At 37.3% G+C, this 288,358-nt stretch overlaps 2 protein-coding genes and 2 long non-coding RNA genes across 15 annotated transcripts in view; 2 read left to right on the plus strand and 2 right to left on the minus strand.

The window, feature by feature from the left end:
• Positions 1 to 1,077: 1,077 nt before the first annotated feature.
• On the plus strand, positions 1,078 to 130,235 carry MAPK8 (mitogen-activated protein kinase 8). Of its 8 annotated transcripts, XM_074233099.1 has the most exons (15): positions 1,079 to 1,287; positions 37,113 to 37,194; positions 79,258 to 79,345; positions 81,374 to 81,475; positions 96,925 to 97,094; positions 99,286 to 99,415; positions 106,247 to 106,305; positions 106,391 to 106,529; positions 113,544 to 113,709; positions 117,052 to 117,123; positions 118,940 to 119,122; positions 119,311 to 119,435; positions 120,185 to 120,248; positions 121,915 to 121,992; positions 130,075 to 130,235. In XM_074233099.1, exons 5-15 carry the CDS (start codon positions 96,973 to 96,975, stop codon positions 130,218 to 130,220), a joined length of 1,284 nt encoding a protein of 427 aa, XP_074089200.1. In that variant the 5' UTR covers positions 1,079 to 1,287; positions 37,113 to 37,194; positions 79,258 to 79,345; positions 81,374 to 81,475; positions 96,925 to 96,972; the 3' UTR covers positions 130,221 to 130,235. The 8 variants fall into 8 exon arrangements, with proteins under 8 accessions (XP_074089204.1, XP_074089200.1, XP_074089199.1 ...); XM_074233103.1 differs by lacking the exons at positions 81,374 to 81,475; positions 117,052 to 117,123 and adding an exon at positions 116,610 to 116,681 and having other exon boundaries at positions 1,078 to 1,287; XM_074233098.1 differs by lacking the exon at positions 81,374 to 81,475.
• LOC141521019 (uncharacterized) lies at positions 21,196 to 64,886 on the minus strand. The gene is made up of 4 exons (XR_012477826.1): positions 64,712 to 64,886; positions 37,553 to 37,679; positions 25,792 to 25,877; positions 21,196 to 21,422 (listed from the first exon to the last, which is right to left on the minus strand). It is a non-coding gene; the product is annotated as an uncharacterized LOC141521019 (long non-coding RNA).
• A 46,899-nt stretch (positions 130,236 to 177,134) lies between the features above and the next one.
• The window catches only part of ARHGAP22 (Rho GTPase activating protein 22), a 326,645-nt gene continuing 215,421 nt past the window's right edge, over positions 177,135 to 288,358 (minus strand). Inside the window, exons 1-8 of one of the 3 annotated variants that reach the window (XM_074233108.1) lie at positions 278,298 to 278,475; positions 243,366 to 243,542; positions 209,317 to 209,524; positions 200,259 to 200,391; positions 197,027 to 197,100; positions 196,205 to 196,326; positions 186,583 to 187,528; positions 177,135 to 177,891 (exon numbers count right to left, since the gene is read on the minus strand). In XM_074233108.1, the coding sequence (XP_074089209.1) occupies positions 177,663 to 177,891; positions 186,583 to 187,528; positions 196,205 to 196,326; positions 197,027 to 197,100; positions 200,259 to 200,391; positions 209,317 to 209,524; positions 243,366 to 243,542; positions 278,298 to 278,349 (1,941 nt within the window). In that variant the 5' untranslated portion in view covers positions 278,350 to 278,475 and the 3' untranslated portion in view covers positions 177,135 to 177,662. Of the gene's footprint in view, positions 177,892 to 186,582; positions 187,529 to 196,204; positions 196,327 to 197,026; positions 197,101 to 200,258; positions 200,392 to 209,316; positions 209,525 to 243,365; positions 243,543 to 278,297; positions 278,476 to 288,358 lie in introns of those variants that run through there. The other 2 variants (XM_074233106.1, XM_074233107.1) reach the window with 2 other exon arrangements.
• Positions 229,669 to 288,358, plus strand: part of LOC141521021 (uncharacterized) — a 99,422-nt gene continuing 40,732 nt past the window's right edge. For all 3 annotated transcript variants that reach the window (XR_012477828.1, XR_012477829.1, XR_012477830.1), the window contains exon 1: positions 229,669 to 229,796. This is a non-coding gene — a long non-coding RNA (uncharacterized LOC141521021). The remainder of the gene's footprint in view (positions 229,797 to 288,358) is intronic.

Here is a 288,358-nt window from a genome sequence, read left to right on the forward strand (position 1 = left end):
TCATTGTTGTCCACATATTTTCAACTCTTGACGACCCCATCTGGGGTATTCTTGGCAAAGATACTGGAGTGATTTGCCATTTCCTTCTCCAGCTTATTTTGCAGTTGAAGAAACTGAGGTAAACAGGGCTAAGTAATTTGCTTAGAATCACATAACTAATGGGTGTCTAAGGCCAAATTTGAGTTTGAGTCTTCCTGACTTCAGGTTCAGCGACCTATATACTTCGGCAGTTAGATAGATGCCCCAGTGAATAGATTAAGGACGAATAGATGATGCTTTTTATACATCATCTCATTTGTGTTTGGGTCAGACGGTCCAGATGTTCTTATTATTTTACAGGTGAGATATTAGAGCTTCAATGACTTGCCCAAGGTCACCCCCGCTGGTAGATGAATCCTAAAGATGGGGCACTTTCCACAAGCATGAGTGATGGCAGCGGGAGGTGACTGCTAGATCAGCAAGAAATCTCCAACCAAGATTTACAAGCCGGCGTTGTGAAACAATACAGGAAACAATTTCTTTTCCAACTTTCCAATTTTGCCCTCGACTAGCTTCCTTGGGGATGAGAGCAGCAACGGCATTTTGAGTAAAAAGCATCGTTTTAGCCTTACCTTCTTCGACAGACCTTCACTACCTAGCTGACCTGGAAGTTGTGAAGAAGAGGTGTTATCTTGTTTGTTTGTTTTCCCCCGTAAAGACAAAACACAGTCGGATGCTGGAAGCACCCCCAGAGCTTGGTGGTCCCGAAGGAGCGCCCTCCGGCAGCGCTCAGCCCGGGCGTGCTGGCGTGGAAGAGAACTCGGCGGGGACCCGAGGGTGCCCGGGGACCACGCGGCCGCACCTCGCGGACGGGGCAGCGGAGGCCGGGGGGGCGCGCTGGGGCCGCCCGGGGGTGCGCGCCCGCCCGTGACCGCCCCGGCCCCGCCCCTCATTCATGCCTCGGCGTGGCCCCGCCCCCTCCTCCCAGCCGCCTCCCTCTCCCGGGCCATCCGGGTCAGCCCCCCCCCGGCCGGCCCCGCCCCCGGCCCCGCCCCGCCCCTCGCGGGCGGGGGCGGAGCCTGCGCGGTGACGTGGCGGCGTGCGCGGTGACGTCGGCCGGCGCTCTCGTTCCTCGGGCGAGCGGCGGAGGCAGGAGGACGCGGCCCGGAGCCCGGAGCAGCTCGGCGGACCGGCCAGGCGGGGGCTCGGGCTCGGGCTCGGACGCCCGCCCCGTCCTCTCCCGCCCCCAGCCGCCCCGCGGGGCCTCGGGGGGCCCCGGGCCCTCGGACTCGCGCTTCGCTTCCCGCGGTGAGTGCGGCGCCGGGGCCGGGAGCCGGGCCCGGGGCCCGGGGGCGGCTCCTCCGGCCGGAGCCGCCGGGGGGGATGTTCCGGGGCCGCCGCCGCCGCGGCCGTGACCCCGGCGGGGGGCGGGGGGAGGGGCCGGCGGCCCGGCGGGGGGCGGGGCCGGGGGCGCCGGAGAACAATAGCGGGGTGAAGGGGGCCGGGAGGGGGCGGGGGCGGGGACGCGCCGCCCCCCGGGCCCCCCCCCGAGGATGGGCTGCGCCCGCTGTGTTTGCCTCCCTCCATGTGGCACGGCGGATGGCACGGGGCGGGGGAGAAGTTGTGCGGGACTTGGGGGGCGCGCTGCGAGCCCCCCGCCCGCGGCCGAGGGGATGCCCCCGCGCCCCGCCTGCTGTGTTTTTGTTTGCTTTCTGCCCTGTGTGCAGCTTTGTTTACGCCGGCGACGTGCCGCGGTTCTGCCCGGACCCATCAGTGCCCAGGGGGAGCCGTGTCCTGCCCAGCTTCCTCTGCCCGAGTGGCAGGCGGAAACAGCAGTTGTGGCCGGGGCTCTTCCTAGGACGTTTTTAAAATGAAATTTAAATTTTTAAAAATTTCTTAAAAGGGAACTGATTTTTCCCTTTCTTTATTATCGCAAAGGCTTCTGCTTAACACATAGTAGGCGCTAAATACATCTTTTAACTCGACTGGACTTTGGGCAAATTAATAAAAGCATATTTCTTTTATGCTTTCCCCCCCCCCCCTTTGAGTTCTGTCAAATATTTTCTATGAATTCGTCACCAGATAGTAAACTGTGCCCAATAAGCACAGTTGACTTTACAGTTAGGGATAGGGACCGGACTCGGGATTTATTGCATCCCTATATGGAACTTAAGTAAGGAAATTCCCTCTCAAAATGCAAGTTGCTTCCTCCTCTGCAATGGACCATCTCAGATGCCCGAGAGGTTGTGACTTGCTCAGAGTTACAAGGGCAGTCCTTGTCGGGGGAGGGACCTAAACCTGTGACTTGATGGTTCCAAGCCAGCTCTCTCGACTGTGCCACATTAGATAAGATTAAAAAAAAATCCTTTGACCTAGGTTCAATGAACTTATTTGATTATGAGCTCGCTAGTTTTTTGTTTATGTGACTCCTTGGCAGTTTCAGTAGCCATTCTAAGTAAGAGCTAGGAGCAGAAGGTAAAATGAAATTTTAATGTGATATGTGGCTATAAGTCATAGTCCTAATTTATCCCTTAAAGAGAGAAAGCTATACGACGACTTGATATTTAAGATCCTCGTTTGTAAAATTCAGGGATTGGATCAGATTCTCCCTAAGACTCCTTTTGTCATTAATAGTCTATGATTCAATGTGAGGTGCTTTTAGTATTTGCTTTTTTTTTTTAAGTTTGGAGCCCAGTATATTAGAAACTAAAGAGTTAAAGATGAACAAACTTGCCAAATTTTCCTTTTAATTTTGCATTATATTTTGTACATGCATATGGAAAGCCACATGCAATTGTCATCATTTGAAATGACTTAGTGGCCCTCTTGTTTACTGCCTTTCCCCAAGAAGGTGAATCTTGAATAACCATTGAAGTGTTATTACTTCAGTAAATTGACTTTTGAGTCTCACCATCCTGAAAACAAAAATGTTGCAACTCAGTAGTTATCTGAATAACTATTGAATAAAACTATGAATAAAATGATACAAGTTTTAATTATTAAGTCATAAGTCCTTATGGCACCAGCACATTTCCAATTTTCTTTGTTATTAAAAAATTTTAGAGGAAACATGTTCCTTAAACTGCAAGTACTAAATTTTTTATTTTTATTTCTCTGCATCACCGTCATTTCTCATTTTATAACCCTATTCTTCCTCTTCCTTAAGCCCTCTCTTATAACAAAGAAAAATAATTAAACAAAAGTGATGGATAAAATCTGTGTATAAAATTTGGTACACATAGTTCCCCACCTTGCAACAAACTTTTCTTCTAAGAAGAAATATTTATATTTTATTTTCTCAGAACCAAAATTTTGCTTTATACCAGTTGAGCTCAGCTTCCTTCTAGTATTCTTTTAACATTATTGTTATCATTATGAAATAGTTCACCTGGTTCTGTTTTCTTGTACACCTATATCACATTATATAAATCTTCCTGTGTTTCTCTAAATTCTTATTAGGATTCCTTACTTTACAGTAATATTATATTACTTTATTGACACCTCTTTTTTAAAATCTTTTCTACCTCAGTGGGAGTACTACTATGATATGTTTTATATAAGACCTTTCTTTTTGTCATTTTCATCTTTGGAATATATACCTAATTGTAACTTCCTGGGTCAGAGGCCATGAACAGCTTATTGGCTTTTCTTACATAATTCCAAATCATTTTCCAGCATATTTGAGTCAGTTCAGAGCTCCAACAGCAGAATTCAACAGAATTTATTAAATATCTCCTCTATGCCAATCCCTGTCGCTACAACAACAAAAAAAGGAAAAATTCCTTCTCTTAAGGAAATTACATTTTATTGTGGGAAACAACATGGACTAAAAAAATTGAATCAAGCAGAAAAAGTAATTTCTGGAGTGAACATACACTCCTTGTTCACTTTTAAAGGCAGGGTGGGTTTCCTCTAAGCTAGAGAAGAAGAGGAAGCTGATTCTAGACAATAGGATCTACTTTGCAAGGCACAGAGATGTTGGGGGGCATATTGGGTATGAGAAACAGTAAGTAATGGAGGAGAGTCCTGTTTGGTAGGACAGGTAGGTGAACTGGATCCTGATTCTGAAGGGTTTCTAAAGCCAAAGGCAACAATTGGTATTTCATCCTGGAGGCACGAAGGAGCTTACGAAGCTCTGGAGAGTGGCATAGATTTGTGCCTTAGGAATGCCTTTAGCATCTAATAGAAGCTGATAGATTAGGGACTAGATTTGGGGAGACCAACTAGACTATTTCAGTAGTCCAGGCAAGGAATAATGAAGACCTGGTCTAGTGCAGTGGCTGTATGAGTAGAGAGAGCGGAGATAGCTATGAAGGATATTCTAGAGATAGAATTAACGAGACATGGCAGCTGATTGGGATTGATGGACAGAAATGAATGGAGAATGACTGAGTTTGGGAACCTAGGTGACTAGAAGGATGGTTGGACCCTTACCAGAAATATGGAAGTTAGTAAGAGGATGGATATGTGCATGTATCTATCTAGGTCATTGATAATGTGGAACTGGAGTATGGGAAAATTAAGAATGTTTGTATATATATTTACACATGCACATATAGACATATACACACATATGCACACATAGCCAGAAGACTCTCTGATAGATACAATGTTGGATAGAGGTGATAGTTGAGGCCAAGGAAGTGATGGGATTACCAAGAGAGAGGCTAGAGAGAAAAGAGAAGATCATCCTTTAGGAGGATGAGACAAGAATGATCTAGCAAATGACCCAGAGAAGCAGCTGAACAATTAGTAGCATAGAAGAACAGGAACATGAAAACTCAGGAGGAGATGACATCAAGTAGGAAGAGAGTAGTTGATAGTGCTAGACACTGCAAAGAGAATAGAAGCAAGAAAGGTCTCTAAGAGATCATGAGTAACCTTGGATGGAACATTTTCAGATGAATGAGGTCAGAAAGTCAGATTGAAAAGTGAGAGTAGAAACACTGAAATGTGGGTTCAAGAGACTTCTGATTCCTTGTGGGAATGATACAATCTCATGAAGTGTGGGTTAAACCTGGGGATGTTTATAAACAGTAGGTACAGAGCTAATGGATGAGGAATTTTGATCATCAAGAGATGATCAAAGGGACAAAGTGTGGGAGGAGAAGGTAGAGAATTATTAGTGTACCTGCCTTTTCACAGACCCTCTGACATTTCAGTTGAATGAATAGGGAGTGGAATCTCAGTATTATATTTGGCATTTCTTGTTATTTGTGCTTTAAAATGATTTTCCCTTTGAATATCACTGCCTAATCTTTAGCAGCTTATACTAGGTGAGGTAGTGTGATAAAAATGGAAATATTCTTGGAATGGGAATCAGGAGACCCAAATTGTGTTCCCATTTCTTCCTCTAGCTTATTTTATGATGTTGAGGTGATGACTTTGTTTCTTTGTTAATGAAAGGAGGGGTGGGACTAGATTTGCTCTCTCAAACCCTTACCCCCCCCCCCCAGCAATATTATGCAGTTCTTTGTTCAGATTTGAAAAAAAGAAATAGATTTAGATAGCAGCATATTAGCCTTAAAGTGTTTTGGGTATCCAAGACATATATGCTGCTATGATCTTCTAACAAGATTTCAATTGAGAACCATTTCATATAGAAAGTTCTCTCCCTCTCTCTCTCTCTTTCCCTCCTGCCCTCTTCCCACCCCTACCCCCATTCACTTTTAACCATGTGCTTTTGTCTCCCAGAAGTCTTTGCTTATTTGTGCAAGAATCTTCTCAGGCACACATGCCATATGGACCCAAACTTACTCTTTTGCCATCTGTACCTTCCATTTCATTTCATGTCTCATCCATAAATATGCTGTATATTTCTGAGTCTTACCCCTCATTATTATCCTCTGTTCTGTGAAGCATTTGAAATAAATCATTGTATTAGAATCAGCAGAATAATGAAGTGCTTTCTTGTTTTGAGCTACTTTTCTAAGACAGTATAAAGACTAGTCTTTGTTCACATATATATATACACACAACAGGCATACAAATAATACATATAGGTGAGAATTTCTTAAAGAATTTTTGAAGTGTGCAGTTCTGTGGTTACCTTGATAGGTAAAAATTGCTGATGAATAAAATTTAGAAAATGATACACTGCAAAAAGGATGAAATGCATAAACTGAAACATCAAGCTCTCAGTGCCATAGTGAACTTTTAAAACTGACAGTGGATCCTTTTGGGGTGACAGGAAAGGGAGGGAGGTTGAGACTCCCTGATAAGCATAGCTTGGAAGTACAATGGCCACTCAGCCCTGATCTCAAGACTGATCAGAAGGCAAACTTTAAGCTACTCTGTTTTTCTACCCTGGACTGGTTTACTCCTCTTTAGCCTTTGGCCTTCCACTTCAGGGCTCTCGATATTGGTGCTAGACTTAGAGCAAACATCCAGTTGGCTTTAGCTATACTGAAGCTCAGATCTGACAAACTCAAGTGATCCACCATCCTAAACTTCCCTAGCAGAAAAAGACAACAGATACCCCTATACACAACTTGAGAGTGAATTTGAGTTTTAAGGATAAGACTCATTTGGCATTAATAAACATAGGGTTCTAGCAGCTAGGTGGCATAATGGATAGAGCACCTGCCCTGGAGTCAGGAGGACCTGAGTTCAAATCTGGCCTCAGACAACACATTAATTGCCTAGCTATGTGACACTTGGGCAAGCCACTTAACCCTATTCATTGTCTTAAATGAAAAAAATATGGTAGGGTTCTTTGTATTAGGAATGTGGCTTTTTGTTGGGTTTGGGATAGGTTTTTAAAATTTAAATTAGAATTTGAGTCAGTAGATGTTTGTTGCTATCTTTTCTATGTAAAGCATTACATATGTTTATGTAATGCTTTAAAATTTATTAAGTATTTTCCTCATAAATGGGGCATGAAGGAGGTAGTACAGATCTCCTTTTACAGATGAGAAAATTGATTTGGAGAGATTGTGATTTATGTATGTTCACATAGCTAGTTAATCTCCTTGCCAGGACTTGAAACTTAAAAAACTGAAGTGGGTGATCTGACTCCAAGACAATGCATTTTCATTATAATGGCAAAAATTAAGCCTGTGATTTCATTGTTGGGGGACATATTCTGACCCACAACAGATTACAATGTATCTGAGAAATATTTAACAAATAAATGAAAATACAGTAGAACAAAGAAAAAATTCTAAGTCAGTATGCAGTCTCCAGGGACCCTGATGTAAGATTTAACGACTCCCTTTTCTATTTCAGTTTGACATTATTGCCTAGAGCCTGAGAGACTCAGGGACTTGTGCAGGATGACAAGGTCAGGATTCTCCGAAGCAGAACTGGAACCCAGTTATTTCTGCTTTGAAGGATAACTGTCTACTATGCAATGCTATCATTCTTCTTCTATCATATAATTATATATTTTATGAAAGATGGGCTGGGGGAGAATTCAACAACATTTTGGCAGAATAGAAAGGTTATTTTTAGATAATTGTGGTTTGTTTTTTTTTTTTTTTTGAGATACCCATTGACTTCCAGGGGAAATGCCTATTGGCATAGAATGAATTACACTAATATAAAAACTCAAACTTTGCTAAAAATGATTGTTGAAAACTCTCATCGCATGTGGTTGGAAAAATAAATAAAATATTGAAATTTTAAAAAGAACAAATTACATTAAAATTAATTTGATTGGAAATTTCAATATTCTGTCTAATGCTGTCATGGGGATGTCCTCCTGAGGAGTCTAAATAGTTTAAAAAACCAACAAATCATTTATATTTATAACAAATCCGAAATCAACCAGTCACAGAATAATCAAGTTGTAATTAAGAGTTTGAATTTGAACTACCAAGTATGACTTATTAATCTGTTTTGTTAGTGAACTTAAGTTTCTATATTTGAATCATACAGTAGTTGAGTTGCTTTAGTAATATGTGACCATTAAGATGCTAACTTTGACGTTTCTTTTCTACAGTGAAACTATTGATCTGTTAACTTTTATAAAGGAAATAACTATAAAAAGGGGGGAAATCATGACAGTAGACAGATAATATAATTTTTGTTTCTTTTAGTGAACTCTGTTGTTTACTGTCTAAGTAGTTTAATTCTTTAAAAAAAAACAAATTCCTAGAAAGAAAAATAATGAACTTATTGGTCTCTGACATTTCAGAAGTGAGCTATGATTTTTAAATTTAGGCATTCTAGTAACTGAGGATGGGTATTAAAGATTATTCTGTTATTGAAAGGATAGTACAAAGGAAAGAGCCTGGTATTGGGAGTCAGGAGAAGTGATTCTAGGTTTCCACAGGTCTTCCAGGGTAAAGCAACTGGGGTTCTTGTTTCTTTATGAAAAGAAAGATTTGAATTAGATAATATTAAAGGTATCTTTAAGTTTTAATTGTCATCTTGTTTCTTCAGATCACAGGACTAAGAAAGGAATCCTTTAACATTTCAACTGGAGTTGCCTCATAAAAAAAATTGATTCTCTGAAGAAACAGAAGCATGTCCCATTTCCTCCCTCAATTCACCTCTTTTTTCTCACCTCATCCCCCCAATTCTCCTCTTATGAAGTCATCTGGTTGATTTTTGAGAAATTTGGTATGGTTTTATATAATGGTGTGCTTCATAAAACCTATACTTTAAAAATGGATTTTATTTGAAATGAAATAATTCACACAAGTTTCCTTAAAAGTGGTAACTCTGATTTGTCATTTCAGTATAGTTAACATAAAATAAAAACAATACTCATGATTGTTTTTTATTAATAAATTTGTTTCATCAATAGATCATCTTTGTATTAAGGCATAATTATATCTGTTATACATATGGTAGATTGCCTTGAAATCCACAATTGCAGAAGATAATCCATTAACATCAGGAAACAATTTAGTAAACATTTGTCAAGACCTTTTCATAAGTAAAGTTCTGTTCTAGGGTCTGGGAATACAGAACCAAAGAAGTCACTACCAGGGAAATTAAGAAGCAAACTAAGGACCATGACACAAGAAATAGTGAAAGACAAATAAGAGATATGATGGAGGTAAAAAACTGATGAGACTCAGTAGCTAATTGGATGAGATCAATGGAAGAGTCAGAAATGATTCTGAGATGGTGGATTTGGCTGCTTAGATGGCAGAACTTTCTACCAAAGTTGAAAAACTACAGTGGAACCACATTTTTTAACTCCATTTGAAATGACTTCAATAATACAAACTAACATTTAGATAGCACTTTATGGTTTGCAAAACTCCTTACACATATCTCATTGGATCCTCACAAATAACTCTGAGCTATGTGCTGTGATTTCTGTCATTTTACAAATGAAGGCACTGAGGCTGAGAGAAGTCAGGTGACCTGCTGAGGATCACATAAGCTAATAAGGGTGAGCCAGAGTCAAACTGCAGTCTTAATGGCTCCAAATTCAGTATAATATCCACTGTCATGGCAATCTCCAGCAGGAGAAGTCCAGGATTGGCACCACTTAGGAGAATTGGGAAGCTTTCTAAGAAAAGGGGTCAGTTGAACCCATGGAAACAGAGAAGATCTCTTAGAGAAAAGAAAGCGACCTAAACAGAATCTCTAGTTACATCTAGGTTGGGGTGTTTAGATGTTTATATGAGTACAGAAATAGAGACTGAAAATGGAATAGTGAGTGAAGAAGGAGAACAAAGTGAGAGTGGCTATTTTGTGTGCTAGAGAAAGATTTAGACCACAGTAAGAAAAGGTGCAAAAGAAGTTTTGAAATAATGGGACCTGAAGCAAGGAAGGCCTTGAGTTTATTAGCAGTTTATTAGCATTGGTAACCTTGGAGAAGGTAATCCATATGCAAGAATTTGAGAAGTAAATAGTTAGGAGCAGCTGGGCCATGCACTAAATAGAGCACTGGCCCCAAAGTCAAGAGGATCTGAGTTCAAATGTGGACTTAGATACTTAGTAGCTGTGTAACTCTGGTCAAGTCACTTAACCCCAATTGCCCCCAGAAAAAATAAGTAGATAGTAAGGGAGTTAAGAGACTCACCTGAATTCATATCTGACCTCAAACACTTAATAACTGTGTGGCTCTTGGCAAGTCACTTAAACCTGTTTGCCTCAGTTTCCTTATCTGTAAAATGAGAACAAGAAGGAAATGGGAAACCACTCCACTGTCTTTCCAAGAAGGGAAACCCCAAATGAGGTCAAGAGTTGGACAATCCTGAAAAATTACTCAACAATGTTGGGTCTAGAGTACAGCTCTGGGAATAAAAGGAAATACAAAGTTTAGTTATTCCTGCCCTCAAGGGCTGTGCCCTTTGTTTGGCCAATGAGACAGCATAATACAGTACTATGTAACTGCATGGGAGAGGTAACAAAAAGTCTAGAAAGGTTTGGTAGAGCTTTAGTAAAGGAAGAATTCAGCCAAAGGGAGATATCACGAATGTCAGCTCTGACCTGGTCAACAGCTACTCTCTAGCCTCCTCTTGTTCCAGTCACAGGTAAAGAAGGAAACTGTCCCTAATTGCAAGGAGCTTACATTGTAATAGGAAGGACACCAAGTATATGTAAAAACATACAACATAAATACAAAGTTAATACATAGAAATGTATACAAAGTACCTGCAGGAAGGGAGGAAGATACTTTAGCAATGGGGGAGTTGATCAGGAAAGGCTAGTAAGAAGATGATCTGAGCTGGGTCTTAAAGGAGGAGTTTTTATTATCAGTTTAAAATGTCCAAGTGTGTGTGTGGGGGTGCAGCTAGGTGGTGCAGTGGATAGAGCACCTGCCCTGGAGTCAGAAGTACCTGAGTTCAAATCCAGCCTCAGACACTTAATAATTATCTATCTATCTGGCCTTAGGCAAGTCACTTAACCCCATTGCCTTGCAAAAACCTAAAAATAATAATAAAATGTCCAATGAGATGTCTGGCATTGACTGAAAAGGCCTAGGCAAGAATGAAGATGATCAACATAAGAACCAGTAGACAATTGGGAGAGTGTCATCTCAGAATGCATCAAAACCATTTAGAAGATAGACTATATATTGACTGAACTTTTTTTCATAAAGCTAATATTAAAAAGAATTTAATGCCTTAATGGGGAAAATAACATGTTGAGAAGATACATTCCAGGTAGGAACTCTTAAGGGATCTTCCTCATTTTTCCATTTATCAGCTTCCTGATTCCAAAGCTATAAAAAGGTAATCAAGTTGTTTATAGTTAGCATATCCTTAACACAAATTGTAGACATTTTCAGCTAGATTTTATATCTGATGCAACTGTAATATTATATGCAACTAATAATATAATGATAATACTATGTAGTAGTAGTAGTAGTAGTAGTAGTAGTAGTAGTAGTAGTAGTAGTAGTAGTAGTAGTTGTTGTTGTTGTTGTTAAGGAAACTTGACATTATAGGCAGCTATACAGTGGAGTGTATGGAGTGCTGAACTTTGAATCAGGAAGACCTGAGTTAGAATTCTGCCACAGATAGTTACTAGCTATGTGACCCTGAACAAGTCAACTAATCTCTCTTAGATTCAATTTCTTATTTATAAAATAAATATAATAGCATGCATAGTTTCAGTGATCAAATGAGTTAATATATCTAAAGTGATTTGTAACTATTAAATGCTGAATGAGTCATCACTTCTGCTTCTACTTTCATCATATATATGTATGTATGTATGTATATTCTGTACAAATGCCAGATAATATGTTATTCCTGTTTTTCTGGGCCCCTCATTTTGTGATCCTTTCAAACTAGTCTCAGGCCTTTTAGAAGCAAATTGTCATCCCATCCTGCCATAGGAGAGTTAATTTCATTCTTAATTTTGCTAAATTGCCAAATTCCATCAGAAAGATTAGCCTACATTTTGTCATCTAAATTGTGTTGCTTATTTCTAATCAGAATAGTCAGTCAACAGTTATTTATTAATACCCTCCTAGACATTATATAAAGTCAAAAGCTTTCTGGTCTCTGCTTTAAAGGATCTTATAGTCTATCTGGGAAACATATTTGCACTTAGCAACTTAAACAAATTACAAGGTAATTTTTTGCTAGATGCATGACCAACTGGGAGGATCAGGAAAGGCTTCATGTAGCAGTTGATCTTTGAAGGACAGCACTAGGGTTACAGAAAGCACCACTCTAAAGAAGCTTTCGGTCTAATGGGAGAGACAGCATGCAAACAGATGTATACAAAGCAAATTGTATACAAGGTAAATAGGGAATGATGAAAAAGAGAAAGCACTAGAAATAAGGAGTTAGGGGAGGTTGTTATATAAAGTGGGTTTCCTTGGAAAAAAAGTCAGGAGGTCAGTAGCTGGAGCAGAGGAGGGAGAGCATTTGGAAAGAGGAGGTGGGGTTTAGCCAGAGAAAATTCCCAGAGGCAAGAGATGGAAGGTCTTGCTTTTGGAGCAAACAGGATTGTCACTGGATTGAAGGGTTTGGGATAAAATATAAGAAGACTGAAAAGACGAGGTGACTGAGTTATTAAGGGCTTTAAATGCATTTCCTTCTGGAAACAAAGAGAAGGGTACTGAAGTTTATTGAATAGGTGAGTGATATGGTGGGGACCTGTGTTTTAGGAAAATTGATTTAGTGACTGAATAAACAGTAGAGAGAGATGATGCAGGTAGACACCTACAGGCTATTGCATTAATTGAGGTGATGAAGTCCTGCACTATAGTAGTGGCAGAGGAGATATTCAAGGCATAGCCAAGAAATGTTACAAGGAGGAAATCAGCAGACCTTGAAAATAGCTTAGGTATAGGGGTGAAAGATAGTGAGGAATCCAGAAGGACTCCTAGATTGTGAATCTGAGAGACTAGGAGAGTGGTGCTACCCTTTTCAGTGACAGGGAGGCTGAGGAAGGAGGGACACTTAGGGGAAACGTAATGAAGTATTTTTGGTCTTAGACTGTAAGATATTTACTGCAAATGCTGTTTGAGATGTCAGAAAGACATTTGGAGATGTGATAATGGAAATCAGCAGAAATTGGGGAAGATAGATTTGAGAATCAGCAAAAAGATGGTAATTAAAGCCATGGGAGCTGATGATCTCACCAAGTGAAGTATTATAGAGGGAAAAGAGAAGGCCTCAAACAGAACCTTAGGATCCCTAAAGTTAAATGATATAATCTGGAGGAGAATACAGCAAAGGGAGATAGAGAAGTTGTCAGATAGGTAGAAGGAAATCAGGAGAGAGTAGTCAAGGAATAGAAAGTGATCAGCAGTGTCAAAGGCTACAGAGAGGTCAAGGAGAATGAGGATTGAGAAAAGGCCATTAGATTTAGCAACTTAGGTCATTAACAGCTTTAGAGCAGTTTTGGTAGAATGATAGGGTCAGAAACAGGATTGTAAGGGGTCAAGAAGAGAGTGAGGAGAGATTTAAAAAATGGGAGACACCTATTTTAGAGGGCCTTTTTTAGGAATTAAGCTACAAAAGGCAGAAGAGATAAGAGAATACTAACAGGCATGGAAGGATCAAGTGAGTATGTTTTTAGGCCAGAGGAGAGATGAGCATGTTTGCAGGCAATAGAGAGGGTGTGATTGAAATGATGTGAAAGAGCAGGGATGACAGAGGGGGCAAGCTATTCAAGGTGACTGGATGGAATGGGATCATTTGAACAAAGAGAGGGGTAGGCTTTGGTAAAGTCACTTTATGAGAGCAGCTAAGATTATTCAGTGGATAGAGTGCCAGACTTGGCAAGTCAAAAAGTTTCATCTTCTGAGTTCAGATGTGACTTTAGACACATTACCTATGTGACCCTAGATAAGTCACTTATAACCCTGTTTGCCTTAGTTTCCTTATCTGTAAAATGAACTGTAGAAGGAAATGGCAAATCACTCTAGTATCTCTGCCCAGAATATTCCAAAAGGGCACAGTGAAAAGACTGAGTGGAGTTAGGAGAAAAGTTTGGAGTAGTAGAATTGAGAGGGATGGGAATGAGGCATCAGCTTTTGGCGGGGGGGGGTGGATTGGAGTTTGGAAAATGAGTGACAGGAGTTCAGAGTCACTGGGAAGTAAAAGATATGATCAGGTATGAGAATATTCTTCATTGAATAGAGGGAACCTCAAGAGGACAGGTGCAATAACAAGTCAGAGGAAAGGTTATACTGGAGGTTCTTAATATTCCAGTTGAGAAATTGGACTGGCAGCAGGAGGTAGAAGATGCTTTGTAGTGGCACAGATAGAAATAGTTGCTTTAGGGCAGATGCCCAGCCTGACTCCAAGCAACTGTTCCTCAGGAAACATGGTGCATTGAGCAGGAGATGGAAGGCTCAGGGTGCTAGCATAACTGAGGCAGCATCAGAAAGGGGAAAACTCCCTATTCTGACTATGGTTATGAGAAAAACTCTGAGCTATTTGATAAATTCCTCCAGAAATGGAAGAGAGAAACAGACAGAGATAGAGGTGGGGGGGGGGGGGGGGAAGTGTGTCAGAGAGAGAGAGAGAGTGAATGTGTGTCTGGTTTTTGTGTCTCCATCTGTGGGTATGTCTGTGTTAATATTGTACCTTGATTTATGCAGTGTTTGTGTAACATGCAAGACAATGTTTTGCATATAGTAGATGCTCAAACTTGAGTTGAATTGAATATCTTGGCATTTTTGTCAACAGAAAGAATGGGAATGAAAGTTTCTTCTAGCCACCACTTCACCTCCCAGTAGGCTAATAATATAGCTGGGAGGGGAAGGCGATAAAACCCATACACCTGCTATTTCTTAAACCCCAATCCAAGTCAGTATCAGTGACCTGAAGGAAGGAAAAGGAAGGTAGCTAGACATCTCTTCTTTCTCCCCATTGTTGATATCTACCTGTGTCTGACAGAAATTAGAAGGGAGGGAGGGTAAGATCCTTCTTCCCTGAGACTTCTTCTCCTGCTTTTCCCTCATCTTCATGGCAATTTTCTTTCCACCTTCTGCTTTTCCAACGCCTCTTCTCCCTTCCTTATCCTCCTAAAAAATAAAAACCCTTGTTTCATGGACATTTGCCTGCGGAAAGCTATGGCAGGGCATAAGAGGAAGATAAGTCCTTTCACTCCCTTCTCCCATGTCCACAAGAGAGGTGGAATCCTTGCTATGGGCCTGGAAGCCATTATCACTGACTTAGAAATGGGGAACTCCCTACTTCTGCTTCCAGGGCTGTAACAAAGAGAACTACGTTCTTAGTGTTTCTAGGTTCAACTGAATTTCCTTGCTTTAAATAATGATTGAGTTCTATGGTACATACACCTACATTATGAATTAAAAAGGCTTTAGTGCATGATGCTGAATATTATGTAGTTATACAAATCAGAATAGTATTTCTCATATTCAAAATTCCAAAAGAGTTAACTTTGAGAATTCTTCCTTTCCACACAAATACAGCTAGTAATAATAATTATAACAGCATTTAAAGGTTTGCAAAGTGCTTTACAAAGATTATATTTTATCATACCCTGAAAGGTGGGTACTATTATTGTCATCTCCATTTTATGATTGAAGAAACTGAGGCAAGCAAAGATTATGATTTCCCCATAGTTATTTGACTAGTTTAGGATTGAAACAGAATTTGAACTCAAACCTTCTGATTTCAGGTCCAGTGCTTCAACCAACTACTGTATTACCTTGCTTTTTCTGTACAAACACAGGGAACAGAGATATTGTTTGGAATAGAGTTGAGAAATTGCTTTGTTATGGGATGGCCAGGGTCTGAATGTGGCTGGGAGAATGGAATAAGTATTTATAAAGATTGGGTTCTAGGCACTGTGGCAAAGCTCTTTTTCTTTTTTTTTTATTAAAGATTTTATTTATTCTGAGTTTTACAATTTTCCCCTAATCTTACTTCCCTCCCCCACCCCCACAGAAGGCAGTTTGCCAGTCTTTACATGTTTCCATGATATACAATGATCCAAATTGAGTGTGATGAGAGAGAAATCATATCCTTAAGGAAGAAACATACCAGTATAAGAGATAGCAAGATCAGACAATAAGATATCATTTTTTTTTCCTAAATTTAAGGTAATAATCCTTGGCCTTTGTTCAAACTCCACAGTTCTTTCTCTGGATACAGATGGTATTCTCCATTGCAGAGAGCCCCAAATTGTCCCTGATTGTAGCACTGATGGAATGAGCAAGTCCATCAAGGTTGATCATCACCCCCATGTTGCTGTTAGGGTGTACAGTGTTTTTCTGGTTCTGCTCATCTCATTCAGCATCAGTTCATGCAAATCCCTTCAGACTTCCTTGAATTCCCATCCCTCCTGGTTTGTAATAGAACAATAGTGTTCCATGACATACATAGACCACAGTTTGCTAAACCATTCCCCAGTTGAAGGACATTTACTTAATTTCCAATTCTTTGCCACCACAAACAGGGCTGCTATGAATATTTTTGTACAAGTGATGTTTTTACCCTTTTTCATCATCTCTTCAGGGTGCAGACCCAGTAGTGTTATTATTACTGGATCAAAGGGTCTGCACATTTTTGTTACCCTTTGGGTGTAGTTTCAAATTTCTCTCCAGAAAGGTTGGATGAGTTCACAACTCCACCAACAATGTAATAGCGTCCCAGATTTCCCACAACCCTTCCAACAATGATCATTATTCTTTCTGGTTGTATTGGCCAGTCTAAGAGGTGTGAGTTGGTACCTCAGAGAAGCTTTATTGCTTTGATCTCCTCATCTGTAAATTGTCTTTGCATATCCTTTGACCATTTGTCAATTGGGAAATGGCAAAGCACTTTCTTTTAAAAAAAAAAAAACAACCTTATTTGACCCTCACAACAACCTTTCAAGATAGAAATCTGAAAAAATAGAGATTAAGTGTTTTGCACAGGGTCACACAGGTAAACTCAGGTCTTACAAATTCCAGGTAGCTCTTTCTCTACTCAGCCCTCAGCTGCCTCTAGGGTTCAGAAATTACTTCTTACTGAACAAGTATTATTTCTTAAAATGTATCAATGTTTCTCCTTTCAATTGTAGCAAGATTTTATAGAGAAGAAAAAGTAGATGTGTGGGACAAGTAGTTGCTATCTTAGAAATCTTTTCCTTAGAAAAGTGTAGTTAAAAGTACAATTTGTGATCCTTCAAATTTGTTGAGAACTTTTTCCCTCCTTGAAATAATTTAAATGTCAATTCTTGAGTGCTTCTAAACTTTTAACAAATATTTTCATTTTGAAAAATAAATGAATATTTTATTGACTGAGATAAATGAATATAAGTGTTTTAGATATATAGATGACCAGAATTAGAGACGCAAATTAATCAAAGTCAAGAAGGTTTTCATTCAACATATAAAAGCAAAAAGACAAATCTGAGAAATTGTAAGGATAGTGTTAGAATAAGCAGTGATGAAATCTAGAAGATTCCTAGATTCTGACCGAAAGCCTTCTATATAAAACATCAAAGCAAAGATTAATTATACTAAAATACAAGGACAGTCTGGGGCAAGCTTTAAAATTTTAATCTTACAGTGTAGTGATTTCTTAATTAGGCTATTCTGGCATTTAGTATGAAGGTTGGGTTCCAGATTTAGTAGCACTGGCAGATACACTTGGAGAAACTGAAACTGTGACAATCCAAAGTGCCAGAAATGAAAACATATGCAAATGTTTTTGTTTAGGTGAAAAGTTAAAAAAAAACTCACTAAAAGTCACTGGTGTTAAAAAGTTAGTGATCCCTTGGTTCATCTAGAGATTATAGTAGGGCCTTAATTGCACCATTGAAAAAAGTTCAGCTTAAGATAAAATTAAAGGAAATTGGCTGATTTCTTGACTTTGTTTTGCCATTAAAAAGAGAATTTAATTTATATATTACCCAGAAACTTACTCTCATTTAAGTGCTGTTAAGTTACATTTTAGAATTCCAGAAAGAACCTGACATCATGTAATCCAAATCTTTCATTGAGTAAGAAATGGAGGTCTAGACAGGTGATGTCACTTTCCAAGGTCACATGGGTAGAAAGAAACAGGGATTCAAAACCCCAACTCTATTTTGTTTAAATTGTAAATTTCAAATCTCAAGCAGTAATTTCAGTCACCATAGTTTGTGGAAGCAGCATATAAAACTGAAAAAAAATGCTCATCTACATGTTAAGCTTAGAACATGAATGGTAAGAGAAGGGCAAAGTTAGATAATGATTCAAATAATGTAAATTCATCTCCTTTCCCTTCAAAGATTATATAAGGAATAGTATTAATATCAAAAGGAAAAGTATTAATATCAAAAGAAATAGTTAATAATTAAAAGAAATCTAAGTTAGAATGAATGTTTCATTTTCTTAATTCAGAAAACTTATTTATTCAGGATATTTTTATCATCTTAAAGATAGGAGCCTGGAATATATAGGGTTGTAGGACAGGTGATACATTAGTTTAGCAGGACTGAAAATTTCCTATAGGAAAGTTGAGGGAGTAGTGAAAGAAGAGGTTGTAAAGCTAAATTGGAGTCAGATTATCTATAGATACTTGAAGGAGTTTGGACTTTAGCCTGGAGCCCACATGAAATGATGAGAGTTGAGAGTCTCTTGAATAGTGACAAAGAAAACAAAGTTTAAGGAAGATTAGCTTGGTATTCAAGATGAATTGGAAGAGGGAGGTGGGTGGTCAGAGATCAGTAAAGAGACAATTATAATTAGGGTACTGATAAACTAGGCTTTTACATTTGAAGTCCAAAATCTTTATTTTGGTATTCAAAGCCCTTTATAATCTAACTGTAATTTATTTTTTCCAGCATTATTACCAATTTTTTCTCTTTCACATACCCAATGAAAGTTCCAACACAACCAAACTACTTTCTTTTCTACTTGGGTACTCAAATTTCCTTCTTAACTCAGGAACACCATCCCCCCCCCCCTACCCCCCATTCTGAATTTGTTGTAATTTTACGTATCCTTCAAAGTTTAGTTCAAGTGCTTTGTTTTCCATTACCCTTTATATATTTGTCTCCCTTCTTCAGAATTTTCTTCCTTTTTTTTAAAAAAATAGAATTTTGAATCTGCCATTCAGTCAGTTAATTTAGGCTCATAGATCTAAATCTGAAAGGAGGCCTTAGAGATCTTCTAGGTTAACTCATAGTTTTTTCTTTTTTAGGTTTTTGCAAGGCAATGGGGTTAAGTGGCTTGCCCAAGGCCACACAGCTAGGTAATCATTAAGTGTCTGAGACCGGATTTGAACCCAGGTACTCCTAATTCCAGGACCTATGCTCTGTCCACTGCGTCACCTAGCTGCTGCTTAACTCTCATTTTTTGATGAAGAAATTGAGTCCTAGAGAAGTTAACTGGTTTTTCCCAGTAGTGGAAAACACACAGAATAGTAAGTGGCAGAGTTGTGATTATAGTTATGTGTATACATGCTTTTTCTTCTATATTATAAACAATGAGAAGATCTCTGTCTTATTTAACTTTTGTACTTTTTTCTCCGCCAGCAGGTAGTACAATGACTTAATGACTGGGAAAGTACAGTTAAAAAATACTTTTGAGTTTTTCAGACATAACTCCTAACAGAATCATTATGATACAAGATGAAGGAGATAAGCTCAAGAGAGAGATTAGAATTAGAGATAAAATTTTTTTAATTTTACCTTTTTTTCAAAAAAATACTTTCTCTATTAGAAAAGAAAAATTTAAATCCTTATATGAAATAAGCACAATAAAGTAAAACATTTCTACATTGGTCATGTAAAAATGTATGCTACTTTTTGTATCTTTTGTCCATTACTTCTGCTGAGCTGAGGAGAGCTTTCTTTATCAGTCTTTTGGAATTGTAGCTCATTGTTGGATTATCATTGCATTGATCAGAGTTTTTAAGTCCTTGAAAGTTTTTTGTCTTTTATTTTATAAAACATTCTCCTGGTTCTGCTCTCTTCACTTCGCATGAGTTCATAGAAGTCTTTCCAGGGTTCTCTTAAAACAATTCCATTAATTCATGGCACAATGTGATGTTTCTTCCCAAACATTCCTTTATTGATATACACACCATTACATAATAAATGTAGGGTATTTTTTTCTTTTATCTCTTATGTTGTATCAAAGAATAACATTTAATCGAATTAGTATCTTTTGGGGCATAGTTCCAAATTTATTAGATGGAGAAGTAGGATCAATTTCTTTTTCTTCTAAAAGGCAAAGATGAGTGTATTTTTCTGCTTAATATTTAAGTATCTCTTTTGTACATACAAAGGACTAGTTAGACATTGGAGGGATAAAAATCTGAAGAAAAGATCCTATGCTAGACTAGAGAGAACAAGATATATTCCTAAAGAAGTATGATACAGGGGTGGCTAGGTGGCATAGGGGATAAAGCACCGGTCCTGGAGTCAGGAGTGCCTGAGTTCAAATCCTGTCTCAGACACTTAATGATTACCTAGCTGTGTGGCCTTGGGCAAGCCACTTAACCCCACTTGCCTTGCAAAAACCTAAAAAAATATATATATATATATGATACAACAAAACCAGAAGTCTTTGTGTCTTACACCCATCCCCTCTCTCTGTATGTCTCTGCATCTGTCTCCTTCTCTTTATTAATCTCCAGGGATTCCTTGTTACTTTTAGGATCAAATAGAAAATCCTTTGTTTGACTTTCAAAGTCTTTCTTAAACTAACTAGTCCCTTCTAATTTTTCCAGTCTTCTTACACCTTATTTCCCTCCTTGTATTTTTTATCCAGTCACTCTGGCCTTCTTGCTGTTTCTTGCCCAAGGATGTTCCATCTCTTGACTCTAAGCATTTTTTAAAAGTTTTTGCAAGGCAAATGGGGTTAAGTGGTTTGCCCAAGGCCACACAGCTAGGTAATTATTAAGTGTCTGAGGCCAGATTTGAACCCAGGTACTCCTGAGTCCAGGGCTGGTGCTCTATCCACTGCACCATGTAGCTGCCCCATTCCAAGCATTTTTATTGGCTTTTCCAGATTCTCTCCCTCTTCATCTCTGCTTCCCAGTTTCTTTTCAGGTTCTTTGTATAAGAAGCCTTTCCCAGTCATCCTCAATCCTAGTGCCTGCCTTCTGAAATCATTTCTGACTTTAACCTGCCTATATCTTATGTGTACAGTGTCTGGCACGTATTAGGCACTTCATAAATACTAGTTGACTGACTGATTGTTCTGGGGGCAGTGAAGAGATCTCAGGAACAATTTTGCTTGCTAGCACTTGAATTAAAGAGAGATATAGATAATCCTTGGGAGGAATTGTACTGAAGGTGCCTAACTCACAGGAAATGTAAACTTCAACACATGTGAGGGAGAATTGTGATATAAATTTGTAAAGATATGTTGGAACCAAGTTGTAGAGGTTCCTAAATTTGTATTTCATCCTATATTTTTAATCCCCTCAGATGGCCTTATAGTTTTTTTTGTTAAATTAATTTTCTCAGATCTCCTACCAGGAGAATGTATGCTTCTTGAGGGAAACAACTGTTATTTTTGTCTGTTTCCAGTGTTGAGCAGTGCCTTTTGCAGAGTAGCATAAATGTCTGTTGAATCTTGAATAGCCCTTCAGATTTTCAATCTTATGAGCAGTTAGTTGAAACTGTTAAAGTTAAAAGAAAAAAAATTAACTTGGTGGGTTTTTTTAGGGTTTTTTTTTTTTTGCAAGGCAAGTGGGGTTAAGTGGCTTGCCCAAGGCCACACAGCTAGGTAATTATTAAGTGTCTGAGGTCGGATTTGAACCCAGGTACTCCTGACTCCAGGGCCGGCGCTTTATCCACTGCGCCACCTAGCTGCCCCCTATCTTGGTGTTTAAAGAAGTTATATGTGCTTTTTTCCCCAGAGTAATTTGTTCTTCCTCAAAGATCTCATGGAATGGTTTCTTAGACTAGAGATATATGGTAGTGTAAGAAGTTAGTTTATAGTATTAAAGTGCATTAAAAGAAAATTTAAGGTTAACTCTCATTGCACTGTGTTTAATGTAATCTGTGTCTCAAAGCTTGTGAATATTGAAATTAGAGTAATTTTCTTTCTTATAGTTTGGAAATGACTTACATAATGATCTCTGTGCTGCCAAGATCCACACTACTAAGACACTATAGTCATATGCATATTTTAAAATAAACAGTCTATTTGTTTGTCCCTCTTATTCTTGTAGGTCATATTAATCACTTTGCTAAAAGAGATTTTGATCTTGTTAAAAACCCTGATCTTGTAATGTATTTGAGTTTTCCTCTGGTATTTTATAGAGTCCATCTGTCTTCCAGAAGCTAGTCCTATGAACTATGAAGAGCTTCTTCAAGGCAAACTATCCCCTTGATGGTAACTTCTGTTTTGGGATTTGGCCATGGCAGTTTATGAAACAAAGGAAAGTACCAAATAGGCACCAGTCTTGTGAGGCTGTCCTTTTTTGTGCTGACAGAGACAGAATGGCAGAAGAGTTAGAAAGTTTATGTAGTGGATGGAACACTGGGCCTGGAGTTAGGAGAACTGGAATCCAAATCCAGCTCAGCCATTAGCTGTGGGGCCTTGGGAAAGTCATTGAACCTGAATTTTCCTCAGATTATTCATGTTAAAATGTAGATAAATGCCTCACATAGGAGGTTGTGAAGATCACATGAGATAAAACTTGTAAACAGCAAAGCATATAGTACCTGAAACTTAGTAGCCACCATATAAAAACTTATTCCCTTCTGTTCCCTTCCTTGTTGCTCCTGAAAGTATTAGGAATCACAATTTTTAGAACAAAACTATTGATATTCTAAATGTGAAATCCCAGTCCAGTGACCAAATAGACATGCTGCTGGAAGAGTTGCTTCATATCATTCTTGACAGTCTTGTTATAAATGAAAATGGAAAAAAAAAAGAAAGGTGTAACTAAGGAGAAAAATGATTCAAGTTATCCTTGAAGAATAAGAATCAATCATATTGGTCCCTGATTTATAGAAGGGAATCAAATGAAACTCTTTGAACAATGTGTTTTTAAAATCTTAAATGACTGTTTAAGTACAGCCCTTATTTTAACTTCATACTCATCTAGCACAGTGCTTTGCATAATATCATCTTCAGTAATTGTTGAATGAAAATCTTCAGGAATTAGGCCTTGAGATTGAAGTAATTTCAAACTCAGTTTATTACTTCTTCAATTCTTGAAGATCTTAGATCTAATCTTAGAGAATTTGATGAAAGTAATATCAAAAAAAAATCTTGGGAACTCAAATATCTCATCTCAGCCAGACTCCTGTAATAACTTCTAACTGGTTTCTCTTTCTCAGGTGTCACCCCCTCCAGTTCATCCTTCATTCAGGGTTTTGGCCATTTGAATAGAGCGAAGGAGAAAGATAAAAGAGTTCATAGGAAGATATAGGCAAAAGGATTTAAAGACAGAATGAAGTGACCAGGAGTGAGGAATTGAAGATTGTGAATTTGGGTAATTGAGAGAATAGTGGTGTCCCTTGATGGTAATAAGGAAATGAGGAAGAAGGAAAGATTTTTGGGGGGGAGGGGTTGTTTAAGGGAAAAGATAATAGTTTATTTTGTACGTAACTATAGGATATCCAATTTAAGATGGCCAAGAGTCAGTTGATTTATAAGACTAGAATTCAGGAGAGAGATTAGTGCTAAATGCCAAGATAGGGACATTATCTCTCTAGAGAGAGTAATTGGAGCTGGTGAGATTATCAAGCAAAATAGTATAGAAGAAGAGAGGAGAAACCCAGACCAGAACCTAGGCACTCACACAACCTATAGAAAGATCTAACCTAAAAGACAGAGAAGCAAGAATCAAGGCAAGTGGGGAGAGAAATGAGAGATCAGTGTCATGAAAACCTAGTGAGGAGAATTTCCAAAAGGAGAAAGTAAGTATCAGTGTTAAATGCTGCAGATATTTTCACCAGTTATCTCATATGCCTGAAATTCTCTCCCTCTTCATCTCCACCTCCATTCTTCCTTTAAGTCCCAGCTAAGTTTTATAAGAAGCCTTTCCCAGCATCCTTTAGTACTGGTGCCTTCCCAGTGTTGATTATCTCCAGTTTATCTTCTAGATATCTTGTTTGTACAGAGTTGGTTTCATGTTGTCTCTCCCTTTAGACTTTGAGCTCCTCAAGATCCAGAACTTTGTTTTTCATTTCTTTGTCTCCTCAATGCTGGAAATAAATGTTTCTTAACTACCTGACTTCTCATAGTATTAATAAACTCAAATTTTCAAGTTAATTCATGATCTCGTGAAAGTCAGTATTGGAGCCAACAATGTACTTTGAAATCCATTGGTGCCTTTTTGCCTTTTTTTCTTACACTTTAATCAATAACTTCCCATAAATTGATGTGCCCATGGTTTCAAAATTAGTGCCAGAATTAGAATTGAATCACAGATCTGACATCAAAGTTCGCTATTCTTTCTATTACACTGACCCAGGTAAATGTGTTAGACAGTATTTTTAAGTTGTCTTTAAACATTTTTACAATGAATGTTTTAAATTCATAACATTTAAAAGTCTTGATTTTGCTTTATATACATATTTAAAATTGAATATTCAGTTTTGATTACATAATAGATAGGATAGTTTTCTTATAATATGAATCTTAATTTATCCTATGATTTGTTGTATTAGGTTTCTAAAGTAGCCAAGTTCATAATTTCTAGTATGATGTTTTAAATTTGAATCCTGAATTTCGTTTGTTCTGAGAAACCTTTTGCTTCTTTACAATCAGAGCTAGACCAGTGATTTGGCTAACTAAAAGTCCATGAAGATTGATTACTACTTGATAGTTGTGATGCTGAGTCTGTCTTGAGTGAGAATATCTTTTTTTTTTTTTAGTAATGTTTTAGGAATACTTCAAGAACTCTATGGATAAGGAATTTGTACTGTTTAGAGAAACTGAGACCCTTCAGCATGTTGGGTATGAGAGGACATTGGAAAAATCACACTGGTTGGGCATAGGTGGTTTGAAAAGCACATCCATGGCAACGAAATCACAGATCCAAACCAGGGTTTGCTTCTTGCTGCTATTGGGTAGGAATGATCTTTTTTAAAAAATGAAGACAATATAAGATGACAACTTTATTTGGAAATATAGTCTATACCTTTTGTGATCTCAGATAGTCCCTATTATTAGTACCTTCATTTTCACTTTCCTACTGGCAACCTTGCTTGCAATTTGGTTTGTGAGCAGTAGAGGGAAAAAGAAGACAGGCATGATTCAGCAAGTTTATATCCTCAAAAAGGAGGCAATAATTTTTAAATGTGTTCATGAATAAATACCCTCCAGAAAGTGTGTCAAGGAACCTCTCAAGTGCCAAATGAGGAAACTGAAAAAAATGGAAAAATGACTAAATTTGTGTGTAATGAGATGGTGGTCACCCCTGCCCTCTCCCTAATATTTGTCTCATTTGCCCCAGAGAGCCTAGCTGGGAAGGGGGAGAGAGTTCTGAACTTGGACTCTGGGCAGGGGACTTACCTGGAAGCATTTGCTTAATTGCCATCAAGGAACTGCTCAATGAAAGAGCTGAAAGGGAGATTCTAGTAGTGCATCTTATCTTACTGTTTTGTTATAAATAATTATATGCAGAAAACTATATTTCCCTCAATCTCCAGTGAAAGCTTCAGATTTTGATGTCACTGGAACCTATTTCCCATAAGTTCAGTGTTTTAGCATTCGTGTTTTGACTTTAATGCCATTTTGTAAGATTCTTACACCATGAAAGTTGAGAATTGACTGCATATGTGTTTAAACCCAGTATTCTCCCTTTTATTAAAAGTATTGTTTATAAGCATCATCTGCAAACAGTGTAGAAATAGCAGATGTTGATAGACAAGAAGAAATAGTATTATAAGCTAGTATTTACAGGGTGCTTTAAGTTTGCAAAGTGCTGTATAGATATTATCTCATCTTCACAAAACTGTGAGGTAAGTTACTATTATTATCCTATTTTATAGATTAGAAAACTGAGACTAAGGGGTTATGTGACTTACCCCTTATAAGGATCTGAGTCAGGATTCTGCTTCAGGTCTTCCTCACTCTGAGTCCAGTGGCTTCTTTTGCTGTACCATCTAGTTGTCTAAGAAGAAGGAAGTGGAACCTATGTCAATATTCAAAACTGATAATGCTGAATCCAAGAATATGGAGATTTTTCTATATAAAAAAAATCAAAGTGCATTTGTAAAAGAAATAACTTTGGAAAGAAAATAGTCATTTGTTGGAACCATTTTGTATTAGGAAGAAATGCTGGTAGATTTGTCTGTAGATTTGTCATTTCAAGGAACATCTATGAAAACTGTTCCCTCAGTAGTGTTGAATTTTTATGAGGTGAGGATGATGTTGAGCTGAAGATAGAATTCTTAATTCTTGTTCCTGTAGGTTTTTTTTTGTTTTGTTTTGTTTTGTTTTGTTTTTTAGTTTTTGGAAGGCATTAGGGTTGTGACTTGCCCAAGATCACACAGCTAGGTAATTATTAAATATCTGAGGTCGGATTTGAACTCAGGGCTGGTGCTCTAACCACTTGTGCCATCTCGCTGTCCTGTTCCTGTAGTTTTAACTCATGGTTGTAGATTTCTAGGAACAGAGTAATTTTTAATACCTACTCTACTTTTATGGATAGTCTAGATTGGACATTGAATTGGTTCATGCATCATTAAAAATTGTTTCCAGAGGAAGAGGGAAAAAAAGAGAGACTCTCCATTCTTGGGTATAATATGGAAACAAGGTTATGATTTGCCCCATGATCAGTCAGCTGTTAGGTGCCTGAAAGAAGATTGGGACCAACCCAGTGTTTCTGACTCTGTATTCAAGACTTTGGAAGTTGCCATACTGCTTTCCAGATCAGTATTGGACATAGAGAATCTTAAATTGCAATTTTTCACCTTTTCAGTTGGTACTAGTCCTGCTTTTAAATTGCCAGAGAAACTTCTTGATGTTCATGATGCAAATTCACTTTTGATTCATAATCCATAATTGATTGGTAACTATCAATATCAAAATATCCATTGGCAAAAGAATTTAACATTTAATAATTTATGTAACCACTAAATAACTTCAGTTTTTAAGAATGACATCAGAGTATATCTTATTCATTTATCTCCTGTACTGCTGTATTCCACATGCTTATTGGTGAGAAAGAACAAGTCCCTAGTGCAAGCAGAAGAGTTCTTAAGTTTTATTGAAAGTAATATTTTGGTGTTTTTTAAGAGGAAAGAAAAAACATAAACACCATTGTTTGTTGTTCATGACTGCAACTTTATAATAAAAATACTAATTATTCTGGTGTAAATAGAAATTTTCCATCATAGATAAGAGGTGAAATTATATCATTGAAATATGGACAGTCAAAGTTAGGGAATCATATTCATTTTTTCAAAGCCCTCTAGCTTTTTTAAGGAAATGGTTCCTCTGGCACTTCATTAGAAGCAAGTTTTTGATTTAGTTTAAATTTTGAAACTTTGTAGACATGTCTGATTTTCTGGCTTAGATAACTCATTAGGAAATATTTTATACTTTATAAGTATTTTCTTTGTCTATAATAAAAAAAGGCTTCATTTAAAGTCTAAGCAAATATGGACCAAATGCACATGAATGAATTATGACTTAAAGCACTTCTTGCAATTCAACATGCTACAAATTTTGAAATGTGATTCTGTGCTTTTGATTTCTTTTCTCAGACAGTAGTGATCCTATATTCAATAGGTTAAATTTCTGATAACCTTAAACATCCAGAACAAAGCTAAACCTAGAAGGAGGAAAAACACACAAAAACTTAAAAAACTAAAGTGTTGATATACTGTGACTGTCTGAAAAGGAAAGAGTTTGTTCTCACAGCCAGCCAGAAGCTTATAAAAATCAAGTTGCTCTGCACATAGGCAGACTCAAGAGAAATGACAAGGAAAATAATTGAAAATTAAAGGGAAGAAAAGAGGAAAAATGACAAATGGCCAAGCAGAGATAATGAGAGCAGGAAGGTGATTTTGAACAGAATCTCTAACCCTTATCGATGAAAACAGAACACTCTGCAACTGGATAGCCAGGGGTCTAAGTATGGAGGCAGCAGGAAGGGGACTATTTCACCCTCAGCATTCCTCTCAGGACCTTGATGAACCATGATTAAAATCATAGTTAATATCAAGGTTTAGAATTCCTGTCAGTCAGATGGGCTTAAACTATCAGTCAGGCACAGAAAAGGTGGAGCTAGATTTACAGTTCTTAAGGAGAGCTCACAGTGACCTTATTGCTATAGCATTTATTAAAATTGTCTTGAAGAGCTAGGTAGTACAATGGATAAAGTGCCAGACTTAGAGTCAGGAAGACCTGAATTCACATGTGACCTCAGATACTGAGTAGCTGGGGTGACCCTGGGCAAGACATTTAATCCTGTTTGCCTCAGTTTCCTCATTTGAAAAATGAGCTGAATAAGGAAATGTCAAACTACTCCTTTGCCAAGAAAACCCCAGTGATTACGAAGAGTTGGACTCTGTTAATCAGAACAACAATGGCAATCCTTGTCTATCACTGAAAGTTCCTTTCTTCTTTTTTTGGTGCTTTTCTGAGGACATGACCCTCTTGGACTTAACATTAAAGCCAGGCTTAAGTAAGGACTTCAATCAGAAGACTTATATATCAAATCATAGTACCATATTTTCCATTTGAATTTGGGAGGTTTTAGGCCTCTGTATCCTTATCTGAACCCTAGGGGGAGAAATTTCATTTCCTGTTCTGTGATCTGTTCATGGCGGGGGGGGGGGGGGGGGGGGGGGGGATGAGGCATTTGAGAGCTTAAGATGTATGCCTTTTGATTCAGCAAACACTTATTCAACTCCTATAGAGTGAAAATTTCAGCGAACTAGATTTCAACTTGGTTTAAAGCTATTTTCTGACAACTAGAGGTACCTAGAATGGATACCAAGCAGCAATGGAAGGAGGTCAGTGGGAGCTACTTAACTGGAAGTTTTCATTCAGAGACTCCAAAGAAGTCCAGAATTTCAAGAGTTCTAAGGTCCTTTAATTTCCACATAGTTTGACCTTTGCCTTATAAAGAATTCCCTCTACAGTATTCTTGAGAGTTGGTCAACAAGCCTTTAAATGATTCCCCCTTTCATAAGGGGGAATCTACTGCCTGCTAAATCTACTTTGATTATGTCAGGCCCAAATATAACTCTATAACTTTCATTCACCGCTCCTAGGTCTCTCTTCTATGACCAAATAGATTAATTTTTCTATATGTCAGTTCTTCAAATGCTCAGAGGCAGCTATTACATCTCTTGAATCTTTCCTAACTAAGCATCTTTAGTTTTTCAGTCCTAATAAGTTGTGGATTTGAAGGTCTTTCACCATTCTAGTAGCTCTCTTTTGCATGCTTTCCTGTTTATCAGTGATCTTTCTGAAATATAGGACCTAGGATGTGTAATAAGGTACTTTTGTTGTGGTTTATTCAACAGACTTTTCACTTTTTTATTTCTAAAATTTATATATCTCTTTATTGAAGATATTATTTGAGTTTTACAATTTTCCCCCCAAACTTACTTCCCTCCCCCCCATGGAGAGCAATCTGTCATTCTTCACTTTGTTTCCATGATATACAATGATCCAAATTGAATGTAATGAGAGAGAAATCATATCCTTAAGGAAGAGACAAAAAGTCTTAGCGATAACAATATCAGACAATAAGATATCTTTTTTTTTCTAGATCAAAGGGAATAGTCCTTGAACTTTGTTCAAACTCCACGGCTCTTTATCTGGATACAGATAGTACTCTCCTTTGTAGACAGCCCTAAATTGTTCCCGATTGTTGCACTGATGGAATGAGCAAGTCCTTCAAGGTTGAAGGTTGAACATCACCCCCATGATGCTGTTAGGGTATACAGTGTTTTTCTGCATCAGCTTATGTAAATCCCTCCAAGCTTCCCTGAAATCCCATCCCTCCTGGTTTCTAATAGAACAATAGTGTTCCATGACATACATATACCACAGTTTGCTAAGCCATTCCCCAACTGAAGGACATTACTTGATTTCCAATTCTTTGCCACCACAAACAGGGCTGCTGTAAATATTTTGTACGAGTGAAGTTTTTACCCTTTTTCCATCATCTCTTCAGAGTATAGACCTAGTAGTGGTTTTGCTGGGTCAAAAGGTATGCTCATTTTTGTTGCCCTTTGGGCATAGTTCCAAATTTCTCCCCAGAAAGGTTGGATGAGTTCACAGGTCCACCACCATGGAATAGTGTCCCAGATTTCCCACAACCCTTCCAACAATGATCATTATCCTTTCTGGTCATATTGGCCAGTCTGAGAGATGTGAGATGGTACCTCAGAGAAGCTTTAATTTGCATTTCTCTAATAATTAATGATTTAGAGCAATTTTTATATGGCTATGGATTAATTTGATCTCCTCATGTATAAATTGCCTTTGCATATCCTTTGACCATTTGTCAATTGGGGAATGGCTTTTTGTTTTAAAAATATGACTCAGTTCTCTTTATATTTTAGAAATGAGTCCTTTCTTAGAATCATTAGTTGTACAGATTGTTTCCCAATTTACTACATTTCTTTTGATCTTGGTTACAGTGGTTTTATCTATGCAAATGATTTCTAATTTAATGTAATTGAAATCATCTAGTTGGTTTTTGGTGATGTTCTCTAACTCTTCCTTAGTCATAAACTGCTCCCCTTTCCATAGATCTGACAGGTAAACTAGTCCTTGATCTTCTAATTTGCTTATAGTATTGTTTTTTATGTCTAAATCCTGTAACCATTTGGATCTTATCTTGGTAAAGGGTATTAGGTGTTGGTCTAATCTAAGTTCCTTCCGTACTAACTTCCAATTTTCCCAGCAGTTTTTATCAAAGAGAGAGCTTTTATCCCAATAGCTGGACTCTTTGGATATATCAAACAGCAGATTACTATAATCGTCTCCTGCTTTTGGACCTAGGCTATTCCACTGGTCCACCACTCTATTTCTTCTTTTTTTTTTTAAGGTTTTTGCAAGGCAAATGGAGTTATGTGACTTGCCCAAGGCCACACAGCTAGGTAATTATTAAGTGTCTGAGACCGGATTTGAACCTAGGTACTCCTGACTCCAAGGCTGGTGGTCTATCCACTGCGCTACCTAGCCACCCATTTTTAAAAATTTTTTTTTAAGATTTTGCAAGGCAAAGGGGTTAAGTGGCTTGCCCAAGGCCACACAGCTAGGTAATTATTAAGTATCTGAGACTGGATTTGAATTCAGGTACTCCTGCTTCCCAGGCCAGTGCTCTATCCACTACGCCACCTAGACGCCCCTATTTCTTAGCCAATAATATAATTTTAGATCAAGTAGGGCTAAGCCCCTCTCTTTTGCATTTCTTTTCATTAAGTTCCTGGAAATTCTTGACTTTTTATTTCTCCATATGAATTTACTTACAATTTTTTCTAACTCATTAAAGTAAATTTTTGGAATTTTGATTGGTAGGGCACTAAACGGGTAGTTTAGTTTTGGTAGAATTGTCATTTTTATTAGCTCTGCCTATCCATGAGCAGTTGATATTTGCCCAGTTATTTAAATCTGATTTAATTTGTGTGAGATGTTTTATAATTGTTTTCAAAAAGTTTCTGAGTCTGTCTTGGCAAATAGACTCCCAGGTATTTTATATTGTCTGAAGTTACGTTGAATGGGATTTCTCTTTCTAGGTCTTCCTGCTGTATCATGCTAGACATATATAGAAAAAGTTAAGGATTTATGAGGGTTTATTTTATAACCTGCAACTTTGCTAAAATTTCTAATTGTTTCCAGTAGTTTTTTAGGTGATTTCTTGGGATTCTCTAGGTAGACCATCATGTCATCTGCAAAGAGTGAGAGTTTTGTCTCTTCCTTCTCAATTCTAACTCCTTCAATTTCTTTCTCTTCTCTGATTGCTGAAGCTAACATTTCTAATACGATATTAAATAGTAGTGGTGATAATGGGCACCCTTGTTTCACCCCTGATCTTATTGAAAATGCCTCTAGCCTCTCCCCATTGAATATAATGCTTGTTGGTGGTTTCAAATAGATACTGCTAATTATTCTAAGGAACAATCCATTTATTCCTACACTTTCTAGTGTTTTTAGTAGGAATGGATGGTGTATTTTGTCAAAAGCTTTTTCAGCATCTATTGATAGGATCATATAATTCTGATAGGTTTGTTGTTGATATAATTGAGTATACTAACAGTTCTCCTAATATTGAACCAACAACCCTGCATTCCTGGAATAAATCCTACTTGATCATAATGTATTATCCTAGTGATAACTTGTTTTAATTGTTTTGCTAAGATTTTATTGAAGATTTTTGCATCTATATTCATCAGGGAGATAGATCTATAATTTTCTTTCTCTGTTTTAACTCTTCCTGGTTTAGGTAACAGCATCATATTGGTTTCATAGAAAGCGTTAGGCAGAGTTCCATCTTTCCCTATTTTTCCATAGAGTTTTTATATAATTGGAACCAATTGTTCCTTAAATGTTTGGTAGAATTCACTTGTGAATCCATCAGGCCCTGGAGATTTTTTCTTAGGGAGTTCAATGATGGCTTGTTGAATTTCTTTTTCTGAGATAGGGTTGTTTAGGTATTTAATCTCCTCTTGATTTAACCTGGGCAATTTATATTTTTGCAAATATTCATCCATTTCACTTAGATTATTAAATTTATTGGCATAGCATTTGGCATAATAGTTTTTAATTATTAATTTAATTTCCTCCTCATTGGTGGTAAGTTCACCTTTTTTCATTTATGATACTAGCCATTTTGTTTTCTTTCTTTTTTTAAATCAAATTGACCAGAGGTTTATCAATTTTATTGGTTTTTTCATAATACCAACTTTTGGTTTTATTTATTAATTCAATAGTTTTTGTGCTTTCAATTTTATTAATTTCTCCTTTAATTTTTAGAATTTCTAATTTGGTATTTAATTGGGGATTTTTTTCTTTCTCTAAATTTTTTTAGTTGCATGTTTAGTTCATTGATTTCCTCTTTCTCCAATTTGTTCATGTAAGTATTTAAAGCTATAATATATCCCCTGAGAGTCGCTTTGAATGAATCCCTTAGGTTTTGGTATGTTGTTTCATTATTATCATTATCTAGGACAAAATGGTTAATTCTTTCTACAATTTGATTTTTGGTCCACTCATTCTTTAAAATGAGGTTATTCAGTTTCCAATTAGTTCTGGTTCTATATCTCTTTGGCCTAATATTGCATATGACTTATTGCATTTTGATCTGAGAAATATGTATTCACTATTTCTGCCTTTCTGCAGTTGATCATTAGGTTTTTGTAGTTAGTACATGCTCAAGGTTTGTATAAGTTTGTATAAGTGCCATGTACTGCAGAAAAAAAGGTATATTCCATTCCATCCCCATTCAATTTCCTCCATAAGTCTACCATATCTAGTTTTTCTAACAATCTGTTTACCTCTTTAACTTCTTTCTTGTTTACTTTATGATTCAATTTATTATCTAGATCTGATAGTGGGAAGTTGAGGTTTCCCACTAGTAGAGTTTTGCTGTCTATGTCTTCTTGTAGTTCCTTCAGTTTCTCCTCTAAGAATTTGGGTGCTGTCCCATTGGGTGCATATATATTCAGTATTGAAATAACTTTATTGTCTGTGGTTCCTTTTAGGAGGATAAAGTTTCCTCCCTTATCTCTTTTAACGCTATCTATTTTTGCTGCTGCTTTGTCTGGGGTAAGGATTGCTACCCCTGCTTTTTTTTTTTACTTCAGCTGAAGCAAAATATATTTTGCTCCAACCTTTTACCTTTATATGTATCTCTCTGCTTCAAATGAGTTTCTTGTAAGCAGCAATATTGTAGGATTCTGGTTTTTAATCCACTCTGCTATTCACTTATGTTTTAAGAGAGAGTTCATCCCATTCCCATTCAAAGTTATGATTACTAGTTCTTTATTGCCCTCCATGCTTTCTTCCATCTGTTTGTATTTTCCCCCCTTTATCCATATTCCCAAGTATTTTGTTTCTGACTATCACCCCCTTCCCTGTGTTTGCCCTTCCATATCACCCCCTCCCCTTTCTTTCCCCTTTCCCTGTTTCCCTTTTCCCTTCCCTTCCTTTTGTTAGTTCCCCCTTTTTCCCCACTCGCCCTCCCTTTCTCCATCCCCCTCCAGTTTTCCCCTTTTAATACTTGAAAGGTTAGATTTTTTTTAAGTTAACTAAGTATGTGTAAGTTAACTTTAAGCCAAGTCTGATGAGAAGATGATTTAGGTGTTTCTCATCTCATACTTTCTTCCCCTCTATTACCATAGTTATTTTGTACCTCTTAGTGTAATGAGATTTACTCCATTCAGTCCCCTCCCTCCTCTGTCTCCTTCCTGTCCTAGAGGGACAGTGTAGTGTTTTTTAGATCACTCTCAGTCATAGAAAATTCTGAATATTTGTCATTTTTAGCTAAGTACATTCTATCTAATAGAGTTAAAATTCTTGAGAATTGTTAGTCTTTCTCCCAGGTGGGGTTAAAGCCAGTTGTATCCCATTGGATAGCAGTCTCATGGATAAGTCATGAATGTCCATCACTTCTGGCTAGGTATGTTCTCTCTGTTAGAGTTAAAATTCTCAAAATTTATGAGAATCTTTTTTCCCCATGCTAGGATATAGCCAGTTTCAACTTAATGGATAGCAGGTTTTTTTCTTTTACTGCCCTCCCCTTTTTAACCTTTTCATGTGTCATGTGTCAAACCTCCTGTTTGATGTCTAAATTTTCTATTTAGCTCTGGTCTTTTCATCAGGAATTTTTGGAATTCTTCCATTTCATTAAATGTCCATCTTTTTCCCTGGAAGAGAAGGCTCAGCTTTGCTGGATAGTGGATTCTTGGCTGCATTCCAAGCTCCCTTGCTCTTTGAAATATCTTGTTCCAGGCCCTTCTATCCCTTAATGTTGATGTAGCCAGGTCCTGCATAATCCTTACTGTGGTTCCTTGATATTTAAATTGTTTCTTTCTGGCTGCTTGAAGGATTTTCTCCTTTATCTGATAGTTCTGGAATTTGGCCACAACATTCATTTTAAGATTTTTTTTTCTGGAGGGGATCTATGTATTCTTTCAATAACTACTTTGGGGCAGTTTTCCATCACTAGATCCTGTAATATTAAGTGCAGGCTTTTTTTTTCTCTTCAGTGTTTTCAGGAAGTACAATAATTCTCAGATTGCCCCTCCCTGACCTATTCTCCAGGTCAGTGGTTTTGCTGATGAGGTATTTTACATTTTTTTTAATTTTGTTTAACTGGCTCTTGCTGTCTCATGGAGTCATTAGTTTCTGGAGATTCCATTCTTTTTTTTTAGGGAGGAGTTTTCTTTATTAACCTTTTGCAACTTCTTTTCCAGTGGGTCAGTTCTACTTTTGAAAGAGCTTTCCATTTGACCAATTGAGGTTTTGAAAGAATTATTTTCTTTTTTTCATTTGCCCAATTGAGGATCTGAGAGATTTATTCTCCTTTTGTATTTGTCCGATTGTATTTTCTAAGGATTTATTTTCTTGTTGCAAGGTATTAATTGTCTCTCTCCCAAATTTTCCAGTTGATTTTTAAACTCCTTCCTTATTTCTTCAAGGAAGTCTTTTTGTGCTGAAGACTAAATCATATTCTCCGCAGAGCTTCTAGGTCTCTCTGAGTTAGGGTCTTTTCCTTCCAAGAATTTTTCTATGGCTCCACCCTTCCGCTGACCCTTCTTCATTTTGCTAAGACCTTGAGTTGGGGAGGGGTTGGTTCACAGGGGCTTGGGATCCTTAGAGGCTTTACTCACTGAGTGCAATTTCTCTGGGTGGTCAGTAGGAGGTGCTGGTTGCTTTCTCTGGGGTGTCTGTGACCTTGATTGAGGCCTTCTCCCTTAGCTTGAATGGAGGGGTTGGAGCTATTGAATCCTTTTGCCTTCAATCAATGATGGGCTTTACCCTGGGGTGAGGTCATTCCCCTCCCTATTGTCAGCTGGGCTGGTTCTTCTGCCCACACACCTGTGCCTCAGGCAGAAGTAGTCTGCAGTTGTTTGTTCCTGGAAGAAGCCTCAGCCATAAGGGAGGCCTGGACTCAGAGTTCCTCAGACCAGAGGAGCCTAGGGATGGTGTCCGCAGCTCTCCTGCATGGGAATTCTCCCCCCAGCCCTGTCGGCAAGCTCCAGAGGGACAGCACCAACACCAGTGCCTCTGCTCCCTAGTTGACTCAAGCCCCCAATGCCATCTGGCCCCAGCAGGTCTGTCTCAGGCCCTCAGACTCTCTGGCTCCAATTCAGCCACTAATCTGGCTGATCAGGGCTGATCAGCCCTCTGCATCCAGTCTCGCCCTTCTTCTAATTCTGATGCAGGAAACAAATCCTGAGGTAGATGTTCTTTCTCCTGGATTTTCTTTCTGGGTTTTGTGGGTCAGATTTCTGTTAAGAGGGTTGTTTCATATGATAGATGGGGAAGGATCAGGAGACTTTAAAACTGTGCCTGTCCTCTCTCTGCCATCTTGGCTGGAAGTCTAAAACTTATATATCTCTTAATGAAATCCAACATCATACTAGTTTTTTTGATTGCATGTCACACAATTGGCTCGTCTCCAGTTTATGGACTACAGCCATCAATTTTTTTCAAACAAATGTCTGTCTAAATAGGTATCCCTCATCCACTTGTGAAGTCAGTTCACAAAAGTGAAGACAATACTTATCCTCATTAAATTTCATCATATTAGGAATGTCTCAGTGTTTTTATCTTATTTAGATATATATGGCTCCTGTCTTTGTTAGCCATCCTTTCCTGATTTGTATTACCTGCAGATTTGATAAGGATGCCATCTAAAATATTGATAAGAATGTAAAATAGCAGAACACTGCTGGAAATCTCCTTCCAAGGTGATAATGAACTATTACCAACTATTCTTTGGACTTGATTATTTAGCCATTTCCAAATCATGCTTTCAGTTAGTCCATAGCCCTCCATTCCCTCCACAAGAATAATATGAAATTCTTTATCAAAATATATGAAAAATCTAAATGATGTCTATAGTGTTCTTTGATTTTCCATTTTAGTATGATTGAAGAAAAAAGGAAATAAAATTGTCTGCTATGATCTTTGCTTGATGAAGTCATGCTTGGCCCTATGTGGTAACTACTTTTCTTGATTTCAATATCCACTTCTTTAATAAATCTCTCTAGAATTTTGTCAAGGATAAAATCAAATTCATGAATGGATGGTTGTCAGATTACATTCTTCCCCCCCCCCCCCTTATTTATTTATTTATTTATTTATTTTTGGAAATTGAAGCAGCATTTGTCCTTTGGTCTTAAAAAGTGTTCCTTTTTTTTCTATTTTTCAGTTATCACTAACAGTATCTCAACAATCATATTTACCAATTCTTTCCTTCATTGTGATTCTTTTGGTCCAGATGACTTGAACTTGTAAGTACAGCTATTTGCTTTTTTACTATCTATCCTATTCTGGTAGCAGCTCCCTGTTGACTATTTTTGAGCTGCCTTTTCTAGTATAAAAATAATTCTTCTTGGCAGAGGATGTAGAAGCAAAATAAAATTGTGCATTATAATTTTCTGTTCAAAGATAGATGTAATAGATATAATGTCCACTCCCATTATCCTTTCTGGAGTGAAAAGCTTTCTTTCCTGTTCTTTTATTTTTATCTTTTTTTCCTCAGTGTGGCTCCCCTCCCCCTATCCCCCACAAAAAGTTGGTTTTAGCTTTCTTGCCAACTTCAGTTCATCCCACCTTAATATTCTTGAAATCATTCTTACTATATTATACCTTTTTTTTCATGTATCCTCTTGTTACCCATCTTTGTTTCCTTTTTTTAATCTTTTTCTTTCTGGAGTCCGCATTGATTGCTGTATCTTCAATGGTCTCTTTAAACAGAATTCCTTTTCTTTCTCATCTGGAATGGAAAGGAAATGAATGACAGGAGATAGAAAGGGCAGGGCAGCTGATCAGATATTGGGGATGTTGCATGAGGGAGAGGGAACACCAGGAGTCTGTTTTTCCTTTACTAAAGTTTTGAGCCTGTGTGATTGGAAGATTGACTATGCCATTTGCTAGAATGAGAAAATCAGGAGGAAGACCTAATTTTTAGGGGAAGACCATTGTTATTAAGTTTTAGACAGGTTGACTTTGAGATGTCTGGTTTTTCTAGGCAGAGTTTTCAAATAAGCAGCTGAAAATATAGGACTAGAGCTTAGATAGAATCATTTTTAAATAAAAAAGTACGAAATGTTTAGAAAAGATATTTTAAAAATTAAATGCTTTCAGTGTATGCCTGGAAAATTTACTTTTTCAGTGAATGACAATGAATATACAAGATGTAATTCTCCACTCCAATATTTGTCTTGTGATTTTTTTTGGGGGGGGGGGGTTGCATGGCAATGGGGTTAAGGTGACTTGCCTGAAGTCACAGTTAGATATTTATTAGGTGTCTGAGGTCATATTTGAACCCCTGACTCCAGGTCCCCTGAGCCACCCAGGTGCCCCCTTATTGTGACTTTTGCAAATCAAAAATAAAATATCACTGGATATGAGCTGTTAGCTTTTATCTTTCCACTATGTATTGGTCAGAGTGCATTTTTTACATTATATATTTTCATGACTATTAAGGTATCTTTTTTCACATAGCTTTTTTTTTATACCAAGTGCAATTTGGACACGTGTACTTACTCTCATCCTCATTAAAGTTATGCTGTTGATACAAAATGCTACAAAATTATCTGTGTAAAAAGGTAGTTTATGAGGAGTCAAACTTTTATGATCCCATAATGCTTATAAATGTAGAATCACAGCCACAGTTTAACAGACTCATGGCTTGTGAATGCCAGTTTAATGCATCTTAAATTTATTTGATAGGTCACATTGAAACCTCAGAGTAAATTTCTTGTGTTAGTTTTAAAAGCAAGACACATTGGCACTGACACACTGTCTAGAGCAATAGAGAAAATACTTATGATGTTCCTTATTACTGTCAAGGCCCATAATAGAAAGGTAAAAATGACTTGTTTTTAGTACCTCATATCTCATAGAATCTTTTACATATTTCATAAATCCAATTAGCTATAAATTAGGTCAATCTCTAATGTATTGGAGTAGTTGTATATGAGAGAAAATACATAGTAGTAGTTCAAAGTGATGAGAAATGTAGATTGCTTTAGAAGACCATTGTATCTTTTCATCTGAGGTAGGTGTTACTAATATATATAACTGCCACAGAAATTTCCAAAATGCTTAACTTGTGGAGTCATGGAAAACCATCTTTCACTAAATGATTCACAACAGTGATTTTTTTTTTTTTTTTTTAGTTTTTGCAAGGCAATGGGGTTAAGTGGTTTGCCCAAGGCCACATGGCTAGGTAATTATTAAGTGTCTGATGCCGGATTTGAACTCAGGTACTCATGACTCCAAGGCCAGTGCTTTGTCCACTGCACCACCTAGCCGCCCCCACAGTAGTGAATTGTTAAAATAAGAGCATGAACTCAATTAAAACTATTTACTTCATATAAGATAAACAAGGAAAATAATATTCAAAACATAAGCTTAGGAGTTTGGTTGAGTAGGGGAAGGCAGATCAAACTGTAGGGACAGTTTGAAAACAAAATATCTGCTCATTGATTAGGGAATGGCTTAACAAACGGTGATTTATGTTTGTAATGAAATATTACTATGCTGTAAGTGTTGAGGAATACAGAGAAGCTTGGGAAGAAATCTGAGGGAAAATCCCAGCCTTCTGTCAGAAACCCTTCAGATCTTCCTTCCTGCCAGGGCTTTTCTTCTGAGATGACTTATCATCTTTGTACTTAGATGTTAATATGTTGTCTTCTTCTTGAGAGCAGGGACTACTTTTTGATTCTCTTTGATTCTGTTTTGGCCTTTCTTTGTATTCCCAGCATTTAACACAGAATGCTTAGCTGCTTTGTAAGAAGTGAAGTAAACATGGCCAGTCTGGATCCTAGACCACAACCTCAGGTTTTTCAGTCTGTTGGTTTATTTTGATGAACCTTTTTCTTTTTTATTCTCTATAAGGGATGACTCTCTCCGAGTATGAGATAAATGGCAATTATATGAAACCAGAAGGTATAAAAACTTTATTAAAATAAAACAAATAAGTAATAAATAGCATCATTAATAATTTTTAAACATTTGAGTATAAAATGAAAAGAAACATCTAGTTATACTTTCTAATTAATTCTCCATTTTTATGGTTCTTATCCTAACCTAGATTTCCCCAGAATTAAGTAAACATTTCCTTCAGGTCAACCAGAATCTCATAGCATAAGAACTTACTTGAAGGATCTTCTTGTTCTGGTGTCTCTGGTTAGTTTTTCTTTTAGCCCCAACAGGTGACTTTCATTTGCTTGCACTTTTCTTACAATGATATCTCTCTAGGGAGAAATGTGACTGCTTCGAAAGTAATCAGAAAAGAAGGCCCTAAGTTGCCTTCCCTGGCTTAAGAGGTGATTTACTAAGGATTAAAAACTCTTGATGCTTTTTCTTCCACAGGGAGAGTGTAAAGAAAAACCTTTAAATACAGTTGGACATTAGATAGTATGAATATTGTGACTTTTATTCAAAAAGAAGCCTTCACTTGCTTCTAATCAACAAACTTCCTTGTTATAATGTGAAATAAAGGTTGGATGGAATTATATTGTTTCTAGTTATCGTCATGGGTTTTGAAATATTTTCTTTTAAAAATGGCCATATTGCAGGGGCAGCTAAGTGGTGCAGTGGATAGAGCACCAGCTCTGGAGTCAGGAAGACCTGAGTTTAAATGTGGCCTCAGTCACCTAATAATAACCTAGCTATTTGAACTTGGACAAGTCATTTAACCCCATTGACTTGCAAAACCAAAAACAAAATGGTCATATAAGAACAGAATTCATTTCACCAAACATTTATGTACAGCCTACTCTCCTAGAGCCTGGTGACAAAGGAAAAGAAAAGGGAAAAAAATGGTCCTTGTCCTCAGATGAGAGAGAAGGACCCAGATTATTAAGTGGCTTATAATTTGAGGAGGAAGAGAGCACTGATAACTGGGGTATGGGGCAGAGAGGGCTCCATAGAGTACACCTGAGTTTTGTAAGAATGGTTTTAAAGAGTTGTGGGGCAGCCTGTGTAAAAGCATGAAACTAGTTGATAAAATAATATGATTTGATTTGAATTTAATGTACATGATGAGGAGTAATACAGAATACAACTGAAAAGGTAGTTGGAGTTAGTGCAAGGTTTTAAATGTTAGTTACCAAGGTAGTATTTTATCCTAGAGGCAATAGGGAGATGTTGAACATTTTTGAATAAGGGAGTGACATGATCAGACCTATGCTTTTGGAAAATTATTTTAATCTAGTATGGAATTTGAATTGGAGGTGGTCTATGCCAGAAGCAGGAAGACTAATTAAGAAGCTCTTGTTATCATCCAGGCAAGATGTAGTAAGGCTCAAACTAGGTCAGTGGCTATGTAAATGAAGAGAAGATAAACTTTAGATTTAGAGTTGACCATCAAGTCTAGCTCCTTAAATGTGGACATAAAATTGATAAAGGATATGTCCAGAAATTGATAGGGGGAAAAAAATAGCGAGATTTTGGGAATAAGATGGCTACCAAAAAAAACTTTTAAAATTGCAAATGCAAATGATATGATATAAAGGAAATGTTAAAGTTAGAATTAGAGTTTTTGGTGTTTCTTAATTGTGTCTGACTCTCCTAACCTATTTTGGATTTTCTTGGCAAAGATACTGGAATGGTTTGCCATTTCCCTCTCCAGCCAATTTTACAAATGAGGAAACTGAGGCATACAGGGTTAAGTGCCTTACCTAAGGTCACATAGCCAGGTAGTTTCTGAAGCTAGATTTGAATTCAGACATTCCTGACTCCAGACCTAGCGCTTTATCCACTATGCTACCTAGAATCAAAATACCTGTTTTCAGGTTCTGACTCTTCTTTACTGTAACTTCAGGCAAGTCACTTAGAAACCCAGTTATTTTGTCTGTAAGATGTGCTGCTCTATCCAGATCTCCTGTAGGAAAAGGCACTTGGACTGATTCTTGAAAGAAGATAGGAATTTTAAAGGCAAAAGTAAGGAAGTAGTACATGCTGAGAGCTGGTGAGAGTTGCTTCAGAGGTATAGAAATAGAAAATAAAATTCTAAGTATGTTGAATATAGCTTGTGAAAAGGAGAGTAACATTCCACAAAGTGCTATTCCTTATTAATGAAGAATTAAAAAGTTTTTAAAAACTTCCACATTTCTTAAAAAGTTTGAAATTACATGTACTATTTCATATCTGGTCCCCCATTTCTGGAAAAAAGAAAGGTGGAGAGAGATGTCTTCTCATATCTCTTCTTGGGGGCCAAGCTTATCCATTATATGTTCAGATCCTTTAGTTTTGATTGTTTTATCAATTATTATTCTAAAGTCATTGTGTGTGTGTTCTTTTCCTGACTTTATTTGGGGTTGGGGTTTTTTTTTGTTTTGTTTTTGCAAGGCAATGGAGTTAAGTGACTTGCCCAAGGTCACACAGCTATGTAATTAATCAAGTGTCTTAGGTCACATTTGAACTCAGGTCTGCCTGACTCCATGGTGGGTGCTCCATGCATTGCACCACCTGTCATAGATTGACTTATTTTAAAAGAAGTGCATATTTTAGGCAGCTGCCAGCCCAGCCTCCTTAAAGTCCTAGTTTTGTTTGAAGTATTGCTTTCAGTTTGGGCACCAGCTTTATGGATGGAATGGTTTTGAGGCCATTTTGGAAAGAATCCCTGCCTTCTAGATGCTTCCAGACTTTGCTTTGAAACTCTTAATTCCTTTAAAGTAAATCACTCCTTTCACCCCATTAGGAAAGATTATTTCTGACCACTATCTTAAAATAATAATAAAGGCAATAAGGGGTACCAGTGGCACAGTGGGTAGAGCTGGTCTCATAATCAGGAAGCCCCAAGTTCAAGTCCTGTCTCTGACATGTCCTAGCTTTTCATAACTTGGGCAAGTCATGTGACTTCTTTGTACTGGGAACAGTTCTTTGAGACTGCAAATAGCAAGGAGCACATGTACTGATCTATACCCACCAATAAAGAAGTTTCTATCTGGGAGTTTTTTAATACAAGGAAAACCTAGATCCAGTTCCCAATTCTTTTTTTTTTATTTTTAAGGTTTTTGCAAAGCATTGAGGTTAAGTGGCCTGAGGCCGGATTTGAACTCGGGTACTCCTGACTCCAGGGCCAGTGCTCTATACACTACCTACCTAGCTGTCCCCAGTTCCCAATTCTTAATAAAATGAGATCATTTAAAGAGGTGTGGAAAATTAATTGACAAAGTTACTACTCCATTTGTTCTAAAGTAAAGCACTGAAAAAAATCTTTCAGAGACTAGGGTTATATTGACTTGATGAAACATAAAAATATTAAAACTTTTGATTCATTGAAGTTTACTGAAGAGCTTCAAAACAGAGAAAATGTATTTTTTTATGAGTTCATGGGTCTGGAGAGAAATCAAAGGGATTCAAAGATGAATTTTAAATATATAGATGTCAAATACTTTTTAGTAAGATGTCATGGAACTGTAGATAATTTAGGATTTAGAGAAAGAATGTTATCCAGGTAACCTTCATTCATAGATCTGAATCTTATGGTTTTCTGATTTTAAGGGTTCTTTTCTCTAGACTTATAGGTCAGTAGATGTTGAGCAAGAAAGAATATTAATGGATCAACCATTTGAGCACCTCATTTTACAAATGAGAAAACTGAGGCCCAAAGAGGTTAGCATTTTCATTGTCATATTGGAAGTAAATAGGCAGAGACAAGTTTTAAACCCACATCCTCTACACTATGTCCTCTTCAATCATAAACTATGAAGCTCAATTGATATGTTGTATTTTGAGATCTGGATTTTCTCTGTATCCAAAAATAGATAGAGATTTCAGAAAGGGAGCACTGTTTTACATATCCTGGGAATTATTTGAGAATTATTTTTCTCTGTGATTGAGCAACTTGTTAGAAGGGTTATTAACCTGAATATATTTCATATTATTTTTCTTGTTTTGAGTTATATAGTAAGGATCATTTCTTCCTTCCTGCCTTTCTCCCCTCTTCCCAGCATTAGGATTTATAATAAAGATTATCTTTTTTTAGACCTAATTCTTTATAAACTTAATATTTATTTTATTTCATTTTAATTTTTTTTTTTTAGGTTTTTGCAAGGCAATGGGGTTAAGTGGCTTGTCCAAGGCTACACGGCTAGGTAATTATTAAGTGTCTGAGGCCGGATTTGAACTCAGGTACTCCTGACTCTGGGGCCAGTGCTCTATCCAGATGAATTACTTGTAAATATAAATAGGTTATCTTATTACCAATGTGATTGTCTTATTAAATATGTTGAAGTATTTTGTAGACTTGTCCAGAGGAACCATTGGCTCTATAATCAAAAGTCACATCAAAATTCTGCCTCACCTGTGTGACCTGGGGTAAATCAGTTACCTTGTCCACTGCTGCAGCGTCTTCATCTGGAAAGTGAGGGGAGTTTGTTCTATCCCCTCCCTTTCAGCACTGTGTCTATGATCCTTTAAACTTAAAATTTTTATCACCTTGTCCCATTGATGATGCCTGAGGAGAGGGGAGCATAGTGAGTTGAAAACTAATCTTGGTACCAGAAAGTCTAGAGTTCAGATCCCACCTTTGACACACTTTCCAGCCATGTGACTTTGAACTAGGCTCTTACATCGCAATGCTAGGTTGCTCTCAAGGCTATAAGAGGTAATGCAAACTTGCTTAGAGGAAGGGATTTTTTTATTTAGGTGTTCCCAGTACCAATAAAGAGGCAGATACATGGCACAGTGGATATATCTCCAGATTTGGAGTCAGAAAGACTCATCTGTAACTCTTTGCCTCAGCTTCCTTATCTATAAAATGAACTGGAGAAGAAACCATTCCAGTATCTTTGCCAAGAAAACCCCAGTAAAGTAACAGACTGCCTTCTGTGGGGGGTGGGGAGAGGGAAGCAAGATTAGAGGAAAAATTGTAAAATTCAAAATAAATGAATTAATTAACTTTAAAAACCCCAAATGGAGTTATACAAAGTCTGAAACAACTGAACAACAACAAATAGCAGTGGAATCATAAGTTTTGTTCCTATCCATTTTACATTGGTAAAAATTTCTGTTCGGTATGATAGGTTGTATTATATCTGACTTTGTGTAGTCATTCTTTTTTCAATTTAATATTTTAAGTGTTAAATACTTAACTTTATTCTAGTTTTGTCAGAATTGTTGAAATTTACATATTATTTCCAGTACAAGAAAAACAGTAATAACATATACATGAAAGCTGTAAAGGATCTTGAGTGGTCACCCTATAGTACAAATGAGGAGGATGAGGCTCACAGAGATTAGGGGACTTGTTCATAGTCACCTAAGTAGAAAGCCAGTAAAGATTCAGATGGAGATGGTTTTATTCCAGATTGTTTTTTCCAGTGTACCCATCTTTGTTGCCATCTCAAATTACTTTAGGGAATATTGGATTTGTACAGAGTGACATTATTAAAATTGCATGCTATCTATGATTTTTAATTCAATAATTATATAAGACCCTATTATTTTATTAAGAGACTTGGAGAGTTCAACACTACCTAATTAAAGTAGAATTATCGTGATTATACGAGAAACATAACATGATAAAAATTCAAGTAATAAACTAGAGTCAGGTGTGAGAGAATTTTCAGAAAACTATAATTTATGAAACCAAGTCTGTTAAATTGTATTTCCTAAATAATGCTGTAGTGAAGAAATGTTTGGGAGTTTTGTAGGATTTTGCATTTAAGAACTTATTCAGTTAGCAGGATTTATGTTCTGACTTGCAAATTTCTATGTATATTTAAAAATGAATTTATAATTTATGTATAAGGAGAGAGAGCTGTAAAACAAAGGTTTTTTGATCTAGCAAGCTAGATAACAATAGCAGTGGCATTAGTTTCCTTAAGCATGATATATATTTTATGTTTTAAAAACATTATTCAGAGAAGCTTAGAGACTTCACCAAACTTCCAAAGTGGCCTGTGAGGCAAAAGAAGGTTAAGAAGCTCTGTTTTAAATCAATGGTAAAACCACAATGGAGTGACCTAAATGAGCTTTCAGATTTTACAGAGCACTTGAGCTGTGGGGTGGGGCGGTGGAGAAATGGGAGTCCTGTGGATCACTCACCGTGTGTGTGTGTGTGTGTGTGTGTGTGTGTCTGTGTGTCTGTGTGTCTGTGTGTCTGTGTGTCTGTGTGTCTGTGTGTCTGTGTCTGTGTCTGTGTGTGTCTGTGTTGTGTCTGTGTGTAAGTTTGTTGGAGACTTCAGATACCTGGCAATGAAGAAGCATTTCTCAAAGAGCATCCTCTATTTTCACAGATTATTAGAATCAGAAGGGATTCTTAAAACACCTAGATACATTAGTCTAGTGAATCCCCAGAAATACTGAAAAAGACCTAAAGAACTAAAGTAAAGGGGCGGCTAGGTGGCTCAGTGAATAGAGCACTGACCCTGGAGTCAGGAGGACCAGGGTTCAAATCTGGCCTCAGACACTTAATAATTACCTAGTTGTGTGGCCTTGCGCAAGCCACTTAACCCCATTGCCTTGCCAAAAAAAACCCTAAAACACAAAACAAAAAAAGAACTAAAGTAAAAACAAGCAACACCAAAAGCTTCAGCTCCTGGGAATCAATAAAAATTTGTTAAGGACCTACTATGTGACAGACGCTATATATGTTTATAGACTTTATTCATAGGAAAACCCTAAAAACTAGATACTCAATCAGGTTTTTAGAATTTTATGTAATAAATTATCTGGTTTCCAATTTTTCAGCACATTAGATGGACTATTAAATCCAACTATGCTTCTAAAAGTAAGGAGTGGCCCCTGACAGGGAAGAACAAAAGGATCATAGAAATAGATGAATGGAACCATAGAAATCATCTGGACCAGGGATTCTTGACCTTTTTTCTGTCATGGACTCAGGACTCTGAAGCCTGTAGTATACTTCCCAGAATATTTTAAAATATGGGAAGAAAGTGCTAAATTTCATTTAGAGTTTTGTGGAATTAAAGATATAAATTTTCACCACCTTTAAATTCATGAACCCCTGGTGATCCATGAATTCCAGGTTAAGAATCCTTGAGACCAACCCTCTCCATTTTATAGATGAGAAAACAGAAGTTCAAAATGATTTACCTAAGTCACATAGGATACAAATGGGGACCCAAGATCTGAGACCTGCTCCAATTCCAGATACAATCATACAAAGTAGACACATGTACACAAAGTATAGTAAACTGCTGCCATTTTTAATAGGGTCAAATAGACCAAAATAATGTAGTTGTTTCTGAGGCACAATGGTATGTGTGGTAATTAATATTTATTATGGTGACACTTGAGAAGTGAAGAAATGACTAAATTATTTTCAGCGTATTAAAATATAGCATTTAGAAATACTTCATTTGAAATGGTAAAAATAATGGTGCTTAAAGAGAAAACTGCCTATCCAGAACTGCTTATTCTTTAAAAATTCCTTATAACTGGGGTTTTGCTATGTTTATTTATATAACAAGATTAAGCCACTAAGAATTATTTTGTGTTCCTGCTATTGCCAGTCTGGGACAATGTCAGGAACTGGGCGGGGGGGGGGGGGGGGTTGGAAATAAATTACAAAAGACAGAATTGAGTTTAAGAAAAAGGGGACATATTATTCAGGACCATATAGGTAAGAATTCTTTTCCTATTCTACCCTTATCAAAACATATTTGGAATACTGGGATCTGCCTTTTAGGAGAAATGTTAAAAAGATGGAGAGCATTCATAGGAAGGCAGCCAAGATGAGGAAGACAGTATTCCAATGTAGCAATAATCATTTTGGGATCGATCATTTGTATAATGAATTCATCATAGATTTTGAATTCCAGCCTCTTTTCCCCCCTGCTACACAGTAAATTCCTAGATTATTTATATCTTACCTGTCTATTTAGGGTATTCAGTTAATTTAAATTGCATTAGTGCAGATAATTGAAATTCTTCATCTTTGAAGACAGCGGCCAGTTCTTATTGTGGTTTCTGGGCCTTGTTCATTTAGTCGGTATCATTATGTACTTGCTAGGGAGTAGAATTTAAAGTGTCTCTAAAGCTTAGATTGTGGCTGCTGGTTCATTCCCTACTGCATATATGAGACTATTCCATTGTTGCTAAGGCTTCTGTTGTTTTAGAATATGTCCTTTTTTTGTAACTGCTTGTTATACTTATTATTCCCAGTGTCATTACCCAAAAAGAACTTTATGATTTTAAATTACTACCTAATTGTTGTATCTGTTGTTTCAGAATAGTTCATATTATTTTGTGATGACCTTGCCAGTAGTATTTAGTCACCCACCTGCTCACACTACCGGAAATCAACTAATAAGGAGTAGCCTGTTGCTATCATTCATTCATTTCTATGAATCCAGCAAAGTGAAACTGTAAAATTTTAAATATTGCTTCACTACTGGAAGACCCCTTCCTAGGACCTGAATGTTAGTGATGCTGTTGTCACTTAAATGTATCATCCAATGCCAATATGTATAGAGGCAGCCAAAGTTAACATCCTCATTGGATCTCTATTTCCTAGTTGTATTTGTCAGACTAAAAATGTTCTTGACTGCTGCTAGAGGAGATAGAAATTTCCTATAATATAGTTGTATTTAGAATAAGAAGGGGGAAAATAATGGAATTCAAATAGGAGAGCAGTAGAGAAGGATAAAGAAAAAGCATGATGATATCACATGGATAGACAACTTGGTTAAAAGATAGGAGATGATGGCATACATCTTCTTAGTATCCAATGACCTACTTCAGTAGGTGCTATAGTCATTGCTTTGTAAACTTTGATTTGACTTTGGAGTTGATGCAATACTGACATCATATAGTGTCTGCAGATATCCCAAAGGAAATAGTAGCTGCATGTTTTTCTTCCTTTTTGGTCTTCTGGCAAATTGCCAAACAAATTAAGACTCCTGGAGGTAGGCAGCTACTGTGGGTTCTATTATCCTGATGATCCTGTTTTTTAGATTATAGGAGAAAAAAAATCCTAAAATTAATTAATGAATCACTTATAGTATAGTGCCAAGGTTGACTATAATTCAAGCCAAGATCTGAGCTAATGCTTTGCTGAGAGAAGCTGCTAGTCAGTTCACAATGCAACTGTACCCTCAATTAACAGCATATTCCCTTGGTTCTGTAAGGATAGTGTCAGGAATCCTAAAATTCAAAATAAGGAAAGAAAAATGGTTTAAAAGAAGTGAATTTTTTTAAAAAAAGACATATTGGAAATAATGATTATATTGGTAAAAAGGAAGATTGGATAAAGGATAGGAATGTTATTGAGAGTAGACTGGAGATTGATAACTGTCAAACAGAAGGTAGACCTATTCACCTTTCTTCCAAAGAGAAAATCTTTAGATTGTATGTAAGATAATAAAACTATTAAAGAGGTATTAAGGCCCAAGATGAGTAAAGAAATGACTTGTAATTGAATCACAGAATCTCAGTCTTTGAAGGGGCTTTGTAAAAATCTTCTCTACAGCATAACTCAACCTTTCAGCCTTTTCTGGAAAACTTTCAGTGAAATTCTCAGCATAACAACCCATTTTACTTTGGGAGAACTGATTGTTGTGGAAGCTTTTCATTGTACCAAGCCTAAATTTCCCTTTTTATAACTTCCTCACATTGTTTCTGACCTCTACAGTAAAGCAGTACAAATCTAATTCTTCCATGCAATAACCCTTCAAATACTTAAAAGATAGTTAATATTCTTCACACCCAATCCATTCTTTTCTTCTTTAAAATATCTCCAGAGGGTATAATAAAAATGGCAGATGAGAGACAGTAGCCCAGTTGAACTCTGTCTCTCAACATTCCTTCCAAACAAATTCAAAACATTGTTTGAAATTAACTTGTGGAGGGATAGAGCTAACAAAAAAGCCAGGATGAGTTTTTCCCAAAAAAACACTTAAATTTGCAGAAGAGGTCTGACACCAGGGTGGATGCCTATCTGGAAACAAGGGCAGTAGTAGAAGTTTCGGGGTTTCTCAGCCTAGAGATGGTAAAGAGTATAGTATAATTGGTGAGAAAAAGATTACGGGGGGATCTTTTATTGGCACTGGGGATAGCTGTTGCTATCTGGGTTGCAGTTCTAGGGCAGAAAGGAATGCTGGTCAGTCACAAGGGAACAGGGGTCCTTGTCTCAATTCCAAAGCAGAGAAGATCATTCATGTTTGTGGCTACATGGAACCCGAGGCCCTTCCTGGGCAAAGACAAGGGAGTGGGACCTGGATCACATCACCATGGAAGCACCAAAAACTTCCAGAATCCCAGAACTAAACCTAAAAATAGAAGTACAAAAAGAAATTCAAAGTCATGAAGAAACTGGAAAAATGAACAGGCAATGACAAAAAAGACCTTGAACATAAAAAGCCAATTCTGTGATAGGGAAGACCAAGACATGAACTCAGAAAAAGAACATAATATGAAAATAGCTACAAGGAAAGCCTCAAGAAATATGGGGGCACAAGCCCAAAAAGAATTCCTGAAAATATCAAAAGAAAAATTAGGAAAAGAAGTGAGAGTGATACAAGAAAAGTATGAAAAAAGAATTAATAGTTTGATAAAAGAAGCACAAAAAAAGATACTGTAGAAAATAACATCATAATAAGTAGAATTGACCTGAGCCACAAAAATGCTAAAGAAGTTGCAGTTTTTTCAGTTGGGCATCTAGATGGCACAATGGATAGAGTACTAAACTTAGAGTCAGGAGGACAGGAGTTCAAATCCAGCCTCAGGCACTTGCCACTACCTAGCTGTGTGACCTTTGGAAAGTCACTTAATCCAGATTTCCTCTCATGTAGGTCCAGCTGCAGTTGTCCTGATTCATATCTGGATCCTGGGCCCAGATGGATCTGGAGGAAAACGTGAGGCTGGTGACTTAGCATGGCACCCCCTGATTCAAATCCAATTCATGTGCTTGTCACCTCCCCAAAGACATGGTCTTCTTTGAAAATGAAGGACAGAATTTCCTGCCAAGGTAGTGTAGAGAAGCCAGGCACTGAGCTAAGGTCTCCCAGTTTCCCCTCAGAAATAACATGAAAGAAAGCTCTTAAGAGAAATTCGATTGACAAAACCCTGAAAGAGAAGCTAGGAGAAGAAAATCTATCATCAAGGTCTGTCTCAAGGGACTCTGGGTGAACCAGAAGCAGAGAACAGAGAGCCAGTGGAGGCGGGGTGAAGCCAGAGGTCCAGCCTTGGAGGCTTTGGTGGTAGAAGCAGAGGTCTGGGGAGTACCAACGGGGCTGGAGGGAGAGTCCCAGCACAGAGAGCTGCATGGGTGATTGGACATCTGTCTACTAGGCTCAGGGCCATAAACTTCTTACTTTCAGCAGAGACCTCTTCCCAGAACAGACATAGTAACAGCCCCACCCCCCAGGCTCAGGCATGGGCAGTTGAGCTCCCTCAGCTGAAAGGAAGATTAACTACTTCACCCCAGGGCACAGCCCACATTCTTCAAGGATAAGAGTATTCAGAGCACCACCCACGCCCTCAAAGCCTAGAGAGAGGGTCTGAAACCAAGTCAAACTCCATAGAAAGTAATAGGACCCCCTAGTGACTCACCCAGTTGGAGTTATTAAAGTCAGTGAGTAAAGCCTCTAGCACCCCCTACTAGCTGGACCACTTGGAGTTACTAAACCCAAGAGCAAAACCTCTAGGGATCTCAACGCCAAAAGGACTGTGAACCAGCCCCTCGCCCAACACAAGATCCTAGGAAAACAAAGAAAGGCCAGTGGAAGGGGAGTCCCTATAAAACTACCTTGATAACAGATCCTAACCCAGAGAGATCTAGAACTTCAGAGGAGAATATGATTTGGTCTCTAGCCCAGAAAGCCTTCCTAGAAGAAATCAGGAAGGAGTTTAAAAATCAGTTAGAAAAATTGGGAAAAGAAACTCAAGAGAAAGTTAAAACCTTAAAAGAGAAAATTAACATGTCGCAACAAGAAAATAAATCCTTGGAAAACACAATTGGTTAAAAGCAAAAAGAAAATAATTCTCTCAAAACTGCAATTGGGAAAATGGAAAACACCTTCAAAAATAGAATTGACCAATTGGAAAAGGAGTTGCAAAAGGTAAATGAAGAAAATTCTTCTGTTAAAAAAAATGAATGGAATCTGTGGAAACTAATGACTTCATAAGACAACAAGAATCTGTTAAACAAAACCAAAAAGTTGGAAAAAATAGAAAAAAAAATTAAGTTACCTCATTGGCAAAACCACTGACATCAAGAATAGAACCAGGAGAGACAACTTAAGAATCATTGGGCTTCCTGAAAATATTGAAGAGGAAAAAAAAGCTTGGTCTTCTTATTACAGGATTTAGTGATAGAAAACTGCCCTGATATCATTGAACCAAAGGGCAAAATAGTTATTGAAAGACTACATCGATCCCTTCTGGAAAGGGATCCCAAAATGAAAACACCAAGGACTATTGTGGCCAAATTCCAGAACAATCAGAGAAAAAAAATCCTGCAAGCAACCAGAAAGAAAGAAGTTAGATACTAAGGAACCACATTAAGGATTACAAAGGACCTGGCTGCATCAACATTATGGGATTGAAGGGCCTGGAATGAGATATTCCAAAGAGCAAGGGAGCTTGGAATGCAGCCAAAAATCCACTATCCAGCAAAACTGAACCTTCTCTTCAAGGGGAAAAGATGGACATATAATGAAATAGGAGGCTTCAATCTTTTCCTAATGAAAAGACCAGAGTTAAACAGAAAATTTGGACATCAAACAGGAGTCTCAAGAGACACATGAAAAGGTTTAAAAACCGGGTAAAGGGGAAAAAAACTACTTATCTCCATCTAGGAGAAAGATTCTCATAACTTTTGAGAATTGTAACTCTATTAGAGAGAATATATTTAACTAGAAGTGATGGACACTCATGACTTATCCATGACTCTGATAGAATGATTTAAGAACAATACCTCCTTAAAAGAGGGGGGGCAGTAAAGAGACAGAAAGATGGAGGAGATTGAATGGGGTGAATCACATTACATAAAGAGGTACAAAGGACCTGTTGCAAAAGAGGGGGAGAAAGGAGGAGGTGAGAACCGCCTGAATCTTACTCTCATCAGATTAGGCCTAGAGCTAACATAGACACACTCAATTATGTTGAGAAACTACCTTACCGTATTTCAAGTATTAAAAGGGAAAATGGGGAGGGGGGAGGAAAAGAGGAACTAACGGAAGAAGGGGCAAAGGAAAAGGGAAAAGAAAGGGGTGGGGGGTTGGATACAAGAAGGCAAATACTCTGAAGGTAGTGGTATTCAGAAACAATATTGGGGAATATGGATAAAGTTAAAAAAGGGTAAAAATATAAACAGAGGGAAGATAGCATGGAAGGCAATAAAACATTAGCAATTATAACTGATTGTGAATGAGATGAACTCATCCATAAAACGTTAGCGAATTGCAGACTAGATTAAAAACCAGAGTCCTATAAGATGCTACTTACAAGAAACTCATTTGAAGCAGAGATATACATACAGAGTAAAGGTTGGAGCAAAGTATATTTTGCTTCAGCTGAAATGACAAAAGCAGAGAAAGCAATCTGTAACTCAGATAAAGCAACTGCAAAAATAGATTTCATTAAAAGAGATAAGGAAGGAAACTATATCCTCCTAAAAGGTACATAGTCAGTGAAGCAACTTTAATACTAAATATGTATGCACCAAGTGGTATAGCATTCAAATTTTTAGAGGAGAAGGTGAAGTTAAAAGAAGATGTAGACAGCAAAACTCTACTGTAAGAGACTTCAGTCTCTCACTCTCAGATTTAGATATATTTAACCATAAAATAAACAAGAAGGAAATTATTAAGGAGGTAAATAGTTTGAAAGCCTAGACATGATAGACCTTTGTAGAAAGTTGAATGGGAATAGAAAGGAATTACTTTTTTTTTCCTGCAGTACATGGCACTTACACAAAAATTGACCATGTACTAGGGCATAAAAAACCTAATAATCAAATGCAGAAAGGCAGAAATACTGAATACTTCCTTCTCAGATCATAATGCATTATAAATCACATGTTATTATGGGCCATGGAGAGATAGACCTAAAATTAATTGGAAACTAAATAACCTCATTTTAAAGAATGAGTGGATCAAACAGCAAATGATAGAAAAAATTAATGATTTCATCCTAGATAATGACAATAATGAGACAAAATACCAAAACTTATGGGATACAGCCAAGGTAGTTGTCAGGGGATATATTATATCTTTAAATGCTTACATGAATAAATTGGAGAAAGAGTAAATCAATGAACTAAACATGCAACTAAAAAAAATTAGAAAGAACAAATTAAAAACCCCTATTAAATACCAAATTAGAAATTCTGAGGACTAAAGGAGAAATTAATAAACTCAAAAGCAAGAAAACTATTGAATTAATAAATAAAACCAAGATTTGGTTTTATGAAAAAAACCAATAAAATTGATAAACCTCTGGTTAATTTGATTTAAAAAAAGAACGTAGAAAACCAAATTACCAGTATCATAAATGAAAAAGATGAACTCACTACCAATGAGGAGGAAATTGAAGTAACAGTGTGAAATTATTTTACCCAACTGTATGCTAATAAATTTGATAATCTAAATGAAATGGATGAACATAAGTTGCCCAAGTTAAATGAAGAGGAAATTAAATACTTAAATAACCTTGTCTCAGAAAAAAGAAATTCAACAAGTCATTATTGGACTCCCTAAGACAAAATCTCCAGGACCAGATGGATTCACAAGTGAATTCTGTGAAACATTTAGGGAACAATTGATTCCAATTATATATAAACTTTTTGGCAAAATAGGTGAGGGTGGAACTCTGCCCAACTCTTCCTATGACACCCATATGATGCTGATACCTAAATTAGGAAGAGTCAGAACAGAGAAAGAAAATGATAGACCTTTCTCCCTAATGAATATAGATGCAAAAATCTTAAATAAAATATTAGTAAAGCAATTACAGCAAGTTATCACTAGGACAATACACTATGACCCAGCAGGATTTATCCCAGGAATGCAGGGTTGGTTCAATATTAGGAAAACTGTTAGTTTCATTAACTATATCTAAAACAGATCTATCAGAAATGATATGATTATATCAATAGATGTTGAAAAATTCTTTGACAAAACACAGCACCGACTCCTACTAAAAACACTAGAGAGCATAGGAATGAATGGATTGTTCCTTAGAATGATAAGCAATATCTATCTGAAACCATCAACAAGAATAAACTAGAGGCATTCCCAGTAAGATCAGTGGTGAAACAAGGATGCCCTTTATCACCACTACTCTTCAATATTGTATTAGAATTGGGAAGGAAGAGACAAAAGTCTCATTCTTTGCAGATGACATGATGGTATGTCTAAAGAATCATCTAAAAAACTACTAGAAACAATTAGCAACTTTAGCAGTCACAGGACTACCATCCATATTTATGTTTTTTTATTTTAATTTTTTATTTTGTAGTATTACAATAATCTTGTGAAAGTAATCATAAACCCTCCTCCCCCCCAAAAAAGGATGAGAAACTTCAATCATAGTGTAAGAGAAAAAATATACTTAAGTCTTGTGTTCAGATTCCAATAGCCCTGTCTCTGGGATGAGTTGCCTTCTTTATCATAATTCCACTAAAGTTGCATCAATATTTTTCCCACAGTTGCCATTACTATCTATATTTCCCTCTACCCTGTCCCTGCTCAGAAATGTGTTATATCTGAGTAGCCTCTCCCATGATCTTCCCTCTCTTCTATCACCTATTCCCCCCGCCTTCCCTCCCCGCATTCCCCCTTATCCCATCCCTTTGGCTCATTTTTCTCTAGGTCAAGATAGATTTCTATATCCTATTAAGTGTGTATGTTATTTCTTCTCTGAGCCCTTTCTGATGAGAATGAAGGCTCACTCATTCCACCTTGCCTTCCCTCATTCAACTCCTTTGTAAAAGCTTCCTCTTGACTTCTATGTGAAATATCTTAGCCCCTTTTTCCTCTCCTTTCTCTTCCACCAATACTTTCCTTTATCACCTATTGACTCCATCTTTTTACTATATTATATGATCATATTCAGCTCCTTCCTGTGCCTTATCTATATATGTTTCTTCTAACTGCTCTTATGAATGAGAAAGTTCATATGAGTTATCAGTATCTTCTTCACATACAGGAATACAAACAGTTCAACATCATTACTTCTTCATAGTTAGTCCTTAATGTTCATCTCTGGTTGTTTCAATAGGAAAGTTTGAAAGTCCCCTGTTTCATTGAAGGTCCATCTTTTCCCCTGAAAGGGAGGATGTTCAGCTTTGCTTGGTAGTTGATTCTTGGTTGCAAACCAAGATCTTTTGCCTTCCAGAATATCATATTCCAAATCCTACAAACCCTCAATGTAGATGTAGATAGACATCCTGTGTAATCTTGACTATAGAGCCACAGTAGTTGACTTGGCTTGTTTCTGGTAGCTTTTAGTATTTTCTCTTTGATTTGGGAGTTCTGAAGTTTGGCTATAACATTCCTGGAAGTTTTTCTTTTGGGATCTCTTTCAGGAGGTGACTAGTGAATTCCCTCAATTTCTATTTTACCCTCTGCTTCTAGGATCTCAGGGCAATTTTGTTCTATTATTTCTTGAAAAAATAAAGTCTAGGCTCTTTTCCTGGTCATGATTTTCAGGTAGCCCAATAATGTTTTTGAGGTCAGTTGCTTTTCCAATGAAATAATTCACATTTTCTTTTAATCTGGGTGTTTTCTTTTTGGTAGTTTTATTTCTTCCTGAGTTCTTACAAAGTCATCCACTTCCTTTATTTCCATTCTGCATTTGAAGGAGTTATTTTCTTCAGAGAGTTTTTTTATCTTATTTTCCAGCTGGCCAGTTCTGCTTTTTTAAGGCATTCTCCTCATTTGCCTTTTGTGTTGCTTTTTCCATTTGACCCAAACTGCTTTTTAACATATTATTTTCTTCAGCATTTTTTTTGTATTTCTTTTATCAAGCTGCTGATTTAGTTTTCATGATTTATCTGCATTGCTGTCATTTGTCCTCCAAATTTTTCCTCTATCTTCCTTAATTGTTTTTCAGTCTTTTTTGTTTGAGTTCATCTGCAGCCTAAGCCCATTTTGTATTTCTCTCAGAGGTTTTGGATACAGAAGCTTCAATTTTGTCATCATCTGAGTATGCTGAGTATGTGTTTTGGTCTTCCATGGACCAAAATAATTTTCTGTGGTTAGATTTTTCGGGTCCTCCCCCTCTGCCCTTGGAGTTGTGGGGATGGTCCCTGCTTAGTTGTGGTGGAAGCTATATGAAGCCCAAACTGCAACCTGGATCTGAGCATAGGCCAACTGCTGAGTCCTGCCCCAGGGAGAGCAGAGAGACCTCTACCGCCTCCCCTGACCCCCTTACCATCCATAGGCTGAGAGCTCTAGATGTGCTAGATGATTCTGCCGACTCCCACTGCAGGTTCTCACTGTAGGGCTGCTCTGAGGCAGGTGCTCCATTCCACACTGTGGTGTAGCAGAGTTCTCTCATCACCCCCTTCCAGCTGTTCCTGATGATTAAACCGCCCCTCCCCCCACCAAGGATCCAGGCTCCCAGCCCTTTTTCCAACCCATATTCCTAGTGGAACAGACCTGTCCCAGAGATCTTCTAAGCTGTCTTGGACTGGGAAATTGTATCACTCAGTCTTTCTGTGGGTTATGCCCCTCTAGTTTTTTGCTAGAGTCATAATTTGATGGCTTTTGGAATTTGAGGGGACCAAGTTTCCAGGGATTCCTGCCTTCACACCATCATCTTCTAGCATTTCTATGTATTATTAGCAAGATAACAGCAGCAAGATCTAGAAAGAGAAATCTCATTCAAGATAACTTCAGATAATATAAAATACTTGGGAGTCTACCTGCCCAGGCAGACTTAGAAACTATGAAAACAACTACAAAACACTTCTCTCCCAAATCAAATCAGATTTTAAAAACTGGGCATATGTCAACTGCCTATGGATAGGCCACACTAATATAATAAAAATGACAATTTTTACTAAAATTATTCTGTGCCCTACCAATCAAAATTCCAAAAAATTACTTTAATGAGTTAGAAAAAAATTGTAAATAAATTCATATGGAGAATTAAAGAGTCAAGAATTTCCAGAGAATTAATCAAAAAAGTGCAAAAGAAGGTGACTTAACCCTTACCAGATCTAAAAATTATATTGTTAAACATCAGTCATCAAAACTGCCTGGTATTGGCTAAGAAATAGAGTGGTAGGTCAGTGGAGTAGCCTAGATACAAAAGAGATAGCAGGAAATGATTATAGTAAACTGATATTTGATAAACCCAAAGACTACAGCTTCTGGGATAAAGCCTCTCTCTTAATAAAAACTGTTGGGAAAATTTGGAAGTTAGTATGGCAGAAACTTGGATGAGAGCAACATCTCACACCCTATACCAAGATAAGATCAAAATAGGTACAAGTTTTAGACATAAAAGACAATATTATAAGCAAACTAGGAGTTCAAGGAATAGTTTACCTATTAGATCTATGGAAAGGGTAGTTTATGACCAAGGAAGAGATGGAGAACATCATTAAAAACAAACTAGATAATTTTGATTACATTAAATTAAAAATCTTTTGCATAAACAAAATCACTGTAACCAAGATCAGTAGTAAATTGGGAAACAATTTTTACAACTAATATTTCTGACAAAGGACTCATTTCTAAAATATATAGAGAACTGAGTTAAATTCATAAAAAAAAAACAAGCCATTCTCCAATTGACAAATGGTCAAAGGATATGCAGAGGCAATTTACAGATAAAGAAATCAAAGAGTTCCATAGTCATATGAAAATTGCTCTAAATCATTACTGATTAGAGAAATGCAAATTAAAGCATCTCTAAAGTACTACCTCACACCTATCAGACTGGCCAATATGACCAGAAAGGACAATGACCAATGTTGGAAGGGATGTGGGAAATCTGGGACACTAATGCACTGTTGTTGGAGCTGTGAACTCATCCAGCCTTTCTGGAGAGCAATTAGGAATTACATCCATAGGGCAATAAAAAGTTCATACCCTTTGATCCAGCAATACCACTACTGTTTCTATACCCTGAAAAAGGGCAAAAGCATCACCTATACAAAAATATTCATAGCAGCCCTATTTATGGTGGCAAAAAATGGAAAATTGAGTGAATCTCTATCAATTGGGGAATGGCTGAAGAAATTGTGGTATATCTAGGTTATGGAACACTGTTGTTCTATTAGAAACCAGGAGGGATGAAAATTCAGGGAAGCCAGGATGGATTTACAAGAACTGATGTTGAGCAAGATGAGCAGAATCAGAAGAACATTGTACAAACTAAAACCTGCATGGTTGTGAGGATCAATGTTAATGGACTTGCTCAATTCATCAGTGCAATAATCAGGGACAATTTTAGGGTACCTGAGATGGAGAATTCCATCTATATCCAAAGAAAGAATTGTGGATTTTAAACAAAGACCAAAGACTATTACCTTTAATTTAAATTTTTGTAAAGTTATCTTATGTAATTTTGCTATTGCTTATATTTTATTTTTTTTTCTTAAGGATATGATTTTTCTCTCAACACATTCAAATTTGAACAGGGTATATAACATGGAAACAATGTTAAGACTAACAGACTGCCTTCTGTGGTTGGTGGGGGGAGGGTAGTGAGATGGGGGGATTGCACATTTCAAAAAGCAATACCAAAATGAAGGACAAAAACAGTTGTTCAGTCATGTCCAACCCTTCATGACCTCATTTGTAGTTTCTTGGCAGAGATAATGGAGTGGTTGCCATTTCTATGCCAACTTATTTTTATAAATGAGGAAACTGAAGCAAACAGAGTTAAGTGACTTACCCAGAATCACATAACTACTAAGTGTCTGAGGTCAGATTTTAATTCAGGATGTAAGTTTTTGCTAACACTTGAAGGAAGCCAGGGGATCCGGAAGGGATAGATCAGGACAGAAAGAGTTCCAGGCATTGGAAACAGCCAGCAAAAATGCAACATTCAGAAATAGAATGTCTGAGGAGTAACAGCAAGGTGACTAGTATTGCTGGATCAGTACATGATAGCTGAGGAGAGAAGAGTGAGGTGTAAGAAGACTAGAAAGGTAAGAGGTTTATACATTTTGGAGACTGTCAACAGAGAATTTTGGTTTTGATCTTGGGTGTGATATGGAATCCTTCAAATTTATTAATGGGGCACGAGGAGAGAGGGGTATATGATATGACCAAATCTGTACTTCAGGAAGATGTTTGACATCTAATTGGACTGGAGTGGGGAGAAACTTGAGTTAGAGAGACCAGCCAACAAGCTGTTTAGGATTGAGTTACTTAGAGTCTTTACCATAGTGGTGACACTATCAAAAGGGGGCTGATTTTGTTTTTTTCAAGTAGAATTTATAGGATTTCCACAATAGATTAGATAGATAGTGAAGGTAAGAATGAGGGTTGAAGATGGTATGTGTAGTCTGCCTGGGTGATTGAGAGGATAGTAGTATCCTTCATGATCAGTAATAGTAATGTTAGGAAAAGGAGAGAATTTGGAGGGAAAAATAATGAGTTCAGTTTTGGTCGATGGGTTCCATTTAGGTTAGGTGATTGAGTTGGAGGGTGTTATGGAATATTCAGTTCAAGATGTCTAAGCAAACAGATAGAAATGTGCACCTTAGAAGTTAGGAACAGGCAGAAATAGATAATTGGCACTTATTAAAATGCTACAGGATGCCAGGCAATTTACTAAATATCTTATAAATGTTACCTCATTTGATTTTTGCAACATCACATTTTGAGAGGTGCTATCAAAGTAGAGATTAAGTGACTTATGTAAAATCAAACAACTACCAATCTTCTTGTCTCCAGAGCCATCAACTCTGTCCACTGTGCCATTTAGCTATCTCCAACTAGGGTAGAAAAATAGTTAGGTTAGGAAAATCTACTTATGTTAGGTTTAGGTAGATAAGTAGATCTGAAAATCATTGGCATAGAAATAAATTGAATGCATTGATGTTGAGATCATCTCACAAAATGGTTTATAGAAGAAAGCCCAACTCAGAACTTTGGGGGAATAACTTCAGCTTCTGTTCTCTGGATGAAGATCCAGCAAAGGCAACTAAAAAAAGATCAGATAGGTAGGAAAGAACAGTAGAAAAAAGTATCACAAAAACCTAAAGAAAATAGGAAAAAGAGGGTAATTTACAGTGTTAAGAGACAGGAGAGAGGTCAGGGAAACTGAGGATTGAGAAAAGGGCTTTAATTGGCAAGTAGAAGATACTTGGTAACCATGGAGAGATCAGGTTCAGTTGAATGATGAGTATGGAAGCCAGAATATTGAGAGTTAAAAAGAGAGTGAGAATAAAGGGAAGTAGAGGCACCAACTGTAGACAGTCTCTCAAGATTAGCCACAAAAGGGAGGAGAGCTCTGGGAGAGATAGGTTGGATGGTTCAGAGAGGTGTTGAATATGGATGATACATGAGCGTGTTTGTAGACAACTAGTAGAAAGAGATTGAAAAAAAGATAAAGACTGAGAAAAAGCCTTTGGATTTAATAGTAATTAATAGTATTTAATTTAATGGTATTAATTTCAGGGGAATGGTAAGGTGAGATCAATTACTGGGATTGAGAAGTGATTTAGAATGGAGGAAGTGGAAAGACAATTAAAGTTAGTCGGTTTTTCCTATGGGAAAGAGACGAGAGAAGTTAAAGTAAGATGTTGGACTAGAGGAAGATTGTACTCAGGTGTTAAATTTATTCCACAAGGAAAGAGAGTGATCTGGAAGTTAGTAGATAATAAGGGGGTAGTGTAAGGAGTTTGTGCTTCAAAAGAGATGTTGCTAGAGTGGTCATGCAGAAGGAAGGTCAAGATGTAATAGTAAAGAGTGAGGAGTAATTTCTTCTAATTGCACATAAACTTCTTGAAGTGATTATTTTTTGTTTTTGTCTTGACCCAGGTATATAGCATAATGTCTTGAATATAGTTATGTGTTTAATAAATGTTCAGCTGCAGGAGAACCACAAAATCGGAGTTGAAGGAGACTCTAGAGATCATTAATACTTAAAAATTTCTTCCATATCATTGAGTAATTATCCAGTCTTTTTAAGAAAGTTTTTAGTTTAGAGAGAACCCCTGGATTTGGAAACTCTTCATTTCATTTTCCAATAGGAATTTCTTCTGTACATTGAACCTAAATCTGCCTCTTTGCAACTGATACATTGCTTCTCATTTTGCATTTTGGGAGCAAGTAAATCTAGTTCACGTGAGTCTTTATGTTTCCTGACTCTCATCTTCCTGGACATGGTTGTTGTAGTGAGAATAGAGAATGAGGTTGCTAGGGAAGGGAAAGCAGTAGACATTGGTTAGAGAAAGAGAGAAAAGGGAAACCTTTTTTGTTTGTTTGGTGTATTTTTTTTAGTGTTTTTTGTAAGCCAAATGGAGTTAAGTGGCTTGCCTGAGGCCACATAGCTAGGTAATTATTAAGCCTCTGAGGCCGGATTTGAACTCAGGTACTCCTGACTCCAGGACCGGTGCTCTATCCACTGCGCCACCTAGCAGCCCCTAGGGAAAGCTTTTTTTAAACAATGGCTTAGAGAATTTCAGAGGGCAAACTAGGAATATGGACAAAGCAGAACAAATATTGAACAGCCAGGAGTCATTAGGCAAAGAAAATACTCATTTTCTCTTATTTATAAGGGTATTTTATTGACAGCTTTTGCCAGCAAATATTCTTGTTCTTTTTAGTCAGTAAGCTGACCGGTAATTCAAGTCTTCTGTAATTTTCACATTTATAATGCTCAACTTTTCATCACTGTTCATCCTTAGATTTTTTTTTCAGTTTAATACTCTCACTGTTATTGAGAACCTTGGCTGTCTGATTAATCAAGCTTTTTACTGTTTGTAGACTTATATAAAACTTTGATGTTTCCATGATTGGAATTTTCCATGTAAAATTATGAATTTATAATCAGTAAAAATAATTTCCACATTTTTGCCATGCAACTCGTCTTTAAGAAGTATAATTCAGGGTAAAAAGCAAGTTGAGACTGTCCACCCTGAGCCACCTTTCTTTCTTAAAACTCAAAATAAGGGACAGCTAAGTGGCGCAGTGGATAGAGTACCGGTCCTGGAGTCAGGTACCTGAGTTCAAATCCGGCCTCAGACACTTAATAATTATTTAGCTGTATGACCTTAGGCAAGCCACTTAACCCCATTTGCCTTGCAAAATTTTTTTTAAAAACCTCTAAATATACACTTCTTAACCATTTGAAATGGATGACAATTACTTATAGTCCTTTGCATAATAATCTTTCATATTCTTGAAGAGTATTAGTAAGCTGTCCCTCTAACTTGATGTTTTTTAGGCAAAACAATCTTAGTTCCATTCATCTTTCAACAAAAAAGCATATTTTCCAACCATTTAGTCTTATGTGAAAGTGGGACTCAGAATTATTGAAGATTCTGTAGTGGTGATGACAATACTAATTAATTACTACAGTCTTTCTAGAAATCAATCTGGTTGTATGCAAGAGCCACATAACTAGTCATAACTCTTTGACACAGTAGTCCCACTAGTGGAAATAGATTCCAAAGATTTTTTTTTTTTAAAGCAAAGATTTTATGGCAAGAAAATGGAAGTGCTAAATGTAGAACATCTAAAAGATTCAGAATCTTCCAATTGGAAAGGACTTTTAAGATGTGAGTTTGGGCGACTTAGGGTAATAAGATGACTCTTTTAACACTTTCCCCATTGTTATCCCTGCCTGCTGGCTATCAGATGTATATAACTTTAATTCCTTCCTCTAACCATACTGTGAGAAAAAGTCTTTCACTTTGCAAACCTGTAATCTGGCTGAAGGTTTAAAGAGGAAGAAACAAGTAGAACATGGAAAAAAAAATTTTTTTCAATTATCTGCCTGATTCTAAAGATAGTTTCATCAATCCCCACTAGGTGGCCCAACTGTATCACTTATATAAAACTTAAAATACATTTTACTGACTTGTCCTTTTAATGTTTGCTTTCTTAATGGCAGATGGTCCATATTTTAGAGATGCCAGATGTACTTCCATACTTCAGCTATCTATAGCAATTTTATTCACATGGTATCATTGTTTGTCTACACTACTAATCAGGTTATTTGGCAATCTCAGCTGGTACTACAGTGTTCCAAAGTCCAAAGGCAAGGAGCAGTAAACTCATATAATAGACAGATAGGTAAGTAAAGCATGTATTAAACATTTACTAAAAATAGTGAAGCATTGTGGTAAATGTAGGGGACACAAATGTAAGCAAACACAACAGTGCCTACTCTCTGGGACCTTATATTCTAATGAGAATAATTCAGTACAAAAGGTGGGAGGGATATGGCAATGTTACACAGGACAACTTAGAGAGATATGTGGTGAGAAAGCATTGAACCTAGCAAGAAAAGGTGTCCAGGGTTCCATTGTGAGGGAGATGGCCAGAAAGCAATAAGAAGTAGGAGAATTGTAGATGAATAATTGATGGATAATGAAAGTTGGTTTTAGTTTGACTTCACTTAACAGAAGTTTATTTTATTTTTCAGTCAACAAAAATATGCCTTCTTTCTTTCCCTCCCAAGCACACTCTTCTCTCCCCCCTCCCAAGTGACAATGAAAGGAAAACAAAACCCCTCTTATAACTATGCATAATTTCCTCATTGGCTATGTTCAAAATAAATAAATATTACTCAATCGGAACTGAGTCCTTCACTTATCAGGAGGTAGGTGGGATTATCATCATTAGCTCTCTAGGAATCAGTCATTACAGTGATCAGAATTCCTAATTTTTCAAAGTTGTTCATCTTTACCATATTATTGTCCTTGTATAAATTGTTCTCCTGTTCCATTCACTTCAGTCTTCACCAGTACATATAAATCTTCCTGGGTTTCCCTGAAATCAGCCCCTTCATCATTTCTTATAACTCAATAATATTCCATCAGATTTATATTCCAGAACTTATTCAGCCATTTCCTTGTTTAGTAATTCCTCTATTGATGAGCACCGCCACCAATTCTCATTCTTTTCCATCTGAAAAAAAAAGCTATGAATGTTTTTGTCCATCTTTATTTTTTAATTTAAATTTCTTTTTATTAAAGAGTTTTACATTTTCCCCTAATCTTGCTTCCCTCCCCCCTCCCCCCCCACCGAGAGCACTCTGACAGTCTTTACTTTGTTTTCATGTTGTACCTTGATCCAAATTGGGTGTGATGAGAGAGAAATCATATCCTTCAAGAGAAGAGAAGTCTAAGAGGTAACAAAATCAGACAATAAGCTATCTGTTTTTTTTTTTCTAAAATAAAGGGAATAGTCCTTGCACTTTGTTCAAACTCCACAGCTCCTTATCTGGATACAGATGGTACTCTCCTTTGCAGACAGCCCAAAATTGTTCCCGATTGTTGCCCTGATGGAATGAGCAAGTCCTTCAAGTTTGAACATCACTCCCATGTTGCTGTTATGGTGTACAGTGTTTTTCTGGTTCTGCTCATCCCACTCAGCATCAGTTCATGCAAATCCCTCCAGGTTTTCCTGAAATCCCGTCCCTCCTGGTTTCTAATAGAACAATAGTGTTCCATGACATACATATACCACAGTTTGCTAAGCCATTCCCCAATTGAAGGACATTTACTGTATTTCCAATTCTTTGCCACCACAAACAGGGCTGCTATAAATATTTTTGTACAAGTAATGTTTTTACCCTTTTTCCTCATCTCTTAGGGGTAAAGACCCAGTAGTGGTATTGCTGGGTCAAAGAGTATGCACATTTTTGTTGCCCTTTGGGCATAGTTCCAAATAGCTCTCCAGAAGGGTTGGATGAGTTCACAGCTCCACCAACAGTGTAATAGTGTCCCAGATTTCCCACATCCCTTCCAACAATGATCATTATCCTTCCTGGTCATACTGGCCAATCTGAGAGTTATGAGGTGGTACCTCAGAGAAGCTTTAATTTGCATTTTTCTAATAAGTAATGATTTAGAGCATTTTTTCATATGGCTGTAGATTACTTTGATCTCATCTGTAAATTGCCTTTGCATATCCTTTGACCATTTGTCAATTGGGGAGTGGTTTTTTGTTTTAAAAATATGACTCAGTTCTCTGCATGTTTTAGAAATGAGTCCTTTGTCAGAATCATTAGTTGTAAAGATTGTTTCCCAATTTACTACATTTCTTTTGATCTTGGTTACATTGGTTTTATCTGTGCAAAAACTTTTTAATTTAATGTAATCAAAATCACCTAATTGGATTTTGGTGATGTTCTCCAACTCTTCCTTAGTCATAAACTGTTTCCCTTTCCATAGATCTGACAGGTACACTAGTTCTTGATCTTCTAATTTGCTTATAGTATTGTTTTTTATGTCTATGTCCTGTAATCATTTGGATCTTATCTTGGTAAAGGGTGTGAGGTGTTGGTCTAATCTAAGTTTCTTCCATAATAACTTCCAATTTTCCCAGCAATTTTTATCAAAGAGGGAGTTTTTATCCCAATGGCCAGACTCTGGATTTATCAAACAGCAGCTTACTATAATCATCTCCTGCTTTTACACCTAGTCTATTCCACTGGTCCACCACTCTATTTCTTAGCCAGTACCAAACAGTTTTGATGACTGATGCTTTATAATATAATTTTAGATCGGGCTAAGCCACCTTCTTTTGCACTTTTTTTCATTAAGCTCCTGGCAATTCTTGACTTTTTATTTCTCCATATGAATTTACTTACAATTTTTTCTAACTTGTTAAAGTAATTTTTTTTGGAATTTTGATTGGTAGGGCACTAAACAGATAGTTTAGTTTTGGTAGAATTGTCATTTTTATTATATTAGCTCTACCAATCCATGAGCAGTTGATATTTGCCCAGTTATTTAAATCTAATTTAATTTGCGTGAGAAGTGTTTTATAATTGTTTCAAAAAGATTGTGAGTCTGTCTTGGCAAATAGACTCCCAAATATTTTATATTGTCTGAGGTTACTTTGAATGGGATTTCTCTTTCTAGCTCTTTCTGCTGTTTCTTGCTAGACATATATAGAAAAGTTGAGGATTTATGAGGGTTTATTTTATAACCTGCAACTTTGCTAAAATTTCTAATTGTTTCCAGTAGTTTTTTAGATGATTTTTTGGGATTCTCTAGGTAGACCATCATGTCATCTGCAAAGAGTGAGAGTTTTGTCTCTCCCTTACCAATTCTAATTCCTTTAATTTCTTTTTCTTCTCTAATTGCTGCTGCTAACATTTCTAATATATTAAATGGTAATGGTGATAATGGGCATCCTTGTTTCAACCCTGATCTTATTGGCAATGGCTCTAGCCTCTCCCCATTGAATATAATGCTTGTTGATGGTTTCAGATAGATATTGCTAATTATTTTAAGGAACCATCCATTTATTCCTACACTTTCTAGTGTTTTTAATAGGAATGGATGCTGTATTTTGTCAAAAAGCTTTTTCAGCATCTGTTGATATGATCATATGATTCCTGATAGGTTTGTTGTTGATATAATTGAGTATACTAACAGTTTTCCTAATATTGAACCAACCCTGCATTCCTGGAATAAATCCTACTTGATTATAATGTATTATCCTAGTGATGACTTGTTGTAATCGTTTTGCTAAGATTTTATTTAGGATTTTTGCATCTATATTCATCAGGGAGATAGGTCTATAATTTTCTTTCTCTGTTTTAACTCTTCCTGGTTTAGGTAACAGTACCATATTGGCTTCATAGAAAGAGTTAGGCAGAGTTCCATCTTTCCCTATTTTTCCAAAGAGTTTATATAGGATTGGAACCAATTGTTCCTTAAATGTTTGGTAGAATTCACTTGTGAATCCATCAGGCCCTGGAGATTTTTTTTTAGGGAGTTCAGTAATGGCTTGATGAATTTCTTTTTCTCAGATAGGATTGTTTAATCTCTTTTTCATTTAACCTGGGCAACTCATATTTTTGTAAATATTCATCCATTTCACTTAGATTATCAAATTTATTGGCATAGAGTTGGGCAAAATAGTTTCAAATTATTACTTTAATTTCCTCCTCATTGGTAGTGAGTTCACCTTTTTCATTCATGATACTAGCAATTTGGTTTTCTTCTTTCTTTTTTTTAATCAAATTGACCAGAGGTTTATCAATTTTATTGGTTTTTTCATAATACCAACTTTTGGTTTTATTTATTAGTTCAATAGTTTTTTGCTTTCAATTTTATTAATTTCTCCTTTAATTTTTAGAATTTCTAATTTGGTACTTAATTGGGGATTTTTGATTTGTTCTTTCTCTAATTTTTTTAGTTCCATGTTTAGTTCATTGATTTCCTCTTTCTCCAATTTATTCATATAAGCATTTAGAGCTATACTATATCCCCTGAGAGTTGCTTTGAATGAATCCCATAAGTTTTGGTATGTTGTTTCATTATTATCATTATCTAGGATAAAATGGTTAATTCTTTCTATCATTTGTTTTTTGGTCCACTCATTTTTTAAAATGAGGTTATTCAGTTTCCAATTTGTTCTGGGTCTATATCTCCTTGGCCCTGTATTGCATATAACTTTTATTGCATTGTGATCTGAGAAAGATGTATTCACTATTTCTGCATTTCTGCAGTTTATCATTAGGTTTTTATGTCCTAGTACATTGTCAATTTTTGTATGAGTTCCATGTACTGCAGAGAAAAAGGTATATTCCTTCCTATCCCCATTCAGTTTCCTCCATAAGTCTACCATATCTAATTTTGCTAACAATTTATTTACCTCCCTAATTTCTTTCTTGTTTGTTTTATGATTCGATTTATCTAGATCTGATAGCGGGAGGTTGAGGTCTTCCACTAGTAGAGTTTTGCTGTCTATGTCTTCCTGTAATTCTTTCAGCTTCTCCTCTAAGAATTGGGGTGCTGTCCCACTGGGTGCATATATATTCAATATTGAAATGACTTTATTGTCTATGGTACCTTTTAGGAGGATAAAGTTTCCTTCCTTATCTCTTTTAAAGCTATCTATTTTTGCTGCTGCTTTGTCTGAGATAAGTATTGCTACTCCTGCTTTTTTTACTTCAGCTGAAGCAAAATATATTTTGCTCCAACCTTTTACCTTTAGTCTATATGTATCTCTCTGCTTCAAATGAGTTTCTTGTAAGCAGCAATATTGTAGGATTCTGGTTTTTAATCCACTCTTCTATTTGCTTACATTTTAAGGGGGAGTTCATCCCATTCATATTCAAGGTTATGATTACTAATTCTTTATTGCCCTCTGTGCTATCTTCCCTCTGTTTGTATTTTCCCCCTTTCCCCCCCTTTTCTCCATATTCCCCAGTCTTTTGTTTCTGAAAACCACCCCCTTCAGTGTTTTTGCCCTCCTATATCACACCCTCCCCTCTCTTTCCCCTTTCCTTTCCCCTTCCCTTCCTTTTGGTATTTCCCCTTATTTCCCCCACTCCCCTTCCCCTTCTCTGTCCCCCCTCCCCTTTTCCCCTTTTAATACTTGAATTGTTACATGTTTTATAAGTTAACTGAGTATGTGTAGGTTGACTTTAAGCCAAATCTGATGAGAAGAAGATTCAGGTGTTTCTCCTCTGCTCCCTTCTTCCCCACTATTACCATAGGTTTTTTGGTACCTCTTAGTGTAATGAGATTTACCCCATTCAATCCCCTCCTTCCTCCCGTCTCTTTCCTGTCCCCCTTTTTTTAGGGCGGTAGTGGGGTTTTTTTTTTTTGTAGATCTTCTAAGTCATAGAAAATTCTGAGTGTCTGTCCCTTCTAGTTCTGTACATTCTTTCAAATAAAGTCAAAATTCTGAGAGTTATTAGAGTCTTTCTCCCAAGTGGGATTAAAGCCAGTTACATCCCATTGGATAGTAGTCTCATGGATAGGTCATGAATGTCCATCATTTCTGGCTAGGTGTATTTTTTTTTTACCACCACCACTCCCCCTTTTTTTTTTTTAAACCTTTTCATGTGTCTCTTGAACCTCCTGTTTGATGTCCAAATTTTCTGTTTAGCTCTGGTCTTTTCATCAGAAATTTTTGGAATTCTTCCATTTCGTTAAATGTCCATCTTTTTCCCTGGAAGAGAAGGCTCAGCTTTGCAGGAAAGTAGATTCTTGGCTGCATTCCAAGTTCCCGTGCTCTTCGAAATATCTCATTCCAGGCCCTTCGATCCCTTAAAGCTGATGCATCCAGGTCCTGCATGATCCTTACTGTGGCTCCTTGATATTTAAATTGTTTCTTTCTGGCTGCTTGCAGGATTTTCTCTTTTATCTGATAGTTCTGCAGTTTGGCCACAACATTCCTTGGTGTTTTCATTTTAGGATCTTTTTCTTGTGGGGATCGATGTACTCTTTCAATAACTACTTTGCCCTCCGATTCCATGATATCAGGGCAGTTTTCCATCACTAAATCCTGTAATATTAAATCCAGGCTTTTTTTTTTTTCTCTTCAATGCTTTCGGGAAGTCCTATAATTTTCAGGTTGCCCCTCCTCAATCTATTCTTGAGGTTGGTGGTTTTGTTTATGAGATATTTTACATTTGCTTCTTTTTTTCTATTTTTTGATTTTGTTTAACTGACTCTTGCTGTCTCATGGAGTCCTTAGTTTCTGTAGACTCCATTCTTTTTTGGGGGGAGGAGTTTTCTTCGTTAACCTTTTTCAACTCCTTTTCCAATTGGTCAATTCTACTTTTGAAAGAGCTTTCCATTTGACCAATTGAAGTTTTGAGAGAATTAATTTCTTTTTGCATTTGCTTGTTTGAGGATCTGAGAGATTTATTCTCCTTTTGTGTTTGTCCAGTTGTACTTTCTAAGGTATTAATTGTCTCCCCCAAATTTTTAAGCTCCTTCGTTATTTCTTCAAGGAAGTCTTTCTGTGCTGGAGACCAGATTGTATTCTCCTCAGAGGTTCCAGGTCTCTCTGAGTTGGGGTCTTTCCCTTCCAGGAATTTTTCTATGGATCCACCTTTCCGCTGACCCTTCTTCATTATGCTAAGACCTTGAGTGGGGGGGGGGGCTGGTTCACCTGGGCTTGGGATAGCTGAAGGCTTTACTGAGTGCAGTTTTTCTGGTTGGCCAGTAGGGGGTGCTGGTTGCCCTCTCTGGGGTGTTGGTGACCTTGGTTGGGAGGCCTTCTCCCTTTGCCGGAAGGCAGGAGTTGGAACTATTGAATTCTTTTGCCTTCAATCAATGGTGGGCTTTACCCTGGCCTGAGGTTATTCCTCAGCTGGGCTGGTTCTTTTGCTCACACACCTGGGCCTGAGGCAGAAGTAATTTGCCTTTGTTTGAGGAAAAGCCTCTGTGCAATGGAGACATGCCCTCAAAGTTTCTCAGATGGGAGAAGCCTAGGGATGGTGTCTGCAGTTCTCCTGCACCAGAATACTTCCCCCAGCCTGGTCCTGGAGCTCCAGGGGGACAGCACCAACACCAGTGCCTCTGTTTCCCCGTGGACCCAAGCCCCTTTCGTCCAGCCCCACCGCTGATCCAGCAGGTCCGCTCTCAGGCCCTCAGACTCCTGGTTCCAATTCAGCTGTTAATCTGGCTGATCCGGGGCAGATCCTCCCTGGGAGCCCAGACTCACCTGCCCGGATTCGTCCAAGGCTGCTGCGGGAGACAAATCCTGAGGTATCTGTTCTTCTGGCTTTTCTTTCTGGGTTTTCTGGATCTGATTTCTTTTAAGAGGTTTGTTTCATGTGATAGATGGGGAAGAGATCAGGAGACTTTGGAACTGTGCCTGTCTTCTCTCCACCATCTTGGCCGGAAGTCTTTTTGTCCATCTTTAGAGTTTGTTTTGCTTGGAAATAATGTATCCTCTCTTAAATTTCCCGTTCTCCCTCCCCTCCCTATTTTCTAGTTGAGTGAAATATATTTTTGTAACCAACTATGTATGTTTATTTTTCTGTCTTTTGGACCAGTTTAGCTGAGAGAAAAGTTTAAGTATCTGCTGTTTTCCCCTACTACCACCTTTTTCCCCTTGTTTATGTGAGATAATTTTCCATTACATTCTTTTCTTTCACCCTTAGTGTATTTTTCTTCACCTCTCATTCCATTCTTTCCTTAAGATGATCAATACACAACAGAACTACTCCCAGACCTTGTCTAATTAGACTCTTCTGTAACCTCTAATGAAAATAGAGTTTAGAGGGAATGTTAGATAGATAGATAGATAGATAGATAGATAGATAGATAGATAGATAGATAGATAGATCGTCTCCTGTTAGAATGGAAATAGTTTCGCTTTGTAGCCTTTTATCATTATTCATTTGTATTTACCTTTTATATTTTTCCTAACACTTGTGTTAGAACTTTAAAGTTTCTATCACCTCTCTTGCTTTGTTTTGTTTTTTATCAGAAATAAGTCCACTATTTCATAAGAAGTACATTTTTTCCCCTTTGTAGGATTATGCTCAGATTTACTAGGTAAGTTATTCTTAGAGGTAAGCTGTATATATCCTTTGCCTTCTGGAATATCATATTCCAAGACTTCCACTTCTTTAGCATGAAGTTGCTTAATCAAGTGTGAAACTGACTGACTTCTCAGTACTTGAGTACTGAGTACTTTCTTTCTGATGGCTTGTAGAATTTTTTCCCTAATCTGGAAACTATAAATTTGGGCTATGAATTTCTTTCTGGAGGTGACCATGGTTTTTTTTTTTTTCTATTTCTATTTTATTCTCTAATTCTAAGAGATCTCTGGGTAGTTTTCTTTTAAATTGTTTTTCTTTAAAATGTTTAGAATTATGGTGTCTGGACTTTCTTTGGTCATGGCACTCATGTAGCTCTATGATTATTATATGATCTCTCAAGCTGTTTTCAAAGTCATTTGTTTTTTTGCTTGAGATACCTTAGATTTTCCTTTTTTTGACTTCCTATTAATAATTTCTGTTGTCTCACAGGATCATTGACTTGTATTTGTTCCATTCTAATTTTCAGGAAGTTTGATGCTTGAGCAAGGTTTTGTGCTTCCTTCCCTGTTCTTTCTTTCACAACTCTGATTTTATATTCCCCCCCAAAAAAAAACCTGTCATTTCATTAATAAATATATTTTGAAAAATTTTTTTGTAATTCTTGCTTCATCTCTTCCTGAAATTCTAGTTGAATTTATGCTCAAAGTGTGTTTTTCTTTGACACTCGTAAATGTTTTGGAATTCTTCTCTTGACCATCTTTGTCATAATAATAGCTCTTTATAGTGAGATTCTTTTTTATTTGCTTTGCACACTTCTGGAGAAAGGGGCTCAACTGATTCTGTTAGTGCTTTTGTGGGATGTTTGAGTATTCTATTTTTACAAAATTTCAGGGAAGCTTGAACTGGAATCCTGAAGGCTTTCAGAATTTCCAAGGTGTCTGATCCAGGATGAAGTCTGATTGCTACTTCTTTGGTGTGAGGCTGCAAATTGCTGACTTGGATTTGGTTTCAGGGAAACAATAAAATGCTGCCAGACTCAGCCACTATAGGCCATCTGGGATGTTCTGCTAGTTCAAAGGTACAGAATTGTAAGCTTCCCTTGGTCTTGATTGTTGCCTTAGTTTTTCTTCTACAAGATCCAGATTGGACTAGAAGCTAAAACTGAGTCTCCACTCTGCTTTTTGGGACCTAACCCATAGTGCCACCACTTTCTTCTGACCTTGTTTCTCTCTGGGTAGACCACCCAATTCCTGAAACTATTCCTCACCCTGGACAGCTACCCCCAGACCCAAATCTTTCCTAGTTTGCTCTGCATCTATGACCTGTTACAGAATAATAGAAAACAAAGCTGCTGATTTCTGTCTTTTCTTTCTATGGTGCCCCTGTATGGGTCTAGGACCTCCTCTTTTCTTGGTATACAAATCAGGACCCAAATCCATCCTGATCCTGTTGTCTGTTTATTTTCTCATTGCCAACCTGGGCTGTAAAGATAACTCACTGACTTTTCTTAGATTTCCCCATCAGGATTTTATTCTGGTGCATTTTCTTTTTTCCCCAATTTTAATATGTTTTTAGTTACAAATTTTCTCCCTTATCTACCCTATCCATTGAGGAGTAAACAAAACAATGCCCAGAAATATAAATTCCCCCATTAGATTGGTTCCTTTCTCCCCGTTAAAAAAGAAAAAAGAAAAGAACATATTGGGGAACATATTTCATCATTAGTCCTTTGACATTGTAGAACATTTTTAAAATTTGGCTATTGATATTTTGAATTTCCTCCTCTCAAAACTGTCTATTTATATCCTTTGATCATTTATCAATCTGGCAATGGCTCTTCTATAAATACAGTTCACTTCCTTATATAATGTAGGAAATGAGATCTTTATCAAAGATTTGCTGCAAAGATTCCCCCCCCATTTCCTGATTATTTCTAATTGTTTTGTGTTTGTTGTACAAAATTTATATTAACTTTATTTAATCAGAATTGTCCACATTACCTCTTTTGAACTTCTTTCTTGTTCATTCATGAATTCTTTTCTTCCCTTGTCCATAAATCTGTCAGGATTTTATTCCCTGTTCCTTTAATTTACTTATAATGTCATTTTATGTCTAAATCATGTAGTCATTTTGAGTTTATCTTCCTGTATAGTTTGAGATGTTAGATCACACCAGGTTTCTCCCTAGATTTCCAGTTTCCCATCAGTTTTTGTTGAATAGTGACTTCTTACCCCAGTAGCTTAGATCTTTTGGTTTATCAAACACTAGGCTACCATAATCATTTATTACTTTATATAGTATAGCTTATTCTATTCCATTGATCAACTTCTCTTTCTCATCCCGTATCAAGTTGTTTTTTGACAATTTCAAGTTTTGTAAAATATATTGAGGTCAGACACTTTTTTTCTCATTTTTTTCCAATATTTTCCTCTATATTCTTCACTTTTGTTACTCCAAATGAATTTTTAATAACTATAATGTAGTCCTTTGGTAGTTTCATATGGCACTGAATAGATTAAATAGTATTTTCATTTTTATTATATTGACTCAGCCTAGCCATGACCAATTAATATTTCTCTAATTATTTTGATTTGTCTTGATTTGTGTAAAGAATGTTTGTAATTGTGTTAATATAGTTCTTATGCTTATCATAGGTAGACACCCAAGTATTTCATACTATCCATAGTTATTTTAGACTAAATTTCTCTATTTCTTCTTGCTGGATTTAATAATATATAGAAATGACAATAATAGTTGACTTTCCTAGGTAAACCATCTTATCATCTACAGAAAGCAATAATCAATTGATTTTTGTTGTTTTTCTATTAATATAATCAATTTGGCTTATACTTTTCCAAATATTGAACCAGCCCTATATTACTGGTATAAATCCTATCTGGTTACATTTTATGATCTTTGTGATACGTTGCTGTAATCTCCTTTTTTAAAATAATTTTTGCTTCAGCATTCATTAACACTTGCTTTCTCATCTATTGCTTCTCATGTTTTCCAGATTGAGAAACTGAATAAGCATTCTTGTGATAAATGAGTCTAAAGTAATAGTCTCTGAGGTCCTGAACCTTTCAATGAGTAAATTATTAATTTTAGTAATCCACTTTGTGACATCTGTTTTATCTGCTAAGCAATTTTTTGTTTCCTCTTCATCTTTGTCATGTTCCATAATTTTAAAATTGATCATATTGATTCCTTAGTCTCAATTCCATGGAATAAGATACTCCTGTCAGGATATGCTGATTATCAGAAATCTCCTCATCATGCTTTTTAACTCAGCCTTGGGCATTCTCATAACTTTGCATCTTCCTCAGCTTCTCTCCCCTTTGACTGAAGGACTGGATTGTGGGATACTAAACTCTCCATAAAGAGTATCTCTATAATGAGCAGAACATGGATTTTGTATTCATTCCACTTTCCTTAAGCAATGCTATATGGTCTCACTCAAAAGACACAATGTCCCCCTATGCTTTCAGTCTGCTTATATCTTCCCTCATTAAGTTGTAAGCATCATAAGGGCTGAGACTGTTTCTTTTTTCCTATTCATATGCCTAATGTGAAGTCACAAGGATGGTGAACGGAAAGTCAAAGGACATTGATTAATAAGTCATTTGCAAAACAGATAATATTGATTTGACTTTTTCCTTCTAAAGGAAGAATTGGAAAAGAGAGGGATGGCTTGACAGGAAGGTGACTATAGTCAATGAAATGTATGGAATCACATATGAAATTAAATATGACAAATTCTCACTAATTAGAGTTGCTGATATTTGTCAGAAGCCTATGGGAAAAAAAGTCAAGCTAAAGGCCTTTGATTCTGAAATTTTAAATTTGCCCCAATTATGTTGTTACTATTTTGTTCAAGTGAAACATTTAAATACTCGACATATTTGACTTCCTGGGAGCAGCAGTTTGCTCAAGTAAAGATGTTGGTGTTCTACTTTGAGAGACTCATACACAGTCTCACAGTCTATATAGGTCATGCTTATACCAGAACACAGATTACTAAAATTTTAAAAATAATAAAGCGAAGATTCACTTGAAGCAGTACTAAAATCTCCATTGCAACATTTTTATTGTATTAATAAATAGAATAGCTGTGAACAATTGCAGTAAACTTGACTTGCCTTTTCAGATTAAAAAGCTATTTTAAAACTTATGACCGGGGCAGCTAGGTGGCGCAGTGGATAGAGCACTGGCCCTGGAGTCAGGAGTACCTGAGTTCAAATGTGGCCTCAGACACTTAATAATTACCTAGCTGTGTGGCCTCAGGCAAGCCACTTAACCCCAATTGCCTTGCAAAAACCCTAAAACCCTAAAAAAAATCAAAAAACTTATGACCAAGAAACATATAAGGAGAATGTATATGAGGTATATAATTGACTCTCTTTTAAAGAATTTTCCATTCATGAATGGGGTTTACATCTGAAGTATTTAAAGTGAAGATTTTTAACCTTCATTCATTTTATTTATGTTTTTGTGGCCTATTAATAGATTTAAATGTCTATGATGTGTTAGGTTGTACTCTGTTCCCAACAACAGACTATATATATATATATATATATATATATATATATATATATATATATGTATGTATGTATATATGTATATATGTCATTTGTAGTAATAAGAGATATAACTGAAATCATTTTTAAGCAAAAATCTATTCAGTTGATAATATTGTTGTTCTCTTTCAATGATTCCTAAGAATTTTATCTGAAATTCTCTTCTGCCACTGCCATTCCCAATGTCTTTTGAGGAACAGGGATTGTTCTGATTGATTTTAACTTTATTTCAAGTCAAATCTACTTATTCAATAAGCATTTATTGTGCCAGTCACTGCTAAGCAATGGAGAATTATAGCTAGATGGATGGATGGGCAGATAAGATGCATCAATAAATAAAATAGTCCCTCCTCTCAAAGAACTCAGTATCTAATAGGGAAGAAAGCATAAAAATAAATAAGTATAAACTAGCTATATGAAATAGTCAATGGTTAGTTAGTATTAAATCTCTGCTGGGTGGCAGGCAATGTGCTATAAGTCCTGAGTATGCAAATAAGAAAAAGAAAGACAGTCCCTGCCCTCTGGGAGCTTACCTTCTAGTGGGAAAGACTATATACAAAAAGGAGGGTGGTGTCAGAGATACCTAAAAAGTTGGGGTGTAGTGCTCCTAGTTAAAAACTTGTGGAAGGGGCGGCTAGGTGGTGTAGTGGATAAAGCACCGGCCTTGGAGTCAGGAGTACCTGGGTTCAAATCCAGTGTCAGACACTTAATTACCTAGCTGTTGTGGCCTTGGGCAAGCCACTTAACCCCATTTGCCTTGCAAAAAAAAAAACTTGTGGAAAATTAGAGCTAATGTTAGAGCAAGGCATCAGCATCAGGTTAATTGAGAAAAGCTTCTTGGGAAGATTTGGCTTTAGCTAAGACTGAAAATGGAGAAGGCCCAAGGCAGAGAGCAAGTAAGTCCTGGCAGATGGCCAGTGAAAATTCACAGGTTCCACAGGTGAATTGTCCTGGATGAGAAACCTGAACAGGGAGGAGGGACAATTCAGGATGGGATTTAAAAGGCAAACAAGATTTTCCATTTAATTCTGGAAGTGATAAAGACTGACTGAGGAGAAGCCAATTGGCCCACATTCAGAGTTCCAGCCTGCCTCATAGAGACAGCCCATCTTAAAAAGCCAAGCAAAAGACTGATAATAGTGAAATGAGGGAAAGGAGAAGGTTTGTAGAGGAAAGATATCATCAGCATTGAGCATAGGAGGCAGCTAATAAAATAAATACTAATGGAATTTTACTGAAATCTTATATGTAGCATGAAGTTAATTGATGATCATTGTTGTGCCCATTATCTATCACTTTTATAGGTAGCAGGTTCCTCTTTAGAAAAACTGATATTTATTCAAGGGTCTGTGGAAAGATAGACTTAGAAAACATTGTTATGGGATTTTCTGGAAATATGCTGAAAAAATTACTAAAAACATCTTTTCAGTACTTTCATTTTGCGAATAAAACCAGGAGAGACAGAGTTAAAAGCAATCCATGTGCTGAAGGAGCTAACATTCTAATGAGGGAAACAGCATAAAGAAATCAGAACATATGGTATACACATATGTATACACATTTTGGAGTAGAAACGATGGAAGTAATAGCTGAGAAGGCCAGAAAAACTCCTTTTAGAAGCAAGTACAAGTCCCTTTTAGAGGAGGGTTTCTCATACAGATCACCTTAACAAGTTGTCATCCAATCTTTCTTTGACTAGAGAATCAAAGGGAACTTTTGTCTTCCTAAGGTGACACATTCTACTTTTATATAAATCAAATTAGTGTTCCTTGGATTCTAGTTGGGATAAGGTACTTTTTAAAAATATATTCATAAATTCTAAGTTATTTGTTTTGACCAGTTTTTTTTTGAATTTATTAGATTAAAAATGAGTTTTTAAAGAGTTCAGTGATTATAAAATGAATATCCAAGAAGTTAGAGTGCTATTACATTAATACTATTATAGTTCCTAATAGCCTTACTCCTTCCATGCTTGTAGTTGATGATCTTGATTCTCAGATTTAAAATTGTGACACACTAAGACTATTCTAATATTGAATTAATATGATATTCTCTCATAAATAGCTGAATTGCAGTGGTTAGAGAAAAAGGGAATCAATAAAATTTGAGGCAGAATAGCTTTTGTTAAGTTTATTTAGTTTTTCAGTTGAGATCTGAAGTGACTATAAACATGACTACAGAAGAAATGGTTTCAAAAATATCTTTGTAAGTCAGAGAAATGAAACATCAGTGTTTAATATTGCAACCTTTGTAATTCTTTGGTCACTTATAATTGATTTGGGATAGTTTTTCTAGATGATTTTGCTAAAAGACTATTGGCAATTTTTAGTAGTTGGCTTAAACAAAACCTTTTTAAAAAACATGCTAATGTTTTATAACCACTCAATCTTATTTCCCTTTTATTTTCAGGAGTTGGAAATATCTGAATGATTTGAAGGTGAGGGATCAATGACGGTTGGAGATACCAAGCTCAAAAAGGAAAACTACATGTGAAACGGTAATTTGGGCATTTAGGTCATAGTAAAGGGAAGAGGGGATTGAACATTTAAATAGAAAACTAGGTTTGAATAAGTTCTTTTGCAAACTTTTCATAACCAAAGACAAAATGTAGGTTGTTTTCATAAAAGCAGTATGTTTTGTAATGAAATTCTGAAAAATAAGATCAAAAGAAAAAGTCACTCTCTTGTAAATTCATCAGAAGGCTACCTTTTTAATGTTATTTTTAGTGATTGTTATCATTTGTATCATCAAATATATCTCCTTTGCCCATTTTGTCAGAGCCTGATATGTTACACCTCATGCAGGAAGGAATATGACATAAAAGAAGGGAATGACTTAAATGACTTAAACTGACAAAAACTGACCAAAAAGGAGTCTTCTAAGTTCAGAGAGAAGGTTTCAGCAGCTCTAGAGGACAGTATTTTTAAAAATGGGGTGAAGAATAATACCATTAACCTAAAGTATTGAGTATATTGAAGGGAAGATGTGTAAGGATGAGGTAGAGCTAGATTATGGGGGCTCTTTAATAGCAGGTTCCAGAACTTAAATTATATGTTGTTGACCTTAAAGAGCCACAAAGATTTTTAAGCAGCAGAATGGCATTATCAAAACTATTCATGATAACAGAAATAGGCTGGAGACTAGAAGCCTAGGTTTTAGACTTATAATCTAAATGAGAAGAGATAGCTGTTTCAACTTATAGTGGTTATAGGGAGGAATATAAAGGAAAGATCAGCAATTAATTACTGTGGACCCAGAAGCAATAAGAGTTCTTAACAGACTGGTTATGAGTGAGGAGTATTTTTTAAAAAGAGGTTATAACTATGAGGACAAATGGTCCTTAGAGACCATCTAGTACAGCTCCCTCATTTTACAGATGAGGAAACTGGGACCCAAAGAGACTTAGTCTAAAGTTATACAAGTAGGAAGCATTAAGAAGGGTTTGAGCCCTGTTTATCTGACTAGAGCCATAGTCTCAGATTTATTTATGTTTTTATAGTTCTATTTCCTCCTCTATCAGTTGTCAATTCTTGATGCTATTAGTATTTTCTGCTACTGTGATCCCTTATTTTGTCATATAGTTCATATATTTTGTCATAATTTATGCAAATAAAATGTGCTGGTTTTATAATACTTTACCTTCATATTTCTGCTGTTTCCCATCTGGTTGTAGGTGCAAGAATCTTACCCATGTGATAGTAGAAAGTTATCTTTACATTTAATATTTAAAATATTTACAACCATTTATTCTTATAATACTCTATAACTCTTAATCAGGAGTGAGAAAACTGTACTAGTTTCTCATCTACACTGTCAAATACAAAGGACTATTAAATTATTTGGAATTCTTATTTAGTCTAAATCAATAATGTTTTACTATTAATTGATGTATGTATCATAAACAAAAATATTGCTATAGATTTAATTTCTAAAGGAAATTAAAGTTAAAATGCTAAGTAAAAAAAAGGACAACAAATTTTACCATTTTTTTTTGTTCATTTAGTAATATTTGCATCAATGGTTTGTGGCTACACCTGTAAAATTTTTGCTAGAGTAGATGTATTTTTCTGTGTCTGTTCTTCTAAGCCATGTTGTTGTTATCAAAGAAGACCAAAACCGCATCACTTTGTTAGAGACAGTTTATAATACAGACTCAGAATGCTTTACCACAGATCAGCTACAATTAGTCCATGTGAACCCCGGGGGTGGGTTCTTTAAATTTGTTCACCTCACATTTCCTTTTAGCTGCTTTCCATTCTCCCATTCTCATAGAGTGCAGTCCCATCTCTAAAGAGGGGCTGGTGTCTCCCATGCTACCCAATCAATTCCAGAGTTCTTGAGAGACTTGAGAGTGTCCTTCCCTCCTGTGAGCACTTGCCCTTTGAGAGTTCTCCATAAAATAGTACATTTGGCATTAGAACAGCATGGCAAGCCTATGGTACTTGCACTCTCTATAGTAACATTTGAATGCTTGGCACTTTAGATCCAGGAAAGGACCTCAATGTCTGGTATCTTCTCCTGCCAGGTGATCTTCAGAATTTTTATAAGACAATTTAAATGGAAGTGATTCAGTTTCCTGACGTGGCGCTGGTAGACTGTCCAGGTTTCACAGGCATACAGTAATGAGGTCAGTGCAACGGCTCTGTAGACCTTCACTTTGGCATCATTACCCTATGAAGACCAAGTAGTTAGTAGGTTGTATGTATCGGATCTGCTTTGGAACTCTTTGCTTGTTCATCATCAGCTGCTGAATGTTCCCTTTTGACATTCTTGTAACTGCATACCTATATAGACTATCACAGTGGGAATCAAGAGTTCAGGATTTCCATGTAAAGAAACATTTGAATCCCTGTCCTTCATGGCATGCAAAGAGTCAAATGTGTCTCCTTTTGAGCACAGCCAGGTGGATTTATAATCAAGATGTCACTGACAGGTGGAATGCACCATTAGACATTATGATAATGCCCAGGAGGATGATAATGACTCTTTCATTTGACATATGTATATAATAAGGTTTTTTGGGGAAAATACACCCATCTCAGATCAGAAATACTAGCAATTTTCCTAGGTGGAGGAATTCTCTTAGAGTACAGAAACTATGTTCTACCATAACCACCTCAGTTTCTAATGACCATATGAACAAGGTACCAGTGGTAAAGGCCAAGTCCTAGTCAGCACTTTGAGAAGCAGACAGAACTGAGGGATGCTAGGTACACTTCTCATACAAGTCTCAACACAACAGAAACAAAATCACAAAATGGTAAGACTAATAAAAGAAGCTAGACAGACCACTTGAGCCCAGTAGCACATCCCATTTTCCCAAGTGAAAATCTTGGGGCTAGTTTACTTAGGGATTTTCACTTCCTTACCTATCCCAGATGTGTCAGTAGCATGGTTATGAAAGATAAGAACAGAACCTCATCTGAAAAATGAAGCCTTCTTTGGAACAAGAACACTCCAGCAATCCACCTCAGGTTTCAGTGTCCAGTCCTGAAGAGGTATTTGAGAGCATCCAATGAGCTACATCAGCAGAATTATAGTAGAGGATTCAGTTATCTTCAGGGTTCCAAAGACAGAGTTTGGAATGCTAGAAGAGAAAGAAAAGCTTCCAACAATTCATAACTTCAGACCTCAAAGCAAGACACATCCGAGTGTTAACTGCAGTAGAGTTCCCCCCTCCCGCTCCTTGTGGCTAACCTCCTTGATGACTGTCTACAATCTCACCTCCTTCATCATTCATTCAGAAACTGCCCTCCATTTTAGTAAATAGTGAGCTTTTTATTGTCAAGTATAATGTCCTTTTCTCATTCTTCTTGGGTCAGAATAAGAATGGAAATTTATGGGAGATATTGGAGTTATATATGAAAATCTGAGTCATCCTATTGGAGCTGATAGTATTCCCCAAAAAAGACTGAGGAGTAGTTATACAGATAGGAAATAAATTAGGAGAGATCAGTGTCATATAAATCCAGAAGTATTCCCAAAAGAAGACTGAGGTGTAGTCATACAGATAGGAAATAAATGAGAGATCAGTGTCATATCAATCCATAAAGGATAGCATATGCAGAGAGAAACATGGGTCAAATAAAGCAGATAGGTTCTGAAGGATTAGAACTGAGAAAAGTCCATTAGCTATGACAATTAAGAGATCATTGGTAATTTTGGAGAGAGGAATTATAATTGAGTAATGGGCTGGAAGCCAGAATGCAAAATACTTAGCAAGTCATCTTCCTGAACTTTGTTCTGCAAACTCTGGCCACATTTGGAGATATAGTTGTTCTTTTGAGAATGTATATAGGATTAAAAGGAAAAGGAGCCAAACTAACAGTCATATATAAATTTATCCTTTATTGTCTACATTATAGACTCCCAGCTGAGAACTTTTCCTTATATTTCACTGGAAAAAAAATGGAGATCATTTGCCTAAAATATCTTTTTCTTCTTTCATCATCTAACATCCTCAGGTGACTCCCCCTTCCCCAACTAAGTCCTTCATCTCTCTCTCTCTCTCTCTCTCTCTCTCTCTCTCTCTCTCTATCTCTTGAAGAGGTAGCCTTTCTTGGCAACCTGTAAATGCAATCCCATTCTATCCTGTCTTCTTCAGTTAATTACAACTCTTCTGTCAAGTTCAGTCTCACTAAATTTTACTCTCTTCCTGCCTGCCAGATTCTGCCTGCTGCCACATATGTCTTCTCCAATCTCAAAAATTCCTCACTTTATTCATGTTAATTATCATCCTATATCTCCCCTCCCCCCCTCCAGCCCCTTGTGGCTAACCTCCTTGATGACTGTCTACAATCTGACCTCCTCCATCATTCATTAGAAACTGCTCTCCATTTTAGTAAATAGTGAGCTTTTTTATTGACAAGTATAATGTCCTTTTCTCATTCTTCTTCCTCCTTTGACCTCTCTCTTCCCCTATCTTCTCTTTAATTTTCATGACATTGCAATCTTCTGCTTCTTTGCCTTCCTTTCTAAACCCTCCTTAGTTTTCCTTGCTGGATCTTTATATAGGTCAAACTCACTATGAGTATCCTTTAAGACTCTTTGGGGCTCACTTCTCCCTCTGCATCATTTCACTTGGTGACCTCATCAGCTCCTATGGATTCAGTTTATCTAAGTAGATGATTCTCAGATATACTTATCTGGCCCAGAGTTCTCTGCTAGCTTCTATTCTTACATAGTTGCCTGTTGGCAAATATTGGATATCTCTGATTAGATGTCTCATAAATCTTGTAAACTTTCAGTATGTCCAGGTCTAAACTCACTTCTCCTCCTTGCCCCAACCTCCCCCCCCCCATGTTAACTTCCTGCAACTAAAGGATACCCTCATAATTTTAGTTACCTAGACTTGAAAGTTACATGTCATCTTCAACTTTTTACCCTCTCTCTTACTCCTTCCCACATCCTTTCTTATTGCCAAATTCTCTTGATTCTATTTCCTTAGGAAGCATTTCTTATATTTGTCCTCTTTTATCCTCTGCTACTGCCACCACTCTGGTGAAGTCCATCAATAACTCAAAGTTGGACTATTATAATAGCCTGCTAGTTAGGCTCCTGCCTTAGGTCTCTCCTTATTAAAGTCCATCTTCCACTCAACTGTCAAATTATTCTTACTAAAATGCTGGTCTGACCATGTTAACCCTCTATTTAATAAACATGAATGATTCCCTGTTACTTTCAGGATGAAATGCAAAATCCTCTGTTTAGTTTTTAAAGCTCCTCTTAACCTAAGCCTCTCAGGGCAGGTAGGTGGATAGAGCACCAGCCCTTGAGTCATGAGGATCTTAGTGAGTTTAAATCCAATCTTAGACACTTAATAATTACCTAGCTGTGTGACCTTGGGCAAGTCATTTAACCCCATTACCTTGCAAAAAGATAAAACAAAATGTAAGCCTCTCCTCCCTTTCCAGTCTTCTGAACATTCCAGTCCACATACTCTAATGTAATGATGCTGATCTCTTTACCATTCCTTACAATACTCCCATCTTCTAATCATATTTTCAGTGGATATCCTTTACATCAGGAATTCTTTCTTTCCTCTTTTCTGCCTTCTAGCTTCCTTTAGATCCTGTATTCTTCAAGATGTTCTAGTTCCCCAATGCTTTCCCCCCTTGAGATTATTTTCAATTTATCTTGTTTGGATGTAGTCATTTGCATGTTGTCTTCCTTATTAGATTGTAAACTCCTTGAGAGAAGGGATTTCTTTTGTCTTTCTTTGTATCCCCAGGATTACTTAATATAGTGCTTGGAAATGTGAACTTTACAACTAGAATTTAGTGTAATGAAAAAAAAATAGTAGATACTTGAAAACCAAGCCATTAGCATTTTCTTACAAAGGGGAACTTAAAAGTGAGACAAGGATTCTCTGTTTTCTGGTTACTTTGTACTCTTATGTCTAGATTCCCAACCTTTTGGGGAGCATTTGTTAAGGATGTGTCATATTTAGAAAGTTGTATTCAATTAAGTTGAAATGCTAGGGTTTTTAAAAATATTTTTGCTGGATTTTCAAATTGTGAAATAGGACATCTTATTCCAAAATTAAATCAGTTATTTTTTCCAGTAAAGAGCAAACAATTACAGCAGAGTGTTTGTCACTGAACCATCTTCTTCTGACACTTCCTTAGCTCTTCTAAAATTTACTTTGTAGTTGAGTTAATGGTAAGATGAATTATGTGGGATAAACTAATGTATTTTAAATAAAATCACTCTTTAAGGTTCATCTTGTACATCTTTCTTTTACTGGGTTTTGTTTTTTTCTTTGCTGCATCAGGAAATGTTCTGGTGGTAATGGAATACTCTCCAGTTTCTTCTTTTGGACATGGTGACCAAGTATTCATTAGCTACATTAATATTAAGAAAAAAAAAGTAAAACTCAGATTATTGGGAATTCTTTAAGAATGAGTTGTTCTTAGCTAAGGGTAGAGCAAGTGTGTTTTCTCCTTGAAAGTACATATAAGCAAAAGATCACAATTCCCCCTCTCCATTACCCAACTTTCCTCACGCCTGTCAAATTTCATCTGCTGCTAATTTCTCCTACTTTCTCTTCATGTTTTCTCTCTACCTGTTACAGGCTTTTAACCTCTGCTATCTGTATCTGTGGCCAATACTAGCCTCTCCCCACCACTATCACTGCCCCCTCATGCTGCTCTTCAGCTGTTGATGGCACAAATGATTATGGTACAAGGAAGATATTCTCTTTTTTTTTTGTACTTCAAGATTTTATTTATTTTGAGTTTTACAATTTTCCCCTAATCTTACTTCCTTCTCCACCCCCACCACCTACAGAAGGCAATTTGCCAGTCTTTACATTTTTTCCATGGTATAAATTGATCCACATTGAGTGTGATGAAAGAGAAATCATATCCTTATGGAAGAAACATAAAGTATAGGAGATAACAAGATCAGACAATAAGAGCTCAGGGTTTTTTTTTCTTCTAAATTAAAGGTAATAGTCCTTGGTCTTTGTTCAAACTCCATGGTTCTTTCTCTGGATACAGATGGTATTCTCCAATGCAGACAACCCCAAATTGTCCCTGATTGTTGCACTGATGGAATGGGTGAATCCATCAAAGTTGATCATCACCCCCATGTTGTTGTTAGGGTGTAGTGTTTTTCTGGTTCTGCTCATCTCACTCAGCAGCAGTTCAAAGCAAGATATTCTTAATGCTTATCTTATCAGGGTACAATGTTTGAGTGCAAATTTAAGGATATGTTGACATTCCCGGTGCTCATTTTGTTTAACCCTAATCCTTTCTTGTTTCCCTTCCTGTTCTGCTTCCCTGCAATCAGTATAGGAGAAACTTCTAAGGCAGTTCAGTGCTCCTTGCAGCAGTGGATGGTTATAATTGGGCGGGGTGGGGTGGGGGGGAATACCTTATAGTCATGAAAACCTTTCTATTTGCATGAAATAAGGAAACTTCTATATTGTTGCTGCTTCTGCATCAGGGGTGCTGTCCATCAGCATCTTCCAACCTCCAATGATTTGCAATCCTCTAAGCTCTTCATGTTGGGGATTTTCCCTTTGAAATCAGATCCATGTTGCAGTCTAAAAACTCCCTAGACTTGACTTTAGGCTCCCACAGCTGCCACTTTTATTCTCTGTTTGTTGTTTTTGGCCCCTTTGGCACCTTGTTTCCTATCCTATCTTCCACTTCTTCTTAGAATCTTTCATCCTCAGAGGCCAACCTTTCATAAATGTGAATAGTGATGTTGTTTCATTGTTACCATGTAATACACCAGTAAACACTTTGTTAATCATCAGAGAAGATACAAAATTTAGGGACACATGGTCCCTACTTTCAAAGAGCTTACTGTAATAAAATGATGTAGTACATACCCAGCTAAGTACATTAGAGATATATAAAACAAATTCTTGACTACTGAAAAGTGGAGCTCTGATTGGGGGGATCAGGGAAGGCTTTCAGAGACAGAAAGATCATTCCAGAAAATGGGAACTAAGTTAGCAAAGGAACAGAGACAAAATATTTCAGGGTTCAAAATGTTTCATAATTCTTATCTTGCTCCACCCTCCCTCCCCCAAAAGTAAAAGCCTATGACAGCCGAGTGTTTCTTTTTTTTTAATTTATTTTTTATTCTCATTTTGTATAAATGTTTTTTTACATTAATAAAATATTCTTGTTTACAAATAAACAAAATACCCCTCCTCCCCCATGAATATAGATAGACTTGTTTGGGCGAAAAAGTAAAGGGGAGAGAAAAAAATTAAAATAAAAAAATAATAATAGTAATAATTGTAGGTATGGCCAGGTGGCACAATGGACGAAGCACCAGCCCTGGAGCCACGAGCACCCGAGTCCACATCCAGCCTCGTAAACCCAACAATCACCTAGGCATGTGATGTGAAAGCCACCCGATTCCCACTGCCCTGGAAAAACCCCAAAAAAAAGAAAGAAAAAGAGACCCAAAATAAAATAAAATAGTAATAATAGTAGGGGTGGCTGGGTGGCAGACAGAGCATTGGCCCTTGAGCCAGGAGCACCTGGGTCCAAATCCGGCCCCAGACACCCAAAGATCACCCTGCTATATGGCCCCAGGCAGGCCACCCAGCCCCACTTGCCCTGCACCCTCCCCCAAATAATCATAACAAAAAAATGTGCTTGAGTCTTTGTTCCAACACCAACAACTCTGTCATGGGTGGATCTCATTCTTTATGATAAGTCCATCACAAAAATTATTTCCATATTTCTCTACCTTTGCCATTGCTGATCACAACTCCCTCCTTTCTTATTTCTCCACTACCATGTACTCTATTTTCTCTCTCCTTTCACTATGACTCTGCTGTAGGGTTGCTGAGTGGCACAGCCCCGGGGCCAAGAAGCCCTGAGCCCCCATACCACCCCTTAGGCCCGGAATCCACCTGGCCCTGTGGTCCTGAGCAGGCCTTCCATTCCCAGCCCCTTGCAAGAAGTAAGAAAGAAAATGTGTTATATCTGGCCACTCTCCCCCCATGGTCCATCCTCTCCTCCTTTATTCACATCCCCACCCCTTCCCCCTGCTCCCCCCTCCTTACTCCAGATACCTATACCCCATTGAGTATATTTGCTGTTTCCTCTCCTAGCCATCTCTGATGAGAGCAAAGTTTCCCTCATTCCCCCTTGCCTCCCCCCTTCCATATCATTGCAATAGCTCATTGTAATAAAAAAAAATCTTATGTGAAATATCTTGAACTATTCCCCCTCTCCTTTTTCTTTCTCCCAATCCATTTCCCTTTTTTTATTGACTCCATTTTTACACCATATTTTATCTTCGAATTCAGCGTTCTCCTGTGCTTCAACTATAAAAGCTCTCTCTACCTGCCCTATTAACTGAGAAGGTTCATATGACTATTATCAGTGTCATTTTTCCATGCAGGAATGCATGCAGTTCATCCTCATTAAGTCCCTCATATTTCCCCCCTCTACTCCAATCTCCATGCTTCACCTGAGTCCTGTATCTGAAGATCAAACCTTCTGTTCAGCTCTGGCCATTCCAAAAGGAACATTTGAAATTCCCCTGGTTCATTGAAAGTCCATCTTTTTTTCCCTGGAAGAGGACATTCAGCCTTGCTGGGTAGTTCATTCTTGGCTGCATTCTAAGCTCTCTTGCCTTCCCGTATATTGTATTCCAAGCCCTACGAGCTTCCAATGTAACTGCTGCTAAGTCCTGTATGACCTGCAGCTCCACGATATTTGAACTGTGTCCTTCTGGCTGCTTGTAATATTTTCTCTTTGACTTGGGAGTTCTGGAACTTGGCTATAATATTCCTAGGGCTTGGTTTTTTGGGATCTCTTTCTCTGGGGGATCGGTGGATTCTCTCCATTTCTATTTTGCCCTCCGCCTCTAGAATATCAGGGCAATTTTCCTGTAGTAATTCTTTGAAAATATCTGTCAAGGCTCTTTTCCTGATCATGACTTTCAGGTATTCCAATAATTTTTAAATTATCTTTCCTAAGTCTGTTTTCCATATCAGTTGTTTTTTCAATGAGATATTTCACATTTTCTTCTAATTTTTCATTTTTTTGGTTTTGAAATATTGATTCCTGATTTCTGGTAAATTCATCAATCTCCCTAAATTCTGTTCTTTGTCTGAAGGATTTGTTCTCCTCAGAGAGTTTTCTTATCTCTTTTTCCATCTGGCCAATTTTGCTTTTTAAAGCATTTTTCTCCTCAATAACTTTTTGAACTGTTTTATCCATTTAACCTAAGCTGGTTTTTAGCATGCTATTTTCTTCAGCATATTTTTTTTGGATTTCCTTGACTAAGCTACTGACTTCATTTTCATGTTTTTCCTGCATCTCTCTCCTTTCTTTTCCCAGTTTTTCTTCCAACTCCCTCATTTGATTTTCAAAGTCTTTTTTGAGCTCTATCATAGCCTGAGCCCAATTTCCGTTTTTCTTGGAGTCTTTAGATGCAGGAGCTTGTGCGTCCTCATCTTCAGACTGAGTATTTTGGTCCTTCTTGGGCTCATTTGCAAAATATTTCTCAATAGTCTTCTTTGTTTATCTGCTTGCTCATTTTCCCAGCCTGGGCCTGGTTTGGGGTGTTTCTTGAGCTTTTGGGACACTCCCACAAGGGTCTCAGTGTGTGCGGCTCTGTTCTCCCTCCTGGTCTGTGAATGACCATAAGCGCCCCCCTCTGCCAGGGGGCTAAGGGGGGGGGGGGGCCTAGACTGCGATCAGGATCTGAATGTGGTCAGAGCCCCAGAGTCCTGTTTCAGGGGCAGAGGACAGAGCTAGGCAGTCTCTCTTCACTCCCCTCCCTCAGCTCAATGGGCTCATGCCCTGGGGGCTCCTGCTTAGGGGCTGTGCCTGCTTCTGTTTCCTGGATCAGGGCTGGGGAAAGATGTTGCTGCTTGCTGTGTGCCCTGAGGGCTGGGCTCCACTTGCTCGCTCTGGCAGAGGTCCCCCACTTTGTGCCTGGTGCTCCTCGGGGTGCAGCTCAGGAGACTCCCCCGCTGCTGTGAGCTGAGACTCCGGGAGGCTGAGGTTCTTTGGCTCTGGCAGGCCACCCCTCTGGCGGGCCGCTTCTCCGATCCCGGGGAGCAGAGCCTTTCTGCTCTTTTTTGAGTAGAAGAACTGCCTCACTGGGTCCCTTTGTAGGTTCTGTCTCTTGAAAGTTTAGTTAGAGTCCTTAGCTGATGAATTTTATCAGAGAGCTCCTAAGACTCCATCCCTTCTTGTCGCCATCTTGGCTCCACCCCCGAGTGTTTCTTAAATAACCACTTGGCTATGGAGTGGTGTGATGGGGAATATTCCTGATTATTTAAGGTGCTGCTTGATTGCTGTTTGAATTCAGTTATAAAGGTAAGGATTTGGGAGATGCTAATTCTACATAAAGAAATATTCTTTAGAACTTAGGTTCTCTGGAGGAGAAGAATAGATAAATAATGTCATGACTGATTGACAATATATAGACAATGGAGGTGACATAAATGAAATAAAGATAATGTTGTTTCTAAGCCTAAGACCTGTGATCAAATAATTGTACCCCAAAAAAGAATATTGGAAAAAGAGGGCTAGTTTTCTGGGAAAGGATGAAGAGATTCATTTTAAATTTGTTTAGTTTGTGGAGACATTTAATGTGGAACTAATACAGTAGGTATTTGGAGGTTTGGGGAGGTATTCTATTTGGTATAGATACTGGTAATGGGTTTGTAAAAATCATCTGGGTAAGTGTTTAGTTCAAGTATTAAGAATACCTGAGCTCACTTCTGGACTTTTTATCAGCAAAATGAAAGACTAGATACTTTCTCTAATCCTGAGGATCTTAAAGATAAACTCCATGGAAAACACTTAAGGATTGTATATATCTCAGTTGAAATAAGTAGATTTCCCAGAAGAGTATGATGGATCCAAAAACCTGAACATCTTAATGCTAAAAATAATACAAGGAAACTGTCCAGACTATTTGAAAACAAAAAGCAAAATGCTAGTCTAAAATATCCACAGTTGACCTCCAGGGGGATCCAGGGTGAAAAATTTTATGATGCAAACTCCAAAACATAGAAATTGTACACAAGAGCTAAAACAAATTAACTATCTCCAAGTTCATACTGGCGAAGAAGACTAAAGGCTTACTCACCTTCTCCCCTACAGACCATCCCATTCTGGCAAGGCTTGCAATAGAACTTAACTCTTCTCTTCACCCTTTCTGTGCCAAGGAAAATTAAAAAAAAAAAACCAGAATCTTGCTCTGGCTATCATGGCAGCATAGCACAGCACTGCTTTGCTACAGAGCTCACCCAGAGAACTGAAGAACACAAGAAACTAGGCAGGGCACCAGCTCTCAGCATAGTGCCTAAAGCATGGTAGACCTTTAATCATGGTAGACTGTTGCTGCACAAACCTGAAGGAAGATGGCATCCATTTGGTCTATTTTTGTGTCCTCAGAAGTCATTTGAATAGATAGCCAGGCCATGAGTTAACATATTAACTTCCAGAGTGGGACGAGGCTAAGTCAACTTTGAGGTTCAGCTCCTAGGAAAACCAAAGGAGGAAGGAATCAGAAAATGAGCAATATAGGTTACCTTGAGGCTGCAGTGGAGGAACACTCCATTAAATATAAGCAAATAAATCAAGAGGGAAGACATTAATAACAGAATGGAATATGATCTTAGAATTGGTTTATAAAAATCCAGATATCCATGAATAATATGAGAAGATAAAGAAAAAGTAATACCTGAAGACATTATGTGAGTAGGAGACAGATAACATGAGTATCAGAAAAGTATGATGGATCCAAAAACCTGAATATCATAATGATAGAAATAATACAAGGAAACTGTCCAGACTATTTGAAAACAAAAAGAAAAATGCCAGTCAAAAATATCCACAGTTGGCCTTCAGGGGGATCCACATGAAAAATTCTATGATGCAAACTCCAAAACACTTTGTTTTAAGTTTAATAATTCCAGGGGGCAGCCAGGTGGCACAGTGGATAGAGCACCAGCCGTGGGACACTGTCTATTCCCTGGTTCCAGACGCTATACTTCTTAATTGAAATATTGGGATTGGAATTTGTTTTTTGGCCTGCAATATGTTTGTATACATATATACATATATATCTTCTTTGATGTATGTGTGTGTGTGTGTGTGTGTGTACGTATAATTGAACTTGCTATTAACTACCAGCTGTAATAGGTTAGAATTCCACTATTGAATGTGACTTTAGGCAATACTTAATTCAACCAAATCTGAAAAAGCTTACCTATACCATAAGTAACCAGTAGTGATAACAACCTTTGCTAGAAGGCCTCCAAAGAGAAGGAACCCACTATTTCTTTGAGGCAGCCCTTTCTAATTTTGTATTTGTATTGCTCTAATTGAGAGAACTTTTTTCCACCTTAAAGGCTAAATTTGCCATACATTATTCTTAGTAACACCTTGAAGAGACAACTAAAACAATCCTGATTCTTTTCCAAATGACAGTCATTTATGACTTTTCCAAAAAATATTTTTATGGTCAAACCATGTCAATGATATAAAAATAACAGTGCTACCTAAATTAATTTATGGTTTCAGTGCCATGCCAAACAAACTATCATAAAATTGGGTTACTATTAATCAATAGAATACAAAAGACACCGAAGTAGTTGAACATAATAACTCAGGTTCAGTTAACCCAATAATATAGTTTTGTTTTTAAATTTGTTATTTATTTTTTAACAATACTGTGTGTGATGAATGCCACTTAAATAAATTTTGGAGATTTCTCAAGGTATGAAGAGAAAAAGCTTTATTACAATTCTCGAGAATTAGACCCCTACTCAACTGTATAGATGGGAGAGTAAAAGAGTAACATGAGACATGAGCAACAGAGAATATCTGTGGTTCCTAATGTGATTCCCCGCCCCCCCCCCCCACTGACCCCATCCTCATTAGTTGAGAATGTGGTCTTTACAATCTAAGCGCCTAAGCTAATTTAAAGTAAAGCATATAATCCAAAGAGAGACATGTGTCTCCTTCCTGAACAAAAGTCAGTTTGCTCTTTGCATTCCGGTCCTAATAATATTCACTGATAACCCAAAAGTTGTTTGTCAGGGGAGGAGGGGCAGAAAAGACACGTTCTCATCTATAATATTCTACTGAAGAAATCTCAGACTTTATCCCACTCAATAACATTGCTCTTGCTTGCCTACTCTCTTCTACTTGTAAATATTTTATTGATGCTCTTTTCTTAGTTTTCTCCTATTAGGCAGGGATGTACAAGTATCCCTGGTGTCAAGAAGAATCCATTCAAATCTTGCCTTAGATATTAATTGTGTGACCTTGGATGACTTCAAAGTGAGATATTCTTACAGCCTAAGACAATTTAGGAGGTCAGAAAGAGAAATCTGTGACATGGGGCCCAGAGTCCAAAAAAGATAAAACACAAATCGTGGCAACAGAAGCAGTAGCAGCTTCAGGACTTCTTAAGCCAAAAGAGACAGTAAGGGAACCAGCAGTTGATAAGGAAAAGAGTACAAGGGACTAATTTGCTAGCATCAAAAATAAAAAGAGATAGTAATAGAATTAAAAATAAGAAAAGCTTTGAATTAGTAAATAAAATTAGGAGTTAGTTTATGAAAAAACTATTAAAATAGATAGACCATCGGTTAATTTGATCCCTCAAAAAAAATAGAAAACCAAATTACCATTGAATGAGTTGGGTAAAATGTATCACCATTGGAGAGGAAATTGAAGCAATTGTAAGGAGTTCTTTTGTTCAATTATGTGCCAGTAAACCTGACAATCTGAATGAAATAGATTAATGTTTACAGAAATGTAAGCCTTCAAGATTGACAAAATGGAAATAGAATACTTAAATAATCTTATCCTAGAAAAATAAATTGAACAAGCCTTAAATGAGCTCCCTAAGAAAAATCCCAAGACCCAAATGGGATGAACTCTTCCTTAAAATGTAAGCAAATAGCAAAGTGGATTAAAAAACAGAATCCTACAAGATGCTGCTTACAAGAAACTCATTTGAAGCAGAGAGATACATACAGAGTAAAGGTAAAAGGTTGGAGCAAAATATATTTTGCTTCAGCTGAAGTGCCAATAAATTGGTAAACCTGACAAAAAATGGGAATACTCAATACTTGAAGGTTGTGGAAAGACTAAGCATACTAATGCATTTTTTATAGACCTGTGAATCATTAAGGCCATTTTGAAAAGGAAATGGATGTTATTCAAATAAAGTGACTAAAATGTTTATATTCTTTGACTCAAAACTGTTACTAAGCTTCTATCCCAAGGAAACTATTGATAAGAAGAAAGTCTTCACATATACACCAAAGTATTTAATAGTACCATAGTAGTAATAAATGATAGTGTAATAAGATGTAGTAATAAGTGACTTTGTGAAAGCAAAGTAGATGTCCACCAACTGAGAAAAGTGGCTTAACAAATTATGAAACATGAATATAATGGAATGTAATTGTGCTGTAAATGAGAATCTCTGTAGAGAAGTTTGAAAAGATCTATACTAATTAGAATAAAGTAAGCAGAGCCAAGAAAACACTACAAAAAGGTAAAACAACATCAAGAATACAATAAAAAATGAATTTTTCAAAATTACAAAAAATAATCATGGCTTCAAATAATTATCAGAAGATATTCTCATTTTACCCATTCCTTTTGCAGAGATTGGAGGTTCCCGGATTTAATCAGACTTCTTAAATTGTATTGATCAATTTTGCTTTTTTTCTTTTATTTCTTTAAAAAAAATTTTTAGGTTTATCTTTTTTTTTTTGCAAGACAAAGTGGCTTTCCCAAGGCCACACAGCTAAGTAATTATTAAGTGTCTGAGGTTAGATTTGAACTCAGGTACCCCTGACTCCAGGGCCAGTGCTCTATTCACTGTACCACCTAGCTGCCCCTGTTTAAAAAATTTTATTTGATATGCGAGATGGTCTGGGAGTAGTGAAGAGCAGAGATATTCAGGGAAATTTTGTTGAGGATAAGTTATAACAATAAAAAATGTATTTTTAAAATGATTTTATAAACATTTATTGTTTCTTTTCACTATTCCTCTGATAGAACAACAAACAACTTTCAAAATTCAGATAGGCCAACCAAAACAAGTTTCCAGTTGTTCATGTCTAAATTTCATTCTGCCTTCATTTTCATCACTTCTGAGAAGGGAAGTAAGATGTGTGATTCTTCTTGCATTAATCAGAGTTCTGAAGTCTTTGAATGTTTTTGTTAATTAGTTATAATGTCATTTGTATAGGTTGTTTTCCTAGTTCTCACTTTAACAAATCATAGAAATCTTCCTTGAAAGACCTCTCACCTCTGAAAGTGTCCAATTTATTATTTCTTATGGCACAGTTATAATCCATTATCCATATAATCCATTAAATCTATATACCACAATTTGTTTAGCTATTTTTCTCCAGTCATTTTGCATCCCATTAATTTGCAGGTTGGGTCTACTATAAAAATATAGCTGCTAAAAAAATATTTTTTGTACATGGAGTTCCTCTTCAACTTTCTTTGATATCATTGTAGTATACACTTAGTAATGATACAGCTGGGTCAAAGAATATGCACCCTTTATTTACTCTTTGACAGTTTACAAATTGCTTTTCAGAATATCTGGACTTTCTCACTCTTGAAATTTCTTTCTTAATTTCCATATAATTCATATTTACTTTTCTATGTTGGTTATATTCTAACAGTGAAATGTATAATTTTTGAAACTAGTGGCAATTTCATTTTTCTTTTGTTTGATGTACTTTTACATACTTTTTTGCAAGTAGTAGACAATTTTTTCAGTAAATTAAACTAATTTTACTTGGTCTAGCTAAACTATAAAATCACTGCATTTCTTTCATCCTGAAGTTCTCATGAAGTCTACCAAGCTAGAAGTATTTTAATATAAACCCAGCCAATAGTCTATATCTGTCATTTGAAGAGCAACCTAATTAAATTTATAGAGACTTATTGTTAGGTTAGTTGCCAGGTAACAGATTGTTTTGATTCTGTCTCTGTAGAGAATCATCTCTCAAGTCTTAGAGTTGTGATCTTTATCAACAAAGAGAATACCTCTCACTAACAAAATCAGAGATACTTAAATATTAGAATGTAATGTTTTAATGTTTAACGTAAATACATTTATATTAATGTTGAGTTTAAATGTTAAATCTAGGGGAATGCATTGATAAGTTCCAGAGTATAGACATTAATTATTTTACTAAATATGTTTAACCAAAGTCATTGATCTAGGGGCGGGCTAGGTGGTGTAGTGGATAAAACATGGCCTTGGAGTCAGGAGTACCTGGGTTCAAAGCTGTGTGGCTTTGGGCAAGCCACTTAACCCCATTTGCCTTGCAAAAACCTAAAAAAAAAAAATCATTGATCTACTAAGTACCTAAGTGATTGGGAGGGGCAGGAAAGTAGAAATAATGCTTAGTATAAATAATCCTTTACTTATTTCCTTTGTCTAATTAAAATTTTCATTGAAAATCTCTTTACATTTTTATAAAAATTCTTACTATAATTGATTAGATCCTTCTTTGTCAGTTTTAAGATTATTCTATTAACAGTTTAGTTACTGCTTTTGTAATTGTCACATTTTATTCTGTTTTTACAGCTTCTGAGTGAATTTTGGATGAAGCCATCAAATTAATTATTTGCCATCATGAGCAGAAGCAAGCGTGACAGTAATTTCTATAGTGTAGAGATTGGAGATTCTACATTTACTGTACTGAAACGGTATCAGAATTTAAAACCTATAGGCTCGGGGGCCCAGGGAATAGTGTGGTAAGTTTTTTCTTTTAAAAATAACTAAAGATCAATTATACCCCATCTGTATTTCCTCATATCTTGGTAAATTTTAAATTTCCTCAGGAGATCACATCTAAAGCTGCAAAAGGGTAAGCTACTACTGTCTAGGAATTGATCATGTACTATTATGTTTATGTTATGAATGAAAAAGAAGTAACAAAAGTAATCAAAAGAATGCTTTTCCTCCAAATAACTCAAGGTGATTTAAAGCTTCAATTCTGTCTTTAAACATGATTATTGTATCCTTAGACCCCTTTCGTTTAAGTTACACTTAGCCCTCTGTTGCCAGAAAAAAAAATTTAGCAAATTCATAAAATCTGTTTATACTTATATTAGCAAAACTTTTTAAATAAAAAAATCTAACTGATCATCATTTTAGCACCATGAATTCAAGCACAGCTGTTTATATAAAAAAGCATTTATTTAGGAATTTGTCTTTTTGCTTATAGGTGCAAAAATTAATATTCAATCCAAGCCAAACAAAATATCAAAATTCTTTGATTAGTGTAGTAGTTATGCAGATGTAAAGTGCCAAACAGTTAAGTACAAGGAGAATTGGTGAATGACTTTTTTGGGGGGGGTTAAGGTATGTGTTGGGAGTCAGGGGTAGTGTACACTGTATTTATTATTAGAGTTCAGGAGAAATGAGAGCCCAAATTAGAATTGTTGCAGGGGATATGTAAAAGACTGATAGGATATAAGACCTTGTGGATTTGGAACCAACTTGACATGGTAGGTGATTGGATTTGTGGTGTGAGGGGAAAAAGGGTATCAAATATTATTTTTGAGATAGGTGCCTGAGTGAACTTAACAGGAAAGTGCCCATTAGTAGAGATAGAGAGGTTTGAGGAGAAATATATTTATTTGGGGGGGGGGGAGTTATATTTAGTCTTAGACCTGTTCACTTTGTGACAGGACAACCAAGTGAAAATATCCCTCAGACGTTTGGAAATATGGGTCTGGAACTTGGGAGAGTTTGGTTAGAATTTGAGGTAGTTATCTGCATAGAGGTGATGTTAAAACAGATTATTAAAGTAGAATATTGAAGAGAAATGAGAATCTAGGATAGAAACTTAAGGAGCACATGTCTAAGGAATGAGAAGTTTGGAAGACCCGAAGGTAGAAACTAAAGGAATCATCACAGAGAAAAGAGGAAAACCATGAAATTAATTCACGGAAGGATACTAGAATATTAAGAAATATATAGGCCATAGTATTAAGTAAGCACATAGGAGGGTAAATGAGAAAAAGAGCATTTAAAATGACATTGGACATTTCAGAGCTCTTTCATTAAAATGGTGAGGTCAGAAATCAAATTGCAAGGAGTTGAGAAAGTAGACAGTAAGTAAAGATACTCATTCTAGAAATTTGATACTGGAGAAGTTAATAGCTAGAAGAAATAGCCAAGTGAACTATTCTTTATATTTATTCATTTAAAAGTCACTGTAGATATTGAAAATGAATAAGAAATATGAGAAATGAAGTATAGATCTGGAAGAAACTGGAGGAAATAGAATAGGGTATAAGGTTACCTTCATCAAGAAGCTGGTCCCCTTTTATCCTCTTTGACTAGAGAAATGAAGGAAAGAGAATAATAAGTAAAGCCACTGTGAAGAGCAAGAGTCATTCCTAAACTCCTTACTCACAGGTAAAAAAATAAAAAGTTCATTATGTAGACAGACATATCTTGTTATGATAGCATATAAAGATGTGAGATGTGTGTGTGTATAGTAGTTAAAAGATCTTTTTAAATCAGAAAATGAAAAGTAATCATTCTAAATGTATTTTCAGTTTCATTGGCTTTTTTCCATCTATTTGACTTTTAGTTGACAACCCAGTTTTTAGTAGTAGTAGTACTTTGTAATACAAGGAAAATTCCTCCATTTAACTGGAAGGCAAAGTTTTAGTTAAAAATAACTGATAGAGGATGTTTAGCTAAGATATTTTACAAGGATATTTTAAACAATAACATTATAGTGTTTTTTGAGGGGGTTGGTTATTTTTTGAAGGGGAAAGGAGTGTTGACAGGAAGAAGAGGATCACATCTGTATAACACATAGCAGATGTTATAAGCTTATGATTATTTGTTCAGTTAATAAAGGATTGAGATATCTGTGAACTTGTAAGTTTTCTTTTCTTTAAATTTGCTTGTATTTTGTTTTTACAGTGCAGCTTATGATGCCATTCTTGAAAGAAATGTTGCAATCAAGAAGTTAAGCCGACCATTTCAGAATCAGACTCATGCCAAGAGAGCTTATAGAGAGCTTGTTCTTATGAAATGTGTTAATCATAAAAATGTAAGTGAAAGGTTTGGTTTTTAAAATAATGAAATTCATGGCAGTATGTGATGTTGTTTCTTTTAAAGCTATAATTTAGTGTAAATACTCCTCAATTAAGTTTTGTAAAGTAACTTTTAAGAATTTTTACTTAACCAACTTTTCAATAAAATTTCATTTTAAATAGATAAATATTTATTGAGTATTCATCATGAAAAGCCACCCCTTCTCTCATAACTTTTCTGAGCTACCTACCATCTGGACCCCTCCAATAAAGTTAATTCAAGTCAGCATGTATTTTCTAAATGCTTACAGTGTTTTAGTTTCTGTGGTAAGTACTGAAGATAAAAAGAAAAGCAATAAATAAATAAAAAGTAGTCCCTGAAAAACCATAGTATTTTATCCTTTTCTTGTTCCTCAGTAAAAGCATGCCTTATTCTTGGCATTTTATGAAAAGACATTACAAGTATTGGATGACAGGAATTGGGTAGGTTTCATGATCTATACCTCTCACAAAGTAAGTATATCAATTGAGTTAAAGCAGTGGGTGCATGTAAAGGAATAATGAGGAAGGTACGTAAAGAAAGCATCTCTGATTGTGGAGGGCCTTGAATACAAGAATATATTGATATATAAAGACTTTGGGATCTCACATTGTGAATAGTAAGAAGTCATTGAATGATTTTGAAATCTAATAACATGATAAAAGCAGTATTTCAGGAAAATTAATTTGTTTTGGATGCAAAATAAATTGAAGTAAGGAGAGATAGGTTTGATTTTTTTTAAAATTAGATAATAGTTGATAATAACTCAAAATTCAGATTTGAATCCAAGTCTTCTGATTATAAATCCTACCTTTTTTCTATATCATGCTGCAAAAAAGCATTGGAATCAGTTTTTGTACCTTTTTTTTTATTGCTACAGTTCGGCAAACATTTCTTGAGTATTCTTGCTGTGTGAAGAAAAATCAAAAATAGAATGCAGAACCCTATCCTCAAGGAGTTAAAAAGTTTTAGGAAGAGAAGATATATAAACATTTTAAGAATGCCACAGAGACCAAGTGTTAGGGCACATTTAGCCTAAAATTTTTCTAGTTTCAACTTATAATTATTTTTTCTATTAATCCTCTCACTTAATAGTTGTACAAGTTTCCTGATCTGTCTTTAAATCTTTATACTATGTAATACTGCCAATAATAATTACAACCAGATATTTGAGCTTATTTCTTTATAGATTAATAAGTAATTTTTAAAAATTAGCTACAATCAGCAAAAATCTATCTTTTTATTTTGTGGCTAGTATGTTCCTAATAGGTTTTCAATTTGGCATCTTTTAAGAAGTGACCAGTGAATTCTTTCTATTTCTACGTTGTCCTCTGGTTCTGCAGGCAGTTTCCTTTTTAAGATTTCTTGAAATATGACATCTAGATTCTTATTTTGGCCATAACATTCAGATAGTCCAGAAATTTTTAAATTGTCTCTTGATCTCTTTTCCAATTAGTTGTTTTTGCTAGGGGATACCTTATATTTTGATTTTCAGTTTTCTGACTTTGTTTTAAAATAATTATTCATGAAGTCATTATCTTTTATCCATTCTAATTTTCAGGTTGGTCTCTCTCTCTCTCTCTCTCTCTCTCTCTCTCTCTCTCTCTCCCTCTCATCTCTTGATCCAAACTATTAATTGCTTTTAAGTCTTTTTTGAGCTCATCCATAGTCTGAGCCTATTTTCTATTTCTGTTAAGCCATCTTAACTCAGAATTTGGATATGGAAGTTTCTATTTTGTCATCATCTGAGTATGTGTTTTGATCTTCCATGGGACTAAAGTAATTCTCTATGTTCAGATTCTTCTTTTTCTGTTTTTTACTCATTTCCTCTACCCAAAACTTATTTACAACCCTTTCAAGGCTTTGTTTTTTTTGAGGGGGGACACCCCACTGGTACCTTTATTCCTCCTCCAAGGTCTTATGCTCTCTTGCATGTGCTTTGAAATATAGATGACCCCAGCACTGCCCTCTGCCTTGGAGCTGTAAGGAGGGGCCCTGCTGGGCTATCTTAGTATTTAGTCCCAAACTGCAACCTGGATCTGAGTGTGGGCAAACAGCAGAGTCCTGCCCCCAGGGAGAGCAAAGATATTTCTGCCTTCTCCCCTGGCCCCCTTACCACTTGTGGGCTGTGCTCTGGAGGTGCAGGCTGGTTTCTTCTGATTCTCGCTGCAGGTTCTGCAGCTGGTATGCTTCACTCCACACTTATTCTGGACTAGCTGAATTCTCTCCTCGCCCCTTCAAGCTACAACAGGGGCTTTTTCCAAATCCAGGTCCTGGTGAAACACCTTTCCCGTGGAACTTCTAAGTTATCTTGATCCGGGAAAATGTATCACTCACTCTTTTTTTAGGTTCTGCCCCTCTAAATTTTGGCTATAGTCATAATTTAATGGCTTTTGGAATTCCCTGGGGAAGAAGTTCCCGAGAAATGCTGCTTTCACCATCATGGCTCTATTTCAGACTTTGTTAAGGCTTGGCTCTTTAATTTTTGAGGAAACTATATGGGTTGAGTTTTTTTACTCTTAAATCTTCTACATTCTTGGGAGTATAATGTATGATATTATTTTGTAATCTCAAAGCAGTTTAGGGTAGAGATCTGCTTTCAGACCTCTCAGGGTATGATCTTTGCCCTTCTAGGCTGAGCTCATCTAGTTTTCTTTCCTCAGTTTGAGTCTGAAGTTACAGTAGACAATGATCAGTCGCAGTCAGCCAACTGGAACATTTTGCTGGTTCAGTATGAGAGAATAGATTTCTCTTCAGTCTGAGATTCCTGCCCTGAACTTTTTCCTGAAGGTTTTTAGACAGGGCTGTAAGCTAGAACTGAGAACTCATTCTGTTCCTGGGGTCAAATAGCTGCTGCTATCTTCTGAACCTACTTCTAACTTGGGATAATCATGGCCCCTTCTTGCCCTTGAAAATTACTCTGAGGTCCCCGTTTTAATCCACCTGGGATCTAGGACCTGTAATCATAGTACATGATAGAGGACCTGATCCTATCTCCTTCATGAGATTGGAATCCCTACATGTAGTCTGCCCTGGTACGTGGCCTTTGTCCCTTTTTAGTTTTTATGCACTGAAATGCACCTCTGAGGTATGCATCTGTATTCTCTATATTGACATGGACTGGAAATGGGTTTCATACTCATGCTCTTGGAATCCAGGACTCCATTTGGTGCTTAACAGAAAAATTATGTTGCAGGTTGTACTCTTTCCTTCTACTCAGCCATCTTAACTCAGCCCGCTACAGCCTTAGTACTCCTTAAGAACTTAGATCAAACAAAATAAACCATGTAAAGTACTTTGCAAACCTTAAGGCATTATATAAATGCTAACTATGATTATTACCTCAAATTCAAATCTTCTCTACTTCCTTTACAAAGTCTTTACCCCTTCCCCTACCCTTCTCTCCTTTCTACTCCAACAGCCACCAACCATCTCCACTTAGACTCTAGCAATAACCTCCTCTTTTTCTTCCTGCCTCAACTGACTCCCTACTCTAGTTCATCCTCCACACACCTGTCAAAGTGTCAAACATACTTTCCTAAAGTTAAACTTAACCATGTCATTCTTTCTGACTTTTCTCTCTGCCAAATAACTCTTGTAGCTCACTGTCACTTCTAGTATAAAACGTATTGGAATTTAAAGTTCTTTACAACCTGATGCCTTCCAGCCTTTCAAGTTATTCCTCCTCTTTATACACTCTGTAGTCCAGCCATAATAGATTCTCTTCTTCATAGTTGATACTTCATTGCTAATGCCCTCTCTCACAAAACAATCTTGTATTTTGAATATAGTCTTTTGGGTGTACAAATTGTCTCCTTTGTGAATATGATGTTAGGTATTATTTCACTTTTTTCTTTGTTCTCCCCAGCATTTACCAATGCTGTCTTGGCTTGTTAATTGATTAATTTTAGGATGATGAGAATGAAGAAAGCATTGGTATAAGACAAGCATGAAGAACAAGTTAGAAGTGCAAGAGAGGAAGAATTGGGTTAAATTCAATGTTCCAGTTAGTGAAATCAAAGAGGGAAAGAAACTAGTAGAAACAAATACTGAGGTAAACAAATATATTGAGGCAGTTCAAAAGAGATTCCAGATTCCAAATAAAATGTTTTTTGGTAAGAGTATGTATATGTAAACCTTTGCCTTACTTGAATGGATCAATAGGTTAACTTTGTTTACAGCTCTTAGTTTGAGAAACAGGGAGCAGCCCCTGTTCAAGCAAGTAATTGACCATTCCTATAAATTTTGGTTTCCCAAAGTTAATTTTAAGGGACCTCATACTTTTACATGTTGCTAAAAAAGAAATAATGTGTATATTTCCCCATAATCAATATTCTTTGGAACTTAAGATAATTTATTCAAATGTGATAGCATCATCTGGACCCTAAAATTTTTTCTTAACCTATTCCAGAAAATATTTGGAAGAGAGTTGAAAATGTCTCCCTTGGTGAATCATTTTTTTCCTAATTGGCATTTCATTAATTTTTTTCCTAAATTAATGCTTTATGTATTTTGTATTTACATTAAAGTTCTTTCAAGATTTACTACCATGTCTAACCATTCAGTGAAGCTTCCTTTGTAACCAAAAACTCAGTGAAAACTGACTGACACTGTGACCATGTCTGACAAGATGTGTAGTCCTGGGGGCATAGGTGGCACAGAGTGTAGAGCACTGGCCCTGGAGTCAGGAATACCTGAGTACAAATCTGGCCTCAGACACTTAATTACATAGCTGTGTAGCCTTGAGCAAGCCACTTAACCTCATTTGCCTTGCAAAAAACCTTAAAGAAAAAAGAAAAAATCCCTTTATACCTCTCATAGAAAGGGTGCTCTCCCTTTTCTCATCATTTCTCTGTGGCTAAGTATAATCTCTAGAGTTCTTTGCATTTTGTTTTTGGGTTCTGCTTATTTAGCATCCATTTTTTCCTGTTTCTCCGAATTCCTTACGCTGGTTTCTTACAGTACAGTCATTTGTTCTTAAAGTCACCCAGTCAGAAAGATACTACTGTTCATTCAGTCATTTGAAATCCTCTTGGAACTAAACTTTGAAGCAGTCACTATGAGGTGAGAACTAGTTGTTTTCCCAGGTGTTAATACTTCAAGGGTGATATTCACTGTTCTTTGGTCTTGAACATTCAAGTAAAGATAAATGAATCACATCCATTTTTCTTCAGCCTTTCCTGTTTCACTATTCTTCCCATGTGCTCTCTGCTAAAGTAGACACTTTTGTTGAATGATTGGATTATAGTCTTTTTAATATTTTTCTTGCCCTTCCAAGCAGTAGCCATGATTCAAAGACACATTTTCCAGCTTCAGTTTCAAAATAGAAACTTTTGTCTATCTTGCCTTTAGCTTCTTTTCCTTTTGCATCATTGAAATTTTTGAGTGAATTCTGTGTTCTACTGTTCTTGAAGTTCACTGTTCAGCCTAAATTAGGTCCAGAAATCCTTTTATTAAAGTACTTTTGCACGTAGAGCTCAGTAGTCTTTATTTGCTATAGCTTCCAGTTGAAGTTGAAGACAGTGATGACATGCATAGAAACTGGATCACTTGTCAGAGTTCTGTTATATTTAAACTGATGGGGGCCTAATCATCTAGTTTAACCCATTCATATTGCATTTGAGAAAACAGAAGCAAAGAAGATTATGACTGTTCTAGTTATATGATATATCAGAGCTAAGGATTCAAACCCATATTATCTGACTCTTTTTCCAGTAACACTTGAATGCATACTTAAGTATTCACATTCATAATTGATTAAATAGACCTCTAGTAGAACTCCTAGTTATTATGGCATTGTGGATAGAATATCGACCTCATTTCAGGAAGACCAGACTCAAAGTGCCACCTTCAACATAGATGTTACCAGTTGTCTCACCCTAGGGAGATCACTATGTCTTTCAATACAGGAGTCAACTATCTATGACTCTTAACTTAAAAGTATTGTCCTTTGTTGGTAGAAAAAGCTTCTTCATCAGTTAGGGTTCTGAGATGTTGTTGATATCCTTGGTTTTTGAAGAGGATCAGTGACTATAGGGCAGGCAGGTTGGCAAAAGGAGTTCTAAGGCTCCAGATTCAGGCATGAACTTCCTCCATGCCTTGGAGTCTTCAGGTCTTCATATGGAGGCAAAGGTTCAAATCCCACTGCTGACAGATTTCTGAGATACCACGGGGGGGGGGGGGGGGGGTAAGGTGGTACATTAAATAGAGCTCTGAACCCAAAATCAGAATGACCTGACAAAGACCTGTTTTCAAGTCTACAGGTTCAGAAACTTATTAGCTCTGCTACCTAGACAAATCACTTAACCTCTGTCTGCTTCATTGCCTTCTATAAAATGGAGATTATAGTAACTTCTAATTCCCAAGTTATAAAATTAAACAGATACTCGTTAGGAGTGTTTCAAGTCTTTAAAATATTTTCAATACTTGCTGCTGCTGCCACTTCTAATACTAGTATAAATCCTTTTCCCAAATAATCATTAATTTTGAATAGAATTTTCTCTTTTTAATAGTAAACTTTTTAAAATAAAATGCTGTAAAATATTTCTTTTAATGAAAAAAATTCTATGCCCAAGGGAGGGGGGGTTCTCTTGACTGAATAAAAAATTTCATTTCTGTTGTCTTAAATCACCAAAAGATGAAGTGATCATATATGAAATCGGTAAACATAAGCAAATGAATATTTACCAGGTGATTGTGTCTGGGACCCTTAGTTGTTGTTTTTTTAACTCATGAATTTATCATTTCTCAATTTATCAGCTTAACAAAATATTTATGACTTTTTCAAAATTCCTTGTTTCTACCACAGATAATTGGCCTCTTGAATGTGTTCACACCACAGAAGTCCCTAGAAGAATTTCAGGATGTGTAAGTGTGATTGCCATCCAAGTTTACTTTATTATACTATGTATTTAGTGTACTTTTTGATTACTATTTTTTCTCTTCTCTGAAGTTACATTGTCATGGAGCTCATGGACGCAAATCTTTGCCAAGTGATTCAAATGGAGCTAGACCATGAACGAATGTCCTATCTTCTCTATCAGATGCTGTGTGGAATCAAGCACCTTCACTCTGCTGGAATTATACATCGAGTAAGTAGAAATATTCATTCAAGTTACTAATATCTCTGTCTTTACAGTTTCTCAACCACTAGAAGGAAATATATTGATTTATTCTGTGAAGCAAAGTGATACATTTTAAAAATCTATTCCATAATCAGCATATATTCAATTAGAAGAATATAGAAACTGATTTATAATAGTCCCTTATTTTCCATACTTCATAATTTAAGTACTTGATGATTTTATCCTTCCATAATGCCAACTCATTACCCTTTGGCAATTGTTTTTCCTAATTTAAACAAATCTCTTGAAATAGGTTTTATTTAGTGGAATCGTAAGTTTTGGAGGCCAGATGTCTAGCTTTGAGTCACTTTTGTCAAATAACCAAAATTATATAATAGCTGAACATCTTTACAACATTGTTTTGTTTGTGTTTGTTAATAATTTGAGGCAAAAATGTATCTGACAAACTTAATCTGGCACTTTATCAGCATCCCTGCTGATATTACTTTGTATGCTACATTTACAACTGCAGTGATGTTGTGTTTTTACATTTTCCTAAACTATATTAAGAGAGATAGACAGTTCTCTATGAGCTCAACAGGAGACCAGGATCCATTTTTGGCCTCATTACCTTCTTGTGAGACCTTGGGCTAAGTAGAATTGTTCTTCCTTCCCAGTGTATAGATTAGAATAATAAAATATTGCTGGAAAAATAAATTTCATATCATTAAAGCCCACAGTAAGCTATCAAATTTAAGGAAGTGTCACTAAAGTAAGTTTTCTTTTTTCAGAAATATTATTTGCGGGGTGGCTAGGTGGCACAGAGGATAGAGCACTGGCCCAGGAGTTAGGAGTACCTGAGTTCAAATCCAGCCTCAGACACTTAATAATTACCTAGCTGTGTGGCCTTGGGCAAGCCACTTAGCCACTTAACCCCATTTGCCTTGCCAAAAAAAACCCCCCAAAAACCTAAAAAAATTATTATTTGCTCATAATATTTATGTACCCTTTTTATTGCTTTTGAATGAACTACTTAATATTTTTACAAATGAAATTGACAGAGATTAACTTCTTTGATTGCTAACTTTAGCTCATAAGGATAAAATTTAATTTTGAAGTGTAAGAAACTGAAACTATGATAAAAAATACATTAGAAGTTTTCCTCTATATCTCCCAATGCTTCAAAATTGGTTTCTTTATTTCACTGACTGACTTAGACTGGGTTCTGACTTTCTCATAGGGAAATACTCAAAACTGAGTGCACATTTATATATCTGTCCTCAACCTCTCAGCCTGATTATTCCAAAGAAGTTGTGATCTTTATATTTCTTTCATTTCCTTAGACTTGTACCCAGCATCCATGTTATTTATTTCCTTATAGGTACTTTGCCTACAATTAGAATTAGAAAGGTTATCTGAAACCTTTCAAATTAAAGTTAAGGAGCAGCTACTATATTATGAGATACAATGTGAAATGCGAAAGAGAGAAAATTAATAGATCCTAGTTAAGTTCTATCCTCATAAGCTCTCTTTCCTTGAGGAACTTAACTTGGTTGGGGAAACAAAGCATAAATACATGAGAAGGTAATTTACAGTGCACAAGAAAATAATATAGCTGATGCTACTTGATTTATTGCCCAAAGATAAATATAGTTGGTTTTGTTTTTATTTATACTTAGGAAAGAAAAGGGAAAAATCTCTGAGCTGGAATGATATGGATTGGTTTTGTGGAAGAGGGACTCAGGTTCCTCATGGCTGCCCCTCACACACATTTCAGTTCAGAAGGTCATTCTAGTGAATGACTCTTCCTTATCTTCATAGAATTTCTCCATGACCTTAGTTTTAACTTTTCTTAGTTTTTTTCTTCTTAGCTCACGAGAGAAATCATAGGCTTATAGTCCATCTCCTTGTCTGTTTCTGATTCTTCTGTGAATTCCCTTCTCCTTTCCAAAGACAGTTTCAACATTTTACTCATTCACTTCCAAAAGAGATTATAATATTGTATAATTCATTTAAATATAGTGGTTAAATTTATTAACTACTTTCCTTCTTTTATAAGCAAACATCTTTCTGAAAGAACTTGAAGAAGCCATGCCGATTAAAGGCATGCCAGAGCATAATAATAATTAATTTAAAAGACATTAAAAACCCAGTTAAATTGTTTCATAACGAAAATTTCTATAGGTTAAGTTGTATGAATTATGATATTCCGTGACATGATTGCTTCAAGATGAATTCTGATTTCATTGGCATAGGTAATCCCTCCACCAGTATAGAGCATAACCTCTCTACTCTTTAATGGCTGATTTTATGAATTACTTTGATCAAAATAATTAATGTCTTCCTGCCAAGCTTCTAAGAAGGAACCCCTTGAACTGAACTACACTAGTCCTGGCAAAGGGCAGTCATTACTAGGCCGGTATTCGAGAGCCTGGGAGGCTACATAGTATAGAGAAAGGAACACTAGCTCTGAAATAAGAGGATCTCTGATCAAATCCCACCTCTGGCAAATTTATTTGACTCTCAATAAAATGAGGGAAGCTCGACTAGATAGCCTCTGGAAGTTCCTTTCCAGCTCTGGACCAATAATCCTTTAATTCTGTGAATTGTCAAAACTGTTAACTTGTTTAAGTCCTCAGAAATTTTTTAACTAATTGGTATCCTTGTCCACCTAAAATATTAGATTACAACGCTTTGTTGTACATGTCAAATGTCCAAGTAGGAAATCTAATGGAAATAAACGAAGAAAAAAATATTCTGTATTTCTACATCTAAAAAGTTAAAGAAATCTCTTAGATATCCTTCCTGTGCCATTCTCGCTTCAGTGTTATAGACTTTGTTCTTTATTGGCTTTGATCTGTTCTCTTCCTTCTTTTTTCTCCCATTCTTTTACTATTTATGCCACCTAGCAGACACTAGGAGAGAAAAGAAATTGAGAGAACCAGAAATATATACATATATACATACATACATACATATATATATATATACATATATATGTATGTATATATATAAATAATTATTTCTCTAATTTCAGCTCTAAGTAAGGTCTTTTTAGACCAAAACAGTCATTTTTCCTATCTTCCCACTTAGATCAATGCTAAAAGAAAATGTCATAGGGTTAAATAAAAGAAGGAAACTCTTAAACTAATGGTATCACTCATGAAGACATATGTGAAGTGGAAAGAAGTTATTCAGTTGAGCAAGTCAGATTTTCCATGGTTTCAATATATTGTTCTAGAATGTTGAAATTTTCAGAATATTGGATCAAATGAATCAAAAAGGGTAAGCATAGCTATAAGACCTGGGATTTCACTGATGTGAAAGAAAATTAAAAATCTATTAGTCATCCAGGCAAGAGGTGATGAGGTTCAGAACTAGAACGATGACCAAAGGGAATGTAGGTAAGGAGATGTTGTAAAGTCAAAAATGTCAGAATTTGGTTCTGAGATTGGATCTTTATCCATAAAGCCAAGCTGTCTCTCAATCAAATGTAAGTAAATTGCTGGGTTGCTTATGGCTTTGCAGTTTTTCATATTATTGTAAGTGTAAGTAATAGTTTGTACTTGAAAATATATGTTCTGCATCTTTTAAGATGAAGGTACTTTAGTCTTTGATATTCTCTGGTTTACATTTTCTGTATTACAGTATTCTGTAGCAGAAATTAGATAGTTGAAATAGGAACTAATATTTATATAGTGGTTTACGGTTTTAAAAATACTTTATATACATTATTTTATTTGATTAAAAAACTCTTATGTGATTCTTGCTGCTGCTATGAACAAAGTTTTATATGTGACACCTTGGAACTAAGGCAGACAGATATTAAATGACTTGCTCTCAGGGTCCCACAGCTATTTAGTCTGAGGTAGGATTCCAACTCAGATCTTCTGATTCCAATGTCCCAAGTTCAGTACTCTGCCCACCACACCACTTAGCAGTCACATAAATTTCTGTTGTAGAAATTGCCTTACCTAAAGTTTGTGTTTGTGCAGTTCTATTTTTTTAAATAACTATGAGTAATCTGTTACCATTTTATACCCATAATTAATGAGAGTTCATTCATCATAACTTAAGAGATAAGTAACTATATGTCGAATTTTTACAGTGTAAGGTTCTGTCAAACAAAATTAAAACAATTTTATTTCACTTAAGAGGCCTACTTTTTTCCCTAAGGTTGATTTCTGATATATTTATAATAATGTTTTCTGTTTTTATATGTATAAAACTTTTTGTGATTGATATTGCTGGAAGAATTTTAGTTACTATTTTTTGAAGAATCCTCATATTTTATGGTTCTATTATTTTTTTCATTAAAAAAGAAGACCATCTGTCCCTGATATATATATATATATATATATATATATATATATATATATATATATATATATATATATATATATAAATTTTGTGATTTTCATCACAATTAAACAAAAATTTAGGAAAGAAGGGAAAAAGGATATCCTATATATATAAATTAATATACATTAGCAATTGTAACATCAACCTTCTTGCTTCAATAGTCTACAGTTCACAATGGTATCAAAAGCTTAGAATTTTAAGAGTAAAAGGGACTGTATCTCAGAGGAGACCTCCAAAACGATCTTGTCCATCCATCTCTGAACTCCATATCTGAAGTAGAATCTTTTTACAGTATTCTAGAGAAGTGATTATCTAGCCATTGCTTGAAATATTCTTCCATTTCTCCAATAAAGGGAATCCTACAATCTCCAAAAGCAACACATTTCACTTTAGTATAATTCCATTGTTAGGAGATTCTTTTTTAAATGATGGAGTTGTATGCTTCACCAATCAACCAAATTTTAAAGATAATAAAATTGGAGAATAGAGTATTGTCTTAGGTTTTTCCAAATTTACTATGTCACTGTCTTTAGAAGATAATTTTAGCATAAGTTCTCTCACTTTTTTAAAAAGGTTTTTCAGGAACAGCTAGATGGCGCAGTGAATAGAGCACCAGCCCTGGAATCAGGAGTACCTGAGTTCAAATACGACCTCAGACACTTAATACTTACCTAGTTGTGTGGCCTTGGGCAAACCACTTAACCCAATTGCCTTGCAAAAACCTTAAAAAAAAAATTTTATTAAAAGTACACAGTGTTTTACATCATTCAAGTTGTGGTGCTATACTGCCCCCCTCCAAAAAAAAACCCATAAATTATTTCCTCTACAGATTATTTTATCCTAAAATGATCATTTTTATCAAAGTTTATATTTTATTTCAGTTATTTTGTCAGTATCTGTCCTTTTTTAAAAAGTCTCCTTTTGAGCTGTTAGAACAAATTTCATGATACTCTCCAATTCTCTGTTACTATAGGTCACTGTCATGAACAGGAGGGGAGAATTGTTTGAGTTCATTAAATTTCATGCATTCCTTTTTCTATATATAAATTTCCATGATATATATATGGAAATTGAACTTTTTTTCTTATTAAGAAAAATGTTGTTTTTGTTTCTAGTTTTTGTCCTTTGACATTGTTCAATTTATTTGAAGGTAAGATGTTATTCAATTATATTAGATGATTTTTTAATTTTTAGTTCTTTGTTCATTTCTAGGCATTTCAACATTATCTTACATTTTTATTAGAGTTTATTACATTTTATAAGACAATTGGTCTTACCTTATAAATAATAGATTTATGGTAGTGTTTTCACTTTGACCTGAAATAGTGAAATTTATACATTTTTTTCTCATTAAGTTCAAAAGTTTCTTTATATTTTCAAAGCATAAGTTCCTTCATCAACCTTCTTTTCAGTTATTAAATTACCTATAAACCTAGCAACATAGAACTTCATTATTTTTAAGTCTATTCTTAACTGAATATTAAAAACTATATTTGTGTGTGTATAATATACATATACATTATACACACACATACTCTATGATACATTTAGGAATGTTAAAATTAATTACTAGAACACTTTGCCCTTTGACAAAATTAATTTTTATTTTAATTATCACTGACAACTTTTGATTAAAGTCCAAAATATGTAAATCCATAGAAGTAATAGAGTAGCTCATCAATACCCCCCCCCTTTTTTTTGGTTCTTGGCTCCCAAAAATCTTCATCTGTTCACAGGGCAGCATCACTTCAGTACTGAAATGAGAACTTTGAGGCCTAATGGGTTGTAAATTCACAGCAAGAATCATGTTTGCCTCTCTGCCTCTTGTAATAAACACTGAACATTGAAGCAGTTTAAGAGAGTTTTTCACAAAAAATTTCTAATATTGTTTACAGATTTTGTTAAAATTTGTCTGTAGAGATGATTTTACAATAGTCATGTTGTTTTTTCTCTTTTAAGTAGAAGGCAAGAGGTATCCTAAATGATGAAACTTTTTTATTTTGTTTGCCATCAACAAATTTCAAAGTTTTAAATGAGAAATCAGTGATGTAAAGATCTGCCTCTTCACAGTTTATAGCATGAGACTGTTCTTGAGATGTGTATCTGCTGATGTGAAAGGAAAGAGTAACAATGGATGGTTGGACTGACACTGAGTGATCCACTCACTATTTTCAATCAAGAAATTTTGTTAGAAGACTTATTATGAACACACCCCGCAGACTCTAAGTAATAGGAATATTACATATAAAGTGATTAAAAACAGAATCCATATATATATATACATCCACATGCTTAAATTAATGTTATCAGTAGTCATAAATGGATAAAACATGATACTTAGATATTTTAATTCCTTTCAGTGACCTCTCCAAGTACCATATATTAGAACTAATCTTTCAGCCTATTTTAATTTGTAATGTATAAAACAATTCTAACTTCTTCAGTGCTCTAGGCGTTGAACATTTTACCAAATGAAAATTCCATGATGAAAGCATTTTGGGGGAACTTGGCACTTGCATTATATTTAAGAGGAATTGCATTTGTAGTGAGATAAATGAACAGAAACGTGGATTGGCTACCTTTGATTTTTTTTTTAATCAGGTGGTGGTGGTAACTTAAATGTGAACTGCAAAATGTTTATACATGTCATAGCAGTCATTTATGATGTTTCTTTTTAAGGACTTAAAGCCCAGTAATATAGTAGTAAAATCAGACTGCACTTTGAAGATTCTTGACTTTGGACTGGCCAGAACTGCAGGAACTAGTTTTATGATGACACCTTATGTAGTGACTCGTTACTACAGAGCACCCGAGGTCATCCTAGGGATGGGCTACAAAGAAAACGGTCAGCAAACATAGTATTTCTTTGAAATGTAGTTATTTATTTTTCCCTTTTGAACATCATATTTCTAATGTAAATGTTTAACCTGTATAATCTCTTTAGTGTTCAAAACTAATTGTGTGCAATTGTGCATATTTTATGAAACTTACTAGTAATTTTTTCTTCTCTCTTTGAAAATCTGGGTATCCTGCTCATGTAAACTTGAACACACACAAACAGTACTACTAAAACAACTTTCTTCACTTGTAGTATATGTTGTTAACCATAGGATAGAAATAAGCACTTCAAAAATTGACATTAGCAAAATATAATTTATTAATCCTTTAGTAGTAATGATGATTGGCCCATTTTTATAATATTTATACTTAAGATTAACAGGCAAGGATTTAAGAAATAAAATGCATATTTAAACTTTACCAATCTACTGGTTAGCCCTCCAAGTTCACCAGTTTTTGTATGACAATAAAAAATGTAAAACTCATATTTCGAATGAAAAACTTTTTTAAAATTCTTTTCTCTGTTTGGATATACAAAAAACAAAACAACCTTAAGTTCTTGTCTTCATATCTATGATTGTATTAAATCTATAAAGGGAATCAAAGTGATTCTAAAAACTTTGTGATCCATCCTCAAATGAAGTCTTGTGTGCTTCTTTTTTATTTGCTTAAATATATGCATGCATATATGCATGGAGATAGAAATACTTGGGTTCCACCTTGAAACCAAAGTTATAAAATATCTTTTTTAAATGTTTTAGTACTGAAGTAAACTCTAAAAAATTATATATCCTTTCCCTCTCCACCATCTATAAAAGGAAGTCATAATCAAAGACATTTTGTAGATAATCAAGGGTAACCAAAGTTTGAATTTTTGTCCTTTATTAGACTTAATGAATTAACTTCATTCAGTAGAATGCCTTGGTGTAAGACCCGGAATAATTTTTTTTCCCCTCTAAGCTATAATATTAGTAAACATTTGAAGTCATTAAATAATAAGACTTGGTAAATTTGGTGGGAAAATTTAAGAAATTGATAATAAGTTGAGTTTTCAGCTGAGTACCCTTCTCTTGTCTCTAAAATATTTTGTTGGAGATAGAGATTGCACTGAATTTTTTATTTTTAAACTATCTTCATTTTATACCTTTGGAAATTTCTGAGACACCTTAGCTTCACAGTTAATGTAGTTTAAAATGCAAAGCATACAACTTTATTTTCAAAACATTTAACCAAAAAGTCCATGATGTTCCATGTAAAATTATGAATTAATTAATAAAATAGACTATGCACTCTAGCGATTGTGAACCTTTAACACTCTTCTTTAAATTATTAAGCTTAACAAAATAAATTTATTTTTTAAGGAGTGATCATAAGAAATAACCAACATTCATCCCCAGATCCTCCATCAGCATAGATAAAACATATTTCTACCTATGATCTCTCCCTTCTTTTCCTTTCTAAAAGCTCCTAGACTTTTAAATTCTCAACAGAGTATATGCATATCTTTCTATGGTTTTCCAATTTTTCAAACCCTCATTTCATTTATTATCCAGATCCGGGAATTTGTGTGTGTTGTATGTTTTACTGAAAACATATGGAAACCCCTAAATTTCATGTTTCTTTAATGTGTAGACTAGTTTTGTTAAGCTTCAGTTGAATTCTCATTTAAAATTTGATAGTCTCACTGATTGCTAAGAAACAGTTTAAATCAAAATGTGAGTCCTAGAAGGGCCAAAATCATCTATTCAGTGTTCTCATTTTGCATATGAGGACCCAAGAATTGAATTGACCTCACCAAAGTGATTTTGTCAGCTAGTGGCAGAGTAGGATCTAGAACCCTATTGTTCTGGCTCCTAGGCCAGTTCTACTTCCTCTTCACTGTGTTACCTCTCTTAAAGAAAAACTCAATAAGAGTTTTATATTATGTAACATTGTTTTAGGAATTTGCACTACTCCTATTTCTATCCAGAATTGATTTCTTTAACCAAATAACTCATATATATTTGATTTTTTGGAAGAAAAAATTCTTTGAGATATTTTAAAGATTGTTATTTCATCCTTTAGCTATTAATCTTTCCTCAAAGTAGTTAATATATAAATCTTATAAATTAATTAGTAAAATTTCTTATACAATATTGTCAAGAAAACTTAGTGTATATGATCAGAGTATTTATGATCTGTCAGTAAATAAGATAAAGCTATTGGAAATAGGAAAGCTTTGGAAGTCTTTGAAGAATTTCAGATGAATGTTATCATATATATAATATTTTATGATAGAATTTTTAAATATATTATAAGATTTGTTCTAATGTTCATTAGCATTGTTATATCCTTAGCTCCTTTCACTAAGAGATTGTTGCTATATTGAAGAACTAGTTTGAGTTCATTTTTGTTTACTTATAGGAAGATAACCAATTTTAATGTTAATGAATATTTTAATATGCTAAATTATTTCTGCTCATGCTTTTTTTGTTTATTTGACTTAAAGAGAGTGCAATGCACAGTTGAATTTCAGAATGAGAAAAAAAGATTTATTTAATTTGATATATCCATTCATACCATTGCATGTTATAATTGTGGATTCTGTTTTATATTCCAAAATTCCAAAAATTGATTTCTATATTCTCTAATTGTATTCCTTTTTTACTAGATTATCACTGTGCAAAGCTCTTAACTTTAAATTTTAAAAAATTAATTATAAGGCTGTACACATTTTTCTTTATGAATCAAACAAAATTCTTTGGAAAATACTTTTGTTTAGAATCTTTCCATTAATTAAAACTGAAATCATTTCCTTTTTTTTCTGTGATAAGTTTCAGCAGTTTTATATAATGCAATCATGTTATGCTTCTTTAATTTTAAATGACCTTTTGCTTTGCTTTTCCTTCTTTTGTGCTACAAACATAGTGGATTTATGGTCTGTGGGGTGCATTATGGGAGAAATGGTTTGCCACAAAATCCTCTTTCCAGGAAGGGACTGTATCCTTGTGCGGCTGCAGCAGTTTGATTGGTGATTCACTCTTTAATGCTCTGTCATGAAAGTGCTTATGGTCCAATTTTCATTAAATAGACGTGAAACTCTGTTGTTGTTGTATATTTCAAAAATTTGTTCTGATGAGAAGTTGAATCATTTTTTAGGCTGCACCTAGCAGTAGGACATAGTCTCTGCTGGGAGTCAGAGCACCATTCATTGTCACTCATTTTCATTTTACACTGCTTTTTATAATTTGAATCTATCATATTATGTGTATAATTTTATTTTTAGTGTGTTGGGTTTTTTGTTTTGTTTTGTTTTGTTTTTTACTTTAGCCAATACCTTTATGTTAATGTCATTGCATTTTGTTTTCAGTTGACATTTGGTCAGTTGGGTGCATCATGGGAGAAATGATCAAAGGTGGTGTTTTGTTCCCAGGTACAGATCGTATCCTTACTTTTTGACTAGATTATAGTTTTTGAAAGGTCAAAATGAACTTCAGCTTGGTCAGTTTTACATGATTGTGTCTCCTGTGCAGTTAATGAGATAATGCTAAATTATTATTTCAGAATACCACCAGCTGATATAGATTACATATAGACCTTTCTTATAGTTGTAGTTTTATATCATTAAAAAATGCTAAAGTGCAATTAATTATCTATTTATAGTTTATCATGGGCTTTGGATTTGTTTATTTAACCAAAATCAATAAGCATGGCTTTCATTCATAATTTCTAATATTCCTATCACTTGAATAGATTTAGAAGTGTTTAGGAAATAGAATATAATGTCATGAATTTTAAAACTGTCCATTGCCTCTGGTCATACATTGTTTTTTCTTTTGTTTTATGTCTTTGTGTCTGTGTGCTATTTTTGCTGTTGTCCCCTATTGAATTTAACTCATTGATCCTTTCATCTCAAGTACTGGAGCAGTGCTGCTTTTTTTGTGATGTTGATTAGATTAGATTTTATTAAGAATACATTTTGTCCATTTGTCTGCTTTTTACCTGTTATATTAACAGTAATCAGCTGTTTATTTCTCTGTCAAATTGAATTGCTTAAAGCCATTTAGAAGGCGGTATATAGTACAATCAGATCTATTAACCATGGCCATCATAGACATCTATGAGTCTCTACTAGAAGTGAATTTTTCCTTCCAATTGTTCACAAGGTGATAAAGGACATTCCCAACTGGTATAGTATGGCCTCCAGAGTTGCTTTTGTCATTTGGAGAGCCTCAGTAGAATACTATGCAGAACTCACTCCTTTTTAGTATTGATGAACAAGAAAGGGAGGAGTTAGGCATATTTAACATCCTTTAGCTTTGTGCATCCTCTAGATCTGTGTCAGGAAGCCAGATAAGTATTAGTATATAAAATCCATTTAAAATTGCTTCCAGCTGATCATCTAAGTGTTAGTTGATAGACCAACCAGCTAATGATACTGTTAGGAAGAAGGAACAATTGTCTTTTCTACTCTTAAATAAGTCCTAAAATTTCTAAATATATTCCTGAATAGAAACTAGTTTCACACTACAGTGTAAGGATTGATCTTACTAGGGACCTTCTGAGCTAGATCTCTTCAAAGCTAGTTTCTAACTTCCATAGTTGATAGAAATATTAAATCTCCTTTGTGGAAGGATTCAGTATTTTATAATAAGTGAAATTATAAATGTGTATATGTAAGTTATATACATAAAGCATGTATATTACCTTTCATTTATCTTCTGCAAAGTACTGATCAATGGGAGCTATTATTATTGTAAGATAATGTTATATGTAAACATACAGAAAAAATTTTCCTTTTATAGTAACTGATTCTGTAACAGTTCTAGTCCAACAAATATAGTTGCTGAATTTGAAGGAAGAGATTTTTACTTACTAGCATTTATGGTCTGTACTCTGATATAATCAGAAGAAAGGAAATTTAGATTTCTCCTACAGTTTTGAACCTTTGCACTTAGACCCCATACATACTAGCCTTTAATTAATTATTATAACTCTTCCTTTATTCAGCCATAGTAAGAAAGAATTCTATCTCTGTTTTTATGATGAAATCAATATGAAAACTTCAACTGGTGTTAAGTTAATTTATTGATTTTTTTTCTTTCATTGTTATTACTGCCCTAAATAATGTAGCAGTAAAATTTTCTTTTTATTCTTCACATTCTTTCTTGTGCCTTTTAGGGAATATCATTTTTATCATTTTGATATGTTATAGCCAATGTATATATCGAGTATTTTTCTTAGCTGCTTGATCTTAGATATTGATCAGTGGAATAAAGTTATTGAACAACTTGGAACACCATGCCCTGAGTTCATGAAGAAATTACAACCAACAGTAAGGACTTATGTGGAGAACAGACCTAAATATGCTGGATATAGCTTTGAGAAGCTCTTCCCAGATGTACTTTTCCCAGCTGACTCAGAGCACAACAAACTTAAAGGTATCATTTTTTTTAAATATTAAAAAAATTCAGAATGATCTCCAGAATTACTCTCAATTAAATATTAGCTTATTAAGGCCTATTTTTTATAATAAATATAAAAGTACTTGTTCTTAGTAAATGTTTTCTAGACATGGAAATATGGAAGAAAATGCATATAGCAATAATGCAAACTATTACTTTTGCAGCTAGTCAGGCAAGGGATTTGTTGTCAAAAATGCTGGTTATAGATGCATCTAAAAGAATTTCTGTGGATGAAGCTCTCCAGCACCCATATATCAATGTCTGGTATGATCCTTCAGAAGCAGAAGCGGTGAGTCTGTTTCTTCATGTTTATGATATAGATTGATATAGGTATATAATGCTACACTTTTCCTGCTTGGAGTTAAGAATCATATTGTTTTTGTCTTTTGGGGGAACAAAAAAGTAGTTGAGTAATAAATTCGTTAGGGATCAACAGATATAATTTATTTTGTATCTGATTTGTAGAGATGTATAAGTTATTGTTCCAGAAAATGGCATGGGAGGGATGAGGATAATTTAATAACAAAAGTAGGCTATAGAAGAGAGGCGCAAGGACTATCATTTATTGAACTAAAGTTATTTTTAAGTCCCCCTTTACTGCTCCCAGTCCCACCTCCCCCCCCCAAAAAAAAAGAATTTTCCTTGTACCTCTAGTCTTAGAAGACCTCTAGTTCTGAATCTCAGAAGAATCAGGGTGATTGAATAGAACAACACTCAGAAGTACATACTATATCTTGATTTAAATTATAGTAAATTGCATTTGGATTAAGTAAAACTAGACAACCTAGAACTCTGGCGGTCATAGAAGAAAAGGTGGTGAACTGTTGATTTCTCTCAGAGTGAGATAGCATGTCCTCAGTCTGGGTACCCTGAGAAAGGTACCAAAAACTGATTCATTTTTATCTACAGTTATTCAAATATTGACTTGTTATGATTTTAAGACAACTTTGATGACTTATGTTAGAGGAAATTATCTCATGAGCTCTTCTCTTAATTTGTAATGATCTGAGTTACTTAATGCTGCCTCATCTCTTACAGCCTCCACCAAAGATACCTGACAAGCAGTTAGATGAAAGGGAGCACACAATAGAAGAGTGGAAAGGTATGGATAAAATGAATCATAAAGAAAAAAAGGAGAGGACCACCTAAATTCAAAGTGCACTTTGCTTTCAAAATCTTATTCATTTGAGCATGCTACATCTGCACAGGCTATTAAGTACCCATGCTATTTCTTTCATAACTGGAATTTATGTCTCAACTGATTTTAACAGTTAAAGATACAATAACTCATCTGCTTTCCTAAAAACAATCCCAAAATTTTCTAGTTTAAATGAATAGTGTCTGATTTGTAGTTGAGCTCACTCCCATTGGTATTATGCCCAAATTCTGACTTGACTTCAACACTAGCTTTTAGTGGTGTAACTTAAGGCAAGTCTCTGAATTAAGATTAAACATGAATAATGTATTTCTTTACATTACATTACAGTAGTATTAATAGTATTAATGTATTTCTTTACATTAATAGAAAACCACTTTTCTCCTAGTTTTGTATTAGTTTGGATCATGACATGGAAGTCCTCCCTTTCTCCTGAATTCCTTATATTTATTACATTTACTCACAATATTATTCCATTCCATTACATACCACTAATTGTTCCTGCAGTCTGCTATCGATGGCTACTTAATTTTGTTGCTAGGTGTTTTTGTCATGAATATTTTGGAATATATGGTACCATTTTATCATTTATCTCCTTAGGATATAATCTCAGGAGCAGGATTTATAGGTCAAAGGTATTAACAATTGAACAGCCTTTCTCTTCTAATTACAAATTGATTTCCAAAATAGACCAAATCATAGCTGCATCAACAGAGTATTGACCTTCTATAACACTTCCATCATCTTTGCATATTTGCTGAATAGGAGTTGAAAAGTTGTTTTATTTGGTACTTCTTTAATAAGTGATTTGAATATTCCATGTGATTATAATTTTCATATATATTTAGAAAACTTTATCCTTTGCTTATTTATCTCTAGGAGAATGATTCTTCATCTTATAAATTTTTCTCATTTCCTTATGTCTTGAATATTGGACTTTTTATATCTAATAAATAAATATATATGTTTATATATGCACACATATATTTGTTTAATAAAATTATATTTAATTTGAAAGATTTTCCCTCGGTTTCTCTTTTCATTCTAGCTGTTTTTATTTTTGGGTTTTTTTTTTTACAAAAGTTTTTTTAGTATAATTGAAAATTTCTATTGTGTCATTTTTGACATCCTCTATCTCTTCATCCAAAATTGTGACACCAGAAGCCACCCAAACTATATATTGACCTTCCCTATTGTTGTAAGTTTTGACAGTTAAATGACTTGTAGAGAGAGGTAAGAAAAAAACCTCATGCTTAAGAGGACTTAACTTTTCGTTGCATTAAATGTGATAGCTGCCATACCTTGGTTTTTGCCCTGATTATAGTCTTTGTCTTTTCCACAAGTTTTAAACTTTTTGCCCCTGCATTGCCCTAATCCTAACTTTAGAAGACCTAATTTAAGGAAACCAGCATAGGTCTTGAATTCCTTTACTGTAAGACCTGGAACATTCTGAAAATCTTACTTACCTTAGCTGTTGATTGGCACTTACCGAGTATATGCTCAAAATGTCACTTATAGTGCATTACTATTGTTAGTTATGATAAAATTCCCATTAACAAGCCTTTGGTATTTGATTGGCTTTGTAGCTTATTAATTTCTTTTTCTTTTTCAGAATTGATATACAAGGAAGTTATGGACTTGGAGGAGAGAACTAAGAATGGAGTTATACGGGGTCAGCCAGCTCCTTTAGGTTGGTTACTATATAAGCTCAGTTCAAAAGAGCTTATTAATTCAATTTCTACTTTTCAATGAGTCTAGAATAGCAATTCTTTCATTATAGTTATTTCATTTATACCTAACTGATTCATATACATAAGAGGCACCAATATGTAATGCAACCATTCATATCAATACTCAAGTCTGTTTAATTAGCTTTTTTTTTTAAATACTACTTTACACCTCACATCTGATAAAGTTGATGCTTCATTAAATGGCAGAATCATGAAATCAACAACTTGACATTGATTTACCTCAGAGTCATTTAGTGAAAAGCATTAACTACATTTCTATGATTTGGGCTCTCTCCTTTTTTTTATAGTTTAGTTTGTTTTTTTTGTTTTTTTTCAAGGCAAATGGGGTTAAGTGGCTTGCCCAAGACCACACAGCTAGGTAATTATTAAGTGTCTGAGACCGGATTTGAACCCAGGTACTCCTGACTCCCAAGGCCGGTGCTTTATCCACTACGCTACCTAGCCGCCGCCCCCCCCCCCTTTTTTTTTTAATGAACTGAATCTTTAAAAATGCATTAAAAAAGATATTCTATGAACAAGACATAATTCCATCTCTGGGCTACAGGTATTTTCTCTGACTCCTCTCTATACTTCACATGCTTTCCCCTCTTCACCTCTGACTGCTGACTTCCTCATTTTTTCCCAGGAAGATTTATCAAGCTGAACCAGCTGCCTTTCTCTCTCCTGTTGATGATTATAATTCATACCATGTATGCTTTGAGGATTTTACTAAGGACATCTGTCACTTCAACCCTGAGAGGGCAGAAGACATAAGTATTTTTAGGTTCCCCCAAGGCAAGGCAGCATACATGTATTATGGAGTTCTTAGGTGCAAGCCAAGGTCATAGAGTAACTTAGTGCAAACCTAAATTTATTTCAGTACTTATTGAAACCATATAGTTCCCTTTGAAAGCTATGGAGAATAGACTTTTGGAAAAATTTATTTATTTTTGTGTACATTTGTAACCTTTCCCTCCTAGTACTCCCCATTAAGCAAAATAAAATCTTCCTCCATAAATATTTTTAGTCCAACGAAGTAAATTTCTACTTTTCCATGCTGAAAAATGAATGTCTCTATATTTTAACTGCCTCATTGCTCTGGTAAGGAGGTGAATGACATGTTTTATCTTGTATCATCATACTTCATCTAAAATCTTTCAAAGCTGTTTTTCTTATTGTTCTCATTGTATGACTTGTTTTTATTCTGCTCACTTAGATTTCTATCAGATCATGGAGTTCTCACTTTATTCTGAAATTCCCCATTTCATCATTTTTATCACATTTATATACTGTAATTTATTAGCTATTCCCCAGGGGAAGGATAACTCCTTAGTTTCTAATTTTGGAAATAGTTGTAAATATTTTTGCCCTAATCACTTTTCTCTTTGTTTTATCTCTTTGGGGAATGGGCCTATTAGTGGTATATTATGCACTGTATCCTCCACTTTCTCGACCTTTCAGTTCATTGTTTGGCCTTTTTTCCTGACTCTAGCCACTCTCTCTCCTTTTAGCCATCTTCACCCCTTGATGAACCAATTCAACTGTACACTGTCCTCTTTTGAATCCCTAGTCTCCTTATTTCTCTATTTGAGCCTAGTCCAGTCTCAGCTTTGGATCACTTCCATCTTTTACCATCATTGCTCCTGCACATGTGTGACTGAACCCAAGTGGAGAAATCAGATAGGCATTTTTACTGAATCTACTTCAAATTTATGGCATATAGCCTCAAATGGGCCCCCATTGTTGCTTGGCAATACTGAAATACCTTTCCAATCAACTCGCTGTCCTACTCTCCACAGCAGCTCTTCCAAAACCCTTTTATTCATTCTCAAAATTGCCATGGTTTCCCATCATTCATTCTCTTAACTGAAAACCTTGACCCATATTTTACAAGAGAAAAACTAAGTCCATTTATCTTGATCTCACTCTTCTCCCCTTTTCCTTATCTCCTATTAACTTAGGTGCCCTCTCCTCCTTCAACCTTGTCTCACATGATGGGATGACCCTACTCTTTATGAAGGCTAAACCCTTTATCTGTTTAAGTAATCCCATTCCAGTCCATGTTTTCCAATATATTATCCCTTCTGTGGACCCTAATCTGTCACTTATTTTCATTCGCTTCTTCTCTATTGGTTCATTTCCTATTGTCTCCAAACATGCTTATCTTTCCTCTTTCCAGATCCTTCTATCCTTACTATCATGTTATATTTCCTCTGCCCTATATAGTTAAACTCTTAAAACACCATACATGCCACATTTATACATGTCTATATGTGTACAGTACATAACTCCCCCTTCTCTCCTCTCGTAATCCCTTTTAGTTTAGCTCCTGATCTTACCATTCCACTAAAACTTCTTTGTCCAAAGTTACCAATGATCTCTCCAGTAGCCTTTTCTTTGTTTTTTTTTTTTTTAGGTTTTTGCAAGGCAAACAGGGTTAAGTGGCTTGCCCAAGGCCACACAGCTAGGTAATTATTAAGTGTCTGAGACCAGATTTGAACCCAGGTACTCCTGACTCTAAGGCTGGTGCTTTATCCACTACGCCACCTAGCCGCCCCTCCAGTAGCCTTTTCTTAATCTCTTTTCACCTTGCCCTCTCTGAGGCCTTTGAAACTCTTAATCTCTCTTCTTGAAACTTTGTTCTCCTAAGACTTTGGGGACACCATTCTCTCCTGGGTTTCCTCCTACCTATCTTAACTTGGTATCTTTCTTTCTTGGTCTCCTTTGCTTGATCTTCCTTTAGATAATAGTCTCTAACCATAGATGTCCCTTAGGGATCTGTCTTGTACCCTCTTCTCTTCTTTCTCTATACTGCTTTGCTTCATAATCTCATCATCTCTATGCTTGACAATTATCAAATCTTACTATCTTACCCCAGTCTCTGTTGAATTCCATTTTGATATCACCAACTGCCTTTCAATATCTCAGACTTATTGTCCAGGAGTCCTCTTAAACTCAAAATGTCCAAAATGGAATACATTGTCTTTCTCCCAACCTCCATCTTCTTTGTTACTATAGAGGGCAATACCATCTTTGAACTTCTTACCATCTCTTACCCCTCTCATCTGGTCTGTTTCCATAGTCTTTGCAACATTTCTCGATGAGGTCCCTATGTTTGGCTCCTTATCATCTCATGCCTTGATTATTGCAATAACCTACCAGTGGGTCTGCCTCTGTCACATCTTTCTCCCTTCAGTACATTCTCCATTCAGTCACCAAAGTGATTTTCTTGAAACACAGACCCAACTATTTCTCACACATCCCAACCCATCCCTACTTAATAAACAGCAGTGGCTCCCTATAAATCCCAATTAAAATTGCATATTTGACTAAAATTCTTTTCCAGTCCCTTTTAATCCTTGTACCATCCGTTCTTTAGTTAGTTTTCCTTTTTCTTTGTATAGATTGTTTTAATGTATTTGTTTGCTCATTGGCTTTCCCATTAGATTCTGGTGAGCGACAGTTGCTCTTTTTGGACCCTCGACACTTAGCACAAAGGCTGACTTTGTAGACACTTAATATTTATTCATCGATTGAGGGGCCTCCTTCCAAATGGCTTTCAGAAAAACTGAACCAAACATAGCTCTGCCTGTGCCTATTTTCCAGTAAACCCTGCTTCCCTTCAGCATTAGTTTGTTGGAAATAGTCTTGGTATAGAGGATTGCCTACCCGGGCCAGCTTTTGGTACTGGACCACTTCCTGAGTGCATGTAGGCTTCTAGCTCTTTGGAAGCATCTGAACTGGAAAAGTGGCATTGTCTGAGAAAACAGGGCTTTTCTACCACCCAATTCCTTTTCAAAATGGAAGTAGATGTAATGAATAGAAATTGCTAATAGATTTACTCTTACTATAAAGAAAAACATCCCAACAATTAGAGCTAGCCAAACATAGAATGGGCTGCTTGGGGCAATTTAGGGACATCATTCCTCTTCCAGGACAAGTGATCATTTGTGGGGGTTATTGTAGAGGAGATTCCTGCTTGGATAAGGGTTGGACTAGGTCAGACAACTCAGACCTATTTGTTCCTTGGCATACATCCTCATTATCCCATGCCTGGACAGTTGTCATAAACTCCTGTAAGTTCTTCCTGTCTTGACTTTTTTTTTTTAGGTTTTTGCAAGGCAAATGGGATTAAGTGGCTTGCCCAAGTCCACACAGCTAGGTAATTATTAAGTGTCTGGGGCTGGATTTGAACTCAGGTATTCCTGACTCCAAGGCTGGTGCTTTATTCACTGTGCCGCCTAACCACCCCTCGACTTTTTTTTTTTCCTAAAATCATCCTTCACTTCTTTACCAGGTCAATATTTTGTATAAATCTTTTCATAGAACTTTTCTACTCACAATTCTACAATAGCTACTAAGTTGTTTACTAAAGTACAACTTTGCCCCTATGGTCTAGATATATGATGCTTCTAGCCTTATATTATACTCTCTTCTTCCAAGAACATGATGCTACCTACAGTCAAACTGGACTGCCTGCTTTTCTGCCTCTGGACTTTTACTTCTACTGTCTCCCCTTCTCAGAAGACCTTTCCCCTCTCTCCAACTATTTAATTCAATCCAATCAATTTTCTAACCACCTGTTCTCTGCTCATTATTATGCTTAACCTTAGGGGATGCAAAGACACACATGAGTATGTGATCTGATGAGGAGAAAGACCTGTTCACCAATAATACTATCCAAAGAAGAAGGTGGTAACTGCAGGGGAAGAACACCTTCCTACTAAGCAAGTGGCTAATGGAGTGTTTGCAAAGAAGGCTCTTTTGAGTTCAGCCTTGAATATAGAGATGTCAGTAGGGGGAAGCAGGAGTCCATTCCTTGAGGACAATACGGCCTGTGATTAAGAGGAAGGTGTGCTGGTCAGGAATAGGAGGTAGGGAGGCCATTTGAATGAAAAAATATATGAAGAGAGAAGTACAAGTCTGGAAAAGAGATTCCTTTGTTCCAGACTTGGGAGTTTATTCTTTATTCCATCAGCCCTGAAGTGATGACAGATATGCATTAGGTAGATTTAGCAATCATGTTATGAACAATAGATGAGGAGTTTTCTTTTTATCCAAGCAGCAGTAAGGAGCCATTCCAAACCTGATCCAACCACCAATCTAGTCACACCTGTGATTTAGGAAGATTATTTTGATAGCTGAGTGGAGAATGCATTGGAAAGGAGAGAGACTAGAAATAAGGAACCAGTAAGGCTGTTGTGATGAAGTCCTTTTGGGGTGGTGACCACATGCAGCAGCGTGATATGGTAGGGAAATAAATCATTGACTTTGGAGTCAAAACTCCATAAGCTTAAATTGTCCCTCTACTTCCTACTTCATAGCGTGATCTTGAGCAAGTCGAGTAGTTTCTCTGTACTTCATCTTGTCTCCTCTGTAAAACCAGACTGCACTAGATAAGTTCTGAAGTTCTGTCAGCTCTAGAATGAAGAGGAACATGTGGTAGATGCTTTACCATTGAAATCAATATATCTTATTAACTGATTGTATATCATCAAGGTGAGGGAGAGGGAAAAGCTGAGAATATTCAAAGGTTGTGAACTTTGGTAACTAGAAAGATTAAAGTGTCTGCAAGAAAAGTAAGGAAGTGTAGAGGAAGAATGGATTTAAAGAGATCATAAAATCATAGATTTGAGGTATAAGGTATTTGAGGTATAAGGAACATTATAGGCCCTTTAGTCTAATCATCTCATTTTATAGAAGAAGAAACTGAAACCCAGAGAAGTTTAAATATCTGGATAATTATCATTCTGGTGGTAAATGATAGAGCCACAATTCAAACATAGACTGTCCACTGTACTACTGTGTAAAATCATTAGTTTCTTTTTGGCCATATTTAGTGGATATATCTATAGGATATCCAGATAGTGATATCCAGCAGGTAGGTTGGTGAAATGAGACTTGAGACTTGAGATAGAGGTAAAGGCTAAATTAAAATGTATGTGGGTATTATCTGCATAGAGATGAAATTCAGACTACTGAAAGCAGATTTGACACCAAGAGAAGTTAAAGAGAGAGGAGGCCCCTGGACAGACAAGGCTTTGGGAGATGCTTTCAAGTGGTAAGGCAGAGAGGGAGGGGAAGAGAGTGGCGACTAAGAAGGATACAATAGAAAGGTAGAACCAAAAGAGTACACAGCAAAGAAGTCCCCCAAGGTCAAAAATTTCAGAGACCATTGAACTAGAGAGTTCAGGATGAGTGAAATGTAAGAAAAATAGAGCAGCAAGAATACAGACTCTAGAAGATTAGCCAAGATAGACAATTCAAAACATTTCATTTTAGATTAAATAAGCTCCATTTTTTTCAGCATATTTACCTTTTTAGTCATGCCTTGATTTGCCTAGTAACATGGAGAGTTGCATACTTATGTAGTTCCTGACCAAGGTATTGGTAGAAATTGGTAGAAATAAGGAGCCAATGTGAAATGAATAGTTTGTCATCTAATTGTTGTAGAAATGACAGCTGTAGTATGTAACTTAGGGATGGGTGAGGTGCATTAGAGGACCATTCTAAATCATTATTGGTTGTCTTCTTGCTGCCCAAAGCATAAAAGACCCACCCTATGCAAAGTGTAATGAAAAGAGTTTTAGCAAAATTCCCTATGCCAAAAATGCCTTTCTGATCTTGCATGATAAATGCAAAACGGAAGGAATGAGCATGCTTTGGGAATTATATCATCTTTAAACATTCTAAGCAAAATTGTTTTCTTATATTTTTATGGTCTGTTGCATTCTAACCCAAGCCTGCATCATTAGACTGGCCTTGTTCAAGCATAGCTCAGAATAATTTCCATTTAAATATTTGAGATGAGATTGCATAATGATCCATATTTTTATTGGCAGAACAAAGATGAATTTTTTTTCCTTCTAAACATTGAATACTAAATATTTTAGCAGCCTTAAGCATTTATAAAGTTGTATACTTTCCAGAAAGAAGATAAATTAAGATAAAACAGAATTGAAAGAAGCCTGCAATCAAAGATGATGGAGATTAGATATTGTACAACCTTTTTTTTTTTTTACCATTCTTATGTATAACTACATGAGGAACACCTGATTTATCGGGTAACCTTTGTAGTGGGAGGCTTTTGCTGTATAATTAGGATTTGTAACTTTATGATAAAGCCTTTAGTGTAGCCACAACAGCTATTTGATGTACTGGAAGATTTTATCCTTTTACTAAAAACTTCAGTAATCTAAATTAACTTTGCATTCAGCTTGGAGTGCCTCTTTCTTTCAAGTGTCTCTTGATTTTGAGTCATTCTTAATGAAAACCTTATTGAAAACCATCATACATTTCCAAGATAGATTTTCTTTGTTTGGTGTTAGCATGGTGCTATAATAATGTACTGTGAACCTCAGTTTATTCAGTAGGTTTATTTCTAAAAAATTGTATGTAAATAGAATACTATTTTAAATATATTAATGAAACCCCTTATTGAGGACTCTTTAAAAACACAGTAATTATCCACCATTTTCATGGATTATAAATCCAGATCTGCATGTTTTAGCTTTTGATGAATGTAAAATCCCCCCAATTAAGTTGTCGGCTAGGTGGCACAGTAGATAGAGTGCCAAGCCTGGAGGTCAGAAAGACTAGTGAGTCCAAACCTGACCTCCGATACATCTAACTGGGGAACCCTGGCAAGTCACATAGCATCTGTAAATTGAACTGAGCTGGAAGAGGAAATGACAAATCACTCCACTATCTTTACCAGGAAAACCCCTGAAAGGGTCACAGAGTTTCTAATACAACTTGAAAAACAACCAAACCAAAAAAAAAAAAAATGTACCTGAACTAACAAATATAGTTTTCCATTTAAATTGAAAACATCCCATCACTCAAATGCTTGTTTGCCTATAGACATTTTTAGTCATGACTTGGCCATGTAGCTATTTTCATACCATGAAAACTTTTCACACAGTTTAAGTGTTGGGTCTTAGGAAAAACTAGTCACCATTCCTTGGGGACAATGCAGTGCAAGCCACTCTGTAGGCAACTGTATCTGCAACTGATTTGCTGTTTTGTTTCTCATAGCACAGGTGCAGCAATGATCAGTGGCTCTCAGCATCCATCTTCATCGTCGTCTGTCAATGATGTGTCTTCAATGTCAACAGATCCAACATTGGCCTCGGATACAGACAGCAGTCTAGAAACATCAGCCGGACCTCTGGGCTGCTGTAGATGACTATTTGGTCAGGGGTGGGAGGGTCGAGGGAGGGGGGATTGCAGGAGGGAAGGGGATTCATTTAGGTATTGATAGAAGTACTCTGAAAACAATTCAGTGGTCTTATTTTTGAGTGTTTTATTTTGTTCCCCAAAAATGTAGGATTCATTTTTTTAAAAAAAATATCAAGTGCTGTAATTTAAAACTGTAAGTTGTTTTTAAAACAACCACAAAATGTATTGTGGTTTTTTTTTTTGCTGTAATTATCTGTATAATGTAAACCTAATAATTTTATCATGGTTTTAAATTTTTGCCTATTTGCTTTACCTTATGCTGCTGATTCATTTTTAACTGAATTTGTAAGCTTTGTTTTATCAAAGCAACTTATTATGTGGTGACTTGCCTATATCATGAATTATTTAAGATTTTATAGTGGTTTTTTTATTAGAATTTATTCCAGATGTTTTGTTCATGACAATATCCTTCAGGGTTTATGTGCTTGTCATTAGTTTATTCCCTGGGAAAGAGGTAAGATATATCTCTGTAGCCAGTTATATTCAGGTATAACTACTGTAAATGGTTGAGTTAAATCTCCAATTGCTATTTGCCCATCTTAATTTAGTCAAAACAATTAGTAGGAAAACCTACATAATTCCTTGTCAAAGTCACTTCATCTGAATGGCAGAATAATGCAAAGCATGTCTTTCTAAAATGCCATATATTTAGCCTGCCCCTAGAAGAAAACAAAAAGATATGGTGTATTCTGCAAAATTATGGCATGCTAAAAGCTTATGATCACATCAAGTCAAGAGGATACTTCATGAATAATACATTTCAATGCAAATAAACATATGGTTTACTTCTACTAGCTATTAGCCTGTTTTTGTACATACAAAAGCTACTCTTATCTTTCCAGGACACAAATCCCCAGAAATGTCTTGGAGTCCCTCTAAATCTATTTCATTTCCATGTAGCCTTGACTCCTGACCATTTCTGATCTCCTATTACTTGGTATCAGAGTCACCTGAATATCTATTCTTGGTAGGGGTTGGAAAAGGGAAACTCATTTCCGGTCCAGTTGTTTCTCTTCAATTAGATGTAGCATATTCATATTAACTACTAGCTGTCGGGATGTCCCAGAACCTACTTAGAAATCTCTAGGTAATGTATCATATGAGCAATACTGTTCATCTTAAAATAGTACTGCATAGCCATATATAGAATATCTTTTTCTAAGGCCTGCTCTTTCAAATGAGCAGAGGAAGAATAAATGGTGGCTTCTTCTTTAGCTTGAGTCTTTTGTTTTTGATAATTTTCAATAAAACACCTAATACCGTTGCTAAGTAGTGTAAAATGGTGCTGCTCCTGACAAACGTATGTTGTTTACATTTTATATTTGCGAAATGATTTATCTAGAACTGAACTTTTTTCTTAGGAAAAAGCAATCATTGAAATCTCATTTCAAAAAATGCACATTTTCAGTAATAAACTTTGACTCTTTCGATCACTTTCTGAAGGAAAGGGGATTTGTGTAGTGAATTGAAATTGGAAGACAAACATCTAAGTTTTTGTTCATTATGGATTTTTTTGTTGGTTTTTTTCTTTAGTTTTTTGGGGATGGATGTTTTAAAAGTAGATTCCTAAGTATAAGTTCAGGAGGACTAATGACCAGGGTTAGGAAAGAAGCTTAATTTTCAGTCTCTGGAAGTTCACCAGATTTTTGGTCATTATTTATTTTGGGGAAATAACCTTCTGAGTAAGCTCTTCAGATCATTTTGAATACTCAGTATTTAAATACAGCTTTAATTTAGTTTTTTAGTAAATTTGAAAAGATAGATTTATTGTTGTTACATTATAGCAGTGATTCCTATCATTCTTGGAATTGCAGTAGCCAATGGTCTTATTTTATTTCTTGGCACTCTCTTCAAAGGTGCAGCATGACTGTTTTGTTCCTTTTTTATTAAAATTAATTGAAGTTAATTTAGTTTTGAGAATTGCAGGACTCCTCTTGAATCATAAAAACTAAGACTCAAAATCACAGTTTTAGAGATTTTCACATGATTGTGTTCTTTAGACTTTGACAAATAAGTTTAACAGTCTCGTCATTTACTTCACTTAATAGATTAGGTCACTATTGCACTTTAAAAGATGTACTTTCTAGATTTATCTGCCTGTAGAATTTCAGTGTTTTGTTTTATCGACGATGGGCCACGAGAGTAGAAGAGTAACAAAGTAAAAATCTCCTTACCTCCTACCAGCAAGTTTTTGTTTTGTTTCATTGTATTTTTAATTTTATTTCCCGTTGTCCCAAATTTTGACAAGGAAAACTAAATGTTCTTGCTATCAATAACTTGTTAAAAAGTGCCAGCCACCACTTGAAAAACCAGCATTTGTCAAATGAGTTCAGAAAATAAGAACTCTCTTTCCCTAATGTGATCTAAAATATTCATCAACTTGTGTGCTGATCATAATGATCAGTTTGGTGAAGTGTTGTGTATGTCCTGGATTCATAGTGCACAACTTCTAAGTATTACTTAAATAGATTTAAATATTATAATAGTAATGGTGTCTATGCACGAATTCCTTTTTTATTTTTTTAAAAAATTTGTTTTGTTCTTTAAGGTATCTTAACTGTATACATACTTTTTTAAAAAATGGAAGTCACAAACTAGATTGCCATCCACTGCTATTTATGTAAAGCAAGCTTGCATATTTTATAATTTTGATATCTTTTTCCAGAAGGAACTTAAAATATCCCTATCAGTTTACACCATGAATTATTGATGTTGGTCAAGATTTAGTCCTGTTTGTAAGCTGAGAGATGGTATTTTCTGGTGTTCCTCTTCCATGTTCTGTTCTTACTCTAATTTGTATTAAGCATTAATTTTAAAATTATTGTATGATTGGATTTAGATTAATTTAGATTACATATCCATGCCAATCATCTTTCATTCATTTTAGAAATCTTATTTTATATTGCCACATAATCTCATTTTGGCTATTTTTGATATTTCCTATAACAAGTTAGAAAAGGCACAGTACATTCTCCCCAGACTTCCTAGAATAAACTGAAAGCTCTGTAAGTAGAATTACTACTACTACTACATCAAACCTCTCAAAATACCATGGAATTTGATTGTAATGATTGAAGCCTTACTTAAATTTCTTTATTTTCTTTTGTATCCAATTCTCCTAATCCTGCAATATTGTCTAAAATGATGAAGCTAGAAAAAGACATGATTTTTGTAGTGGAAATCATCAGACAAATGAAGCAATTTTCTGGGTTGCCAAATAACTTGGTTCACCTTAGTCGGCCAGTTTCTGCTACACATATGAAGACAACCATTCAGTGTTGCCTACACACACACACACACACACACACACACACACAGACACACACACATACACACACACTCTTGTACTCCATTTCAAACTAAATCATATATAGTCCATTTTCAAGAATGCTATTGTAGTTTGTTCATGTGTATTGTTCTTTAGCGACACATTAGATAGTGGATGCATGAAGCCCCACAAACCCCTGTTAAGCTTCTACCAATAGTGGAAGGATTAAAATACCACCTTTCTTTTGTCATTTAGTAACTCTTCTATTTTAGTATATGCTGTGTTTTGTGTTTGCTCTTTAGAAGCTATTTTTTTTACTGAGATTTTCAGAATAAGCCTGCTTTTTGTTTGGTTTTGTCTCTTTTTTTTTTCACTTAATAACAGCAAGTTGAAGAATTGAAGGGCATTGAAGCAGAGAGATGTATAGTATGAGGTAAGATTAGAAAACCTCATGAGGAAAAAATTACTTAAAACTGTTCTGGTTCACTTAATTGCTCTTAGTTAAGTGCTCTTAAGGAGAGGCTAGTAAGAGTAACACTTTACTAATCATTTCTGGTATCATTTTCTCTCCATTTACTGAAACGTGATAAGTAGACCTGTGGATTAGCTTTGCACAATGTTTCCACTTTCACAATGGCATACAAATTAAACTAGGTTTTTATTGAACTACCTCACACTAATTTTCTATGCTTTCCTGAGTAAACTGTTGCCCTTACTCTTAGACCTTTGCTGAATGTGAACTGTAAGTGTGTTTTTTCTAATTCCTTTATGGCCAATGTTGAGATGATACCAGTAAGTATGTAAAATGTATAATTTGCATAAGTAAGAAGCATTCACATGTAAATTCTTTCTTTGTATTTCCTGGAAAGTTGTGTTAGATGTGATTGGTGACTTGATTATTGTCTGTTTTTGTAAGTAAAGACCTAGTAGTATCAGTCCATTCTTTACATTTTACAAAAGGAATAAATCTTAGTAAATTTTACGAACAGATGAATTACTTTTGTAGGCCCAATATTTGGTATATTTTTGGGAAGCTTTTAATCTTTTAGCCTAACAGTAAAGTTGAGCAAATGAGCTGTATACCTGGAATGTGACCTCTATTTTCTCAAAGCAGATTATCCTGTTACCAGGGGGTGGGTCTAAAAATCTCACAATTTCAGAATTTTAAATCACATTTGCTTTTCTACCCACATAACCCCATTCCTTTTCCAGTCATTGCTCCCTGTGTTCTAGTCCTACGACCCTTCTCCCTTAGAAAAAACAAATGTGGCACTTTGTGGGGAATGCTGAGATGATTATTGTGATTTTAATCATCCATACCATAGGTCATTAAACACGTACCACTGGAATGTAAACAATGTTATCTAGTATGTCAATTGGTTATAATATTTTAAATAAAAAAGAAAAAAAGTTGTATGACAAGTATGAAATTAAGAGTTGTTTCATTAAAAAACAAATTTTGGTTTAAAATTATAGTAAGGGGTAGGTTTGTTTTAATAAGTATAGATAGTGTTAGGATATGGTATCAATCAGATCACACTAGAGGACTTTGGAAGCTAAATGTTAACTTGGGAAATCATAGAGGCCTCCTAAGACCTTAGAGACAGGTACTAGCAGGGATTCTTGGGGTGGGTGTCATCAGGATGAATCTAGTATATGGTAAGGCATGCCCTTACCATGTTGTAGAGAGACACCTTCTCTTGTGCCCTTTACCCACCATCAGATATCTGAATGAAAGGTATGTCTATACAACCAAGAGTATAGCAATCATGTACCCATTTTTTATTGAAGTTTAAATATTTAATATATAAAATAATCCTCTGGAGAATATTTCTGTTTTCAGAAAAAAAAATAGCTCACATAACACTAAAGATTTGTTTTTCCATTTTTAGTAATATGATTGTTCTAGATTTGCCTCTACAGATTATTCTCCCTTCCTAAAACTTGGTTTTCCAATAATCTGCCTACACAGCTTCCCAGGCCATCCCTGGTCACCAAGAGGGCCATTTTTTAAACTAACTTCTTTCTTTGAGGGCCAGCTAATGCTCAAAGTCTTAAACAGTGAGAATGTGGCATAGTGAATAAAGAAACTAACTTCTCTGCACAGCTGTGACAGTAGGCAAATCAGGTCATGAATGTCTAGCCTGCCCCCCAGGCAACTGAGTCACAGTGCTGCAGATGAGCTATGTTGATGGAAGGATTTTCCACACAATTATCACTAGCAAATTCACAGATCAAGACCAAAACAATTACTTATTCCTTTGGAATTGTTGAAACCAGATTTAACTTCGTACTTTTTGGTATGTGATCTCTCAGTGATGTTTCTGAAATGCTCATACTTGCCTACAGCTATTCAAATTAACAAAGTCTTAAGCTATTGTTAAATTTTTGGAGGGTCTAGTTAGTAGCCTAATAGCCCAGATACTCTTTTCAGAAGTTTCAAGTATGGGTTACATTGTGTCGTATTCTATGGTTAATTTGATCATTACTTGTTGAAGGGAAAGAAAAAAACTTGTGCTTCTTAATTCATTTATCACATTGGCATTTGTATTCCATTGAATAAGATGTATGTTAGGATATATCATGAAATGATTATATGCACTAATTGCAGAGGATTGGCTTTATGTATGCTAAGCGACACATAGTAGGAATGTTATCTTTTCATACTTTGAAATGATTATTAGGTAAAAATCAGTGCTTCTTACAAACTTCATTAGAATCTAAAACACACCAATAGAGTAAGAAAATGGCATTTCTATCTAGAATTTATTTCCTTGATTGAACAGGATACATATTTTTTTCATTTTAAGTGTTCCATTTTAGTTCTTTACAGTAAACTAAATGGGGAAGGAGGGAGGAGAGCAAATGTGTTCATATGATTTTCATTTAGTTATAAAAATATTTTTCAAGATATCACTGAACCAGGTTGATAGTTTGAAAACAACAGATTCTATCATCCTTTAACTGATATACTTTTGTCAGTAATTTTACAAGTAAATAAGCTGTTGTAGTCACACTAAATCAAAATTTCAAAAGAGAAAAAATAGACACGTAACCACTTTTAAGAAGCTTGTCGAAAGTCATTTTTTATAAGTTGCTAAGTCTAAGCAGGAATGAGTCAGTCTGTTACTCAGGCTGTCTTAACTTCAATGGATTTAGAGGGCACTGGATTCAAAATCATAATTTGAAATTATAGTAATTTGGGGGATGAGCCTTTTCTACATTTTTGTAAGCAGAGACTTATTCATCTCTGTATTCTCACATTGCCAAATACACGTCTAGATTATTACCCAAGCAGTTTCCCAGGTCACAAAACAAAGCCAATTCAGAAATTAAACTGAAAGCCAAATCTGTTAAGACATAGGTGAAGGTGGGGTGGTTAGGTGGCACAGTGGATAGAGCACTGGCCTTGGAGTCAGGAATACCTGAGTTCAAATCCAGCCTCAGACACTTAATGACTTAGCTGTGTGGCCTTGGGCAAGCCACTTAACCCCATTGCCTTACAAAAAAAAACTTAAAAAAAAAAGACAGGTGAAGGAGCAAAAGCAGGACTTTAGATAGTTACTTAACTGTCTTACAGAGGAAATGTTATAAAAGGGAAAGATGATTAGACTTAGACTAGATCTGCATTTAAATTATTGAATCACTGTTTAAGTACCTGCTCTGTCCTGGTTACAAGATCCTAGGGGCAAAAAAAGACCAAAAAACAGGAAGACTGCCCCTGCATTGCCTACTTCCCAATGTTTGCTGTATCAACATTCTAGTAAGCTCCTTAAGGACAGGAACCTTTCTTTTGGTCTTTTTGGTCCTTAGTATCTAGTAACCATCAAAAAGCCGGTACTTAAATAGGTGTATAATGAAAAGGAGGAGCTGTTAAGGAACCTTAAACATTTTCAAAATATATATTTTGGTATTATGAAAATTTACCAAAGCTCTCATAAATCTCCATAATATTGAAATTCCTTAGGAGTGTCACTTCAGTTAAACACAAATTAAGTGGGTTACAAAGCAACTTGGGATATTAATTTTATAAGTATCAAAAGTCAGTTTCTAAAAGTCATAGTTTCTAAAATTTAAATATGTAAATCTAGAATTGGGTAGATTTTGCTTTGCTACTTGACTTTTTTTCATTTGAAGATATAGTCACTGAGTTTTTTTTTAATTTTCTCTATTTCTAACTTCCACTAAAGTCCTACTCTGAACTGGAATTCTTAAAGGCTGTGTTAACTGAGCTCAACTAAATCTATACCCAACTGGAAAGATGTCATATATGTTAAGGTCCAGCCTTTGGACCAGAAGATTGACTACTCAGTGCTGAATTATTTTCAGCCTCATCTCCTACCAAACATCTTTTCAAATTATATTTAAAAAAAAATTTAAGCATGTATTAATAGAGGGAGTATTCATATCAAAAGCATAGATACTTGAAGTCTTACCTAATACTGGCAGCAAATTATCACCAAAGACATTTCCCATTTCACAGTGGAGCTCTATGCACAGAGTATAAATGAAAGGATTCCCTTTTTTTTTAAGTTTGTCTCCCAGACAGTCCTGTTGCAGATAACATTTTGCTGATTAATTCAAACCTGAAAACTCTGCAGGGCCTTCTTAAAAGATATTCATAAACACCCCAAAAGAGTTTAAGCTAACAACCCACAAGAAAAAAATCATTTTTAATGGTTACGATTCAGCACTACAATATGTAGTTAGATGGACAGCCCATTCAGTGAATGCTTCAGCCCTTCAAACCTAGGAATACACCAAATAAGAACATGAATTGATAGCAGAAGAGGAGAAAGAATAGGAAGATGGCACTGGAAAAACTCCAGTACTTTTTAATTTTTTTTTCATTTTTCCAACTGCATACAAAATTAGTTTTCAACTTTCATCCATTTATAAGTTTATGAATTTCATATTTTTCTACCACTCTCCCTTTCCCTTTGCAGCAATCTGGTAAAATTGTGTTTAACATATTTCCATATTAGTCATGTTGTGAAAGAGGAATTAGAACAAAGGTGGGGAAAACTGAGAGAAAAAAATAGACAAATAGTAGAACAAAACATAAAAGAAGGGGTTTCAGTGATTCTCAAACTAAGTTCTGAAGTGCACACTCTGCTTTTTAACCCTAAACTCTTACTACTCCAGTAGACTACAGCAGCAAACCATGAGAATTTCCTTCAAAGTTGTGTAGGTTGTATGTATAATTTTTTAAAAAGTGAGCAAATTTTTAAAGTCACATATATGCCTCTTAGAAAAACTAGGATCTCTTAAGATCCTAGAAGACAACTATGTTCTGCTATTCTATCTATTTTCGAGTACTTTAACTCTAAATTTATATGACGTGTCCTTTGTACTTCAGCAACAGAATCCGAAGCTAGATGGATTATGGTTCTAATAAAAATAGAATAATTCAAGCTTTGTGAAAACCAAATATATAATAGAAAACTTCATGTTTCCACTTACCACAATATTCAAGTAGCATACAAAATAGTACAAATAGATATTGATCATGAGAATGCTAGGTCATTTCCTTACCCTCCACCCCTGACAAAATCAAGGTTTGATTTTATTTTTCTATCTTCTGTTTAAGAATGTAAGGAAGTATGAATAATTTTAGATTGCCATTTTAAAATGCCAACTTTATCATCTATGTGGGAAATTGTGGTATACCTTATTCCCCCAAATTGCTAAATAGATATACATCAATATTTACAGCATTATATTTTAATATGTACAGAATTATAATTTTAAACAGAATTTAAAATAGAATTTCTTTTTAAGAAAAAAAGAATTATAATGGTTTGAATGAATAGAGAGATGGATTTGGAATCAAAAACAACTGGGTCCTAATTCCTCTCAGACACTTATTAGATGGGTGACCCTGGGCCAATCACTGACTTTCTTTTGTCTGTTTTTCTCATCTTTAAGATGGAGGTAATAGCTCCTATTCTAAAGGTTTGTGAGGGTAAGATAAAAAAGTAAGAGATGTAAAGTGTTTTGAATACCTTGAAAAGCCAATTAAATGCTAGCAATTATGACCTTTGCCCTACTCCATTTGTGTAATCCGGCACAAATCCATAGCAACTATCTACCATTTTCCTTTGATCACTGTTATGTCAGTAATATTGTAAACCTAAATTTGAAGGCAGAGTTAGTCCTGAAACCAGGTTATGGTTTAGGGGTAGGAGTAATGACTAATCTCAGTCAGAATTAAGTTCTAATTCTTATATTTAAATAGTATTATCAAGTGATGGGAACTAGAAATGTTTAACCTGGAGAAGGGAAGATTAGAGAGTAAAGAAGTAGGTAGGTGACTCAGATACTTGAAAGTCTGTCACATCAAAGAGAGATTTAATTTGTTCAGTTTGGACTCAGTAGGCAGAATTAGGAGTAACAAGTAGAAGTTCCAAAGGGGCAGGTTTCTTTGGCTCAATGTCAAGGAAAAAACTTAGAAAAGCAATTAGAGCTGTCCAAAGGTGAGATTGGCTGCCTCAGCTAAGACAAATGCTAGATGACCTATTTGTCCCACAAATATGTGTTTATGATGGTAATTTTTTTTGAAAAAAAAAATGTGTAGATCTAGATAGTTCTTTATCTGTGTGTGTGTTTGTGTGTTGTGTGTGTGTGTGTGTGTGTGTGTGTGTGTGTGTATGATGGATTAAGTGGCTACCAAGCTTCTTTCAAATTGAAATTCTGTAATTCGGTGTTGTAACTTATTCTCTCAGAGTCTTAGTTTCCTCATCTGTAAAATAGGGTTCATAGTCATATTAATCATGCCATTTAATTATAATATTTAATTAATTAATTAGTTTAATTATTTATTAATATTAATAATTCCAGAATTATTGTTAGGAAAGTTACTTATAAGCCTTAATATTAATGGTTAATAAGCAAATGCTTATTATAATCCAGCCCATATACTTAGTCATTATCCATACTACAGTAATGCTTGGTTGAATTATCCTCACTTATATAATTTAAAATGTTTTTCTTACTATAAAGGCAGGAATAACAGTTGTCATTATTTTAAAGGATACAAGATTTTCTCCCCCATAGATGAAGGACTCTTTCATCTATGTTTTGATTGCCAATCTTTCTAGACCTAGTAGAGGAACCAGGAGAACCTATAGCAGATTTGAGGATGATGGGATAACTAAAGCAATGGTCACAATATTTATGAAGGAAAATGGAAAAAGAAAAGTTCAATTTTTTCCTTAAATGCTATATGCAATTGGAACTGCTTTTGCCCAGCATTTAATGAATATAATCATGCAATCCTTATTTGATGTACTTTCCACCACCCCACTTGCCATAGGAACAAAGAATAAATCTTTCATCTCCCTTACTACCTTGTGTGACCTTGAACTTAGCAACTTCTCTGAAGCTTGATTCCCCCTCATCTCTTAAGCATTGAGATTGGTTATATATGAGCTCTAAAATCCCTTCCAGTTCTAAATCTAAAATCTTATGATTCTGTATGCTTTTGTGAGGAAAAACTGCCAGACTCAATTTGCAGATTGATCAGTTGCCTGGCTAAATGATTTATATGTCGCACAGATATAGGTCAGAGGTAAAATTGGATATATGTCATCAAGTCATCTTGCCTTGATAACAAGAGTTCACAACCTGGAGTCCATGGTCTCATTGCAAGCAGTCCATGAAGTAGGAAGAGAAAAAAAAACTATATTATGTATTTATATATTTATTTTCACTAGCCTATAAGTGAAATATAGCATTTCCTTCCACTAAGAATGTAGGCAAAAAACTATCAGAAGGAGTCCCTAGGTTTCACCAGACAGCAAAAAGGTCTATCTCACACAAACACACTATTAAGGATCTTTATTCTATAGAATCATAGATTTAGAGCCTCAAGGGAGCTTAGAGATCATCCCAAGAAAACCTCATTTAGCATATGAGTAAAGACACTCAGATACATCAAGTCCCTAGCTCAAATGGATCTGCTTTTGTAGATGGGGATCCTTCCTTGGATGATACAGAGTGGCACCCATCCATGATTGCTTATCCTGTGCAACTATTGTCAATGTTTTCCTAAAAGTTTGCCCCAGCAGACCCTTGCATTATAGTAAGGGACTTTTCTTGCCTTCTGACAAGGATGCCAGGGTAACAAATAGTCCATTTATCAGTTATCCTTCTTTCTTACCAATGACCAGCTGATCATATATTATTACTCCAATTCTTCAAAGTTCTGTAATTGTTATATGTTACGTCTTGCATGTAATCCTCTCCCCACCTATATATATCTCTTACCCTCTCTGATAACTTTTAATTATTAGAAGACTATGATGTTCCATGAAACAGCCATATTTCAACATTTTTTTATAATAATTATAATAATGTTATATCAAAATTAAAAACAAACCAAGCATTTATTCAACACTTACTATAGGCCAGATGCTTTGTTGAGCACTGGATATACAAAGATAAACAAATGAGACTTTGTTTCTGAGAGAAATTGAGAGTCTTTACAGGAAATTTATAAATTGTTAAAGATAATACAATCTACTTTCCTCCTGTTTTCAGCTATTTTTATAGTCTGAGATGATATATTGATTAATCACCTATCAGTTGTATAGCTAAATATAGTATATTTTGAACTGTAAATATTTTTCATTCACTAGATTTTTCTAGTGCAGAAGCTTGTTTAAACTTTTAGTGTTTGGACATCTTTCCTAGAAAATTCTGTAATATCTAGGGGAATGATATAGCTCTGATGATTTGCAAATGGGTAATTGAAAGGCCTCATTATCTAAAGGAAATTCTTTTCAACTTGGACTTAGATCATTTTCTCCAGGCAACACTAAACACCTTTGGCAAGCATAGATTTCTCTTTTGTGTCTCACCTTTCAAGGAATCTTCAGTAATTGGTATTTAAATAGGAGACAATTTGAGAAGAGATTTACGAAGGGTTTTTTGTTCTACTATATCAAGTGATTTTTTTAAGTCAATACTAACAATATTGAAATCTTATATTTTTCAGTCAATTTGTAATGGCAAAGAGAATCTTCTGTGGAATATCACTTTTAAAAGCCTGACTGGGACAGCCAGGTGCTACAGTGGATAGAGCACTGACCTTGGAGTCAGAAGTACCTAAGTTCAAATCCGGCCTCAGACATTTACTAATTACCTAGCTGTGTGGCCTTGGGCAAGCCACTTAACCCCATTGCCTTGCAAAAAAATTTAAAAAAAAATTAAAAAGCCTGCCTGACCACTACTAATTACCCTTGAAGAAGATTCCTTTTAGTGTGAGAGATGACACTCATTAAAAAAGCATAGAGATAGGAAAATAGTTTTATTGATCAATAGATTTGTGGGTTTTCTGTCACTTTTTGTATCATGAAAAGCACTGAGATTTTTTTCCATATCTTTGGTATATTTTTAGAAATCTACAAATGAGTATATGTTATAAACCAGTATTACTTTTGGCAGCTCTATCTGTACTTTACATATCTTTTGTCATTTGAAATTATTAATCTACCTATCCTTTCTTCCTGGCATAATCCTCTTTTATAATCAACAACTTAAATAGTATATGTTTGAAAACATTAAATTCCATTGTGTACCACTTTTTTCTAAATTTTACCCTTCAATCTTTCCCTTTGCTTTGGAAAATTGATGGTGACTTTAAACTGAAAACTGTTTAAAGAGTGAATTCCACATTAGTAATGAGTCATTTCCTTTCTGTTGAAAGCAATTTAACTTTTGTGATTTCTAAGTTTACCTTCTTAAACATGTACTGATTCTTTTCTTGAAGAAATTATTCATACTTTATAGGTATGAGAATTTTGTGTAACCGATAAGCCTAATGCTTCTGCATTGAATTCTAATCCATAATTTGCAATATATTCCTTGAGATTTTCATCTATTCTCACCTTTGCATTGCAATTAGCAACTATCAAAGTATATGCTGATTTAATTTGGATCATCTTAACAAGTTTTCAATAGAATTCCTATTTTTCATTCTTTGCAAGAGTTGTTATGAATAGGGCAGCTAGATGGCACAGTGGATAGGAGTGCCAGCCCTAGAGTCAGGAGTACCTGAGTTCAAATCTGGCCTCAGACACTTAATAATTACCTAGCTGTGTGGCCTTGGGCAAGCCACTTAACCCCATTTGCCTTGCAAAAACCTAAAAACAAAACAAAAAAAAAAGTTGTTATGAATAATACAATTGTTTTAAGTGGTATTCTTTTTACAATGACTTATCCTGTGCACTTGATGATTATTTCTCCTTCATTCTCAAAGAAGACCAAGACATCAGGGAGGTGATGCCATGAGAAGCATGAGAGCTGGACTTGAGAGGGGGTGCTATGCTTAGTCATCAACCTCACTTTCTCCTCCAGAGTCATCTGGATCCAGTGGCCAGATATGGATTAGAATGACTAGAGATGGCCCAGGATGCGAGGAAGTCAGGATTAAGTGACTTGCCCAAGGTCACATGTCTAGGGAATATCAAGTGTCAGAGTCTGGATTCGAATTCCCATCTTCCTGACTCCAAGGTCAGTGCTGTATCCACTGTATTATCTAGCTGCACTTACAAGATCACCAGATGTCTTGTGAAATGTTTCCTTTTGCCTCAGAGTAAATAATAAAATCAATTTGACCAATTGCCTTTATTTCATCTTTCCAAGGAAAAATCTGTAAGCCATCCTATTTAACTGCAATTTCATCTGGTTTCATTTACATATAGAATTCCAAAATGGATATGATTCAACCTCTTGTCCACTTTTTAGTGACTGGACAAAAATGTTTCACTTGAGTACTAAGCCAAAGTTTAGAAATGGTCTAAATTGTGTGTGATACTTAACCTCTCATCCTCTTTTTGGCCTCTTGACCAACCACATGGGCTGCTGTAGGTCACTAAGTTGTAAGTCTGCTAGTAATGAGCCTCTCCATTCTCCATCAAGCCCAGTCTCAGAAAATAGACTCAATATGTAGCCAGAATGGTGCTTGAAGACTTTCAATATTGTCTCCCATGCAGATTCTCACTTGGCAGACTTGGTGCTCAAATGAAATGGCCTCTTGAGAATGCTGGGTTACCTTTATGCCACAATAAAAGCAAGATGTTATGGAGAATTTTGCCACGGATCTGATACAAAGTTTTATATTGATTCCCCATACACTAGTAATAAATCGAGGATGTTTGGCTACATTTTAGATCCTGTGGAAAAGATGAAGGGTTTCATTGGACTGCAAATTCTTATTTGAGTCAACCCTATGGCATGGCCCAAAAATATATTGTTGCAGGCTACCTTACAAACAACAATGTCCTGAACAAGAATGGTCATGGTTCCTTTATGCTATGCTGGTCAGACTACATTTAGAATATTGAATTTAGTTTTGTAATTCTTTTTTGTTGTTGTTGTTTCTTAGGTTTTTGCAAGGCAAATGGGGTTAAGTGGCTTGCCCAAGGCCATACAGCTAGGTAATTATTAAGTGTCTGAGACTGGATTTGAACCCAGGTACTCCTGACTCCAAGGCCAGTGCTTTATCCACTACGCCACCTAGCTGCCCCTTGTAATTCTTTTAGAAAGGAGATAGATAAGCTGGAGTGTATCTCCAGGAGAGGATGACCAGAATGATGAAATGCCTGGATACCATACTACATAAGGATAAGTTAAAGGAATTCTGTTAAATTATAGCCTGCAGATGGAAAGTTGAGGGACAACTAATTTGTCTACAGAGATATCTGTAGCTCTGTAGTCTATTAGAGAACACTGAACAAGAATTTAGGAAGCCAGAGTTCTACTCTTTATGCCTGTAGGCAATTAACTTCATTTCTGACTCTTCATTTTCTTATCTGTAAACTGGAGTTAATAATAGCAGCCTTCCCTTTTTCACAATGTGGTTATATAAATTGGATGGTAGAGACATTTCCTGATATTCCAAATAATAAACTAATGTAAGTTGATATTAAGCAAAAATTTGACTGAAAAATAATGATGGAAGTCAAGAAAAAGAGTATATTGAAATAGGATTTTCTCATGAAAAAAGGAGGGATATTAAAAATTCAATAATTTGCCCCAGGAGACTTGCATATAGAACTGTAGTATTTATTGCTAAGAGGGACCTTAGAGATCATACAATTCAATCTTCTTTTTTAGATTGAAGAAATTGAGAGCCAGAAAAGTTAAATATCTTGCTCAAGGTCACATATAGAAATTAAGCATCAGAGTTGAGTTTCAAAGATATTTAACTATGAGTCTCTTTCCACTACCCTTCAGAGAATTTGGATATCTGAGTTATTGAGGCTTGTGACTTTGAATAGTAATCTTCCAGTCTGATAAAGGTTTTTGTAATCTTTGGGGGAAAGTGAATATACTTTTTGTGTTGTTGTAAGTAAATAATTCTTTAGATCTAAAAAAAAAGAAAAGAAAGGTGGTTTATAGAAACCAGCATGGGTTCCTCAGGAAGAGGTCAACAGATCCTATATTCTTTCTTCTCAAAAAAGGCATTAAGATATTTAACTTTTTTTCTACCTAATAATTATTTTTCCCAATCACATGTAACCCATTCATTTTTGTAAGATTTTGAATTCCAAAGGTTTTCCTCCCTTCTTTCTTCCCCTTCCTTAAAACAGCATCCAATATAGGTCAGACATTTATAATCATATTCGACCTATTTCCTTATTAATCATGTGAAGGAAGAATCAGACCAAAAGGGAAAAATCTTGAGAAAAAAAAAGGTTAAAAAAAATTTTTTTAAATGAAAATATTTTGGAGTTTGAATGCAGACTCCATAGTTAGTTCTTTGGCTGTGGATAGCATTTCCCTTCATAAGTCTTTTGGAATCGTCCTTGATCATTGTTTTGTTTAGAAAAATTAAGGAACATTTAATTTCTAACCTTTAAAGTAATTTTAGTGTACAATTTGATGCAATCACTGTCCTAAAAACAGGACCATCTGAAGAACCTCAATGGAGATAGGGGACTACTTTTCTAATTCAACTCTTCAAAGAACATTCATTGTCCATGATGGTGGGAAATACTTAGATTATTCATGCTCTTTTATGATTGCTTTATTTGAGTCTCTGATTTTTCAATTTTCAATGTTTTCTCTGTGCTTGCATCTGCTAAAGGATTTTATCTGAACTTCAGCTGCATTAGAAGTACCTTGTTAGGGGCAGCTAGGTGGCGCAGTGGATAGAGCAGCGGCCCTGGAGTCAGGAGTACCTGAGTTCAAATCCAGCCTCAGACACTTAACAATTACCTCCCTGTGTGATCTTGTTGGAGGAGGGTTTTAAGATTGCTTTGCTCTAATGAAGTAAGCAAGTGTTTATTATGTCCTACCTTGTTCTAATCACTATGTTAAGTGCTAAGCCCTGGAAATACAAAGAAAGGGGGAAAGGGGGAAAGGGGGAAAAACATCCAGAAACAAAAAGTCCCTGTTTTCATTGAGTTTATAGTCCAATGGAGGAGACAGTATGAAAATTATACACTGACAAGCATGCATAGACTAAATTAGAGATAATAGAGGAAAGGAACTACCACAAAGGGAATCAGGAAAGATTTCTTGCATGCAGAAGATAAGATTTTAGAATACATCTTTCTCAGATTACAATGCAATAAAAATCATATGTAATATTGGGCCAGGGAGATAGAGACCCAGAACTAATTAGAAACTGAATAACCTCATTTTAAAGAATGAGTAGATCAAACAACAAATTATAGAAAGAATTAATTACTTTATCCTAGATAATGACTAATGAAACAACATACCAAAACCTATGGGATTCACTCAAAGAGGCTGTCAGGAGATATATTATATCTTTAACTGCTTGCATGAATAAATTAGAGAAAGAAATCAATGAAATAAATATGATAAAAAAATTAGAGAAAGAACATCAAAAACCCCTAATTAAATACCAAATTAGAAATTCTAAAAATTAAAGGAGAAATTAATAAAATCGAAAGCTAAAAAAAAATTCAAATTAATAAATGAAACCAAGAGCTGGTTTTTTGAAAAAACCAATGAAATTGATAAACCTCTGGTAAATTTGATTTAAAAAAAGAAGGAAGAAAACCAAATTGCTAGGATCATAAATGAAAAAGGTGAACTCACCACCAATGAGGAAGAAATTAAAGTAATAATTCAGAATTATTTTGCCCAACTCTATGCCAGTAAATTTGACAATCTAAGTGAAATGGACAAATATTTACAAAAAATATAAGCTGCCCAGGTTAAATGAAGAGATTAAATACCGAAACAACTGTATCTCAGAAAAAAATTCAACAAGCCATCATTGAACTCCCTAAGAAAAAATCTCCAGGGCCTGATGGATTCACAAGTGAATTCTACCAAACATGTAAGGAACAATTGGTTCCAATTATATAAACTCTTTGGAAAAATAAGGGAATATGGAACTCAGCCTAACTCTTTCTATGACACCAATATGGGGCTGATAGCTAAACCAGAAAGAGTTAAAACAGAGAAAGAAAATTACAGACCTATCTCCCTGATGAATATAGATGCAAAAATCTTAAATAAAATCTTAGCAAAATGATTACAACAAGTTATCACTAAGATAATACATCTTGACCAAGTAGGATTTATCCCAGGAATGCAGTGTTGGTTTAGTATTAGGAAATTGTTAGTATATTTAAATATATCAACAACAAACCTATCAGAAATTATATGATTATATCAATAGAAGCTGAAAAAGTTTTTGACAAACTACAGCACCCATTCCTACTAAAAACACTAGAGAGTGTAGGAATAAATAGACTGTTCCTTAGAATAATTAGCAATATCTATCTGAAGCCATCAATAAGCATTCCCAATAAGATCAGGGGTGAAATAAGGGTGCCCCTTATCACCACTACTATTCAATATCGTATTAGAAATGTTAGCTTCAGCAATTAGAGAAGAAAAAGAAATTGAAGGAATTAGAATTGGGAAGAAAGAGACAAAACTCTTACTCTTTGGAGATGACATATGTGATGGTGTACCTAAAGAATCCCAAGAAATCATCCAAAAAATACTAGAAATAATTAGCAATTTTAGCAAAGTTTCAGGATATAAAATAAACCCTCATAAATCCTCAACTTTTCTATATATGTATGTCATGGAACACTATTGTTCTATTAGAAACCAGGAGGGATGGGAATTCAGGGAAGCCTGGAGGGATTTGCATGAAGTGATGCTGAGTGAGATGAGCAAAACCAGAAAAACACTGTACACCCTAACAGCAACATGGGGGTGATGATCAACCTTGAAGGACTTGCTCATTACATCAGTGCAACAATTTAGGACAATTTGGGGCTGTCTGCAATGGAGAATACCATCTGTATCCAGAGAAAGAACTATGGAGTTTGAACAAAGACCAAGGACTATTACCTTTAATTTAGGAAAAAAAACTGATATCTTATTTTCTGATCTTGCTATCTCTTATACTTTATATTTCTTCCTTAAGGACATGATTTCTCTCTCATCACACTCAATTTGGATCAATGTATACCATGGAACCAATGTAACGACAGACAAATTGCCTTCTGTGGGGGGTGGGGGGAGGGAAGTAAGATTAGGGGGAAAAATGTAAAACTCAAAATCTTTAAGTAAAAATTTTTTTTAATTTAAAAAAAGATGAGATTTTAGCTGAAGAGGGAGAGCATTCCAGACATCAAAGACTGACAATGAAAATGCATTGTCAGAAGATGAAGGATTGTGTGAATTCCTGCCCTCAGGTGTTTATGCTCTAGTGGGAAAGACAATGTGCACATAGAGGAGTAAATATGTATTATTTTGAAGAAGACAACATTTGACAGAGAAGGAAGACCAGGTGGCTTTCGACCTAAGACTAGAAATAAGATAATGACTGTGAAAGGTAGAAGTGAGAAGAGTGTATTTCAGGCATGGAAGATGACTTATATAAATGCCTTGAAGTAGTAAATGGCTTGTTCAAATAAGGGTTGTGTTCATAGTCCAGTTTGGCTAAAACTGCATGAAGAACATTAACTAAGGATAGAAACATAGATTAAAACCAGGAAACCAATAAAGGTTTGGGAACAAAGGAGTGACATTCTCAGTTTTGTGCCTTAGGAAGGTTATTGAAGAATGCATGGTGAGATTAAATGGCAGGAGAAACTAGAAAAAAGAAACCAGTCAAAACAATATTACAGGGTAAAGGACTCCATAGGCTATAATGTAAGAAGAAGGAAGTACATGGGGGGAGATGTGGAGGTAACATTGACAAAGCTTAAGAGTTGATTGTTAAGGGACAGGGAGTTAGGGAGAGCAGAACTGTTAGCAGTTCATGTGGTTATAAATCTGAGTCATTGAGAAATTGGTGGTCCCCTCAAAAGAAACTAAGAAGTTTGTATGTTTTAGGGTAGGATTGATGAGTTTGGTTTTGTAAAAATTGAGTTTCAGATGTGAATGAAATATCCAGGTGGCCATCCAGGTGCCTTCAGTTGGCAATCATAGATACTCAAGTTCAAGAAAGAGATTTGGTTTGTTTTTCAGTCATGTCCAACTCTTCATGACCCCTTTGGGAGTATCTTGGCAAAGATTTGGAGTGGTTTGCCTTTCCCTTCTCTAGCTCATTTTTACATATAAAGGAAAGGAGGCAAACAGTTCAATGACTGAGAAGACCTAGGACTGCCATTTGGGAACATTCACATAAGAGGACATTAGATGCATGACAATCTGAAAATGTGACTAAAAAGGAGCAGTAAGAGAGGAGAAAAACCAAGAAAGGAGAGTGTTAAGTTAAGGGAAGGAAAAATAACCAGAAAAAGGAAATGGGCTGTGGAAAGGGAGGGTCACCAGTATCACAAACTACAGAGGAATTAGAATGAATGGCCATATGATCTGACATTTAATGATCATTAATGATGCAGAATTTCAGAAATGCTAACTGCAAAAATTCTCAATGACTCCATATTTTTTATACTTTTAAGTCAGAAGAAACTAGATACTTTGTCCTATTTAGTATTTTTATATCTAAAGAAAGGCCTTTTCCATTTGAAGACAAATAAAATTAAAACTATAGCCAAATGGGTGGGGGGGACTGGTGTGAATAAAGAGCAGAAAAAGCTCATTAGTGACTTTGAAAAGAAACAGCAGGGGGAGGCTAGGTTGCATAATGGATAGAGCACCGGCCCTGGAGTCAGGAGTAGCTGAGTTCAAATCTGGCCTTGGACACTCTTCGGCAAGCCACTTAACCCCATTGCCTTACAAAAAAACACCCAGCAGAGTGAGAAGCAAGGGGATGGTGAGAAAGTGGAAAAAAACAATATTCGAGACTTGAAAGTAGTTTGGCAGTGAAATGGAGAGAGTATGGGAAAGATTTTGTTTTTTAGTCTGAAAGATTGGGGATGATCTGAGCATGTATGTAGGCAAATGGAGAAGTAGCAGTACATAATGAATGGGGGGAATGAATAATCAATGGTATGATTTCCCAGAGGAGACAAAATAGAATATGATTCAAGACCCAAATGGAGAAATTATCCTTGATGAAGAAAGCCCCTCATTCTCAGACTGGAGGAAAAAATAGATTAAGGTAGAGGGCTCTGAGGTATGGAATTGAGAAGATGGGGAAGCCCAACTCAGAAACCACTATCCAGTTACCATTCCCCTTTCCTTTTCTTGTATAGCTGATTTTCTTTGCATTATGAGTTTAATTTCAGAATGTCAGACCTGAAAAGAATGTCAGAGGTCATGTAGACCAGACCTTAACAAGAATACCCTCTTCTTTCTGTTTATCCCCAGAAACCTGAAAACTGGTCCTCTAGAATACCTCCTGGGGAAGCCCAATCCTTATTAGCATAGATCTCAATGTTAGGAAATTTTTCCTTCTAACAAGCTTAAATCTACTATGCAGCAAATTTTTGCTCCAGATTCTATCCATGGGGCCAGGAAGAACAATTCTAATGTTTGATCTCTGGGTCAAAATCAGATCCCTCAGAAAGTCCTTTAGAATCTTTCCAAATTGACATTGGTCAATTGGTCTTGTTAGTGATCCTATTTCAAGTCTACCTTTATGTACCATAACTCAGGTTACCTTGCTTTGTCTACCAAGGGTATGATGAGATGTTGTTAAATATCTTCCTGTAATCCACAAAGAATATCCATGATCACTTCAGAATTGTCAATCTAATGACTTTATGGAAAAAGGAAATATTATAATAGTGGAGTAAAGTTCTTAGTTTATTCTGTTTTATTCTTTGATGATTTTTTCCTTATTCTAAGTGATACAAAAAATCACTTGTTTACCCCATTCAGTATCTCACCAGGACCAATGTCAAGACTCAACCACCAAGATAATCCCTGTTTCTCTCTCCTCTTATCATTCCAGTGTTCTCTGATACACTTCCTCTCTGTGGATTTCTACACAGCTGTACAACTTCTTGAGAGTAAATGTTTCTCAGTCTCCCCTTTATCTATTCTCTTATCTCTGGTCAGGGTGTATCTTTTTGTTATGTTCTAGTTATGATTCATATCCCATCTAATCTCAGTTGACCTGGAGATCCTGTTTACCTTTTTGAATCACATCTAATTTTTCTCATTTGCATAGCTCTCTCATGTTCTCCAGCACCATTCTGTGGGAAAGGCCTAGATTCTTACCATATCCTCCATCCCAAGTGCTATAGTAATCCTAAAGATTACTACTCATTTTACTTTGTGAGTTTACTCTTCTAAGGCCCTTAAGGATTTAGGCAAGGAGATCCTAATGTAATGAATGTTACAATCACACTCTCAATTCTTACAGATCTAATAGAGGTAATCATCTCACAAATCTTAAGATTTCTATACATAGTTACTATCAGTTTTCAATCTAGTTTCATGTGCTTCATTAAATACACTCTAATTTCTGTTTCATCTTTGTCTATTATCCATCTTTAGGTTGGGATAGAATAGAATATTTACATTTGTGATTTCATCAGTATTATGGAATTATTGACCCTGAAACTAGAATAGATTAAAACTAAATTTCTGGAAGTCTCAACTGGGAAATCATTTTTGTTCCTCTTCCTCAAGGCATATAGATTCAGCTGGTTGCCAGGCTTAGGACTAAAATTGAACTCTGAAACCTGTCTGATGCCACAGTGAAGTCACAGAACAAAAACTTTCAATGACCACATGAAAAATAAGGTCTTTCAGAAGTTCTATAGGTTCTGAGTATGGTTGGATGGATTTGGCTGCTTGGAGATTTAACTGAATATCTGCAGAAGTTAGGTTTGGAAAAAACAATTTCCTGTAACCTTCCTGGATTCAGGCACTCTAGTTTTTTCTAAAATCATGGTCTTTGAAGCCTGTGAAATAAATTATCTTATTAGCAGGATGAATCATCATAGTCCCTGTGAGTCTGGAGCCACTAGACTTTTGGCCCCAAGACAAATGTCCTGAAAACTTTAGCTGGGTTCCTTACCCCTTTTCTGGGAACAAAAGAATAATTAAAGATAGGACTTTTTTTAAATTAGTTTTTATTAAAGATATTATTTGAGTTTTACAATTTTCCCCCCAATCTTGCTTCCCTCCCCCACCCCACCCCCCACAGAAAACACTCTGTCAGTCTTTACTTCGTTTCCATGTTGTACCTTGATCCAAATTGGGTGTGATGAGAGAGAAATCATATCCTTAAAGAAGAGAAGTCTAAGAGGTAACAAGATCAGAAAATAAGATATCTGTTTTTTTCTAAATTAAAGGGAATAGTCCTTGAACCTTGTTTAAACTCCACAGCTCCTTATCTGGATACAGATGGCACTCTCCTTTGCAGACAACCCAAAATTGTTCCTGATTGTTGCCCTGATGGAATGAGCTAGTCCTTCAAGGTTGAACATCACTCCCATGTTGCTGTTAGGGTGTACAGTATTTTTCTAGTTCTGCTCATCTCACTCAGCATCAGTTCATGCAAATCCCTCCAGGCTTCCCTGAAATCCCGTCCCTCCTGGTTTCTAATGGAACAATAGTGTTCCATGACATACATATACCACAGTTTGCTAAGCCATTCCCCAATTGAAGGACATTTACTTGATTTCCAATTCTTTGCCACCACAAACAGGGCTGCTATAAATATTTTTGTACAAGTAATGTTTTTACCCTTTTTCATCATCTCTTCAGGGCATAGACCCAGTAGTGGTATTGCTGGGTCAAAGAGTATGCACATTTTTGTTGCCCTTTAGGCATAGTTCCAAATAGCTCTCCAGAAGGGTTGGATGAGTTCACAGCTCCACCAACAGTGTAGTAGTGTCCCAGATTTCCCATATCCCTTCCAACAATGATCATTATCCTTCCTGGTCATACTGGCCAATCTAAGAGGTGTGAGGTGGCACCTCAGAGAAGCTTTAATTTGCATTTCTCTAATAATTAATGATTTAGAGCATTTTTTCATATGGCTATGGATTGCTTTGATCTCCTCATCTGTAAATTGCCTTTGCATATCCTTTGACCATTTGTCAATTGGGGAATGGCTTTTTGTTTTAAAAATATGACTCAGTTCTCTGTATATTTTAGAAATGAGTCCTTTGTCAGAATCATTAGTTGTAAAAATTGTTTCCCAATTTACTACATTTCTTTTGATCTTGGTTACAGTGGTTTTATCTGTGAAAAGCTTTTTAATTTAATGTAATCGAAATCATCTAATTGTTCTCCAACTCTAGATCTGATAGTGAGAGGTTGAGGTCTCCCACTAGTAGAGTTTTGCTGTCTATGTCTTCCTATAGTTCCTTCAGCTTCTCCTCTAAGAATTTGGGTGCTGTCCCATTGGGTGCATATATATATTTTCAGTATTGAAATAACTTTATTATCTATGGTACCTTTTAGGAGGATAAAGTTTCCTTCCTTATCTCTTTTAACACTATCTATTTTTGCTGCTGCTTTGTCTGAGATAAGGATTGCTACTCCTGCTTTTTTTACTTAAGCTGAAGCAAAATATATTTTGCTCCAGTCTTTTACCTTTACTCAATATGTATCTCTCTGCTTCAAATGAGTTTCTTGTAAGCAGCATATTATAGGATTCTGGTATTTAATCTGCTCTGCTATTTGCTTACGTTTTAAGGGAGAGTTCATCCCATTCACATTCAAGGTTATGATTACTAATTCTTTATTGCCCTCTGTGCTATCTTCACTCCATTTGTATTTTCCCCCTTTCTCCCCCCTTATCCATATTCCCCAGTATTTTGTTTCTGAATACCACTCCGTTCAGTGTTTGCCCTCCTATATCACACCCTCCCCTTTCTTTCCCCTTTCCCTTTTCCCCTTTCCCCCTCCCTTCCTTTTCTTATTTCCCCCTTTTTCCCCACTCCCCTTCCCTTTCTCTATCCCCCCTCCCCTTTTCCCCTTTTGATACTTGAAAACTTAGATGTTTTATAAGTTAACTGAGTATGTGTAGGTTGACTTTAAGCCAAGTCTGATGAGAAGAAGATTCAGGTGTTTCTCATCTGCTCCCTTCTTCCCCTCTATTACCAAAGGTTTTTTGTACCTCTTAGTATAATGAGATTTACCCCATTCAATCCCCTCCCTCCTCCAGTCTCTTTCCTGTCCCCCTTTTTAAGGAGGTAGTGTTTTTTAGATCATTCTATCTAAGTCATAGAAAATTCTGAGTGTCTGTCCCTTCTCGTTCAGTATATTCTATCGAATAGAGTCAAAATTCCTAAGAGTTATTAGGGTCTTTCTCCCAAATGGGGTTAAAGTCAGTTACATCTCTTTATATAGTAGTCTCATGGATAGGTCATGAATGTCCATCATTTCTGGCTAGGTATATTCTCTCTGTTAGAGTTACAATTCTCAAGATTTATGAAAATCTTTTTTTTCCCATGCTGGGATATAGCCAGTTTCAACTTACTGGATTGCATTTTTTTTTCCCTTTTACCTCCCCCTTCTTTTTTTTTTAACCTTTTCATGTGTCTCTTGAACCTCCTGTTTGATGTCCAAATTTTCTGTTTAGCTCTGGTCTTTTCATCAGAAATTTTTGGAATTCTTCCAATTTTTTAAGTGTCTATCTTTTTCCCTGGAAGAGAAGGCTTAGCTTTGTGGGAAAGTAGATTCTTGGCTGCATTCCAAGCTCCCTTGCTCTTCGAAATATCTCATTCTAGGCCCTTCGATCCCTTAATGTTGATGCAGCCAGGTCCTGCGTGATCCTTACTGTGGCTCCTTGATATTTAAATTGTTTCTTTCCTGCTGTTTGCAGGATTTTCTCTTTTATCTGATAGTTCTGGAGTTTGGCCACAACATTCCTTGGTGTTTTCATTTTAGGATCTTTTTCTGGTGGGGATTGATATACTCTTTCAATAACTACTTTGCCCTCTGATTCCATGATATCAGGGCAGTTTTCCATTACTAGATCCTGTAATATTAAGTCCAGGCTTTTTTTCTTTTCAATGTTTTCAGGAAGTCCTATAATTTTCAGGTTGCCCCTTCTCAATCTATTCTCAAGGTCAGTGGTTTTGTTGATGAGGTATTTTACATTTGCTTCTTTTTTTTCTATTTTTTGATTTTGTTTAACTGACTCTTGCTGTCTCATGGAGTCCTTAGTTTCTGTAGACTCCATTCTTTTTTGGGGGGGGAGGAGTTTTCTTCATTAACCTTTTGCAACTCCTTTTCCAATTGGTCAATTCTACTTTTGAAAGAGCCTTCCATTTGACCAATTGAGGTTTTGAGAGAATTAATTTCTTTTTGCATTTGCCCATTTGAAGATCTGAGAGAATTATTCTCATTTTGTATTTGTCCAATTGTACTTTCTAAGGTTTTTTTCTTGTTGCAAGGTATTAATTGTCTCTCCCAAATTTTTAAGCTCCTTCCTTATTTCTTCAAGGAAGTCTTTCTGTGCTGAAGACCAGATTGTATTCTCCTCAGAGGTTCCAGGTCTCTCTGAGTTAGGATCTTTCCCTTCCAAGAATTTTTCTATGGATCCACCTTTCCGCTGACCCTTCTTCATTTTGCTAAGACCTTAGTTGGGGATGGGCTGGTTTACAGGGGCTTTGGATTGCTAAAGCCTTTACTCAGTGAGTGCAATTTCTCTGGCTAGCCAGTAGGAGGTGTTGGTTGCTTTCTCTGGAGTGTCTGTGACCTTGATTGAGGCCTTCTCCCTTGGCTTGAAGGGAGGAGTTGGAGCTATTGAATTCTTTTGCCTTCAATGAATGGTGGGCTTTAACCTGGCCTGAGGTCATTCCTCAGCTGGGCTGGTTCTTCTGCTCACACACCTGGGCCTGAGGCAGAATTAGTTTGCATTTGTTTGTTAGGGAAGAAGACTGAGGTGTAATGGGACTCTTTAGAGCTGAGGAGCCCAGGGATGGTGTCCAAAGCTCTCCTGCTCCAGAACTCTCCCCCCAGCCCTGTCCGCAAGCTCCCCCTGGATAGCCCCAACACCAGTTCCTCTGCTCCCCAGCCAACCCAAGCCCCTGCCATCTAGCCCCATCACCAATCCAGCAGGTCTGGCTCTCGGGCCCTCAGACTCCCGGTTCCAATTCAGCTGTTAATCTGGTTGATCCCTCTGAGCCCAGACTCACCTGCCCAAATTCAGCCAAATCTGCTGCCTGAGACAAATCCTAAGGTAGATGTTCTTTCTCCTGGCTTTTCTTTCTGGGTTTTGTGGGTTGGATTTCATTTAAGAGGTTTGTTTCATGTGATAGATGGGGAAGACATCAGGAGACTTTAGCACTGTGCTTGTCTTCTCTCTGCCATCTTGACAGGAAGTCCAAGATAGGACTTTTGAGGGAGACGTTTTATTATTTTGGTGAAATTGCACTTATATGCCTCTAAATCATTGTTTTCAGATTTAAATTCTACAAGTAGAAAGACTTAAAGATATCAAATAGCAGAATCATGAAATTATAGGGCAACTTTGACCCCTCTGCCTCCGATAAGTATTGGGAACAAAACAAAATACATGAGAGATAGGTTAGGAACAAGAGGTATGAATGGAATTCCCATTCAGTTTCAGAGGGTCCTTGCTGAAGTGAGACATCTTAGAAGATATGTCCTATCTACTAAAGGATCTATTCCTGATGACCCCATTGAGTGAGTTTGATGTTTGGAACACTTTGCCTAAATCCTTATTAGTGCTACTTATACATTGCTCTATTTTATGATAACAAAAATATTATGACCAGTCAGAACAGGAAATTTCATCCCTTTCCTCAAACCTTAAGCCTTTGGGAGAGAGTAATCCATGGAGAAATGTTTGATCCCTGGTTTTACTACAAACATTTTCATCAGATCCTTTGTGGATATGAATACTTAGGCAACTTCCCTGAAAGAAAAGGGGTCAGAAACTAAAGACTAGACCTCTAAGTTCCCAGAAGCTCATAATCCATGCTTCCATACCCATTTGACATTAAGGAAAGAGAGCCCTGAATGGCTCATGACTACTTGTTTATTGACTAAATTGTTTGGTGGGACCTAAGAACAGACTTCAAGATGTCTTATCTGGAGAGTTTCAGCCAAGGAATCAAGTGTTAGGAAGAAAAGAAAAACCCAGAAAGGTCAACAACCAGACACTTGGGTTCAAACTCACCAAAATGCTTACCTCAGTCACATTCTGGAAATTTTTCCACAGAATAATGAGACATCAATAATTCACCACATTGAATTAGAAAAATAAAAATCAGTGGGTGACTAAGAAGAAGGAAGAAGCTAGGAGCAGCATGAAAATTGAATACCAGATAAAGCATTACCATCTTTAAAACCAAATACTAAGCAATATGAGGAAGACAAATATCTACTATGGGAAGTCTCTAATTTCAGGAAGGAAAGGAGCCTCAAGAATAAGGTTAGATAGGGGCAGCTAGGTGGCACAGTGGATAAAGCACTGGCCTTGGAGTCAGGAGTACCTGGGTTCAAATACAGTCTCAGACACTTAATAACTACCTAGCTGTGTGGCCTTGGGCAAGCCACTTAACCCCGTTTGCCTTGCAAAAAAAAAAAAAAACCTAAAAAAAAAAAAGAATAAGGTTAGAAAGGGGTGCCTAGGTGACGCAATGGATAGAGTACCGGCCCTGGAGTCAGGACTACCTGAGTTCAAATATGGCCTCAGACACTTAATAATTACCTAGCTGTGTGGTCTTGGGCAAGCCACTTAACCCCATTTGCCTTGCAAAAACCTAAAAAAAAAATTTAAAAAAAAATAAGGTTAGAGAAATCCAATACACCAGCCAAAATGCTGCTGAGCTGTTGTTATGACAGCCTGCAGTTTGGGGCTTTATTTGTAAGCTTCTTTACCTTCCTCTTGCCTGTGTTTAAATTGATTTGTTCTTGTTATTTCTCATCAGAGGAAAGTATAGATTAAAAGATTAAGATAAAAAATTTTCATTCTTTCATTCTGATTGGCTAAGTATAGATTTGCCTAGAGCTTCAATGGCTCTTATATTGGATTTGTACCACTAAGGGAAAGATTGTCGGGTGGTATGTTGTCCTTTGTTCTCAAAGAGGATCAAAATGACATCACTATATCAGAGTCAAATTACAATGTGTCCAGTTGTGTCTGATATCACAGGTAGGACACAAATTATCCAGTTGAATATTTGGGATGAATTCTCTAAATGTGTGCAACTTGCATTTATTTTTAGCTATTTGAGGGAACAGCATGATGTTTCAGCAAGATTGTCAGATGCGAGGGGCAGAGCCAAGATGGCGACAAGAGTGGATCATGTCTTGGGCGCTCTCTCATAAACTCATAAACTAAGGACTCTAACTAAATTTTCGAGAGAGAGAACCCACAGAGGGACCCAGTGAGGCAGTTCTCCTACTCAAGGTAACCTGGAAAAGAGCAAAAAGGCTCTGCTCCTCTGGGTCGGAGGGGTGGCCCCCCCAGAGCGAAAGAACTTCAGCCTCCCAGAGGCAGCCCCAGGGCACTGGGAACCATAGCTCACAGCAGAGGGGGCAGTTTCCTGACCTACACCCTGGGGAACACCAGACACAAATTGGGGGAACAGCGGGGAACCTCTGCCAGAGTGAGCACGTGAAGCCCAGCCCTCAGGGCACACAGCTAGCAGCTTGGCCAAGGCATTCCTGATCCAGGAAAAAGAAGCAGGCAGAGCTGGTAAGCAGGAGCCCCCAGGGCATGAGCCCATTGAACCTAGGGAGGGGAGTGAGGAGAGAGAGACTGCAGAGCTCTGTTCTCTGCCCCTGGAATAGGACTCTGGGGCTCTGACCACATTCATATCCTGATCGCAGTCTAGGTCCCTCCATAGAACAGCAGGGCCCCCCCTACCTCAGCCCCGTGGCAGAGAGGGGCACATATGGTCATTCACAGACCAGGAGGGAGGACAGAGCCTCTCACACTGAGACCCTTGTGGGAGTGTTCCAAAAGCTCAGGAAGCACCCCCAAAACAGGCTAAGGCTGGGGAAATGAGCAAGCAGAGAAACAAGAGAAACACCACTGAGAAATATTTTGCCTGTGAGCCCAAGAAGGATCAAAAACACTCAGTCTGAAGATGAGGAAGCACAAGCTCCTGCATCTAAAGACTCTGAGAAAAACAGAAATTGGGCTCGGACTATGACAGAGCTCAAAAAAGACTTTGAAAATCAAAAGAGGGAGTTAGAAGAAAAACTGGAAAAAGAAATGAGAGAGATGCAGGAAAAACATGAAAATGAAGCCAGCAGCTTAGTCAAGGAAATCCAAAAAAAAAATGCTGAAGAAAAAAATAGCATGCTAAAAACCAGCTTAGGTCAAATGGATAAAACAGTTCAAAAAGTTATTGAGGAGAAGAATTCTTTAAAAAGCAGAATTGGCCAGATGGAAAAAAGAGATAAGAAAGCTCTCTGAGGAAAACAAATCCTTTAGACAAAGAATAGAACTCAGGGAGATTGATGAATTTACCAGAAATCAGGAATCAATACTTCAAAACCAAAAGAATGAAAAATTAGAAGAAAATGTGAAACATCTCATTGAAAAAACAACTGATATGGAAAACAGATTTAGGAAAGATAATTTAAAAATTATTGGAATACCTGAAAGTCATGATTAGGAAAAGAGCCTTGACATCATTTTCAAAGAATTACTACAGAAAAATTGCCCTGATATCCTAGAAGCAGAGGGCAAAATAGAAATGGAGAGAATCCACAGATCCCCCTGAGAAAGAGATCCCAAAAAACCAACCCCCAGGAATATTATAGCCAAGTTCCAGAACTCCCAAGTCAAAGAGAAAATATTACAAGCAGCCAGAAGGACACAATTCAAATACCGTGGAGCTGCAATCAGGATCTCACAGGACTTAGCAGCAACTACATTAAAAGCTCGTAGAGCTTGGAATATAATATACCGGAAGGCAAAAAGAGCTTAGAATACAACCAAGAATCAACTACCCAGCAAAATTGAATGTCCTCTTCCAGGGAAAAAGATGGACTTTCAATGAACCAGGAGAATTTCAAATGTTCCTGTTGGAATGGCCAGAGCTGAACAGAAGGTTTGATCTTCAGATACAGGACTTGGGTGAAGCATAGAGATTGGAGGAGAAGGGGAAAATATGAGGGACTTGATGATGATGAACTGCATGTATTCCTGTATAGAAAAATGATACTGATAATACTTATATGAACCTTCTCAGTTAATAGAGCAGGTAGAAGGAGCTTTTATAGATGAAGCACAGGAGAAAGCTGAATTTGAAGATAAAATATGCTATAAAAATGGAGTCAATAGATAAAAGGGAAATGTAATGTGAGAAAGAAAAAGGAGATGGGGAATAGTCCAAGATATTTTATATAATAATATTTTTCTTTATTACAAAGAGCTAATGCAATGATATGGAAGGGGTGAAGGCAAGGTGGAATGAGGGAATCTTCGCTCTCATCAGAGGTGGCTAGGAAAGGAAACAGCATGTATACTCAATGGGGTATAGACATCTGGAGTAAGAAGGAGGGGGGGACATGGGGAAGGGGGGTATGTGAATGAAGGAGGAGAGGATGGACCATGGGGGCAGAGTGGTCAGATATAACACATTTTCTTTTTTACTTCTTGCAAGGGGCTGAGATTGGATGGCCTGTCCAGGACGATAGGGCCAGGTAGATGCTGGGCCTAAGGAGTGGTATGGGGGCTCACAGCCTCTTGGCCCCAGGACCAGGGATCTGTCTGCTGCACCACTCAGCTACCCTACAGTAGAGTCAGAGTGAAAGGAGAGAGAGAGAAAATATATTATATGGTAGTGGAGAAATACAAAAGGAGGGAGTTGCGATCAGCAATGGCAACAGTGGAAAAATATGGAAGTAACTTTTGTGATAGACTTATCATAAAGGATATAATCCACTCACGACAGAGTTTTTGGTGTTGGAACACAGACTGAAGCACATTATTATTATTATTATTATTATTATTATTATTTTGGGGCAGGGTGCAGGGCAAATGGGTCTGGGTGGTGGCCTGCCTGGGGCCGCATAGCAGGGTGATCGTTGGGTGTCTGAAGCCGGATTTGGACCCAGGTGCTCCTGGCTCAAGGGCCAGTGCTCTGTCTGCCAACCAGCTGCCCCTACTATTATTACTATTTTATTTTATTTTAGGTCTTTTTTTTCTTTTTTTAGTTTATGCAGGGCAGTGAGGTTGGGGTGGCTTGCATGTCACACAGCTGGGTGACTGTTGGGTGTACGGGGCCAGATGTGGGCTCGGGTACTCCTGGCTCCAGGGCTGGTGCTCCATCCACTGCGCCACCTGGCCATACCTACAATTATTACTATTATTTTTTTAATTTTAATTTTTTTCTCTCCCCTTTACTATTTATGGCTCAAGTGAGTCTATATTTTTTGGGGGGGAGGGGTACTTTATTTACTCTTAAACAAGTATATTTTATTAATGTATAAAAAAACAGTGTTCATACAAAATGAGAATAAATAAATATTAAATTACAAAAATAAAAAAAAATTGTCAGATGCTCCAATGAGGACAGAAATGATATCAAGTTCAACTACTTGCACTGGTAGTAAATGATTTTACTTGAAAAGACTACAAGCCAAGACTAAAGTGAAGGAATAATTAGTGCAATGAGGGTAATGGAACACAGTTGGGAGAGCTCAGGCACTCTGGTCAGATTTCCCTCCAGCAGCTAGGTGGTATAGTAAATAGTTCATCAGTCTTGGAGTCAGGAGGACTTGAATTCAAATTTGACCTCAGACACTTGACACTTACTGGCTGGGTGCCCTTGGGTAAGTCACTTAACCCTGACTGCCTCTCATCCAGGGTCATCTCTGGTCATCCTGATTCATATCAGGCACTGGACCCAGGTGACTCTCAAGGAGAAAGTGAGGCTGGTGACTTTGCACAGCATCCTCTCACTGAAATCCAATTCACAGGCATGTCATGGCATCATCTCCCTGATGTCATGGTCTTCAAAAATGAAGGACAATCAACAACAGCAATGCATCTTTCAATCAGTTGTGCCTTTTCTGCAAATAAAAGTAGATTGGTATGGTGGAGTGGCAAGAAGGCTGGATTTGAAATCAAAGGATCTGGGTTTGGACCATGACTATGACACTTGTAACTTATATTTGTCTGGGCAAGCCAATTTGCATCATAATATTGAAGATTCTCCATAGAATCAAATTGATCGTGAAAAGCTCAAAAAATAGGATCTCTAGATTGAAGTAGCCTTGGGAGTTATCTAGTAAAATTTCATCATTTTACAGATGAAGAAACTGAGGCCCAGGGACACTGAATAATTTCCCCAAGATTCTCTTCTATAAAATCATGAGGTTAGGGGAAGCTAGGTGTCACAGTGGATAGAGCACCGGCCCTGGAGTCCGGAGTACCTGGGTTCAAATCCGGCTTCAGACACTTAATAATTACCTAGCTGTGTGGACCTTGGCCAAGCCACTTAAGCCCATTGCCTTGCCAAAAAACAAAAACAAAAACAAAAAAACGCAACCAACAAAAAAATCTAAAAAGATGTCTTAATAAAATCATGGGGTTAGAATGGATGATCTTTAAGGTCCTTACCAGTTAAAAATTCTAGCTTTCCATGATCAGTTCTACTGTGTAGATCTAATTCAGAGAAAGTACTTGGTTATATCAGAATTTCCATTGAAAAATAGTAGAATTAGAGGTGTATAATGGATAGAGAACTTGGAATTATAATAATTTGGTGTTGAATTCTAACACAAAGCTTTTCTAGTATAGTGAGCAAATCACTTCATTTTTCTCAGAAGGAATGTATTTGCATATGGAAAACAACAAAGATAATAAGGACTCAAACTATAGTAGTTTTCAACTAGGACTTGAGGTAGAAAACAAAATGAGCCAGAATGGTTCTCCTTAACTTTCGTCATATGCTCTTAACCCAGACACATCTTTAAATAAATTCATAGTGAAGGAGACATTTGATTCATCATGCTTATCCCTCTCCTTCTGTGCCCTCTTGGGAATTGGGGATGGAGGAAGTAGAAATAAAGGAATGGAATTTATGGTACCAAACTATATTTATTTATTTTATCTGTTCATTCATTCATTTCCCAATTTTTTTGTTTATATTTGCTATGTGCCAGATTCTATTCCAGCTTCTTTTTACAAATATTATCTCACTGGATCCTCACAACAATCCCAAAAGGAGGAGGTTCTATTATTATTGCATTTTACACTCAAATAAAACTGAAGTAAACAAAAGTTAAACGACTTGCCTAAGATCACAAAGTTATTAAGTGTCAGAGGCCAAATTTGATTTCAGGACTTCTTCACTTAAGATTCCCCCCAACTTAAGTTCTAATAATTTAACCATCAGCTTCCTCCTTCACATGAAACCCCTAATTATATTAATCTACCCAATGTAGATGTTTACTTTAAACTTATATAGGTACTTATATAGGTTTCAAAGTTATCTCCCTTCCTTCCTCTTCTCCCCGACCCCTCGCCACACTTACCATGTACATCAAAACTCTTAATTCTCCTATGAGATCTAAACTCAGTCCTTATTAACTATTGGGAAAAGAAAATATCAATTCATTTGTTAAATTACTACTATGTTCCACATGCTAGACAAATAAAGACAGAAATTAAATAGTTCCTCACCACAAGAAGAGAGGATATTATATAGATAAATCAAATTAAACTAATTTTTCAGAGTGAGAAAAATACTAACAGTTGGGAAAGTGGAGGAATAATGGGAAAAGGATCTAGCTGTATAAATTGAGTTCAAGTCACCGGATAAGGAACTTTCACTAGCGGTCATGCCAGTAGTGGCATGTTCTAGGTTCTCTTTTTGCATGATCCATCCCACCCCTTCAAGTTTAGTCACTTCCTTTGAGGAGCAGTTTCATCTCCCAGAGATATTTGTACTTAAAGAAACTCTACTTAAATCTAAATGTTGCATTTCCAGTGGTGGAAATGTTTTGGATGTTTTGGACTAGGATTTCAAAATTATACCATTGCCCACCAAGACAGTCCAAGAAATCTGATTATCCTTTGAGAGAATTAACTTTTCTCTCTTCTGCATTCCATTCATCTCTAACCATATTGCAAATGTCTTCCCCGGGTTATAAGGTCACCTGACAAAGTGAGAGTGAGGTCTATATAAATAGATCACTACTAGAAAAGGCATATCCCTTGGTGATAATGATTAATATGGCATTAGTCTACGAAGGACTGCAACTACTAATATGATGTAGAGGCATATACGTATTATGGAAACAACTGGCACACATTTAGGGCAACATATTTTGATAAAAGGCAACTAGGTGGTACAGTTGATAGAGTACTAGGTTCAGTTCTAAACTCAGATACTTGTTAGCTGTGTGACCCTTAGAAAGTCATTTAACCCTATTTGTCTCAGTTTCCTCATCTATAAATAAGCTGGAGAAGGAAAAGCAAACTATGTGAGTAGCTTTGCTAGGACAACCTCAAATGGGGCCACAAAAGGTTGGATGTGACCAAACAACAATGACATACAGTAGAGAAGGAAGTAGATATGAGAAGTGAGCCCCAAATCTGTCAGACCCCCAAATTGTTACACTGCTGAAATAACAAAAAAAATTTTGCTAAAAGATAAAATTCTAGAAAAATTACAAGCATGTTTTATAAGTATAGTCAAAGTAAAAGAGTATTTCAGATCTTTGAAGACTGTATAGGGGTCTAATGGAAAGTTGTAGGGTGACCTTGGGTGCAATATAACTGATGAGAAATTTCAAAGTAAGAGAACAAAAGGTGTCATCAAAGAAATGGATGATAGAGAGAGAAGATGATTTGGTCACAAGGCAAAGACAAAGGATGAGAGTTTCAATTTCAAAAAGTACCATTGCAATGTCACAAGAAACTGAGGAAGGACTGGAATGAACTTATGGAAAGATAAGAACAAGACTCACATAGAATGAAAAGACGTGGAGCTTGTGCTTTGCATCATTGGAGAGAATTCTCAAATCAATGAAACTATATCTGAATATTCAAAATAATATGGGAAACTATTTTGAAAAACAGAGGTTTTTTAAGTAAAGACAATGTCCATATGTTCTTTCATTTGAATTTGAAATTTCATGCATTCAATTTAGTTCAGGCAGTGAATATTATAACCAGTTCTGTGAAATTTAGTTTAGTGGAAAGTTCACTTCCTTAAGAATCAGGAGAGTTGGAGTCAAGTCCTCATTCTGCCATTTGCTAGACATGTGACTTTTCCAAACCTCAGTTCCCTCATCTGTAAATTGCAATTTTTTACTAGTTGATCACTAAGGTTCCTTCAATTTTGGACATTCTCAGATGCTATGCATATCAGCATCATAAAAAAGAGAAAGGGAGAAGATGAAACATGAGGAAGAACTTGAAAAGGAAGCATGGTGGAAAGTATTTGGGTAGAGAGTAATATAGTAATGTGCTATCTGGCAGGATCTTGTTATTGCAAAAATGACAACAGCAGCTCTGAACAGTGGGTTGTGTTTAATAAATGCTCTTTGGATAAGATGTAGCATGGTTGATATTTTGTCTTTAGTGTTGCATAGTTTACAGAGAAATAGCAAAGTCCAAGGAGAAATGAGATTGCCTAAATCTATAGGAATACAAAGAATTGATTTAGGATCATGCTTTCCATTCAATGGCAATGGAGAAAAAGCTTCCACAAAACAGGAAAACATTATACCTCTGTGTGGATCCATCTGACCTTGACCCATAACTCAGTCACAGCTATCTTTTGCTGATTTAAATATCACTTGATGTTCACATGCTTCTTATTTTATAGAAGCACAGTTATATGGTAGACAGCAAAGTAGTCTTGGAACTAGAACCCCTGGTACAATCCTAGTAAATTACTTAACTTTTAACCTTTCAGTTCTATGATAGTAATAATAATAATAATAATATAGTAATATAACAGCAGCAGCAGCTGCAAGATTTATAATAATGCTTCAAAGGGATTTTCAATATATATTTTTGCATATTTTAACTCATTTGATCCCTATGAGGTAGGTGATATTATTATCCCCATTTTATGGATGAGGAAGCCTAGGTACAAAAAAGCTAAGTGGCTTGCTTAGGGTCACACTGCTAGGCAGACTTCAAACTCAGGTCTTTGTGGCTCTTCTAAGTTCTGTGTTTGACACAGTAGATGATTTAACTGTTCTCCAGACAACGTTCTAAAACTGTAAATTACATAGAAGGTATCAATATGCACAGTGAGAGAAACATTTCCTCACTAAGGTTTTTCTTAAATACAAGAAATGACAGGCTAGTCACTATCACTTCTAACATGCCCCCTCATGCTTACAATAGTAGAGGAAGCATTGCCACATGTTCCCATAAAAGAGTATCTTCTCCTGATTTTCAGGAATAGGGATAGAGTCTGAACTTGTGATATCATTGATGAAGGAACTCATTTGATAATCATTAGAAGTTGTATCTTATATATTCATGACACAGAGTTTAAGAAGCTAATTAAAGAAAATCAAAGGAAAGCATCATGTATTCTTCCTACAGAATTGGGGCTAGAAATGCAACTGTTTTATTAATGCCTCAAAAGTTATTATTTTGATGGTTACATTTCTTGTTTTTATTTTGTTGTTTTTTTTTGCTTTTGCAAGGCAAATGGGGTTAAGTGGCTTGCCCAAGGCCACACAGCTAGGTAATTATTAAGTGTCTGAGACCAGATTTGAGCTCAGGTACTCCTGACTCCAGGGCCGGTGCTTTATCCACTGCGCCACCTAGCCGCCCCTGATGGTTATATTTCTTCAGGAAGAAAGTAACAACTTCTTCATACTATACCTTAATAACAGTCTCTACATGAAGTGTTCCACTTCGTTCCACAGCCTATAAGAAAAAAGGAGGTATACCTTTTTTGCCACTCTAGTGATGATTCTATCTGAATCCTAATGGCCAGTTCTTAGATGATGCAGATTCTGTCTTTAGCCTTTACAAGGTCTTCAAGTTTGTTTGTACCTAATCACAGCCTTGGAAAAGGCAAAGTCATCTCCATACCTGATGAGGCATTAGAGGAGTTAAGTAAAAATAAGGGGACAAGTCTGTTTAATACTGATATTCCCTCTTGTAGAACTATACTTTACAATCAAAGTTGGAAGGGACCTAAGAAGTGACCTAGAAACCCAGACCAAAGCAAGAATTCTTTTCATGACATGCTTGGAAGATATGATTAAAGGTCTTCTTTGAAGGGAGAGACTCACTCCTGCCCTCTCCCAAAGTTCATTTCTTTCTTGTACATCTCTGAAGATTTGAAAAGTTTTCCTTGTAATTAAGCACAAAACTATCACAGGACAATTTCCATTTCTTCCTCCTGGAGAAGTCTCCATCCTTCCTTTAATAGCTATCTTTTAATATATAATAGCTAATATAATATATAATAGCTAATCTTTTAATAGCTATCCTTCAAATATTAGGAGAGAGGGCATAATTTAATTCTTCTCCAAACTTAACATCTAAATTTCTTTCAACTAACACTTATCTATCATGGTTTTGAGTCTTTTCACTTCTCTCTCTCTCTCTCTCTCTCTCTCTTTCCCTATGTGCCTCTTTCTCTCTGCCTCTCTGTCTCTGTCTGTTTGTCTCCCCACCCTGTTTCTCTCTGAGTGTCGCTGCCACTCTGTCTTTGTCTCTGTCTCCCTGTCTTCTCTCTGAGTATATCTCGGTCTTCCTTGGTCTCTCTGTAATCATCTCTCATCATATCTCTTTTTTCCTCTTTATCCAGATCTATGATTTCTTTGGTATAGGGATCTTGCAGTAAGGGAACTCCCTCTGAAAAGGCAGCGCAGTAACTCTTCTGCCATTTTAGTCTTAGAGAGCTATGGACTTTAAGAGGTAAAAGTCATTTTGCTCAGGATAACATAACCAAAGGGACAGAAACCAGATGACTTTGAACTTTGCAGACTCTGAGAGTCTGTGCTCTATTGACTACACCATACTGCTCCTCAATCTTCTCCCTAAGATGTGATCCTTAAAGTTGAATAGAGATCTCCAGATGTTATCTGAAAAGAGCAAGATTATCTCCTCCCTGCATACTTTATCTCTTTTTTTTTGGCATTCTTTTTTTAATTTTATTTTTATTTAAGGCAGTGGGGTTAAATGGCTTGCCCAAGGTCACACAACTAGGCAATTATTACATATCTGAGGTTGTATTTGAACTCAGGCCCTCTTAACTCCAGGACTGCTGCTCTATCCACTGCACCACCTAGCTGCCCTATACTTTGTCTCTCTTAAAGTAACCTAGAATTACATTAATCTTTTGGCTACCAAGTCTCCATATTAACTTGTATTTTGTTATTGGTCAGTCTTTTCAGTCATGTCCAACTCTTTGTGACCCCATTCAGGGATTTCTTGACAAAGATACTAGAACACTTTGCCATTTCCTTCTCCAGCTTATTTTTCAAATGAAGAAACAGGCAAACAGGATTAAGTCTCATGTACGGGGTCACACAACTAGAAGGTGTCTGAGAATATATGTGTGTGTATGTGTATGTATATGTATCACTTATATTGTACTTGAACTAAAATTGCTAGGTCTTTTTAAATGTGAACTATCCTCAAGTTGAGCCTACTGTGCAGTAGGTTTTGTTGGGGGTTGCTTTTTTTTTCTCCTGAACCTGTGTAAAAGCAGTTTGATAGGGTGGTAAGACCTAAGTTCATACTCTGTTTCTGTGACTTACTACTATGGGTGTAACCTTGGGTAAGTCATCATTTGTAAACCCAAGCCTCTCACTTTCCTCTTATGTAAAATAAGGTAATTAGACAAAATGTCTAAGGTCCTTCCTTTTCTAAATCTTATGATCATTTAACTTTGTAATTTTCCTATTAAATTTCTTCTTATCACTTTAAGTCTAATATGCCTAGATTCATGTCATTCTTCTCTATAATTCACTATGCTAGCTACCCCCTCAGTTTCTTATCATTTGAATATTTTACAAATGTATTCACTAATGACTTAAGTCATTAGTACAATGGCAGTAGACAAAAGGGTCAAAAATGAATGAAAAGAGAGACAGACTTGGAACCCAGTCCTACCATAGACACTTGTCATCTTTATGACTCCAAGCAAGTTATTTCACCTCTCTCAGCTTCAGTTTGCTCATGTGTAAAATGAGGACAGTAAGAGTAGTTTACCTTATGGGATTATAAAGATCAAATTATATAATGTATGTAAATAAAATGGTTTGTAAGCCTTAAAATATAAGATAAATGCTAGCTAGACTAGAGATATCCTCAACGCTGATTCATTCATCAACCATTCTTTGTTTCGTTATTTAACCAATTCCCAATCATCCTAACAATTATCACAGAACTTTGAGCTCTTTATCCTGTCCAGAAGCTTGACTTGAGTTATTTTTACCTGGTCAGAAGAGCAAAGGAAGTTAGCCTGGCATGTGTTGTTCTGAGTGAACCTGATTCTAACTCTTTAATAATGAGTTCTAGAATGTTGCCAGGATTTGAAGCCATGGCTCATTAGCCTACAGTTTGAAGACTCCACTTCCCCCAGATAAAAGAGGAAAAGAAAGTCTATATTCTACTGCCTGGTGAAAATAATTGTGATATTCTTAATAATAATAATAATCATAATAATAATAATGTCAATAAGCATTTATTAGCATTCAGTGCCAGACACTATGTTACTGCTGCTTTACAATATGGAGTTTGCAATTTCCAAGAAATTGACACATATACTATCTTTTTTCTTTCTTTCTTTGGAGGTAACTGGGGTTAAGTGACTGCCCAGGGTCATACAATTGGTAAGTGTCTGAGGTCAGATTTGAACTTGAGTCCTCCTGACCCCGGAGCTGATACTCTATGCTCTGTACCACCTGCCTGCTCCTTACGCATATACTATCTCACTAGATCCCTATAGCACAAGTACATAACCAAGAACATTTAGGAAATGGGCAAACTTGTGACTTGTCCAAATTCCCACAGCCAGACACCACTTGATCCTTAATTAATGAATGATACTGGATAGAAGTGTGCTCAATTGATTTTGTACTCCTTTGGGTTCCATTGGTTTCCAATTCATAAATATATCAGACTTAGCAACACGTGGGTCAGAAACACCAATATTCTTTTGAGAGTGCAGTGGGGCAAAGTGGGAAGCCAACTACACAATTTTATTATCATTTAAGTTTGCTGCTGGCAGAGTTAGATTCTTATCTGCACAGTGAGCGCTGGACTTTCAGCTCTGATGTCCTGATTCCAGCCCTAAGATTCAATGATTCTGTATGCACATTTCCCAAAGGCTCATTTACCCAGTAGATGGCAGACAAGACCCATGAACTCTTTATTGACTTAGTTCACCATTCTCATTTGAGAAGTTGCTAGGAGTCTGGGCAGTGAAAGAAAGAAGTCCCAATTTCTCCACACACAACTGTCTAACCCAGTGGGAAAATTATCATGAATTTTGAATGAATAGGATTTGAATTAAGGAGATTTTACTGTCTAGAAAATATAAATGAAACTGAAATGCCATGACCATTGGGACATAGAAGTAGAGCCCAAAGAAAGAGTCCTTAGAGACCTAGAGTTCAATGTCTCCATTTTGCATATGAGAAACAAATACCCAGAGAGAGCTTAAATTCCAGATCGTATGGCTAAAAGAAAAAAAAAATTATTTAAGGCAGACTTTAAATTCACATCTTTTGAATTCAAATCCAATGTCCTACCTACTAAAATATGCTGATTTCATTTTTTTTAAAGAATGGAAATCAATTGAATAGACAATCAAGTGCAAGTCTAGTGCAAGAAGAATCTGTATCAGATCTTTTCTGTTGGAAAGGAAAAGATTTTAGTGGACAGAGCACTGAATTTTGTGTCAGGAAGAACCAGGTTCCAATCTTGATTAGTTGTATGACATGACTGGTCAAATTTTTGAGATGAAAGTGATATGTAGTGATTTAATTGGATTCTGAAAAAAAAATCTCTCAACATCAGTTTCCCCATCTGTAAAATATACATAATAGTGAAGTACCTCACAGGGTTGATGTGAGAATTCAAATGAGATCATGTAGCTAAGGGCACTTTGTGATCCTTAAGTACAGTTTACATAAAAGGAAGCTACTATTTTTACTAACTTGTAGATTGATATTGTCCATGTATGGATATTTGGGGAGTAACTGCTTAGAAGAGCCCCTTGTAGGTAGAAGGCTGTGTACTATAATCAACACTGACTTTGGAGTAAGAAAACCCAGACTGGGATTCCATGCTACTTATTACATGATTCACCCTGGACTATAGACTGATAGCTAGAAAGATCTTGGAGTCATTTAGTCCAATACCTTCATTTGGTAGATGAGGAAATTTTGATCTAGAGGTCAATTGATTTCTCATGGTCACAAGGGTTTAGGATGTGGCAGGTATGAGACTGACTCTGACATCAAACTTTGCCCACTTTCCCCTGAATCATACTCCCCATCCCATCCCAAAAGGAATCCTATCTCAGAAACAAAAACAAAAAAGACTTTACTTTTTTCCTGTACAGAATGTTTTTTTTAACAGAAAAGTGGGAATGGATGAGAATTCTGATAAATTGAGGAGAGAAACTCAGTTTTCAAAGAAAAATAGTATCTGTATCTGTAAAACTTCAGTTCTTGGTTGAATCTTTAAAAAAATTAGTGTTCCTTTGCCCTGAAATCATTGTTCACAGCATGTCCAGAGAAATGAAAATCTGAAGTTAGGTCCTTAAAATTAGGTGTTTAAAAGAAGAGATTGATAGGTTGTTGTGAAGTCATATTCAATTCTTGATTGGGAGGGCGTGTTTCTAGGCAAAGATTCTAGAGTGATTTGCCATTTCCTTCTCAAGACATTTTATAAACAAGGAAACTGCAGCAAACAAGGTTCAGTGACTTGCCCAAGGTCACTTAAGTTTCTGAGACCTCACAAAAGAGAAACCTTCCTGAATAGACCTGATATTCTATCCACTATACTGCTTATCTACCCATTAGTCAAGTATTAATTTCACTGAGCCAGAAAATGCTGGTGTGAAAGAGTAGGCTGATGGGTTTCCCAATGAATTCTCTGCTGGTCAGACATTAAGAATATGCAAAAAACATTCCAAGAGGAAAGTATGATGTGAACGGTGGATATGAAACTTAGAGGTCTTCAAAAGTGGTATAATTGGATGCTAGAAACGATGAAATAACTATTTGGCAGAGTAGAAAGGGCATGAAGGAAAAAGAAAGTGAATTAATGGAACTCAATCAGTTAGATGGTTAGTATCTTCTTAGTATCTTCCTGGTCTTCTAGTCCACTGTCCTTACTTTATTTATTTATTTTTTTGGTAAGGCAAATGGGGTTAAGTGGCTTGCCCAAGGCCACACAGCGAGGTAATTATTAAGTATCTGAGACCAGATTTGAAAGCAGGTACTCCTGACTCCAGGGCCGGTGTTTTATCCACTGCGCCACCTAGTCGCCCCACCAATGTCCTTACTTTAGAAATGAAAAAATAAGATCCCAAGAAGGTAACTTGTACCAGGTCACAAGATTAGGCAGAGTCAAAGCAATGATTAGAACAATTCATCCTGGGTCCCAGGCAAGCAAATTTCTTGAAAGTAAGGACTGTTATTTTTCTTTCATCCTTACATTACAGGTATGGGAACAGTCATGTACAAAATCAGCAGTGAAATCTTTATGAAATTAAATTCAGATCACTCTGCTCCATTTTTTTTTTGATTAGTCATCTAAATGACCCCTTTCCATTTCCTTTACAATTTACAATTAACTTCTTGGGGGAAAGTTTTATTAACAAATTCTAAAAAATGCTTCTAAAGAGACTTACTACTTTTATTGCTTTATCTTCCTCTCTCATATGGTATCCAATCTAGTTATTCCTGCCATCAACATATGCATAACTGAGTGACATTAGTGTACTTGGCATTTGGTGTCATTGTGTACCTGCCATCTATTTCCACATGGAGATTACTAGGAATCCTAAAAATAAACATCAAAAAGGAGGCTGAAAAACCCAGAGTCTCTTCCATCATTCTCCACTTACCCCATTTTACAAATAAAGAAATTGATGCTGAAAATAGTGATGTGATTTGTCCAAGGTTAGAAGTCGCAAAGCCCAATTCAAATCCAGGTCAATTCAAATCCTCAGATCCGGTACCACGGTGTCTTTGTTAATTAAGAAGGGACCTCACTAAGAGATTTTCTAAGTCTGATTCATTTGTTCTGTCACTTCTCCACTTTATTAACTAGTTTGTGGAGTTGTCAAACATTGGTTACACATCTGCTATTATTAAGGAAGAATTCCTTTGATTTCTCTTTTTTGATTTTGTTGACACAACTACATTCAGAAAATGCAAAGTTGGATTGGTCTATCCTGTTGAGCTACTTGGCAACTTTCATTTTTTTTTATATAGTTTAGGTAGCACAGTAATGGATATTTAGCCTGGATATGTCAAATCCTGGCTCCTAAATCTCAAAATACTAATCTGTAATAAGACATTCAACTTTAAGCCTACTGACTCATATGGCACCATGGTCAAGGCAGCTCTTGAAACCAAGAGCTCAAAAGGACATATAATTGAAGAATGGTATACCATTTTCTATTTCAGAGAAGGACTCAATCCTTCCATTGAAAAGTCCAGTAGCATAAAGTGAATGTACAGGTCCCATATTAAAGTTGAAATTTTAAAATAAACATTGATAAACTGGAGAACATCTAGAAAAGGGGCAACAAGGTCCTTGAGTTTGTGCTATATAAAAATGGGTTGAAGATTCTGGAAATGTTTAGCCTAGAGAAGGGGAGGCTTAAGAGTAATGTAATCACGCATTTGCTAAGAGCCTACTGTCTGATGCTATTCTAGATGCTGGGGATATGAAGACAAAGAATTTTGGTCTGTAAGGAGCAAACAATCCTTTGTAGGAAATAAAGAACATACAATGTCAATACATGATTATTTCAGGGTAGGAGGCATTAACAAGTGGGATCATGCAAAGCCTCATTTAAGAGGTATCAATTAAACTGAGTTCTGAAGGAAGAGGGAATCCTGAGATAGGAAAGTGAGGAGGAAGAGCATTCCTGATGCTCTGGGTAACCAATGTAAAGGCATGGAGATAAACATGGAATGTTGTGAGTGATGAGCAGCAAAGTCGATCTGGATGGAATATAGAGTGCATTAGTGGAAGTAATGCATGATGAAGCCAGGCCATAGAAGGTGGTCTTCAAATAGTTGAAGGTGGTAGAAGAATTGAACCTTTTTTTGTTTGTTTCAGATTCTGTCTTCTTGGGCCGTGTTGGGTGGCAATTATAGAACTAAATTAGCCCTAATATCAGAGGGTGGGGTGAAAATTCCCTAGCCTAGGTAATAAGGGATCTTGGAGTCAGGAAGACAATTTCAAGGCCTACTTCAAACACTACCTGTGTGACCTTGATTTCTCTCAGATTCATTTATAATTTCCTCATTTATAAATTGAGTTGAACTCAATGGCCTTTAAGGTTGCTTCCAGGTCTTGACTCATGATCCCACAGAAGTGGAATCAGTTAAGAGGTAGTAGGCACCTTCATATTGGAGGTCTTCAAGTAAAGCCTGAATGGCTACTTGCCAGGCAAGATGTAAAGGAGCTTGTGGAGCAGGATGAATTGGATGATCTCCCTTCATAATAGAGGTGTTATTAGATTGAGGATGATACCAGTGAAAATCCTAAAGAAATTCAGTATTTTTTCAGAAACTTCATCTCTGATAAAATTCAGTAAGGCAAATGTGTTTATTTTAAAGCTGCTTTCATACCTTAAATCAAAATTGAAATGATCTTTCCTGATTACACTGGCTGTGATATCCACAATCATTGTCTACTTTTCTTAGTATATGACCCATATTTAATTATTGCTGAACATGTAACTTTTTGAGAATGTAAAGCCCCTTAAAGACCAGACTGCTTCATTTTTTCCTTTGTATTCCCTGTACTCAGCATATAGCTGCTATTTCACTAGGTGTTTGTTCACCTATTGACTACTCCTCCATGAAAGAGTTTAACTGTCCTGATGCATCAATTATGAGACATTTCCAAAATACTTCTTTATTGTATATAATTCCACCTGGTCCCTGTCTCAAATTCTTATTCATTTACATATCAATAGAGTCTGGAGCTTTCCATTTACAACTAAATAGCCCTGGTTACATTTTTTCATCTCAAATTAACGTGATGCTTATTTATCAAACACTACTTGCAAGGCAAAGTACTGGGAATAGGGATATGTGTGTGATGCGGTGAGTGGAATGCCTGACCATTTTGCCTAGGAAAATTTGAGGAGGACAAAGCTTTCAGTTGGGAGAATCGGAAAAAAAAGTTTCAGTGAACAGGGAGGACCTGGATTGAAATCAGGATATAGAGAAGAATCCCAAGTCAGATATAAAATTTCATGTATGCCAAGCAAGAGGGGTGGTGGGATATAACCCTTGCAACTGCTCTTAGGTGGGAGATGATGGCATATCAAGTTTGAGGAACCAGCAAGTAGGTCCATTGTGAGCAAAGCAGACCAACTCAGAAAAAGGGTTATTGGGCTAGACTGTAATAAATTATGGACTTTGTTCTTTATTATTGAGAGATCCACAATTTTTTTTTAATAAACCAAGGTATTAGCAGCAGGTTGGAACACCTGATCATATTTAAGACTTTTAATCTGTTAAAATACAAATACTCCATGAGACAGAGGTGTGGAGAAGATTGTCATAATAAGCCTTATGAATCTTTTATATCTCATTATGAAAGAGCTCATTGAAAGCTTCTCTAGGGACATCTTTAGATAAATACCAAATAAAAATTGTAATCTATTAAAGAAGAAAGAGACTCCAGTAGAGGAGAAGAAAGGGGTTGCCAACACAAGGGCTATGACTTTTAGGCAATATGGGACTTCCTGACCTCTACCATTGTTATCCCTAAATGAACTCTCAGGTAAACCCTTTTTCTGTCTGGAGGGAGTGATGAACTCTGCCCCAAAGACAGCTCCTCAATTATCTTTCTCTGTACTCTGTGTCACCTGCTGTCACCATGTCACCTAAAGTAGAGAATATTAGGTAGGCTGACAGCCAACCAATCAGGCCCAGTCTTCAAATATTTTGTCACTTTATTTTATTCAAAAAGGAGAGGGGAACCATTGGGCATTGAGGCAGGAGAGCTGGGTAAGAAGTCAAACTCTGCAAAGTCAGAATTTGCCCATCCAATCCCACTGGAAAAAAAATTTAAGTTAATTTTGGGAAAAACACATTGAGAATGACTAAAGAATTAGAAAGGACTCTGGCATTGAAACAACACATTTTTAAAGCAAATTTAATAAAGAATGCAAAATATCCACATCCCACTTCATTCAACCCAGGAAGCATGTGCCAAAATGACAGAAAAGTTGAAGGGATTGTCTTCCTGGCTGCCAGGGGAATGCAATCAGAAGCTTTCCCCTTGGACATCATGCAGGCCATTGTGTAGAACCCTGGTCTCCAGCCTGGTAAAGGTGCAGTAGAACAAATTCAAATCCTGCAGTCATTATAATGGTATAGGATGGTCCCCAGGACCCCAGAGAGGGGGAGCACTTCATGTCCCTTGGAAATAGTAACATATACTTCTATCTTTTATGCACGATCTTCAGTGGTCCTTTAATTTCTGATAGTCCTGATACAATATATAACATTACAGAAACCAGGACAACAACAGCAAGGGAGTATGGGATTCCTTCAGTATTACTCATGATACATGAGTGGACAATCAAATACCTAGGACAGCAGCTCTTCGGGAACAAGAAACCAGAACAAAATGTAGAATAAAACTGGATTTTTTTTTAGTTGCTTTTACTTTGGAACCTTTGTACCTCTTGACCCAAGTGTTAAGGTACCCAAGGTGGAAAAGAACTCTTCCATTTCTTTCTGGAGAAGCTGATTTCTTTTCTCAGCATCCTCACGGGCCCGCTCTGAGTTTCTCAATCTTATTTCCAGCATTGTGAATTTCTTCCTCTCTTGGTCTAAGTCTTCTTCTAATCGGGCCATCTGTTTCTTTAAACTGGAACTGGCTTCTTCAATTCTTAAAACCAAGAGAAGAGACATGATTTTAGTCTTTGTATATTCCAACAGAATACAGAAGCAGTTTTGAATCCCTGGTCTTTTAAGTCTCTTCTATTTATGTTGGGGCTGACTCACTGAAAAAAGAACTGGGTATGATGGGCAAATCAAAGATGATGGGTAAATCAAGCTCTGCCGCTAACTCACTAATGCTCTGTGCTATCTAGAGGCACCTCTGAGGTTTGACAACAGATCCTAGCATCATAATTTTTTGTTTATAAGACAGATTTCCTCCTTGAAGGTAAGAAACCCATCTGGCCCATTTTTGTAACTTCCAAACTGACAAGTGGAAGCACTTAGCTTAAGCTGTTATCCAGCATGTTTGAAAACCTTCAGGAAGAGGAAAACAACCCCTTTCCACTTCTGGGTAGCTGCAGTTACTGGGAAGTGTTTTCCCACACCAAACAAACTGGTCTCTTCACAACTCCCACTTATCCCTCCTAGAACAAAAAGAACAAACCTAACCCCAACTCCAAATGGCAATCCTTCAAAAACTTGAAGACAGCTATCATGTCCACCCAAGCCTTACATTCTTTACCTGATCCTCAAAGGTCACCCACCCAAGGCCCTTCTCCATCATGGTGGACCTACTCTAGACATTCTCCAGCTTCAGTTTTTCTTAAACTGGGCTGCCAATAATTAAACACAATGCTCTGCATGAAGTCTTAAAAGGGCAGATACAATGCTGCAAGCTATGCCGCTCAATTCAACCCAAGATCCCATGAGTTTTTTGGCTACCACATCATGCTGTTGATTCTTATTGAAATTGTAGTCAACTAAAACCCCCAGATCCTTTTCATGTAAGTGCCTATTTATTAGCACAGTATTTAGCTACACACTAGGAATTTAATAAATGCATGACAGTCAGATGATACTTAACCATTTTGTACTTGTAAAATTGATGTTTTGGTACTTAAGCACAAAGATTTAAGTTTATCTTTGTTGAATTCCATCTAATTGGATTTAACCCAAATTTCTTAATCTATCATAGCTCTTTGGGAGTATGACTCTATCATCTATTATGTTAGCTTTCCCTTCCCACTTTACATCATCTACACAATGATGAACATGACATCTATGTCTTTAAAATCCTTGATATAAATACTAACCAAGCATATATCCTTGGGGAGCATCATTAAAAATCTTCTGCCACATTGACAATGATCCATGAACAACTACTTAAGTTCTTCTCTCCAGCTAGTTCTGAATTTATCTATATCCATTTCTCTCCATCTTCTCAAGAGCAGTATGAGATCCTTTATCAAACGCTTTTCTAAAATCTAGGTAAACTGTAGCCAATCACAACATTCCCATTTCCTTTACTCTTTAGGTAACTGTTAAAAAATGATGTCACATAACTTATTTTTGAAGTCATGCTGGCTCTTTATAATCATCAAATCCCTTTCTCCAATGTTCACCATAACTTTAAAGTTCTGTTCTAGAATTTTCAAAGGAATCAAAAGTCAAGATCACTAGCCTGTAGTTTACAATCTCTGTTCTCTTCTCTATCTCCTTTTCATTAGTCTCAGCGTAAAGCTGATATTGTTATAGCGGCCAAAAGAACCTAGAAACCACCTCAATTCCCAAACCTTGACCTCCTTGCCAAGCTGCGATATGTAGCCAAAGGTTAACAATACTTTAATCAGTTTCAGTTTTAAACAAGAGGCCAAAAAAAATAGATTGCCACTGTTTCAGTAATGATCTATTTTTTTTCATTAAAGAGGATGGAACCACTATAGTTGGACTTTAGTACTTCAGTGCCTCAGGAAATTAAAGGGGATACAGTTGGTAAAAGTAGCTGGATTTCATGAAATATATTTAGAAAAAATCCATAGTAGAAGGAAAAAAAAGCAACTAAGGGAAGACAGACTCTGAAACAATGGAAAAGATCACAATCCATGAATATTATTACAAAAGAATGCCTTTCTAGGGTCTCCAAAATATTTATGAGAATTAGCACATGTTCAGGATGTACTAGATGAAAATATTAGCATTTAACAGGCAGGTTTTTACAGCTGATTACTACAACTGAACATATTGCGCAGTCTCACATACTGAGAGGGTTTGGAAAGTACAGGATCCAACACTCATTGTTGATTCCAAAAATGCTTTTGAAGAAAACTTTGTTCCTTAATTTTCTGATCGATAGTATCAACTAGGACTTGCAACAGGGAAACAAGTTTACTAAAAGTATTTTTTTGGTTTTGCACAAAGTCTAAATGGAATTTATATTTATAGATGTATATAATACCTTATAGGATAGTATTCTCTAACTATTCACATTGACCCCAGAATACCAGAGGATCTCTCTACAGGTACTCAGATGAGATTGGTTTAGCAATCCATACTTGAAAGCACAGTAGATGAAGGATGCATACTGCTCAGACTATGAGTGGTAGGTGGATGGGATCAAAGGATAGTACATTGAAGACTGGAGTGGGCCTGAAGGCCATTTGGTCCAACTCTTCCATTTTAGAAATAAGAAAAGTGAAGTCTAAAGGGTCTAATTATCTTCTCAGAGTTCTATAGCTAGTGTCAGAGGCAAGGTTTCAGCTCAAGTCTTTTTGATTTCAAGTCCAGTGCCCTATCAGATATCTTGGACAAGGGCTGCAGATATATCATGAGCTGGTTCTGTAATTGCAGGAAGCAGAAAGGGGGATTGATTTCACATCTGGAAGTCCGTGAAATGCTTTCAAGGACCTCAAACAGGCCCTTGCCACAAAAGCTCATCTTTTTAACTCAACGTTATTTAGGTGAAGTCAAATGACTGCAGCTCATGATTGCAGGTGATTCAATCATTTGAGGCATCTAAGCAGCACAGCAGACTTAGAGTTAGAAAAGTTCATCTTCCTCAGTTCAAATCTGGTCTCAGACACTTTCTAGCTGTGTAACTCTAGCAAGTCTCTTCACACTGTTTTCTCATCTATAAAAGTAAAATGGAGAAGGAAATGGCAAAACACTCCAGTATCTCTGCCAAGAAAATCCCAAATGGGTCACAAAGAGTTAAACAAATCTGAAACAACTGCACAACAAAGGATAATGGAAGGAATTATGGCACAAGTAGCTTGTGGCATTCTATCAGTGATGTGTATGGTATAAAAATCAAAGATGAACAGAAAAAAAGGAAGATAGAGCCAGAATGAGAACTGAATACAGGGAAATCCTCTGAGTTTTGTACTATCTGTGAGAGAGCAAAAGAATCAGAAAAATAATTACATATCTTTAGGCAGGCCACCAATGGAGGATTAAAGGTAGGACATCCTTAGGAATTCCACAGAATAAAAATGTGGGGATAAGTTGTGCTTTGTTCCAAGACAGGACTCATGGCAGATATCTTGGTGCACAATTGTCATATCCGAGCTAGACTTAAGATTTGTGCATAGCTACAAATATTTTATGTATCACAGTATATAAGCACATGTGGATACATAAATAATATATGAACATATATTTTAAAATATAGAGTTATATAGAGAGGGTCTTAAAAGTCAGATGATTTTTAATTCCAGCATGGTAGGTAATATTGAACTATATACTAGTTACTGAATAGGGGAAAGGTAAGAATTTACAAATTTGACCAAGGTGTGCAGTATGAAAATACTTTGAAGGCAGCAGGGAGATTGAAGCCAAATTCTTGCAGCAGATGATAAGAGCCTAGGAACAAGTGGTAGGACTTCCTACATGTAACTATCTCTTCTGTCTGCTTTCTACCATTTGAGATCCATTCTTGTGGTTCTTCCACATCTCCATTAATGCTACCCTTGGGATAGGGTAATGAAAGCATGGTAAACATTAAAAGGGGAGAAGGAGACTGCCAAAGACAGTTCCCCTCTTCATTTGTCTGGATTGCTGAGTGTTTGACTAAGAAGCTCTTGACCCTCCAGATCTCTGACCCTAAATTGGATACTGAGTTCCCTATACTTAAGACTTCTCCAAGGTCACAAGGAATAGCTGCATCTAGAATCTGATTTTAGGTCCTCTGGCATGCCATGATGAACATGTGTGGGTTGGGGAGAAGGCACTATTTTTAAAAGGATTGATTCCATTTGCTTTGTGCTCTGGGCCAAGGGACACAGGCTCACTTTCAGGGTGATTTTACCAAGGTTGTCTCTACTCTCCAATTGCTTGTTCTACTTTCCTCCTCCCTAATCACCAGGTGATCAAAACACTCCCAGGTAAGTGTATATTTTCTCTCTTCTTCCATTTCCTCTGGGCCTGAAGACCAAGACATTCCTACAGCTACAGATACCTCCTGCACACATACCAATTACGCCATAGACATACACAATCCTCCTACCACACACCTAAGATTCAGGTATGAACTTGAAGCACCTCATAATCATTACTAATTTCTGGCTCATTCATCCTTATCCTCAGATGTTGTTTTACAATTTAATAATAATGCTATTTAGCACTTTTCTTGCCTTTTATCTAGACTACTTTATTGTCTCATAAACCTTGCCTCACACTACCTTAAGAGCAAATTGGCAAAGGTTATTCTTCTCCATTTAACTGATGGAGAAACTGAGTCATGGTTAGGTGAAGCAGCTTGCTCAAAGTCTGTACTCAGTAAAAACTTGGCAGAGCTCAGACAGCTGTTAATGCTACAGTGCTAGCCCTGCAGAATTAAGGCTGGCACTGGAGCATTAGTTTCCCTAAGCAAAGACCAGTCAATGTTTGGGGGGGTGGGGCAATGTTTGAGTTTAAGGGCCAAGAGTCTTGGCCAAGTTTCTCCAGTGAATTTCCTCATCAAACAGTGACACATATTCCCTGGGGAGATAGGACAGCTGTATTATAGCTTAACAGAGAGAAAAGAGGAAGGGAAAGCCTGGTCTGTGTGCATGAGAGGTGAAATCTACTCCATAGTTTTGCATCTGCTGACCCTGATAAACCTGTCACCTGCCCCTGACCCAAATGTCAAGCCAACATTTTTAAGATCTTCAAATCATGCTTTCTAGATTAGAACTCCTGAAAGGAAAGAAAGGAGATGCTATTAGACTCCATTTCCTACCTACATAACCTAGAGGAGGGAGAACTTTTTAACTTTTCACTCCTATTTCTTGCCAATATTCTTAAGGGCTTCAATATTCATGCTGATAGCCCTGACCTCCAAATTCCTAAACCTCATTTCCCCCAAACACTCTTTTTTCCTCCACTTTCTTCTGACTTTAGTCACCCAACTACATGGTTACAGTTTAGATTGTATTACCTTCATTATTTTAAACTTTTCAGCTTTGTTCTCCCACCACAACCTTCTATCTTCTCTCTTGGTCACTCTGAACCATCTCTGCTTTTACTGTGATTTCTTGATCTTTGGACTTCTTTATTCTCCTAGCTACTCTCAATCATAAATATAAAATGACATAACTTCATAACTAACCTTGAATTAGTTAATTGGTTACTTTAACAATTCATTGGCCATCTCTCTAACCCTTTTTAGCACTGGATCTTCTAATCCTCTACCCAACACTTGATTTCTTTGCTCCTGCTCCTGGGCTGCTGAAAATCACCAGGGAAATTATTTAAAACAAACCAATTTCCAATGCTGTAAATCTACAGTGCTCAACTTCAATTGGATTCTCACTGCTTCTCAGAAATCCTCCCACTTTATTCTTAATGACACCTTACCTCATTTCCCACAGCTGCAGTTCAAAACCTTTTCATCTCTCATCAAGTCCCCAACTACCCTCCCATCTCTGCATTTATTACAGATGACTTAGCTTCTCATTTCACTCAAAACTTCTCAGAATCATTGCTTATTGTCTCCTTCCCTCTTTTATTAGAGGAAGAGGTATCCCTATTCTTTATTAACAATGATCCCTTTACTTGGGGCCTTTGATCCCATTTCTTGCAAATATAAGCCAAGAGAAAGGATCCTGGAGGAGGAGAAGGTAAACAATATCAAATTGTGCAGGTCAAGGAGGATAAGAACTTTAAAAAAGACTACTAGATTTAGTGATTAAGAAGTCATTTCAAGTAAAATGGCAAGGATAGGAGTCAGATTACAAAGGGCTGGGGGGAGAGTGGGTTATAAGGAAATGAAGATATGAGATATAGAGATTACTTTTTAAAGTTGTTTAGCCACAGAAATGAAGAGTGTAATGGGGAGTTTAACTAGATAGAACAAGCAAGACCAAGGAAAGTGAATTTTTAGGATGGGACCCTGAACTTGTTTCTGGGTAGATGGGAAAGAACCATTAAAAAGGAGGAACTAGAATGAGAGAAGAGAGATGATGGCATTGACCTCGTCTTTTCTCCATTTCTTAGATACGCTCTTCTACATTGATTTCTAAGACTACAAATGTTTCCTGTTTCTTTTAACACCTGGTCACATGTAACAATTATCCATTCTTTATCTATTCCTGACTTTCCTTTGGCATCAAATCTATTTGAATTTATCACTAACAATTCTTGCAACATATTCAAACAAGAGTAATCTAGGTGGTGGAGTGGTCTGTCTTAATCCTGCCTCTTATTAACTGTGGATCCCTGAGCAATTAAATTCCTTTGCCCCATTTTATAAAATCTATATCTTATAAATCTATAATCCTATACCAAATTATTGTTTTTTATTCAAATAGTCCCCTATTTTACTATTTGTCAATGAATCACTATTCAATTGCTTTTATACAGCCTTGAGGGTATTATCAAAAGCCAATCAGGTACTAAGTCCTATTACTTCTACCACCCTCCATGATCCATTATTCATTGTTGCTACACCAGTAGTAGACTTTTAGGGTTCAATGGTCAATACTCAGGGGGAATAACTGGGGAAAAATGTTAACATAATCCCTTATATCCAAGGATAATAAATTACTTAATTCTACACCTCTCAAATCCATTCCCTTCCTTCAAAAGAAAGCCTGACTCTCTCCTTGGATTTAAGGTTGCGTAGTTTTCCTCTTTTCTGTCATTTTCCATCTTAGTTTTCAGTCCTAATAATGTCTTATATTTGGCTCATTTCATTACATACTGCCCAGAGTTCAAGATAGCAATCAAAGAACTTCCTCATAATCATAAGCTTTTTAAAATTCTCTACTATAAAGATGATGATGATGATAAAATGACCCTCCCTAAGCAAGTCACTTAGCTGCTAAGGATCCCAGACAATAGTTGCAGAAAAGGAATAGATATGTAGTGATAGCAGGAGCTTCCTCATTGGTAATTAACCTTTATCAATGAAATAATGGCACCATCGCCATCACCATCATCATCATCATCACTTAGATTTCCTATAGTTTCCAAAGCAGTTTCTTCATGATAGCTGTATAAGGTCAGCAGGGAGAAATTATCATGACCTTCATTTTATAACTGAGGAAACTTAAGTAACTTGGTTAGTTATGAAGATAAAGACCAAAAATCAATCAATAGACATTAGGTGCCTAGTATGTGCAAGGCACAGGGTTAAGCAGAGCCAAGACTCTCTCCAAGAAATCCTGTCACACATCTCTAGCCTTGAAGAATGCCTTCCATTCTCCTATGAAGAGACCCTAGAATACTGCCCATCTCCAACCCTTCAATGTGTCAGCCTACTTAGCATCCACAGGGAAGTGGGCAGATGTTCATGCTCTAGTACCATCATGCCTCAGAAAAGTAAGACTGAAAAGAACTTGGAAAGGCCAGAGAGACCACTCCTTTGCCACTGGGAAGAACTATAAGCCAGCCCAGGCAGGAGAATCTATCCAGAAAAGACAGTTCCCAACCCCCCACACCTCTAGAAATCTCCCTTAGGCACCAAAGAACATGAGACAGATGTTTTTATGATGATTTCAGTGTTCTGAATTCTCAGATCAAAGGTGTCCTAATAAACAAAAGCTATTATCCATTTAGCATTCATTCAGCAAATATTTACTGAGCTGGGCCTACCACTTGAAGATATAATGCTGGAGGCAGATAGCTGCCTAAATAAATTATATATGAACCTAAGTTTTTCTCTTACATATATGATAGTACACACCAGGAAAAATCCTTAAGTGTGACATCATTTGGTTTTTCTGCCCCAAATATCTTTTTTCCCTGGAAAATGAATGAACTTTGGGACAGCTAGGTGGTGTAGTAGATAGAGCACTGGCCCTGGAGTCAGGAGAACTTGAGTTCTAATGCCTAGCTGTGTGACCTTGGGCAAGTCACTTAATCCCATTTCCTGCAAAAAAAATGGATGGGGGGGGCTCAGTGGATAGAGCACCGGCCCTGGAATCAGGAGGACCTGAGTTCAAATCCAACATCAGACACCTAATAATTACTTAGCTGTGTGGCCTTGAGCAAGCCACTTAACTCCATTACCTTGCAAAAAAAAAACTCAAAAAACTCAAAAAAATGGATGAGCTTTTATCTTTAGGGGCCTACCTACAAGAAATATGGAAGGATGTGCTGTTAGTGAGGGAATCAGGCAAGGTCGCAGGTAGGAACAATTGTTCTACAACAGCTTCCTGTTATGTCCAAGGACCCCAAAAAAGATCTGGCATGATAAGTGTGGTCATCAGGCTGAGGGGGTTGGCCCTTCAGAACCCAACTGCCCGTCTAAGTTGGAAATATTCAAGCCAGCTAATTTCAACAATCAGAAGATTCTCATGATCTGCCCCCAAAATATCCCTCTGATACCAGGCTCAGAGACAACATCATGAGTATCCTTGGCTCATGGGGTGGTATTTACCTTCTTAAACTAGTCTCATATTCAGTCCTTTGTTTGCTCAGTTCTGCCTTGAGTTCTGTGACCAGACTCTGCAGGGCATGAGAGCACTGAACAGAGTCCCTGTACATGCTGTGAAAATTGTTCCCCTCGCTGCTGCTTCCATTCAGGGTAGTAACACTGATTGCCAACCTCTCAGAACTGTCCCCCAGTTCTGCTGGTTTGATGTCACTGCTGGCAGATGGGGAGCCCTGAGGTGGCCATTCAAAGCGTGCAGAACTGCAAGGCGATGAGCCGCTGGCATGGCAGACTGGGCAGTTGTTGCCTGAGTCTACTACAGAAATCTCACAAGAGGAGGTAGACCATGCCATGCTGGCCACACTCTGGGCACTTGTGGACGGACTGCCTGAAGGAACATTGTCATATGTGGAGAGTCTCTGGGGTAAATTGGAGTCTTTAGCCCTGTCGCCAGAGGAGGTTCGACGGTGACCTCGGAGAGAGGACAATCCATTCATGAGCCAGTTTCCACTGGTGGGAAGGCTATTGATGTCCAACGAAGAGCTGACTAGCTTTGGACTCCCTGACTTGGTCCCTGGTTGCCGGAAGGAGTACTTCCAGTTGGGCAAAGTTTGGACCTTCTTACTGGGACTGGTGGCAGTCTTGTTAGGGCAAGTTTGGGTCCGCCGACTGATCCGCTCTTGGGTAGACTTGGGAAGGGTCCCCACGGTGGCACTGTCCAGGGAACCAGTTCTCTTAGAAGGCCCATCAGGGAGACCAGGGGGATTGGTCTCTTTCCAGCCTTCCTCCACATGCTCCTCCAAGATCCATTCTGCTGCGCTACGTGGAGAGGCAGACTTGACTTCTGGCTTGGGAACTGGGGAATCACTGGGGACATCACTGTGTGTAGCACTGAAGAGCTGACTGTGCTTGCTAATCAGGATTGTCATGAGATGTTGGACAAGGGATGTACCTGCGAGAAAGCAGAGGGAGACCATGAGATTAGAGGTCCTTACCATGATGGTTCACCTCCCATAGAAATAGCAGGCAGAATGCCTGGAAAACCAGGAAAATTGGAGAAATACTTGGAATTTCCACTCTGGCAATATACACAAACACAAACCTATCCACTCTCACACATATAGACATATACATACATATACACATATATATATATATATATAGGTTCACATAATTTGTAAATATATACATATATATATATGTATATGTAGCATCCAATTACAGTTTTGTACTATATACAGACAGATATATTCACACCAAAACATACATAAGCTCATATTCTTATAAAACTACCCACATGCCCAGATCAACATTCCCTAGAAGATTCCAATATGAATATTCTCCTAGCAAGCCAAAGTCAACCTGTCCATACAGGACTTAGACAGTCAAGACGTACATTCAAATTCTGCCTATGACAGCTACTAGTTATATATTTTCTTGCCTCAGTTACCTCCTCTGTAAAAGGAAGGAGCTGGACATGATGGTCTCTAATGTCTCTTCTAACCCTAAATCTATGAGGTAGCTAGTGCAGAGGGCTCAGGAAGACCTGAATTCAAATGCAGCCTCAGAAACTTACTAGTCTGTCTCACTTTCCTTCATCATAAAATGGGCATAATAATTACCTTATATCCTAGGGTTGTTGTATGGACCAAATGAGATATTATCAGTAAAAATGCTTAAATATAATGACTGCACAAAAGTAATGTTTATTCCCCTTTATTTACTGATAATAAGATTTCTTTAGGAAATACTCAGATATCTGACTCTTTAAGTTGGATTACCATGTATCAGTTCCATAAACATTTATTTTCTGTATTCATAATGTCCTATAGCCAGCTAGAATAGCAAAATGTTAAAATATGAATGATACTTTGATTACCTGTCTTGCAAGGTTCTTATATGGAAACTGCTTTGTCCACTTTAATATGCTACACACATGTAAACTCCAGTATTATTATTTTATTTTACCAGACTTGAAATTTCCTAAGTATAGACAGATAGCCATTCAGATCATCAACTTCTTAGCCTTAGAACACAAGTTGAAGGCATTGAGAGAGGTTATGGAGAGGGACAGACCTTGAACCCACACTTCTTTTGGTTATTATGGCCAGGGATCATCATGGAACCAAATCTGACCCGACTCCTGTTTTGGTATGGACTAGAAGCTAAGAATAGTTTTTATATTTGCCTTCTGACTATTTTTGTGGTGCCCCAGAGTTAAGACCATTCAACTCTGCACAAAACCAAGTGGTGGGTTAAATTTGGGTCCTCCCCCACCTTGGACAAGAATCACCTGTCAACCCCACTCCACCTTGGTATGTTGCTTACTGTTGTTATTATAGATGTATATGTGTGTGTAAATATAATTAGTACTAAGACAATGAAGAAATTCCCAAAGATTTGAAATTAAAAGTGAAGAAGATGTTTGGTTCTTGGCAACTCAAATTCTGGGCAGTATATGAAAATCTGCCATGCTTCTGGATATAAAATTCTTTTACCAAGTAATACATAAAGACTGGAATTTTGTTTGTTGGTTTTATGAGGTCTCCCTTTTTTAAAACTGTACATGCTGAATGGAAACTCCCTAGTTGTTTTCCAACTTTTCTATAACACACACACACACACACACACACACACACACACACACACACACAGACAGACACCTACCACCTATACCAAGCAGACTTTTAGTTCCTCTGCAAAGTCATAACTAAGTGTAGAAACAATAGAACTTAGTACCTACTTTTTTTATTGTTTTAGACCAGACCTGTGATTTCATCCACAATTCTGGGTGAGGAACCAACTTTAACTGTGTTGAGGATTGAAACCTTCTCTGAAATTTATAATAATGGTGACAAGTTGCCCCAGGGAACTCAGGGGTTCAGTGACTTGGCCAATGGCACACTGATAGTATGAGAGAGAGGACGTATTGAACCCTTCCTGAATTTGAGGCAGCAGTCGACCCATGATGCCAGGTTGCCTCTCAACCTCTCAACTGTTGCTTAGTGAGAAGAATTTGACAGCAATCTGAGAGGAACTCTGACCCTCCCTTCAATGTGGCTTGGGTCTTATGCCAGCCTTCCTCAACATTCTCAGTAATGATGACCTATGGTCTTGGACTTCCTCTCATTGGGCAGTATCTCCACCATCCCCTTCCAATCTCTCAAAGGGAGATGAACATACTTTATGCTGTTTGCATAATATGCACTTTGTGGTCCTTGTCCTGGATAAAAAGTCCTAATTAGGGCTCTGCAATATCTTATAAAGGTCTGGAGTATCGGGAAGATTTAAATGAATTGGCAAAGTCACAGACCTGTGTATGTGTCAGAGTTAAGGTTTATAGGAACCTGATAGAACCCCTCTAAGTCTTTAAGTTGGCCCCATGGGTCTGTATTAGTAGAAGAAATGCTCCCCTCCATAGGCATAGCCATGAAATCATAGGCCTAGTAACAAAATATTCCGATTACATGTATATATAAACAAATGTGGATAATATATCACATATGTGTATGCACACATGGTCGAATCACATCACTCCCATACTCAATAAATTCTTAAATTACCTAAACTCCCTATCACTTCCAAGGAAAAAAATATAAAATTCTTTTTTAAAAAAATTATTTAATGAGCATACCCTTTGATCCAGCCATACCACTACTGAGTCTATACCCTGAAGAGATGATGAAAAAGAGTAAAAACATTACTTGTACAAAAATATTTATAGCAGCCCTGTTTGTGGTGGCAAAGAATTGGAAATCAAGTAAATGTCCTTCAATTGGGGACTGGCTTAGCAAACTGTGGCATATGTATGTCATGGAACACTACTGTTCTACTAGAAACCAGGAGGGACGGGAATTCAGGGAAGCCTGGAGGGATTTACATGAACTGATGCTGAGTGAGATGAGCAGAACCAGAAAAACACTGTACACCCTAACAGCAACATGGGGGTGATGTTCAACCTTGATGGACTTGCTCATTCCATCAGTGCAACAACCAGGGACAATTTTGGGCTGTCTGCAATGGAGAATACCATCTGTATCCAGATAAGGAGCCATGGAATTTGAACAAAGTTCAAGGATTATTCCCTTTAATTTAGAAAAAAAACAGCTATCTTATTGTCTGATCTTGTTATCTCTTATACTTTTTGTTTCTTCCTTAAGGATGTTATTTCTCTCTCATCACACTCAATTTGGATCAATGTACAACATGGAAACAAAGTAAAGACTGACAGACTGCTTTCCATGGGGGGGGGGGGGAGTAAGATTAGGAGAAAAATCGTAAAACTCAAATAAAATCTTTAATAAAAAAATTATTTAAGGCAATGGGATTAAGTGACTTCTCTAGGCCACACAGCTAGGTAATTATTAAGTGTTTGAGGCTGGATTTGTCTGAGGTTGGAGTCAGGTCCCTTCTGACTCCAGGGCCAGTGCTCTATCTACTGCACCACCTAGCTGCCCCAAAATACAAAATTTACATATGGATCACCCATGGACTCTTTGATCTGGTGACTGGGGCTTCTTTACCATTCCAGATTCTGGACATTTTCTCTGGCTGTCCAGCAAGTTTAGAATGCTCTCCTGGCTTCTTTCAAGTGCTAGCTAAAATCCCTCTTTCTACAGGAAGTTTCCCACCACCACCCTCTTATTTCCTGTGCCTTCCCTCTATTATTTTCCACTTACCCTATAACATAGCTTATTTGTACATATTTGCTTACTTGCTATCTCCTCCACAGACTGTGAGCTCCACATGGGGCAGGGACTCTTCTGACTTTGTCTTTTCAGAGTTTAGCACACTGCCTAACACACAGAGTTTAGCACACCGCCTAACACACAGTAAGCCCTTAATAAATGCTTATGGGTTGACTATGCCTTTTAGTGGGCCTAGTCCTAGTTCTGTATGGATTGACCAAGCTAGGGCTGACAGAGACCAATGTCTCCTGGACCTCCCCTCTCATTCCCAACTTTGTACTTACCTAATGATTTAAACCCTTTTGCATTTTGGGAATGAGTCATACTCCAGACTTGGGCCCTTCCCCTGCGGTGGATCTGGTAGACATGTTTTATAATATCATAACAAATGAAAATTCAAAGAACTATAACAAAACCAACAGCCTGTCCTCCTCCCATCTCTAAGCCTGGCACTCATTAAGTCTATTCACACACAATCCACTTCACAATTCCCTTTTTAGTTTAGCTCAATGGTCAGGGTTGAGTAGAGGTGAAGAGTCAGCTAGTAGAATGAGAACATTAGGGTCTTGGAGGTCATCTACTTCAACCTTCTTTTTCTAGAGATGATGAAAACAGACTCAGGGTTGAAGACCTGTCCAATGCCAGAGTCAGGTCTAGAATCGGGGGAGGGGCTTGATGCTTAGAGTCACAGAAGCATAGATTAGAGTAGGAAGAGATTTTAGAAATCATATGCCCTAACTATTTCCAGACAAGTTAAGAAAGCCCATCCCAGTTTACAAAGCGAGGAGCTTTGTGGGAGAAGCAGAATAAAACCCGGGGCTCCTGACTCTCAGGTAAGACCTTTATCATTACCCTACTAGCTGTGTAACCCTGGATGAGTTACTTAACCCTGTTTACCTCAGTTTCCTCATCTATAAAATGAACTGGAGAAGGAAATGGCAAGCCGCTCCAGTGTCTTTGTCAAGAAAACTCCAAATGGATCATAAAAAGTCAGACATAACTGAAACAAGTGAACAACAACACACTGCCTTGGGAACGTGGACAATCTAATGAAAAAAGGCAAGCATATCACTGGTGAAATCTTTCCAGTAGGGAAATATTTTTAAATTCTGGAAACCTGCTTCAGAGGCAAATGTGATATTAGAAAATGCAATGTAAGTGAAATAAGGGAAAAATATGTAAAAACCAGTAAGAGTCACAGAGAACAGATTACAAAATATATCTACTAGTACAATAGAAAGACTGATTTTGGAATGCCAAGATTGGCATTCAAATCCTAGCTCTGCTACTTACTACCAGTGTGACCTTGGTCTCTTATGGATCTCAGTTTCCTCATCTCTCAAAATGGAGGGTAGGTGGATGGGTAGAATTAAAGGGAGATTTGACTAGATGACCTCCAAGGTCCCTTCCAGTTCTAGGTTTGATTCTATTGAAAGATAGGACTATTCTTTTGGGCAACTGGCTTCTTTGTTAGAAGGGAGTGTCCACTGGGAAGTATTATGTTGATATGCACAAAATTTTGAAAGACCTAGAAAAAAGTTGTGTCCAACCTGCAGCCTGTGAGTTGCATGTGAACCTTAAAGCTCATTTATTACCTTTTCTTATTTATACTCATTGGTAATATGGGTTACATTGTGGTCATAAATATTAAATTTTATATGCAGCCCTTGACAAAGAGGAAGGTTTTTATAAGAATGAGTATGATATAAATATATAAAAACATAAATAAAATTTTAAAAGAAAAGGGGGCAACAAATTATTCATATAGCCAAATAATTGGTTCATCTTCCAAAACAAGCTTTTTATTTTGGATGAAGATTCTCATTTGGATTCTCATTCATGTGGAATGTGTCCCAAGCAGCATTTCCCTGTGTCTAGCGTCATACAAGTATAAACAGGCCGCTGGAAGCCAGGCTTCAGAGCACTTGGACATCACAGCAAAAGTCTGGTCTCTAATCATGGTTTAAACCTTTGGACAGAAAACAAAATCTGTAGGATGTGAAGGGGGGGGGGCAGACAACAAATCAGGAATGACAAACCAATCATTTTAGACTTTCTAAAAGAAGCACAAAGTATCTCAGGGAAATATATATGGTCATTGTTTCTTTAGAGCTGTAGGCACAACCAATTCAACTTCCACACACATAAAGTCTCTTTCTTCTATAGCAGGCAGAGGTCCCACAAGCCTTAAAAACACCCACTTTTATATGAGTCAACAAATTGTTTATATACTTCTCCATTGGAATTATTTGAAGCAGAACATCCCACTTCAACTTGGAATTGGAGAACAATAGCTGATTTTACTTTTTTATTTCATGAAGGAAAAGTGAGGGAAAAAGAATATGCATTCTTATATTGCCTACTATATTTCAATATATAGTTCAATGAGAAATAAAAGACTGATGATCACATTTTTTTTCATCCTGTTAGGAGAGTGTTGCTATTATCCTCATTTTACAGTTGAGGAAACAGAGGCAGGCAGAGTGACTTGCCCAAAGTCACATAGCTAGTAAGTGTCTGAGGCTGGATTTGAACTGTCTTCCTAACTCCAGGCCAGGGTTCTATTTACTGCTCTGCCTAGCTTTTTTAAGGACAATGAAGCCAGTGACATGATGGACACAATTAGTCTCATCTGTGGTCAAGGAAACAATGATCAATGGAACACTATTGTTTTATTAGAAATCATGAGGGATGAGATTTCAGAGTAGCCTGGAAAAACTTGCATGAACTGATGCTGAGCGAGATGAGCAGAATCAGAAGAACACTGGTATACCCTAACAGCAACATGGGGGTTGATGAGCAACCCTTAATGGACTTGCTTATCACATCAGTGCAATAATCAGACACAATTTTAGGGTATCTGTGATGGAGAATACTGTCTATATTCAGAGAAAGAACTGTGAAGTTTAAACAGACCAAAAACTATTATCTTCAATTTTTAAAGAAGTTGTCTTATGTACTACATAATTTTGCTATCTCTCTCAACACATTCATTTTGATCAATGCATATCATGGAAACAATGTAAAGATGATCAGATTGCCTTCTGTTGGTGGGGAAGGAAGGGAAGAAGTGGGGAAAACTGTAAAATTCAAGACCTCACAAAAAAACTGATTGGTAGAAACTACTATTGTATATAATTGGAAAACAAATAAAATATTTATATAATAAAAAAAAATGATGATCAACCTCACCATTACCATATCACCATGTTCACCCTCATGATAAAGTAGTAATAAGTAGTGACAAGTTTCATCTGACTTTGGGACCTCTGCCTGGTAAAGAAGGGGCTTTATGTGTATGATAGAAGAATTGGTAGTTGAGATTGGCTGTTTTTACATTCATTGATTAAGAAACAATGACTACATTTCCTTAGGATACTTTGTGGCTCTTTTAGAAAACCTGATGTTGGTATGCACAAAATTTTGAAAGACATAGAAAAACTGTGTCCAACACACTTAAAATCCATACTTTATTTCATTATTATAATTTTATTATTACTCATTGGTAATATGAGTTACATTGTGGTAATAAAGAAATGCTAAATTTTATACATGGCCCTTGATGAGTTTTTGTTGGGCAATGAAGCCCAGAAGAGCTAAAAGGTTGGACATCTATGATGGAGAAAGTCTCCAACAAACTAAGTGAATTCTTCATGGAGAACCTCCTAGAATGACAGTCACTAGGGATGAAAAATTTTGACTGGTTGTTGTAATTTATTTTGTAAAATATTTTGCCCCTAGTGAACTACTGACGTTTCAAACTTTATAAAACCATCCAGATTATTCTTGGTAACCTGGAACATTCTGGCCAACACTACCTTATTTTATTATGAGTAATGAAATGGTAATGAGCTCAACTTGACAGCCTTCTTAATGAAACTCAAGTCAGTATCTAAATTTTTGCTGATCTCAGAAAATTTTCAATTTGAGTTCATAAGTATTTTATTGCTCATCAATTCATGAAAAGTTAGATGTTTCCAGAGATTTCACTTGGCCTGAATAACATAATAATGATGATAATGATTATATATAAATTTATAGCTATATTATATATTTTATATACAAATATAAATTTAAGGTCTTCAAGCATTTGACACATATTACCTCATTTGAGCTTTACTATATTCATGCAATATAGACATTAAGAGGGTCATCCTTATTGGAACAAAGGTAGAACAAGTTGAGTAATACAGTGAAAAGAACTCTTTTTGGAGGCAGAGAAACACAATTTGAATTCTGACCACACCACATGTTATGTGATTGTTCTTGAGCAAGTCCTTCATTTTTTTGGACCTCAGTTGCTTCATATGTAAAAATGAGGGAGACAGACTAGATGTTTTTTAGTCTAAGGTCTCTTCCACTTTTAATCTATGATCGTATAAAATATCTGCTTTCCAAGGGTCAACAATGCATCAGGACCTACCTGTGATGAACTCAGTCCACTGAGGTTTGGAATTGCTATGTTCCTTACTAGATTCAGAAGAGCTCCAGTACATAGGAGACACATGAGGCTGAATACTACATATTTTTAAAAAGAGTCTTTCACCAAACTTAGTATTCCTTAAATCATACCTCACTGAATTACTGGCCACTTAAATTATTTGCTTCATAATTCCTGAGCTAATGTATGAAAAAATTAGTATTTTAGATCTTCAGTTCCAGCCAGCATCATATTTATGTCAATAAAACCTGATGGCATCCATGTAAAGGCTAAAAAGAGACAGACAGAGAGAGAGAGAGAGGGAGAGAGAGACAGAGAGAGAGAGAGAGAGAGAGAGAGAGAGAGAGAGAGACAGAGAGACTAGCTTTGTCAAAGATCTAACTTCTATAGTAGTTTTATCAAGTGGACTTCTGTTCAGATATTTTGACTTGCCTTCAGGAGTACGACCCATGTTAACCTGCTTTCAGTTTTTTTACTACCCAACAAAACCCTCTGGTACCTTCCATGATTGTCACTGGATCTTCTTTTTTGGGACGTAAGATATTTGGCCCAAACACTGTAGCAAGGTTCTGGACACTCATCTTGTTTATATTCGAGTGAGCCTGAACTTCATCCAAAAACCTTGAAAAGTCCAAGAAACAAAGGAACAGAATATTGGTTCCATATTTAATGGGTGCTTCCTTTCCCCTTGCCCCTCATCCAGATTATCTATCTCCCTACTCCCACTGCCACACCCATACCCATTATTGCTGGGGAAGAGGGGGAATCTAACCCACAACTAGTCAATTGAACATGTCTCATGCAAAAGAGAAAAGAAAATTTGCATGTTTATCTATTGGCTAACAAAAATTATTAATCACTGGGGCTTATCATTGGCAATATCATTCTTAGTCCTCAATGATAGGACTATGGAAAGGGCAGCCTGTGGTAGCTGCAAACAAGATTAGGATAAAAAGGGACTTTCAAAGGCCTGCCTCCTTCTCCTAGTTAAGACTCTAAAAGTTTAACATTCAAGAGAGAGGTGGTTTTTCAAGGTATTTCCCTAGCCTCCATATCCTTCAAGGTTTAATCAAACAACCTTGCTCTACTTAGAGAAATTCTAGAATAGAACTTGTGTCTAAAAGTGATAAGGGAGTTTGGATGAGAGAAGCAGAGTGCGCTACAATTCAGTGAGATGGTTTCATAGGGCTGAAAGAGAAGCATAAAGTATATTGTTTGGGTCCACTGGCTTTCTGCTTCAGCATAGAAGAATCAACTTCTCAGAACAACTAACCAAAGCAATTTTCTACCCTCTCCCCAACCCACTCCCAATGTTACTTACTTGCATATATACTTGAGGAGGTTATAATTTGCCTGAGGAAGATTTTTCACCTGCTTAGCCAACTCCAGAGTGCCCTTAGAGTACAAATAAGAAAAAACAAAAAACAAAACAAACAAATCACACATTATTTAAGGAAGATATTGATTTTGTTTTGAATGTATGTTATACCTTTCTCAGGCTGAGGTAAAACCAATACAGCATTCCTTAGAAGATTGGAAGGTTCAATTCTCTTCCCTCCTCAAGAGTGGGGAAACTGAAGCTCAAGAGTACTGAGAAAGTAGATTTTTTTTGAGTCAGAACTCTGGATTATAAATTTGTTTATCTCTCTAGTTTTTGCTTGGGGAAAATCTGGGTCCTCATGGAGTCAGCTTGGGTGTAAGGAGCTACACTGAGTTTTCCCTAGGAAGGGGGAAGACAGTCAAGCTTAGTGTGGGCTTCTACTTCAATGAACTGATACAGAAAGGAAAAAGTAAAACCAGGACAACAACATATTTGATGACCCCAGTAGTTGTAAATAAAAACAAAGCTAAAAGAAAACTGAACTTAGAATTTTTTGGTCATTTTCAGCCATGTCCAGCTTTTCAGGACCCCTTGGGAAAAATAAAAAACAAAGAACCATTACAAACAGGAAGTGGTAAGGGCTTGTTAAATATTTTTAATTTGTACTAAGCCCAAGAGACAGCCCTGCTGGAGTTATTTCTTTCTGTTGTGAAGGATAGAATAACCTTTATTTGGTTAGGATTGTGATAACAGGAAGGAAGTCACAAAAGTCATGGGGCTGAGTGGTCAATCAATTAATTCATTCTGTCTCCAGGAGAGAAGATCTCTCTTATCCTTGTTCTGCTTTCTCCATTGATAGTTCACAGAGCACAACCTGGAGTTTCACTGTTCCTTATTCCTCATAGTAGGTCCCCATTTCAGGCTTCTCTCTTCAGAGCTGTTGATTTCACAAGGACCCAACTTTTTTCCTAGCTGCCAAAAAACCAGCTTAGAAAAAAACAATTTCTTAGCCATCACCTTGTCACTCTGGAAAGCCCCTCTGGAAAAACTGTCATATCTGCTGCCTCCACTTCTCCCCTCTCACTTCTCTATCTTTTGCAGTCCTGTTCCCCAAACTTAGATGAAACTGCCATCTTTACAGTTAAAATTGCCATAGATGATGGTCTTCTCTTAATCTTCATTTTCCTCAATCTGTTTCATTTGTCATAATTAGTCATCTTTTGTCCTCCTGGATACTTTCTCCTCTCTAAGTTTTCCTGACAATATTGCCTCTTGATCTTCTCCTACTTGTGAGATCCCTCCTCTTTAGTCTTCTCTGCTGATTCACCAAGGTTAACTACTGTCCTCTTTGATTCCTTCTCTATACTCTTTCACTTAGTTATTTACTTCATTTTTTCCATGTATTTAATTAATAATTATCCTTACATAGATGACTTTCAAATTTATGTGTCTTAGAATTCTGGAATGTGAAAGTTGGAAGGGACCATTGACTTCTGCCCAAACACGAAATGCATCTTTATTATAGCAAAACCAGAAAATGATCATTTAGTCTCTAAGGAAGACAAAGTCAATATCTCTTGAGGTATCCCTTCCTTTTCTGGACAGCTCTTAGGATCAGGAGGTTTCACCTTCCATCTGGCTTAAATTTAAATTTAACTTCCCACCCATTCATCATTCTTGGCTTTACCCTCTGGGACCACATAGAACAAGTGTATTTTCTCCTTCCACACATTAGTCCTTTCAGTATTTAAGTCAGCAATATCTCTCCCTCTCCAACTGCCCACTATGAATCTTCACTTCTTTAGGATAAAGAAACAATGCTGCCCTAGACTCTCTTGAGTTTTAGCAGTTCATCTCCAAATGCCTTTGGGTTATTTTAAATAGGATGTTCCATGGGCATCTCAAACTCTACTTGTTCAAAACCCATTAACTCTCTAAATCCATCTAACTTCAGAACTTACTTTTATTTGTCAAAGGAACTACCTGATGACTGCAATAGTTTACAACCATGATTTTATTTCGTTTTTTTTGTTTGTTGTTTTGCAAGGCAATGGGGTTAAGTGGCTTGCCCAAGGCCACACAGCTAGGGAATTATTAAGTGTCTGAGGCCGGATTTGAACTCAGGTACTCCTGACTCCAGGGCCGGTGCTCTATCCACTGCTCCACCTAGCTGCCCCCAACCATGATTTTATCCTTGATGCTTCACTCTCCTTCACCACCCATCCAATCAATTTCCAAATCTTACCTTTTCTATCTCTTCAGGTTTCCTTGCAATCATCATTCCCTCTAATCATTTGGTCTGAACCTTATTTCAAGCCACCATTACCTCTTGCCTGATTTAGTGCAATAACACAATTGATCTCCATGCTTTACATTTTTCCCAATCTCCAATCTGCCCTCCACCCAGCTAGCAATAGAATATCATTCCCCTATTCCATAAGCTCCAATAGCTTCCTGTAGCCTCTAGGATCTTATCAGGTCCTCTGTTTAGTTGTTTAAAGCATTTTCAACCTAGTCCCAAATTATCTTCCCTATCTTATCCTAAAACACTCTTCCTACATTCTCGAGTCAATCAAACTGGCTTTCTTATTGGCCCTTGACATGGTGTTCCATCATCTCTTACCTTCTTTGTTCTATCTATCCTCCATGCCTCAAATGCCTTCACTTTTATCACTCAGGAACTTTTGTTTCCTTAAAAACTCTACTTATGACACCACATGAAGCCTTCCCTGAACCAAGGACCACAAATGCTTAGAGCTGCCAAAACTGCCACAACAAAATAAAAACAAAACTCAACTCTAGTATTTATTCTTTGTATATTCTTATTTATTTAAACATTATCTTGTCTGACAATATAAGATCCCTGAGGACATGGACTACTTTATTTTTATCTCTTGTATTCCCAGGACCTAGCCCAATACTGAGACACATAATATATGCTAAATGAATGTTGGATAACTGACTGAAGCCAGATTAGATTGCTAACTAACTAGCTTTTTCTTAAAACTTCTGAGAGTTTAAGGATGCCTAAACTAAGGCAATTTTCAAAACTATCCCCTAGTTTTTAATCCTGGGATTATGTTACTGGTGTATACATTCCTATAGATGTTTAACCTAAATCCTTCCCCAACTATTGCTTCTCATTCTGACTTCAGCAACTGTTCCTTACCTGAGGCAAGGCTGTTGGCCAGGAAGGACTTCCAACAAGATATCAAGAAAAAGGCCCACTGACCTCACTCTCATCCTTTGAGAGCAGCTGAGCACAGGAGAGGAAATCTTCATATTTGGCAAAGGGGATGACAGGCTCAGGCAGCTCCCGGAGATACAGTTTCAATAGGGAAGCGACTGTATGGACATCAGTTGTGCTGTGAGGAGAGCAGAAGAGAAAGTTTGTAAGACCATTTTAATTCTGTGACAGCTCAAGGAGAGAGACAGGACCAAGCAGCCATGTCAAGGCCCAGTCTAGGAAAGGGAATCTCTTAGAGGTGGATTGGGCTAAATGGATGTCCATTTACCATAACCCACAAGTGACCCTTTTGCTATCCCAGATATTGGTGATATATGTATTCACTTTCTCTGCAACCCAACTCTCTCTTGCTCACACCTTTGTGTGTTAGACTCTAAGATGCCTATGGAGCATGGAGTATACTATCATGATGCCTAGATAGAATAAACAGAAAATGTTTTAGTTAGTTGAGGAAGACAATTATGATGGAGAGGGTAAGGGTGCAAGCTCTAAGTTCTCATCAGTTATGTTCAATTCCTTTTTCTCTTTTTCAAACAACATGGAAACGATATAGATTTGAAGAAACTTACAGAGTTCTCCTCTTGTGTTTTCCCCCTCTGGGAGCTTGGGGAAGAGAGGGAGAGAGGTAGAAGAAAAAAGGAAGACACTTCATATGCCACCTGAAACTTCCAGAATGAAGAAATCAAGGGAAGATGATAAATTAGAAACTCACCAGGAGCTTAAGGCAGAGAGTTGTCTGCCTGAGTCTTTGGCCTTGAGTCATCTGTGTTTTGTGCTCCATAGCATATTCTTTACCTAGGTCTTAAAGGTCCCCACTGTTTCAGGAGTTGGTCATACAGGCTGATTATGAGCTCCCTAATAGACCCACTCATCTGGTCCTTGACAGGACTCAAGCTCCTGGATCAAATGGACTTTCTCCTTAAGAAATTGAAAGAGGCTATTTCCCTAAGAAGACCAGTTCAGGAAAACTCTGTAGTCTTTATACAAAGCTGGACATGTAGGAGGACCTGGCTCCAATTACAGGGATCAATACTAAGGTTCTCTTCAGGCAGGCATCAAGTCGATGTCAAATTGGTCCCCTCACCTCCTTTGCCCCTACTGTCTTGGTTATCAAATGCCAACCCAACCTTCAAAAACACTGAAAATGGAGTCAAGCAGAGAGATTATAAACAAAACCTGCTGCTGTTATTCCAAGGATCTGAAAAGTTTGAGAATTCACTGTCCTCTAATCTGAGGGTCTCAAAACATATTTCCAGTCTCATTATTCTGTACTGGTTCCTGAGTAGGTTTACATTCAATGCTTTGGTTCTTAACCCAGTACAGAATCTAATTTCTCTTTGATTCAATTTAGTGGATCTCAGTGGTGATGGGCATAAGAAGCTGACCCTTTTAGGTAGGGGCTTCCCAAGGATACAAAGATTCTTCAACACATCTCCTGTCTCTAGACCATTAAGTAGATGGATTTAAGTGTCAAAGACCTGGGTGTCAATTCTGGGGCAGCTAGATGTAGAGGGTGAATGTGTATATATCATGATACTAAAATAGTTTAGTTCTATGAATTAGATTTCTGATTTCATTTCTGGATCTACCCCCTTACCAAAAGCAATGACTTTACTTTTCCAGACAATGGGTAAATACCAGGAAGGCAAAGAAAAGATGTTATAGAGACCTGATCTAACCTTCAAACCCCCCCCCCCAACTTCTTTTCTCTCTACATAACTGGTCTCTAAGTAAATAATAGAGGGCAGATGTGGATTCTAAGTGAACAAGAGATGAATAGTACTACTAGTTCTCTCACTTCCCAAGTCTAGAAATAGTTGTGTAGAGTGGGCAGAAAAGTTGTATCTGGGACTGTCCAATGGCAGACCATTGGGACTGCCTTCTACCTCTCATTCCCTCATTAGGTTTCCTCTCTATAATGGATTGTTTTAACTGTGTATCCCCCCGCCCTGGCAGCACAGTGACTGGAAGAAAGTAGATGCTTCATAAACGAAAATTGATTCCTGGCTACCTCTGCCTCAGAAACCATCATCACTATGTCACAGTGCGGGCTAGTTCCATGACCTTGTGTAAGCTGGACCCATATCTATTCATTTTGGGAGACCTAAGAAGCTTGCCTGTATAAAGTGACTAAAGTTGCTTCTCTCCTAAGGGTGATTGAAGGACATGGCCCACTTGGAAAGCAAATTCCACTCTCCCCCCAAAATACTTCCTGCTATGCCTACAAATAGTCTCCCATTCATTGGTATCCATGAGCCATTCTCCTTCCAAGACCCTGCTTGGTCTGCTTGTAAAAAACATTGACAGTTTGATGATTTGGTTGGTAGCTTCATTTGTTAACTGCTCCCCATTGCTAATATTTCCCCAGGTTGACTCACTGCTCCTTAATCAAGTTTATCTAATAACCATTTAACACATGACCAATGAAACCCATTCTGTCCAAAGTTTCTCAATGTTCTTTAAACCAGGGGTGGGGAACCTTTTATCTTCCAAGGGTCATTTGGATTCACCTGCTATATTTGGACAAACATTTAATAATTCACCTCTAAAAAAGCTTCTAGATTTATTGAATTTCTGGGTATTATATGGCTAGCAGGCCAGATACTCCCCACCACTGCCTTAAACTTTGAGCTCTCAAAAGTCAAAGGCCCCAGTGTTGAGTCCCTTCACTCATTTTGGTTTGGCACCTACCACATTATTGGTACGTAAGCCATGTTCTTCTTTCTACTGATATTTGTTTTCTTCTTTGGTCTCAGTGTCTAGGTGATGCTAGTGATGTCACAGCAGGAACACGGTGACATCAGCAGTTGTTGGCAAATAAGAAAGAGGGTCAGTAAATGGTTAGGCGAGGGAAGAATTTAATGGGAATAAACCTTTCATATTTCAGGGCTTCATTATTTGGTTAGGGACACAGATCATATGTTCACTCTATGCTTTAGGAGGAAGGTTGTCAGAACTGCTGAAGGGAGAAAAAGCCAACATTCTGCAACTAGCATGGTGACAGCAAACTGCTCCAAACTTCATGAGACTGGTCCTTGGACAACAGATGGATAGTCTGTTGCCAGGCCTGTATTAAAACATTTCCCAACTCAGCAGGATCTGAGTACAAATAGGAAAAACTTTTAATATAGAAATATTTATTTTATTAGTCAAAACTGTGATTTCATCAGTGTATGGATCTATTGTTCAAATTCCCGCCACCAACATATATTGGCAAGTTATTTGAACTCTACCATCTTTTTTTTAATCTTTTTTTGTTTTTTGCAAGGCAATGGGGTCAAATGACTTACCTAAGGTCACACAGCTAGGTAATTATTAAGTGTCTGAGGCTGGATTTGAATTCAGATCCCCTTGACTCCAAGACCCATGCTTTATCCATTGAGTCACCTAGCTGCCCCTTGAATTGTACAGTTTGTTAATAATCCCTTTGAGATAGTGGGAATTAAAGGTGAGTAAAACTGTTCATGGCTCTGCAATTCTAGTGACCTTGAGGCAACAGGAAAGAAAATAGGGAATTCATTCCAAGACAAGGCAAAATTCTCCAGAGAAAAAAGTGCTGGAGGAAATGGAAGACTGGTAAATGATTGCTCCTCTTCATACAACTTGGGTTACAATAGCCCTCTAAGGAACAGAGGAGGCTTTGTTACTACCATTTTAAAGAACTATTAATCAGTCAACATTTTACTAAGCACCTACTATTTAGCCAGGCACTATGCTAAATGCTTCCAATAAAAAGAAGAAAAAAGACAATCCCTGTCCTCAAGAAATTTACAATCTAAAGGGGGAGACAACATGTAAATAAATAAACACATACAAAGCAAGCTATTTACAGGCAATATAGTTGGTTGATTCTTGTCCTTATCGAAGAAGACCAAAATATATCACTATGTTTGAGACAAATTACAACATGGCTGATCAGACCAATATAAGCTTGGAATGCTCTACCATAGGTTGGGCACAAATAGTTCATGTGATACCTGTGGTGGGTACTCTAAACTTATATATGTCACATTTCTTTTGAGAAGCTTCAATTCTGTCTTCCCCATAGATTGCAGCCCCCTCATTAAAGAGGGCATGCCATGCTGGGCAGTCCTACACCAGTGTCTCCCATGCTGTACAAGCAATTCTTTAGTTCTTCAGTGAGACCTTCAGGGTGTCTCGGTGTCAGTGTCGCTTCTTTTGACACCCCTTATGAGCGCTTGCCCTGGGTGAGTTCTCCATAAAATAGTCTTTTTAGCAAGTGTACTTCTGGCATTCTAACAACATGTCCAGCACTCTCTATAGTAATGTTGGAAATGCTAGGATAGAGCACTAGTCCTGGTTCAAGAGGACCTGAGTTCAAATCTGCACATTTAATAATTACCTAGCTATGTGACCTTGAGCAAGTCACTTAACCCCACTGCTATGCAAAAACAAAAAACTGAAGGATAAATAGGAAGTAATTAAAAGAGGGAATAAAAAGGGAATAATTGAAAGAGTGACTAGATATGAATCAGAATGACAGGAGATGGCCTTGACTGTAAGGCAATCAGGGTTAAGTGACAGTCCAAGGTCACACAATAAGAGTCAAATGTCTGAGGCCAATTTTGAATTCCCATCTTCCTGACTCCAAGGCCAGCCAGTGCCTGACAATGGATGAATTTCTAGAATATATCTTGCCATTTCCAGTAGGATGTCTATAATCATTTCTTGTCCAAGCACAGAAAACAGGTTCCTGGTCTTCTACCTCTAGTTCCAACAAAACACTCCATGAGTCTCAGTGGCCTCTCTCTAGTCAATCCACAGTCAATTATCCATCTCAGAAGCAAGAGAATGTGCCCTCTTTCAAAGTGGATGTACTTCGGATTCAAGGATGAGCAAATATTGACTGTTGTGTAGAATCAAAGAGAGGAGGTCAGGGGTGGGTGGGGAAGAGGATAATGTCTGCAATTCAAGTCTTAAAAAACCTTATAAGCATTTGTTTCCTAGAGGAGTCAATACTAAGGCCTGTAGGAATGATTATCTCGAAGCTAGGGGTAAAGCTGGGAGAGGTACTCTTGTAGGACTGGCACCCCTCCTCTGACAATTTCACAAGGTTCAATCTGTGGAGAAAAATGAAATGACCAGGTTTCCTTCTAAACCAGTGAAGATAGTGAGTTAACACTGAGATACCTGCTAAATTATAACCTGAAGCTGAAGAGCTTCATCAAAGCATTTAAGGCCTCTTGAGGGTGGAAGGATGACCTAGAAACAGAGAATCTTGCAAATGGCATTTAATTTTAGTAACCACAAAGATATCCTTTTTTTGAAGGGCTGAAAGAACCTTGATGTGGCTGACCTCTCAGCATGGAGAAATTCCCAAATTCCTTGCAAAGACATTATCACAATGTCCCAAAAGTCACTAGGAAGACTTAGAAAGGACAAACACACTGACAGGTACTAATAATAGGATGAAGGTTTCATGAAAAGGAATAAACTTCACTCATATGGATGAAAAAAAAATATAATTACTTTCTGGCTAGGATTCCTAGGTGATGATCAGTAATTGCATGGAGAAAAAACAAATTCCCTTTGAAAATCAGAATTTGGGAAGATTCATAACAAGATAAGAGTTTTTTTTAAGATTACCCAGTGGTGGGGCAGCTAGGTGCCATAGTAGATAAAGTACCAGCCCTGGAGTCAAGAGTACCTGGGTTCAAATCCGGTCTCAGACACTTAATAATTACCTAGCTGTGTGGCCTTGGACAAACCACTTAACCCCATTTGCCTTACAAAAACTTAAAAAAAAAAGATTACCCAGTGGTGAAAGCCAGAGCTGAGTAATTTCATTTATCATGTAAATAAGATGACATATGAAACTGGGAAAGGTGTAACCATATTCCTTTTCTCCTCCTATTCCTATTGTGCCTCAATGAATATGAACATTTCTGAGTCCCATACTGATTCACAGTATCATAGAATTATATAGATTCAGAACTTTAAGGGTCTTCAGAGGATCAGATAAGGAAACCAAGGCCAAAGGAGGTCTAGTGACTCTCCCATGGACACAGAGATAAGTACTAAAAATCAGAGGCAAGATTTGGATCCAGGTCCTTTGGCCCTCAAAGGTCTTTTCAGTGAGCTATGGAATTGAATGTAATCTCAGATTCTTTAATCTGAACAAGACTCCCCTCTCTCTACTATAAAGTCCTCAGTGACTACCAGTAAAGAGAACCCAATACAAAAGAAGGCCATGTCTTCTAAGGCAGCTCATTTTCCTTTAGCACAGCTCTGAATGTTGGGATAAATGTTTCCTTTTCTAAGTCTAAAATTGCTATGCCATGCTCTGGAATTGAGGAGAACAAGTCTAATTCTTCTTTCAAATGGTGGCACTTCAGATATTTGGAGACATCAATCATTATACTCCACCATAGATTTTTCTTTTTATCCATACTAAATATTACTTCTTCTTTCAACAACTTGGTCTTAAGTCATACATTATAAATGGCCAGCAAGACTCTCCAGCCAGAAGCTCCCAGATATGACTAAAATGATTAGGGTTGGGAAAGGAGCACATGAAATGATGGGACAAGGTGCCCAGTAATCCTTAAGAAGAAGTTATAACTAGGAAGTTGGTTTATAGCCTTGGGCATTTACACATGCCATAGGATGTAAGGAACAAAGTGAATGGCATTTTAGCAACAGAAGGTCGATCTCATTTGGTATCCAAAAGTCTCTCCTGCCTCCAGGTATTCTTTCTCTCTTTTGACCTATCTGCCCGGTTGACCCCTTTGCCTTTACATCTGCTCTAATCATTAGCATATCCTTTGTGCTGCCTTTGCTAAGTATAAGTTCCCATTCTTTTCTGAGCTTCAGTTTAAACCTCTATGAAATGGGAGGGAGAAGATTGGGTGTTGTATTAAATAATCACAAATATCCCTTCTAACCCATATTTACTCCATGATTCTTTGGTTCTGTAGTATCCCTTTCCTGTTATATCCTGCTTTCCTGTTATATGAACCCAATCTCTGTTCCTCATATCTAAGCCAGAGACTGAGAGCCCTTACAAGTCATTACATGTTTAAACTAAAGCAAAAAAGAAAATTGTGTCTGAACTGTTTGCCAACTTCACACAAGCCTCAAAACTGAACTTCGTACTAAATGCAAAAATACTTTCATTTGATTTCAAATTTGGGAAACAAATGGTTGACTCATGGTCTCAAGCTTAAGTACTGCATCAACAACATTCAAAGGACCATAAGATGGTGGTTGGAATTCTGAAAAGAGTGGAAGGAACTCTAGACTAAGAGTGTGGAAATCTGGGTTCTAATCCCGACCCTATGACTTCCAAGTTGTGTCCCTGCTGATAGCATATTTGTTAAATTTGGAAATAATTTGAAGCTGGGAGTGTTTGCTCATCCAATAAATAAATAAAGCCATATCCAAAAAGACTTTGATGGACTAGAATGATGAAAATATCACCAGATAAAAGAGAGATAGCATGTCCAATAATATCTATCTATCTATCTATCTATCTATCTATCTATGAAGCAGGGAATATGTGAAAAAGATAATATGTGATACAAAAGAGGGATACACCAAGTGCTCCTGGAACAGTTGAAGAAGAAATTCCTTTGGGGGGGGCGGGGCATGGCGGCTAGGTAGCACAATGGATAAGAGCACTGACTCTGGAATCAGGAGTACCTGAGTTCAAATCTGATCTCAGACACAATAATTATCTATCTGTGTGGCCTTGGGCAAGCCACCTAACCCCATTTGACTTGCAAAAAAAACTAAAAAAAAAAAATCAAAAACCTCAATGGGGGCGGGGAGTCAATAATTCAATAATGGCCACTATCATTCAGCAATCTTAACAGATCATCTCAAAAAAGTTATTAAGATTGGGGGTCAGTTAGGTAGTACAGTGAATACCAAACCAGCCCTAGAGACACATGTTGCTGAATTCAAATATTTGGTCTCAGACATTTACTATGTGACCCTGAGCAAGTCACTTAACTCCCAACTCCCTCCAAAAAAAAGTTATTATGATTGGAAAAAAAATCACTTGATAAGGCCAACCTGGTGGTGAGGAGAGTCTCCAAACTCATCTAGTGCCAGAGACATAGTTTTAGGAGGTCTTATCAAGCTGGAATCAGATTTTTAGTTTAGGACTAGTAATAGTCTCCAGCATAAACTTTCAAGAATCAAGAGTTCTATCAGGTGATAAGAGAAGATAAAGTAGATTATATCCATATGTAAAGGACCTATAATTTTTGTAGCCAAGGGGATTCTTTCCATGGAGTCTGAAACTCATCAATCACTTAAGAGAATCGCCAAAGGTCCAAAATCACTTGTATACTTTATGTATGACCTGAACCTGGGACTTCCTCCGGCACCATCTGATATGTAATAATGTCCTTCATTCTCATGTACAGTATTATTGTTATTTTTACATTAATTTGCTATTTCATCTTCAGGCTGTCATCTTCCCAAATGGCCTAATGGGATATCAGAAGTCATTCTTCAGGGATTTAAAGGAACCCATTGACTATAAACATATATATGTATTTTTTTTTTGTTTTTTATTAAGTAATGGGGTTAAGTGACTTGCCCAAGGTCCCATAGCTAGGTAATTATTAAGTGTCTGAAGTTGGATTTAACTCAGGTCCTCCTGACCCCAGGGCTGGTGCTCTACCCACTGTGCCACCTAGTTGCCCTAGAATAGTTTTTTTTTTTAGATTTTTGCAAGGCAAATGGGGTTAGGTGGCTTGCCTAAGGGTATCTGAGGCTGCATTTGAACTCAGGCACTCCTGATTCCAGGACCCGTGCTCTGTGCCACCTAGTTGCCACTGAATAGTCTTTTAAAATCTTATATTGAAGGGGTGGCATAGTGGCATAGTGGATAGAGCACTGGCCTTGGAGTCAGGAGTACCTGAGTTCGAATCCGGCCTCAGACACAATAATTATCTATCTGTGTGGCCTTGGGCAAGCCACTTAATCCCATTTGCCTTGCAAAATAAACCAAAACCCTAAAAAAAATCTTATATTGTGATTCCTGCCAGCTAATTCAGCAACTCAAACTCACCTGTCAAACAGTGGTTTCTCTCCACAATCAAATGAATCCTGCAAATCCTTGACCAAGTTGGCCTGACCAGGCATTCGGAAGAGTCCTTCCTCTGTAAGTCCTCGCTCCCGAATGAAATCCACACATTGTTCCACCAGCAGCGGGGCCAGGCGATGGCCATACTTCCTCTCATATTGCACAGTATCTTCCAAACGCTGCCCAAAGATCCCTGGAACAAGGAGAGAACAACCCCCAATCCCACTGTTAATTCTTTATTTGTTTTATTTGTAGAAAGAACAATGGACTTGGACTCAGAAAATCTGGAATCCAATCTGTGCTTTATCTTAACTAGCTACATGACCTTAAATAAGTTGCTTTACTGACCTAAACTTCCATTTCTTCATCTGCAAAATGAGGATAATGAATCCTTGTATTTAACTCATCAAGTTGTTCTGAGGCTCAAATGGGATAAAATATGTCAAGAAAATTTAAAACTTAAAGTTCTATATAAAGTAATTTTTCTCCTTTCTCACACCTAATGATGCAAGGTTATGAAGAATGGAGAAAGCAACAACAATGAAACAAGAACTGGTTAAGTGGAAATAAAGGAAATAAATGAGGAATGCAATAGTAGGGAGATAGTGAACTAGAGAAGCCAATCAGATCCGTAGTCCAGTGGCAGATGTGGAATTTGTATATAATACTACCTATTAGAAGCCTTCTCTGATTTCCAGGATTACTGACTTTGGAATGAAAGGAACCTCAATGATCATTTGGTCCAACCCAGTGGACCTCACCCGAATTCCCACCATAACATACATGACTTGTGATCGATCATTCAGCCTCTCCTTGAAGTCTATCAGTGAGGAGGAACCCACCACTTTTGATGCTTTACTTGGTAAAAGAGTTTTCCTGAAATCAAGTTTCAATTTGTCTATTTACTACTACCCAAGAGACACAGTTCTTGGACAATTAATAATCTATTTATTAATTAGGCATTTGTGGTTTCTCTCAGTAACCAAAGACACTTAATGGAGATATTGAATGCCTTAATATACTTTAGAAAAAAGGGGTGCCCCTAATAAATGAGAATCAACTCTAATTGGTGAAGAATGGAGAAGTTGGACTTTCAAATGAGGAGATGGGCTGAAAATCTTCAGCTCCTCCTGCTGAGTATGTGGCTTGATCACAAGATTCAGTTCCCTCCAGTAATCTGGAGAAAAAAATCCATATCTACCCAGACTATTTTCTCTTTCATAATCTGGATTACCTGCTAGACTCCAAAGGAAGAGTGTCATAATATGGGTTTCATGTTTTAGGGCTGGAATTTACCTAGATTACATTCTGTTTTCATTATAAACAAAAGTAAGGTCTCCCAGCTGGGTAAAATCCCACCCAAGATCATGGAGCATGTATCCTGAGGATTAGGCCAGTCTCATATATCAGCCTTGTCCTTCAGAGAATGACTGAATGACCTATAGGGGTTGCTCTCTGAAAGAGGAAATAGAAAGGAAAAAATCTGAATCCTAATTTAATTAATATATTAATAATTTTTAATTTGTTATTAATATAATAAAAAATAATTACATCTCTCACACCCATTACTCCTGTTTCTGCTTTCTGATAGCAAACAGATCAAACCTAACTTCCACTTGAGGATAGATCTTCAAAGACTGGAAGGAAGCAGAGTCTTTTCTTTTCCAGGATAAACCTCCTCAGTTCCTTTGAGCATTATTCTCATTGCGTGGACCCAAGACCCTCAAATCTTCATTGTCCTCCACCTGATACTCTCCAGCTTGTCCAAAACTTCTTTTAACTGTAGCATACAGACTTAAACACAAGACTCCAAGAGCTGGTCTGACTAAGGCTAGTATTACCTATTTATTCCAGAAAATGATGACTTTCTTAATGTTAACAAAGACTTCTTAGTGGCTATATTGCCCTGTGACTTCCACTGAATTTTCAGTATATTAAGACTTTCAGACCTTTTCTAGCTGAATCACTGACTGACCATAAATTCCTCAGCATATACTAGTGAATTTGATTTTTTTGAAAATGTTTATGAGGCTTTACATTATTCCCTACTGACTTTTACCTAATTAGTTTCAGCCCAGTACTCTTAGACCAAAGTTGAGGCTTAAATTAAAATGTGATTTAGAAATATTTAACAAAATTCAGAAAAACAAATAATATTACATTTTAAAAGTAAGTCAACATATGGCCTGTAGGGATTGTCAGGTGCCTATTAGTGGCCCCTATTTCTAGTTGGATTTGATGCCATTGCTGTAGTCTATCAGGATTTTTTTGAACTCTGATATAATCATCTAGTGTGTTAGCTGCCCCTCCCAAATTCTTGCCATCTGCAAAAGAGAAGAACACGCCAACAATACCTTTATCTAAGACAGGATGTAAATGTTAAATACCCAGAACCCTAAGGCACTGGAGACTTCTGACAAGCTGATATGGAAACCATTAATTCTTTGAGTCCTACCTTGTTATGAATGTATCTAATTGTATTATTATCCCATCCACATCTTTCCATCTTTTCACAAAAATATTATGAGATATTTTATCAAATATTTGCTAAAATTTAGGTAAGCTACATTTAAAGCAATCCCTTGATCTAAGGAAATAATATTAGTTGGGCATTACTTGACAAAGTCACATTGGCTCTTTGTGATTATCACTTTTCTAGTTGTTCACCAACCACCTCTTTGATATTCCATTTTAGAATCTTCCCAAGTATTAAGACTAAGCTCTTTAGCCCATGGTTTGTACTTTCTATTCTTGTACCTATTTTGAAAATTGTCAACCTTCCATCTTTCATTTTGCATGAACTTTCAAATATTAGTCACAATGTCATAGGATTCACTTTTACTAAGTCTTTCACTTCCCAATGATAGAATTCATCTGGACTGATAACCTGTATCCCTCAAAGGTCATTTAGGTACTCTCTTATCATGTCCTTATTTGAGAATCAACTCCCTCTTGGTCATTTTTATCATCATTTCCAGTGCAAAGCTCATTCTCAGTAAGAATATAAAAATAAGTATTAAGCAGTTCTTCCTTCTCTAAATTGTCAACTCAAGCAGTTGTTCTAAAATTTTCTTTGATCTTCCTCTTTTCCCAATAACTAAACAACAAACCTTTTTGCTATCCTTAGCTTCCCTCACTTGCCTAGTTTCACTAGCCCACAATAGTCCCATTATTTCCAACACAACAGCCAGTCTAGTTCTGATATTGAAAAATCAGAATTTTCCCTAACAAGGGAAGGGGGGGGGAAGTCTCCCACTTTTAAGGGTTGAAGTTATTATTAAGGAAGGTATTAACTGCTCTATTTTTGGAGGAGAAAGAGAGATCCAGGAGATATTGAGATAACTGAAGTCTGTTATCACTACATGCCTCTATGTCAGACTTGTGGGCTATTTTACTAAAGCATCACTCATTTCCTCTTTCCATTCATGTAGTCTACAACAAACTCCAAGGAATAAAATCAATTCTGTTTCTATATCAATCTTTATCCAGTGACATTCCTCCATGTTACCTTCCTCGGGTTTCTGGATTTCCTGACTAAATTGTATACTTAGTAAAACAAGTTGTACATGAAAGATCTGCAGCTTTATTTCCAACCAACTTTTTTCTGAGATTAGATATAGATATAGATTTACATATACACATACTGTTAAGTTAAAGTAAGTTAATGTATTTATATAAATTGCACACACATATACACACATTCAGACATACCAACAAAGTCTACTTTAGCACTGACTTTTATTAATATCTTGCAAAGTGGACATGGATCTGAAACTAAGAATAGGCAATAAATACCCATATTTTAATTCTACAAAATTCTGATTTTTACAACACATAATATATTTTGTGACAAATAAAGTTACAAGAATTATTATATGCAGTGATGAATTAAAAACTCTAGTAGAAGGTAGCACAGACTACAAAAAAGAAGGAAAACAAGTTTTCCTTGGGAATTTTCTTTGTCTATTGCATGTTACTCATTATCATTGTTTCTGGTAATCAAAATTTGTTCCACTGACTTGTGGGAATTCAATATAGTACACTAGGAAGGGTGCTGCTCTCAGAACCACAGGAACTGAGTACAAATCCAAATCTAATGCTTATGGTGTAACTTTCACTAGGTCTTGGTATCCTTTTCTATAAAATGACATTTTTAGATTAGATGGTCCCTCAAGTCCCTAGGGTCCAATGTGTCCACAGGAAGAAAAAAATAATTATATACTCAATGGAGGCCAATGATATTGAATTCACATATCTGGCAGTAAATATGGTACTGTGCCTTAATTAAAGAAGCAAGTTATTTATAATATAGTTTTCCACTCTTTTTCTAGTCCTCTGAGTATTTACTATTGATGGGGGTCAAATACTTAGGAACTTAATCATGGACCATTATAAACATTTGGCCAACTGGCTATTTTACTGTCCCTAATGATCTAAAATGGGAATGGTTATAAATGAAATGACTTATTTAGTTTATGAAAAGATAAGTAACAATTCTTCTATGGGACTTCTATGGGACCTGAAAGGAGGAAAGATCAAAATGAGGTGGACTGTAGGCATGCCAGTGTCACAGGTAAAAAGAGGAAAAATTACTTGTGCCTTTTCTCTCTGGGCACCAGATATTTCTGTTCTATGGGTCATACCAATTGTTTTAAAAAAAAAGCTATAAAGGGGTGGCTAGGTGGCATAAAGCACTGGCCCTGGAGTCAGGAGTACCTGGGTTCAAATCTGGTCTCAGACACTTAATAATTACCTAGCTGTGTGGCCTTGGGCAAGCCACTTAACCCCGTTTGCCTTGCAAAAACCTAAAAATAAAAGCTATAAGAGGAAAAGTTATTTGGATTATGATAGCAGACATGGAAAAGGTTAACTAGTGATGAAAAACTCATTGCTCAGAAAACCAAGCACAAAAAGTGATAATGAGAGAACAAACCTCAAAATAGCTACAGCTCCGAAATCTAAAATGCTTTCTCTAAATAGACAGTAATCAGAAAATGACAACTAATGTGTACCCAAATCCTAAAGTCATAAGGGGCATCAAATCCAACCCCTTCATTTTCCAGTTCAAGAAACTGAGGTCCAGAGATCTTAAATGCCTTGTCTAAAGCCATAGAGACCATAAAAGTCAGAAGTGGAACTTAAAACCCAGATCAGGTCAGTGATTTTTCAGTCATACTGCCCTGGCTCCTGGTTCCAGGTCATTTTAAAGAAGCTTCCATCTTCTATTTCCTAAGTTCTCCTATTTCCAACTAGCCCAAAGGAAGCATGGAGGTTCTTTGCTTTCTCTTTCTGATATTCCTAAAATAAAGCACATCTATATATTTTAAAAGTGTTATATTATTCCCACTACAAGGGAAATATACAAAGGTAAGAATGATGGTGGGGCAAGAACAAAGGAAAACATCTGAATGTCACAAATTGCAAGGTTCTTAAATTGAATCAATCCTGGTCTCATATATTTGTACAAAGCAAGCCTTTTCTTCTGGTCTTCATTAAGTCCAATTTTTGACAAGAGCTCAAGTCCAGCTTTCTTGATCTACATTTCACAGACCAGACTGCAACTTTCCTCCCTCTGACAGCAGCTTTCGCAACCCTCAATGGAAAATTCAGGGGCTAGAGAGGTAATTCATCATTTATTGTTACCCCCAGAATGGTCATTCCAGTGGAGGGTCTCACCCTCAGCAAATGGCCCAGATATTCAAACAAGAAGGCTTCTTTTTAAAATGTGCCCCCCCCATCTCTTTTCAATTCTCAGGCCTTGTTATCCTAGCTAAATGTAAGCATCTTGAGGGGGGAACTATTTCACTTTTGTATTTGTTTTGCTAGTACCTAGAACAATGTGTGATATATTTTTTCGCGTCTTATTCTTCATGACCCCATTTGGAGTTTTCTTGGCAAAGATCCTGGAGTGGTTTGCCTTTCCTTCTCCAGTTCATTTTTCAGACAAGAAAACTGAGGGAAAGAGGGTTAAGTGACTTGCTGATGTCAGATTTGAATTCAAGATGGTAAGTCTTTCTGACCCAGTGGTCTATCTACTGCACCACCTACTTGCCTGCCTGACACATCCTTAATACTTAATAAATGCTTAGGTACAAACTGCATATTCTTTTCTCTTTACCTGGAGATCTGTATCTTCTGGTTCCTGAAAGTATGTATTCTTTTTTTGAGATCATAGATTTTGAGTTGGAAAGAAGCTTAGTAATCATAGTATCAGGAAACTGACAGTCTATAATTTGCACAAAATCTGACAAGTGATAAATGGCAGGGCTTAGACTAGACCCCAGATTTTTTGATGCAAAAATCCCCTGCCAGTTTCACTCTGCCATCCACTATGTATCTTTACAACAGATTTTGGTAATGTCTTAGTAACTGAACTTTTTGGTTCATGAAACAGTGCTGAATACACTATAAGTTTATGTTATATAATTTCAATTGGCCCCCCACTGTGGTCTTCCTTATTAACTCATTATTGTATTCACTACAAAGGCTGTTCCAAAACTTTCTTCCTTCCTCAAATCTCCCACAGCTCCCCCTTTCCCAGCCCTCTCAGCTGAGAACCTTGACTCATATTTCACTGAAAAAATTGAGACTATTCTTAGAGTTCCCTCTTTGACATCACCCAGATGTCTTCTGCCACAATCTCATCTGCTACCCTTATCTCATGTATAGAGATGACTCTTTTCCTCACTGAAGAATCTCCTCTTCATGTACACATGATCCCCTTTCATCCTGACTTTTCCAACAGATAGAGGTATTATCTCTATTTTTCTTACTATGAGCAGCTAGTTGAAACAGTGTATAGAACACTGACCTTGGGAGTCAGGAGGATGGGAGTTCAAATCCGACCTTAGTCATTTGACTCTCACTAGCTATGTGACCTTGGACAAGTTACTTAATCCTGATTGCCTCATATCCTCTAGTCATCCTGATTTTTATCTGGACACTGGACCCAGATGACTGAAGGAGAAAGTAAGGCTGGTGACTTAGCACAGCACTCCCTCACACAAATTGTCATGGGATGCCCTCTATGATGTTACAGTCTTCTTAAAAAATAAAAGACATATTATTCTCTCATTAACATTCAATTGCTCCCTGTTAACTGGCAGCTTCCTTACTGCCTATATACATATGTCTCCCCATCCTCAAAAACCTTTGCTTGATCATTCAATCTCTTAGTTATTATTTGTCTGCTCCCTTTCATTGCCAAACTCCTTAAAAAGGCTATCTACAATAGGTGTCTCTACTTTCCTCTCTCATTTTAGTGCTTTTCAATCTGACTTCCAAGCTCAAAACTGTTCTTTCCAAATTCATTAGTGATCTCTTAATTGACAAACCTAATGGCCTTTTCTCAATACTCATACTTCTTGACTACTCCTCTAGGTTTCACCATGGCTGGTGGCAAATACGCTCCTGAGGGGAAAAGTGAACTACCTCACACATACAAGTTAAAATGAAAATAATTAGAAAAAAAGATAAAATTGTCATTGATGTTGTTTGAATGTAAGTCTTGCCATAGTGAAGGATGTTTCTCCATAAAGTAGCACACAAAAGGTAGTGTTTGCAAGAAGTCAACTTAAAGAGGTGCAATCCTAGAGATGAAGAAAAATTTATGTGATAGAAGAGCAACTAGAAGACTATTCCTTTAAGCTTGGTGACAATTCAAGGCAAGACTAGAAGTTTCTTTGAAGATCTACATTTCACAGACCCACTTACAGCAAGAAGTGGTTCATTTGCATGATTTAAAAAATCTAAAAATTATGCAGGATTTCATAAAGTGTTAAGTATTGGGAGAGTCTGCTAGCATCAAAGAAGTTCCTAGCTCCTGTAAATAATAATAATGATGATGATGATGATGATGATAATGATAGATGAAGCTCTCTAAACTTAACAGAGCAAATCTTTAATATAGAAGAAACCAACTTATTTTGTCATCTCAAGCCTACACTTCAGGGAAGGAAAAAACCTAAGCTGGGCCATAAAAATAGTCACTCCAGCTAGGAGGGAATATATTTGGGATTTGCAATTTGAAACATATTTTTGTGCACCATACAAAAAATCCTAGAGTACAAAAAGAAATCAGCATTATTTCATTAACCCTAAGGTATGATTAGCTCTTATCATCCTTGAACAATGGTTATTGAACATCTTCTTTCCCAAGTTCGGAAGTTTTGTAATGTTTATAACTTCCTTTCAAGTCTACTTATTTTTTGATAATGCCCCAAGGTCACCCTCCCCATAGGGATGATTTTAAAGAAAATGTCAGTCTTCTACCTTTCCTCTAATACTACCACATTACAACCAGTGAATCAAGGAGTGATTGCAAATTTCTACATTTGCCAGGCAACTTTAGCTTTGGATGCAGAGAACTTTACATTGAGAGATTTCTGGAAATCCCATGAAATTTACTAGGTAATCCAGGATATTGCTAAGACATGAGAAGATGTAACAGAAAATTTGGGGGTATAAAGTGTGCCCAGTAGTTTGTTCTACTATATTTGATAAAGATGAAACATTCAAAGGAGTAACAAGATTGTAAAATTAGTGTAAGAATTGGAGCTACAAGTGGATGAGTGATGTGGAGGAGCTGATTGGGTTTCACAAAGAACTGTGGAATGAGGATCTAACTGAAATGCTAGATGTAAAGTTTGCAGAAGAAGAAGAAAAGGAAACTTTGGAAGCAAAGGTCAAAGTTCAACTGCAAAACAGCTGGAAGAATTTCATCATTTAAATGAATTTTTTTCCTATATTGAAAATATAAATCCAAAAACTTCCAAGATTTTTAAAAGTTCAAAAACCAGTTGAGTATAATATTTCTTGATATCATCAGATAGACAAGGAAAAAAAAGAGAGCCATGGTCCAACTCTCTCAATAATTTCATAAAAAAGTTACATAGTTAACTACCAGTGATAAAGGTTAGATGCACTGAGTGGGAAAAAGGCAACATATGGCACACCTATGTTAACTTTACTGAATAGTCCTATGCATACTTTATTATTAACTTTATTTTTCATTCTCCATAATTCTGCTTATTATCATAGCACCATATCTAATATATTTGCATTTTCATATATTTTAAGACTTGCATAAAGGTTATTTTGTATATGCGTTTATTATATAGGATAAGTGAAGTGGGCTGATAAGAGACAGATTCATATTACAAAATAATTTGCTTTAGGTAGAGGGATGAAGAATGGCATGTCAAGTACCATGTAGCAGCAACTTAATTAGTATTAGCTGGATGACTGGACTTTGAGGTATTTTGCAAAAATTTGCTAAAGTTTAATTCTATTAAAGAATTCTAAAATGCTTTAAACTTCAATTTAATAAGCAATTATTATATCAGAGCCCTGTAGCATATAGAATTTAAAAAAAAACTCAAAAAGAATGCCAGGGCACAAGAAAACTTCATAGAAAATGAAATGTTAATTTGGAACCAAGGAAAACTCATTGAACTATAAAAGAGAAATTAGCCTCACTTGCAGAACTTCATAAAAAGAAATGGAATTTATTAAAATCATCCAACTGTAATGGGCTAAAAAAAGCCTTTGATATTAGATTCGATTACTTTGATGCACTTATAATAAGAATTATTATTCCTTTGCACATCGATCCAATATTCATAGAACTATTTCAGGATAAGTTTCTTCGTAAATTTAAAAAAAAAACTATGACTTTATGGTAGAGTTGTTAAAGTAGCTCAGCCATTTGGAAAAGAATTTGAAATTATGCTTCCAAAAGTAACTGAACTATGCCTATCTGTTGACTTAGTGATACACTCAAAGAGACCAAAGAAAGAAACAAATGACCCAAACGTACAAAAAATATTTAAAGCAGTTTTGCTGGCATTGGCAAATAACTGGAAACTAAGGGAAACCTTTCAGTTGGAGACTGTACACATTATGCTCTATTAATGAAATAGAATTCTATTATGTCATAAGAAATAATGACTGTTTACTGTTTCAGAGAAACCTGGGAAGACTTGGATAAACTGATACAGAGTGAATTACATACAAAAGCAACAACATTTTAAAGACAAGTAACTTTAGAATACTTAAGAACTCTGATCAACACAATGAACAAATGACCAAACATCATTCCAGAAGACTGATGATGAGGAATACTACATACCTACCCAAAGAGAGTAGAAGGACTCAACATGTAAAATGAGATATACATTTTTAGATATGGCTAATGTGGGGATCTGTTTTGCTTTATTATGCATACTTGTTAGGGGGAGGTTTCTTTTTTCTTAATTGGGGAGGGGAAGAAAAATAAATGCTTCTTAGCTAAAAATTTAAAAGATAAAGGAACTGAAATTCTCTTAATAAAAGGTAAATAAATGCCTGCTAGTTAAAAACGCATAAAGCAGGGAGCCAAGGTGGAGGGAGGAAAGGGAACTAGATGGTTTTGCCATCCCTTCTATCAGTAATGTATCTAAAAACAGAAGCTGGCATTATAATTATCAAGACCAATCCTTTTCTCTATTAATCTTGGGCCAGGGTGGAGACACTAAACATAATACTTGGTGCCTTCTTTCTTTTCTGGAAGATGTTATTTGTAGATGTCATTAATGGCTATTTATGAATCTTCTCCCATATGTATCTATCTACATGTGACTCAGTCCTAGGAAAATGGACAGGGCAAGTTGACACCAAACTATGGACAGTGTTTTAAAATATTATTGCAAAGTGTTTTACATGTTTTATCTCATTTGATCCTCACAATAGCCCCAAGAGGTAGATGCTATGACTGTTCTCATTTTACAATTGAAGAAACTGAATCAGAGCTTAGTGACTTGCCCAAGGTCAACATCTGGTATGTATCTCAGTAAGGACTGGCAATTAGATCTTACTGACTCTGAGCTAGTATCCACTAATAAGGGGTTCTCAGCAAGAGATCTTTCAACTTTGTATATACATATATGTGCTTGTGTGTGTGTTTGCCTCACCACCTATCAGATTGGCAAACATGACAGAAAAAGAAAATGACAAATGCTGGGGGATGTCCAAAAACTACAACACTCATGCATTATTGGTGGATTTGTGGATTAATCCAACTATTTTGGAACCATGCCCAAAGAGTTCTAAAACTAACTTTTTAACTCAGCATTACCTCTATCTGTATCCCAAAGAGATAAAAAAAAATGGTTAAAGGATCTATATGTACAAAAATATTCATAGCAGCTCTTTTTGTGATGATAAAGATTTGGAAAACAAGGGGGATGTTCATTAATTGTAGAATGATTGAACAAGTTGTGGCATAAGATTGTGATGGAATACTACTGCACTACATAAAATGATGAGCAAGATGGTTTGGGAATTATTATCTAATTTCTCAGTATGACCTATATGGGCTTTGGAGTTTGGACCCCTGGCATCCTGAACCTAAATCTTTTCATACTGTACCCAGAAGTTTTCTTCTCTAACTAAACTTTTCATTTATTTTGATACTGGGTCCCCCCCCACCCAAACCTGCTCACACCCTAAATTAACTCATTGACCAAACCAGCTTATAATAAACATACCCTGGGGCCACTGGATTTAGGACATATTAGTCAAGCAGCACTATGAGTACTGTTTGTTAATAAAGTTTCTCAGTAATTTTCCAATGGGATGATCACTCATCATTGCACCATTGCTGTTCTAGAGGGGTTTCCTGTTCTTATATTAATTGGACTAGACATTCCAAAAGGGAGATTCTGGGAATTTATTAGCCTGAAATTGGGCAAATTATTATTTTGATTTCCCTAAATTCTCTTTATCTCTCAAAAAGGTTATTTAGACAAAAAAAAAGGTTATTTAGATTGGGAAAAAAAACCAAAGACCCTGGAGGAAATGGAGAATGACACCTTCTTCCTTTAGGTACTCTGCTGAAAGCCCCCACTTTTTAAATTAAGTCCTGAGAGAAAGATAACTCTTCCCAAGTAGAAGCACCAACCCTACTTGAGAAGGGTGGAGGGAGTCAATATTTGTGTGAAACATTTGTGTGAAACACATATAAAAGGAGTGCAAGAATTCACTGATTTGCTGAACTAGTTCTCTGAAGAAGAAATTAATGTTAAAAAGAATCCATGAATGATATATATTGAGGATGATGGCTGCTTTTGTTTTTGATTTTTTTCTGCCTTTAAAATCATTTTACAAGGATAGAGAAAGAAAAAGAATAAAATTAGAAATGAATGTGATATTAAAACAAAAGGCACGCTTAAGCAAAAGACAATCAGTTCAGAAAGGCAAGAGTGCTGAGTAGTTCAGTGAGTTTTTCAGGTTATTCTTTTTTATACAAAAATTAAATGAGCAAGACATATTGGCTCTATTCTTTTGCAGAAGTAGGAAGGGGCTGATAAATATAGTGCATTGCATATAACACTGAAATACTGACTGTTTTTCTTAATTTGTTTTTCTCTTCTTATTTTTTAAATTCTTTGCTTTAAGAGCTAGTCTTTGGGAAAGATGAAATGTAAGTGATGTCAAAATATATATCAATTAAAATAACTAATCTGACCCTTAAAAACTCTGATGACAAAATTTCTAGCCTTAATACTAGGACCTCTCTTGCTATCATGGTATTAATCATCAACTGGGACACAGGATTAAAGGACATGATTTTAAGGTCTATTGCTTCTATAAATTATTTGGCCAATCTAATCCAGAATGAGTTTACTGGTTTCCTGAGCTACAAAGAAAAAACATTTTTTGTCATTATTTTCACAGTCTTCCTTGTGTTGACCATGCAAAACAGTTAAATAATTGGGTTGTCAATATTATCAATGATAAAGTTTCTACAAAAATACATTCACATTCATGTGAATTAATCACATTCATGAAAAGACCAAGAGTAGATTCTTCAGAAATTACTACTGGATGAACTGGAAACACAAATGTAAAATGTATGTTTCATGAAACACATAAAATAAGATGGACAAGAATCACAAGAGTACAGAATTTTAACAATTTGGAAAATGTAATGGGTAAATAATGGGTGGTATAATGCAGGGCCTAGAGTTGGAAAGACTCATCTTCCTAAATTCAAAGCTGACCTAAATTCAAAGCTGTGTGACGCTAAGCAAGTCACTTATCACTATTACCTCAATTTCCTTTTCTGTAAAAATCAGCTGGAGAAGGAAATAGCAAACCACTCCAGTGTATTTGCTAGGATCACAGCATTAGACATGACTGAGACAATTGAACAACAAACAAACCGTAGTAGCAAGAAACTGGCCCTTAAAATAGAAAATGAGTAGAAACCTCACTGTCCATTTCTGATTTTATCACCTTGGGAAAATAATTAACCTCTCTGGGTAAAAATGAGGGGCTTGAATTAGATGACCTCTAACCTCTTTTCTAGCTCTAAGTCCTTTGTGCTTGCTTTTTCCTTAGTATGATAAAAATTGTTTAAAAGTTTGTTTCAAAACTTTGGGACCAACATGATATAGGGGAAACGGAACCAGATTCCAGCTCTGCCCTCACTCCACTCCAAAAAGTAAATAATACTTTCACAACCTAATCAAATAATTATTGTGAATTAAAATTCACAGTATCATTTGTGAATCTAAAAATATAGGATAATTATCATAGGATCAGTGACAGAAAGATGTGGAAGAGACCTTAGAGGTCATTCAAATCTCTCATTTTACAGAGGAAACTGAGGCAAGAAAAGTTAAATGATTTGCCTAGAATCAATCAGCTAGTGATTGGTAGAAGAATTTGAACTCAGATCTTCTTGATTCCAAATCCACCACTATCTATTGCTCCAGGGATTCCCTTTTATTGATTCATGAGTCCTTTGGGATTTTGTAACAGTGGTTCAAAGTATTCATGCTAAAAATTCTTTAATGGTACTACAAGCAGTAAATAATTATCGAATATCATAAGTAATATATTAAATTGTCCTGGAGGTTTGCAACACTTTGATGTTGCTATTATAAATCAAAAAGATTCAAGAAACAAAAAACATGGCAAATGACTGCCATGATAACAATTTCCCAGGCTGGGGACATTTACAGACAGAGCTAACCCCATTCTAGTTGCCCTTCATTCCAAGACAAAAGACATCATTTGGAATCAATCAATCAATTAACTTTAAGTACTTGCTATGTGATACTCTTTCCTAGGAGCTGGGACTACAAAAACAAAAATGAAACAATCTTCTGGTTCATCAAGGGACTTAAATTCATCTGAGGAGGGTGGAGGACAACTCATATAAATATATAAAGCATATGCAATGTAAATGTAAGATTATGGTGCAGAGGGGGAAGGGAAGGCACTGGCAGAAGAGATCAGAGAAGCCTTCCCATAATAGATGGCAGTGCTTTAGCTGATACTGACTCCCCCACCCTGCCCAAGTAGGGTTGGTGCATCTACTTGGGAAGAAGTTATCTTTCTCTCAGGACTTAATTTAAAAAGTGGGGGGAAGACTTTCAGCAGAGTACCTAATGGAAGAAGGTATCATTCCCCATTTCCTCCTGGGTCCTTTAATTAGTTATTGGGATTTGAAAAGGACTTTGGAAGCATGGGTGAATTAAGTCTGGGTGTCTGGACTATTTGAAATGCAAATTCATGAGGACATTTGAAGGGTTAATTGCTATTTTGTGGCTGGACAAAAGAAATGTACATCAATATTTTCTAATCCAAACTCTACTATCCAGAGAACAGTCAAACTCTCAGAATTCTCCAGCTGTCCTCCTTTGCCAACCAGTTCTGAATAGGGCATTAAGACTTTTCATGGAAAAGACCTGGAGAGAACCTAAAAAATTCCCTAGTCTGACCCTTTTATTTATGACAAAGTGAAAATAGGCATAGAGATAGGGAAACTGGCTTGCTTCTCTACCAATTTACATAGGTAGTAAATTCCTGGATCTCTTTCTTACAAGTCATTCCACTTTCCACAATGAATCAGGACTGAGTGAGGAGGAAGAAGGAAAGTTAGTTTTATGTTTATCGGTTTTAAGTTAGAAGTAAATACTAGTGAAAGTTTTGTATACCAGTAAAAGTCTCCCCTAGATGGAGGAGATAAGATAAATGATAGAGGAGATAAGATAAATATACAAAGAACTCCACTAAAGCAGGCAAATTATAGTGCTGTAAAAACAATGGCCTCAATAAAATCTTGTTTACAAAAAGTAAAATGTAAAAAGTGGCATGAGAGGCATAATGAAATATTTGGGGTTCATTCATTCAATCATTCATTGAACAAGCATTTAGGCTCTATTAGGGTGACTAAGTGCTAGAGATAGAGACAAAAACAAAGCAGACCTGGACCTCTAACTTACATTGTTATGTGGTTTTTTTTTTTTGATGTGTGTGTGTGTGTGTGTGTGTGTGTGTGTGTGTGTATGTACACATAAAGATAAATACAAAATACACACTCAGTCATTATGGAAGGAGTAGAGCAATACCAGCAACCACTAAAAATAAGAAAAGGCCTCCAGTTAGAAGTTGTACTTGAAATGTCTCAAACTTTAAAACCAGGCACACAATGATTTTTTTTCTAGTCTTGCTGGTTAGTGACTAACCTTAAAAAAAAGAACTAACATCCATTTGAAGGTTAAAAAAAATCTAAGGTCATTCAAAATAAGATTTGTCCCAAGTCAGCACGTCACAGCCAGTAAATCAAAAACATCCCATTCAGTTAGCTAAACATAGATCCAGATGAATAAAGTAAAAATGGATTCAAAGGAGGGAATTTTTTGGGAGGGGAGGATGAGTAACTTTTATATATGTGTCCTAATTTTTCCTGAACTCATTCCAAACTGGCTGCATTGTAGGTATCTCACAATCACCATGCCATGTCTAAACGAGAATATTTTCTCCTCTTCTTGCCCTCCCCTACACCCCTGCTATCTCTTTTGAATTTTCCTGTCTGTAGAGAGTATTAGCATCTTTCCTGTCACAAAGGTTCACATACTCCCCTCCCTTCTGCCCATAAAGTCTCTTGTTTACAAATCTTGAGTTTACCTCCAAAATATCTCTAGAATTAGTCTCCTTCCCTTGACTTCTCCAACCCTAAACTTAATTCAGACTCTCTCCTGAACTATTGTAATAACTTAATTGGCGTTTCTACCTCAAGTCTCTTCTCTCACCAATCTATCCTCTATATCCACCAAAGTTTAATTTTCCAGATGGCTCTAGAGGTGAAATTGAGGCTGATGATTTAGCACAGAATTCCATCACTCAAATCTTATTCTCTTCCTTGTCATGGAGTCACTTCCCTAATGTCTGAGAATTTTCTCCTCCCACCTCTAGCACGAGAGGACCCCTTTCCTTTTTTTTTTTTAAATTGTCTTGGCTCTGTAATTCCTCTTTTCCCCTCCTGAAAGGGCTGGAATTAAGAGACAAGAACAGATTCCGTTCCCAAAGTAAGGGAGTCTGCTTTACAGCCAGCTGTAAAGAATTTGTCACTCAAATTGCTTACCATCATTGTTATTATTTGTGAATTTATTTTCTCTTTACATAAGTGGAAAAACTCAAACCCCTGTCAGGCATGATTAATGACAGAAGTGGAGTGAGATTTGATAGAGAGTTTGCTTGTTTGTTTTCTCCTTTAAGAGACAGACATTTATTCCTTTCAGGGAGAGTTGAAACAAGAAAAGAGACAACATCTAAACCCAAACCACAAATTAGAGAAGTCATTGAAGCAATCTGGAGTCCACATAGGAAAAGTCTCACTTTGGGTGACAGCCAGGAAATTTTGGGCTGTTACTGTCAGCTCTGTTCCTATACTGAGCAGATTTGTAGCCTCAAACTCAGTTCCCCATCAGAACACTTTACTGAGGGACAATTTTACCCCTAGTTAAGACAGTAGATGGAATGATAGCTCCAAAGTCATGAAAGATGAGTTCAAATCCAGTCTTAGTCACTGTGTGACCCTGAGCAAGTCATTTGACTTTAGTTTACCTCAGTTTCCTCAACTGTTAAATGGGACTAATGGCATCTACCTTGCAGACTGTTGTGGAAATCAATGAGATATTTGCAAAGTACTTACCACAGTGAGTGGTACAGAATAGGCATGTGATTAATATTTGTTCCTCTCTTCCCTTACACTCCTGCTACATGGGGGAGCTCATGGTTTTGTTACGTGTGTGTGGGGGAGAGTCCTTATTTTTGTCAAAAAAGCATGCTCCAACAAAGGAGATAAGTACCTTTCCCTACTCCATGCTGAAAACCCAGGGGATCCCTCATTCCATAGCCAACTTAGAATAGGTGAGGCAGCATGATGCAGTAGAAAGAACAGATCTGAGTTCAATTCTTCCTTCTGACACTGGCTATATAACCTTGAGTAAATCGCCATACATTTCTGAATCTCAGTTTCGTCATCTGTAAAATGGTTGTAATAAACCTATGCAGTTCTGCTTTAGAGGGTTTTTATTAGGCAATATATGAAGTCGTCTGCAAATCTGAAAGTTAGTTTTTATTAACAGACTTTGTTGTAAGACCTGGGGTCTCTTCCATACTAGGTACCCACAAGTAGCCCCACCCCAGCTCCAGTCCTAACAGCTGGTTTCATTTGCAATGGCCTTAATGGGTGGGGGTGGGAAGGGAGACGGGATAAAGGAGTGAGGAAATCCAGTTTACAGTTGTCCAGACAGAGTCTGTGTTCCACAGTTACGTGACCTTGAAGGTTGCTCTCCTTTCCTCCCTCCCCCCTCTTTCCTGAGGGTTACAATGCTGCCTGGCAGAGTTCATTGGTGAAATTAAAAAAAAAAAACCAACCCCCCCCAAAAAACAAACAAACCACTGGTGACTTGTGAGTTACCTCAAAGGCCCTGGCAGACTTGACAAATGAGATCCCAGCCAGAAATCAGTTCCAGTGGCATACTCTGAAACCCTGGAAACCCAGCCAATCCTGCCTATTCCTCGAGGTCTCAGCCTACGCTAAGAAAAAAAAAATACACCACACAAAACCACCAGTTCTTGACACCATATGGATTTTGGCAAACCACCGTACTCATGGATAAACCTATTGAAATTCCTCAGGGCATTGCCTCAGCTGTCTCCCTCTTCCATTCAAATAGTCCCCCTGGCAAAGGCAGGGTTTTCCAAGCACCTGGCAAACCCCTCTCCTGGTAGAGATTAACCCCTAAAGAGGTCCCCACATCTTTGCCCTCTTTGTAAAGTAGAGGCTTGGAGTGCTGCAGAGCAAGTCTGGAAAGTGGGTAGGGCCAGCCCCCTTCAACCCACCTGAGGGCCAACGAGATTCCACACCACATTTTTTGAGGTGGGGGGAGGAAGGAGGTGACATTTTTCCATTTCCTCCCGAAGCTGTCTCTTCACCAGGAAAACAAGTTCTCAGCAACTTCGACAAACCAGCTCTTTTCCTCCTGGCCTGAATAGCTCTCCCACCATCATTAGCCTGACAATGCCCATACATTCACTGGTGCTGTTCAGACATGCAGTGGGCAGTAAAAACATTTTCCTTCCGAATTTTCTTTTTTCCCCCTGAGAACATTCTACCAAGGGGGGGGGGTTCTTTTTTTTTTACCAGCCCCAGGACGATAAACAGACAACACCCCCAGAATCAAAAACTCAGAGGAAGCTTGAGGACAGTTTCTCATGTCCAGATCCTTGGGAGGTGTACCTTTCAAGCCGAGTCCCCCTTTACTGCCATTCCCCCCCTTCCCACCTCCAGATGCCTCTAAAAATGTCTGAGTCCACTCTATATATTACCCATGCATGTACCCCTCCCCTCCACCGTCACTGACAGTTCCACTGACACTTGTCCTGCGTGTTCACCAGAATGAAGAGCACAGGTAGCCGGGCAGATGTCTGTAGGGCCAGGGTGGCCGAGTGTGTCTGCAGGCCAGTGAGCCCAGCACATGGATGCAGACCAGGGTCCGAGCTATGGCTCCTCCTACGAAGCTCACACATTTCAAAGCAGCCACATTTCACATTTATTTATCTGCCAGGTGACTCCCCCCCCCATTTTATCCTCCTTCCTGCTGCACAACCTCAGCTCTCAGACTACAATATTACAGATTTATAGCAGGAAAAAAAGAGGATTTTAAGGAATTAATCATTCCAACTTCTTCACTCCCAATTTTCTAACTGAGGAAACTAAGTGAAAATGACTTGCCCAAGGTCACACACCTAGTTAAATAGTCAAGCCAGAATTTGAACTCAATTCTTCTGATCTAAATCTAGTGCCAAAGCAAATAGAGCTGGACACGAGGTTAACTCCCAGGATTACCCTTTCCACTCCCCCATCCCCAAACAGCTCATCTCTACCACCCCCCAACCAGCTGTATTCCTCTAGCAAAGAAAAAAAAGGCATAAAGAATGAAGAAAAGAGGAGAGATGGAGGACAAGAGAAAAAAGTAGATAGGAATGTATTAAACTTTCAAAAGAAAGAGAGAGAGAGAGAGAGAGAGAGAGAGAGAGAGAAAGGAAGGAAGCAGAAAAATAGAAAGAAAGGAAGGGAAAATGTAAGAGATTGAAAGAAGAAAGAAAAACAGAAAGGAAGAGAAAGAAAGGAAGAAAGGAAAGAAGGAGCGAGGGTCAGAGAGACATAGAAACAGAGACAGAAATATAAAGAAAGAAACAGAGACAGACCAGCCCAGAGAGGCAGAGAGAGGTAAAGACAGATAGAGACAGAGGCAGAGAAAGAGAGACAGACAGAAAAAGAGACAGAAACGAGAGAGACAGAGATAGTCAGAGAGAGACAGAGACAGTTCTAGGCAGATTGAGGCAGAGAGAGACAGAGACTGAGACAGACAGACACAGACACACAGAGAGACACACACAGAAAGACAGAAAGAGACAGAGGCAGAGAAAGAGAGGAGACAGAGAGACAGAGAGAGAGAGAGAGGGAGAGAGACAATAAGAGAGAGAGAGAGAGAGAGAGAGAGGAGAGAGGGAGAGAGACAGAGAGAGACAGAGAGAGAGAGAGCGGAGACAGAGAGAGACAGAGAGGGAGCGAGAGACAATGAGAGAGAGAAAGAGGAGAGAGGGAGAGAGAGAAAGAGGAGAGAGAGAGGGAGAGAGAGAGACAGAGAGAGAGAGAGCCAGAGAGAGACAGGAGAGAGAGAGAGTCAGGGAGGCCGAGGCCGGGAGGGGCCGGGCTGGCGGGGCCGGGCTGGCGGGGCCGCACGCGCCGGGCCGGGCCGGGCCGGGCCGGGCCGGGCCGGGCTACCTGGCGAGCGGGCGCAGCAGCGGGTGAGGCGGCAGGCGCCGAGCTTGCGGCAGAAGGGGGGCAGCCTCGGGGCGCAGGCGCTGCGGAGGAAGGCCGTGGCGGCGGCCTCGGGCATCAGGCACATCGCGCGCCCCGGGCCCGGCCGCCTCCCGCGCGGCCCCCGGAGGAGGAGCGCGCGGCGCGGCGGGGCTGCGCTCGGCGAGGCCACGGAGGCGCATCTGCTGCGCGCTCGGGGCCTCGGCATCCACGATGACTTGTGCACAAAGTATTCCAGGCATCCAATGGGACGCGGCCGGCGGCCCCGCAGACAGCGGGCGGGCAGGCCGGCCGGCGGCAGGTAGGATCTTGCCCTCCTCCCCCTCCCCCCGCCCTCCCGGAGAGTGGCAGCCAAGGTCCACGCCGCTAAGTCCCGGGCGCAGGTTGGAACAAAGGCTGGTCCCTGGGGCACAGGCCGGCGATCCGCGCGGGCCCTCGGGGCCCTTCCCGGCCCCTCTGCCCTGTGGCAGCTTCCCTCGGGCTCCAGAAGGGGGGGGCAGGCCGGGCCAGCCCACCCCCTCCAGCCCCCCGAGGCCAGCCCACCCCCTCCAGGCGGTCCGGCCCCTGCGGGGGGCAGGATCCGCTCGTCTCCTCACTTGTGGAGCCGGGGAGGGGGCGGGGGTCCCCCCGGGTTCCCCCTTCAAAACAAAGCTGCCGAGGGCAGGAGGCTTAAGGCAACGGGCGAGCCCTTTGAGGACCACTCTTAGCGCAACCACCGTGAACACTTTTTCCCAAATTTTCCCCAAATTTAAAACCAGATCGCCCCGGGGTGCCCGAACCTTAGAACCCCCCTTTTAGCTGCCTTTGAGCGCGTCTGTTTTGGCTTCGGCTTTCCCAGATACTTTGTTTCCCCGGACTGTGCCCGGAGCTGCGGACGCACAGGGGAGGCCAGGACTCCCGCGGGACCAGGGCCGTGGCGCGCTCCCGGGGGTCCCAAGTCACGGGGGACAGTCCCCCCCACAAGCCGGCTTTTAATGAGTGAGATCTGGAGGGTCTGATGTTAACATGAAATGACTGGACGGATACATAGATAGCAGAGGGGCAGGGGGAGAAAAAGAGAGGGGGAGAAAGGAGACAGAGGGATTGAGAAAGAAAGTAAAAGGCATCTATGCCGTGGGAACCAGGTAAAGACTGAAAAGCTGCCTTCTGTGGGGGTGGGGAGGGAAGCGAGATTGGGGGGGAAAGGAAGAAAGTAAAAGACACACGAACACAAAGAGAGGGAGACAGAGATTTCAGAATGCAATAAAGTGACTTAATAAGAACGCTGCACCAATTTTGAAGTCACAAGATCGATCGGAGTCTGACTTATATACTAACTGGTATGATCTTGGGCTCCTGGATAGGAATGGCCCCCTTGGAGGTAAAATTTCTAAATATATAAAAAGGGGAACAAAGAAGCCCCCCCACCACGGTGTCATTGTGATGCAGATTCTTTGGCGGGCCATTTGAATTTGAAATAGCTAGTCAAGGTCAGGATTCCGGATGGTAACTTTAAGAAGTTGTAATTACTGTGTAACATTGGCCATATCACCTAGTTTCCTCGTCTATAAAATAAGGGAGTGACTTCTGAGGTAGCTTCTAGCTCTACCCCAAGATTCACCAGCCTATTGTTTAATTTAAAGATCTATAAGCCTTCTCTTCCTCCTTCCCGAAGGAATTATGGGGGAATTATATTTACTTTTTCTTTAGGTTTTTGCAAGGCAAATGGAGTTAAGTGGCTTGCCCAAGGCCACACAGCTAGGTAATTATTAAGTGTCTGAGGCCGGATTCGAACTCGGGCACTCCTGACTCCAGGGCTGGTGCTCTATCCACTGCACCACCTAGCAGCCCCTTATATTTACTTTTTCAAAAAGGATTTATTTTGTATTGCGCTCACTTGGATAATTTTTCATCACCTCTCCTTCACTATCTAGAGCTACTCAGAATATGGTAAAACCAAAGTTTTGCAACACCTCATCCAGCTTCTCAATGACCAGGGTCATGCTTAAAGAGACCTTTTTAGGAATAAGGAAGAAGCAGCAGGGGGATGGCAGATCTCACTAAGCCAACTTAGTCCTATAAAACTTCGGGGTTAACCAAATGGTTAACCATTTCAATTTTTACTTCACTAAGATCTCTACTTCCTAACTGTAAGTGAGGCATCTACTTAGGATCACAGGAACAAGGATTAGAGGCCAGCTAGGCCAGCCACCTCATTTCCCTCAATGGTTAATGCATTCCCTCCTCTCCTCCCTAAATTGCTTCATAATTATTTTCTATTAACTTATCTGTGTATACTTCCCTAAGCTTCAGGAGGTCTAGGGCTCTTGGTGGGTTTTGTTTTGTTTTCTTTGCTCTCCCAGGACTAGTGTAGTTCTTAAGCATTCAATGAATGCTTATCAAATTGAATTGAATTATATAGGTCATATCCTCTTCATATTCCCTTATGGGTGAAGTGTTACCCTTCCCTAGTTATAGCCTCTTTAAGTCTGACCACCTATCTGAAGCAAAACTTGTTCAACTCCAGGATGGACCCAGACTTGTAAAGCCGTAAAGCAAGAAATACCCGGAAGGTACTTGGAGAGGGCCCTATAATGGATCTACAGATCGGCTATATAGAAGTTTGGGATCATCAGCGGAGTTCTTGCTCCTAAGAGTGAATCAGTTCTTATCTGGTTAATCTACCAACTAACCAATCAACAAACATTTATTAAGTGTCAACTTTGCACAAAGAACAGTGATAAACACTGAGGGTAAAAAGGGGTAAATGCAGTTCCTGCTCTCTAGGAGCTTGCATTCTAAAGGGAGAGAAAACATGCAAATAATTAGTTACATATAAGTTATGTAGCAGGGTAGAGGAGGGTGGCCACCTTAGTAGGGAACAACTAGGTGGATTGGGAAAGGACTCCCGCAAAAGATAAAGAATACATTTGGAAAAACAGATCTACTCTATGGATAGCAGTCCCAAATAATAAGATTTGAAGAGTAAGAAGTGACCTCAGAGATCTTTTAAATTAGAGGTTCTTAAGCTCAAGGCTGGGAACTTATGCTGGTTGTTGTTTTATAACTATATTTCAGTATAACTGACTTTCTTTGTCATCTTACATATTTTATTTAATGCATTTAAAAGCATTCTAAGGAGGGGGTCTAAAGCAAAAAGAAACTCTGCTCTAAGTAAAATACCGCTGTTTTTTAACAGATAAAGAAACTGAGGTTCAGAGAGGCAAAAATGACTTGCCAAGAACAGTCCAATAGAAATGATACCAGCTTTTGAGTTTACCTGCAAAAGGATACTAAGGTTGGATGAGTCAGAGGGCCCAGATTATAAAAACTGTCATAGATAATAAATATTTGCTGTTCTAATCAAATCACTTAACCTCTCTGAGTGTTAGTTTCCTCATCTGTAAAATGAGATGGTTGAACTCTTTGGTCTTTGAGTTCCCATCTATGTCTACATGTGTAAACCTCTGGACCTATCATTCTTTAAATTTTTTTTAAGGGAATGGGGTTAAGTGACTTGCCCAAGGTCACAGATCTAGGCAATTATTAAGAGTCTGTGGCTGGATTTGAGCTCAGGTCCTCCTGACTCCAATGCCAGTGCTCTATCCACCTAGCTGCCCCCAACCTCTGGCTCTATCAAGTCCAGTGGCTAGTTAGTGATGGAGGGAGGTTTAAAGCTGGTTTTCTGGAATCCATAATCAGTATTCTTTCCCCTGCACTCTGCCATCACTCATGGATAAACCCACAGAAAGATGCAGGCTCATGTTGATAGGAATGGTTGGTTGCAAAGAGAAATAACCTACTAGCAGCTGCCTCACAAAGTGGGCCTCATACTCCTAGCTGCATGGTATGTCTATTATTAGTACAGGGCTTAATTTGGACTGGATCTCAGATGTACAACCTCCTGACCCCCACCCCCTCTCATTTTTTTTTCCTTTTAAAAGAAAAATGTTACATATTTTTCATGGAAATCTGAGTCTTTGAAATTGAGAATCAGAAAAATTTGTCTTGCCTCCTTGAAAGTAAGGTCCTGGTTAAAAGTGGACCCCTCTTTTGCCTGTTTGCAATGAATGGGAGCAGGTGAACTTCAAGGTGCTGAATTGATATCTCTACAGATTTTGAGACAGTCTATCTCCTTCAGGCCTCTCAGACCTTGACCTTCTTTCTAATCATCCTGGATCAGACATCAGCAGGTCCCCTTGATTTCCAGCCCCAGTGATCTGAGCCAGATATAGAACAGATGTAAGGCAGGAATGAAAAGTGGGGACGTTATTTAATATGGCTGCTGCTGTCAGAGTAAAGGGGAGTTTAAGCCACATGGCAAGACTGTTGAAACAATCATTCCTTCACCAGTGAGAAGAGGAAATATTAGTGGACAGTCAGTTAACAGGGTCTTATCACTCCTGCTGGGACAGCTGAGTCTCCTCAAAGACCCTGACAGTAAAACTGTGTCTCTTTCCTTTAAAAAAATATACTTTTTAGGGGCAGCTAGGTGGTGTAGTGGATAGAGCACTGGTCCTGGAGTCAGGACTTGAGTTCAAATCCAGCCTCAGACACTTAATAATTACCAAGTTATGTGACCTTGGGCAAGCCACTTAACTCCACTGTCTTGCAAAAAAAACCCAAAATAAAAAAAAACCCAACAACAAAAACTATCCTTCTTACTTATTACCCTCCCACCCCCATCCCAAGCTTCCTTCCAGGTACCTGCTTTCATCTGCTATACAGAGTAGCAGAGTAGTTTACTGTGGAAGCTCTAAACACACACAGACACACACAGACACACACACACACACACACACACACAGCATTCAGAGAATGAAACACTGGAAACTAGATATTTGAAACAACAAATCTTTCAAGTGAATGCACAAGAATCTGGGAAGTCAAGGTCCATGGGTTCATTTTATATCTCCTGCCAGACACCGGGGGCCAGTTCTGGATTTTATCTTTAAGAGATTTGGGATTCCTTCCCCCTTCTCCAAGTATAGAAAGGAAAAATCTGAGGGGAATCCAAGTAACTCTCTCCAAGGTAACCAGGGCTCTGTGTGACCAATGCCAGCCTGAACCTTCACCTTGAACTCCAAGTGCCTCTTTTCATACTTGAAAAAGCCTGGCTCTGTTACCTAAGAGTTTTGCAAAGGAAAGGGGCCACTGGATATGATAGCTCAAGGTTCAGAAGACTTGAGAAATGAGGAACTTGCTTTACTGGGTTTCCAGTAGGGCAAAAGCCAAAGACACACTGGAGGGAAGTCAGGGTCTGATTTCAGGAGAAATAGCTGCTCTCTCCTGTTGGGGTTTGTATGTAGGCTGGGGTCAAACTACGCATCTTCCCAACCTCTATAGGATGATGATGATGATGATGATGATATCCTGTTTTCAAATCCTACCTTGCTGCCTTATGAGAAGATGAAGAAGTAGATCATAGATTTGATAAAGGTTTTTTGGTTATTATCATTATTATTCTTATTCTTATTCTTAGTAGTAGTAGTAGTCTGAGGGAGGGAGTCTCATTCACAGAAGAAAAAAAATCCAACCCAGAGAAAGGGAAGGACTTGCAAATAATTGCACCAGGATTTCGATCCTTTAATTCCAAATTCAGTCAGTCCTCTCCCCACCTTGAGTTAGCAAGTCCTGGGATCTAACCCTAATTCTGACAATTATTAGCTATGTGACTAGCAAATTATCATTTCATCAGACTGGGCTTCAGTTAGACTAAATGAACTCTGAAGGTCTTTTCCAGCTCTGTATCTAAAATTCTATAAATTCTAGACCTACCTTCTCAAAGACGCTATAGATTAGAGATACTTGTAAATAAAATTATAGCTCTTTTAGAGCTGGGTTATAAAATTCAAATAAAACATCCCTGCAGGCCACATATTGACTTAGAAAACTCCAAAGTAATATTAGCTATGTTGAACTGCATTTTTATAGATTTGTCAAGCTTTTCCCAATTATATTATAATCTGATTTGAATCTTCTCTGAGGCCTCTCTGAGAATCTAACTCGACTTCTCCAGCAGAATCACTTACAAGGTCAAATATTGTAAAATATATTACTTTGAGTAAAATCTATCCCAAGTCATAACAAGTTCTCTGACTGCTTTTCTACCTTGGAGATCTTTTTACCTATTATTTTTGTCATTCATTCGTTGTTTTTGACATAATATTCCACCTTTATTCCACTTATCTGAAAAGGATTTTTGAATTGTAATTTAAAAAAAAAGCCCTGCTGTTGAAATTAAAATTTTCAACTCAAGAGTCCTAGAGAGCCCAAAGGTTACCACTTGGTAATTTGAATTTCAAACAGATATTCCACCTGATAGTGATGAAAATCTGCATTTAAATCTTTGGTTAACTTCCTCCTTCTGGAGATTTTTACCTCCTCAGAAAGTCAAAGGAGGCCTCCAATTGCTGGTGGGGTGGACTTTTTCAGGCTAAGCTTTCTGGTAGGCAGTTTCTGGTAGGTAACCAAAAACATAAGGGCTCATTTCACATCCTAGCTCAGCCAGCTATGACATGTATGACCTTGGACAAGAGGCTTAGTCTTTCTGAGCCCTAATTTTCTCATCAGTAAAACATGGGGCTGGACCAGGTGATAATCAAGGTTCCTTATGGCTCTTAGGCTACCCTCCCTTCACTTTTCTGCTACCTTTGCCCAACCTTTTGTTTTTGTTTTTCTATGCCACTGAAATGCTTCATGTGAAGCAACAGAAAACAAACTCTTAGAAGTTGAGCATGGAAAATATAAAATTGGGACAGTCCATCCTGACTTTAAGTAAGGAAAGTATACAGTTAAGAACACCAACAAAAAGATAAGATCATTTATTTGACCATGTGTCCTGATTTTTTACTCTGAGAACAACAATCTCTTGGGTCTGTTTGCTGTCTCAATTCAATTAAGTTCAGTAATCATTTATTAAATAGCTATTATGCCCAAAGCACCATGGTCATCTGGGGCTGAAATGAGATATGGTCTCTGACCTTAATTGGCTTTTAACCTAAGGGAAGGTTATACAAAAGTGCAGTTCTGGGGACAGCTAGGTGGCACAGTGGATAATATACCAGCCCTGGAGATGGGAAGACCTGAGTTCAAATCCAACCTCAGACACATTACCTTGCTTTGTAATCTTGGGCAAGTCACTTAACCCCATTACTTTAAATTTAAAAAAATAGTGCAGTACACTTAGAGTCAGTCTACACAACTAGTTATGATATTTGGCAGAATGTAAGAACAATGGAGACATCCTAGGAGAATACTCCTTCAGTCACACACATATGTGTGTGTGTGTGTGTGTGTGTGTGTGTGTGTGTGTGTGTGTCTATGATAGTGGACTGGTGGGTTGAGAACGGCCTTACAAAGGAAATGGCACCTAACTTGGCAGGAGAAGGATTGTGAGTGATTAATCCAACCTCAGTTGGAAGACCCATAATGACAGAAAATGCAGTGCTTCCTGGGGTAGTACATTCCTTTTTTGGATAGTCCTAATTGTTAGAAAGATTTTCCTCATTATAAGCTAAAACTTTCACTGATTTTTTTCTGTCTTTCCTATCTGGTTAAGTCAAATGAGTCTAATCCCTCATTCATGTGAATTTTGAATTCTTAGCTATGTCCATAAAAAGAACGGGTAAAATTTAACTAAACTGACAATGGACTTTTGTTATATGATTCAAGTCCTAAATATATCAAAGACCAAGTTCAATTATAGATGTAGTCATATTACTTTTTTTGTTTATTTATTTTATATTATTACAATAAGCTTGTTGTAATCATAACCCCCCCCCCCCAAAAAAAAAAAAGGAGATGAGAAACCTCAGGAATAGTGAGGGAAGGAAAAAAATGTATACTTCACTCTGTGTTTAGATTCCAATGCTCTGTTTCTGGGATGAGTTGCCTTCCCTATCATTGCCATCAGAGAAATTGCTTCAGTATTTTTCCCACAGCTGTATTTCCCTCCACTCTATTCCTCCCCACTCTCATCTATTCTATTCTCTTTCCTTTCACTCTGTCCCTGTTCAGAAGTGTGTTGTATCTGAGTACCCTCTCCCACCATCTTCCCTCTCTTCTATCACCCCCCCCCCTTCCCTTCCCCTGTTCCCCCTTATCCCATCCCTTTCCTCCAGAATAAGATAGATTTCTATACCCTATGAAGTATGTATGTTATTTCCTCTCTGAGCCATTTCTGATGAGAATGAAAGCATTGTAAAAGCTTTTTTCTTGATTCTTATGTGAAATATCTTAGTCCCTTCTTCCTCTCTCTATTCTCTTTCAGTACTTTCCTTTATCACTCATTGACTCTATCTTTTTACTATATTATATCATTATATTCAGTTCCTTTCTGTATCTTGTCTATGATATACTCCTAACTGCTGTTTTAAATGAGAAGGTTCATATGAGTTATCAGTCTTTTCTTCCCATGCAGGAATAAAAGCAGTTCAACATCATTAAGTTCCTCATAATTAATCCTTCTCATCCACCCCTCTATGGTTCCCCTGAGTCCTGTACTTGGAGATCTAACTTTCTGTTTAGTTTTGGTTGTTTCAATAGGAAAGTTTGTTTTTGTTTTTGTTTTTGTTTTAAGTTTTTTTTTTTTTTGCGAGGCAAATGGGGTTAAGTGGCTTGCCCAAGGTCACACAGCTAGGTAATGTTTGTCTGAGGTCAGATTTGAACTCAGGTACTCCTGACTCCAGGGAGGTGCTGTATCCACTGCTCCACCTAGCTGCCCCAATAGGAAAGTTTAAAAGTCCCCTGTTTCATTGAAAGTCCATCTTTTCCTCTGAAAGAGGAGGTTCAGTTTTGCTGGGTAGTTGATTCTTAGTTGTAAACCAAGATCTTTTTGCCTTCCGGAATATCATATTCTAAGCCCTACAAGCCCTACAAGCCCTTAATGCTGCCAGATCCTGTGTATATTACTTTGTGATACAACAGTGGACATCCATCCATCCTCTCCATCTACTAGATGATAAATTATTTATTAGACTAATCTTTGGATTAGACATGTGATCCAATTATTATGGCCACATTATTAATACCAATATAGTCAACAGCAAAACTGACTTCCATCATAATGGACAGTTCAGTGACTGCATGTGAATTCAACCATCAGTCTAACTGAGCTCCATGAATGAAAAGTGATCTTTCAATAAAATAGATTTTTAGCATCTCCAGCTTATTGAGAACTTCTACTGATTTCTTTTAACTTCTCTTGTCTTCTCTCTTCCCTTCCATGGTTCAAGGGTGAGGACATGGTATAGTACTAACTACACAGTGCAGAAACCACCCAGAAGCTATAGCATTCAGTAAATTTGGTTGGCAATGTTCTAGATCCAACTGTAGAAACAGCTCTGAGTTATCAGTATGTGTCACAATTGACCTTTGGTGGCTTCAGGTGCTATGATTAAGCACTAATTTGAGTGTTAAGCAATTTAATATTTAGTATTTTAGCATTGGTTTGAAATGGTTTGCTGAGAGAAAAGGTCACATGACCAACATGAGAAAATTTTATGGTTTTTTTTTTAGTTTAATAAAGAATTATCTTTGAAGAAAAAAAGGTACACTTCCATAGGAAAACCTTGTTAATCAATCCTAAGGGACTAGACAAGCTTTAAGGTACCACCTACTTGAGAATACATCTAAATTGCAGGCCAAGTGCACAGGGAATTAAAATTTTTATGTGAAATAATCTTTCAAAAAACCATAAAATAACATTATAGCCACAACTCCCTAGTCCTGAATTGGCTTGATTTGATAGGAGAAATTCTTTTTGCTCTTTGGCTATGGCTTGGAAGAAGAGCTTGGGTTTAGCTTCAGTTTCAGATTTCAGATTCCAAAGGTCTAAAGAGAGTCAGACAGGGAAAAGAGGGGATGTAAAATGAATCATCTTATTTTATCCATTTCTTTCTCAAGAGAAAGGGAGTGGGGCCCAAACAAGGCCTCTCCAAGCTCAGAGCTATCCACAATAAAGAGGAGACCTCCTGGTCATGGAATTTAAAGTTGATTAGAGATTATTCAGTTCAACTCCCTCATTTTAGAGATGAGGAAACTGGTGCCCAGAGAGGCAAAGGAATTTCCTGATCAGGATATGACAGAGGTCACAAATGTGGCTTTGTTAATTCTTGATTGTGCCTTTTAAATTGCATGCCAAGGTCACATAAACTGGTAGAATTTATATGGAAGGCATGATCAATGAAATCATACATATTCCCTTCTCTGCCTCAGGGCTATGTATATCCTAGGAGTAGAACATGGAAAGTATTTCCTTAGTAGGGAATGTATATATGTTTGGGGATTTTCTTTTAAAGTTCTTTCCCCAATACCATTTGACCACAGTGAAATCAAAAGAAAAAAAAATTCTCCCTAGGTTACTTTTATTCCCCTAGGAAGCCAGGAATTACACAGACAGTAGGTGATCAGAGTCAGCTCTAGGCCACAGGATAGGGATAATGGACCAGACTGAGATGATATGATTAGAGAGAACTCACAGTCAAATCAACAAACAATAAGTATCTAGTAGTACCAGGCACTATGCTAAGCACTTTTCACACAAAGAAAGGTCAACAAACACAAAAAAGTTCCTTCTCTCAAGGAGCGTCTAATGGGAGAGACCAAGTCCCACAGGAAGAAATTCTGCCAATACAGAATGGCACCTTTTCTATATTGTGTAAGTTTACAGAGGTTAAATGATCTATCCTCTGTCACAGCAAGAATATTCGTCCAAGTCAGGACTTGAATATGGGCAGGACTCAAACCTGGATCTTCTTGGCCAATTATCTACTCCCTAAATCATGAAGTGGAGGAAATATTAGATAGAGGAAAATGTTATGCCAAATATTATTTCAATCTGTGCTGACCTTGCATATCTGGAGGCATCTGATTTCCATCCCATTAGCTAGATAAATAACTCTCATTGTGGGCCACCTAGAAACTGTACACCAAAAGCTATCCCACCAAAATGGGTAATGAGATATAATTATCTCCTTTCCCAATTTCACCCTGAGGGTTATCCCCCCAAAATGTTATACTGAGATGTAAATACCTAACTCCTTCCCCAAAATCACCCTAAAGGCTAACCTACTAGATGTAAATCCACTGTAATAATAAAAAAATCACCTCACCCCTTCCCCTAATTTCTCCTTTACCCCTTTCTCAGCACTTTTACCATACATTGCTCCCCTATATAAACTTGGCCTGTTATCAGTCCAGTTGCAAGCATCTTACAATTGTTCCTAATTTCTCTTCTTCATGTTGTTCTTCTTCTTCTATTGCTATTTATCTCTTCAGGGGATCAGTCACTTACACCTGCCTTTACTATTTTCTCTCTCCTTTAGCTTCTGCTAACCATAGTAATATGAAATAAACCTTTTTTGTCCCTAAATATGTCTGGGTCAAGAACTATTTTTTTGTGAATTTGTTCACACATTTTCAAACCTGAAACTAGACTGCACCCCTATATTTTAGCCTTCATCAATACTACTTCTTTGTTTTGCCAATAAAGTGGCTTCTAAAAGTATTCTTTTCTTCTGCAATCATCCCTTTCCCCTCCCTACTCCTTTCCTATTCCTGACTACTAATTACTGTGGGTGATAATTAGAGACTTTTGAGGTGGGTTGGATGCCCACTTTGGAGCACTTGGGTGGGAAGGACTCCCTGCCAAAAGATTGTTACCATCAAAGGAACTTTACTGTTGCACTGAAAAAAAAAAGTGAAGACAAAGAATCCTGGGGCACAAAGATTTCTTCCCAAGGAGGCAGCATATAGAATGACTAAAAACAGGTCATTCTATGACATAGATATGGAATCTAATGCTATTTTTTTCATAAGTGATACTCAAGCTTCTGTCTTCACAATCTGGCACTTCCACAGCCAGAAATAACCCATCCTTTGCATCAGAAAACAATTTCCTTTAGCCTTCAGTTATTCATGCTTGCATTTTGCTGATATCTTGCACCTGGTCTCAGACTGAAAGATTTGTGAATTAATTTTCTTAACTTTTGATGAGTTGAAGTCTGGTACCTCTTGTTAATTGAATCTTATTTTCATTATCTTCAATTTAAGAGTAAGACCAAACTGAAGTTTTGCACATTCGAAGAATCCTAAATCTCCAAAATAGGTAGTAACTTCCATTTTGGGGAGTTAAGATCCTTTAAAGTCTGGTCAAGTAGATAAATGGTATTGAAAGTCATTTTTGTTTTTGTATACCCACATGACTAATACTGTATCCATCACATAGTGAAATATAAAAAGTAATTATGAAAGAATAAATGAATGAATGAGTACAGGAAAGGTACAACCTGATAGTAGGTTTGCAGTTTGCAGGGGAGTGAGTGAGTGATGGACTTTGAGACAGAGTGAACCTGATTTTGAATTCCTGGTTCTGAGAGTGAACTCTACAGGTTTCCTAATCTGTAAAATGAGCAGGTTGTCCTAAATTATCCCTAAGGGTCTTTCCAATTCAAAAATATATGACTCTGTAATTCCTATGGAGGCAGGGCTAAAGAAACAAGCATTTATAAAGCAACACTTTGTCCCAGGAATATTATTTCATTTGATCATCACAAAAAGCCTTGGGAAATAGGTGCTATTATTATCTTTACAGTTGAAGCTATTGAGGCAGAGGTTAAGTGACTTGCCCAGGATCACAAGGCTAAGTGTGTGAAGCTGGTTTTGAATTCTGTTCTTCCTGACTTCAGGTTCAGCTTCTCTATCCACTGTGATACCTAGCTGCTGTAAAAGAGACCCATAGGAAAAGAATAAAAAACAATGACGAGAATCCTGCTGCAAGGGGAGAGTGGACAGAATCAGGGGACTTGTTCTGACCCTAAATTAATATGAAGATGTCTACAGGCATATAATAAGAACAGCTAGGTGGTACAGTAGATTAGAATACTGGGTTTGTAGTTAGGAAGACTCATTTTCCTGAGTTCAAATCTGGTCTCAGATTCTTTTTAGCTGTGTAATCCTGTTTGCCTCAGTTTCCATACCAGTAAAATGAGTTGGAGAAGGAAATAGAAAATTTTGCCACTGAAGGAAAGAGAATCTTTGCCACTAAAACCCCTAATAAGGTCATAAAGAGTTGCATATAACTGAAAAACAATGAAACAATAATGTATATAATAGCTATACCTATGTACTTGATTTGTATGAATTAAAGAATAAAATCCCTTTCATTTCAAACAGGAGACAGGTGTAAATGTAGTGTTCATATCACTCAGGAACTAACTTAAAGACTTGAAGACCCTGGGATGATCTATATTTTTGGAATTTTTTGGTCACCTGTTTTCTTTCTTTTCCCCACTTTATCTCTTTGATTATTCTCCAGCTCCTTTAGTGATTGTTTCCCATTAAGGGGCTTTGGCCTCTGTTTTCTGCAACAAAGCTTCAGCTGCAGAATAGGGAGCTCAGCTTTTACAAGTGAGGAATGGAAGCTGGGGCAGAACTGAACATCTGTCCCATCTGGCAGGAGTGAAAGGGTGGAAGGGGTCATGTGCAGGATGAACACACGCACACACACACATGTACACACACACAGAAGCCATGTATGTTTATACACGGAAAGATTCACTGTCAACATACAACCACACACCCTCTGTCTATACACAAACATTCCTAAATACAGGCAGACGAGTACCCAAACAGACACAAACACCCACCCAAATTACATAAGCATGTTACAAAGTGAAGAGGATCTCTTTTAAAAAGCTCTTTAGTGTCCTATTAAAGGGGAAAATCTTTCTCCTAGTATTCTTTGTCAACTGTATGACTTTCAATGTTTTGTCCCAAACTCCTTTAAAGAGACCTGAAGACCAACCTGGCTGTGAATGACTGCTTTAGAAATACACATGGGGGACTCAGGAACAAGATGCATATCCGAGTAGGGGAGGAAGAGGTTTACCTTGAGGCAACAGTTTTAATTTAGGAGCATGGGAGCTATTTGTGATACCTCCACCAAATGGAGCCCAGATGACCCGCCGGATGGCTTTCACCCAATCTTCCATGTCGTTCTGGGAGTTAGCCATAAGGAGGAAAGCTTCATGATTGACAGGCATCTTCTCCCGGTCTCCCGTACCACCTGAAAGACAAAAAAGAACATTCATTATTATCTTATTACTTCCTGAATATACTTTTAAAATTGTTTAAAAGATTATGAACTTGACAGAAGCACCTAGGTTGCCAAATGGCTAAAGAACTATTTCAGACACTAGCAAGAATGATCTTGAGTAAGCTCTGTCTGCCTTAGTTTGCCATCCAATGAATGAGGACAATATTAGCCTCCAACTTCTCAAGTTTGGTGTAAGGATCAAATAAGATAATATTTGCAAAATGCTTTACAAACTTTAAAATTCTATATAAATGCTAGATATTTAGTCAAGAGCAAATGTGAACATTTTCATATTCCAAAGACAAAAAGATTTACTTAGGAATTTCTGATTTGACTTAGTTTATTTTGCTCTTAAGAACACAGACTCTGTAGTGTTCTCTTTCACCACTTGTTCATTCTGTCTCCTATGTTGCAAGTCATTGATCTCAAAGAGTTTTCTCCCTTGCAATTCCCTTCTGGAACTAAGGTTTTTTGGGACTTTTCCTGCATCATTGCTTCAGCTAGATTCCATTGATCTGTAGGCTAATGGAGAAGCAAAGTGCCATAATTAATATATAGCGAAGGGCTTGATATGAGAAGACAAACTAGATGTTCTTTGTGTGTGTGTGTCAACATTTTTTTTTATTTTTTCCTTTTTTATATGTATATTTTTAAGTTACAAAATTTCCTTCCACCCTTTTTTCCCACCCTCCTCCCTCAGTGGGATAAACATGTTTACAGATATTTTCAGTATTAGGAATAAGGATTAAGAGAGATATATAAGAGATAATTTTTATAAAGTGTTCAGATTCTGAAGGATTTTTTGTGTGTTTTTTTTCGTTTTGTTTTTCTTCCTCTGGATGGGGAGGACATAGTTCATAGCCGGTCTAATACAGTTGTCCTAGCTCTCTGAACTGCTGAACTACATGTTATTAAACAAGTCTTAGGATAATATATCATAAGATAGAGGATCTCAAGCTAGAAGTGTTTTCAGAAGCCAGAAGGTTGGATTTCTTTATTTTGTAGGTAAGGAAACTGAACCCTAAGGAAGTAATGACTTGCCCACAAATAGTAAGCATCAGAAATAGTATTTGAATCTAGGTCTTCAGACTCGGAAAACATTTAAAGCATTGTGTAATATTGTTTAAACAAAAGATGCAAAATTAAACTATAGAACTACATTAATAATAGTTAAGACTTCTTGCAAAAGCTCGCTACTTCCTATATAGATCTTGGATGGTGAATGCGGAAAGGTGGTAGATCTCAAATAGTGCTATTTTAATGAAAAAAAAAGTTTGTTAATTGGAAGAAAAGCTATGGCAAATCTGGACAGCATACTAAAAAAGCAGAGATATCATCTTACCACAAAGGTCCATGTAGTAAAAACTATAGTTTTTCAGTAACAATGTATGGCTATGAGAGTTGATCTATAAAGAAAGCTGAGCACCACAAAATTGATGCTTCTGAATTGTGGTAGAAGCTGAAGCTTAAAAAGCACTGGTTACCTAATGAAGAGACAGGATTCATGGGAAAACCGTTAATGTTGGAGAAGGTTAGCTATTAAAGGAAAAGGGGAAGGTAGGGGATAGGATGGCTAGATAGTGTCATGTAAACAATGAACATGAATTTGGACAGATTTCAAGAGATAAAGGAGTATAAAAAAGGTCTAATGTGATCCATGGAGTCCTCAAGATTTGGACACAAGAGACTGACTGAACAACAACCACAACCACTAGCTTTGCCGATCAGTTGAAAAACCATGCTCTAAAACCAACTGAGAAAACAGAAATCAGAATGATTTTTAAACTGCATATATATATATGTATATATATATATACACACTTATATCTATATGCAAAAATGTATATGTGTTTCTATATAAAATGTATATATATATACGGCTATATTAATATATACAGGAAATATCTTAAGGAATAAAAATAAATATGAAGCATTATTGGAATTAATGAAATTAATTTAGAAATCTGAATTCAACTCTAACTCAGGACTTCTTTAGTAGAAACCTTGCTAGAAAGTGACTTCACCTCTCAATTACTTTATCTGCTAAATGGGTGGAATAGATTTCTTTTTTCAGTATACTAATACTTTAGTTATCAGACTAACATAGGTCAGACATCCAGCAACCTCAAGTATCTAGTATAGAGTGAAATCTTGAAGTAAAAAGAAAAGCCAATAAAATAAAAATCTTGACCTATCTTTAAGTCAAAGGAAATCAAAGATATGAATATTAAAGCATATACAGTATGATTGTCTCTAAGGAAAAGTCAGTTTTGACAAGTCAGAGAGTATGACTGGATTCCCCAGCTGAGACCTATGTAACCTTTTTCAAAGTGCTGTCACTCCCCTGCTGAAACCACTTCAGTAGTTCCCCATTATCAGTATGTGAAAAATGCAAACTCCTCAGGGTAGCATGTGGGGCTCTGCCTATTTTTCCAGCCTTATTTCATATTTTTCTTCTCTATACACCATATCTAACCATTAAACTGGATTGCTTGCTGTTCTGTGAACTCAATGATGCCTGTTCTCTCATGCACTCCCATTCTTGGACTCAACCTCTCTAAATTCTCATCTTCCTGCAAGGTTTAACTTTGAGGTCACCTCCTTTGTGAAGCCTACCTCCAATTCCCTATTTGTTAGGTCTTCTGTCTCACCTTAAATTACCTTGTATTCATTTTTCTGTGTACAAGCTAGTAGAATATAAGCTTCTTGAAGTCAAGTACTGGGTTTTTTTTTTTTTAGGTTTTTTTTTTTTGCAAGGCAAATGGGGTTAAGTGGCTTGCCCAAGGCCACACAGCTAGGTAATTATTAAGTGTCTGAGACCAGATTTGAACCCAGGTACTCCTGACTCCAGGGCCGGTGCTTTATCCATGGCGCCACCTAGCCACCCCGAGCACTGTTTTTTTTTTTTTTATTGTGTTTTATACTTCAGTCTTTTAGCACCAAAGTGAAATTTAAGTGCTTAATACGTTTGTTAATTGTAGTTGACATAATGGATAGAGCACCAAGCCTGGAGTCATTTCAAATCCAATTTCAGACCCTTTTTAGCTGTATGATCTCTGGGCAAGTCATACTGTTTGCCTCAATTTCCTCACTTATAAAATGAGTTGGAGAAGGAAATAGCAAAATATTCCAGGATCTTTGCCAAGAAAACCCCAAATAGGGTCATAAAGAGTTAGATATGACTGAACAACAACAACAACAAAAATTGAATCATGATGCTCCTATCTTCCTAGAATGCAAATGGCTGAGTGTCCTGGACTATTAAATCCTTAACAAGATGTGCTGGATGCTTGCCTGCCAATCATGGTTACTTTGATACTGTCCTAATTTGGGTAATTTGGGATACTGTGAGGCAAGACCAGTCTTTTATTGGTGGAGATAAGTATTCACATTGCTGGCAGCATCCTTATGGTAACCATGGTGATGAATCTGTCTGGACCAGGCTGTTTTCTCAGTTGTGGGCAGGGATACCCAGGACATTGAGGATTTAAAACAAAATAACCCTCACAGTGACATTATGGACACTGGCATTTCAATCTTAAATATGTTCATTTCAGCACTAGCTGTCAGTCATTTAAAAGGGGAAATATTCATATCTTTGGGGAAATATTTATATCTTTAGGGTAATATTTTTAATTTTTTAATACAGGGAGTGTTCCTGTCATATTAGAGTCAAATGATTAAGCATTTTATAGGATCATAGAATTATGGCTTTGGAACTGGAAGAGATCTCAGGACCTGGGGCCACCTCCTTATTTTATAGATGAGCAAACAGTGATTCTAGAAAGTTTAGGTAGTTTGCCAAAGGTCATACAGGTTAGTATCACAATCATTTATTTTTATAGCTAGAAGTTAGATCAATGTCTTTACCTAAAAGGGTTGTAAAATGGCCCTGGATGGTACCCAAATTAGCTTTGCCACAACATGAAATTGAGATGTTTAAGAAATATGCATAAGGCAAGGGGTATTATGCCAATGCAACAATATTTTGCAAGTCACCTAACTGATTTCAGTCCTAGTATGAATACTTCTAACCCCAATATCCAATCATAACTTGACATTTAAGATTGCTACAGCTTGTAGTCTTTAGGAAAATTCATGTGCATCAAGGAAGATTTATGATTTTACTGGTGGGAGTGCTGAGATAGTTTGGCATAATGGATGGATAACTTGGCCTGAAGACAGGATAAAATGGATTCAGATCCCAACTCATAAACTCATTAAAGAATGAGACTTTGACTTAGCGGAAAAAATCATTTACAGGTTCCTTCTTTCTTTTTCTTGGACAAGACCAATTCCTTGGCCACAATGGAAGAGACAAGAAGTTTATTTTTCATTGGCTATAGCTGACCCTCTTTGGTACCAAGTCTTTGCCAAGAAAATCCTAAATGGGGTCATGAAAAATAATACATGATGATCAAAATAATTCATCATCATCAACAACAACAACAATCTTAAGTGTAGAGATCCATGGACGTAGAGCCATGAAGACAGAGAAGAAACATAATCAGGATAGGTGGGAGGTGACTTCTTGCATTAAGATGAAGCTTTCTAAACTGTTGAACTGCAGTTTCTGAACTGGAGTGGCCCCCCCACTTTTCTGAACTTTTAAGGAGGTGGTTCTCAAATTATATATAAAATATATGCATACATATATGTATATATATACACATATATGTTAATAGTGGACAACTAGGTACTTCCATCCAGAGCTTCTAGATTATCTTCAAAATTAATAGCCATGCTCTTGTCTACTGTGATCTTTCTTTGTTTCTTCCTTCCTTCCTACCTTTCTTTTTCTTCCTTTCTCTCTCTCTCTCTTTCTTTTTCTTTCCATTCCTCCCTTCCTCCCTTCTCTCTTCTTTTTACTCTTTTCATGCAATTCCCAATTGAATTTGAAGAACTTGTTTTCTATTGCCTTTTTCAGTCGTCTGGATCTGTGATTTCATTGGTATAGGGAATTCCTAGAAAAGCTAATGACCTCTACCAATACAGATCACCAATTCTTCTGATATGTAATTTTAAAGTTACTGCCTAGGAGACTAAGAATTTAAGGATCTTGTTCAGAGTCCGTCACATAGCCAATAGATGCTAGAGGAAGGGCTTGAACTAATCTTTCTGACCCAGAAGCGGCTCTCCATTCACTACCCCATGCTTATAGCACTTAAATATACAGGTAAAATGATGGTGGTTCTGTTGTTGTCATTGGCAGAGGCTGAGAGTATATTGTTTTCTTTTGCTCCTAGTCAGCTGTATTTGAAAAACAAGTCCTATCTTTGGACTCATAGAGTATAGGTGAATGAAGGCTTAGACACAGATAGCTTGACCATTGATCCTTCCGGTGCCCTCAGGTCCTTCCCTCTTTAAAAATGGGGATTTGCCAGCTCAACTGTTGGCTTCAATCTATTCCATTATAAGAAAGACTGAAAAAGAAATGGCCAAGTCCTGTCCTTATCTAACATTCATGTAAGATTATACACAATGCTTTGAACTTGTATTTGCTCCCCCATTGACCTCTATTTCTCCTCAGCCAACTAGGAGTAAAACATATTAAGTTTTTTTTAGAGACTCAAATTTATTACTGAAGGAAAGGATTCTAGCCCCTCTCCAGAGACTGAATGTGATTGGAATTTACATAGAAAAGAATAGGACTAGTGGTATGTGGTGGTTTCCATGGAATTGTCTTAATATAAACAGAACTTGCACCTTCTAAATCCCTGTTAATCTCCGTGAGTGAGTGAAGGCAACTCTAAGCGCCAGGCCAATGACTGGAAACCAAGGAAGTATTTGGCCTCACCATTTAATTACTGTTTAACTCAACTGTAATTCCAGATTCCATGCTGCTCTGCAAGGTGAAGGGGACCTCAAGGAGGAGAATTAAAAAAAGTATTCCCCTTCCCCCCATCAGTTATCCCTACTGTTGTACTGTTCTGAAAACTAGAAACAATGATGTGTAAAATCTGGAGAAATTCAGTTCAATTCAACTCCTTACATAATAATACATACATACATATACATATACATATATATATATGTATACCTAATATCTTCTAAACTAGGGGTACAAAGGCAAAAAAGAAGCAATCTCTGTCCTTCAGAAGTTTACATTGTGCTAAGAATAATCTATTGTTCACAGATCTGAAAACAGATTAGAAGGGATATGGCAGGGATAGGTCTATTAACTAAGAGACCATCTTCCAACAACTGGTTATATGGGGAAAGGATGCTGGGAACCCCTTCCAAATATTGCTGCCTCTATGGAATTTGGGTTGCAAGTGTTCTTAATCTTTCACAACAAAACCAGTTTTTGTTTCTTGACTAGGTTATGGTAATGGAACGTTTTTTACCTTTCTTACTTTATTGGGATTTGGAAAAACTTAGACCAGAAGAGAGCAGTAAGAGGACTTTGTGCAGACAGGATAGGATAGATTGGGAAGTGTGTAATGATAGCTAGTTATATAATGCTTTTAGGTTTGCACAGCTCTTCACAAATAATATCTCATTTGGTTCTCACAATAACTCTGGGAGGTAGATGCCATTTTTATCTCCAATTTATAGATAACAAAACAGAGGCAGCACACAGATGTTAAATGACTTGCCTAGGGTCACAGCTCTAGAACGTATTTGAGTTTTGAATTTTAGTTTTCTTGACTCCAAGTCTAAATGTTCTATCCAGTGAGGTATCACATTTCCTCAGTAATTTAAAAAGAAGGACTGAATTAAAACTCTGCCCCACCACTCTATATAAACTTTTATTCTCTCAAAATTCGCTCTCATTTGCTAGGTTTTGGTTCATCAGAATTTTATAAATGGAGTGAATTGCTACCTAAGTGTCATCAAATCTGTTTGTAGGAATCCCTAATATCTGTCTGTACCTAGTATTTCTGATCTATACAAAAACTCAGATCATGAGGTTGGATCATATAGCCAAGATTTAAAAAATAATGGCTTTAAGTTATTACTCGTTTATCAGTTCACCATGAATCATTTACCCTCTCTGAAACTCAGTTTCCCAACATGTAAGAATTTAACAGCACACTCCTCTGTAAATAAAAGAAATTTGAGTCAACAGATTTTCTAATTTTATGAGACTCTGTGGAATAGGATACTTCTTTTGTAAATGAATAGATTTAGGATAAGAGACTAGATAGAAAGATAAACATATATATAAAGCCCATTTATAAAGTCTGTTGATTGATTGATTGCTGGTCATTATGTTAAGTACTGGGGAGGGGGTGGGGTAGAAACATAGGCAATTCTATACTTTAAGGAATTTTTATTATAAATAGGGATGTGGCATATAAAGAGGTACTGTAGGGAAGAGTGGGGTAAAAAAGGGAACCAAGATAGGAAAAGGAAAGGAAATGATTTCAGATTTGACATGACCATGGTTGGGGCTATTCATGAAATGGCAATTTGGTCTAGGGACTCATTAATCACAAGAGAGACTTCAGAGTGATCTCTGGGGTAGGGAAGTTATTAGTGGGGAATTGGAGAATTCCTGATATTTAATTGAGCCAAAAGTTATGTGAGCATCACTAGGGGCCCCTCACAAAATGGTAGGTCAGACTAAGGATTTACTATTCAAAAGAGCAGGCCTCAAGGCAAAGGTAAGAGGCCATTTAGTTCAACTCTCATTTTATGGATTTGGGAACTGTATTTATTTATAGACTCCAGCTCTGCCAAAAGTTCAGATTGGGGGCGGCTAGGTAGCACAGTGGATAGAGCACTGGCCCTGGAGTCAGGGGTACCTGAGTTCAAATCCAGCCTCAGCACTTAATAATTACTTAGCTGTATGGCCTTGGGCAAGCCACTTAACTCCATTTTCCTTGCAAAAACCTAAAAAAAAAAAGTTCAGATTGGACTGACAGAAAAAATTTTAAAAATCACTATGTAGTGACCAACCTCCTAAAGAGTTTCTCCCCACTTACTTAGGCTAATTGTCAAAAGATTAGTTCCCTATCTAATGTCACTACTCCAGGTTGATAAGACCTCCAATAAAACCTTTCAGAAACCAGGGAGCACTCCAGGATGAGAAACAGGGAAGCCCTACATGGGAGATCACATTCATATATTAAGTGTTAATGGATATATTTAGGTAGAAAGATTTTTCCTGCCTTATACTCTCTAGCTATCTGCCCAATTTTGAATTCTGGGGGACATTTAAAGACTTCCCTGAAGGACAGCAATGATCCTAGAACTCTCTCTCTGTCTCCTAGGTATCCTTCTGATTTGGTCAGATCTCTTAGGGACTCTAAGAAATAGTATTGGGGCTAGATCTATCTCATTCCTTAGAAAGATCATAGATTTAGAGGTAAGAGACCTACAAGACCATATTGTCTAGTTTCTTCATTGTACAGATGAGAAACCCAGAAAGTTTAACTAACTTGCCTGAAGTCATTCAAACAGTTAAAAATTTGAACTGAGGTCCTTGGATTCCAAATGAATTACTCTTTCTACCATACCACACTGAAAGCTGCCAGAAACAAATGTCTTTCTCCTTAACCATGCAGACAAAGCAGAGAATTATAACTTATAACTCAAATTTGCAAAGGGCGTGGATGGATGGTGATTTGTAGTTGGAGGGAGTACTCACATAGATGAACTCACATATCAATCCAAAGTAACTCAAATTGGTATCTTGAAGAGCACTCTACAACCCCATGATTATGTCTGCAGTGACCTGAAAATAACTTGTTATAGGCAGTCTTTTATTACAGACATACAGTAGTGAGTTGACAAATAGGCCAAAGTAGCACCTAAAGCCCACAAGACAGATCACTGCAATTTATCTTCCTTGGACCTCTTTGAAGTTGGCTCAGAGGTTGATTGGGTAGGGGCTACTTTATTGTTCCCAGAATAGGATGACAGATGAGGTTAAAGAATTTGCTTACATTTAACTCTGACTAGACAGAGGGCTTTTTCCTTTCTCTGATGAACTTGAAATCAATCAATCAATTTTTATGAAGCTCCTACTATGGGTAAGAAATTCTTAGAAAGCAGAATAATAGTCGCCTCTAAGTAATGTGGAAATGCATAGATCTGATATTAAGAACAGAGTAAGTATGTAAATAACTGAAAACCTGAGTCTTAGCTCTCCTGTATTTTTCATCTAATGTAAGATACTTTCTCAATTCCATTACCTAATGGATTCTCAAGTCTTGAGAGATTTTGATTGCAAACAGTGATGGGGTTGTCCGAGGCATTTCACCATCTATCTAGCATTCACTTATTCAGCAAATATTTATTAAGCATTTGCTTTGTGTAAATTAAATACAAATTTAAATGAGATATGACTCATTCCCTAATTGGTAATACAATATAATTTTTGTGTTTTATTCTTTTGTGATTTTTTTATAGAGAATTCTCTGGGGCGGCTAGGTGGCACAGTGGGTAGAGCATCGGCCCTGGAATCAGGAGTATCTGGGTTCAAATCTGGTCTCAAGACACTTAATAATTACCTAGCTGTGTGGCCTTGGGCAAGCCACTTAAGCCCGTTTGCCTTGCAAAAGTATAAAAAAAAAAGAATTCTCTGGTTTGAAATTCTTTCTACTATATGCAATTTACCTTCAACCTAACCTTGGAGAGATGACCATTGAATTAAAAGACCAAGTGGCTTGTTCATGATCACACAGCTAATAAGTGTCAGAGTAGGACTTGCAACCAGGTTTTCCCGATTTCAAAGTCAATCAGCTAGCTCCTGTACCATACTGTCCCTTTGACAGCAGAGAAAGAATAAAAATTTATGGACAGAAAATTAAAATACAAATTAGGATGTGAAAAGTACCTGTTATAGGATAGGTGTCAAGTAATCTGAAATCAGATGAGGGAGACATTATTTCCAGGGAGAGATTCAAAGAAGGCTTCAAAAAGAAGGTGATATTTGTGTACTTTGAAGGGTAGGTTCTATGAAGGAAGGGTGAAAATTCTAAGCAAAAAGAGAATGATATTGACAGAGGCAGGGAGCCAGGGCAGAGATTTTGTTTGGATATAATACAAGGCCCAAGGAGATAATGATGTGATTGTAGCTTGGAGCCAGATTACCGAGGGCCTAGAAGGGCAGACTCAGAGGGTTAGGTTTTCTTTAGTAGACTATGAAGGAGTTACTGAAAATTTTTGAGCTTAAGAGTCATAATGGTCTGATTAATTAGGAAGATTAATCTGACAAGAAGAGGCAGCTATGGGGGGCAGATAGAGACAGGGTTTTGCAGTCAGCCACATCCTGCCTCAACACATATTGGTTATGTGACTTTGGGTAAGTCACCTTGTGCCTCAGGCTCTGATATTAAGAGTTGTTGCTCTCTGAATTTGGTAGTGAATCACCTCACTGAGAATTTCCTTTTTCTAGAAAAACTCAAGTCCAGAAAATAAATAAATAAAATCTGGGGACAGGGTGTAGAAGATATCACCCTGTTTTTCTGTGATCACTTAGGTGCTGAAGGATCTAGAAGAAGGATTAAATAATGGCACGAAAATAGAGCAATGTCAACAGTTGAACCTCCCTCAAGACAGAGGTCAGAAACCATGAACCATCCATCTGGAGCACCCTAACTTCTCCCCAAAACACAACACAACCTTGCTCTTGAAACTGCTGTGCCCACCACTGCCTTTTTCCTTGTGTCTGACTCAGTGAAGCCCCTCTGGGGAACACGGGTGCCAGCATGCTAGCTCTGTTGTTCCATTTTCATTTATTTCCAGTTCTGCCCTGGGGCTCCTGTTGCAGAGTAAACAATAACTCAGTTTGCCCTAATGCTGTTCCTCGCCTGCTGGGGAACTGTTTGGCACTTTAGAAACCCTGCTCATTAATGTCCAGGCCTGCCAGGTTTCATCAGTACTCCAGAGCTCATTACAAATGATGGAGACACCTGCTTCAAGCACAGGCTGGTGTGGAAGACTATTTCTTTAGTACCACACCGGGGCCAATTTTGCCTTATGTGTAGGTTTTAATGCTCAATAATGTTGGATGCTTCTTAAGGGACAGTATTTCAATTGGGCCCAAAGCAGATGTAAAACAACAAATCAATGAATGTGCATTTTGCATGACCCAGAATAGACGCAGACCAACCAGTATCCTGTGGTGGGTTTGATGAATTGGAGTGTATGGGAATCACAGGAGGTCACTTGGGGCAAAGGAATGAGAAATAAGGACCCAGCTGTGATTTCTGTGTATTTACAGAAACCCTTTACCTAGTGCAAGACCACGGCATTGGAGTCACGTACCCCTTGGATTGAGAAAGAATGAGGTCTTATATTTTGTTTTGTTACTCAATTATGAGAAGCCATTCTTGGTGTGGTCCAGTTGCACGGGTCAACTCAGTAGCTTCAAGCAACAAAGCTGTTACAGCCCTACAAGAGGCAAAAGAAGTGGGGGAACCTTGGATACAGATGTGCTAGCAAAGGGCTGTGGATGCTTCTGTCATCCTAACTGATGAAGGGGAGGCAGAAATAGGAAAACACACAGGAGCATTTAGAGATTAGAGCTCCTCTAGTTTTATTGAGTTCATCAAAGAGAGGTCCTGGGCCCACATTTTTTCTGAATAAAACATTTGGGCACATATTACAAAGCCAAGATTATAGAATTACAATTCTATAATCCTTCCTCCCTCCTTCCTTCTCTCCCTTCCTTCCTCCCTGCTTCCCTTCCTCCCTTCCTTCTTTCCTTCCTTATTTATTTTCCTTTCTTTTCTTTATCCTTCTTTCCTTCCTTCTTTTTTCCATCCTTCCTTCTTTCCTCCTTTCCTTCCTTTCTTCCTTCTTATCTGTCCTTATCACCCTGCCTTAGTTTCTCCTAATTCAAATGCATGCTGCAAAATACCTGGAAAGTAAGGATGGTGCAGTTTCCCATTGTTGTATTCCTGGTGCTCCAGGACCCCGGAGGTCCTGGTTTACGTTTGTTGACCGAACTGAATTGTTACTGAGATTCAGGAGGGTCCAGTAGGAAAGTACTTGAGTGTTCTTGATCAAACCACAGATTTCCTGAATATTCTTGGATTGAAAGAGAAAGCACTCTCATGTAAGCTTCCCAGGATGCTCCTGTCATCTTTGAAGAGTTGGAAAGCTCCCAATTTCAGAGGCTATTCAGAAGCAAACAAACTTTAAAGGCTTGGAAATTTTCCTAGTGGAGGTGTGTGGTTAATGAATTACTGAGAACCCTTCATTCTTTCCCTTCAATTCAGCCTTAAAACTAAAGCTTTTCTCTCAAGGTCTGACATTAAATGACCTTCCACTGGGTCTCACTTTGTATATCCACTTCTTTATTTAACAAAAAAAGGAAGTTAGGGCTTAAGTAAATCATTTAACCTTACTGGCCTCAGTTTCCCCACTATATCATAAGCTTAAATGACCGCTGAGGAATTCTTCAGCTCTACATCTGTAATTCTATAACTTGTTCCTTAAAAAAAAGATGCTACATTAGTTTTGTATTTGCTTTTAATAATGGGGTGGGGTAGGGATTTAATAATGGAGGGGAGGGCAATGGTAATGTGGTGCCACAATAAACAGGGTGCTGGGTCTTTAGTCAGGAAGATCTGAATTCAAATCTGGCCTCTATACTGACCAACTGTGTGACCCTGGGTAAGTCATTCAACCTCTGTTTGCTTCAGTTTCCTCTACAGCAAAATGAGGAGTCAAAACAGTATCTACCTCCCAGGGGTGTTGTGAGGGTCATTCCTTTCCCCTTTATTTCCCTCTCCTAAATGAGGTCTACCCGCTGTTCTTATTGTCCTTCTTTGCTTTGTTTCACTTGGGAGGTCCAGCTGGATCTGTCAGGATAATAACTTACATTTATATAGGGCTTTGCTGATATTATCTCACTTGATCCTCTAAATAATTCCATGAGGGAAGAAGTGCAGAGATTCTTCAGCCCATTCACATGCTCTCATTCTACTCAACTCTTGAATGTGTGTTTTAAAAAAAGGGGGGCTTCCCCCACACATAAATCTTCTAGGGATAATTCACTGAGGAATTAAGATTTTCAAAACTGTGGATACTAGCAGTATACATATATTTTTACATAAGAAGAAACTGAGACACAATATCTCTTATAAATAGTGGAACCAGGATTTCTTATACTCAGATGGGAGATTCCAAAAAAGAACTACATTCTACTCTACAACACTGCCTCTCTTTTCTTTCTGTAGTGTGCCAGAAATGGAGGGAGAGTAAAAAAAAAATCCAGAACTCTACACTATGACATGTTTTACCATGATTGCCACTTAGAGACAGATGAACAATACTCTTTGGAATCTAGTATATTGTTTCTTTTTATGATAAGTGCCAGAGGTAGACTGAAAGAGTTCAGAACAGCTTATCACTATTTAAAATCCCATTAGGCATAATAATATGAATGATGATAAAACATTTTATGTAGCTCTTGCATTTTTGCCAAGCATTATACATGCTATACCATTCAATCCTATAGTCAATAAACATTCATTAATCATTTACTATGTGATTTATCCAATCCAGAATCCAATTCTGGCATTGTGCTGAGTACTTAGGCTACAAAGAAGAGAAAAGGCAGTCTCTGATTTCAAGGAGCTCACCATCTAAAGGGGCCTATAAACAGCTATATACAGACAAGATATATACTGCATCAATTGGAAATAATCAACAGAGGATAGGTATTAGCATTAAAGGGGGGGATCAGAAAAGGATTTCTTATAAAAAATTGAATTTTAACGAAGACATAAAGGAAGCCAGGGAAGCCAGGTGACAGAGATAAGGAGGGAAAGCATTCTAGGCATGGGGATAATCAGTGAAAATACCAGAACTGAGAGATGGGAATACAGTGTACAAGCAAAAGCAAAGAGGCCTGTGTCACTCAAATGCAAGTTGAGTGAGATATAAAGTTGAGGAGGGGGCAATTTATAAAAGGCTTTGAAAGCCAAAGAGATGATTTTATATTTGTTTCTAGAAGTGATGTCATAGTTCTCAAGAATGGTCAAACAATAATGATAAGTGACCAAATTTCAGTTCAAATGCAAGTTGTCTGGGTTTATGTTTTTCAATGTCTTTCATACTCAAAACTTCCAAGGAAAGATAAGGTTTAACATTCTTATACCAATGTCCTTGCTTGGTCTGTGCAGGGAAGAGTGAAGTTAATGAACTTGCATTTGGGTTAAACGCATTCAATAATATAATTCAACAGCCTAGTTACTATTTGAAATGAATACAGGTGGGTTATAGACTAGTTCAACCTGAGAAACTAAACTAAACCCAACTATCTCATTTCTTGAGAAAAAAAGAACTAAAACACCAGAAAATTAAGACACTTCAGACCATTCCCCATCCCCCCCTTTACCCACTCCAATCTTCCTTCCCTGCAATCTCAAAACAGTGCCCAACTGTTTCTCCCCCTTTTATTCCTTCACAGATTCCAGTTACAATGGAAGAGGTTTGCACAATCCCTGGTAATGTGGGCAGCAGCTCTGGAGATATAGGTGATGGCCACCAAATGTCTGAGGAAAAATATCAGGGGGACAGTAACATCAAAGGAGAATTTCTATTGTTGATGAAAAGGTCTCATTAAACAGCCATTTCCAGCTTAGAGGAACAACTTACACTCTCACAGAAGTTATTAGAAAGAAATAGATCCTGAGCTCACTGTGGCTCAGATATGGTAAAAGTCAGGAAAACTTGGGTTCAAATCCTGCCTTAGGCATTTACTAGCTGTGTAACCCCAGGCAAATCACTGTACCTCTTTGTGTCTCAGTTTTCCCATCTACAATTGCAGGGTTGTTGTAAGGATTAATTGAAATAATCTATGATTTATAATTATACAAATATGAGATAGTTATAATCCACTCATGACAAAAAGAATTTTCTTATATTTTTTTTCCTGGTTGTATTTAGTATTTACTCATATGCTATCTCCACCAATGTAGGTTTCTGGTGGGAACAAAAACTATATCATCTTGGCCTTTGTACCTATAGGAACTAAGCTTACCCAACTATGAAGCTAGCCCCTGGATAGTTTTTAACCTCCTTATTTGGACCCCAAGTCTAAATTTAGGCCAAAAGCTCTGAAAAGTAGGCACATTTAAAAAATAAAAAATATTTTGATTTTTTTTTTTCTGCTGTTGGACAGAGTAGTTTGAAACCTGGGATAAGCAGCCAAAATGTCCTTGAACCAACTTTTTACTAAGGATCACACTATGTTAGAGATAGGGTATTCTATATGAGCTGCCTAGCCTTGTAAAATTGTATTTTATTAACTAATATTCTTGCTACTTAGAAATAAGGGCAGTTGTTTCCATGCTATGATGGACTACAGCTAAGTGCTCTTTAGCTTTGATACCTTGGGGCAAAGCCCCATTCCATTGCCATAGTTGAGGCTCTGCTGGTTGGGAATTATTCTAGAAATAAAGCTAGTGTTTTCCCTTATAGTGAGATGAGATTTTAAGAAATAGTGATGCCTTGATACAAGTCATAAAAAAAGATGAGGGAAAGATTATTCATAGCCAGGAAACTTAGGCTATAGTGAAATCTTCTCTTGGGGACTTTGGGAGTTTTAAAAACTTATCCATGTGAATTTGGCTTGGATGACTCTTTTTGTTTTGTGGTGAGAATTTTTTGTTTCATGTCATGGGTATTATACTAAATGGAGTTTCTGTTTCTGTTTATAAATATCTCCTTTGGGTGATTTTCAACTACATTATTTTTCTCTTTGGAAGATGTTGCAAAAACATCATCTCTTCATTGAAACTAGGCCACTGGTCCAATCTCTAACTTAATTAAGAGCTAGAGAAATGACCTAGACCAAAGCTTTGCTTTCAAGTCTCCACAGTAAGCACAGAATAACAAGTTAATAATCAAGCTGAAAGTGATAAAAGATATAGGATACAAGATAAAACTAAGGTAGGGCATGCAGATTTCTTCCAAAGGTCCTAAAATTTAAAAGGTGCAAACAATAGAAATAATTTTTAACTGTGTATTTTAAAAAAATGTTATATTTACACATGGACAATATAAATATGCCTTCAGCAGCACAGAAACAACAACTGTGCCCAGCACCTAATTAGTGACAATAATTAGTTAAAATTAGAAGCTGCCAGATGGTGAGTATTGTTAATAGCACCCAACTATGAGCTACTATAGTAACTCTTCCACTCAACTGAATTTATCTTAATTACTTATAGTATTTTTATATCATGAGTTAAAAACCTGATCTGAGGGTAAAAGCTGCTTGCCCCAGGCATTAAAGTGAGTGCTTATGGCTCTGAAAGTCAAGAACTTCTCCATCTTAATTTTAACTCTTCAGTTAAATAAATAGATCTTGATATTTTGGTAATGCTTTTCAAGATGATCTTTTATCAAGAAAATGACCAGAAAATTGTAGTAAGAAAACCAGAAAATCTTTAGAGAGATTTTTCTAGACTAAACTCGAAGTATAGCAAACAATACTGTCGTTTACACATGCAAAGAAAGCTATAAACTGTTTTTTTAGGCAAGGAGATAAAATGGAAGAGCTCTGGTCAGAAAGCCAGGAGAGATTTGGATTTAAATCCAAGGGAAGAGAAGGAAATAAGCATTTATTATCACCAGGCTCACTGTAATTTCTTTTATAAATATTATTTCTTTGGTCCTTATAACACCCTTCAAAGTAGGTATTATTATCTCCATCTTTGGTTGAGGAAATAGAGGCAAACAGATGTTAAATTAAGTGATTTTAATTAAGTGTCCAATTAAGTGTCCAATACTAGATTTGAACTCAGGTTTTACTGACTCCAGGCTCAGGGCTCTATGTACTGCTCCTTCAGTTTCCTTACCTATTAAATGGATGGGTTGGAGTAGAACCTCCAAATTCTAATTATGTGATTTTCTGAATTTATATACATACATACATATATATATATATATACATATACACACACACACATATATATGTATATATATTTATAAATATATATGTGTATGCATGTAAGAGGGTGTGTGTCAGTGGGTATTATGCATGTGTGTTGGGGTGTGTGTGTATGTGTATGTGTGTGTATGTTGTACACTGAGGTAGCTAGGTGGTGCAGTAGAGAGAGCACTGGGACTGGAGTCAGGAATTCTTAACTTCCAGAGTTCAAGTTTGGTTTCCTAGATCCTGGGCAAGTCATTTAAACTTGTTTTCCTTGATTTCCTCAATTGTAAAATGAGCTAGAGAAGGCAATAGTAAATTATTCCAGTATCTCTGCCAAGAAAACCCCAAATGGATTCACAAAAAGTGGATATGCCTGAAACAATTTAACAGTGACAATATAACTATGTACATATATACAAATATCCATACACATCTTCACATATATGTATGGATATAAATATATAGATTAATGATTATTTGAAGATTAATCTAGTAAGGCCAAAGAAAGGCTCTTCATCAGAAAGTTGACTCACTAGGGATGATCTTTTTGTTGGGAGGTGACGAAAACCATCTAATAAGTCAAGAAAAAATTACAATCTACATTGGAGGAGGGAGTGTCTACATAGATGACATTACAGATCATACAAAATATTGAAAATGTTTTGGTGCATTATGATCGATGTTTTTAACTCACTTTCCTAAAAACTTTGGACATCTAATTCAAATGAACTATACAGGGTGTGGTAGAACTCATGACAGTCAGTATTGTATGGGAGGTAGAATGCTGACTTTGAAATCAGAAAGACTAGGTTTTCTTAAATACTCATTTGTTGTGAAATACTTGGCAAGTCACCTAACATTTCTGATCTTTAATTTCCTTAACCCTAAAATGGTGATGATAATAGCACTAATAATAGATCTTATTGTTGTGAGGATCAAATGGGATAATCTATGTAAAAGTAATCTGCAGACCTTAAAGGGGCTGTGTAAATATGAATTATCATTTTGTTGTTGTTATTATTATTATTATTTCTATAAAAGGCATGGTAAATGTATCTAGACAATTTAGCTCTGACAAGGCAGCTAGTTGGTAGTAGTTGCAGAGGAGTCAAATAGGAGAATTGTGGGCTGCTTGCTCCATAACACTCCCAGGGCAAGAACCAGATAAAAATATAATTGGGAAATATTTACCAAAGTAAATAAAGATATAATGAAACATAAGTAACATATTTTCAAACTAAGTTAACATATGACCCACAGGAATTCTTAGGCATAGTTTGTTCTGTCGACAATCTTTCAATTGTGTTCAAATCTGTGCAATCCCATTAGTTTTCTCGGGAAAGACTTGGGAGTAGTTTGCCTTTTCCTTCTCTGGCTCATTTTACAGATGAGGAACTGAGGCAAGTGAGAGAAGTGACTTAATTAGGGTTGCCCAGCTAATAAATGTCAGGTCCCATTTGAACTCAGAAAGATGAGTCTTTCTGACTGCAGGCCCAGTAGTATAGCCTGTTTGATTTTGTCACCATTGAGATACACACACACACACACACACACACACACAAACACACACACACACACACACACACACACACACACACACATAAAATAGACAGGATTATGGTCTTGGAATAGGGAAGATCTGTATGGCCCTGCACAAGTCCCTTATCCTCTGTCTTTCTTAGTTTCCTCATCTGTAAAATTATGACAATAATAGCACCTATCTCTCAGGGATAAAGTAAGATAATACAAGTCAAACACTTAAGGTTTTAAATTAATTTTGGTTCTTCCTATTGTTTTTGTTGTTATTCTCATGCCAAATCCTTCTCTCTTTGCTTCAACTTGAGATGTCCGTATACCATGAGGAAGGGTAGAAATCCCAACTAAAAATCTCATGAGATACTAGAATCAGACCCCAGTCATATTTTCTCATTCCTTTCCTTTAATTCTTAATTTGCTCTCTCAGACAAGAACTTTTTATTTTTCCAAATCTCTTCATAATTAATTTTTAGCAGCTGAGTCAAACATTTCCTTTGACTCTATTAGATACTAAGACCATTGAGACCCTTTCATTTTCATTTTACAGATGAGAAAACTGAAGCAGAGAGAATAGAGAAGGGATTTTCTACTTTTTTATGGTGCTAGGACTATGACTGGAATTTATGTTGTGATTTTTAATATAATATCCATCAACTGAGGAACAGATAAAATTAAACAATACCATGCATTTCTAATGTGCAAAATAATATGCAATATAAGGTTTGCAAAATGCTTTACATGTTATCTCAAGTGATCCTCATGATAATCTCGAGAAGTTAATGCTATTATTTCATTCTCATTTTACAGAGAACACTGAAGCAGACTAAGGTTAAATGACTTGCCTAAGGACACACAACTAGAGAGAGCTTGAAGCTGAATTTGAACTCAGGCCTTCCTGACTCCAAGTCCAGCTCTCTATTACACTGCACCACTGAATACTGATTATTCCAATAAACTCTCTATTCCTGAAATTTCTTTCTTTTTTAAATCAATTCTTTATGACTTTTATCCTTTGGTAAGGACTACCACCATTCACCTAAATCACTCAGGGCTTTGCCTTTTCCTTTCTTTTCTTTACCTCCTATAGCCATTATTTGCCAGGTCCTGTAAATCCTATTTCTGCAGTATCTCTTGCATCCAACCCTCTTTTCTATTTTCACAGTTACTGCCTAAAGCAACCCCTCTCCCAAAGCAATCAAAAACAGTCTTTCTTTCTCTGATCACTGATATATTGTATATCCCATATTTTTCCTTTACTATTTTATACTATTTTATGTTGGGAGGAGGGGGAGGAAGTCTGGAGTTGAAATTTCATTGGAAGACCTGTTCAAGACCCTAACTCAAAAAAGTCTCCTACTGCATCCAAGGCCATCTCCAGTTGTCCTGATCCATATCGGATCACTGGATCCAGATGTTCTGAAGGAGACAGTGAGGCTGTGATTTTGCCCATCCCCTCCTTCCCTAATCCAGCTCACTTGCATCCCTTCCCTTATGTCATAGTCCTCTTCCAAAATGAAGGTCAAACACCACCAATAGGAAAAGTCCTTCCAATCATGCAGATTGAAGTAGTCTTAACATACTAAAATTTTAAGCCCTTAGATTCCAAGACAGGACTTAAAACGAGGTCTTCCTGAATCCAAGGATATACTATTCAACCCTCCCACTCTCCCTCATATTTATTGTATACTACAGTACAGCTAAGTCCCCAACTAGTACAAATAATGGATCCCCTTAAGTGGTGGCATGCACTCACATTTGCAACTATTTGAAGTTATAATTTATGTAAAATTTAGAAATTGGTTCCAACCCAATGGAAGTCCACTGTGTGGAATTCAAATAATGCAATTTAAGTGATTCATTATTAAACCTAGCCATATTGCATATTTGTGTCTGTGTCTAATCCCTCCAGCTAGATTCCAAACTCCATAAAGGCAGGGACTTTGACCTAATTCCTTTTGTCGATCTTCCTGGAATCATGCTTTACACAAAGGAGATACATCAATAAAATGGTGGTTGAATGAGTGAATGAACAACATACTTGCTATTTGCCCCTAGAAAACCCAGAAATATTCAGGGCCTCTCACAAAATCTGGTTCCAATTGCTCTTTCCAGCCTCAGTTCATGCCATTCTCTATTACCCACTTTACCTTCTAGTGGCTTTCTGACCTTGAGTCACACTCCCCAGTGGAGGTCTCAAGTCCCACACCTCCCAACTGTGGGTGACATTGGGCATGTTACTTAACCTCTCCAAAGTCTCTTTTTCATCAGCTGTAAAGCAGAGGTGAAAATAATAGACCTGCACTTCCTATTCGCATGGATTTTGTAGGAAAGCATGTAAAAGCAACTATTATTACTTGATATTCTGTCATCTTGGACGGATAACCAAACTATAATTAGGGTAACATGCTTAAAAATGCTATCTCTATTCTCCAATCTAAGGATAGCAGCAAAGGCCAAAGAAATGTCAAATCTCTAGCTTATCCTCACTAGCTTATCCTTCCTTCCACTTTTATCTAGGTTTTTTTTTTTAAATCACATCCTGTCTAGGCAGCCTTCAGCAGGTGCCCCGAGGACACAGCAGGGGACAGCCTCTGTCTTCTTTGGAGGAACCAAGTTCTCTTTGTTCAGAAGGACAGGAAGTCAAGTCATTTCGACATTGCTTCAGCCAATCTTGTGCCCCCTCTTTTTTGTTTTTATTCTGCCTTTAATTGTAGTGACTTCCTTCCCACTCACAAATGAAATTCCCATAACACCCAGTGCTTTGCCTTTTGGGACATAAGTTGTGTTAGACATAGAGTAAGGTGGGATACAGAGGGTAAGGATTAAATATTCCCACAGGCTAGCCGTGTAGAGAAAGTTTCTTAAATAGTCCTTGTTGCTTAACAATCTTGGTGGACTAAAAGGGAGTACACTAAGAATTCATTATTTATTCTTTTCTAGGTCCTTTGGGAATCACCCCTCCAGTGATTCCTCCACTTTTCAGACTGGAGTCTGTATCGAACTATCCATGTATCTATAGTTCTTCAACTTGTGTTTAAGTTCCATCGAGTGAATGGAAAGAAGAATGTTTTAAAAGTTAAAACTGAACCCTGCATTATATAAAAAATAAGTTTATCTGGGAAAAAGAGATGTGAGAATGTACATCCCTTCCTTTTTTTTTTTTGTTAGGTTTTTTTGCAAGGCAAATGGGGTTAAGTGGCTTGCCCAAGGCCACACAGCTAGGTAATTATTAAGTGTCTGAGACTGGATTTGTATTTAGGTACTACTGACTCTGGGGCCAGTGCTTTATCCACTGCACCACCTAGCCGCCCCCATCCCTTCCTTTTTAACAGAGGTGGTGTACTAAGGATGTGGAATACTAAATACCCTGTTAGACTTGACTGTTGAATTGACTGTTTTGCTCTACTTCTTTCTTTTTCTCTTTCTTTTTTTATTTTCTGTTATAATGGATGGCTCTCTGAGTGATAAAGAGGGGAAAGAAAAAGGTAGATGAGCTAAAAACAAAAGCTGTCAATAAAAATAAAACAAAATAAAAATTCTAGACCTAGTAAGAAGGCTCATTAGGTTAGGTCCTTAGGTCAGGAATCTAAGAGAGGGAGTAAGGACGGACAGCCAAGTGGCACAGTGGATAGAGTGCAGGGCCTGAATTGGGAAGATTCATCTTCCTGAGTTCAAATCTGGTCTCAGACAGTTCCAAGCTGGTGACCTTGGGCAAAACCCTGTTTGCCTGTTTCCTTATCTGAAAATGAGCTGGAGAAGGAAATGGTGAATACTTCAGTACCTTTGCCAAGAAGGTCACAGAATCAGAAACAACAAATTATTATTAACCACACCATTGATGAAGTCAAATCTCGTGCCCTAAAATCAATATTTAGACAGTAGTAGCCTGGATCTATCCCAGATTTAGAGTTATGCTAAGCCTCTCTTAGTTTGACTCTCTTGGGACCCACCGTAGTGGTGGCTCCTTTACCCACCAGAGGTCACTATGAGAAAAGTAAATGGTTCTCTCACTGTTGAGGAGGGCTAATCCCAAACCTTTGTTTAATGATGGATCTTTGTCTTCTATTACATATGAACTTCCTCACATGTAATTATCTCATGGTGGACAGATTGGGATGGCATTCAAGTGAAGTCTTTTGGTTATCAAGATTTTCAGTAATTTTCCATCTTACCCATTAGAGAGTTCAGAATTAGATTCTTTCTGAAAATCCTCATTTATGGTTTAATAATCTTGGAAAAATAGTCTGTTTCTCTAATGTCTTAAGGTTGCCTGGGAGCAAACACTTCTAGAGATGGAAAAGATCATTTGGCCATCAGAGTTCTGAGAGTCTCTCTGAAGATTGTTAAAGGCACTAGAAGGGGCATTACTTCACCTAAATGAGTGCCCTAACTTTTGGATGAGAAATTGTCTTAGTTTAGATTGAAAAGTCCCCTAGTCCTAATTGTTCTATAAGGTGGCTTTGGGAAGCCACGATATAATTTAATTGCAGACGCCTAGTTATCCAAATATAAGTGGTCCGCTTAGTTGTTTTAGGCTTATCTGACTCTTTTTAATCTCCTTTGGGGTTTTCTTAGCAAAGACACTGGAGTAGTTTGCCATTTCCTTCTCCAGCTCATTTTACAGATAAGGAACTAAGGCATACAGGGTTAATTGATTTGCCCAGGATCACACAGTTAGTAAATGTCTAAGGCCAGATCTGAACTCAGGAAGAAGTTTCCTGATTCCAAGAATAGTACTTTATCCATTGTTTACCATTAATTCATTGGATATGAATTCTATGTCATCTCATAATTGTTAAAAAACAAATTTTCAACTGATATCTTCTTAAAAATATTCCATCCCCTCCATATCTTCCCAGGGAATTATCTCTTAAATAAAGGATATTTTTTTAATAAAAGAGGGGAAGTTCAGCAAAACCAATTGACATATCAAAAAAACTTGATCTTACATGCAATTTTCATACCAATGATCCCTGAACTCTGCAAACAAGTGGAGGGTGAGGAAAATGTCTTATAATTTATTCTCAAATGAAATTATATAAATGTGTGTATATATATATATGTATATATATATATATAAATACATGTGTGTATACACACATTTTTGTTTATTTTTTCCAATCACATGCAGAGATAGTTTTCAGCATTCATTTTTGTAAAATTTTCTCTCTCCCCTCTTTCACTCCTCCCTCCCCAAGACAGCAAGCAATATGATAGAGGCTATACATGCACAATCAAGTTAAATATATTTCCATATTAATCATGTACAAATATGTATTTGAAAACTACAAAGGACTATATAAATGCAAGTTATTATTATTATTTTAAACATTATTGCTCTCTCCTTTGGAGTCAAGGTTGGATATTATATTTTCACAGCATTTGGTTTTGATTATTTTGCTGTTGTTGCCCTTTCTATTTATTTTGCTATAGTGGATATTTTTTCACTGGTTCTGTTTACTTCACTTTGAATCATTTTTTGTCTTCTCATTCTTTTCTATCTTCAGCATAGATACCATTCCTTATAAGGCAATATCTGTGTACCACAATTTGCTTAGACTTTTTAATTACTGCATCTTATGAATCTTATGATTCTGTTTAAAATCTAACCCTTCAAGCAAAATTACAAAAGGGCTCCCTAAGACTCAATCTTCCACTGAAATGATCTTGTCTTATGATAATGATGGGAGTGTCCATCCTTTGGTGGGCCCCTGAACATTATTGAGATGTTTGGCCAAATTCTCATCTTCTCAATTTGTACAGAAGGAATATTATGGAATAGCCCTGGAACTTGAAGAATGACGCTGACCCCAATTTTCTGTCTTTGGGGTGGTCATTACAAGGTTAGGGTTTAAGGGGAAAAAACTAAGGAGAATCTAAAGATCCTTCTCTATCAGCAAAGGACAGAGAATTTCCTTTAGTTTAGCAAAGTAAAATGTGGATATGTATCAGACTTTCCCCAGACTTTCTGGCCTTTTGCCAGCCTGGCTGACCATCGTGCAGGAATGGAGTGGCTCTTGAGACTGTCACTCTTTCCTTCTTACAAAGGATGAGTCAGTTAGTTAACAGTATGTTCTGAATGCACATTGTGAGCAGAGTACTAGAGTTGGCCATGTGGGAGATATACATAAGAAGTAAAAGACTCAGGTCCCACCCTTAGAGAACTGGGAGACAAGAGTTTGCATCAACTCTCCCAAGTAGGTAAACTCTTTAATTTTAATAAATTATTAAATTTTGAGCCCAGAATGCTTTTCTAGGCACTCCAATAAGTCCATGTCAACTACTTCATTGTGAATTGTTAAGTGAAATAATGCATAAAGTACTTTTCAGACTTAAAACCACTATATAAATGCTGGCTATTATTATTAATACATTTCTTTATCTATTTATATATTTCTTTGGTTATTCATTTATTTACTTGTTTATTTATCCATTTATTGATTTTTTATTATTATTCCATAAAGTTAGTGATTAATTATATGATTAATAACTCACATTTATAATGTTCTTTCAGTGCAATGCACTTTCCTCATATTAACTCAGTAAAGTAGTTAATAAGGCAGTAAGGTAGCAGAAATGACTGCTACCCTTTGCTTCCTGGTGGGGCAAACAGATACAGATGCAAAGCTTTCAGTGACTTGCCTACATTTGTGGGATTGTCCCCCAGGCCATACAGTGCAGCAGAAAGGGCATTTGATTTACCCAGGGATCTGCTAAATCACCAAAAGACTTATAAAGTCACCTAACCCAGAGCAGGAATTTGATTCAGGTCTTTTGACCCCACACGGAGTCAGAGCTCTTTTTTCTGTATAATTCCAACTCTACTAATTATTAGTGGTGTGACTTTGGGAAAATCATTTAATTTTTCTGGCCTCAGTTTCCTCATTTGTATAGTGATGGGTTATAATAGATGATTACTAAGATCCTCTCTAACTCTGACTCTTAGGATCTTGTTTCCATGTCCCACATAATTTCTCAAACATTATACATCCTTGTGTATTTGGTTGTTCCTTCTCCTTTAGAGATTTCATGAGAGAACAGCATTGTTCTCATTGGGCAAGTGAGAGGAAAGGGAGGCAGGATGATAGTAGATAGTTTAGATGATGTTGAGGATAGAGTCCTGGATGTGGAGTTAGAAGACCTAGAGCATTCTCTGTCTATCACACACACATACACACACACACACACACACCATACCTCCCCAACTCAAAGCTTTGTCCTTGCTATTCTCCATATCTGAAGTAGGCTCTGCCCACTGCACTACCTCCCTGTCTCTAAATGAAGGGTTACCACACAGAAGAAAAATTAGACTTGCTTTCTGGCTGTTTTTATTTGTGTCCTACTCTCTAAGACTCCATTTGAGGTTTTCTTGGCAAAGATCCTGGAGTGGCTTGCCATTTTCTTCTCCAGATCATTTACAGATGAGAAAACTAAAGAAGACAGAGTTACATGACTTGCTCAGGGTCACACAGATATTAAATGTCTGAGATTGGTGCCACCTAGTGGCCCCTGATCTAGACTTAGACATTCAATGAAAGCTGAACTAGTAAGTCCAATGGATCCAAATGATAGAGAGGTAAATTTCAGCTCAACACATGGGGAAACCTTTTAGTAATTAGATCAGCAAGAAAATGGAATGCATTATCTAATGGAGTATTGAAGTCCTCGACACTAGGAATGTGGAGATAGAACTCGGATGACAGCTCATTAGTAATGTCACACTAGTAGGAGGTTGGAATAGTGACTTTTAAAGACCCTTCCAATGATACAATTCTTTTTGTTTCTGATTTAGTTAAAAACAACAAAAAAAGTTCCCATCCCTCAAAAGAGATAATATGATATGATTAGTGGAAGAGTCCCATCATAAGTATTAGATAATAAATACAACTCAGGAAAATTAATAAGGTACTTTTTATTGCAAGACAAATTCCTCTCTAGAGAGCTTCAGAGGTATACTGTCAAAAAAATTATATCACTTCCATGCTGGAGTGTGAGGTAGATGCTGCTTTGAAAAAAAAAAAGCAACACACTCTCTGTCTCTCTGTCTCTGTCTCTCTCTCTTTCTTCTCTGTCTCTGTCTCTCTGTCTCTCTCTCTGTCTGTCTCTCTCTCTCTCTCTCTCTCTGTCTCTCTGTCTCCTCTGTCTCTCTCTCTCTCTCTCTCTCTCTCTCTCTCTCTCTCTCTCTCTCTCTCTCTCTCTCTGCTTCCTGCTCTTGAGTGGTGCTGATGGATGCTGTTTACTGGAATAAATGGTACTTAACTGGGGTCTGTGGTTCCAAGTTCAATGGAGGCCAAGTCCCAGCCCTACTTCTAACAGATAATTCCCTGGATACTGATGACAGCTATTTACTCCACGGGTGACTCAGGATCATGGGACCAGAGATTCAGAGCACATCTACTCAAAGATTCTCACTTTATAGATGAGGACAGCCAAGAAAGGTAGAAATGACTGGCCTGAGATTACACACTTGCAAACAGTCAGAATTTGAACCCAGGTTGGAAAGGGAAATAATTTATAGGACTGGAAAGGTAAGTAAGGTCATGAAGGGAAAGACTTTAAAAACTAAAAAAAGAGTAGTTTATGTATTTGATGTTAGAGGCTATTGGAGTTGTCACTATCAATTTCTCTTTATTGTACTCTGCAGACAAGTAAGTTAGATTTTCCATGTGTTAAAGGACTTAAACTATTCCCCTGTCCAACACTATCCAAAACCATTAAGGGAAATCTCCCCTCTAGACTATGAATAGTGGAACATGAGTCTAATTTCTATCTCCAAGCCTCCCTGAAATATCTACTGACATCCCTCATTCTTTTCTTGTGCAATTGAATTTCTAAATTTAAATGGAGGACTTCATGTTCATTCCTGCTAAATTTCATTACACTATGGAAGGATTAAATGGCAGTGTAGCATAACTTATATGACCTTAAATATTTACTAGTTTAAATCTTTCTGTGACTCAGTTTTCTTATCTGTAATATAAGAGATAATATAAGGACTCAATGGACAGTGAGGTCCATTCTAGGTCTAAATCTGTGATCCTAGTACTTATAAAGTAAATTTAGTAAGTAGAACCAGGAAACCATTGTCCTTCATTCTGGAAGAAGACCATGACCTCAGGGAGGTGATGCCATGACAAACACATGAATTGAATTTGAGTGGGGGGAGGTGCTAAGTCACCAGCCTCACTTTCTCTTCTAGAGTCACTTTGGTCTCGTGGCCAGATAGGAATCAGGATGACTGGAGATGGCTCTGGATTTAAGACAAGTAGGGTTAAGTGACTTGCCCAAGGTCACATAACTAGTAAATGTCTAAGACTGGATTCAGACTCCTGTCTTCCTCACTCACTCCAAAACCAGTGCTCTATCCACTGCACCAAAACCAATATACACAATGACTACACCAATGCAAATGGAAAGAACAACAGAACAATGGAAACTGAGTGCTGTAAAATTACAACAAACAAGGTTTATTATAAAAAGATATAAAAGAAAGCACCTTCTCCCTTCCTTCTTTTTTTTTTTTTTTTTTTTTTAGGTTTTTGCAAGGCAAATGGGGTTAAGTGGCTTGCCCAAGGCCACAACAGCTAGGTAATTATTAAGTGTCTGAGACCAGATTTGAACCCAGGTACTCCTGACACCAAGTGCACTACGCCAATACGCCACCCCTCCCTTCCTTCTTTGTACAGGTAGGAGGCCTATGGATGTAGAATAATGCATACAGTTCATTTGATATGCTGGTTGGTTTTGCTGGGCTCCTTTTTTTTCCTTTTCTTTTTTATTCTTTGTTATAAAACCGGGGTGGGGAACCTTTTTTTCTGCCAAAAGCCATTTGGATATTTATAGCAACAAAAGCAGGCTATATTTGGTCAAATCTTTAATTAATTCACTCTTAAAAAGCTACTATTTCTGAGTACTCCCCCCCTCACCCCGCCTGTAATTGCTTTGGCAACAACAGACCAATATGATCAGAGGGCAGGAGGTTCCCTATCTTTGTTATAAAGGATGCTCTTATTAGCAGTGTGGCCTTGAGAGAAATCACTTGAGTCTCACTTTTCTCATCCATCTGTGAACAAGGTGATAAGACTAGATGAGTCTAGGAAGGGAAAGGATAAACTCTGCCGCATAAGTGATTCGAGAATGTATTTTTATTTTTGAAAACTACACTTTGCTCAAATCAGTTCATTATTCCAACCTGTGGAAAGCTTTTTGCATCCTGCTTGAGTCTTGTAGCACATTCATTTTCCTTCCTGGATTTGCACCATTCAAAAAGTTGCTAAGTAGGCCATCTGTGCCTTCATCTACATCTCTGATAAAAGTGTGAAGAGCACAGGGCCAAGTTGGGAGCCTTGGCACCTGGCTCCAGAGAGCACCCTTTCCAGATTGCCGTGCATATATTAGCATTTTCTTGGTAGAGCTGTCCAATCAGCTAGCTACATCCTCATTGAATGGTATTACCTTTCCCTGTTGGGAAAATATTCAGAAACTTGTTCCATAGGGATAAATTGAGGCATGGGGTCAAATCTCCTAGACAGCCAGGCACAATTGAACACAGGTCAGCTCTCTGTGGAAGGAGAGCTTAGATGCATCCAGTAATAGACATCCTTGGAGAAGGGACAAAATGAACCAAGACTATATCAAATTCCATGCTAGAAGAAGAAGTGTGAGAGTTCAGCTAGGAATGATGATGGAGCAAAACCCAGTAAGCACTGACTAATAACACAAATATTCACATATTCAAATCTGATAAAGTTTTAAAGTTTCATGATGACTTTTGGGACTCCCAGTACCTCTCTGTAGGTATAGATATACATATACATACACATACACACATATACATATATATACAGAGAGAGAGAGAGAGAGAGATATGTATATATCTGTGTGTGTTTGTGTGTTATACAGAGACACTAATATTACACAACCAGATTCTATTCTTGTAAGAGTCCTGAATTTAGTGTCAGGTGTGACCTGGGTTCAAATGCTACCTTTGCAACTTACTGTATGACTGAGCAATGTCTCACCTTGGCTCCTCTATAAAATGGGGGTAACAGGATACACATCTTAGTCAAATTGTGAGAATCAGATGAGACAGGCATCAAATCTTTGGATTCTTAGAGCACTATAAAAATATCACTCAATATTCATTGGAACGCAGATGTGTTAAGAGGGAAGTTACTTGAGGAGGCTAGGTGGCCCAGTGAATAGAGCAACACCCCTGGAGTCAGGAGGACCTGAGTTCAAATCCAGCCTCAGATACTTAATGATTACCTAGCTGTTTGACCTTGGGCAAGCCACTTAACCCCATTACTTTGCAAAAGCCTTAAAAAAAAAAAAAGAGGGAAGTTACTTGATGGGATAAGCAAAGGCCAGGAGTTAGAACCCCAGCTTTGCCATTTACTAGCCACACTAGCTGTGTGGCCTTGGGAAAAAACATCAAATCTCTCAGAGTCTCAATTTCTTAATCTCTAAAAACAAAGGGATTACACTGATGATCTCTGAGGTCACTTCCAACTTTGAGATTCTTTTCTGCACAGCAGTTCTTAACCCTTGACAGTCACTAAGACCCATTTATGGAGTATGAGAGGTCAAAGTGAGTTTCATAACAATATACTAAGATGTTTTAGTTTCCCTTTTTTGTTTTTAATATGTGATGTTTCACTTTTTAAAAATTAATAGATAAAACCTGCATAAACAAAGGTTGTTTGGGAAAAGGTCCTCGATCATTTTTAAGACTATAAAGTAGTCCTAAGGTGAAAACATTTGAAAACCACTAGAAACAGGGGTTCTGAATTTGGTTTGGCTCTGCTACCTGTCTGACCATGGACAAATCACATAACCTCTTGAGTCTCAGGATCTTTGTCTGTAAAACAAAGGGACTACATGATCTTCAAAGACCCTTTCAGCTCTGTCTATGATTTATGATTTATTATGTGAGGTTCCAGATCTAGCTCTTCCACTTACTCATTTGCCTGAGATTGGACAAGACCCTCACCTTTTCTGGGTTTTGATGTCCTGTCTTGTAAAATGAAGGAGCTATGTTGGATGACCTCTATGTTCTCATCCAGTTGTAACATTCTACCATTCCATATTGAAAGGGAGGAGAGGAGGAAAGGGAGGGAGAGAAGAAGGAATGTACTGATAGAATAAGAGGGAGGAGCAGGATGTGGAGAGAAGGTGCTATGGACGGAGCTGTAGTCTGGGCCAGTCTAGCAATAGACTGTGATTGGAACATGTCTAGGACATGGCATTTTAAGCATCTGAGGGAGTATATTTAAAAAATTTTTGTTTAGCATCAGGGTGGAGTCACAGTGACTGGTGAAGAGCTAATGATCAAATGCCCTTTTGGGAAGTTAGTAATAATTTCCCAGAAGAATCTCAGTCTCTGAGTTGGAAGAGACCTTAGATATCTGTATCCAACACCTGAACTAGAATCTCATTTCCAATATTCCCAGCACATGGTCATTTAGTCTTTGTCTGAAGATCTAAATAAAACAGGATCAAATGACTTCCCGAGATGATGAGGAATTGGAGAATTTAGGATGTTTGGTCTGGCAAAGAAAAGGTCAAATGGACATGATAGTTATCCTCCAACACTGAAGAGGTTATGTCAAAAAAGGATGAGGTAGGTTGCTATGCAAGCACTGGTGGAGTAGATGATAGAGAATTGGGCTTAAAGGCAGGAAGACCCAAATTCAGATTTTGCTTCATATGCTTGGTGACCTTGTGACTGACTTAACCTTTCTCAGCCTCAGCCTCCTCATTTTTAAAATGAAGCTAATAATATCATATGCCTACAAGGGTGATTGTGAGGATCTGATACAGCTTTTCAAATTTTAAAGTGTAATAAGAAGGTCAGTCATCCTCTTCCCCTTTCTCCTTTTTTTCTTTTCCTATTTCTCTTCCTCCTCCTCCACAATTTCTGGGAAACATAACTATTATCAATATACGAAAGTTTCAGGGACACAAATTTCGTGTCAATAGAAAGACAAATTTCTTAGCCACTGGAGATCAACAGGGAGCAACCATCCCAGAAAAACCCAAAAGTAGAATAGTATGAGGTAATGAATTTCTCATCATTGGATGGGGGCTATATAATCATTTGTCCAGGATGTTACAGGCATTATGCTTTTATTTTGATGAGGGGAGGACTAGAGATGGAGTAACCCCTCTTTATTATAGTGCTTTCCCTCTTTTGTTTATTTTCTATCTATCCTGTAAATAGTTTGTTTTGTGTATTTTTGCTTGCATGTTGTCTCTCCATTAAATTATAAGCTTCTTTTTGAATTTCCACCACTAAGCCTGGAACATACTAGAGGCTTAATAAGTTATTGAATTGAATTTTTAGTACTTGAGTAAAATTTACTCTCTATTGGCATTACTATCCATGTGCTACCAGGTACCATGTACCAGCAGAGAGCTTGAATTGAGACCCTTCCCTTCTTCCCCTTACTATGGAATGGTTCAAGTTAGCAGGATAAAATGCTCCTAACCAGAGATTTGGATCTACAGTTCCCAGTATTCTCATGCCTCGATCCAGTGTTATCCTTTAAGTAATGCCCTTGTTAATCCAAGTATTTGGGTAGTAGCTCATTATCAAGGAGCAACAACTATTATTTGGCTAATCCTAGGGTTGGGGAGGGTAAGATACAAAGTCACCAAGAATACACTTCATCTATTCCTTGAGTTTTGCTCTGCACGTTTCAAATTCGGAAACCTCTCTTTCCTCCACGAGAGTACCCAGAAGGGGAATTTAGGCTTCCTGGTCTGTGACAAATGTCTCAGCAATTGCTTGGAAAGTAGAGAATGTGCACAGGTCACCAAGTGTTCTCCATGTCTGCTCTGCTGATTCTCCCCCCCCCCCCATTCAATTATGTAGATTTTGCATTAGGGATTTCACCAGAGATACTCCTTGTTTCTGATGATATTCTAGTTTTTATTTCTCATCCAGATATGCTATAAAAACCTAATTTTTATAGTTAGATGTTCTGTGATGAGGAAATGGTATCTTAACAGTTCAGGCACCATCTGGACCCCATATTAATCTCTTCCTCTCTTTTTTGCTTTTAATTAATTAAAATGTTTAGACAATAATGTTATGACTACCTTTTGTTTTTAATATCAGATTCATATCTGGATATAGCACCCCCCCATCTCACCCACCTCTCCCCTAATCCTGGAATCAAACCTCCCCTCTTAACAAAGAAAAACAGTTAAGCAAGAATATAAGATGTAGTAACTGTATCCAATAATATATGCTGCATTCTTCCACTATACTCCTTTACCTCCCTCTCTACCAAAGGGAGGGAAGTATATATTTCCTCATACTCCTGTTTTTACTATTCTTCTTGTTCCAAGTAACTTAATAAAGAAAGTCACTTCAACCTAATATACTTCCATTCCTAGGGCATTTTAATTTTAGCCCTTGGCTCATTTTCCCTGTGGCCCCGAGGCCCAAGCTTCACCCTCCTTGACCTGCCCACCCCACTGTTGTGCTCAATGATAGCAGTCTAGGTAGCAGCATTGGAAGAGCCTGCGTCGTACCTCAGAGCAATCTAGCTACTTCAAGAGGCAGCCTTCCAAAGCCCACTGCATTGCCAAGCAAGGACTAGCATTGTACTGTACCTTCTTTCTTGAGGTGAAGGGAAAATCTGTCCTGGATTTAAAAAGATGTCCATTTCTGAAAATCTCTCAGCCTCTTTCATGCCAAAGTACAAAAGGACTCTCTTTCCTTGTCTCTAAGTGGAAGGAAAGCTTCGTCTTCATATATGACCTAAGATCCCTCCCTTTCTTCCATCCTCACACCTCTGCTCAGTAACTGCTCTGATTGACTGTCAGATATTGGCTTGGACCAATTCAGTGACAGTCCCAGAAAGCCAAGATAGAGAGTTGTGTAGCAGCAGCAGCAGCAGCTTATATTCTGGGAGAGTCAGACTAGAAAGAGGCAGGATGCTGTGGCTGATAGATAACCAGAAAATCAAGGGAAGGTTAAATGAGATGCCTCACATGATCCACCGAGTCTAGCCCTGCTGAAAATGTCTCTGAAGACCCAAGAGCCCTGGCCCGGACTCCGTCTTCTCCCCATCACTCCCTCCCAGGCCTTTTAGGCAGTTTCAAGCCTTTTAAATCCACTGGACAGGTATGGGCTTGACTGCTCATGTCTGTAGCTCTGATATTCTTCCTTGTTCAGGCTGACTTTGTGGTTTGCTATTGAAGTCTTGCCCAATGGAAAAAGCCATACCCAGTTGTAGGGAAAAGTGATTTTCCTCAGAGGGGGTGAAGAAAGGCAATCCCTGGTTTCTTCCCCCCTCCCCGATTTCTTTAAACAAAAAACCAAACCAAACCATTGCCAACTCTCCACCTTTGGTTCCATTCAGTTTCCTTAACAGAGCCACCTCACAGGGCTAGATTCCATTCAAGTAACGGGGTTAGAGATGGAAAGTCCAGCCCTGAAAGAGATCACATACTCTGCCACTAGGGGAAGACTGGGCTCCCCTGAAAGAGGATTGTTCCCTAACTTGAAACACAATGCAGAAGGGAAAACCATAGAATTATCTGAATAACCCGCAGGATAAACATTGTCTAGAGGAATTCCTAAAGGGGAGGAGGAGGGTGGGGTGGGGGTGGGGGGCAAAGTCCCCATCACCGCCGCATTAACTAGATCCTGCTCAGCATCCCAAGTTTCCACAAACCCTAAGAAGGCAGAAGCATCAGACAGTGGCATAAGATAGCGGCACCGGGGGTCAATTTCACAGTCCAGTTTGATGCAAAAAAAGGAAAAACAACAAGGGGACAGTCACAGCTGACCCTTGATCAATTAGTCTCCCACTTAGCAAAACGCAAGCTTTCGACCTAACAATTCCTACAGGTTCCTCCTACAGTTTCCTGCTGGGCAGAGCTCAAAGTCACATCTCTTCCCTTTTTGAAACACACTCCCCCACCCTATGCCTTCATCCGATCTTACCTTGTCCAGCCTGACTCCTTTATTTCCATCCTGTTCTAGCAATGACTATTATGGATCCAGAAAGGGTTAATTTCCCTTCCCTGATTTTTGAGCTTGGCTGAATTCGAGATGCTGCAGGATAATACTAGAGAAACAAACACCACCCACCCAGAAACCCTTTGTGAGCCTGTCTGCCACAGTCCCGAGGATCGGTGGCACGGTGTGTTACAAATATCCTTCCCGGGTGGCTTAAAGGGAAAGGGGAGAAGAAAAAAAATACCATCACACACACACACACACACACACACACACACACACACACACACAAAACCTCAACCACAACAACCACAACAACAAAACATAAGATATTAGCTATTCCAGTGCCGGTGCCGGTGGGACTTACCCTTGTGGAGACATTTGCTTTTTTTAAGATACTTGGCAGTGAAGAAAGGCATGGTGGTGGCAGGAATGATATTGCAGCCAAAAGCTGGGCTCCTCCGGCCTGGGTGTGATGACAGAGGAGCAGATGCTCAGGCCAGCAGAAGGGAATGATTGTGTTGGCTCTGCCAGGCGCTGGGTGATGAGCACAGGGTTCCCGTGGCAGCAGACCAGCCCTAGCCAGTGGCCCGGTGGGCACTGCGGAGAGCGCTCTCTCCACTGTACTTCACACTGCTACTACTGCCACCTCTGAAATGGGGACTCAGGGGGCTGGGGACAATTTCCATAACAATCTGTATAGAACTGCACAATGAGCAAGGGACTTTTCCCCTCCCTCTTTCTTTCCCACCACAACTTCATTATTAATCAGCTGCTACCACAACCAGGAACAGGTTTGAAGGGAAGTTGGCAAGGGTAGAGGCAGGGAATGAAAGGGTGGGGAGATGGGGAACCTGTCAGGTTTGGGAAGTTCAAGATTTATCTTGGCCATCACCCACCCTTTCTTGTTGCTTGCTCCACATTATTTATAACATCCCCTCCTCTCCCAGCACATTTACTTTTTGTCTAAAACTATCTCTTAATGCTTACATGACCAAATACACTAGAACCAATCTAAATTATAGTTAGTGGCTTATGGCCCAAAGTCATTATTAAAATAAAATTGGTTTACTTTGATCTTCCTTGGGTAGCTAGGAGGTGCCCTGGGTTGTTCCTATGATTTGTGTTATGTACAGAAGTACATAGGGATGGGGGGGGTAGTAATAGCTATTTGGGCGCATTTTTTCATCTTTATTCCCCCAGAACTATATATATATATAGACACTCAGTTCATCAAGCTGATACAAAGATAGAATGCTTCTATGTGAACCCTTGGGAAGAGTGATATGAAGAGAGGTTTCAGATGAGAAGGAGCTGGCTTTTAAGAGCCGGCAAGTTACTTAACCTCTCTGGGCCTTGGTTTCCTCAAATGCCAAATGGGAGAGTTGCATCAGATAGCCTCTGAGGTTCCTTTCAGTCCTAATTGATGATTTTATAACTCTAGGCTCCAATGTTTTCTTTTTTCCTGAGTTCCTGATGAAGGGGTATTGACAGTAGAACTTTTCTAGCTGAGGAAATTACTAAGAAGAAAGGTGAGGACATTTTGTGATTCTGGCCCCTTCCCGCATGGGCAATTATTTTACACTGAAATTCATGAGGGAAGAGGGAGAGTAAATGGAATTGAACCTTGCTTCTGTGATCAGCTTCACAGGAAAGAGGGGTGTGAGGCAGTAAATGTGATTCTTTGTGCAATTTTACAGATTTTAATCCCTAGTCCTACTTTGGGAGTTCTTTGAACTCAAATTTTATTTAATATATCTTTTAAACGTGCCTACTGTACTATGGTTCTGTAAGAAAGCATGAGCAGCTGGACTTTAGAAAACCTGGAAAGATTTCATGAACTGATGCTGAATGAAGTGAGCAGAATCAGGAGAACATTGAGCACATTAATGGCAACATTGTGAGATGAATCAATTGTAATGAATGCAGCTCCTCTCAACAGTTCAGTGACCAAAGACAACCCTGAGAGACTTACAGAAAATGACAACCACATCCAGAAAACAAAAACCAAAACCAAAAAACCCAAAATGCTATGGAGTCTGAATGCAAAGCAAAGCATACTATGTTCACATTTTAAAATTTCTTTTGTGAGTTGCCTTTCTTTCTCATGATTTCCCCCTTAGTCTTAATTCTTCTTTTATAACATGAACAATATGCTACATATTGTACCATACCAGATAATTGTACATTTACAACTTATACCAGGCCATGGGGACAGGAGAGTAATAGAAAAATATGGAAATCAAAAATGTGCAAATGGTTGGATGTTGAAAACTACCTTTGCATATAAGCAAAAAAATAAAATAAGAAAAAAGAAATGCTCAACCTGAAGAAAGTGCCGTAATGATAATTACAAGCCAGTCTGGCATTCAAAGATGCTAGATTCTACTGATACATATAATATGCACACAAATAAATGAATACAAGATGATGTGAGGAGGAGGTGGCATCAATGTCAGAAGAAACATCCTAGAAGAGGTAACATAAAGAAAACTGAATTCTCAGAGGCAGAGTTGAAGAAGGTATTCATGGCATGTATATGCTGTTTGATATGTTGAGAAACAGTGTCTACCCTATAGGGCCAGACCCCCAGTCAACATTTCACAAGAGAAGTCAATGGAATCCAATGGCTGGAGTGGGTAGGTGAATAGTATATGAGATGAGAGACTTTGATGAGTCAATTGGATGCCCAGTGGAGGAATGGTCTTTGACCTACAGGATTCCTTGGATTGCACGAACCTTTTAGGAGAAAAGTATTCCTTTTAAAATATGTGTGTGTGTGTGTGTGTGTGTGTGTGTGTGTGTGTGTGTGTGTGTGTATACACATATATATATGTATATATATATGTATATATATATTTACTTATGTATCAACCAATACTATATATATTCACACACATATATGTTTGTTCATTAGATTACATAGATAGATTTCTGAAGGTAAAAGTTTAGTTTTTTAAATCATCTTGTGTTGTTACAATCAGGAAGGCAGAGAAGTGGAGTTTTGAGAGTAGAAAGACAACAGCTGCTACCATAGGCCTATGAGGACACAGTTATTTGTATTCTGAAGTTGCCCACAGACAATTTACAAAAGGTCAGAGAGCCCTGGTTTAGAGGCTGGTATTTGGTTGGCCCATCATACTATGGTTTTGAGCCATGTGTTTCAGAAAAAGGGGCAACAACAGAGCTAAGGAAATGTCTGTGAGATTATCAGTGTGATTTTAAGGATTCTGATTCCCTCTCCTGTGTGTTTATGATTCTGTTGTCCTATGTTATGTGGATTTCCAGGGATCCTGTCTCATTGGATTATGAAAGCCTTGGACAAAGAGAACAACAAAAACCTGTATCTATAAAATATTCCTAGGTTTGTATTAATCATATATCATAAATTCAGTGACAAGTACTTTCTTGACAATTCCTTTTTTAATAAACCTTTCCTAGTGCTGCTAATCTGGATAGCTGTGCCAGAGGTTTTAGAAACCTGAAAATCTATGATCCTGAGACCTTCTTCCTTCTCTATTCCACTGGCTTAGAAAAGGATAATTTTCCACTAAGTGACTTGGATTTCCAGTTGTATGGAGTGGGCAGAAGCTCAATCAGTAGCTGTTACCTAACTCACATTTCTGATGGATGTTGTAGTTTGAAGAAAAGTTCTATGTTGGCTTAAAAAAAAAACAAAACTCATCTTTAAGAGGCAGTGTGTCATTGGGGTTAGGGGCCTGGTCTTAGAATCAGGAAGGCTACAATTTAAGTTTTGCTTCATGACATAATATGTCAGAATCATTTTAACTTGGGGTCACTGAATTTTATTTTTTAATCTTTTGACAACTATATTTCAATATCATTGGTTTTCTTTGTATTCCTATATATATTAAAAATTTCATTTTTGAAAAGGGTTCCATAAACTGCACCAGACTGCTAGAGTTCCATGATACCCCAAAAGATTAAGAACTCCTGAACATCCTCATCCTATTTGTTCATGTGTAAGTTCCTTAATATCCTAGTGTCCAGGTAGACTCTTAAGTTCTAGTAAGAAACCTGGAATGAGGAAAGAGTTCCCACAATGGTAGTTTCCTAAATAGATGGAATTAAAAGTAGAGACTGACCCCCTTCTTCCCAGTCAAGGTTTGTGGAGCAAAATTATTTTCCTCTGTTTTATAAGATATTTTGAGAACAAATCTGGAATTATCTATTCAAATGTCAACATTCTTCTTGTTGTTATGTCATATGCATTTATTAAATACCTGCTAGGTGAGCTGGTCAACAAGTTTTTTGTAAGTGGTCCCTAAAAGGCATTGTGCTAAATACTGGGGATACAAAGAAAGGCAAAATATAATCTTTATCCTCTAAGCATTCACATTCCAATGAAGGAGGCAACATAAACATAATGATGTATACAAAAGACATATTCAGGGTAAATGCAAGGTATTCTCAGAAGGAAAGCACTGGAAGTTGGAGAACTGGGGAAGGTCTAATGAATGTGGGATATTAACTGAGTCTTGAAGGAAGCCAGGATTTTAGAGAAGACCTCAGAGTATCCTAGGAATAATAGACAGATGGTGGAATCAGGAGACAGGGTGTCCTGTGTGAAGAATGACAAGTAAGCCCAAGGAGTTAAAGTGGGTGAAGGGGAGGAAAGTGTAAGAAAAATAGAAATTAAAGATGAAGCAGAGTTTTGAAGGTTAAAACCCTGCAAAGTGGAAGATTTTTATATTCTGTCTTTGGGGTAATAGGGAACAACTGGAGATTATTGAGTGGAAAGGTGTTACTGTCAGACCTGCTTCCTAGGAAAATCACAACTATGTATTGTGCTGGGGATGTAAGGACAAAAATGGCCTGGTCCTTTCAATCAAAGAATAGATAATCTAGGAGGTAAATGAGACAAACCCAAATGGAAGAAGTTGCTCTTAGGACAATGGAACATTCACTGGCTTTCACAAATTAACTGGGGCTTATGCTCTGCTTCTGTTGCTATCTTCAGGAAGCAATTCCGCGGTCCAATGTACCTTTAGCTATTATGGAAATTTTCCCCAGTAGTCAGCAAAAAAATGCATCTATGCTCACTATCTGCTTTTCTTTTCCCATTTGCCTTGAGGTGTAATATATTTCAAATAAATGGAGACAGTAGACTTCCCTTGTAAAGGCCCAGCGCTGTTCCTGAGGTGCAGTTAGCAGCTTCTGTGGTGTTTTCATTGGCTGGATAGCCTCTGCTTTATTTCTGGCTGAAACCTTGGCAACAGGATACTTTCTGTAACCGTGATTCTGTTCAGGGCTCCTTTGGTTGGAGCTTATGTCATGCTAGAAATATCGGAAACCCTCTGTGATAAGGTGATAGGTGCTTGGTCTCATAATGACAAAAAAACCTAAGCAATCTCCTCTGAATTATCCCCTCTGGGGCCTGCCCAAGTGCCCTGCTTCCCTTCCCTTCTGTTTTTTGGCATTTTTTATTGCATCTTTTTCAGATCTTGGACAAAAGGAGCAAACGTCTCCTCCAAAAGTGCTCGTGGACTGAGAGCTGAGCTCGCTAAAGCTAGTGAGGGATATGGAGGCAAGAACTGGGAGTTAGAGGACCTGAATTCCACTTTTGACAGACCCTACTTAGCTGAGTGACCTTTGTCAAAAGTATTTAACTTCTATGAGTTCCTGTTTCCTTAGCTCTGAAATGACCAGATTAATGTATTGCCAACATTAGTTATGCTTATGATTCCAAGAGGCAATATGGGGATGACTAGAGAGCTGAACTCCAAGTCAAGAAGGCTTGGGTTTAAATGCCTCTCCAGACAAATACTGGCTTTATGACCTGGGTCTGTCAGGTAACTAACTGCCAGTTACCTGGTAACTTCTAATTCCCAGTGCTCTAGATGACTCGCCAAGATAATAATTTGGGGAGAAGTTTCTGAATGAAACAATACTGGTATTGAGAAATAGAGATGAGAAACTCATTACCAAATGTGATCTTCCATCATTGATTGAAATTGGGAAGTTTCCAGGTTCCCTGGAGTCATAAAATCACAGCCTAATAGTAGGTCGATGAGACCTCCAGGATCAACTACACTTGTTTTTACCTGAAAACCCAAGCCACCCATCCTCTACCACCCAGTCAGGATGAAGACCTGGAGCCAATGGAGGAGCTGCATGACCTCCCGAGTAACTTATTATACTTTGGGATGGTTAATTAATAAGCTTTTCCAGGAGGTCTTGAACTAGTGAACTCTACAATTCTGTGATTCTGAATTAGAAAGTTTTTCCTTATCACAAGCAAAGTGACCTCTTTGCAACTACTACTATTACTACTACTACTACTACTACTACTACTACTACTACTACTACTACTACTACTACTACTACTAGTTTTGCTTTCTAGAAGCAAGCAGAACAAATCTAATGGTTCTACCACAATGGGATGAGTTCTCTTCAAATTCTTTCTGGAAGCAAAGAATTAATGTTCAGGAAGACAGATGGAACTTAGAATATAGGGCATAAGTAAGAGTTACATGACTGAGCAATAAGTTTTACAATGGAATCATGTCCATGAACTTGCTTTGTGATCAGATCTGTCTACTGACTGACTTTTTCATCACCTCCATCTCCCCCTGTCTTTACTCTATTTACCTCTGTCGTGGACTCAGCTTGTCATGGTCTTCTTCAAGAATGAAGGACAAATAAAAAGAACAAGAGCAACAGCAACAACAACAACTACTACTACTACTACCACCACCACTACTATCACTACTACTACAACTATTGCTGCTGTTACTACTACCACTACTACTGCTTCTACTACGACTGCTACTACTGCTGCTATTACTATTATTGCTGCTGCTGCTACTACTACTACCACCACTACTACTATTGCTGCTGTTACTACTACCACTACTACTGCTTCTACTACGACTGCTACTACTGCTGCTATTACTATTATTGCTGCTGCTGCTACTACTACTACCACCACTACTACTATTGCTGCTGTTACTACAACTACCACTACCATTACTATTGCTACTATTGCTACTACTACTGCTGCTGCTACTACTATTTCTACTATTTCTACTATTTCTACTACTACTACTACCACTACTATCACTACTACTACTCCTGCTACAGTTACTACTACTACTCCTGCTGCTGCTACTACTACTATTTCTACTACTACCACCACTACTATCACTACTACTACTCCTGCTACAGCTACTACTACTACTATTGCTGCTGCTGTTACTACTACTACTGCCACTATCACTACTACTACTACTGCTGCTGCTACTGTTGTCACTACTAGTACTGTCGCCCACTACCACTATTACTACTGTTACTGCTACTGCTACTCTCATAATCTAACACTCAAGTCTTGCTCAATTCTATAATACCCACTACCTGTCCTACTACTGTTCAGACACTGGATTTAACCCTTATATCGCCCCAATTCATCTGGATGGACAGAATCATATGGTATCAAGATCCATTAACTCAGATATCTATTCCATTGTTGCCAAGACTTTTTATTCCTTTTTCTCTTTTTTTTTCTGGCCCCATTTCCCTAACTCAATTTCTAAAGTACAGGGCAGAGGGAACAGAACTCTCCGAATGAGACATGGGAGAATTCCTCATGGATTGTTCCTTCTCTTTCTAAAGTTCTTGCTGAACAGTTAGAAATCCACAATTGAAGAGGTAATGGAAGAGAATCATCATCAAAACTACACTCTCCCAGTCAGGCACCATGATTCATGTCTCATAGTCTCCCAACTATATAGAGGAGTCAGAGGTGGCCAGGGGAAGCAGAAAACTAAGTAGTTTTGATATTACATTTTAATGCAGCCAGTTCAGTGTATCTCAAGTGCTTGGTTCAGAGTCAGAGAATACATTAAAATCCTATCCCTTTTACTGCCTCTGTGACCCAAAGAAAGACACTTAACTTTAATAAGCCTCAATTTCTTCGCCGGTAAAATGAGGCAATCTCAGCAATCTCTAAAGACCCTGCTTTGAAGAAGCTTACCTTCTACTGGGAGGAAGTGGAGGGTAGAATGGGAAGATACAGATAAATAGCTCAAAATCTAACATCCAAAGATTCTTCTTGTCCTAAGAATGATATTCCTGCTGTCTTTGAATATCTGGATGTTAGCTCCCCTCTGCCATCTCTCTCTTTGTCTCTCTCTCTCCCTCTCTCTCTCTCTCTCTCCTCTCCTCTCCTCTTCCTCCTCCTCCTCCTCTTCCTTTCCACCCGTCTGTCTCACAAAGACACACATACACAAAAACACACCCTTCAGAAATCTGATCTAAAATAAACGATCTAAAATAAGAAATAAGGAATAAAATAAGAAAGAATGGCTCATGAGGTAAAACTGTGTATATTCAGCTGTCAGGATCTATCAGCCAGATCCCCTTCCCACTTCCCCCTCCCCTTCATAGCTGCTAATTAGCCTCTAGTCACTGTCAACAACGTCTGTTGACACGCTCAGATGCCATTACATTCATCACCTTTTTCTGGTAGCTGGCATCTCATTTCCAGTCCCCAGCCCATCTTTGCTCCCCAGATTTCTGGGGATAGACATATATTTGAACTGCAATTTTTTAAAAACAGGAGCAGTGAAATAGGTCAGGAGATTGAACATCAACACTGAAGCCAGAGGACCTGATGACAACTATCCACTCTGTTCTCTTAAAACTGCCTCTGGAAAACAAGAGTTGGTGGAAGGGAATAAGACAGAGAAGCTTCAATTAGTGCTCTTAAGGGCAGAGTACTTAAATGACAGGTGAGTGAGTGCTGAGATATGACATTCCCACAAATGAATGCAATTATCTCCTTGGCTAGATGCATGCATCCTTCACTTCAGGAATACTCCAAGGACCCCCAGCTCATCTTACAGGGGATCGAAGTCAGCCCAGAAACTGGAATCCCTACAGTCATCTCTCCCTCATAAATTCCAACCTCAAAGCATCTCCTAGAGTGGCACTAACAACCCCATGCTTGTATTATGTTTAGGAAGAAGAACTTTGGTACTTTTGGGGTGACATCTTCCTAGAAGTGGTGTCTTTCAAGGGCTGGGTAAGGAGAAGCTTCTGATGAGGGCTCTCATTTCCTGGCAGAGCCTTTCTTTGGATCAGCATAGAGGTCTGCTCTGTCTCTCTTTTTTTTCCATTTCAATAATAGCTCAGTACCAAAATAATCTCCTGACTTGTAATTAATATAAATTAAACTGTATTTGGTCTAGTAATGAGTATAGCTTTACCAGCCTCTCCCTGTGATTTCCTAACCTTTCTCTCTCTTCAATGTCCTCATAGCCACCTCCCTCTCATTTCTGTCAGCAGGGAACTCACAGTGAATCCAAGCATCCGTTCAATTGTTGCTGGAAGGGCTGTTTGATTTCCCCTCCTGATCATAGCTTCCTCCCTATCTTCCCGCCACCAGCTGCCTTCTCTCCTACAGTACCACACTTGTTTCATCTCTGCAGAGACAAGACAGCTGCTTTCCTTCTCTGACAGAAACAGTGAGAGGGCAAGAACCAGAAGGGACTTAAAAATTCCTCCTCTAAGTTTTCCTTAAGGTGGAACAGATGAGAAAAGGACATGATAAGCCCAGTTATATATTGCAGTCCTTTAAAAAAAATCTATAATTAACATCAATACGATCCAATAGGAATATATTGAGTCCCTACTATGTGCAAAATTCATTGATAGGCCTTGGGATCTAAAGACAGAATGCAAGGGGAGAAAAATCCTCTCTTAACAGAACATCCAAAACACAGGGGAGTGGGAGTTAAAAACACTGTCAGATTATCAGATCATAATTTGAGGAGGAAGAGAGCAATAACAAGGAGCACCAGGAAAACCTTCCCTAAAAGGTATTAATTAGCTCCTAAGTCTTTGTCACCTATGAACCTGCTAAGTGTGAGTATAGAATAAGACCTCTGTTACTCAGAATCTTGAGGAAATGAGTACTTCTGGATAGAGTAAGTCATGTTCTTTCAAGCTTTTATTATTTATAAGGATTGTAGTGATCTTCTGAAAGCACTCCATAATTCCCTACCTTTTTCAAAGGAGAGTATCAGACATAATTTGACTTCTTGATGACTCAGAGTCAACATTATAGATAACAGTTATTACACTGCATCCTAATACACTAATACCCCCCAGGGAAGATCCATAGAGGAGTCCATGGGCCTGATAACAAACAACTGTGCTTTTTTAATTTGTGCATCTGCTTTATTTGCCTTTTAAAACATATTTTCTCTTTCCAGCCTTCATTTCTTACTACTTTTGGTGGGCTTGTCTGATGCCAGGTGACCCATAGACATCCTGGGCATAAGTCTAAAGATCTCCAAGGTTAGCAAGTAGAAGCCAAAATGGCAACCATTCCCAGAGAACCTGCTGCCTGGTACAGACCTGGAGCTCTCTGTTTCATGTTGCTCACTTACCTGTTTACTTTCTGGC

This window comes from Macrotis lagotis, chromosome 4 (assembly GCF_037893015.1).
Source record: "Macrotis lagotis isolate mMagLag1 chromosome 4, bilby.v1.9.chrom.fasta, whole genome shotgun sequence".
Lineage (NCBI taxonomy): Eukaryota > Metazoa > Chordata > Mammalia > Peramelemorphia > Peramelidae > Macrotis > Macrotis lagotis.

Excerpts from the sequence above, each read along its gene's own strand:
- MAPK8 (XM_074233103.1), top strand. The coding sequence starts at position 96,973 with ATGAGCAGAAGCAAGCGTGACAGTAATTTCTATAGTGTAGAGATTGGA. Across the intron at positions 99,416-106,246 it reads AATGTGTTAATCATAAAAAT|ATAATTGGCCTCTTGAATGT; the intron begins GTAAGTGAAAGG and ends TTTCTACCACAG. Across the intron at positions 119,123-119,310 it reads AGAGCACAACAAACTTAAAG|CTAGTCAGGCAAGGGATTTG; the intron begins GTATCATTTTTT and ends TTACTTTTGCAG.